Below are 273051 nucleotides of genomic sequence, written 5' to 3'. Positions count from 1 at the left end.
TGTTACGGGTCTCGATACCATCCCCCCTAGACTGCCGGGTTAGTACAGAATAGTACTAGTACAGAATAGTATGTCACTGCAACAGGTCTAAAAGATTACAAGTGAATTGTTTACTTTAGGTATCCAATTCAGCGTCACAGGACACTGTATCATCTGATTTGTTTGAAGTATAATTCTGTATACGTATGGGTTTATTAAGACTTCCTGCCCAAGATGCTGTAAACTCGATTAATGATTAAGAATTTTTATGACTGATTAAAATGAAGGATAGTGAAAACTAAGTACATGTTTATTTTCTTTCTTCCAGGACTGATGGAATGTCACCCACCATGTTTCTCTTCATGTTTATCAATGACTATCTCTCCCTTTGAAAGGCTTCCTGAGGCAGGTGACTTGGGAGAGTCGTCAACAGCTGGAACAGTATCAGGCTCCGCCTCCGAGGGAAACAGGGGGGGGGGGGGGGGGGGGTTGGTAACCAAGTACACACTGAAATGAAGTAAGGCGGAGGGATGAATGCATGAGTGAGTTCTGGGTGTATTCGGCCCAGGCCATATACCGACTCCAGTTATGTGGTGAGGCAGAATATTGTTGGCGGAGGTACTTCCCCCATTTCTTGGTTCAGGCATTCTGTCTGTCCGTTGGTCTGGCGATGGTACCCGGAGGAGAGGCTGAGGGCGACCCCCAGTTGGTCACAGAAGGCTCGCCACACCCGGGAGACAAACTGGGGCCCACGGTCAGAGACCACATCCTCCGGAATCCCATACAGCCAGAACACCTGCTGGAACATACACTCAGCCAATTCCATGGCGTTAGGTAAATGAGGAAGCAGAACCAGACACATTTTTGAAAAATGGTCTACTATGGCAAGGATGGTGGTGTTACCAGAGGATTCAGGAAGGTCTGTGACAAAATCAACAGCTATGTGGGCCCAGGGTCTGTGAGGGACTGGCAAAGGTTGAAGCTTACTGGAAGGGAGATGACGAAGGCTTTTGGTTTGGGCGCAGACTGGACAGGAGAGTAAGTAATCCCTTACGTCGGATGCCAGTGAGGACCACCAGAATTTACGGGCTAGAAGTTCTGTGGTTTGTATAATGCCCGGATGTCCTGACTCCAAGGACGTGTGACACCATTGCATCAGTTAGTGGTCTAACAGCTGCTGGTATGCAACTCCTCCCAGCTGGTGTCTCAGGAGGAGCCAGGTCTGAGGTTAAGGCTTCTTGTATGGCAGAGTGAACTTCCCCCTGTACTGGTCCCCTAATGCAAGAGGAAGGAAGAATGGGTGTAGGATCTGAGTTACTGGTCGGAAGGTCAAACAGGCAGGAGAGAGCATCAGCTTTTACGATTTCCTTTCCAGGGATGTAAGGAACATGAAAATGGAAGTGTATGAAGAGCCCAGTGGGCTTGTCTGGAGTTTAACCTCTTGGCCCCTCTGATATTCCAGATTACGATGATCTATTTGGATGAGAAAGGGTTGTTGGGTGCCCTCCAACCAGTGGCGCCACTCAGAGGTCCAGCTTGATGTCGAGGAGTTCTGTTCCCCACATCGTAATTCCTCTCAGCAGAGGATAACTTCCTGGAAAAGAAGGCACAGGGGTGTGACTTTGGAGGTGTTCCCACCAGCTGAGAGAGTATGGCGCCTACTCTTACTTCGGAGGCATCCACCTCCAGGGTAAAAGGAAGGGTTGGATCAGGTTGGCGAAGGACAGGAGCTGTGGCGAAGAGGCGTTTCAAGTTCTTGAAAGCAGTCAGGGCGGTATCAGTCCATTGAAGGGTCCGGGTCTTTTGGCTGGTAAGGGCAGTGAGGGGAGCGGCAGTAGAACTGAAGTTCCGAATGAACCGGCGATAGTAGTTGGAGAACCCAATGAAACGTTTTTTTTACCGTGGTGCGTTTGGGCCAGTTACTGACGGCGATGACTTTGTGCTCATCCATGCTGATCAGGTGTCCATGCCAGGTGTCTGTGTCAGTGCGAAACCGAGGAAGTTCACTGAGGTGTAATGGAAGGTGCTCTTTTCAGTCTTCACATAAAGGTTATGGTCGAGGAACCGATGAAGAACCTTTTGCACATGCTGTATGTGTTCCTTCAGGGAGTGGGAATAAATCAGGATGTCAATGTAGACCATGAGAAAGCAGTTGATCGTATCCTGGAAAACCTCATTCATTCCTCAGGTCATGCCCAGGTATTTGTAGTGCCAGCATGCGGTGTTAAAGGCCGTCTTCCATTCGTCTACCTCACGTATACGGACAAGGTTATATGCACTTCGCAGGTAAAGTTTTGTATAAATGTTGCAGCGGCCCACTTGTTCAAGGGTCGCTGGGATCAGAGGAAGAGGGAAACGGTTCTTGACTGTGATGTCATTCAGGGAACGGTAATCAAGACTGTCCTTTTTTCCAACGAAGAAGCCAACTGGGTCTTCCAGCATGACAATGACCCGAAACACACAGCCAGGGCAACTAAGGAGTGGCTCCGTAAGAAGCATCTCAAGGTTCTGGAGTGGGGGGGGGGCTCAACCATGTCCGTAATTGATTTAGGCTTATCCAAACATTTTTATTTGGGGTAACAGGTAGATTGTGGAAGTCTGCACACTGCAAAATGTATAGTAATTTAGACTAATGCATTGAAATACCAATCTGTCATTACCACAGATTAGGTGAAGTTAATGCTAGAAAAATAAATTCAGTGCCTCTCTGGCTGATAAGAGTTCAGCAGCTATGTTTTCTGCTCCTCCAGAGGATGGTGACACTAATGAGCTGCCTACTCTGGATGAACTCCCATTTCCACCTGTAGATACGGATAATGGTCATCTAAACCCTGTTTACATTATGTGGAACACTGAGCTGATGAGCAAGCACCAACCTGTTCTAATAACCAATTTCTCTGTTCATGCAAGTGGCTGACTGAACAAATCCTCGTGATCAGTAGCTGCAATTTGGTAGTACGCCCAGACCTTGTCCTGAGAACGAAAAATCTCAGTTTCAAGATCTCAGCTTATAAGTAGCCTTTTGAGGTACATGTTATGAACCAGTATTGGTCGGTCACATTAATGAAATAAAACAGTAATGATTCATTAATTATGCAAAATCATGCAAATATAACTTGTCTGTGTATAGTCGTATATAAGACAACTGCTGGGACTGCCCCAAGCAGAGCTCCCCGATTGACTTGTGTACTGTAGTGTGTAATGGCTCTTATATGGCTCTTTGACAAAGGACAGTGTTGTTCTCTTTCATGATTTATTCTGTGAATACATACAACACTGTGTAAACTTCAGCACAACTGCTAACCCACCATGCAATCTCCATCAAAGTTTAACAACTCTTTGGCTGGCGGATCTGTAATCATTTCAGAAAAGTTAAATGTATATTTACACTATACATTTTGTACATTATTACATTTATAACATGACTACAGAGGAGCTCTCAACTTATAATGACTCTGTCTGATGGCCTAACTGTAAGGGATTTCTTCCATTGACGGAGAGGCGGACCAAAGCGCAGCGTGATTATTTTGACTCATGTTTTAATAAATCACTTCACATGAACAAACTAACAAAAACAAGAAACGTGAAAACCCAAAACAGCCCTATCTGGTGCAAAACACAGAGACCGGAACAATCACCCACAAACACACAGTGAAACCCAGACTACCTAAGTATGATTCTCAATCAGAGACAACTATCAGAGACAACTCAATCAGAGACAACTAATGACACCTGCCTCTGATTGAGAACCATACTAGGCCGAAACATAGAAATACCAGAATCATAGAAAAACAAACAGACTGCCCACCCAACTCACGCCCTGACCATACTAAATAAATACAAAACCAAGGAAATAAAGGTCAGAACGTGACAGTACCCCCCCCCCCCCAAAGGTGCGGACTCCGGCCGCAAAACCTTGACCTATAGGGGAGGGTCTGGGTGGGCGTCTGTCCGCGGTGGCGGCTCTGGCGCGGGACGCGGACCCCACTTCACTATTGTCTTAGTCCGCCTCATTGTCCGCCTCCATGGCTCTCTAACCCTGGCAACCCCTCTCCATGACCCCACTGGACAGAGGGGCAGCTGCTCGGGACAGAGGGGCGGCTGCTCGGGACAGAGGGGCGGCTGCTCGGGACAGAGGGGCGGCTGCTCGGGACAGAGGGGCGGCTGCTCGGGACAGAGGGGCGGCTGCTCGGGACAGAGGGGCGGCTGCTCGGGACAGAGGGGCGGCGGCTCGGGACAGAGGGGCGGCGGCTCGGGACAGAGGGGCGGCGGCTCGGGACAGAGGGGCGGCGGCTCGGGACTGAGGGGCGGCGGCTCGGGACTGAGGGGCGGCGGCTCGGGACAGAGGGGCGGCGGCTCGGGACAGAGGGGCGGCGGCCCCTGGCTGACTGGCGGCCCCTGGCTGACTGGCAGATCTGGAAGAGTCTGGTTGACTGGCAGATCTGGAAGAGTCTGGTTGACTGGCAGATCTGGAAGGGTCTGGTTGACTGGCAGATCTGGAAGAGTCTGGCGGCACTGGCGGCCCCTGGCTGACTGGCGGCACTGGCGGCGCTGGGCAGACGGGCGGCACTGGCGGCGCTGGGCAGACGGGCGGCACTGGCGGCGCTGGGCAGACGGACGGCACTGGCGGCGCTGGGCAGACGGGAGGCTCAGATGGCGCTGGGCAGACGGGAGGCTCAGATGGCGCTGGGCAGACGGGAAGCTCCGGCAACGCTGGACTGAGTAGCTCTCGTAGCGCCGAACAGGCGGGAGACTCTGGCAGCGCTGGAGAGGAGGGAGACTCCGGCAGCGCTGGACAAGCGAGGCGCACTGTAGGCCTGATGCGTGGTGCTGGCACTGGTGGTACTGGGCCGAGGTCACGCACAGGAAGCCTGGTGCGGGGAGCTGCTACCGGAGGGCTGGGGTGTGGAGGCGGTACTGGAAAGACCGGACCATGCAGGCGCACTGGAGCTCTTGAGCACCGAGCCTGCCCAACCTTACCCGGTTGAATGGTCCCGGTCGCCCTGCCAGTGCGGCAAGGTGGAATAGCCCGCACTGGGCTATGCAGGCGAACCGGAGACACCGTGTGCAAGGCTGGTGCCATGTAAGCCGGCCCAAGGAGACGTACTGGGGACCAGATGTGTAGAGCCGGCTTCATGGCACTTGGCTCGACGCACACTCTAGCCCGGCCGATATGCGGAGCTGGAATGTACCGCACCGGGCTATGCAGACACCGTGCGCACCATAGCATAACACGGTGCCTGCCAGGTCTCTCTAGCCCCCCGGTAAGCACAGGGAGTTTGCGCAGGTCTCCTACCTGGCGTAGCAATACTCCCTGTTAGCCACCCCCCAAATAAATTTTGGGGGCTGACTCCCGGGCTTCCTTGCCAACCGTGTTCCCTCATATCGCCGGCTCCTCTCTCTGGCTGCCTCTGCTCTCCTCGCTGCCTCCACCTGTTCCCATGGAAGGCGATCCTTTCCCGCCAGGATCTCCTCCCATGTGTAGCAACCCTTGCCGTCCAACACATCGTCCCAAGTCCATTCCTCTTTGCGCCGCTGTTGCTTCTCCTGCTTTTGCCGTTGCCCGTTACCACGCCGCTTGGTCCTATTGTGGTGGGTGATTCTGTAATGGTTTTCTTCATCTGAACGAGAGGCGGACCAAAGCGCAGCGTGATTATTTTGACTCATGTTTTAATAAATCACTTCACATGAACAAACTAACAAAAACAAGAAACGTGAAAACCCAAACCAGCCCTATCTGGTGCAAAACACAGAGACAGGAACAATCACCCACAAACACACAGTGAAACCCAGGATACCTAAGTATGATTCTCAATCAGAGACAACTAATGACACCTGCCTCTGATTGAGAACCATACTAGGCCGAAACATAGAAATACCCAAATCATAGAAAAACAAACATAGACTGCCCACCCAACTCACGCCCTGACCATACTAAATAAATACAAAACCAAGGAAATAAAGGTCAGAACGTGACACTAACAAATCACCACAGCACATGGGCTACACGTGTAAAGTAACATTTCATAATTCCAAGTAATTTGGGAGCACATACCTGTGAATACATACACAACACTGTGTAAACTTCAGCACAACTGCAAACCCACCATGCAATCTGAGTGACATGAAACATAAAATAAAAATACATTTACAGTTCGAGGTGACTAGCCTCATTAGCAAAGAAAGTACAAGGCGAATGTTAGCTAGCCTTTAGCATAACGCAACGTGCAAGTTTGATAAATGTCCATAAAATGTTAAATACATGACAGCTCTAACACTCTCATGTGTCAACATCGATATCGATTATAAAACAATATGGTTTTCAGCCTAACATGCATTAGATATAATTTTTAAAGTGTGAATACTGAGTGCAGCATGGATCATGATACATACCTCCATCAAAGTTGAACAACTCTTAGGCTGGATTCTGCGTGATCATGCCTACATACATTTGTTTTCCCAGAGCTAAGAGACCACTGATCTGGTGGTTCTCCAGCCACACCTTGATTGACCTGGCTGTGTGGCATGGAACATTGTCCTGCTGGAAAAAACTATCCTCAAAATTGGTGAACATTGTCAGTGCAGAAGGAAGCAAGTTTTCTTCCAGGATAACCTTGTACGTGGCTTGATTCATGCGTCTTTCACAAAGACAAATCTGCCCGATTCCAGCCTTGCTGACCACCCCCAGATCGTCACCGATCCTCCACCAAATTTCACAGTGGGTGCGAGACACTGTGGCTTGTAGGCCTCTCCATGTCACGCACCCACTGTGAAATTTGGTGGAGGATCGGTGATGATCTGTGGATGCTTCAGCCAGCCCAATCTCCAGACCTGAACCCGATTGAAAACCTCTGGAATGTGATCAAGAGGAAGATGGATGGTCACAAGCCATTAAACAAAGCAGATCTGCTTGAATTTTTGTGCCAGGAGTGGCATAAAGTCAGCCAACATCAATGTGAAAGACTGGTGGAGAGCATGAAAGCTGTGATTGAACATTTCTGAACTCTTCCTAAGTTAAAAGATTAGTATTCGGTTTATAAATGTATATTAACTTATTTTGTTTGCATTATTTGAGATTGTTTTCTGACAACACTGCATATTTTTTGTTATTTTGACCCGTTTTAATTTTCTGCAAATAAATGCTCTTAAATTACAATATTTTTATTTCTGAGAAATGTTGTCAGAAGTTTATAGTATTAAACAAAATGTTTAATTTTACCCAAACACATACCTATAAATAGTAAAACCAGAGAAACTGATAATTTTGCAGTGTTCTCCTATTTCTTTCCAGTGCTGTATATACAGTGCCTTGCGAAAGTATTCGGCCCCCTTGAACTTTGCGACCTTTTGCCACATTTGAGGCTTCAAACATAAAGATATAAAACTGTATTTTTTTGTGAAGAATAAAACAACAAGTGGGACACAATCATGAAGTGGAACGACATTTATTGGATATTTCAAACTTTTTTAACAAATCAAAAACTGAAAAATTGGGCGTGCAAAATTATTCAGCCCCCTTAAGTTAATACTTTGTAGCGCCACCTTTTGCTGCGATTACAGCTGTAAGTCGCTTGGGGTATGTCTCTATCGGTTTTGCACATCGAGAGACTGGAATTTTTTCCCATTCCTCCTTGCAAAACAGCTCGAGCTCAGTGAGGTTGGATGGAGAGCATTTGTGAACAGCAGTTTTCAGTTCTTTCCACAGATTCTCGATTGGATTCAGGTCTGGACTTTGACTTGGCCATTCTAACACCTGGATATGTTTATTTTTGAACCATTCCATTGTAGATTTTGCTTTATGTTTTGGATCATTGTCTTGTTGGAAGACAAATCTCCGTCCCAGTCTCAGGTCTTTTGCAGACTCCATCAGGTTTTCTTCCAGAATGGTCCTGTATTTGGCTCCATCCATCTTCCCATCAATTTTAACCATCTTCCCTGTCCCTGCTGAAGAAAAGCAGGCCCACACCATGATGCTGCCACCACCATGTTTGACAGTGGGGATGGTGTGTTCAGGGTGATGAGCTGTGTTGCTTTTACGCCAAACATAACGTTTTGCATTGTTGCCAAAAAGTTCAATTTTGGTTTCATCTGACCAGAGCACCTTCTTCCACATGTTTGGTGTGTCTCCCAGGTGGCTTGTGGCAAACTTTAAATTACACTTTTTATGGATATCTTTAAGAAATGGCTTTCTTCTTGCCACTCTTCCATAAAGGCCAGATTTGTGCAATATACAACTGATTGTTGTCCTATGGACAGAGTCTCCCAACTCAGCTGTAGATCTCTGCAGTTCATCCAGAGTGATCATGGGCCTCTTGGCTGCATCTCTGATCAGTCTTCTCCTTGTATGAGCTGAAAGTTTAGAGGGACGGCCAGGTCTTGGTAGATTTGCAGTGGTCTGATACTCCTTCCATTTCAATATTATCGCTTGCACAGTGCTCCTTGGGATGTTTAAAGCTTGGGAAATCTTTTTGTATCCAAATCCGGCTTTAAACTTCTTCACAACAGTATCTCGGACCTGCCTGGTGTGTTCCTTGTTCTTCATGATGCTCTCTGCGCTATTAACGGACCTCTGAGACTATCACAGTGCAGGTGCATTTATACGGAGACTTGATTACACACAGGTGGATTGTATTTATCCTCATTAGTCATTTAGGTCAACATTGGATCATTCAGAGATCCTCACTGAACTTCTGGAGAGAGTTTGCTGCACTGAAAGTAAAGGGGCTGAATAATTTTGCACGCCCAATTTTTCAGTTTTTGATTTGTTAAAAAAGTTTGAAATATCCAATAAATGTCGTTCCACTTCATGATTGTGTCCCACTTGTTGTTGATTCTTCACAAAAAGATACAGTTTTATATCTTTATGTTTGAAGCCTGAAATGTGGCAAAAGGTCGCAAAGTTCAAGGGGGCCGAATACTTTCGCAAGGCACTGTAGATACTCACGGGAATGCAGTTACTCAAATAATACAGCAGGTGGCTTCACAACTATACATACGTAACCCGACTGCTTAATTGTCTATTTCAACCTTGTCACAGGTGCATTGAGTTGGTTGGAACCTCTCTAGCACGCTGACAAAAACAATTATTCATATTAAGATTGACTTTGAGTGTCTCTGTGTAAGAATTTCCACAACACCACATTGACAATTCTGACAACACCCTGTATGACCCGATCAAACAGGAAGTTCATAATCCAGTTATTCAGACGTCCCCCAATTTCTCCCTTTTCTTTTTGTTAATCGTTCTTCTCGCCATTGCTCTCTTTCTTTGATACTCCGTTTCTGTCAATCCATTCTTAAGTGCCCGTGGAGCTATATCCCTTTCCTGCACCACCTTTGAGCACTCATCTGTCCACCATGGCACCACCCACCATCTTCTTCCCCCTGAACCCACTGGAACAATCACATCTGCAGCTGTTATAATTACAGACGTTACTGCCTCAGCGCACTCATTCACAGACTCCTCCATTGATAACTTTTGTCCCGCCCATCTTCCAGTTAGCTTTCTCAAAGCGCCACCTCATGTTATTGTCTCTATTCTGCATGCACATATCCGTATTGAACTTACATCGAACCGGAAAATGATCACTTAGCTATCTTGGCTATCTGACTGAATGATGGAGATGAGTGTTGGTTCCTGCCAAACTTTGGGGTCTACCATCCACAAAAGCCAAGCCAAGCCAGATCAGGGTGGTTTTTGACTGCAGTACACAGCAGTATAGTCTTTCCCTCAACAATGTGCTGCTCACAGGCCCAGACCTAAACAACAGCCTCCTGGGAGTTCTAAACCGCTTCAGGAAAGAACCTGTAGCAATAACAGCACACATCCAGCAGATGTTAAATTTCTTCATTGTGAGAGAAGATAACAGAAACTACCTGAGATTCCTCTGGTACTGAGAAAACAATGTCACAAAAAGACATCATCGAGTCCAGAAGAGCTGTCTCAAGCCAAGAAAGTCATCATCAGGTCAGATCAAAAAGAAATCTACTCTGAGGAGTTCACTGCATTTGAAGAGAAAAGAGACCTTCTTAAGAGCAGTTGACTCACAAAGCTGAATCCCATCCTGGACGAAGGTCTCATCAGAATAGGAGGCCGTCTGAAACATGCACAGCTGGACAGTAGTGAGAAAAAGTCCCTTCATCCTATCAAGACACAATCACATATCTACACTGCTAGTACGGCACTACCATGAACAGGTGAAACATCAGGGCCGCCACTTCACAGGAGCAGCAGTCCAAGCAGCAGGCCTGTGGATCGTTGGGGGTAAGAGGCTCATCAGCTCTGCACTACACAAGTGTGTCCCATAGTGGAAGCTCTGTAGGAAAATGAACAACAGAGAATGGCAGACCTTCCTCCCGAAAGCCTCAAGACAACCCCTCCCTTCATATACTTGAGGTTGGATGTCTTTGGCTTTTGGACAGTCACTATTCGCCGTACCAGAAGAGGTCAAGTTCAACGCAAAGCTGGGTGATGTTGTTCACCTGCATGAGCACTAGGGCAGTGCACATCAAAGTCATCGAGTCCATGGACACCTCCAGATACATCAATGTTCTCAGGAGTTTCTTTGCCATCTGTAGACCAGAAAAAAAGCAAAGATTAGATTGTGGAACAAACTTCATAGGGGACTGTAAGAAGTTGGAACTCGGAAAGGAGAAACATCAGAGGCCTGGTGTCCAGAACTACCTCAGTGAACAAGGCTGTACATGGGAAGTCAACTCTCCTCACTCTTCACACATTGTAGGTGCCTGGGACCACATGATTGGGGTGGCACACAGAATCCTCAACTCCATGCTGCTACAAAACAAGTTGTTTCACTTCTCACACAAAGTCCTGTGCATCCCTATGGCTGAGGTCACAGCTGTAATCAACGCTTGACCTCTCGTTCCTGTCTTCACCAATCCAGACTCCCCATTCATCCTGACTCCTGCTATGCTACTTACCCTAAAGGTTGGTTCACCCACTCCTCCTGGAGATTTATACTGACAGATATCTTCAAGAGCCAGTGAAGACAAGTGCAGAGTCTCACCAGCAAGTTCTGGTCTAGCTGGAGCTGTGAGTACCAACCTACCTTGCTGAGCTGACAAAAGAGGACTGAAGATCATCACATCCTACAAGAGGGAGATCTTGTGTGCTTCTAAGAAGCCAACCTTGCTGATGCACAAACTCGTATCACTCTTTATTGGCCTAGGCCTACTACTCACCCTTGGCCACCCACATCATCCTCTACTCTCTTCACTGTCTCAGCATACGACACATTCTGTTCTACTCTGACCCTGGCAACCTCAACCGGTCTCTCTCGCACCGGACACTTCTGATCCCCAGCGAAATTGACGCACACTGTTTTTTCCATACTACACATTCCTTTGTCCCATGCCCTCCTGCACACTTCTCACATCTCAGAACCTCCCTCCAACACACTGCTGCAACATGACCATAAGCTTGGCATCTGAAACACCTTAGTGGGTTCGGCACAAAAGCTCTCACTGGATAACTGACATATTCTAATATGACTTTATCAGGTAAAGACTCTAAATTCAAAAGGACAGACAGAGTGTCTTCTCAGTTTCACCATGGTTGCCACTGGGTCTGTGTTGCACCAAACGGGCGGCGTCACACACACAGGGAATTAAACATTTTAGTTGCCCCACCTCAACTCCCAATGGGCCTGAATAATCCTTTGCATGACCATCTGCCACCCACCTCAAATAATTCAAGTTCAATTTCTGAGCCTTCAGAGACAGCAGAATACACATCCTCAACACACATCTGCCCACTGCACTCGGCTCTTCTCTTTCTTCCTCACTGTCCACAACCATGTCTATCTGTTCACCATGCTCATGCCGCGTCTTCATCCGCTGTACAGCTTCTCCAATACCCATCTTCTGTTCCTTAGCCCAATTTACTAGTCTAGCTATCTCTGGACTTTCCAAGCTTCCACTCTTCCAAGCTCCAAAAACGTGCCACAGTCATCAGCCAGGTCTCCTCCTCATCATCCATCGCAGTTTCTCGATGCCATGGTCACATTAAACTTCTTCTTCTACACTGCAGTAAAATTTATGACATGCGAGTCATGAAATGTAGCCTATACTAAAATATATAGAAAATAACTCAAATGAATACAAACAAATACAAAGCAGGGGAATAATCTGCATAGTAATTTGGACTAAATTAGGAGATTCATGTCAATTCAGTAAAACTATTTCTCTGGCTTTGACTGTACATTTTGTGTGCCAGTGTTAACATTTCCATTAAAACAAACATGCAAATTATTGTGCTGTTGTGTGATCTTAATCTAGTGTCATCACAAACCACAAAACACCAGATGTATTTTTTTTTTCACTGAGCAGTGTGAATTTTACTATGAAGATACTATAGTCACATAATTTCTTAACCATGCATTTCTGTGGTTCTCCAGTGGAAGATCCATTATGGGATTTTGGCATTGAAGCCCTTTATCTACTTCCACAGAGTCAGATGAACTCTTGGATAGCCTACCATTTTTATGTCACTGTGTCCTGTATGAAGGAAGTTAGACGCAGTTTCGCGAGCCAATGCTGTTAGCGTTAGCGCAATGACTGAAAGTCTACAAGAAAAATGGGAACTAGATAAAGGGCTTCATTGCCACAAACCCGAAGTATCCATTTAATGCCCCTGTAGGCACAAAGAGTGATGAAAATTACTTTGACTGCCACACTGTGGACTGTGTCCTACATGGGCATAGATGAATGTCTCTGAAAGCTTCCTCAAATTTGCTTCCAACTACATTACCGGTAGCCTATATGAAAATATGTCTATTGAGAGCCCTTTGCTGACTATATCCAACTAGAAAAATGATTTTGCCTCTTGGTGTTTGATTTCATGTTTCCCGAGTGGCGCAGCAGTGTAAGGCACAGCATCTCAATGTAAGAGGTGTTACTACAGTCTCTGGTTTGAATCTAGGCTGAATATCATCTGGCTGTGATTGGGAGTTCCATAGGGTAGTGCACCATTGGTCTGGGTTAGGCTGTCATTGTAAATAAGAATTTGTTCTTAACTGACTTGCCTGGTTAATTAAATAAAGGTTAAATAAAAAATACATGATCATTATCATATTGTGACTCTTTTTAAATCAGTATAATTATCACTTTTCCCACTCTCATATAGTAACACCATCAGGGATATTGTGTTCAGGAGCCTTTTCAAGGTGATCTGTTAAAGGATTTGCTGTGTCGAACAAAACAATAACTTCTCTCTACCAGTTAGCATGATTGCTCCACCAATACCCTTGTTTAATTAGTAATCAGTCATTGAAATAGTTTGGAGCTGGAATAATTGGAACATTAAAATTGATAGTTACACTACAAAATACTTTTACAGTACATGTACACTACCGTTCAAAAGTTTGGGGTCACTTAGAAATGTCCTTGTTTTTGAAAGAAAAGCACATTTTTTTGTCCATTAAAATAACATCAAATAGAACAGAAATACAGTGTAGTAATTGTTCATGTTGTAAATGACTATTGTAGCTGGAAACAACACATTTTTTACATCTACATAGGCGTACAGAGGCCTATTTTCAGCAACTATCACTCCTGTGGTCCAATGGCATGTTGTGTAATCCAAGTTTATCATTTTAAAAGGCTAGTTGATCATTAGAAAACCCTTTTGCAATTATGTTAGCACAGCTGAAAACTGTTCTTCTGATTAAAGAAGCAATAAAATTGGCCTTCTTTAGACTAGTTGAGTATCTGGAGTATCAGCATTTGTGGGTTCGATTAAAGGTTCAAAATGGCCAGAAACAAAGAACTTTCTTCTGAAACCCGTCAGTCTATTCTTGTTCTTAGAAATTAAGGCTATTCCATGTGAGAAATTGCCAAGAAGCTGAAGATCTCGTACAATGCTGTGTACTAACTACTCCCTTCACAGAACAGCGCAAACTGGCCCTAAACAGAATAGAAAGAGGAGTGGAAGGCCCTGGTGCACAACTGAGCAAGAGGACAAGTACATTAGAGTGTCTAGCTTGGGAAACAGATGCCTCGCAAGTCCTCAACTGGCAGCTTCATTAAATGGTACCTGCAAAACACCAGTCTCAACGTCAACAGTGGAGAGGTGACTCTGGGATGCTGGCACGGTCTACAATATGCAAAGCTGAGGTTGAGTGTTTTTGTAAGCAGCCTGTTTTAATATTTCCATCCATGTTTTTACCAGGAGTTGCATCATGCAAAGTTTCTAATGAATGACCAACTGTGGCTACCATGGTGTTCTACCCTCAGTCCTGCCATAACATATCAAAGGTTTCTTTGTGAATCCAACACTTCCCTGATCCATCCTACAGGTTATACTTGAATGTGAGAGCAAAATGGGTTGTTCCAAACAAAACAGATTGCCATACACACCTTGCTTTTCACCTGTGAACAAGGAAATCATCTCTGCCTCACATCACATAGCAGGCTACCTGGGCTGGGTTAAAAGGAGATGTGCCTGGGAAAGAAAAATATATATTTTTAAAATGCAAGAAAGAATATCCACTTGGCTTATCAAGGTTGCCTTTATGTTATGTAAGTACCACTGATTTAATTATGTTGCATAGTAGCTGGAACCAAAACGTTTTTGTTGTCCATCCTTTCCTTATTACTTGAACTTATTACTGAATAAATCGACAGCATGATGACACGGATTACAAAATAATAAAATAGAGACCTTATGTGTAAAAAATAATAGATCTCTGTTAAATTTTGTTACATGTTTTATTATGTATGGTTTCATGAAGCTTTTAATTAGATAACTGCTAACTTTAACCCAGTTGTTTCCTAGGTGATAAACTTTAAGTAGACTATAGTTTATGACTCAGCTTTCCACTGTCATAAACCACATAACTGACTTAGAGGCACTTCAGTCGTTCCTGTCTGAGGTCAAAGCAGTTTAAAATGAACTAATGCTAAGTATTTGAATGACATTTAAAAAGTAAAGAGCAGTGTGACGTTTTAGTCATGGTTAATATACTACATTGAGTGTACAAAACATTAAAAACACCTACTCTTTCCATGACATAGACTGACCGGCTGAATCGAGGTGAAAGCAATGATCCCTTATTGATGTCACTTGTTAAATCCACTTCAATCAGTGTAGATGAAGGGGAGGAGACAGGTTAAAGAAGGATTTTTAAGCCTTAAGACATGGATTGTGTATGTGTGCCATTCAGATGGTGAATGGGCAAGACAAAAGATTGAAGTGCCTTTGAACAGGGTTTACTAGTAGGTGCCAGGCGCACCGGTTTGTGTCAAGAACTGCAACGCTGCTGGGTTTTTCATGCTCAACAGATTCCCATGTGTATTGAGAATGGTATACCACCCAAAGGACATTCAGCCAACTTGACACAACTGTGGGAAGCATTGGAGTCAACATGGGCCAGCATTTTGACAACTTGTAGAGTCCATACCCCAACAAATTGAGGCTGTTCTGAGGGCAAAGGGGGAGGGGGGTGTACTATTGTTTCTATTATTTATCCAGCTTATCAGCGTACACCCAACATGTTCCCCCTGTTGATGATGCTTATTATGCATTATGGCTGAACTAAGAGATTACATGTCACAATAACACTTAATTCATACTAATCAACCTAATAATAATGACACACCCCTCACTATTGTCATTGGTTGCAATAATTGCACTGTTTGTCTACACAACCTGTTTCAAGCATTCATGAATTACCCTGAAGAAGGCACAGTGATGCCGAAACGTTGTTTTTTTACCCAATTTATATATAGAGTGTGCAACTCTCTTCAAATAGATACATTGCTGTTGTTTTAATTCACAGTTGTCACATACATTACATCCGTGTCAAGTGATGCCACTACACCCTCAACACCCAATTCAAGTGATGGCACCACTGCCTCAACTACATCAATTGTCACTCCAAGTGATACTACATCAGCAGTCACATCAAGTGATGCCATCACTCCCTCAACTACATCAACAGTCACTTCAAGTGATTCCACCACTCCCTCAACAGTCACTTCAAGTGATGCCACCACCACCTCAACTATATCAACAGTCACTTCAAGTGAATCCACCACTCCTTCAACTACACCAACACCCACTTCAAGTGATGCCACCACTCCCTCAACTTCATCAACAGTCACTTCAAGTGATTCCACCACCACCTCAACTATATTAATGGACACTTCAAGTGATGCCACCAATCCCTCAACTACATCGACAGTCAATTCTAGTTATGCCACCACTCCCTCAACTACAACAACACCCACTGCAAGTGATTCCACCACTCCCTTAACTATATTAACAGTCACTTCAAGTGATTCCACCACTCCCTCAACAGTAGCTTCAAGTGATGCCACCACCACCACAACCTCAACTATATCAATAGTCACTTCAAGTGATGCCACCATTCCCTCAATGACATCAACAGTCACTACAAGTGATGCCACCACTCCCTCAACTGCATCAACAGTCACTTCAAGTGATGCTACCACTCCCTCAACTGCATCAACAGTCACTTCAAGTGATTCCACCACCACCTCAACTATATTAATAGTCACTTCAAGTGATGCCACCAATCCCTCAACAACATCAACAGTCACTTCAAGTGATAGCATCAGTCCCTTAACTCCCTCAACAGTCACCTCAAGTGATGCCACCACCACCTCAAGTATATCAATAGTCACTTCAAGTGATGGCACCAATCCCTCAACTACATCAACAGTCACTTCTAGTTATGCCACCACTCCCTCAACAGTCACCTCAAGTGATGCCACCACCACCTCAACTATATCAATAGTCACTTCAAGTGACGCTACCAATCCCTCAACTACATCAACAGTCACTTCTAGTTATGCCACCACTCCCTCAACTATATCAATAGTCACTAGAACTGATGCCAGCACTCCCTCAACTGCATCAACATCCACTTCAAGTGATGCCACCACTCCCTCAACTACATCAACATCCACTTCAAGTGATGCCACCACTCCTTCAACTACATCAACAGTCACTTCAAGTGATGCCACCACTCCCTCAACTACATCAAAACCCACTTCAAGTGATGCCACCACCACCTCAACTACATCAACAGTCACTTCCAGTTATCCCACCACTCCCTCAACAGTCACCTCAAGTGATGCCACCACCACTTCAACTATATCTATAGTCACTTCAAGTGATGCCACCACTCCCTCAACTACATCAACATCCACTTCAAGTGATGCCACCACTCCCTCAACTACGTCTACAGTCACTTCAAGTGATGCCACCACTCCCTCAACTACATCAACAGTCACTTCTAGTTATGCCACCACTCCCTCAACAGTCACCTCAAGTGATGCCACCTCAACTATATCAATAGTCACTTCAAGTGATGGCACCAATCCCTCAACTACATCAACAGTCACTTCTAGTTATGCCACCACTCCCTCAAATACATCAACAGTCACTACAAGGGATGCCATCATCCCCTTAACTACATCAACAGTCACTTCTACTTATGCCACCACTCCCTCAACTACACCAACACCCACTTCAAGTGATGCCACCACTCCCTCAACTATATTAACAGTCACTTCAAGTGATTCCACCACTCCCTCAACAGTCACTTCAAGTGATGCCACCACAACTACCTCAACTATATCAATAGTCACTTCAAGTGATGCCACCATTCCCTCAATGACATCAACAGTCACTACAAGTGATAGCATCATTCCCTTAACTACATCAACAGTCACTTCAAGTGATGCCAACACTGCCTCAACTGCATCAACAGTCACTTCAAGTGATTCCACCACCACCTCAACTATATTAATAGTCACTTCAAGTGATTCCACCACTCCCTCAACAGTCACTTCAAGTGATGCCACCACAACTACCTCAACTATATCAATAGTCACTTCAAGTGATGCCACCATTCCCTCAATGACATCAACAGTCACTTCAAGTGATGCCACCACTCCCTCAACTGCATCAACAGTCCCTTCAAGTGATTCCACCACCACCTCAACTATATTAATAGTCACTTCAAGTGATGCCACCAATCCCTCAACAACATCAACAGTCACTACAAGTGATGACATTATTCCCTTAACTACATCGACAGTCAATTCTAGTTATGCCACCACTCCCTCAACTACAACAACACCCACTGCAAGTGATTCCACCACTCCCTCAACTATATTAACAGTCACTTCAAGTGATTCCACCACTCCCTCAACAGTCACTTCAAGTGATGCCACCACCACCACGACCTCAACTATATCAATAGTCACTTCAAGTGATGCCACCATTCCCTCAATGACATCAACAGTCACTACAAGTGATAGCATCATTCCCTTAACTACATCAACAGTCACTTCAAGTGATGCCACCACCACCTCAACTATATTAATAGTCACTTCAAGTGATGCCACCACTCCCTTAACTCCCTCAACAGTCACCTCAAGTGATGCCACCACCACCTCAACTACATCAAAACCCACTTCTAGTGATGCCACCACCACCTCAACTACATCAAAACCCACTTCTAGTGATGCCACCACCACCTCAACTACATCAACATCCACTTCAAGTGATGCCACCACTCCCTCAACTACGTCTACAGTCACTTCAAGTGATGCCACCAATCCCTCAACTACATCAACAGTCACTTCTAGTTATGCCACCACTCCCTCAACTACATCAACAGTCACCTCAAGTGATGCCACCACCACCTCAACTATATCAATAGTCACTTCAAGTGATGCCACCACTCCCTCAACTACATCAAAACCCACTTCTAGTGATGCCACCACCACCTCAACTACATCAACATCCACTTCAAGTGATGCCACCACTCCCTCAACTACGTCTACAGTCACTTCAAGTGATGCCACCAATCCCTCAACTACATCAACAGTCACTTCTAGTTATGCCACCACTCCCTCAACAGTCACCTCAAGTGATGCCACCACCACCTCAACTATATCAATAGTCACTTTAAGTGATGGCACCAATCCCTCAACTACATCAACAGTCACTTCTAGTTATGCCACCACTCCCTCAACAGTCACCTCAAGTGATGCCACCACCACCTCAACTATATCTATAGTCACTTCAAGTGATGCCACCACTCCCTCAACTACATCAACATCCACTTCAAGTGATGCCACCACTCCCTCAACTACATCTACAGTCACTTCAAGTGATTCCACCACTCCCTCAACTACATCAACAGTCACTTCTAGTTATGCCACCACTCCCTCAACAGTCACCTCAAGTGATGCCACCACCACCTCAACTATATCAATAGTCACTTCAAGTGACGCCACCAATCCCTCAACTACATCAACAGTCACTACAAGTGATAGCATCATTCCCTTAACTACATCAACAGTCACTTCAAGTGATGCCACCACTCCCTCAACTGCATCAACAGTCACTTCAAGTGATTCAACTACCACCTCAACTATATTAATAGTCACTTCAAGTGATGCCACCAATCCCTCAACAACATCAACAGTCACTAAAAATGATGCCACCACTCCTTCAACTACATCAACAGTCACTTCAAGTGATGCCACCACTCCCTCAACTACATCAACAGTTAATTCAAGTGATGCCTCCACTCCCTCAGCTACATCAACAGTCACTACAAGGGATGCCATCATTCCCTTAACTACATCAACAGTCACTTCTAGTTATGCCACCACTCCCTCAACTACACCAACACCCACTTCAAGTGATGCCACCACTCCCTCAACAGTCACTTCAAGTGATGCCACCACAACTACCTCAACTACATCAACAGTCACTTCTAGTTATGCCACCACTCCTTCAACTGCGTCTACAGTCACTTCAAGTGATGCCACCACTCCCTCAACTGCATCAATACCCACTTCAAGTGATGCCACCACTCCCTCAACTACATCAACAGTAATTTCAAGTGATGTCAACCCTCCCAAAATTCCCTCAACAGTCAGTTCAAGTGATTCCACCACTCCCTCAACAGTCAGTTCAAGTGATGCCACCACCACCTCAACTATATCAATAGTCAGTTCAAGTGATTCCACCACTCCCTCAACAGTCAGTTCAAGTGATGCCACCACTCTCTCAAATACATCAACAGTAATTTCAAGTGATATTACATCAACATTCATTACAAGTAATGCCACAACCCCCTCAACTACATCAACACCCACCTCAAAAGATGCCATCACTCCATCAACAGTCACTCAAAGTAATGTCATCACTCATTCAACTACATTGACAGTTACTTCAAGTGATACCACCACTACTACATTGACTTCAAGTAATATTACATTAACACACATTTCAAATGATGACACCACTCCCTCAACTACATCAACATCCACTTCAAGTGATGCCACCACTCCTTCAACTACATCTACAGTCACTTCAAGTGATGCCACCACTCCCTCAACTAAATCAACATCCACTTCAAATGATGACACCACTCCCTCAACTACATCAACATCCACTTCAAGTGATGCCACCACTCCTTCAACTACATCTACAGTCACTTCAAGTGATGCCACCACTCCCTCAACTAAATCAACATCCACTTCAAATGATGACACCACTCCCTCAACTACATCAACATCCACTTCAAGTGATGCCACCACTCCCTCAACTAAATCAACATCCACTTCAAATGATGACACCACTCCCTCAACTACATCAACATCCACTTCAAGTGATGCCACCACTACTTCAACTACGTCTACAGTCACTTCAAGTGATACCACCACTACTTCAACTACGTCTACAGTCACTTCAAGTGATGCCACCACTACTTCAGCTACGTCTACAGTCACTTCAAGTGAAGACACCACTCCCTCAACTACATCAACATCCACTTCAAGTGGTGCCACCACTCCCTCAACTACATCTACAGTCACTTCAAGTGAAGACACCACTCCCTCAACTACATCAACATCCACTTCAAGTGATGCCACCACCACCTCAACTACATCTACAGTCCCTTCAAGTGATGCCACCACTCCCTCAACTACATCCACAGTCACTTCAAGTGATGCCACAACTCCCACTGCTACATCGACAGTCACAAGTGATGTCACTACTCTAAGACCAATAATGCCATCAACAAGTGGTACTACTACAGTAATAACAAGAACCTCAATGTTTGTAGCAGTATCCACTCCCTCAACTCCCTCACAGGGACTAACTTTCAGAGACACTACTTTGGTGACAACAATCAAACCCACTATTGCAGAATGCGGTAAGATTATATGCACTCATTCTCAAAAACCATCATAAGATAATAACATAATAACATAAAACATATAATTCTTAATAACAAAAGTAGTAGACATAGTATAGAATTATTTATTTTTTAACTTACAAATTGATACCAATTTTTTATTTTTTATTGAAATGTGTGAAAATATTGCTGTACATACACAGAATTATTTGACCTTTATTTATTGTCATTTGTTTTCAGTGTCAGAAACTCTGGTGAATGTCATCAGACTGGAGAATATCACCAGTAAGTTAATCAGTGTGAGTTGGACAGGTATTAACCTGGACCAGCAGATACAGTACAAAGTGAAGCTGGAGTCTGGTTCCAACTCAAGCCAGAGTGAGACCTCAGCCACCAAAGCTGTTTTCTCAGACCTTACTCCTGGAACCATGTACACTCTGATTATTGAGTACTTATCCTGCAGTATCAAGAAATACATTTCAGCAAACATAATCACTGGTATGTCAAAATGTTTTCAAGTAATCTGCTTAAATTCACTAAGAACCTACTTTTGTTAAAAAAAATACATAGATCAAATTAGTACAATGGGACATTTCTTTTGGTGAATGTTAATTTATCTTTTTTCTCCAAAAGCTGGAAAGGTCTATGAATCTTTCACTCGAATTCCAGGCAGAGATTTTGTGTCTGATTATACAAATCAATCCAGCAAACTTTACAAAGACTTTGTGACAAATTTCAACATGCAGGTAAGTATTCACTAAGCATTTTTTATAATTGCTTTTTCATTTGAGTCATATAATGTAACCCTGTATGATTTAAATGCACATATTTCTTTAAAGGTTGAAAACAATCTCCCGAAAGAATACCAGGACCTTATCAGAGATAAAGAAATGGTGATTGTTGTGACTGGTGTTCGCAGAGGAAGTGTGATCGTTGACTTTGATCTGGTCACTGCTCTGGAGGTCAACCTGTTAACCTCTGACGTGCAGAACAGCGTCATCAATGCGCTGAAATCATCTGCACTCGGAGTGGATCTGAATATCACCTCTGTAAAAGGTTCAATTCCAATAACTACGTACAATGATATTTTCTATGCTAGTTAATAAAACAAGTGATTTTGGAATAAATATTTAAGAAGTAACAGAAATATTGATGCTTTGGATCAATTGAATGATAGATTTGTATATCTAGGTATAAAACAAGTCTACATTCACACCAGGTGGTTATCATATCGCCATGTGTATTTAGTGGCTTTTAGTAACTTAATTTATTACTTGATTACAGAGGCAGATATCTGTCAAAGAGGCAGTTACACATGCTCAAAAAATGCCAGCTGTGTCAGAGAGGGACCTTCACATACATGTGAATGTAAGGCAGGATTCTACGACGAAAACCCAACCGTACCGGGTACTGACTGCAAGAGTAAGAAAACTTTGTTGCTTGAAATGTGCGCTACACTTTACATTAAATAAGTACTTTGTACAAGAGTAATTACCAGTGGAATAGCATTTGTTATTACCCTGTAATACCCTAGTAAGTACCTCCAGTTAAGCAGTATTTACTCACTATTTTGTAGGAAATATCACTCTAGGTGCAGATCCATGCAAAGGTTTGTGTTCATCACTTGCTCTGTGTGTGGTTGGTCCTGGAGGCAGCCAGCAGTGTAGCTGCTATCCTGGTTTGATAGATCAGAATCCTGTTAATCCTGGGAAGCTGTGCATAGGTACACTAACGTCCTCTGCTTCAAAATGTATGTAGACATCTACTTTACTATTTTTTTAAATCCAGGTTGTCCCCAGAATACGGCGTGTTCTGTCAGAGCCATCCTTTGACATGACAGTGGTGGGCTTTCAGAGGGGTAGTGTGGTAGTTAGGATGATGTGTGGTTTTAATGAGAATATTTACACTGATGAAAGAGCTCTCCAGACTGCTCTACAGGACACTATCTGTAAACACCTGGACATAACCGCCATAACTACCTTGAAAAGTATGTTTAAAACATATAATTTTTTTTGTGTGAATTGGCATTACATAGCGATGGTGTTTGTTTTGTTCAATTAATGTATGTGACTTAGTTGTGGTTTCACTAATTTCTTCTGTTTTATTTTATGTGGGATGCTGCTTATCTAATATTGTCCTTTCAGTAGTTACTTACAGACATTGACCAAACATTTGTTTTTCCCTGTAGGAGTTTCCCAGATATCAACGGCCCCGGGAGAAGGCTGGAAAGTGGCGACCATAGTCCTGGGAGTTCTGCTGGGCTTGATTTTGTTAGTCGGGGTTGTCGTTCTGATCAGCACCGCAGTGAGGAAAGCAACTAGCAAGCTGACCTCATACAACCTCCAGCACACAGAGCACAACAGACAGGTGGTGTCCAATGACTATTTACAAGGATGTTATTCTTACCAGATCAAAAATATCAAGATATTGAAAATTAATAACATTTGAATGATATATTTTGATAGACAAAAGTATCAGCTATCACATCATGTAAAGGAACAACATCCTAATTCTTTAATTGTTTTATAAAATGCAACTGGATTGATGTCAACTCCGTCAGACAAATATTTATTATCCAACAAGTGTTAAATAAAGGCCTTGATTGTTTAATTCTAACATTAGATTATTCAAATATGATATGATAATGCTCCACGGCTAATTTCGTTAGCATTTTGACATGTTTTTCTAGATTCAGAACATAAAACAACATTTAGAAGCAAACAAAACTAGTTTTGAGAGAAATATTATTTAAAGTCAGAGAGGGCTATTGGATATTTTTTCAGTTAGTATTCATTATTGCTTGTTTTTAAAAATGTTAAACACTTTTTTGGAGAGTTTGAAATTGGGATCCTTTGTAAGGGCATGTCACGTTCTGACCTTAGGTTATTTTTATGTCTTTGTGTTAGGTTGGTCAGGGCGTGAGTTGGGGTGGGTAGTCTATGTTCTTTTTTCTATGTTATATTTCTATGTCTTGGCCTGGTATGGTTCTCAATCAAGGACAGCTGTCTATCGTTGTCTCTGATTGAGAACTATACTTAGGTACCCTTTTCCCCCACCTGTTTTGTGGGAAGTTAACTTTGTCTTTGTTCAGGGCACATAGCCCAAAGCTTCACGGTTTGGTTTTGTTCTTCGTTTTGTCAGTGTAATTTTTGAATAAAGAGAAAATGTACGCTTACCATGCTGCACCTTGGTCCAGTCCTTCAGCCGGCCTTGACAGGGCATTTCCGGGCATAGAGCCGACATGGAAATGAATAATATTAAAAATATTTGGACAATTCCAAAATCAAATCTTTGCTCTAATAAAATTCCCCTAAATGTATTTTAAACTCAAATAATGCAAAATATATATATAAAAAATCAAGTATAAAAATCTAGTTTCCATGCCGGACAAGGATTGTCCCGACTTTCTAGAATCCCTGAATTAAGATTTGTCACTCATGAAAACAGGAATAATAAGGTTTGGATCTGGAGAAAACATTTACTATTGCAATGGGAATTAAATATATTGTTTTAAAGTGCTATTGTGTAAGTATGCAACTTCACTGAGTGCATAATGGCCTGGATCTTATTGCAGTGGATAAGAGTACTGAAGCAATCCACCAGAAGCCACAGTTGTCTGATAACTGAATATAGTACCATGATATCACCTGTGTCAGAGTGTGAGTGCAATGCCATGAACCCATAAAAAGAACAAAAAATGTTTTGTTATTTAACTATGCAAGCCAGTTAAGAGCAAATTATTATTTACAATAATGGCCTACTAAGGCCAAACCCGGGTGATGCTGGGCCAATTGTGCGTCAGATGTGAAGCAGCCTCTTGCACTGAGATGCAGTGCCTTACACCGCTGTGCCACTCGGAGCCCTAAAACTCATAAAGGGCTCATTTTAATTGTTTTGCAGTCTTATTATTGTTCAGTTAGTAATCAGCATGATTGAGTGCTTGGAAAAATCCTTTAAATAAACATTTATTTTGTATTTTTATATTATTCATTTTGAATGTGCCTTTAAACGTACCTGTATTCGTCTTGGAGGAAGGTGATTCTATTTTGCAGACAAGCACCTCATTCACTCCTCCAATCTCCTTCACTTAGTACAGACTACATGATATATCAATGTATCAAAGATGTCGTTCTTGCTGTGGGTGATTCTTTGATTCACCTCTACGCAGACGACACCATCCTGTATACATCTGGCCCTTCTTTGGACACTGTGTTAACAAAACTACAAACGCCATACAACACTCCTTCTGTGGCCTCCAACTGCTCTCCTTCCAGACTCATATTAAACGAAATGCATGGCCCTTCTTTGGACACTGTGTTAACAAAACTACAAACGCCATACAACACTCCTTCTGTGGCCTCCAACTGCTCTCCTTCCAGACTCATATTAAACGAAATGCATGCTCTTCAACCGATTCTTTGATTCACCTCTACGCAGACGACACCATCCTGTATACATCTGGCCCTTCTTTGGACACTGTGTTAACAAAACTACAAACGCCATACAACACTCCTTCTGTGGCCTCCAACTGCTCTCCTTCCAGACTCATATTAAACGAAATGCATGGCCCTTCTTTGGACACTGTGTTAACAAAACTACAAACGCCATACAACACTCCTTCTGTGGCCTCCAACTGCTCTCCTTCCAGACTCATATTAAACAAAATGCATGCTCTTCAACCGATCGCTGCCCACACCTGTCCGCCCGACAAGCATCACTACTCTGGACGCTTCTGACTTAAAATATGTGGACAACTATAAATACCTAGGTGTCTGGCTAGACTGTAAACTCTCCTTCCAGACTCATATTAAGCATCTCCAATCCAAAGTTAAATCTAGAATTGGCGTCCTATTTCGCACTCATTTTACCATACCCTGGTAAAACTGACTAAAACTTGACTTCGGCGATGTCATTTACAAAATAGCCTCCAACACTCTACTCAGCAAATTGGATGCAGTCTATTGCAGTGTTTTCTGTTTTGTCACCAAAGCCCCATATTTATTTAACTTGGTAAGTCAGTTAAGAACAAATTCTTATTTTCAATGACTGCCTTGTTCAGGGGCAGAACGACAGATTTGTACCTTGTCAGCTCAGGGATTTGATCTTGCAACCTTCCAGTCACTGGTCCAACGCTCTAACCACTAGGCTAACTGCCACCCCAATACGACCTCTATGCTCTCGCTGGCTGGTCCTCGCTACATATTCGTTGCCAAACCCACTGGCTCCAGGTCATCTATAAGTCTTTGCTAGGTAAAGCTCCGCCTTATCTCAGCTCACTGGTTACCATAACAACACCCACCCGTAGTACACACTCCAGCAGGTATATTTCACTGGTCCTTCCCAAAGCCAATGGCCGCCTTTCCTTCCAGTTCTCTGCTATCATTGACTGGAACGAATGTTAAAAATCACTGAAATTGGAGACTTCTAACACCCTCACAAACTTTACGCATCAGCTGTCAGAGCAGCTTACCGATCGCTGCAGCTGTACACAGCCCATCTGTAAATAGCCCATCCAACCAACTACCTACCTCATCCCCATATTTATTTTTGTTTTTCTGCTCTTTTGCACACCAGTATTTCTACTTGCACATCCTCATCTGCACATCTATCACTCCAGTGTAAATTGCTAAATTGTAATTACTTCACCACTATTGGCCTATTTATTGCCTTACCTCCTTACTTCATTTGCACACACTGTATACAGATGCTTCTATTGTGTTATTGACTGTACGTTTATTTATCCCACGTGTAACTCTGTGTTGTTGGTTTTGTCGCACTGCTTTGTTTTATCTTGGCCAGGTCGCAGTTATAAATGAGAACTTGTTCTCAACTGGCCAACCTGGTTAAATAAAGATGAAATAAATAAACAAAAAGGATTATACTGGTGGGGTCTTGACTGGTCACATGGCAACAGGGGAAGTCCTGGTAGGCTAGACTTCTCTGGTGTAGACAGACTGACGTTCCCTGGGTATTAACTCCCAGACAGGAGAAGTTGTCTGTCACTCCAGATCAGAGTCCTTTCCTGATTCGCTCATTATTCATTAATAGGTCTCATGTCTCCACTGAGTCCAGTCTCTCAGTTAAATAGCTGCAGAATGTGGGAGTGTCTACATGTGTTGTCTGAATCACCTTGTTCTTTACAGAAGGTAAAGGAAGAAGAAATGTCTGATCATATCCGTTTGAAGACGGAGCACTAATGTTTTACTTTTTACCCAATTGGAGATACAAAGTCAGCTAGCGTGGACCTGGTGAATGTAGAAAATAATTAAACATCACCTTTATTCTTGTAAAAGGTCTACAGTATGGCAAGCTATGTGCGTGAAGATACTTCTGGCCAAACAGGGGATTCTGCAGTAGGCAGTTCCACTGCCATCTTTGCTCCTCCATTAAATATTCAATACAACTCGCTCTCCAAATAGTGGCCCATAACAACTTAATTATTCAGGAGGTTTTACATTAGGATGACTGAATCACAGACAAACAACAGACACTGCATGTGTTCAGTCCATCATTGGATTGGCTAGGAAAGCAATCAATTACTGTTTCCATTTTATAGCTGCAGTTGTCTGAGGGCACCTTTTGTTTGTGGGAAGCAAAATCATTTGTTGACTTCTTGTTGATGGGGCCATTTATATCTCAGAACTAATTCCTGATGATGGTTTTCTGTTCCTCATTTAGCAATAGTGGGAAGTGTTCCTTGTTTCTTATAGTGGGAAGTGTTTCCTTGTACTTTATGCTTATATGATTAAATAATTGTAATTTGACAGAACGTGAATTCCACTGCCATAACAAACACTTTATTGTGTCACCCAAAGCAACCAAACCATCTTCACTGGACCTTACACCATTTCTCTGAATCTTTAATGTCCACTAAAATAAAAAGAGGCAGTTTTGGTGCCCTCAATTTCCAATAGGTTTTTCAATCTCTCTTTGTCTATGTAGCGTAATAAAAATCACTACCTCTTCTGAAGGAGTCTGAGAGAGTGTCTATGGGCCAGTTCAAGACTTCAAGTGCATTAACTAATACTCTATCATGATAATAAGTCACAACATTCAGATTCTGCTTCAACATTTTTAATTAGTTCATTCAGAGCAAGCTGAGAATACAAGCACACAATCACAACACGTCTGCAGTAAATGACATCATATTGTCTTCATTTCACACGGTTTGAGTACATTCGCATCAAACTGACAGCATATAGATGAGAGAGTAATAGCACCGAGGTGTGGTGTGCTCAGCACGTTAGTTACTGTACTGGGGGGGCAGGCGCTAGGAGCCGGCGGGTTGCGGAGGTCTAACACACTGAACCCTGACAGGCACTAGAGAGCAGGGTGGTCTGGGGGTACAATAGACAGTAGCAGACACACAGCAGCATATGAGAGGACTGCCAAATACTGTAACACACTGGCGGACTGCAGGTGCACAGACATAAGAAAGACAGGGTGAGATGATTTCAGAGTAGCACTCACTGTGAATAGATGTGATATCAATGGTTCCAGACAGACAGCTGCATGTTCCAAAAAGTGGTTTTGATCTTCTTATCCTGGCCCCCTCCTTATCTTTCTACACCTAACTACTGAGCCCATTGAAGAAAGTGGAGGTGATTGAGTAAATACAGTAGGTTTTCCTATCTCCTATATCATACATATGCTCATTTTTTACATTATACATGGTTTTGCACACCAATAGCATCACAGCTTTGTAATGGCTACAATAACGACGAATCATTAAATAGGGATATATTATCAGAAATACATCAGTTTTCATACTGTATCAAATAACTGGAAAGTGGACAGAGTGGTTCTCACATTGAAGAAGGCAATAGAACCATGTGTGTGAAGGCAGAACTACAAAGCTGGTGGGTTGACATAACAGTTTCAATAGGCACTAGAGTACTAAGTGCTATCTTTTGTACTGTAAGTCAGTGACAGTTTTCTTGTTTGTTTGTGTAGACACTTATGGTATGAGATCAGACTATGACTACACATGCAGTTATTCTGGAAATGGTTTGCCTCCATTTGATTTCTCATGAATGATTTCAATTACAAGCTAGATTGTGATCACAAATAGGGCCTTGCATGCAAGCTGTAGCAATTACATTACAGTTCAATTGGTTTCTTAGCAACCAAATTTATGAAACCAGATATCCTCCCGAATATGATGAAATATTAAATGATATTAAATCTTGGTCGAAAGAGCGCAGTCACTGTAACCAGGAAACGCTACAGTAGTTAAGATTTTATATCTGCAGAGACCACATAGTTAATGCCGTCTAAGAGATGGAAAAGAAGAACCATAGAGAATCCATCATCACTATGATGATAGGTAGTCAGAAAAAAAAGCTAAACCTCTCACTGCCTTCAACAGCCGTTTAAGAGCCACACACTGTGTATCAATGTCTCTCTGTTTTAGAATGGTTAATCATTCTTTCTACAAAGGTTTGACAAATGCAACAAAATAATGTGCAAAAAAAGGTGCTGAAGTTTTAACAGAGAGAGGAAGTGCACACACGCGCACACACAAACACACACACACACACACGCGCACACACGCGCACACACACGCACACACGCACACACATACACACACACACACGTGCACACACGCACACACACACGCACACACACACACACACACACACACACACACACACACACACACACACACACACGCACACACACACACACACACACACACACACACACACACACACACACACACACACACACACACACACACACACACACACACACACACACACACACACACACACACACACACACACACACACACACACACAAAGCATTATAGTTAAAGGAGGGCATGGTGAAGTTGTCATACTGTCAACTTAACAGCTCCGCATCTAGTGAGTATACACAGAGATGAGGAACATGAAGGAAAAGACAAAGAGAAAGAGAAAGACCAAATGGATGAGAGTTCTCTAATTCTTTAGGCAGCCTTTAATTCCCCAAATTAAGTAGTGCAGAGATGTTTTGTTTTTACTTTTTTGCCTCAGCCAGTCTATTGCTTATCTCTTTGCTCTTCTTTGAGATAACTCCTCCTGGCTTGGACTCGTCTGGTTTGGTGCTCGTGGAGGTTTTCTTCTTGGTTGACAGTGCACCAGCGATGGTCTTCTCTTTCACCTTTTTCACCATTTTGCTCGTTGTTGTTGGTGTCTTTTTTGGTTTGGTTTTTGTCTTGTCCACCTATAGGGGCAGAGACGAGGGCAGTTTGTACTTGACTTCCTCCTAAAACTGGAAGTAAACTATGCAGCCAAAATGTCATCAGTCCAGGTTACAGTATCATCTTTGCAAATATACTGTATGATACAGTAATACAAAGAGCTCATGAATCTCTAAGGTAATTCATTTCCTGGAGATGTTACAGTAAATGTTTATTATGAGCATGCAATACATACCTTCCAGTTACTAACATCAAATAAAAGTAAAATAGCAAATGTCATCATCTTGTTGGTAATATTTGCAATGCGTGGTTAGTGCACTTACAATGAAAGAAAAACACTTGTGTCTATTGTAACAAAATCTCTGCTTAGAAAAATGAATTTCACAACACAAAGGCTGTGTCTAAAATACAAATTTACAGTATAAAGTTGGGGTTAGTATAAGAACAACTAACTTAATATGCACAATCTTATTCTATTTCCCTGGGACGAGACTATATTTTTGGTCATTCAACAATTGTTAAAATTTTTTAAAGAAAATTGTGATGTTTGCCTTTTGTATAAAGTGCCTCTTCTGACACCAATCCAACCAAAGAACTGAAAGTTGAAATGTCATGCAAAACAATACATTCATTTAATGAATCCAAGCTCTCTTGGTGGTCTTGAGAGAGGCATTCCAAACTCTGAAGATGTGGCTGACAGCTTTACAGAAGGATTGAATTATCTGTCAGTTTGGTGGCTAATGTGACCCTAGTCCTGTTGGTTAAGGTGCATTCATCAAGGCGTGAGTTAATCTGAGGTTAACCTCCATGCCTTCCAGAAGAAATTGACAACACACCTGACTACAGCAGATCTAGAATAGAGCTGCTCTCAGTCTCAGAACAGTCCTACAAGAGTGAGAGAGGGAGGGGCCATATAAACATAGCATGCAGACACATGAGACTTTCCTACCACGCACAAACATGCACGTGGAGATTTTATTAACCATGATTGATTACATTAGTTTTGTGATGTGCTAATGCTTATCTTCATTTTGTAGTTTAGACAGTTCCTCTGGGATTTTATGCTGTACAACTTTGCAAAGTAATTAGGACCATGGAACACGCAACAGTGATGATCTCAATCATTATTATTGTAGCATCTAAATAAAAATAGTATATTGCTTGAAGGAGAACATATACATGAAAACAACCATGTCCAGAATAACTAATGCAGTTGGAAGTGTAATTTGCATTATCTTAATTTTTAATTAGACATAAATACATAAACATGAATTGGCCCTTCACAGCAACAGGTTGGAAAACTCTAAATTGAGCATGTATTTTGTGCAATTAGATACACATTTTAACATAAAATAGTTAGTGTTCAGTGTCATATGCATGTTGATGTGGGCTCACCTTGGGGGTCTCCTTGCCGCCCGGCTCGTTGTACAGGCTGCGTATCCTCCTGCGCTCCAGCAGCTTGTTGTCAGTGGGCTGCACCTTGGTCTGCTCCCCCTTGTAGGTGGCGCTGTAGCTGGTCTCCAGGCTGGTCTTGTCCTTCTCATCGAGAGGAGGTTTGTACTGAGACTGGGGCTTGGTTAACTTCACTGGCTTCACATCTTTATATGCCTTGAACTCATTCCTGAAAATCAATGAATCAGCAAACTCAGCATTAGTTCCACTGTTGTTTTGTCTAGATGCCACTGTATTAATTGATCATAAAACAAATCACTAAGTCTTATTATGAATCCCAAACAAACATTGCTGTTGCCCAAAATCGGTGGGAGGAAATTGACCAGCCAAAGTGTGGTCTACAGCCAAAGTGTACACCGGGAGTGTAGCATGACTCATTAGTCTCTTTACTCCCCATTACAGTAACTACAACACAGATCTGCTTACTTTTACACACAGACGACAGCTGCAAAACTCTCTCCATATTTTACACAAAAACTCATTGAAATTGCAGTCACAAATGAGGGAAACAAAGGGAGAGCCCCCCCAGAGAGGCCTTAGGGATAGGTTGAGAACAGTAGACATGATTATATCCAGAGCTCCTTTACTGCCTTGGCCCTGACATGATGTGCTTCTGTATTGATCTGGTAATAGAGGAGGATGAAACAGGGGACAATCAATGAAGCAGCAGCTACCTATGACAATATTAGTCCGATCATCATGATCACAGGACACTGAAATGAGAGAACATATGTTATATCAAATATCAAACAAAAAAAACATGTAAGATTAATCTAGAAAGAAACTGACATGTACAATTCATGATGGAGAGGCAGCGTGGGCTTTCTTGAGTAGATTATAAAGCCCAGTAGGGATTATGTGCACTTTATTGTCAATAGACTGAAGGCTACATGCATCTTGGCTTTGCTACTGCTAGTACAGTAACTACCAAAAATGCATGCATCAATTGTTAATCAATTGTATTTAAATGTTGTGCACAATATGTTCTTATCTTACCAACATGTGCACAATATTTAAATACAATTGATTAACAATTGATGCATGTATTTAGGTAGTTACTGTAATGCTATATTAAGATGTTGTGTAATGAATTGTACATTGAGTATTGGCTAAGCAACACAAAATGTTGTGTTATGCCTTGTTACATCATTTTGGGCTCCACAATAAAGTTAATTGTGGCCTACATTCCATGCTTAATTTATGGTTGATATACTGTATTTAAACTGAGAAAAAAATATATTTCAGAGGCAGAAAATGTGTACATAAAGTAATTCAATAATAAACATTAAATGAAAATACATAGTCCCACAGTAATCAGATCGTCACCTATAAGAGCTGCCAGTGCCAGTTGAGACGACCTGTTTTATCTGTCTGTTCAGCGCGTCTGCTGCTGCCCTTCCTTTCCCCTCCACAGTGCCACCTGCTGGTGGCTGTCCCTCCGTTTTGGCACTCACTTTCTTCTCTACACTCTTCTCCTTCAATGGTTTCTTTTTCCTCTCTATGGATTCTTTCTCTTGCACCTTTTCTTCAATTTCACTCTTCTCCACACCGCTCTCGGGCTCTGTGGCTGCATGCTCCAATTTGGTCCCAACGCCTCCTTCTTGGGCACCGGAGGAGGCAGTGGGGCTGGGTTTGGGGATCCAGGGGTGGTCTCCCTTTTTCGGGACAGGCCATGGTTTATAATCCTTCTGATACTGGGTTACGTTGTTGAAAGGAGTCGCCGAGGGGTGATATTCATTCTTGGGTTTGTAGCTGGGCTCCGGGCGTATATCTTTCCATTCCCTGAAATCCTGGCGCATCACAGACGCACTACAGCCATGTTTTCCTGATGCGGCACCAGTCGCGGGCGGTGCCTTGGCCGCCACCGCCGCCGGTTCACTGTGAGAAGGTTGGGTTTCTATGGTGATAGGTCCGGTCCTCTTCTGTCTAGATGGAGGCTGAGGATGGAGGTGTTGCACCTCGGCCACATCCGAATATTTCGTGAAAACCAGAGGCACGGCGATGTCCGCTTTGTCTAATTCACTCCAGAAGCGGTTAATGCAGCAAGCCCGTGTGATGCACGGCCATGCCATAATCAACGATGAAGATAGAATAACCTATGTACTTCAAATCTGAATCAAAGTGTTAGGCTACTGATGAGAGTCCTGAAAGAACGTCCTACTCACGGACTGGAGACGGGGAAATGATGCTCCCTGCACCCACTCAAATGCTGTCCAGTCAGGAAAATGTACTTGTCCACCTATGTCTCATTTTTTTCAGAAATCCTACGATGCTTGCTAGATGGTAAGAAATGTAAGAGTCTTATAATACAAATAGGCAAAGACCTTTGTAGGCTACTAGTTCTGCACAGCTAAAATAATTTAAATTGAAATAGACTGGATTTGCTGTGTGGAGCATATTGCATTCGCGGTCTGGATCGGCTTTCTGGTTGCGCATCAGAGCGACCCCACCCCGCTACGTTTTGTAAAACCTCAGAAGATGCCCTGGGTCTGCATTGTGAACTGTCACCTGGGTCGGTCACGTCTAGGCCTTAAAGAGGGAGGAGACACTGCCTGGTTAACCCTTATTTTCCCGTGGATGATGTACATACACGGCCGACCTCGGTCTAGTGTACAGTATAGTTTAGCTCTGCCCTCACAAACTGTAGATTAGAATGTATGATGGGAGATGTACAGGTAACTGCCAAAGTAATGGAAACACTTGAGTATGAGGGATACAAAGTATATTAAAAGCAGGTGCCTTCACACAGGTGTGGTTTCTGTCCTATTTAAGCAATTAACATCCCATCATGCTAAGGGTCATGTATAAAAATGTTTGGCAGAACATTATTTCGGCCAATATTTTGGCTGCCATGGCTATGCCCCCATAAGATGACAATGCCCCCATCCACAGGGCATGAGTGGTTACTGAATGGTTTGATGAGCATGAACATTATGTCAACTATATGTCATGGCCATCTCAGTCACCAGATCATAACTCAGTTGAACACTTACAGTATGTGAGATTCTGGAGCAGTGCCTGAGGCAGCGTTTTCCACCTCCATCAACAAAACACCAAATTGTGGAATTTCTCTTGGAAGAATAGTGTCGTATCCATCCAATAGTGTTCCAGACACTCTATGCCACCAATGTCCAATTAAGACACTTTATGTTGCTATTTACGTTATTTTGGCAGTTACCTGTATGTCTATAGCCTAAAGCTCTGTGAGTAGGCTTTAGTTCAATACAGTACATGACAAAAAGTATGTGGACATCGGCTCATCGAACATTTCATTCCAAAATCATGGGCATTAATATGGAGTTGGTCCCCCCTTTGCTGCTATAACAGCCTCTTCTGAGAAGGCTTTCCACTAGATGTTGGAATATTGCTGCGGGTTCTTGCTGCCATTCAGCCACAAGAGCATTAGTGAGGTCGAGCACTGATGTTGGGCGATTAGGCCTGGCTCACAGTCGGTGTTCCAATTCATCCCAAAGGTGTTTGATGTGGTTGAGGTCAGGACTCTGTACAGGCCAGTCAATTTCTTCCACACTGAACCATTTCTGTATGGACATCGCTTTGTGCACGGGGGCATTGTCATGCTGAAAAAGGAAAGGGCCTTCCACAAACTGCTGCCACAAAGTTGGAAGCACAGAATCATCTAGAATGTCATTGTATGCTGTAGCGTTATGATTTCCCTTCACTGGAACTACGGGGCCTAGCACAAACCTTGAAAAACAGCCCCATACCATTATTCCTCCTCCACCAAACTTTAAAGTTAGCACTATGCATTGGGGCAGGTAGGGTTCCCAGATTCGTCCGTCAGAATTCCAGATTTCATGAAGCTCCGGCGAACAGTTATTGTGCTGATGTTGCTTCCAGAGGCAGTTTGGAACTCAGTAGTGAGTGTTACAACCGAGGACAGACTATTTTTAAGCACTACGCAGTTCCCTTCTGTGAACTTGTGCGGCCTTCCACTTTGCTGCTCAGTAGTTGTTGCTCCTCGACGTTTCCTCTTCACAATAACAGCACTTACAGTTGACCGGGGCAGCTCTAGCAGGGCAGAAATTTGACGAACTGACTTGTTGGAAAGGTGGGATCCTATAACGGTGCCACGTTGAAAGTCACTGAGCTCTTCAGTAAGGCAATTCTACTGCAAATGTTTGTCTATGGAGATTGCATAGCTGCTCGATTTTAGACACCTGCCAACACTGGGTGTGGCTGAAATAGCCGAATCCACTAATTTAAAGGGGTGTCCACATACCTTTGTATATATAGCGTAGCATCAATACTGAATAATTATAAGTAGACCTATGGTGCTTGAGGCTATTGGGGTGTGATTCAGTGTGAGTAGTCCTATTTTATTGAGTATGTAAAGGTCACAAATATCAGTCGCAGAGACACCGTTGGGAACAAACACAGAAACACAGAGGGATAGAAAAAGCTACAAACAGTTGGAACAACCAGGGCATTATTCAAAACATTTACACGTGGCTGAGAGATGCAAAGTATCATCAATTATAATGGAGGGACCTATTAGATAGGCTTTGTGAACGGGTAAATTGCACAATTGTTTAGGTTTCATATCATGTGGGAATGTTATTGAATAAGCCAATATGAGGCTAAAAGTGGCATTGATGGATAGCCGACCTGTCTTTGCTCATAGTGATCTGTTTAAATCTATACATTAAGTAAGGAAACATTGCCAATATAATTCAGGTGGCAATATTTATTGTATTATACTTGATTCACAGAAGACTCCTTACAAATATGTACAGTATGCAAGATACATTTTCATGTTTATTTTCACCATGATTCATTCATTGGTTTCAATGTGGGATCAAGGTTTCCTTTATTAAACAAAAATGTTAAGATTACAGGATCATTGCAAAACAAAGAAATGCTGTTAATTGTTACAGTAGCTGTTATGAACCAAGGACAGTCTATGAGACACGTTGTCTCAAAGCGCTGGAATGGAATCTCTCACCCTATGACTACCATTGGATTTTCCCAGCTTGTGTATCTGTTCATTTCGAGTTTGATGCCATGATCCATGGACTGAATGCTTAGGGGAAAACACATTTGTTCAATCAAAGAAAAATCCATTTACCTTTCTGTTTTATTTTGCTATCGGACACATTTCCTTTATTAGTTGACAATCATCATTGACACCCAATTCATTCCTTGCTTCTACCTGGTCTCAGAGAATTTTGTATTATTCTGTACGTAAATCCACAACACTTCATCATTTAGTATGATATTACGTTTCATATTAAGGTATGTATTAATATGTGGATGTGCATCACTCCTTTCGTATTATAAATGACAAATTACATGATGAAGTTCAAACTCGCAACCTTTGGGTTGCTAGATGTTCACCCTGACCAACCACCCTACTTTCGTTTCTGGCTTAACTAACCATCTGTTTTATGTAACCATACCAAACTTAACATACCACACTAATTTGAGTGTCCTGGATTTACATGTACTATGTTACGCCTAGTCCATGAGACCAGGATGCTTGCTTATGTAGCTTATAAATGGCATGTAATATGACTAAAGAGAGGCAACATAGCCCAGTTGGGTCATTTTGACATAATGGAATAGATAATACACAAGGTCAATGTTCAGATGTCCCCTGCACTAATAAAGAGAGTACACAATGCTCTCTGTGACAATCCCAGCACCCTTCACACTGTCACCCCTCCCTTGAGGAGTATAAACTTGCTCAACTGAGTGTGAGAGCACTGATGTCATGGGTTGTAATAGAGATCACTAGTTTTATTGCCTGTTAACTGCTAACATTTTTGGCTTTCTATGTTCAATATTGTGGTTTTAAGACAATACTTGTGGCATACACCAGTGTCCTGCGAGGTAAGATCAGTTTTACGGGGTGCAATAAATCCATTCCAGTATCTTCATTATTAATTACATTTGGTTGATTTCTTGAATATTGTTGAATATTGGTTACATATTTCGTGTAGTTTTCAAGGTCATGTGAATAGAATATGATTGCATTTTAAGTAGCAAAGGGTTGACATTTAACTTAATCAATCCTAATGTGATGTGTTTCAGGCACGGGCTCTGTCCTCCTGTCGGCCCTGCAGTCCCTGCTCTCTGTGCGCTGGGCCTGGTATCCCAGGCTGGAGAAGCAGGTCCAGGTCTTCTCTGTCATGCAGTCCATCGTCTCCTTCCTTATCATGGGTTCCCTGATGAGCTCTAAACACTTCACTGTCAAATGGCTGAAGCACTGGATTTTTAGTTTCTATTTATGTTTAGCATATAAATGGCCAGCCTTTTATTGGGTTTCTTGAAAAACTGTTGCGTACTAGAGGGCATAAACATGGCACCATGGTCTTAATGGGTTGCACAACCTCTTACTGGCTATGACACAGCACAAATAGTAATATATGATTCTCTAAACTTGTGTGCTTCTTTGTATTTTAAAGGACAATTTATTTAACTAGGCAAGTCAGTTAAGAACAAATTCGTATTTTCAATAGCGGCCTAGGAACAGTAGGAAGCACATTCAGGGGCAGAACGACAGATTTGTACCTTGTCAGCTCGGGGTTTGAACTTACAACCTTCCGGTTACTAGTCCAACGCTCTAACCACTAGGCTACACTGTTTGTCAATGCAAAATTAATCTGTGTTTCATTCCCTGGCGTCTGTGTTGGACCAGGCCCTATATCCTCTGTGGTGATGCTGTACCTCCTCTGGACTGACCTCTGGTGTGTCACAGCCTCATGTACCATCTGGCTCTTCTATGATTGGAACACACAAATAAGGCAAGCTAATCGCTACATTTACGTCGCTACTTCAGAGAATACAGTTGGAGTAGGGCACTGGTTGTTCTTCTTCACATTTCAAGGGCAAATTAACTGTTGTTCAAGCCAATATTTGCTATTTAGTATAATTTCAATGTTGAGTCTCATATTTAACAATCTTGTGATTTCAGCTTATCAAGACTCACAACTTGTTGCCCAATCGAAACTACATCCTTGGCTACCACCCACATGGAATTGGAGCACTTTGTAACTTTGCAACTGAGTCCAATGGTTTTTTAGCCAAGTTCCCTGAAATAACACCATTTGTGGCTACCCTGGCTGGGAACTTCCACATGCCATTAGCCAGAGAGTACCTGATGTCTGCAGGTGAGGACACTGGTCTCTGGTTAATCTCAACCCATACTAAAACAATGAGTGATTGTTCGTAACATGGACATACATTGTAGATGAATTTCCCTCCAAGGACAGTAAAGGTTTAATTTATAGCTATGATTGAGTAGTTCTGTAAATGTTGCTCCTAAAAATAGTGATTCATTTTTTCATCTTCAGGGGTTTGTCCTGTGAATCGCACCACTCTGGAGTTCATTCTGTCATGTAATGGAACAGGGAATGCAATCATTATTAGTGTTGGAGGGGCAGCTGAATCTCGGTACTGTACTCTAGGAGTTCATTGTATGACCCTAAAGAACCGCAAGGGCTTTGTGAAACTGGCTTTGGTATACACAAACTATCCACACCAGAAAGCTACATTGATTCAAGGAGATACACTTTGAACAGACTGTCAAACTAATCATCTGGAGGTGAGACTGACTATGTTGTGTTGTGTCTTATTGTGTTATTGTTTACCAGGGCTGACCTGGTGCCTGTGTACTCATTTGGAGAGAATGATGTGTATAAGCATCTGATACTGAATGAGGGATCGTGGTGGAGGTGATCCAGTGGAGGCTACAGAAGATCCTGGGCTTTGCCCCCTGTGTGTTTCAGGGCCGGGGCCTCTTCTCCCCTGACACTTGGGGCCTGGTCCCCTTCTCCAAACCCATCAACTCAGTTGGTAAGCTTACCATGTTCCCTAGAAATAGTAGCGGGATGTGTGAAAAGTTATTTATATGTTATTACTATGTAATTACCCTTTGACCATGTAATTTCTTAGTAAATTTCTGTTCCTCTAAAACAAAGTGCAAGCAAACATTTTAATTTGATTTTTTTTTTACCCCATTAAAGGTATGAATGTGGAGAATTCAAGTACATTTTTATCTATTTTAGGGTGAGTAACACTGATAAATTTATTTTGCCTTTCAGTTGGAAAACCCATGGAGATGCCCAAGATCAGTTCACCCAGCCAAGAAGAATTGAATCATTACCACACCATGTACATGAGCTCCCTTACACAGCTCTTTGACAAGCACAAGACCCACTTTGAGCTGAGGGAGGAGGATGTTCTGGTGATTCACTGAGGAGTGGTCATACCCTGGCCGGGCTAGCATAATCACTAGGTGAAGTGTCCTGGGGTAAGATTGTTGTGTTCTGTCTGGAACCATAGCCTGCTGTAGCACATTTGATGCATCATTGCTGTCATCAAATTCAATTCAATATAACCCCCAGGGGGCAGAATATTTCTTCAATTTATGGTTCTGCTGATGAAAATAAAACCGATAATGTGTATTTTAAATCCATAACATTTGTTTTTTGAATCAGAACTGGGTTATTTTCTTGGCACTTTCTAAATATATTTTGCAGCGAGAACATAGTGATGTCAAATAATTTCTGTATTGGTCTTAACAAGTCACTTGCATGGCCACGCGGGGGTGTCTTGACTCTTCACTACAGTGAACGAACCAATGTATCCCAGCTATTCAAACCATTTGTAAAATATTTTATATCAAGCAGGCATGCAATATCATGTATTATTAGTCGGTTGTATGCTTTAATATAACTATTCAGTGGTTCAGTGTGTATATTTAAAGATATTGTTCAGAGAGACACTATTTATCTAAATTCACTTGTCCTCAAATTGTTCCACATAAGAACAAGTGAGGTCAATAGACACTCAAGATGTAGCTTCCACATTATCATAATCTGTGACTATCTGTTCACAGAACAGTGATAAGAATATAGGTTTTAATAAAACATATACACACTATAACATTCCCCCCTTTATTTTAGAAGGGCACAGAACACAAAAAACATTCAACTGTCGTCACACTACATGTTTTATTCCTTCTTTAAAACGACAATAAAGTATGAAGGCCATGACTTCTCATTGGTGCCCTCTGATGTTATTGATCATAGTTTGAATCACTAAGCCCTCACCGAAAGCCCTTATTCTGCCTGTCAGTCAGTGCAGTGGTCCCCAGCCCTTCATCCATCCACATGTGCATCTGTGGAAGGAGTAATGTGTTTGTTACCACAGCTTAACAAGATACAGTATGTCACCATATTGACTTTCAGTTGCTTCTCAAACATTACATATGCCTGTAAAACATTTGATATCTTTGTTTGTTCATTGTAAAGAAATGATGCCTTTGAGCCATTCACCCTGTAATTGTTGTTGTTTAATTTTCTGGATTTTACAGCTAAACAATCGAAACGTGGAAAAAACTAAATACTTTATAGTAGTATCATAAAGTTGGGTTGACACCTAATCTTGAAAGTGAATCAATTAATGAAAGACTACACAACCAGCTGTAGAACATATGATTAGCATGCTATGTATATTGGCATGATTATTTAAAATGTGGCACATACATTTCCAATTTTTACCATTACCTATGCCCTCATGTCTCTTGCCATTTTTCTATTATGACATGGGTTATCATTTGTACTTACAGTTGAATTCGGAAGTTTACATACACTTAGGTTGGAGTCATTAAAACTAGTTTCTCAACCACTCCACAAATGTATTGTTAACAAACTATAGTCGGTTAGGACATCTACTTTGTGCATGACACAAGTCATTTTTCCAACAATTGTTTACAGATGTAATGCTCGTCGTGGGTGGAAGAAGAGGAGGACCAATGCGCAGCGTTGTAAGTGTCCATATTGTTTTATTAAGAATACTGAACACTGAACAAAAACAATTAAACGAACAGTCCTGAACGGTGAAGCAAAACACAGAACAGAAAATAATCACCCACAAAACCCAGGTCGGAAAAGGCTACCTAAGTATGATTCTCAATCAGAGACAACGAATGACACCTGCCTCTGATTGAGAACCATACCAGGCCAAACACAAAACCACAACATAGACTACCCACCCAACTCACGCCCTGACCATACTAAAACAAAGACATAACAAAATAACTAAGGTCAGAACGTGACAACAGACAGATTATTTCACTTATAATTCACTGTATCACAATTCCAGTGGGTCAGAAGTTTACATACACTAAGTTGACTGTGCCTTTAAACAGCTTGGACAATTCCAGAAAATGATGATATGGCTATAGAAGCTTCTGATAGGCTAATTGACATCAATTGGAGGTGTACCTGTGGATGTATTTCAAGGCCTACCTTCAAACTCAGTGCCTCTTTGCTTGACATCATGGGAAAATCAAAAGAAATCAGCCAAGACCCCAGAAAATAAACTGTAGACCTCCACAAGTCTGGTTCATCCTTCGGAGCAATTTCCAGACGCCTGAAGGTATCACGTTCATCTGTACAAACAATAGTGCGCAAGTATAAACACCATGGGACCACGCAGCCGTCATACCGCTCAGGAAGGAGACGCGTTCTGTCTCCTAGAGATGAACGTACTTTGGTGCGAAAAGTGCAAATCAATCCCAGAACAACAGTAAAGGACCTTGTGAAGATGCGGGAGGAAACAGGTACAAAATTATCTACATCCACAATAAAACGAGTCCTATATCGACATAACCTGAAAGGCCGCTCAGAAAGGAAGAAGCCACTGTTCCAGAACCACATTAAAAAAGCCAGACTACGGTTTGCAACTGCACATGGGGACAAAGATTGTACTTTTTGGAGAAATGTCCTCTGGTCTGATGAAACAAAAATAGAACTGTTTGGCCATAATGACCATCGTTATGTTTGAAGGAAAAAGAGGGATGCTTGCAAGCTGAAGAACACCATCCCAACCGTGAAGCACGGGGGTGGTAGCATCATGTTGTGGGGGTGCTTTGCTGTAGGAGGGACTAGTGCACTTCACAAAATAGATGGCATCATGAGGAAGAACAATTATGTGGATATATTGAAGCAATATCTCAAGACATCAGTCAGGAAGTTAAAGCTTGGTCGCAAATGGGTCTTCCAAATGGACAATGACCCCAAGCATACTTCCAAAGTTGTGGAAAAATGGCTTAAGGACAGCAAAGTCAAGGTATTGGAGTGGCCATCACAAAGCTCTGACCTCAATCCTATAGAAAATATGTGGGCAGAACTGAAAACGTGAGTACGAGCAAGGAGACCTACAAACCTGACTCAGTTACACCAGCTCTGTCAGGAGGAATGGGCCAAAATTCACCCAACTTATTGTGGGAAGCTTGTGGAAGGCTACCCAAAACGTTTGACTCAAGTTAAACAATTGAAAGGCAATGCTACCAAATACTAATTGAGTGTATGTAAACTTCTGAACCACTGGGTATGTGATGAAAGAAATAAAAGCTTAAATAAATCACTCTCTACTATTATTCTGACCTTTTACATTCTTAAAATAAAGTGGTGATCCTAACTGACCTAAAACATGGAATTTTTACTCTGATTAAATGTCAGGAATCGTGAAAAACTGAGTTTAAATGTATTTGGCTAAGGTGTTTGTAAACTTCCAACTTCAACTGTACTACATACATTAATGACTTTGACCTCCATATAGATATTTTTAAGTTTTTCCATAATCTGAGATTGTGTGAGTTCTTTAATAAGAGTGAAACGTACATGACTCCACTTGAAATGTCATCCTCAGTGAGATATACACATAGGTCTACTATGTTAATCAATAGACTTACCTGCCCTACTGTGAGCCAAGCAGGAGATGGAACCATCAACCAAGCTGAGGTACCTGACAACTCTGAGAGAACCACATTTAGAGCAAAAAGTTCATTCATACCTCCCCCAAACGCAATGCATCCGTAGAAACCTTCTGCAGGATTGTTGAAAATTATGTAGGTGTCAGACTGAAAGACAAACAGAAACACAAATCCTATGATAACCTGATTAGAGATGAGAGAATGGCTCTTAAGGATCCTTCTATTATCATTAAAAAAAAATAACAAAAGAGGAGGAATTTGCATACAAAACAAATGTGACTACGTAAATGAATGTGGCCCACAACTATCTAAAGGTGATTTCTATCACAAACTGAATCATGACCCTACCCTGGAATTCCAGCATAATATCATATCCGGCAAGCGGTACCGGAGCGCCAAGTCTAGGACCAAAAGGCTCCTCAACAGCTTCTACCCCCAAGCTATTAGACTGCTGAACAATTCATAACCCCCCCACCACCACCTGTACACTGCTGCTACTCGCTGTTTGTTTGTTACCTATGCACAGTCACTTCGCCCCCACCTACATATACAGATTACCTCAACTAGCCTGTACCCCTGCACACTGACTCAGTACCGGTACCCCCTGTATATAGCCTCATTATTGTTATTCTTATGTTGTGTTACTTTTTATTGTTTATTTTTTATTTTAGCCTACTTGGTAAATATTTTCTTCTTCTTGAACTGCACTGTTGGTTAAGGGCTTGTAAGTCAGCATTTCATGGTCAAGTCTACACCTATTGTATTCGGGGGCATGTGGCAAATAAAGTTTGATTTGATATCCACAGTGGAAATCTATTTGGAATCAGGACAAATCACCCAAAAATAATGTGAATTTCTATATGTGAAATTTCCTAAGATACCAACTTTTTATACAGTTTCTAAATTACACAAACAAGTGTCTCCTCCCCCAGGTAGACCCATTGTAGCAACAATTGACTCTGTGATGTCCAGTGGCAATTTTAGAATGTAAATCTTGGTGGGGCAAAACAAAAAAGTGGGATGCATGCCAGCAAATCCACTACACAACACATTAATTGCACTATAACGGTGACAAACGGTGCCCACAAACGGTTAGGGCCTACATAAAGCTGTCCCAACAGCAGTCCCAACAGCAGTCCCAACACCTTACCACTGCTACACCTGGCTTTCAGCAGAGCCTTGTCTGGCAGTGAAACAGTTCATTCAGCCTCATTTACTGCCTTTAAAAAAACATAGCTGATATGGCTGACTTGCTTAAACAAATGTGGATTCTACTAACAATTGAGATATGCCATAGTTTGCACAAGGGGACGACAAGCGGATAAGAGGCAATCCATAATTTCAATTAAGACATTCATGAGCGAGCGACGATGGAGATAATCAATATAACTATTTGTTCAGCAGTTTTGAAATGTACAGCGACAGAATTCAGAACATGGGCTGTTCTTACAGTGTACTCCCTGTACAACAAGTCAGAACTGTAGGATAAATAAAGAAAGCATTTAAACAGACAATGAAAGATATTACAATATTCGACGATTACATTTCTCTAAAACAGGTTATAGGCTACATGTGCACCACCAAGTTAGAAAAGTAGCTGAAATTAAGAGGCGAAAATAGACCAAATTATTAGGGTGAGGCACATTGAACGGCTTTTGGGTCTTTGTGTGTCAAAATAAATATATAAAACACTATTTGACGCATAAGCTTTTAATTTGACACGTCAAATAACACAATTCTATTATAGAATGTTGTGTGTGCTGAAATTGCACCTGCAAGCCAAGCGCCACCCCTACTATCAGTAGCACTGTCAAAGCTGTACCAAACAAGCACACAAACACCACGAATGATGTGTGTACAATACCGCTTTGGTGAAAATAGACCAAATTATTAGGGTGAGGCACATGCTAACAGCTTAGTATACAACATACACTTAGTACTACTTTCTTAGCTACAGTATACATATCTTCCTGACATATTACATAATTTATGTAGCAGCATACAAGACATTATTGGACTCACCTTGTGAAGGTGGTGCGGTGGTCCATTGTGGGCAAATTTTGTCATCAAAGTCTGGTATTCTCTGGATTTATGGTGGGAACTCTGAGAAAAAAACACAGCCACTCCAATGAATAGCAAGCTAACGTTAGTGATTGCTTTGCAATGCTTGCAGTTAGCTACTGATTCCTTCCAAACGACTCGATTGTTGAATTTGCGATTTCCAACTTGTTGTGTAATCTTTATGTCCAATGGTCGAAATGTATCATTTATTTTCATTATTTCTCTTCAAATGACAAGGATTAAAAAGGATTTGCCAGTAGATTATCGACTTGATTCATGATGATGACTGCTAGCTAAGACTTTGAAAGTAAGATGTTGACATGATCAGTCCAATCAAAGCCACTGTACATATAACATGATTTCATGTCATTTTATCTTTGGCCAATGACCTTGAGCCTTCTTGGAAGGGCACTCTATGGCAGGCCCCAAAAGGATGACATTTTGGATGCCTACCCTTACTAAGGATTTATGAGTGAGTGACAGAACACTGAGCCAATCCCGGCAAAATGCTCCTATTTCTGCTGGCTCGCCCCACCCCAGAAAGCACTGAGCTAGGCTGAAACACCTGCATTTTGGAGCTGCCTTATTCAAGAAAATAAAAAAGAGACCATGTGTGTATGCAGCTTTATTAACATTGTTTGCAAACTGATATGTGACATGTATTAATGCCAAAATAACATGCATAACAGGCAAGCCCCCCAAAAAATGTTTGGCAAGTTGCAAGAAAAAGTATGTGAACCCTTTGGAAATAACTGGATTTCTGCATAAATTGGTCAACAAATTTGATTTGATCTTCATCTAGGTCACAACAATAGACACACACAGTCTGCTTAAACTAATAACACACAAACAATTATGCGTTTTATACGTTTTCATGTCTTTATTGAACACACTGTGTAAACATTCACAGTGCAGGGTGGTAAAAGTATGCAAACCCTTGGATTTAATAACTGGTTGACCCTCCTTTGGCAGCAATAACCTCAATCAAACATTTTCTGTAGTTGCGGATCAGACCTGCACAATGGTTAGGAGGAATTTTGGACCATTCCTCTTTACAAAACTGTTTCAGTTCAGCAATATTCCTGGGATGTTTGGTGTGAACTGCTCTCTTGGGTCATGCCACAACATCTCAATCGGGTTGAGGTCAGGACTCTGACTGGACCACTCAGAAGGCGTATTTTCTTCTGTTGAAGCCATGATTTACTTATGTGTTTTGGGTCATTGTCCTATTGCATAACCCAACTTCTGTTGAGCTTCAATCGGCGGAGAGATAGCCTAACATTCTCCTGCAAAATGTTTTGATAAACTTGAGAATTCATTTTTCCGTCGATGATAGCAAGCTGTCCAGGCCCTGTGGCAGCAAAGCAGCCCCAAACCATGATGCTCCCTCCACCATACTTTACAGTTGGGATGAGGTTTTGATGTTGGTGTGCTGTGCCTATTTTTCTCCACATATACTGTTGTGTGTTCCTTCCAAACATTTCAACTGTAGTTTAATCTGTCCACATAATATTTTGCCAGTAGCGCAGTGGAACATCCAGGTGCACTTTTGTAAACTTCAAACAGTTTTTTTTTGCACAGCAGTGGCTCCTTCTGTGGTGTCCTCCCATGAACACCATTCTTGTTTAACTATTCCCTCTGCAAGGCAATCAAACAAGCTAAGCGTCAGTATAGAGTCGCAATTCAACGGCTCAGACACGAGAGGTACTGTATGTGGCAGGGTCTACAGTCAATCATGGACTACAAAAGAAAAACCAGCCCCGTCGCGGACCACAATGTCTTGCTCCCAGACATACTAAACAACTTTTTTGCTTGCTTTGAGGACAATACAGTGTCACCGACACGGGCCGCTACCAAAACCTGCGGGCTCTGCTTCACTGTAGCCAACGTGAGTAAAACATTTAAACGTGTTAACCCTCGCAAGGCTGCAGGCCCAGACGGCATCCCAGGCCGCGTCCTCAGAGCATGCGCAGACCAGCTGGCTGGTGTGTTTACAGACATATTCAATCAAACCTTATCCCAGTCTGCTGTTCCCACATGCTTCAAGAGGGCCACCATTGTTCCCAAGAAAGCTAAGGTAACTGAGCTAAATGACGACCGCCCTGTAGCACTCACTTCCGCCATCATGAAGTGCTTTGAGAGACTAGTCAAGGACCATATCACCTCCACCCTACCTGACACCCTAGACCCACTCCAATTTGCTTACCACCCCAATAGGTCCACAGACGATGCAATCACCATCACACTGCACACTGCCCTAACCCATCTGGACAAGAGGAATACCTATGTAAGAATGCTGTTCATCGATTACAGCTCAGCATTTAACACCATAGTACCCTCCAAACTCGTCATTAAGCTCGAGCCCCTGGGTTTCGACCCCGCCCTGTGCAGCTGGGTCCTGGACTTCCTGACGGGCCGCCCCCAGGTGGTGAGGGTAGTTAACAACATCTCCACCCCACTGATCCTCAACACTGGGTCCCCACAAGGGTGCGTTCTGAGCCCTCTCCTGTACTCCCTGTTCACCCATGACTGCGTGGCCATGCACGCCTCCAACTCAATCATCAAGTTTGCGACACTACAGTGGTAGACTTGATTACCAACAACGACGAGACGGCCTACAGGGAGGAAGCGATGGCCCTCGGAGTGTGGTGTCAGGAAAATAACCGCACACTCAATATCAACAAAACAAAGGAGATGATCGTGGACTTCAGGAAACAGCAGAGGGAGCACCCCCCCAATCCACATTGACGGGACAATAGTGGTGAGGGTGGAAAGTTTTAAGTTCCTCGGCGTACACATCACGGACAAACTGAAATGGTCCACCCACACAGACAGCGTAGTGAAGAAGGCGCAGCAGCACCTCTTCAACCTCAGGAGGCTGAAGAAATTTGGCTTGTCACCAAAAACACTCGCAAACTTTTACAGATGCACAATGGAGAGCATCCTGTCGGGCTGTATCACCACCTAGTACGGCAACTGCTCCGCCCATAACCGTAAGGCTCTCCAGGGGGTAGTGAGGTCTGCACAACGCATCACCGGGTGCAAACTACCTGCCCTCCAGGACACCTACACCACCCGATGAAACAGGAAGGCCAAAAAGATCAACAAGGACAACAACCACCCGAGCCACTGCCTGTTCACCCCGCTATCATCCAGAAGGCGAGGTCAGTACAGGTGCATCAAAGTGGGGACCGAGAGACTGAAAATATACTGTAGGCTATACCATCTACTGCATCTTGCCATCTTGATGTAATGTTTCACTAGCCACTTTAAACAATGCCACTTTATATAATGTTTTCATACCCTACATTACTCATCTCATATGTATATACTGTACTCTATACCATCTACTACATCTTGCCTATGCCGTTCGGGCATCACTCATTCATATATTTTTATGTACATATTCGTATTCATTCCTTAACACTTGTGTGTATAAGGTAGTTGTTGTGAAATTGTTAGGTTATATTACTTGTTAGATATTGCTGCATGGTCGGAACTAGAAGCACAAGCATTTCGCTACACTCGCATTAATAACTGCTAACCATGTGTATGTGACAAATACATTTGATTTGATTTAGTGTTTTACGTATCGTAGACTTGTCAACAGATATGTTAGCATGTTCCAGAGATTTCTGTAGCTGACACTAGGATTCTTCTTAACCTCATTGAGCATTAAGCACTGTGCTCTTGCAGTCATCTTTGCAGGACGGCCACTCCTTGGGAGAGTAGCAACAGTACTGAACTTTCTCCATTTATAGACAATTTGTCTTAGCGTGGACTGATGAACATCATGGCTTTTAGAGTTACTTTTGTAACACTTTCCAGCTTTTTGCAAGTCAACAATTCTTAATCTTGGGTCTTCTGAGATCTCTTTTGTTCGAGGCATGGCAATGCTTCTTGTGAATAGCAAACTCAAACTCAAATGTTGTGAGTGTTTTTAAAGGGCAAGGCAGCTCTAACCAACATCTCCAATCTTGTCTCATTGATTGGACTCCACGTTAGCTGACTCCTGACTCCAACTATGTTTTAGGGAAGTCATTAGATTTGGGTTTAACATACTTTTTCCAACCTACACTATGAATGTTAAAATGATATATTCAATATAGACAAGAAAAATACAATAATTTGTGTGTTATTAAACATAGCACACTATGTTTGTCTATTGTTGTGACTAAGATGAAGAGAAGGTCAAATTTGATTACCAATTTATGCAGAAATCCAGGTAATTCCAAAGGGTTCACATACTTTTTCTTGCCACTGTATATTATTATTATTAATTTAGCTAAAAATGGGGTCTCTGCCCCACCTGCCCTGAATGACAGGTGGCCACCACATTAAACCAATGGTTGAGAATCTCCCATCTTATGTCAAAGACACCGGTCACATGATCTCATTGATAGAGGGCTTAAGAAGGATATCGGAGGGCACCCTGCTAGCAACTTTTGATGTGAGGAGCTTGAACACTAACAGTTTACACACTGGAGGCTTGCAGGCGCTACAACACTTCCTTCAGCAGAGAGACCCTACCCTTGCTCCATCCAATGATTGCATCTTGCAACTCACTGAAATGGTATTATTCAAAAATGACTTTGTCTTTGTGTCAGACTTTTACTTTCAAATTCGAGGTGTAGCCATGGGCTCCCCTTTTGCCCCTAACTATGGGAACCTGTATGTGGGACAATTTACAAAACAGAGACACACCACCTACTTTCTAAAATCCTCATATGGAAGAGATACATATATTATGTATTTTTGCTCTGGGAAAGAAGTCAGCAGGAACTAAATTAATTCCAAACTCTGTTAAACGAAAGCTCTGGATATCTCAAATTCACCATGCAGACTGATGAGAGAAGAATTAATTACCTGGACTTATGGATCATCAAAGAGAATGATGCATTACATACAGACTTATACACAAAGCCCACAACACCCTGCTACGGGCGGATAGTATGCATCCACTTCCCCTCAAGAATGGTATACCATATATGCGGGGTTAAATTAATTTGTGGCCATCTGTCAGATTTTGACAGCAATGCTAAGAAAATGACAGAAATTCTAAATGAGAGGCTACAAGGACAAAACTCTTAATTCTGCAATGATGAAAATATCTTAAAAACCAAGAGAGTAATTGCTAAAAACTAAACCAAAGAAAAACAACGCAAGTGTTTTGCACTAAGTACACCAAGTGTCCAGAGAAAATGAAAGCAACCCTTGAAAAGCACTTCTTTTTTTTACTGTACCGTATAAGGATAATGAAATTATAAGACTGACATGCTCATAACCTGTCACTGGATGCAAACATATTTAATAAATTGGGCATGTAAAGTTATAGTCAAATACTGCATGGAAAATTATATTTACCATCTATTATTCAGCACTTCAAAAATAACAGTTTTGAAATGTGTATCTAGAATTTTTTGCTACTGGACTAAATGTTAGTAAAAATGACTAAATGGTGAGCCTATCATTCATTATCTGATGTATTGGTGACTAAACAAAACACAAAAAAAGTTATACTTTTAAATCATCTGGCCATAGAACATTCTTCCAAGCGTCTTGATGGTCGATTATGCCTGACGAAAACCAAACGGTGCATTCCAGAGTAAGATGGTTTGGGGATGCTTTGCTGCCTCAGGACCTGGACGACTTACCTTAATAGAAGGAACCATTAAAGCTAGACTTAGATAACAAAGTTTCATGACAAAATTTGCTCACAAAAAGGACCGCTGCGCCACCTTCCTGTTCAAGCATTCACAACACAACAAAAACAACGAGTCCAAAAATGCATTTTATGCTGCTGCATAAATTATGTAATATGTCAGGGAGATATGTATACTGTAGCTAAGAAAGTAATACTAAGTTTATGTTGTGTACTAAGCTGTTAGTCACCCATGTACTTCACCCTACAAAATTGGTCCCTTTCCCCCTCATAACTTAGCCTACTGTTCTGACTTGGTGGTGCACATGTAGCCTATAACCTGTTTTTAGAGAAATGTCATCATCAAAATTGTAAGGGTTTTCATAGTCTGCTTATATGCCCCCTTTATTTATCCTACGGTTTTAAGCTTGGAAAAGAGACTCTTAAACACAGACTTGGACCACACACCCTCTCCACCAAATAGCAGGCAGGGGAAGCAAAATAGGGATTGCTTTGCAAAGCTTGCAGTTAGCAACGGATTCCTTCCAAACCACTCTTTGTTGAATTTGCGATTTCCAACTTGTTGTGTGATGTATGTCCAATGGCCGATGAGCATTGATACATTTTATCTATAATTTCTCTTCATATGACAAGGTATGAAAAGGATTTGTCAGTAGATTGTCGATGTAATTCATGATGATGACTGCTTGTCAAGCTTGCTAGCTCAGATTTTGAAAGTCTGATGTTGACATGATCAGTTCAATCAAGGCTATGGTAGATTTAACGTGATTTTACATAATTGTATCTTTGGCCAATGACCTTGAACCTTCTTGGATGGGCACTTCTAATGTAAATCTATGGCAGCACCCAAGGGGGCTTGAACTTTCAAGCTATCCCTGTAGATTTTGCAGTGACGCAGTCCCCATGAGTGACAGAACACTGAGCCAATCACGGCGCAACTAGAGAAGATTACCAACCCCTATGCTCTGTATTTTCCGCTGGCTGACCCTCCATCACAGAAAGCACTGAGCTAGACTGAAACACCTGCATTTTGGAGTTGCATTATTTAAGAAAAGCAAGAAAGACCATGTGTGTATGCAGCTTTATAATGAAAATATATATTTTTTTTTTACATTGTTTGTTTGCAAACTAATATGTGACACGTATTAATGACAAAATAACATGCAAAAGAGCAACACCAACAAAAAAATGAGTGAGGCCTTGTTCTGGGCTCTGTGGGATGTCATACATACCAAACAGAAACAGCTATCAAATAGAGCCACATGCACACTCTCCCCCAATTAAGTGATGACATACTAAAGCACCATATTAAGGTTGTTGTTCCCAAGACATATTACAAAGTCTAGTTATTATCAGAATGATTTCCAACAGGTAATTTTGCACCACAATAATGTTTAACTATTTACCATCTGGCCAGCTTGTAGTCCTAAAAACTGGAAATGAGTTACCTCTGGTTTGTTCAGCCATTCCTATGGGGAAAATGTATGGAAACATTTTTGGTTTTTCAAATAATGTGGAAAATAAGGTCTGAGTTTAACACAGGCTTATGAGATCTTATGTTTTATTATATGAGATAATATCAATCAGTTAACATGACCATTATGAATTTACCACAGACCTTATTTTCAGTGTAAAAAACCCCTCCATTAATTAACTCATAGGCTTTGTCATTGTTGCATCTGTGGCTTTGTCCAACGAACATTAGCGGAATTAGTGCCTACAAAAGACGCCATTACTAGGTTTATGGCTCTCTTTCGGGATGACGATATCTACTTTGCAACTTTTGAGATTGGACTGCCCTCTTGTGGATTTTTCCAAATAATTTCAAGACAAAACTCAGATAGTAATAACGTAGCCTACAGTAAAATTGCAACATTATACAATTATAGTATCTTGATATCATCTTCCCTCCTCTGTGCGAGGTCATGGGCAGATCACAGTAACTGGTAGACTTGTGCTTGTGGCACAAAGGAGGGACATTGTATAACCTTTTTTGTAAAGGTGTCATAAAACAGACTGGCAAATACTGGTGACAAATACATATTTCCCCTCCAAAATTATAGTGGTAGCCTATAGTTAATTGCCTATAGTCCTAATTCAACATAAATGTATATGACGAATTCCCATAAAATAAAGAGCTGTATCATTCAAGACACCAAGTGGCATTTAATTAGAACAAAACAAAATATTAAAAAAAAGTTTAATGGCAATATTCTTAAGGTACAGAGCAATATTAATGATCAAAATGTTACACAATTATTCCTAAAAAACCTTGTCTAGAGGTCATATTTTACTCAGATTTTACAGTTACCATTTTCATGAAACTATCAGACTAAAGCTATAATACAACAGCGAGACATCATTTGAATGTCATTTTAATTGGATTTTTGTACCCTTTATACAGAAAAAACTCCACAAGTTCAAACGTAATATGCTATATCACCACAGTGCTGATCTCAGACTCGGGCTCGGGTTCAGGCTCATCCTCGGGGTACAGTCTGCAGTATTTTTCAACCATGACATCCAGGTCATGCTTAACATGAGAGTTTATGTGGAGCACAGCTAGACTCTTGCACCTGTGTTTGATAGGTGTGTCACTGAGATAAGTCTGTAGGCGTTTCCTGGATGTCTCAGAGCTGCCGCTGTCCTCCAGCATCAGAACAGGCAGGGTGGTCAGGACCTTCAGGAAGCAGTTGACGTTGGGGAAGAACTTGACGTCCGACAGCTGAAGTGTCTCGTGGATGGTGGAGGGCAGGCGGACCTCCTTGCTCCGGTGCTTCCATTTGATCTTCCAGCAATGCAGCTCAGCGGGCAGCGTGTCTGGGTTGGGGAGGTCCTTGCGGTACACATCTGCATGGTTCTCCTCTGAGGTGTTGAACTTCATCTGGCCCATGATGGCAGGGACCAGGGACAGGCACTTGAGGGCTTTGAGGTTGCTCTGGGAGAAGATGTCGTCCACTTCATCGATGATGCCGCGGATCACCGGGACCGTCACATACTCCTTGAAGTAAGTCTCTGGCGGGATCTCGCCTGTGTCGGGCGATCGGTGCTTCCGGAGGAACAGACGAGGCACCTTCACCGGGATCTCCAAGGTACCTGCCAGATTCACAGCCTCCTCAAACCAAAACTCATGGTAGACCTCGATGTTGTCGAAGACTTCATTCAGAGAGTGCAGGACAGCTGTTAGACTGTTGGCAGCGAAGAACACTTCAAGGGCCTCCCCTTGCAGGTTTTTGCCGAAGGCTCGTGTGAAAGAAAGAGCATTTTTCAGGATGACCAAGGTGACAATAAACTCAAAGTCAGCCAGGGTCTCTGCGATTGAGTAGGCGTCCCCAGTCATAGCGTCAGGAAACTTGACGTTCTCATTGTCCCGAATGCAGTCCATGCACAGCAGGAGGGACTCGAGCAGGTCCACAGTCAGTTCAAACACGTTGTGCTGCACTGTCCAGTTAGAGCTGCAGGCCTCCTTCAGCTCGGTTGCCTTCTCATAATTTCCCTGGTGGTAAACAGAGATGGCCTTCTCCAGCTCAGCCTGCAAGGATGGAGACTGCTTAAAGAAGTTGCCAATCTTTCTCAGGGTTGCCATGACAACCTGAACACTGGGGAAGGGAAGGCTGTTGGCCAGGTGTATATTCAGTGCGCAGGTGGAACAAGGCGTGTGCATTGCCATGGGGTACTTTCCCATCAGTCCGACTGCCACAGCTTTCATCTTAGTGGCAAAGGTGCCGGTGGCTACATGGGCCTGGCCACGGCAGTCCTCCATCCTCAGCCCCCACCCGTCTGTCACTTGGGTCTCTAGCCTCTCCACCAGTGAGGCCTCATCCCCCTCGAACGGCAGAAAGTCCAAGAACTCCTCCCTGAGAGTGTTGGACTGATCTACAAACCGCAGAAAGAGAGGCAGGTGTCTCTCCCCAGCGAACTCCACCAGGTCCCCTGTGACCAGTGAGAAGAAGCGACTCTCTCTCACCTCCATGAGGACCTCCTCTCTGACAGTGCCCTCACAGACGTCTAGGAGCTGGCTCTGCTGGGCCGTGGAGAGGTACTCCACATTCACTGCTGTGGCCTCAAACCGTCTCCTCAGAGCCTCATCTCCAGCATTAATGCGGTACTCCAGTAAGGCCTGGAAATTACTGGGATCTCTCTCCAGTCCTTCTGGGACATTGGTCTCCAATGGGATGTTCTGCTTTCCTAGCATGAAAACAATCTCAAACAGAGACCTCAGGTAATCTCGGAACTCCTTCTCCTCTGGGGACAGCTTGATTTCCTCCTCAGCGGCATCTTGACCCTCAGTTGCCTCAATGTCTTTCTTTGAGTGGAGCTGTTCAATGGAGGATGCCACTGTAAGGAAACAAAAAAAAGAAATTAGATATAAGCTTATGTTTAAAAGGTGTATGGATACAACAATACTTTTAAACAAAAACAATGCAACTTACATCTTCTCTCTTTAATTCTCCTTATGTCTTCTTCAGTCTGTTAAAACAATTATTTGAAACATAAGACAATGTAACTATGTGAACTATTACATTGAAAACAGACCTACAGAAATATAGCCAGTAGTAGTTAACAGAAATGTTCCTTTTTGAAGCAACACAAGGATATAAAGTTCTAGTAAAAAAAATAAGCGATATTATACCAATTCTTTGATCCGCTTGCGATGTCTGCTATGAGGATTTTTGAGGTGGCTTGTTAAATCAAATATGGTTGGAATAGCAGTATCCTTCAGTACTGTTCTGTAAGGGCTCTGAAAAACAATAATGAAGACAAAACAAGTTATTCAAATACATGAATATCAAAACACACAGCTCAAGACCTCTCAAATGTATGATTATGATCATCTCTAAAAAGACAGATTGTTCAGTGAGGTAGACATGTTTCAAACAAAGACCTTTGTGGTTTGACATGCACTTACTGTTTTACAAACCATAGCTGGATCAAAGTGTTTGGCACACAGTCTGTAGTGTTTATTGAGTTGGTCTGATGTTTTCGCCTCCAGATCCGCCCGACGACAGTTCTCAACCCAGAGTCTACATCTGAACAAACCAGAATAGGAGGGGTTAGGTGGATTTTTTTTATTGGCCTAGTTACCTGTAAACTATTTGTTTTAAAGAATCATGGTCCAGACTGATTAATCATGGTCCAGACTGATTCATTTATTATTTAGGTGTGTTAGTGCTGGGGTGATACCTAATGTATATATGTCCCAAAGTTTCAATAGAGGTACGATGGATTTACACCACAAATGCCATGGTGGCTAACTTATCTGTGCAACTCAGCTACAGGCGAATGTCAGCACTGTAAAGCCACACACACACCACTTGGCTCGCTGCAAGTGAGCTGGCTAGCTAGCTAGTTTCCACATACGAAAGTTAGCTATGATGACTAGCGTGCTACTGAACACAACATAGCTACATTTAGCAAGCTATCGTATAACTGGTTACTCCCCGAGAAAGGTAAGGGTTCATATTGTGACGGTCAGACTTTGTCATACCTTTCTGGATCTCTTGGAAACCTGAAAAAAGCCAAATCGGATTGAGTGCTCTTCCTGGTACAATTTGGAGCCGCGCAAAAATTGGGCATTGTGCATAAACGTCTATTCAATTTCAAATGAATTTAGTATTCAGACATATGCTTTGCGTTTGAATAATGTATATTACACAAGCTAGCTAGCTACCTGTTACTTTGAAATTAACCTAAAAGGCGCGCAACAGTGCTAAGGGTGGCCTGGAGGATTTGAGAAAGAGGAAACCGAACTGCTTCCGTTCAACAAATAAAGTACGTCACAATGATGTCTTGTCACGTGCTCATTTGTGTTATCTCTATGCACAGATCCAGGATCAGCTCTAACTAACTACCATTACACATTTACATTGTAAGGGTTAAAAGAAAAACGTACCTCGGATCAGTGTAAAATCCCGTGAATAGAGGCTTCTAGATGACTGTGCGTCTTCTACGTTACACTAACGATTTCGTTACACTCGTGTAAGAGCTACCCCAAATTTGCTAAAATATAGCTAGTTTGTCATGGCAATTGGACATATAGGAAATATAGTCAACTTTAAACGGCTACGGTTCGGATTCATGAAAAAAATAAACACTAATGTACTTATAAACGAGCGTGAATAAAGACAAAACACATGCTTCATCTTGCTCGTTGGTCTAGGGTGCGAGAGTTCAAATCCCGGACGAGCCCTCTTTTTATGTCTAAAATTAAATATGTCAACGTTGTGGATGGAAACATGGTGAATTTGCTATACATGAGTTAAACCCAGCAAAATAGAACTCACTGCGTCATAGAGTTATTGTTCAATCTCTGTTATATTCTATGTAGTTGCACCAAATATGCCACTTTTCACTACGTTGTTGCTATGTTACAGCATTCAATTACTTGCTCTTTAAATTGCTCTTTAAATTTAAAATGACGGGCTCGTCCGGGATTTGAACCCGGGACCTCTCGCACCCGAAGCGAGAATCATACCCCTAGACCAACGAGCCACAACGTATAATACACTGATCTATATGATTATAAAATCAGAAAATCCACGTGATAATTTGACGATCGACAAAGAGTTCATAAGGTCACTTCAATCATAATACATCTCATCTACACCCATTACATGTAGCTTGCTGTTGTGGAGAGAATCACTCAGGCTTTCTTACAACACTAGTAAGATAACGTTGCCGGTTTGTTGTGCTGATCAGTATATTTTGAGTGTGAATCATAATTATAGGCTACACAAAGGAGTTATGGTGTTAAACAGTTATTATTATTGAGCAGAAAAGTGTCCACTATCATGATAATTTATTTGGTATTTGTGCAGGTATAAATAGCATTGAGACAATAGACAGTGTATTCCTGGAAGAAATACATATTGGTGTGTGAAGATAAGTTGAGGAACAGAGGCTCACAACAGTTCAATTAACTTCTTTTTATATATCATACATAAGACTGTCTTAATATAATACAAAGGGCATTGTCATATACACAGCAAAGTCTTGACTAGATCTTACAATCTGTGGATACATGGACTTATCCTTTTCCCCATGCTGTTCAGTTTTATAGTGCATGTTGCATGTACAAAAATGTTGATGAAAAAAAAAAAAAAAATGAAGGAAAATATATTCAAATGAAATCTGAGGACTTGCGCTTCTGTAGGGTGAGGGATATGTCAACAAGTACTCAAATGTGTGAAACCCAAACATAACAGCCTTATTGAAAATGGAACCACTTTTTTTCCACCATGTGCTTCTCATACAACCAAAATGTAAGGTTTGTGGATGTACATGCACTTACAATATACCCTGTGAAAATTAAGGTTTGAAGATATAGCTTTCCCTGTTTGATTCAAACCCTACCTCATAGTGTTGTCCTGATGTAGTCAAGTACCTCTGACCAGAGACCATGATACACCACTGACTAAGAAAACTGAGATCTTGCCACTGAATGGTCACCAAATTGACAAACAATCATCATACCAGCAGGAGCAAGGTAGTGAGTTCTATACTTCCTTTATTAAAAAATATAAATATATACATAAATTCTATTTCAACTATTAAAAAGGGGCTGCATGTCATGACAACTGCTCTAGATCAAAGGTCATTCAGCATGATCTGAAACAGGCTCACACTTAAGAGTCACTCAAGTTTATTATTATTATTTGTAAATATTTTTTTAACCTTTATTTTGGAATGTTTAGTACCAGTATGAGTGCCAGCAAAACCACTGTCAATTTCTGAATCTCAAAAATCATGAGGGGTATGAAAAATGATTGTGATTATAATTTTAACATTTAGATAAAATCAAAATATCATTACAGGTAGCTTTGCATTTGTGGTTATACCAAACATGATTTGTCCTTGTGATGGTCTCTCCCCTGAATTATGATGACAATAGAATGGTGTCCTGCGGTCTGTGTATGTTTAACTAAGAAGGCTGTTATGAGCAGGACTTTGGTCTTGTTATTTTTTCCAGAGATGACCAAAAAAATAAAAATAAAATAAAAAAGCACTTCAAAATCCCTGATATAAAATAAACTGAATGAAACATGTATTCGATTTACTGTCGAGTTCTACGGACATGCATGTCTGCCTAAGTTGAGCATCATCCTCAGGACATTAGCAAGAGGGCTGCTGGCACGCTTTCCATTTGAATAGGACCAGGCTCACAAGGTGCTCTGCCAAATCATTTTGAAACAATTGTCTGTACACTGCCAGGGTAATGAAACTAAAATAGTCTTGAGTTATGGCAGTAGCTAGCATGTCAACCAAATTATGTATGAAAGGCAGCAAAACCCTTAAAAATAGTATACGTGGGGGAAAATGCAGAAATAGAATGCAGTTGTCTCCATTGAACCATGAGCTTTTAATTCTGCTACTCTGGAGCCTGCAGAGTAACTACCAATGTCACTAAACATACTAAGGTTAAAAGAGAGACTCCACAAATTAAAATCAACCAAATAATATGGAAATAGGTTTGGTAAAACATTGCAACCTTAACTGTTAAAATATATGGTAGCTAAGTTCAACAACGGGTTCCAGTTTTGCTAGAGCAATATATTGCTGCTGTTTTGTATTGACGTTAAAATAAGATCTTGATAAACGGAGTCAAAAGTGGTGAACTGCTACATTATTGGTTACAGACACCTAATATGCTTTAAAAACAACTGCTTTGGTGTAAAAAATATCCAAAGGGAAAATAAATTATTGTAAAATTCACAGCATAATTTGAGGAGGAAAAAAGGCAGTCACTTAACTCGTTTTTCTTTTCAGTTTCCGTTTAAGATGGAGAATTTGTGCAGGCGTTCAGATGAGGAACTACATGCAGATTTGGGGGGGGGGGGGGGTAAGCAAAGGGACTCTGGAAAAGATAGTTCTTTCCACTGTGAAATCCTTAATCTGCGAACAAGATTTTAGGAAGTAATGTTTAGGAGATTGGTGTGTACAAGAAGACCCTGTAATGTGGGGCCCCATTAATAAGAAATCTTTGTAGAGAAAGGCCTCAGAAATTATTCTTAATTACCTTTTTCTATTATGTTTATTCTCCTTAAAGAATTAAGGGCTGTCTAGAGAGAAAAAAAATAGAGGAAAGCCATGTTAATTCAAATGATAATGTCCAGCTCCGTCCCATTCCAAGTCCATGAGTCGTAAGGCCAAAGGGTTATCTGAGAACCAGCCACTGACTGAACCAGTCTTCCCCGCGCTTCGCTGGATCCTTTTCTTCTCCAGAGCCAATCTCTCGTCTGTGCCAGGCCGGACCCAGCTCACCGGGCCCTTGAACTTAATGGGGGCAGCGCTCCCCTCAGAACCTCCCCACTCAACATCTTCCACCTGCAGGGTAATTCCTCCACTGTCTGGGCCAGCGCACGCTATAGGAACTCCACTGCTATGTGCTCCCCTCTCACAGAGTTACACAATACCGACAGACAACACGAAATATCACTGCAAACACTTTCCTCCTGGTCAAGCTACATGTTTTAAAAGCAGCTCTTTTGTGACAATTCACTTTAAAAAAAAGGGTAAAACAATCAACAACTGTGGAACAAAAATGTCAGAAATTCCACAGTTTTAAATAAGAGGTGTTAGCAATTCATTACTGACAGCTACCTGTAAAACTGCTTCCAACTGTATCCCCAATGCTCACCAGAAGATTTTTCCACGTAATACCAGACGGTGGTTATTTGTTACATGAATTTTGTGAAATGGCAGATGGATGTCTCAATTTTACTATGGTTATTTTGCAACATTACTATGTGTAATGATTGCAAAGGAAAAACGGAAACCACATTCTTTTAACAAAGGATCTTCTCTGTAGTAGCGGTTCAGTGATATCTCCCTTCTGACGTGAGCAGCTTTAGTTTGACACACCTGTAGTAAAAAAACACCACCTTAAAAATGACGCACAGGGGGAACACACAGCCAAATGTCAGTGCAGTCACGAGCTGGCCATGGAACTCTGCTGCACACACACTCCAGTCATGGGAGACTCCTCCCGGTCCATGCCCTGCCTCATGCCCAGGTGGCCCTCTGGTAGGTAGTGAGCCGGCCCAGTGTTTGTGCCCATGGGGTACGCAGGGTGGGCGGCCATGCCCGTCTCCTGCCGGGGGTTCGAGAAGGCGCCCAACCCCATGCTCAGCCCGCCGTGATGCCCAAAGGGCAGGTGGCGGAGCTGGTAGGCCTGGTTGCCATGGTTCCCAGTGGAAGAGGAAGATGTGGAGGAAGAGGAGGCAGAGGAAGACAGGGAGGTCATGGACAGATGGCCATGCACCACCTCCATGGAGTCCTGTGTGGAGGCGCTGTGTGTGGGAGAGGTGTAATGCCGTGGCCGGGGCCTTGTGGCCATCACCTGCGCATGGTGATGATGGGGGTGGGAGTGGGGGTGCAGGGCCTTGGGGTGCTGAGGAGGGACATGGAAGGTGGTCTCCTGGACTGGGTGGGTCTCTCCGGCCACTGGCTCTGGTCCAACGCCGCCCCCCCTCACCAATGGGGGAGGGTAAGTCTTTCTTGCCTGTCAGTGGATCACAGAAACAGAAATCAAATCAATTCATCTCTCATACTGGCTCTGACTTTGCTGATAGCTACTTTGAGGAAACATGTACTTAATATGACTGATGTGGTTGTCCCACCCAGCTCCTAAGATGAATGCACTAACTCAGTCACTCTGGATAAGAGCATCTGCTAAATGACTAAAATGTCAATTTCAATACTCTTGGCAAATGCTACTTGGAAAATGTCATACCATTACATTCCCAGTGCATTTAAATAATATTGACTACATTAGGACTTACAACAGGTTGTCTATTGATTAATTAGCTTCTTCAAATGAATGACAAAGACATGTCACCTGTGGACAGAGGGTGTCACCATCGATGGCTGGCAGCACTGCCCCAAAGTGCCCTCCACTGTGTAGGTGGTGATGGGTGGGGTCAGACCTTGCTCTGCCACTGGTACTTGTCCCAGATGATCCTCCTGCAAGAGAGAGACGAGGGCACAACCTCAGCCCATCACACCACATCTAAAAAATGACAACCTAGCAAAGGTTTAAAATAGTATATATTTTTTAAGCACCATCAACTGTTGGGTTTCCCACCGGTGCACTGAAAAGGCACCACTTTGAGATATGAGCCCGCAACCGCAATATTCCGAGGAGAGAAAGAGGGTCAATTGAGCCAGGGAGTGTTACCGGAGCTGGAGGAGGTGCTGGAGGTGGTTCCAGAGGACTGGGACTGCTCCAGCGCTGGGCTGGTAGACACACTGCTGCTCGTGTTGGTCCCCTCGTCTGCCGTCTTCTTGAAGAAGCTGTGCTGTAGGGCGTAGTAGGGCTGTATGCGGCTCTTGGGGTCGTAATCCAACATCCGCAGGATCAGGTCCTTGAACTTCAAGTAGTCAGCGACGGCGTGGCCAGACTCCCCCGCCCGCCGGCCACCTGGACCCCCGGCCTCCACACCCAGGATGGAGTGGAGCTTTCGAGAGGCTGGAGGCTTATACTGCTCAGAGGAAAGACAAGGGGAAGAGACAGAGGGGGTGTCAGGTACTTGAACTCAAATACACAACACTACCAAAAGCCACTGTTAGGACACCACATTGAGAGAGGAACCGCAGAACACTCACCCTTTTGCCATCTTTGGTCTTCTTAACGCTCCATGTGCCATCTGATAGCTTCTCAAAGAACTTCCTGGCTTTTGGGGCTAGGTCCATAATATGATTGGGGGGGATACCTAGAACCTCAACTATTTTATTCATCTGGTCCACCTGAGAATTATAGAACAGAACAAAATACTGCCATGGATTAATGTTAATTGCGTGTATCAAATTAATTTACTCAGAGTTGGATACATTTAAAAAGATCTCCAGCTAGTCAGTCAAGCCTACTGTACCTCGTTGGCGCCACTGAAGAGGGGCTCTCCGGTGTGCATTTCTACCAGGATGCAGCCCAGGGACCACATGTCGATGGCCAGGTCATAGGGCATGCCCAGCAGCACCTCTGGGGAGCGGTAAAAACGACTCTGGATGTACTGGTATATCTAAGGAAGGACAAAAAGAATAAATCACAACGCATTCTTAAAGATAACATTACAGATATCAGCATTAAATGCTTGAGAACAGAATATACATCAGAGGTATACAGAACATATGCAAGAAATTAGACTTGTGAAAGACAAGGTTAAACTCTTTTGGACCAAGACAATAAGTAGTAGATTAGCATACCCTCTGTCCCAGTTGGCAGGAGCTGCCAAAGTCCACTATCTTGATGGCGCTCCTTTTGGGGTTGCACAGCAGGATGTTCTCAGGCTTCAGGTCACAGTGGATGATGCTTAGCTCAGGCGTGGCCAGGAACAGTAACGCAGTGCAAAGCTGCTGAGCAAACTTCCTGGTCAGGTTGAGAGAGACGCCACGGAAGTTGGTGTTCCGCAGCAGGTCATATAGGTTGTACGAGAGCATCTCAAACACCAGGCAGAGGTGGTTCCGGAACATGAAGTGACGTTTCAGGTGAACTACATGATAGGAAAAAGAGACATTCTGCCAGTCAAGTTTGGCTGATACACCAATCTCTCCTGTATGTGTAAAACATAACAGTACTCCATAATGGCTTGGACAATACACAAGCACTAGAGTGCATTACCTATGTAGTATTTCATCTCAGTGTCATGTTTGTTCATGAGCTCTAGGAGACGCACTTCAATCTGGGCTTGATTGAGAAAAGCTTTTTTGTTCTTGATGATCTTGATGGCAACCCACTCCTGCTCTGCACGGTCATACGCTTTTACAACCTACAGCAATCACAAGGAGAGAAAAAACACCAACACATGCAGTACCAGTCAAAAGTTTTAGAACACCTACTCATTCAAGGATTTTTCTTTATTTTTGCTATTTTCTACAATGTAGAATAATAGTGAAGACATCAAAACTATGAAATAACACATGGAATCATATTTGAGATTCTTCAATGTAGCCACCCTTTGCCTTGATGACAGCCTTGCACACTCTTGGCATTCTCTCAACCAGCTTCATGAGGTAGTCACCTCGAATGCATTTCTATTAACAGGTGTGCCTTGTTAAAAGTTAATTTGTTGAATTTCTTAATGTGTTTGAGCCAATCAGTTGTGTTGTGACAAGGCAGGGTGGTATACAGAAGATTGTCTTTCACCAAATAGGGCTTAGTCCATATTATGGCAAGAACAGCTCAAATTAGCAAAGAGAAACAGTCCATCATTACTTGGAAGACATGAAGGTCAGTCAATCCAGAAAATGTCAAGAAATTTGACAGTTTCTTCAAGTGCAGTCGCACACCGGGGCGGCAAGGTAGCCTAGTGGTTAGAGCATTGGACTAGTAAGCGCAAGGTTGCAAGTTCAAACCCCCGAGCTGACAAGGTACAAATCTGTCGTTCTGCCCCTGAACAGGCAGTTAACCCACTGTTCCTAGGCCGTCATTGAAAATAAGAATTTGTTCTTAACTGACTTGCCTAGTTAAATAATAGGTCAAATAAAAAAATAAAAATAAACCATCAAGTGCTATGATGAAACTGGCGCTCATGAGGACCACCGCAGGAAAGGAAGACCCTCTGCTGCAGAGGATAAGTTCATTAGTTACCAGCCTCAGATTGCAGGTCAAATAAATGCTTCACAGAGTTCAAGTAACAGACATCTCAACATCAACTGTTCAGAGGAGACTGCGTGAAGCAGGCCTTCATGGTCGAATTGCTGCAAAGAAACCACCACTAAAGAAGAGACTTGCTTGGGCCAAGAAACACGAGCAATAGATATTAGACCGGTGGAAATCTGTCCTTTGGTCTGATGAGTCCAAATGAGCGATTTTTGGTTCCAACCGCCGTGTCTTTGTGAGACGCAGAGTAGGTGAAGGGATGATCTCTGCATGTGTGGTTCCCACCATGAAGTATGGAGGAGGTGTGATGGTGCTTTGCTGGTAACACTGTCAGCGATTTTTTTATAATTCAAGGCACACTTAACCAGCATGGCTACTACAGCATTCTGCTGTGATATCCCATCTGCTTTGCATTTAGTGGGACTATCATTTGTTTTTCAACAGGACAATGACCCAACACACCTCCAGGCTGTGTAAGGGCTATTTGACCAATAAGGAGAGTGATGGAGTGCTGCATCAGAAGACCTGGCCTCCACAATCACCCGACGTCAGCCCAATTGAGATGGTTTAGAATGAGTTGGACCACAGAGTGAAGGAAAAGCAGCCAACAAGTGCTCAGCATAGGTGGAAACTCCTTCAAGATTGTAGGAAAAGCATTCCTCGTGAAGATGGTTGAGAGAATGCCAAGAGTGTGCAAAGCTGTCATCGAGGCAAAGGGTGGCTACTTTGAAGAATCTGTGAAATCTATTTTAATTGGTTTAACCCTTTTTTGGTTACCACATGATTCCATGTGTTATTTCTTAGTTTTGATGTCTTCACTATTATTCTACAATGTGGAAAATAGTAATAAAGAAAAACCCTTGAATGAGTAGGTCTGCCCAAACTTTTGACTGGTACTGTATTTTCTTATGTTTTTATCACACTAGCTACACAAGTGATCACGAGAATAATGTTGAATCCTTTGCAAAAGTATACCTGTCCAAATGACCCTTTGCCGATCAAGGAGTCAATCTCATAGCGGTCCATCCACTTTTCCCCATTCTTGACAATGTAATCGTAGTTGTCATCGTCATAGCCATCATTGAAGACCTTCCTCTCTTTCTTGTGACTGGAGTCTTCACCCTGACCCGTTTGGTGCCGCCGCTTCTTTTTTGCATAATACACCTAGAGTCCAGGAAAGAACCGCAATACAGACATCAGAATATGTACTTCCTGATCTAACCGACTACATGAAAAATATTCAAAACTATAATGTTTTATGTTGTGGCAATTGCAGTACATTAAACAGCAGAAACCAGTCTCACCTCATTGATCTGTTTATAGGTTTTGATAAGGTCTATGGAGAGCTTCCGCAGGGGAGCCAAAGTAGGGTCACGAAAGCACTGGGGCATGTGCCTCTGTAACAAATCACAAGAAAAACATTAATATCTCAGACCAAAAAAAAAGGTGTATGAACTTTTCTTACAATTTGCAATCAAACTGATAGGCTACTTAAAGTTCTGATTTCTACTGGGCAAGTGTGTGTTTAAAAGTGAATGACAAATTGAGAGGTTTGTGGGTTGCTTGTATACCGGATTGGCAGTGAGCTGTTGCGCCTGGTCGCTGTACGGTAGGACCGCAGCAGTTTGGTCAGTGCTTGGCTGGTGGCGGTCACTGTACTGCTGGTGCGTATGGGGCATTGGAGCAGCCATCTGAAGACCAGCAGCGTGGAAAGAAAAAGAGGGCGCAAGCCGGACGGACGAAGGTTTGCATGCTGAAGTCTCTCCTCCTGAAATAATACATACATTTTAAAAACGTATACAAACTTTCCCTGAAGTAGTGAGAAATCAAGTTGATTTTTCAGACTGATTACTCTATCAATGGCAGGTTTCCTGCAGTGACAAACTGATCTAAAATACCACATCAAGGGGTCTAGAAATGTAGGCACACAGCTTTAACCTTTACTATGTAGTATGAATCTCAATGATTATCAACTGAAATTCCGAAATGGGATGTTGGTCAATTCTAACTAACATGTTACGGTCAGTGTAATTTCTCTCATATAATTGACATGAGTAGGAAGACATAGGCCTAACTCTTACTGTTAAATAGCGATGTTATTCAAATTATATACAGCATGTTTGTTGTATTATAGCATCCATGAGAATGTGCCGTCAGAACAGCGGGAGGCTATAGAATATGTACTTTTAGATCAGGAATAAAGATGCAATATTTATACAGCCTGGGTAGTTAATCAACCTTCTCTTTATGTGAAAATAAATTAGAAAAGTATTACGTAGCTTGTTCATCTATCAGCATCTCACCAGACAACACAATTCACTAGCGTTACACAGTAACCACTATTCAGAATCCCAGCAACAGCACCTAATTAGCATAGCCTATCACCACAGAGATACAGCGTGATTTGGCAAGCCCATCAATGCACAGGCCAATCACAACGCAGTATGCAAATAGCCTACTTTTGTTGCCAGGGCAGAGCGGCTCCCATTTTCCAATGAGAAAGCAAGAAATAAACAAGAAATAAAATTGAACTTTGGCACACTTAGAGGCCGCTTTCAGTACACTAGAGCCTGACAGCAAAATAGCAGCACAGCCTAAAACCTGCACTCCATCTGAGAGCACTAGAAACAGAGCTGACCCAGCTGTGGAGGAACAAATATATCCAGACTGATAGATATTATTAGGAGAACCTTGGAAATAAAGATGTACAGTAGCTACATTCCAGGAGAATCCAGTTTAGAATTATACAATTGTAATATGACAATCTGACACATCATACAATAATAACACATGTATGAGGTATAACTGATCATGGGGGTGACCTCAGAATCGGACAAAAATCAAATAAGGTAGCCTAGTCTAACCCCGTTTCTCACTCTGAGTAGTACAGTACTATTCCTTATAAATTGTGATTTATATTACATATGTAATATTGTACATTTAATATTATATAGGCCTTTATATAATTATATCTGGGGATGGTCAGTTCACGCTTGTCCTTTGTATAACTGTTCAATAATAATGCTTGCCAGTTGTTGAAGCATCCTTCCAAGCTCACTAAATACAAAAGATTCATCTGTAAGGATGACTGGCATTTCTTTCTTCCCCACTTTCTTGGCTGACATCTTGAGGTGCACCATGGTTTATTTTAAACTTCACTCCATTTAATGTAATCCCAATTCCAAATTGTCAGAAGACTGCCTCCTCCCCACCAAAGAGAAAATATTGCAGATATTGCAGCTAACCTGGATGCATCGTCTCCTGTAAAATTTCATATCATCCTGGGAGGAGAGTCCAGCAGCAAACCACAACCCACTATGAAGAACAAAAAGAGATAAGTATCATTGACTGTGCATTTCTGGTGGGATCTACTTTCCAATAGCACAAAAACTTTGGTGGAAAAAAAAGAGAGAGGAAAAATACCAAAACATTGCAAAGGATGACTCAATGTTTTAAAAATATATATATATATATTGTAAAATTCACATTCTGTAACTCTAGAAAATAGAAAGCTCTAATCAATCCAACAAATCAAATTTTCCCAGTCAGTCTGGTTAATTTCAGTGAACCAATGACTCAAAGATTGTGTTTGGCATGTTGACAATTAACCATATAAAGCTGTTTACTTTTTGCAAGAACCGTTCAGAAACATGGTTCACACCGAGACAGGCGGCATCCTAACAAGCAGGTCAAATCAGGTTGACCATTGTTTTGGACCTAGTAAAACTAGAGATCTCCTCTCAGAATGTCTATACTCATTGTCAAAGCCATTAACCTGATTTGCCTGTGATGAAGATGGCCCGAATGCCTCAAAAGCAACTAACTAATAAAAGAAAATCAAATATTACACTATGTATAGACAGTGAGCAGAAATATTTTCAGTGTGGGAAGGGTTGCTAAATATGATATGCAGTATAAGCCTAAATTGCAATGCAAGTGTTTTGAATACAAACTGTATACCATTTAAATGATTCAGAACAGTGCATATAAAGTAGAAATAACGCATTCAACTGTTCCACTAAGGAAAAACAAGGTAATTACTTGTAAAGCATAAACGATCATAACATTCCCCGTTTTCAGGACCGTCTTCTGAACAGTTCCTTTTCTGGCTATTGAGTCGAGACATGAACACAGGCCTAGTTACACTGATATACCGTTATAATACGAATTGTGTGTATGCATCTTCATATCTAACTATGTCTATCCTAAGACATTTATTATTCCCTCAGTTTTGTTACATACTTGCACTTTCAAATCGGGCTGTCATCAGTTCAAAATAAGGAATTATCAACTGTTAGCCAACTACTCACAGGTGATGGAGTATTTCTCGCCATGGTTGGAATTTGGAAAGGAAATCATCTGTTTAGTTTAGCCTTCTCAACAGCAGAATTGTCAACGGCAAAGTCTGGCTTCGTCCACAATTACAAACACTACCTAGCTTGGTTGCTCATTAGCTAACGTTACCCTTCTAGCTTTGGTACGTTAAGGCAAGCCACCCGTTTCCTCTCGCCAGAGTGATTGCAGTGACGATGTGTTCTGCGAGCGAGCTGTATGGGCCTACTAGCAAGCTACGCGTTAGATGATCAGCTAGCTATGTGGCGAGCTTGCCAACTTATTAGCAAGCCAATAACGCAAGATATGGGGCCTGAATTGTTAACTGGCTACCTTGTTACTGTTACCTTGCCCACACCTTTCTAACAGATTTGGCACGTTAACGACCATAGCTAGCTAACGAGAAATGCTTGCCCATAAACACTTAACGTTAGCTAGCTATTAACTTCCGTTAGCACTCTGACGTAACGTTAGCTACAACTAAAGGTACAATGTTGTTAGCTCACTAGCTAGGTTTAAAACATGTTAGGTGTAGCTAGATCCAGAACGCTAACGTTAGCTAGCAAATATGTACTGGCTAATGTTAGCGATATTCTGATGACATCCGCCGGCCAATGCAATGGTTGCTGATCGTTAGCTAGATAATTAGCTAACTAATAAACTACCACCTCATGTAACGTTAGCTACCTTTCTTACACAACACACATAGTCAGCTTCATATACGGGCTCACCTCTGATGGCACGATCTTCATTTAAAGTCAAATAACCTGTATGATAGGGCAACTTATCCAGCTTGAGCTTCTCCGCCCTCAATCGTCGGCTAAGTTAACGGTGGCAGTCAGTCAACTCAATTCCCGTAACGCGAAGGTGAAAAGTATCCCCCACTGGCCAGCCAAGTAAAACTTCTTGACGATCAAATGCGTTCCCAACCAACAAAATTAGTTATCCACCCAACTTCGACTAGCATCAGCTGATGACTAGCGCCTACTAGCTCGTATGCTAGTTGACAAAACGAACGTGGCTACTGCTGTTGACTAGCTAAGGTTAGCTAACAAGATTCTGTAGCTAGGAATTCAATAGCTAAATAAAAGGTTGCTACATTCATATTGTTCCGTTTTCTTGCAAGCTCACCACGGGAAACACGGACGTAGGCGATCATAACGAATAATAATCTAATTCCCCCAAAATATGAAACAAATATCATGCCCTAAAATATACGCTTATTTTGGACAATAATTTTTATGTCAATTTTCACAAAATGGCGCGCGTCCCAAACCTGCGCAGTGAACCGGCCCGGTAGACCAAGTGCGGCTCCCCCTAAATATATTTAAACTATGCTACATAATTTGCTTCTGAATTGTCTAAATTCGATCTATTCGACGCATTGTTTTCAACACAAATGTCAATGGTATATCCAGTGATTGCATTATTCCGGCGGGAAGGGAGAACATTTGAAAATAATCCGCAAAAAAACCTTCTGACAAAATGGCGATGGCCTGAGTTGTTACTATGACAACTGTCAATCAAACTATCCAATCCGGGATGAACCAATGACGAGAATAATTCAACCATTGATTCAACGTTGCATGCTGTCATAACTTGTCAATCAACCAGTAATTCGGTTGAAGAAATTGTCTCAATTTAACTATAACATTCTAAAGTAGAATAAAATCATCCAGATAGCATTTCTAAATTAAAAATGCATGAATAGGAATTTGCCAAACTTTTTTGCATGCATTTTTGAGGCAGTCATAAAACTGTATGTATGACTGCAAAAATAAATTAGTAGAAAATGAAATGCAAGACATGCAGACCTAAATAAGAATTTGTTCTTAACCGACTTGCCTAGTTAAATAAAGGTTAAATAAAAAATAAAAAACAGTCAGATTGACATCATGATTCCTGAATATGAACAAGCTGTGTGATATTGTTGCATAGAACACATCTATAAAATACATTCCTTATCAGGACAGAATTAAATTCAGTTTTTCTTTTAGTGTCTGTTGTGCTTTACAGCAGAGACTAGAGGTATAAAGGGCACCAACATGTAGCCTATACTCTATGGCTGTCAGTTTAACCGTTACACTTTAACGGTTCTCTAAGGTTCCATGAACTCAGTTTAGCAAAACCTGATGCTTGACAATTTACTAGTAACATTTAACATGTGATAAGATATTCACAAATCAGAACCAACGACAGAAAGTAACCCAATTTAAATATCCAAGTGGGATCTTATTTGTAACATTTTTGATCTCTCTGAATGAGGATGAAGCAAATCCACAAACTATGTTCTTTGGCCAATGGATGGCAGCAAACATCCTTTCTATGTGAGGTTCTGGATTTCTGATTATCATGGTCTTGTATGATTCTATATTGATTTATCAGTCATGCTATTAGTGTTGAGGAATGCTCAATAGTGGTCCAATTGTAAAATATGGATTTATGGATGATAGGGATGAATAGAGATTGATTCTCTGTGATTTTGGTGTGTACACCTATTCTCAATGATGACCGAAGGGTGATCATTTTTAGGATGTATTGTGAGAAGAATGACAGAGCAAACAAAACATTCTTTAACAACTTTCTTCAAAATGTAGGCTACACTTTATTTTAAACAAAAGTACAAAAACAAAAGCCAGTATTTACAATACTTGCATGGCAACATTTACCCTCTTTGGTCTTATTTCCAATTTGATGGTTTCAGATTAACTACAATGTAGGAAACAAACAGCTGACAGTATGAGATATCATGTGGTAAATCTCATAGAAATCCACAGAAGGCTTACATTATAATTATCATTGTCAAATACCTGCAAGAAAGTACTATCAATTGTTCAGTACCTTTAAAACTAAGTGGTGGAATTTGTGAGAATAATTGAATATAACTAACAGAGATGCTAATTGTGTAATCTTGAACAATATAAATAGCAAAAAATAACCTAAACAAATCACAATTACATCCAGATCTGATATATTTACAGGTTCATTAAATGCTCCTCATAACCCTGACCAACTGCTGGACAACTTGTCTCTTTTCACATAAAAAATGACATGAATGCACAGAAATAAACACTATGAACACAACTGAGATAAGACATATTCTGTAATGTAGTGGTTACATTCAAATCAAACATTACCCACTGATACACAAACAAATAGTAAGAGTGTAATGGATGCCTAACAGCATGACTCAATCTCCTGATACTTTTTATGGTAAAAACATTTTAAAAAATAAACAGGAACCATGAAACATGTCATGAAATAATTTGTACAACAGATCCTCTACTTCCAAGGCAATGCATCTTGGTATAATGCTTAACTCATATTACCTTACAACCCTTTCATTAACATTTCTACAATTTATTTTCCCAATGGAGACTACAAAAAATGGCAGTGTATGTGCCATTAAAAACAGACAAAATGCACTGACTGTGGTTGTGTGGATGGGTGTTTGGTTGTGTTGATGACATGGAACTGAGACGTAACTGCGGTGAAGACCTTCAGCTCTTCGGGATGCATTGAGAGTCAGGGAGGTATAGGCCAATGTACACATCCTTACAGAAAAGGCAACTGGTCCAGTAGTGATTCTACCAGCAATAATGTTAATTAAATCCAAGCCAAACACTCCAATTGTAATTTTTCTCAATTTGACCAAATCCCTCTTAACCAACACTTGAAACAAAAACTATTATAGTAGGAAAGTTAATGCATTTTATCTAGAGTGTAGACAATTTAGGCTTATGTACAACACATATCCGTTCATTTAGCCAGTTTTTTTCATTCAATATTGAGAGGAAACAAAGTTTTGTGTATAAGTCCGAATCCAAATGATCTTCATCCAATTCAATGCCCCCTTTCAAATTTTAACAGAAGTGTGCAAAATCTTCTAGTTGCTGCTTCCACACTGCAGAAAAATAAAAAGTGATGATGTTACCAGCATATTTTAATCTAAAACAAAAGAAGCAAATATTCTAATATACAGTAGTAGATGTGTTTTTCAAAACAAGTTCTTTACCTTTTTTCTCTCATTCTTTAAACATTTATTTTCTTTACACCTCAACTTTCTGGCTGTTCTCCTCCAGCTTTTCTTCTATTTTCTCCTCCAGTTTCTTGCTCTCCTCAGTGGATCCATCCTCCTTCTCACCGGTCTTCCAGCTGCCTTGCCTTTTAACACAAATCAGTTTGTTTAACACTAATCACAGCCCTCCAATAATAATACATATTTCACCATAACATGCGATATACAAATGGCATTTTGAAATGATGCACTTACTTGGATTTCTTCATGTACAGCCAGTATGCTAGACCCACAACTACGGTGGCCAGGAGCAGACCAACAATAACTCCTACCACCAACTTTGTCGTGTCACCCTCATCGGATGAGTCTGTAAAGGCACAAAGAGAGAGGAGAAATCAGAAACTAGGAGAGAGAACATTCTGCAAATGAAGAGACTGCAAAAAATACATTTCCGTACATGTATGCATAAACAGGGTTGAGTAGGCTACTTTCTGAATGTAATCTTTTATTTCAATTTCTTTTGAATATTTAGTCATTTGTATTTCACCGGTCTTCAACTATTTTATCCAATGTATTTGGTAACAATATACTTTCTGGGCATGTAATTGTTTTCCAAAAATAAATAAAATACTTTCTATACCATTTTTTTAAATAGCGGTCCACAATGTTGTGTCCCCCTTTCACCCTACACTGGTATCAGAAGTCTGCTGGAACAATGGTGTGACAAGAGTGTCTGATAAATGACCAAAACGTAAATGTACAATGAACACTTGCAAAATATTTATATTTGGTCATTTAGCAGACACTCTTATCACAATACCTATGTAAGAATACTGTTCATTGACTACAGCTCAGCATTCAACACTATAGTACCCTCCAAGCTCATCATAAAGCTGGAGGCCCTGGGTCTCAACCCCACCCTGTGCAATTGGGTCCTGGACTTTCTGACCGGCCACCCCAGGTGGTGAAGGTAGGAAACAACATCTCCACTTCGCTGACCCTCAACACTGGGGTCCCACAAGGGTGTGTGCTCAGCCCCCTCCTGTACTCCCTGTTCACCCAACGACTGTGTAGGCCATGCACGCCTCCAACTCAATCATCAAGTTTGCAGACGACACAACAGTAGTGGGCTTGATTACCAACAACGACAAGAAGTCTACAGGTAGGAGGTGAGGGCACTCGGGAGTGTGGTGTCAGGAAAACAACCTCTCATTCAACGTCAACAAAACAAAGGAGATGATCATGGTCTTCAGGAAACAGCAGAGGGAGCACCCTATCTACATGGAAGGGACAGCAGCGGAGAAGGTGTAAAGTTAAGTTCCTTGGCATACATATCACAGACAAACTGAAATGGTCCACCCACACAGACAGTAGGAGGCTGAAGTAATTTGGCTTGTCACCCAAAACTCTGACGAACTTTTACAGATGCACAATCGAGAGCATCCTGTCGGGCTTGTATCACAGCCTGGTACGGCAACTGCACCACCTTCAACCACAAGGCTCTCCAGAGGGTGGTGCGGTCTGCACAACGCATCACCGGGGGCAAACTACCTGCCTTCCGTGACACCTACAGCACCCAATGTCAAAGGAAGGCCAAAAAGATCAAGGACAACAACCACCCGAGTCACTGCCTGTTCACACCACTACCATCCAGAAGGCGAGGTCTGTACAGGTGCATCAAAGCTGGGACCGAATTACTGAAAAACAGCTTCTATCTCAAGGTCATCAGTCTGCTAAACAGCAATCACTAACTCAAGAGTGGCTGCTGCCTCCACTGAGACCCAATCACTGGCCAATTTAATAAATAGATCACTAGTCACTTTAAACAATGTCTTACATTACTCTTATCATATGTACTGTATATACTGTATTTTATACCATCTATTGCACCTTGCCTATGCCACTTGGCCATCGCTCATCCATATATTTATATGTACAGTCGTGGCCAAAAGTTTTGAGAATGACACAAATATTAATGTCCACAACGTTTGCTGATTCAGTGTCTTTAGATATTTTTGTCAGATGTTACAAGCATTTCATAAGGCTTTTATTGACAATTACAGGAAGTTGATCCAAAGAGTCAATATTTTCAGTGTTGACCCCCTTTTTCAAGACCTCTGCAATCCGCACTGGCATGCTGTCAATTAACTTCTGGGCCACATCCTGACTGATGGCAGCCCATTCTTGCATAATCAATGCTTGGAGTTTGTGGATTTTGTTTGTCCACCCACCTCTTGAGGATTGACCACAAGTTCTCAATGGGATTAAGGTCTGGGGAGTTTCCTGGCCATGGACCCACAATATCAGTGTTTTGTTCCCCGAGCCACATAGTTATCACTTTTGCCTTATGCCAAGGTGCCCCATCATGCTGGAAAAGGCATTGTTTGTCACCAAACTGTTCCTGGATGGTTGGGAGAAGTTGCTCTTGGAGGATGTGTTGGTACCATTCTTTATTCATGGCTGTGTTCTTATGCAAAATTGTGAGTGAGCCCACTCCCTTGGCTGAGAAGCAACCTCACACATGAATGGTCTCAGGATGCTTTACTGTTGGCATGACACAGGACTGATGGTAGCGCTCACCTTGTCTTGTTCAGACAAGCTTTTTTCTGGATGCCCCAAACTATCGGATAGGGGATTCATCAGAGAAAATGACTTTACCCCAGTCCTCAGCAGTCCAATCCCTGTACCTTTTGCAGAATATCAGTCTGTCTCTGATGTTTTTCCTGGAGAGAAGTGGCTTCTTTGCTGCCCTTCTTGACACCAGGCCATCCTCCAAAAGTCTTTGCCTCACTGTGCGTGCAGATGCACTCACACCTGCCTGCTGTCATTCCTGAGCAAGCTCTGTACTGGTGGTGCCCCGATCACGCAGCTGAATCAACTTTAGGAGACGGTCCTGGCGCTTGCTGGACTTTCTTGGGGGCCCTGAAGCCTTCTTCACAACAATTGAACCGCTCCCTTTGAAGTTCTTGATGACCTGATAAATGGTTGATTTAGGTGCAATCTTACCGGCAGGAAAATCCTTGCCTGTGAAGCCCTTTTTGTGCAAAGCAATGATGATGGCATGTGTTTCCTTGCAGGTAACAAAGGTTGACAGAGGAAGAACAATGATTCCAAGCACCATCCTCCTTTTGAAGCTTCCAGTCTGTTATTCGAACTCAATCAGCATGACAGAGTGATCTCCATCCTTGTCCTCGTCAACACTCACACTTGTGTTAACGAGAGAATCACTGGCATGATGTCAGCTGGTCCTTTTGTGGCAGAGCTGAAATGCAGTGGAAATGTTTTTGGGGGATTCAGTTCATTTGCATGGCAAAGAGGGACTTTGCAATTAATTGCAATTAATCTGATCACTCTTCATACCATTCTGGAGTATATGCAAATTGCGATCATACAAACTGAGGCAGCAGACTAAGTGAAAATTAATATTTGTGTCATTCTCAAAAGTTTTGGCCACAACTGTAGAAGCACAAGCATTTCGCTACACTCGCATTAACATCTGCTAACCATGTGTATGTGACCAATACAATTTGATTTGATTGTGCCAGCAGACTTCTGATATCCACAGCGATTTACAGTCAATGCATTCAACTAAGGTTGATAAACAACAACAACATCTCACAGTAATGGCAAGTAAAATGCTCAGGTGGAACAAACTTAACTTGAGTCCCATGGTCACACTCGTGCATTTTGGACTTCTAACCGCTTTTAAACATTGTGTGTTTGAGCTCCAGACTACTGCTGCATTAGATTCTTCTATTTCTTTTGCATCCGCTGATACTATCCATTAGTGTGTGTAATTAACAGGGGCTGTGCTAGAGTGGTGTTTGTGAGACAAGGGCGGATCCCAAAAGTGGTTCATCTCACAAAAACATCTGTAAAGTCAGAACGGTTTGAGCTACAAACTATTATGACCCATCTATACAGACCACAGGAGAATGGTGGCGGGGAGGACAGGCTTGCGGTAATGGCTGGAGCGGAATGGGTGGAATGGTATCAAATACATCAAGCACATGGTTTACATGTGCTTGATGCCGTTCCATTAGCTCCGATCCAGTCCTTATTATGAGCTGTCCTCCCACTCAGCAGCCTCCACTGGCTGACGCTCACAAGCCATTGTTTTGTGTTCTACCTGTAGCCATGGTTGTCATGAAAAGAAAATGGTAAAACACTTCAATGTGAGTATAAATATGAGGGCAGTGCAAGCAGATTAATGAAAGCAGTGAATTTCAGCTTTTTCACTGTGGGAGTCCTAGGACCAATGGAGTTAAACATGCCTTTTTTAAAGTCTGAATGAAATGTCATTAAGAAAATAGAAAGGTGTCATAATGTATGTTTTCAAAAATATGCTTTCTAAATGTAATCATCTACATTTTTGACAAACACTGTTATCCAGAGTGATTTACAATAGTCAGTACATAGATTTTTATATTTGTTCATACTGGGCCCCCATGGGAATTGAACCAACAACCCTTGTAAACACAAGTGCCATGCTCTACCAACTGAGCCACACAGGACCATATAGGTTTTCCAAAGTATCTGTAATCTGATTACAATTATAGTTTGTTTTTTTCTGTAATCAGATTACATGTAACTGTTAAAAGTTACTGCCCGGGCCTCCTGGGTGGCGCAGTGGTCTCGGGCACTGCATCGCAGTGCTAGGTGGGCCACCAGAGACTCTGGGTTCGCGCTCCGGCTCTGTCGCAGCCGGCCGTGACCGGGAGGTCCGTGGGGCGACGCACAATTGGCCTAGCGTCGTCCGGGTTAGGGAGGATTTGGCCGGTAGGGATATCCTTGTCTCATCATGCACCAGCGTCTCCTGTGGCGGGCCGGGCGCAGTGCGCACTAACCAAGGTAGCCAGGTGCACAGTGTTTCCTCCGACACATTGGTGCGGCTGGCTTCCGGGTTGGAAGCGCGCTGTGTTAAGAAGCAGTTTGGGTTGTGTTTTGGAGAAAGCATGGCTTTTGACCTTGTAGCGATGAGACAAGATAGTAATTACTAACAATTGGATACCACAAAATCGGGGAGAAAAGAGGGTAAAACATATATTTTTTTAAGTTAAAAAAAAAGTTACTGCCCAAACCAGTGTATAAATGTCAATAAATGGCCTCCAGAGTGGTGCAGTGGTCTAAGGCACAGTGCTAGCTGTGCCACTAGAGATCCTGATTCGAGTCCAGGCTCTGTCGCAGCCAGCCACCGGGAGACCCATGGGGCGGCGCACAATCTTTCCAGCGTCGTCCAGGTTAGGGGAGGGTTTGGCAGGCAGGGATGTTCTTGTCCCATCACGCACTAGTGACTCCTGTGGCGGACCAGGTGCAGTGCATGCTGACACGGTCGCCAGGTGTATGGTGTTTTTCTCCAACACATTGGTGCGGCTGACTTCCGGGTTAAGTGGGCATTATGACAAGAAGCAGTACGGTTTGGTTTCGGAGTACGCACGGCTCTCGAACTTCACCTCCCCTGAGTCTGTATGGGAGTTGCAGCGATGGGACAAGACTGTAACTACCAATTGGATACCATGAAATTGGGGTGAAAAAGGGGTAAAAAAAAAAACAACTAAATGTGAATTAATACATATGGATGAATGAATAAGGTATACACAAACATGCCACAAAATTAGATGGTTGTTATACAATTTGTAACCTTCTGTTTTATGATTTAAATAAATGTATCACTGACTACATACGAACAGTATGCAAACCCAGTTTACCCCTAAGCCATGTGTGAAAATGTGATCTGTTCCTTGTGAACGGGTAATAAATACAATTTTGGCAAATGAAAGGATAGATAACATTGAGAGATTTTGTCAGGATGCTGGTGGCTCCACTCCTTCTGATCCTCAGAATTTGTATGTTCATCTTAACAAATATTTCCAACATCCCCAGCACCACATCTTGTTGTTGAACAGATTTTCAGCAGTGGGAAATTTCTGGATGCTGTTAATCTGATATTGCGCTCTGAAGGGTATAATACACAATAGCAGATTCCACTTTCTCTGGGAATCCTATATATTTTATACAGAATCCCTCCTCTCCTCCCTCTTGCTACAGGAAATTATAAAGAAGACCATCACAACTTACCTTGTTTATCCATTCTCACCTCCTCAAATACTGAAATCAGATATAAAGGGATATTAACGTCCAACCCAGAAATCAATTAAGTATACTGTATAATGTCATTGGTCAGACAGTGCTTTATTGGCTATGTTAGACTCTAGCTTGAGTGTAACGCTGTGAGTTGTGTAGATTTTCCGGTCGCATGCAAACTGAGAACGTGACGCAGAGAGGGGAAAGGATAGAGTCCAGCATCCCGACAAACAGACCAAAAGTGACGGAGTCTAATTAAAAAGGGACAAATTCCTTTCAAAACACACAAAGATGAGTGAGATATGGCTGTCTATACTGCTTTATCTATTCAGATACTGCAGAAACCAAAGGAGATTATTATTGCCAAGGAGCATGCATAGTATGCCCAGTATGCATACTAGCATGTTTTAGGTTGGCTAGAGACAAGAACTAGGCCCCCATGGCCAAGGTTCCCTCCATAAAACAGTTCCATATTATTTGACTAATCATCATGCATACAGACAGTGGGTGAGTTTGTTAGCGTCGGAAGAGGGTGATAGACCAGACCCACGCAAGAATTAGTGAGTTACCCTTTAGAGAGGAAGGAAGGGGATAGGGCAGAGAATTGTAGGCCATACCACCACACTGTACTTACAGGTCGACACGTTAATAGTCCTGGTGTCCTGGCCAAGCTCATTGGACACAGTGCAGACAACGGTCAGATTGACTGTAGGCACAATGGTCAGCTTGTGTGTGATCTTTCCATTGACATAGGGACTCTCATCAGCCTGAAAATCAAATAGACGTAGTTAGTTAGTGTACAATGGCTTATCTTGTATCTTGTGTATCTGATAGAGATTTAACGATGGCAGAACATAGCTGCTTCTTCTTTAGTAATAGCACAAAGATGCATATCATATAAATCTATTGCGAGGGATATATGGAATCTTATATTATTCCATGGCATAATGAACATTGCTAGAATCAAATAAAATATGTGCATTTTATGTACTATCACTAGGATGTGGTGTTGTATTTTTGTGAGGCTCAACCTACTCCTGATAAGGAGGCATAGAGGGCATAGGGGGAGGTGACTAGAGAAACCCCCAGACACACAGACAAACAGTGTGCGTCTGCTATGAAAAGAGCCTGCACTAAGCTTACATTTGATCTCTTATCCTATTTACTGTTTTAAAGAACTCTTTATCACACAATAAGAGACGAAAGACTAAACTTTGAATGCACTGGAGTGTTTGTCCCCAGATGCGCAGCAATGTGGGCTGTGACTAAATTACTGTGTGTGAGTGACTCAGCCTTAGAATAGTCATTGAAAGAGGTCAGTGCCGCCTTGGATTGGATTAGTCATGCAGACCCAATGTGTGTGTGCGTGGTCATGGACCCACACAAAAAATACACGCACGCACACACACACACACACACACACACACACACACACACACACACACACACACACACACACACACACACACACACACACACACACACACACACACACACACACACACACAAACACAAACACACACACACACACACACACACACACACACTGACAGCTGCACATCATCTCACGCTGGCTCATTGTGTAGCTGTGCTATCAGTGCACACACAGGTACGCCAAGAACAAAAAGCCTTTGTCTTCATGACAGGCTAATGCATAATAAACGTGGTGTGCATCTGAGAGAAGGAAACCTATATACAAAAACACTGAGCCCATCCATTTGGAAAGTGTCAGTCAGAAAAGTTTCAAGAAGACAAGTTACTTAGGAAGTCACAAATAGTAACATAGTGAAAAATATTATGGGGGAAGTTTCTGTTTGTCTGAAATAGAGTGTGGAGAGTAAAAACCCACAAGCACTGATTCACTACAAAGACATCCAAAGGTTCATTGACTGTAAACCTCCCAGATTTAGAGTTCCCTGGCTTCCTGACAGATTACAATAAAAAGAAGCTTAAATGGACTCTTTTTATAAGGTCAGGAGCTGCTTTCATATTGGCAGTAACACACCCGGAAAGATGGCGAGGATTTGTGTGTTCCGTTCCGTTCATGTGGTGACACGCCACACAAAAATGGGTGCATGGCACAAAGTGTTGCTTTGAGAGAATTCCAGATAGACTAATGATTTTGTGAGTCTTTGCTGCAATTCCAAGATAGATAAGGGTGTTGTGCGTTTTACAGTAACTGATGGATAAATACAGTATGTGTGGTCTGTATAATGAATGTCTCAATGGGTGTGAATGTCTAATGGCGCCTCCTGTGTGTCAGTGGACTGTCCTGGCACCTTAGTGAAGATGTCTGTGTTTGTTCATACCGAGGTACCGTTGACGCTCCAGGCCACAGTGGGTTTGGGGGAGCCCTCAGCCTCGCAGGTAAGTACCTTATGCTGGCCGTCCTCGCCGCGCCGCTTGGCCACCCGCCGAATGACTGGAACACCTGCAAGAAGATGCACAGCCTCCTCAGCTACACCAGAACAAACAAGAAAATGATCACATCATGCCATGCCACAACACCAGATAAAGTATGGACAACACAAACAAATATGGAGAAAGCCTCTTCCTCAAGTGAGACTGCCATCCACTGGGAAATCGGGATCTTTGAATAAAAATCTCTGTCATTAGGAACAAGTACAAAAATCGATTTTTGAGAAACAGTGTTGAATGTGCCCAGTAACAACAGAAAAGCCATATCTGAGTAACTGTCACAAAATATTTACCTTCAACGACCAGCTCAAAAGAGGCTTTCTTGATGAGAGCACCCATGGTGACCACAACCTCATACTTTCCAGAATCAGAGTAGGTCAGCTTGTCAAATGTGGGACGACTGTCCAACTTGCCATTGTCCTGAAATGAATGAACAAAACGAACAATTACCAGACAGAGCAACAAGGGTTAAGTGCCTTGCTCAAGGGAGCATCAACATATTTTTCACGCAGTCGGCTCAGGGATTTGAAACATTAATCTGTAGGTTATCAGCCCGTAGGTTATCAGCCCAACACTCTTAACCACTAGGCTACCTTCACCTACATTTAAAAAAAACAGGTGAAGTCATCTTATCGCTTTGAGAAGGTTTTATCACCCATTTCCAACCAAAAACATAAATCTTGGCCTTATAATAACTTTGATACTGTTTAGTCTTACCTTAGTCCAAGACACCTTAAGTTCTCCAGATGCATGGGTCTGCAGGGTCAGAGCCAAGGCTTCGCCAAAGCTCTTCATAACCTTCCCTGAGGGGCTCAAACTCATATCCAAGTCTGAAAGGGAGAAAGGGAGGAGGACACACTGTAAACAGGCAGTTTAACAGTCTGGTGGAGAAGGGGCAACAGCACTCCTGTTGAAAACCATATCAGCTCCCTACAGAAGCCCCAGCACCTCCTCATTGATCCAGCTTATTTAACGCATTAAAGGACCTGAGCTCTCCAAGTATTTTCACCTCACAGCGTGAGAGGAGATGCTCGGCTTCTATTCTCTATAACAAACCGTATGTCCTTTCCTGCTGAGGGATGAGGTTGCAAACGGAAATATACTCTGACAATGTTCCCCTTTGAGAAAACTAACCCTAATGAGGTTATACAGCCGGACATAAAATTAATTATGAATTAGATGATGAGTATTGCAATCTATAGCAGGAGGAAGTGGGCTATCATTATGGCTGGTATTTCCCATGAATTCATTGCTGGCCTAGCATCGTTAAAGAAATTGCTGGCAGTATCTCAGTTGAAGATAATACCTAACTTAATTGAAGAACGCATAATCAATAACTTAAACCATTGATCAAGATATCTGTAGATAAAGAGTGACTTACAATTGATGGTAATGTTCTTGGAATCTTCCATCTTGGCATTGTCAATGATAGAACACTTGTATTCTCCTGTGCTTTCACGTGTGACATCAGTCACAGTGTAGGAGTCAGAGTTCTCCACCTTCACCACCTTTCCCTTTAGGAACATAGGAATACATTTTGAAACTCTCAGATGGGCTTGAGTCTAGGTTAATGTAGCGCTTTAAAGACAGGGTGAATGGTGTAGGATGTGTAGAGTTTGACCAGGTGTAGGGTTCGACTGGGTTAAAGAGGACAATAGGAGTAGAAGGCAAGTAATTAATGGGATCAGAGTAGGAACTAAGGGCATACAGTATGCCAGGTGGGGTTTCTGGTTGTGTGGGAGGGTAATGGAGTCATATCACTGAGAGCTTGCCAGAATGTGGAAGTTGAAGCTGGTGGGAGGTGGGTTCCCGTCAGCCTTGCACTTCAGAGTCACGTTGGCTCCTTCCATTAGGGGCCCTTTCGAAATGACATGCAGACTGATCCTCTCTGTGGGGTCTGTTGGGAGAGGACAGAGAGACAGAACAAGAGAGAGAAAACAGGAGCAAGAGAACAGCAGAGAGTGAACAGCAGAGAGGGAAAGAGCGAGAGCGAGAGAGAGAGAGAGAGAGAGAGAGAGAGAGAGAGAGAGAGAGAGAGAGAGAAAAAAGGGGTCAGAGAGGAGGAGGACACAGTCAGGCTGAGACCCGGCACACAGTTTTATTTTTTTATTTCACCTTTATTTAACCAGGTAGGCTAGTTGAGAGAACAACTGCGACCTGGCCAAGGTAAAGCAAAGCAGTGCGACACAAACAACAACACAGAGTTACACATGGAATAAACAAACATACAGTCAATAATACAATAGAAACAGTCTATATACAGTGTGTGCAAATGAGGTAGGATAAGGGAGGTAAGGCAATAAATAGGCCATAGTGGTGAAATAATTACAATATAGCAATTAAACACTGGAGTGATAGATGTGCAGAAGATGAGTGTGCAAGTAGGGATACTGTGGTGCAAAGGAGCAAAATAAATAAAATAAATAACAGTATGGGGATGAGGTAGTTGGATGGGCTATTTACAGATGAGCTATGTACAGGTGCAGAAATCTGTGAGCTGCTCTGACAGCGGGTGCTTAAAGCTAGTGAGGGAGATATGAGTCTCCAGCTTCAGTGATTTTTGCAATTTGTTCCAGTCATTGGCAGCAGAGAATTGGAAGGAAAGGCGGCCAAATGAGGTGTTGGCTTTGGGGGTGACCAGTGAAATATACCTGCTGGAGCGCGTGCTACGGGTGGGTGCTGTTATGGTGACCAGTGAGCTGAGATAAGGCAGAGCTTTACCTAGCAAAGACTTATAGATGACCTGGAGCCAGTGGGTTTGGCGATGAATATGAAGCGATGGCCAGCCAAGCCAACGAGAGCATACAGGTCACAGTGGTGGGTAGTATATGGGGCTTTGGTGACAAAACGGATGGCACTGTGATATACTGCATCCAATTTGCTGAGCAGAGTGTTGGAGGCTATTTTGTAAATTACATCGCCGAAGTCAAGGATCGGTAGGATAGTCAGTTTTACGAGGGTATGTTTGGCAACATGATTGAAGGATGCTTTGTTGCGAAATAGGAAGCTAATTATAGATTTAATTTAATTTTGGATTGGAGATGCTTAATGTGAGTCTGGAAGGAGAGTTTACAGTCTAACCAGACACCTAGGTATTTGTAGTTGTCCACATATTCTAAGTCAGAACCGTCCAGAGTAGTGATGCTGGAAGGGCGGGCAGGTGTGGGCAGCGATCGGGTGAAGAGCATACATTTAGTTTTACTTGCATTTAAGAGCAGTTGGAGGCCATGGAAGGAGAGTTGTATTGCATTGAAGCTTGCCTGGAGGTTGGTTAAAACAGTGTCCAAAGAAGGGCCAGAAGTATACAGAATGGTGTTGTCTGCGTAGAGGTGAATCAGAGAATCACCAGCAGCAAGTGCGACATCATTGATGTAGACAGAGAAGAGTCGGCCCGAGGATTGAACCCTGTGGCACCCCCATAGAGACTGCCAGAGGTCCGTACAACAGGCCCTCCGATTTGACACACTGAACTCTGTCTGAGAAGTAGTTGGTGAAGCAGAAGAGGCAGTCATTTGAGAAACCAAGGCTGTTGAGTCTGCCGATAAGAATGTGGTGATTGACAGTGACCCTGGACAGACAGGGCTTCTGAGACCATCAGAGGGAGCAGACTAGCCAAGCTAGTGAAGTCCTCAGAGCTGTACACTCCATTTCTGAGTGTGTTCTGTGGCGATGGCTGCTTTTGAATGCAGCGGTGGAGCTGTTCGAATGGCAGTCACACCCCAAGGCTCTAGACAAAAAGCTCCTTTCAAACGTCAATGGTACTGCTCCAGACGAGCCAAATTGCCCACATTTCTTTAAAAACAGGATTCAAACAGCATCTGAGCCCTGTCCTATTTAAAGAGCCATCTATAGCAAATAACATTGACTATGCTATTCCTTGAATGCTATGCTCCAAAACACTCCCACAACAGACTCATGCTCACCTCCTTTTTAAATTAGTGCCATTATGGTGTCATTGTTGTTGTCTGTCTGGGCTGCAAGAAAAAAGCCATAGAGGCACAAACTTTCCAACTATAACTTGAAAATAAAATAGCCATCAATCTGTTTGTCGATACACTAACTGCTGACTGCTGAGGCTGATAGCAGATCAATAGCCTTCCTAGGAAAACCAGCGGTTAGGGAAGTTGTGTCGGATAGTTGAGGCAGTTACGGTAGTTGGGGTAGCTTGGGTAGTTTAGGTAGTAAGGGTAGTTGAGGCAGTTTGAGGTTGGTTTGGTCAGTTTAGGTCTTTGGGGCAGTTGGGCTAGTTTGGGTAGTTGGAGTAGTTTGGTGGCTTTCTGGTTACTTACAGGTGACAGTGAAGGAGACTGGAGAGGACAAGGTATTCAAAGCCCCGCAGGTGAACAGAGCTGCTGTGTCTCCCTTCTCAGCTGTGTACTGCAGAATGGAGGAGGTGGTGGTGAGGCCAGTGACTTCGTCCACCTTTACTTTGGAACTGATTATAATGCCTATAAATCACAACAATACTGATTAGAAATGGTATGGTCACAGAGTAGCCTACAGACACAGAGATAAATAATAATATGATCACCAAGTCACTGACATTTTAGATCCTGTAGAAACAGACACATTTATGAGTATTGAAGAAAATATGTAGCTCTAGAGGTGATATTTCAATGCTCGGTTCTTGTGGAATCTCACACAGAACAAGTGAAATGTGTGAATGTGCAATCTTCATTATTTACCACTTGTAAATAATCCATCAGAATTTCAATAACGTACCTTTCCCATCAGCCACCAGAGGTTTCTTGTTCTTGAACCATGTGATGCTGGCAGCTGGGTTGGCATCAGAGGTGCTGCATTGCCCTAGCTGTGCAGATGATAAAACAAAGTGAAGAAAAAACTGCAAAATCCTCTTTTAGAACAATCCACAAGGGCACACAAAAGGTTGGAAAATCCTTATGTTATGAAAGTAGCCCAGTAAAATTCCAATATTTTTGTTGCTAAATTGATCAAATATCTGTGCAAACTAGCTCTTATCTGTGTTGGATTTACTGCATTTGTGAACTCCCCTCATGTAGCATGAAATGCCCAAAGCATTTTAAACCCCCTCTTAGATCCCATGGTTGTTTTAATTGGAGGAGGGATATTCTGCTGTTTACTAATTCATCAAGATCACTTTAAATCTCTCATCATTCCAGCAGCACCATCCTTCCTTAGTTTGCCTCAAGACACTTCATCTGCAATGAAGGATTTCCCTTGATTTCCTGCTTAACATAATGTAGGCATAAGCAAAGCACATGATGAACCTACCTGGGTTGGTTTGCCAATCTCCAGCTCCGTGGCTAGGGCTGTGATCTCCACTCCGGTTGGAGCCTCTGTAGAACACAGTTCATAACATTAACTAGCTGTAGGCATCTCAGAGAGCACTCACTATCACCAGGGCTAACCATAATGATATCACAGCACAGCACAGCACAGCACAGCATTGAATTGTACCTCAAAGACCCATTCCATAGCATGCATTAGTATGGCTGCACTATTGCCCTTATGTACCCACTGTGGATAAGGAGTTTGACTGGGTATTCTGAGATGTCAGCCCCAGCCACCACCATGCAAGTAAAAGTCTTCTCGTCCTTCAGTGTTGCTGCAGCAATCAGCAGGCTGGAGTTTTCGGCCATGCTGACACGGTCCTTGTACTTGTCAGTGGCTATGACAGAGGCGTCCTGGTCTTTAAGCTGGGTCAGCAGGTCTCCATCGTCCTGTAAATATAAAACAGTTTGGGTTTTAAAAACTTAGCTAATGGAGCTGCACTATTTTAAGACTGTCTTGGTATAAAAACCATTGAACAAAACATGCACCCACTAATGGTGCAGGAGCTAAATAGACTTAGTTTGTGACTTATTAATAGCTATTTTAGAATATCAACCATTATTTTTACACTGTTGCTTGAAGCTTGAAGGTTGAAGGTGTAAAGAGGATATGTATACATATAGTATACAAAATATGAAATATCCTTGTGGTCTTCACAGTGGAAATACACTTAAAGGTGTATACGTGTCCAGACAGGGTGGGGTTCAGATATGTGTTTGTCTCAGTTTCTATCAGTCTCTCCAACATTAGCCCAGTGGACTTTAGGCAGGAACACCTGCTCTTTCCATGACATAGACTGACTAGGTGAATTCAGGTGAAAGCTATGATCCCTTATTGATGTCACTTGTTAAATCCACTTCAACAAGTGTCGTTAAAAGGGGGGAAATAGGTTAAAGAAGGATTTTTAAGCCTTGATACAAGTGAGACATTGATTGTGTGTGTGTGCTACCTTATATAATGTTACTTACCCTACATTATTCATCTCATAGGCATACGTATATACTGTACTCTATATCATCGACTGTATCCTTATGTAATACATGTATCACTAGCCACTTTAACTATGCCACTTTGTTTACATACTCATCTCATATGTATATACTGTACTCGATACAATCTACTGTATCTGCCTATGCTGCTCTGTACCATCACTCATTCATATATCCTTATGTACATATTCTTTATCCCCTCACACTGTGTACAAGACAGTAGTTTTGGAATTGTTAGTTAGATTACTTGTTGGTTATTACTGCATTGTCGGAACTAGAAGCACAAGCATTTCGCTACACTCGCATTAACATCTGCTAACCATGTGTATGTGACAAATAAAATTTGATTTGATTTGATTTGATTTGTCATTCAGAGGGTGATTTTGATTTGATTAGGATCTTTTAGTCTTCATTTGGACTAATCTTCCAAGAGTCCTTAAACATGAAAATACAGTTTATAATACAAACACATTTTCACATATAACACACTGTTACCAACAACAGACATAACACACTGTTACCAACAACAGACATAAAACACTGTTACCAACAACAGACATAAAACACTGTTACCAACAACATAAACAACATAAACATACAGACATAAAACACTGACATATTGACCAGATAAATACTCTAACACTCTGAAAAGATAGATTTGTTCCTTCATCTACCATAGTCCAGCACAACCTTCCAATTTATTATATTTAAATGATTCTAAAGTATTGTTTGAATTTATATATTGAAAGGTTTGCTCAGATAAATGATTTAATTTCTTTATTGCTCTGAATCTAAATGTTATTTAGCCTATTTCTGTTTTCTGTCTGGATAACACAGACGGTGGACAATCTATTCTTAGTATTGACTGAATGTCTGTCTCTTACTAACTGAATGGAGTTTGGCCGTTTTAAATGGTGTACATTGTGAAATAAAATAGCATGTTTTTTATTGATTGATGACCACCCAAGAGCATTGTGCATGACTACAACAGAAGAACCATATCTCCACCAATTCTTGCTGCTTTGTTCTGTCCAATCTGCAGCCTCCTAATCTCACCTGCTGATTAGGAGATGATCGTGGACTTGAGAAAACAGCAGAGGGTGCACACCCCTATCTACATCGACGGGACCGCAGTGGAAAAGGTGGAACGCTTCAAGTCCCTTGGCGAACACATCACTGACAAACTGAAATGGACCACCCACACAGACAGTGTGGTGAAGAAGGCGAAACAGAGCCTCTTCAACCTCAGGAGGCTAAAGAAATTTGGCTTGTCAACTAAAACCCTCACAAACTTTTGCAGATGCACAATTTAAAGCATCCTGTCGGGCTGTATCACCACCTGGTATGGCAAGTGCACCGCCCGCAACCACAAGGCTCTCCAGAGGGTGGTGCGGTCTGCCCAATACATTACCAGGGGAAAAGTACCTGCCCTCAAATCAAATCCAATTTTATTTGTCACATACACATGGTTAGCAGATGTTAATGCGAGTGTAGCGAAATGCTTGTGCTTCTAGTTCCGACAACGCAGTAATAACGAACGAGTAATCTAACCTAACAATTTCACAACAACTACCTTATACACACAAGTGTAAAGGAATGAATAATATGTACATAAAGACATATGAATGAGTGATGGTACAGAACGGCATAGGCAAGATGCAGTAGATGCTATCAAGTACAGTATATACATATGAGATGAGTAATGTAGGGTATGTAAACATATAAAAGTGGCATTGTTTAAAGTGGCTAGTGATACATGTATTACATAAAGATGGCAAGATGCAGTAGATGGTATAGAGTACAGTATATACATATGAGATGAGTAATGTAGGGTATGTAAACATTGTATTAAGTGGCATTGTTTAAAGTGGCAAGTTACATACATTTTTCCAATATTAAAGTGGTTGGAGTTGAGTCAGTATGTTGGCAGCAGCCACTCAATGTTAGTGATGGCTGTTTAACAGTCTGATGGCCTTGAGATAGAATTTGTTTTTCAGTCTCTCTGTCCCTGCTTTGATGCACCTGTACTGACCTCGCCTTCTGGATGATAGCGGGGTGAACAGGCAGTGGCTCGGGTGGTTGTTGTCCTTGATGATCTTTATGGCCTTCCTGTGACATTGCGTGGTGTAGGTGTCCTGGAGGGCAGGTAGTTTGCCCCCGGTGATGCGTTGTGCAGTCCTCACTACACTCTGGAGAGCCTTATGGTTGTGGGCGGAGCAGTTGCTGTACCAGGCGGTGATACAGCCCGACAGGATGCTCTCCATTGTGCATCTGTAAAAGTTTTTGAGTGTTTTTGGTGACAAGCCGAATTTCTTCAGCCTCCTGAGGTTGAAGAGGCGCTGCTGCGCCTTCTTCACCACGCTGTCTGTGTGGGTGGACCAATTCAGTTTGTCCGTGATGTGTACGCCGAATAACTTAAAACTTACTACTCTCTCCACTACTGTCCCATCGATGTGGATAGGGGGGTGCTCCCTCTGCTGTTTCCTGAAGTCAACGATCATCTCCTTTGTTTCGTTGACGTTGAGTGTGAGGTTATTTTCCTGACCCCACACTCCGAGGGCCCTCACCTCCTCCCTGTAAGCCGTCTCATCGTTGTTGGGAATCAAGCCTACCACTGTAGTGTCGTCCGCAAACTTGATGATTGAGTTGGAGGTGTGCATGGCCACGCAGTCGTGGTGAACATGGAGTACAGGAGAGGGCTCAGAACGCACCCTTGTGGGGCCCCAGGGTTGAGGATCAGCGGGGTGGAGATGTTGTTACCTACCCTCACCACCTGGGGGCGGCACGTCAGGAAGTCCAGGACCCAGTTGCACAGGGCGGGGTCGAGACCCAGGGTCTTGACATTGATGACGAGTTTGGAGGGTACCATGGTGTTAAATGCTGAGCTGTAGTCGATGAACAGCATTCTCACATAGGTATTCCTCTTGTCAGATGGGTTAGGGCAGTGTGCAGTGTGGTTGCGATTGCGTCATCTGTGGACCTATTGGGGTGGTAAGAAAATTGGATTGGGTCTAGGGTGTCAGGTAGGGTGGAGGTGATATGGTCCTTGACTAGTCTCTCAAAGCACTTCATGATGATGGAAGTGAGTGCTACGGGGCGGTAGTCATTTAGCTCAGTTACCTTAGCTTTCTTGGGAACAGGAACAATGGTGGCCCTCTTGAAGCATGTGGGAACAACAGACTGGGATAAGGATTGATTGAATATGTCCGTAAACACACCAGCCAGCTGGTCTGCGCATGCTGGGCCTGCAGCCTTGCGAGGGTTAACACGTTTAAATGTTTTACTCAAGTTGGCTACAGTGAAGGAGAGCCCGCAGGTTTTGGTAGCGGGCCGTTTCAGTGGCACTGTATTGTCCTCAAAGTGAGCAAAGAAGTTGTTTAGTCTGTCTGGGAGCAAGACATCCAGGTCCGCGACGGTGCTGGTTTTCTTTTTGTAATCCGTGATTGACTGTAGACCTTGCCACATACCTCTTGTGTCTGAGCCGTTGAATTGCGACTCTACTTTGTCTCTATACTGACGCTTAGCTTGTTTGATTGCCTTGCGGAGGGAATAGTTACACTATTTGTATTTGGTCATGTTTCCGGTCACCTTGCCCTGGTTAAAAGCAGTGATTCGCATGAATGCTGCCACCACGGTTTCTGATTTGGGAATGTTTTAATAGTTGCTGTGGGTACGACATCGCCGATGCACTTGCTAATAAACTCGCTCACAGAATCAGTGTATTCATCAATGTTGTTGTTTGACACAATGCGGAACATATCCCAATCCACGTGATCGAAGCAATCTTGAAGCGTGGAATCAGATTGCTCGGACCAGCGTTGAACAGACCTGAGCGCGGGAGCTTCCTGTTTTAGTCTCTGTCTATAGGCTGGGAGCAACAAAATGGAGTCGTGGTCAGCTTTTCCGAAAGGAGGGCGGGGAGGGCCTTACATGCGTCACGGAAGTTAGAATAACAATGATCCAGGGTTTTATCAGCCCTGGTAGCACAATCGATATGCTGATAGAGTTTAGGGAGTCTTGTTTTCAGATTAGTCTTGTTAAAATCCCCAGCTACAATGAATGCAGCCTCAGGATATGTGATTTCCTACAGCACCCGATGTTACAGGAAGGCCAAAAAGATCATCAAGGACATCAACCACCCAAGCCACTGCTTGTTCACCCCGCTATCATCCAGAAGGCGAGGTCAGTACAGGTGCATCAAAGATGGGACCAAGAGACTGAAAAACAGCTTCTATCTCAAGGCTATCAGACTGTTAAACAGCCATCACCAGCACATTAGAGGCTGCTGCCTATAGGCATAGACTAGAAATCACTGGCCACTTTAAGGAATGGAACACTAATCACTTTAATAGTGTTTATAAATCTGGCAAGCGTTCATAGCGACATCGCTTTTTGATCCTTCGATGTCGGCTCTTCCTATCATTGTGAAGCAGAAATCACCGAGCGCTGGGATTGATCACCCACTAATAGAGCTGGGTTTAGACCGTTGTGAGACAGGTTAGTTTTACCCTACTGATGTGTTGTTGCAATTGTTACTGATGATGTGTTGTTGCAATCATGCATCAATTGCTACATCTCATATGTATATAATGTTTTCTATACTATTCTACGGTATCTCATTCACTTAATAATGTTTTTCATGTCTTGCATTACTCATCTCATATGTATATATTGTATTCTATACTATTCTACTGTTTCTTAGTCCGTTCCGCTCTGACATCACTCGTCCATATGAATATAGTCTTAATTCATTCCTACTTAGATTTGTGTGTATTGTTGTTTTCTTATTTTATTTTAACCAGGGCGGGAGAGTGTCTGTGGATATTGTGTGTGTGCCTCAGTGTGGGTGCATGAGCGTTTGAGTGAAGGAGTGTCTGGATATTGTGTGTGTGCCTCAGTGTGTGTGCATGAGCGTTTGAGTGAAGGAGTGTCTGTGTTTGAAATATGAGCTTTGCATATGTTGTGTAATTTGTTAGATATTACTGCACTGTTGGAGATAGAAGCACAAGCATTTCGTTACATCCGCAATAACATCTGCTAATCACGTGTATGTGACCAATAACATTTTATTTGATTTGATGATGCATTTCCCCAGACCACAGAACAGTAGTTCACTCCCAATTAATGCTTGGGTTGTTAGCTTCAGAATCTTTCCCGGTAAATATTTAGCTATCCTTCTGATCATGCATGGAGTTTTTTATTTATTTGTTTATTTTTTACATATATTAGTTATATGAGACGACCATAATAAGCAGTTGTTTAGCTGCACACCAAGTAGTTTCTGCCACTTCCTCAATTTGTACTCCCCCAAGCTTAATTGCATTCCCATGCTGTGTTGACCTTTTCCTGGTGGAACAGACCAACATAACTTTGGTTTTCTTGGCATTCAAAACAAGTTTGTTTCCCGGAAAACCCACACCCTGATATTTCCAAGATCTACTTGTAGCTTGCTGTAGCGATTGTTTGCTGTTCCCGATTGTCTTGCTGTATAAATTGTAGTATCATCTGCAAATATAGTAGCTTGAGTTTCAGATAAAGCATAAGGAAGGTCGTTGGTATATATTAAGTGAATAAGTGGCCCAAGGCAGCTGCCCTGCTGTATTCCACAGTTTAAAGCATGAGGGGAGGAAAACAACCCACTGATATACTGTAGGTGGACTGTTTCCTGTCAGTTAGATATGACTGTACCCAATTGCCCCCTTAAACCCATAATGCAATATTTTTGTCCCAGTTATTTAGTGATCCGCTAAATCAAATGCTGCACTGAAATCTAAAAATAGTACACCCACAAACCTGCCATTACCCATAGCATTCATGTCAACCAATGCAGTGGTAGTGGAATGTTTTTTGCGATAAGCATGCTGATCGGCTGTGATCAGATAATTATTTTCCAGATACTCCCATATTTGTCTACACACAATAGTAGACTGATTGGTTGACTATTGGCAGGAGTAATGGGTTCCTTGCCGTCCTTCGGATTGGGCACAGTTTAGCATTCTTCCAAACATTTGGAAATTTCCCCTTTTCTAGTGACCAATTAAATATGTATTTCAATCTGGGGAGCAGTATAGTAAAGTAAAAAATTGTCCATAAGATCATCATCTGTAGATTAACCATAGGTAATGACTTTAAAAGGTTTAACACCTCCTCTACTGGCACCAATGGTAGACTAAAATAAGTTTATTTTGCTATTAATATGATCATCAATCCATTGGCTTGTTTGCAAGAATGGGTGTTTACATTATCTCTCAGTAAATTAGTTTTCTTTGTAAAAAAAATCTGCAAAATGATTGGCAATATCAGCTGGTTTTGTTATTGTTCTCCCGCCAACCTCCACACTAGATGGGCATGATGAGATAGATGTACCAAGTAAGCCCTTAACTGTATTCCATACCTTTTTTAATAATTTTTACAATCAATAAAAGCATGTTAGTAAAATATATATTTTCTCTTACGATTTAATTTAACTGCATAATTACGTGGTGTTCTAGAGAGTTTTTACCTAGCCACCATGCTTCTACACCTGCATTGCTTGCTGTTTGGGGTTTTAGCCTGGGTTTCTGTACAGCACTTTGAGATATCAGCTGATGTAAGAAGGGCTATATAAATCAATTTGATTTGATTTGTTCTATAATTATGTTCACCAATTTCAAGTTTTTGGGCAAGACAAACGATTTAAGTGCCTATGAACGGGATATGGTATTGGTTTGAGTGTGTCAAGAACTGCAACGCTGCTGGGTTTTTCACGCTCAACAGTTTTCTGTGTGTATCAAGAATAGTCCACCACCCAAAAGGACATCCAGCCAACTTGACAGAACTGTGGGAAGCATTGGAGTCAACATGGGCCAGCATCCCTGTGGAACACTTTCGACACCTTTTAGAGTCCATTCCCCAACAAATTGAGGCTGTTCTAAGGGCAATAGGGGGAGCAACAAAATATTAGGAAGGTGTTCTTAATGTTTTGGAAAACTCAGTGTATATGAACAACTTACGTATTTCCATTTGGTCATGAACAGGTCCTTTGGTTTGGGGGCTCCATTGTTGCATGGCACCTCAATGGTCTCTCCATACAGGCCGATAACTGTATCCATACCGCTCACTGAGAGAGAGTGAAAAACACATGGTTATTTACTCAGTCAGTGGGAAAATTTGATTAAATATTTAACACAGCCCGAGATCTATTGACATTCAAATGGATTCAGGTCTTACTGATTTTTGTGGGGAATTCCAGCTCATCTTCATAAATATATCTAATCTAACAGGTTGTTAATTGACAGGTGTCTGTCTACCTTATAGCACATTAACGAAATGCACAAGGGTAGCCAACGTTTGAAATTGCTTATTTACAGCCACTTTACTTCACAACCTTTCCCGCCCCCAATATGTTGCTGTGGAGACAAAGTCCAGCATGAGAGAGAGAAAAAACAGGGGACTGAGGGGAGGGATAGTCACACAGGCATAGAGAGAAAAAAAAGAGGTCCTCCATGGTTCAACTGATTACAAGGTGTTGCTCAGCTAGCCATAAACAGCACTCACATTTCAGCCTTTCCAGAGTTCAGGTCAGGGTTAGGGGGTGTGTAGGAAAGGAAATGACATAGGAGAGCCATGGAACCAATAAAACCCCTTGAACGGAGGCTAAAGGACGGCAATTAACATACTGTACCTGCTAGATTTACTGGTAAAAAGCCTTAACCCCATACGAAAACAATTAACTAAGTACTCAACTGTCCAGATCAATTTTACATGCAAAGCTAAATTGATCACCTCCATTGCAGCATCAGGGGATCTAATCTTCTCAACAAAAGCAGCAGCAGCAGGGTATGCTATCTGTATAGACGCTCGCTACACTGTTTACACATGCCACTTCAATATAGTGTTGTTTTTTCCCCAATGAAAAACACAGAAATAAAAATTGTTTTTGGCAGAGCTGAAGTTCCTGTCAGCAAGCAGTAAGTAACCATTAGACGTGTTTTCATTTGCTTCCCATGCACCACTGAATTTGAATCACTTTTGAATGTGAGTAAATGCTTTTACCATGGTTACCATGGAGTCCACACAGATCTGTCCAGAGTGACCAGTGGCATCCTGCATCCTGTACTGTATGTGCACACCAGATCTAATAGCCCAACGTGTGACTTTCTATACTCAATACCCATTCTGTTACACGTCAAACTGAACACAGTAATAGAACCTGGTAGACCTGCAAATACTGGACAGTGACAAAGGGAGTTACAAGGCTTTACAAAAAGAACACAACCTTATTCAATATAAATGTTTAACCAAAAGTCTAAAATCCAAGTTCTAAATATTACACCCCCACAAAACCATACAGTATAATCTCAAACAAAGCAGTTGTGAAGTTATCCTATTTCCATTGGATAAATTCAAATATGTATTTTTGAACAGTCAAATAAAGCTGTGTTCACCCTCTTGGAGAACTTTAAATTAGTTTGTATAAAAAAAAATACTATCTGTCCAGACTGCAATGGACCACAATGGGAACGAATCACAGTGTGCTAAATTATAGGATTACAGAGGATAAAGCTCCTGCTGCTGTTGAGATAAGGTAATCCTCAGCAACAAGAGTAGGTGACCATCAACATGTGTCACGCCCTGACCTTAAGGATCCTTTTTATTCTCTATGTTTGGTTAGGTCAGGGTGTGACTCGGGTGGGAAAGTCTATGTTTTTTATTTCTTTGTTTTTGGCCGGGTGTGGTTTCAGAGGCAGCTGTCTATCGTTGTTTGGGGATGATTGATTGGGGATCACATATAAGATGTCATTTTCCTTTCGGGTTTGTGGGATCTTGTTTTCTGTTTAGTGTCTGTGCCTGACAGAACTGTTAGTTTTCGCTTTGTTATTTTGTTTAAGTGTTTTTTTTTATAAAAGGAATCATGAACACTTACCATGCTGCGCTTTGGTCCACTCTTCCTACCACCTACGAGAGCCGTAACAGAAGATCCCACCACCAAAGGACCAAGCAGCGTGGCCAGGAGGAGCAGGGATCCTGAGCCCGGGAGAAAAGGGAGTGGAGGACATCCTGGACCTGGGAGGAGGTAATGGCAGGGGACAAGACCCTGCCATGGAAGCAGGCAGAGGCAGCGAGTGAGGAACGGCGATGATAAGAGGAGTTAAGACAACGACGGAAGCCCGAGAGACAGCTCCAAAAAAAAAAATGGGGGTGGGGCACATGGGGTGATTGGCGGAGTCAGGGTTTAGACCTGAGCCAACTCCCTGTGCTTACCGTGGGGAGCGTGTGACTGGTCAGGCACCGTGTTATGCGGTGATGCGCATGGTGTCTCCAGTGCGCATTCACAGCCCGGTGTGCTCTGTTCCAGCTCCCCGCAGTTGCCGTGCTAGAGTGGGCATTCAGCCAGGACGGATTGTGCTGGCTCAGCGCTCCTGGTCTCCGGTGCGTCTCTTCGGCCCAGGATGTCCTGCGCCAGCTCTACGCACGGTATCCCCAGGTCGCCAGCACAACCCAGTGCGGCCTGTTCCAGCTCCTCGCACTTGCCGTGCTACGGGGGTATTCAGCCAGCTCTACGCTCCAGACCTCCAGTGTGCCTCCACGGTCCAGTATATCCTGCGCCGGCTCTACGCACTATGCCTCCAGTGCACCTTCATAGCCCAGTGTGTCCTGTGCAACTCTCCACACTCACCGAGCTAGAGTGGGTATCCAGCCAGGACTCGTTGTGGCAGCTCCACGTACCAGGCTTCCAGTACGTCTCCTCAGTCCAGTGAGACCTGTTCCGGCTCCACGTACTGTCACGCCCTGACCTTAGAGATCCTTTTCATTCTCTATGTTTGGTTAGGTCAGGGTGTGACTCGGGTGGGAAAGTCTATGTTTTCTATTTCTTTGTTTTTGGCCGTGTGTGGTTCCCAATCAGAGGCAGCCATCTATCGTTGTCTCTGATTGGGGATCACATATAAGTTGTCATTTTCCTTTGGGTTTTGTGGGTGTCACGTTCGTCGTACGAATGAGACCAAGGTGCAGTGTACATTCTAATTTATTTAAAGAATGAACACTGAACAAACTAACAAAACAACAAAACGAACTGTGAAGCTAATATGAATAGTGCAGACAGGCAACTAAACACAGTACAAGAACCCACAAACACCAAAAACTACCTAAATATGATCCCCAAGCAGAGACAACGATAAACAGCTGCCTCTGATTGGGAACCCTATCAGGCCACCATAAACATGCAAATACCTAGACCTACAAAACCCTAGACATACAAGACCCCTAGACAATACAAAAACTAGCGTATTCACCCTAGTCACACACTGACCTAACCAAAATATAAAGAAAACAGAGATATCTCAGGTCAGGGCGTGACAGTGGGATCTTGTTTTCTGTTTAGTGCCTGACAGAACTGTTCGTTTTCGCTTTGTTATTTTGTTTAAGTGTTTTTTTGAATAAAAGGAATCATAAACACTTACCACGCTGCGCTTTGGTCCACTCTTCCTACCATCAACGCGAGCCGTAACAACATGACACAATGTTAACCATGAACTGAATAATCAGCCAGTTAAATTAATAGCCTTAAAATCCCACTATGTTTTTATTACAAATGACATGTACACTCCATTTAATGTTTAGTTTCAAAAACAGAACATTAGTAGTAGAACGGTGTGTAGAACTACTTAAGAAGTAAGGCATAAGAACCCAGGGATTATCGCCTCGGGCCTAAGAACAGCCCTTAGTCGGAAGTTATTACACGATAATCCCCTGGCTCAAGAGCCTTATTGCTTTCATAAAACGGTTTCCAACATATTTATACAAATATTAAATAAATGTTTTCATTAACATTTTTAACGAGTAAAATCTTTTTCGCATTTTGAAGTTGCTACCTAAGTGGGCTGGTCATTAAATATTTTCTCTGTTTTAAACCAGTCCTTAATTCTAATATTTCTATTCATTTGACATTGCTATGCTAAACAAATCATTGGCATATACAGTTCCTTCAGGAAAGATTCATTCCCCTTTACTTACTTCACATTTTGTTGTGTTACAGCCTGAATTCAAAATTGATCAAATATTTATTTTTCTACAAACACTCCATAATGACAATGCAAATTTACTGAAAATGAAATATAGAAATATCAAATTTCCATAAGTACTCACACCCCTGAATCAATACTTTGTAGAAGTACCTTTGATGGAGATTACAACGGTGAGTGTTTCTAGGTAAGTCTTTAAGAGCTTTGCACACCTGGATTGTACAATATTTGTCCATTACTCTTTTCAAAATTCTTCAAGCTCTGTCAAATTGATTGTTGACCATTGCTAGACAACCATTTTCAAGTCTTGCCATACATTTTTAAGAAGATTTAAGTCAAAACTGTAACTCGGCCACTCAGGAACATTCACTGTCTTCTTGGTAAGCAACTCCAGTCTAGATTTTGCCTGCTGAAAGGTAAATTAATCTTCCAATGTCTGGTGGAAAGCAGACTGAACCAAGTTTTTCTCTAGGATTTTGCCTGTGTTTTGCTGTATTCCGTATCTTTTTTATCCTGAGAAACTCTCCAGTACTTAACAATTACAGACATACCCATAACATGATGCTTGAAAATATGGAAAGTTGTACTCAGTAATGTGTTGTATTGGATTTTCCCCATACATAACACTTTGTATTCAGGACAAAAAAAATGAATTGGTTTGACACATTTTTTGCAGTATTACTTTAGTGCCTTGTTACAAAAATGATGCATGTTTCTGTACCGGCTTCCTTCTTTTCACTCTGTCAATCGGGTAACGATAATGTTGATCTATCCTCAGTTTTCTCCTATCACAGCAATTAAACTCTGTAACTCTTTTTAAAGTCACAATTGGCCTCATGGTGAAATCCCTGAGTGGTTTCCTTCCTCCCAAGCAACTGAATTAGGAAGGACACCTGAATCTTTGTAGTGGCTGGGTATATTGATACACCATCAAACGTGTAATTAAAAACTTCATGCTCAAAGGGATATTCAATGTCTGCTTTTTTTTATTTTGACCCATTTACCCATAGGTGCCCTTCTTTCCGAGGCATTGGAGAACCACCCTGGTCTTTGTGGTTAAAAATGAGCGCTCGACTGAGGGACCTTATGGATAACTGTATGTGTGCGGTACAGAGATGAGGTTGTAATTAAAAAATTATGTTAAACACTTTTTCTGCACACAAAGTGAATCCATACAACTTATTATTTGCAGAGTGAAGGAAAAGAAGCCAACAAGTCTACATTGTAGAATAATAGTGAAGACATCAAAACTATTAAATAACACATATGGAATCATGTAGTAACCAAAAAAGTGTTAAAATCCAAATGTATTTTATATTTTATATTCTTCAAAGTAGCCACCCTTTGCCTTGATGACAGACTAACTAGATAGCTGCTGCAAGTTATGTTTTGAATTGGCTATCTCACCAGTTTTGATTTTTACCCCTTTTTCATGAAATCCAATTGGTAGTAACAGTCTTGTCCCATCGCTGCAACTCTCATACAGACTCAGAAGAGACATGCGTCCTCCAAAAGATGACCCTGCCAAGCCTCATTGCTTCTTAACACACTGCTCGCTTTAACTTCATATGGCTGCAGGGGCAGTATTGAGTAGCTTGGATGAAAAGGTGCCCATTGTAAAGGCCAGCTCCTCAGTCTCAGTTGCTAATATATGCATATTATTATTAGTATTGGATAGAAAACACTCTAAAGTTTCCAAAACTGTCAAAATATTGTCTGTGAGTATAACAGAACTGATATTTCAGGCGAAACCCTGAGGAAAATCAAAACAGGAAGTGGCTTCTATTTTGAAAACTCAATGTTCCATAGCCTCCCATTGCTCCATTTAAAGGGATATCAACCAGATTCCTTTTCCTATCGCTTCCTCAAGGTGTCAACAGTCTTCAGACATAGTTTCAGGCTTTTATTTTGAAAAATGAGCCAGAAAGATAACATCGCGTCAGGTGGTCACATGAGTTTTGCTCGCGCAACAGAGTTTGGACAGCTATTGTTTTTCCCTCTCCTACTGTGAAAGACATTTGCGGTTGATATATTATCGATTATATATTTTAAAAACAACCTGAGGATTGATTATAAAAAACGTTTGACATGTTTCTGTGGACATTATGAAGAATTTCCGTCTGCGTTGTCGTGACCAATCTTTCCTGTGGATTTCTGAACATAACGCAACAAACAAAGGTTGGTATTTTGGGTATAAAAATAATCTTTATGGAACAAAAGGAACATTTGCTGTGTAACTGGGAGTCTCGTGAGTGAAAACATCCGAAGATCATCAAAGGTAAACGGTTAATTTGATTGCTTTTCTGATTTTCGTGACCAAGCTTCCTGATGCTAAGTGTACATAATGCTATGCCAGGCTATCGATAAACTTACACAAACGCTTGAATTTCTTTCGCTGTAAAGCATAATTTCAAAATCTGAGATGACAGGGTGATTAACAAAAGGCTAAGCTGTGTTTCAAAATATTGCACTTGTGATTTCATGAATATGAATATTTTCTAGTAATATTATTTGACTGTTGCGCTCTGCTATTCAGCATTTTTTTTTACATAGATTAGTTATTTGAGATGACCATTATAAGCAGTTGTCTAGCTGCACTCCCAATAGTTTGGTTTCTGCCACTTCTTCAATTTGTACTCCTCCCATACTTAATTGTATCCCATGCTGTTTTGGCCTTTTCCTAGTTGAACAGACCAACATAACATTGGTTTTCTTGGTGTTTAAAACAAGTTTGTTTTGGAAAACCCACTTCCTGATATTCTCTAAATCTCCTTGTAAAGCCTGCTATACCTGTTGAACCAATTGTCTTGCTGCATAAATTGTAGTATCATCTGCAAATATAGTAGCTTGAGTTTCAACTAAGGCATAGGGAAGGTCGTTGGTATATATTAAATAAAGAAGTGGCCCAAGGCAGCTGCCCTGCGGTATTCCACAGTTTGCGGTATTTGCCATTATCCATAGCATTGAGCCACTGGTCAGTCATATCAACCAATGCAGTGGCAGTAGAATGGTTTTTGCGATAAGCATGCTGATTAGCTGTAATCAGATCATTCTTTTCCATGTACTCCCACATGTGTCTACTCACAATACCCTCCAATATCTTACTGAGTGTAGGGAGTAGACTAATTGGTCGACTATTGGCAGGAGTAATGGGTTCTTTGCTCTCTTTCAGAGGTTCTTTGCTCTCTTTCGGAATAGGACACAGTTTTGCATGCTTCCATACATTTGCAAACATCCCCTTTTCCAGTGACCAGTTAAATATGTATCTCAGTGGAACTGCAATCTGGGGAGCAGCACAGCGAAACAAAAAATTGTCCATAAGACCATAACCTGTAGATTTACCAGGTAATCAGGTTATCAGGTAATGACTTCAATAGGTTTAACACCTCCTCCACTGACACTGTTTGCAGACTAAAAGAGCATAATATGATCATCAATCCACTGAACAATAGCTTGTTTGGAAGAATGTATGTCTACATTGTTGCTCGGTAATTTAATTTTCTGTGCAAAAAAATCTGCAAAATGATTGGCAATATCAACTGGTTTTGTTATTATTCTCCCGTCAACCTCCACACTAGATGGGCATGATGAGATAGATGTACCAAGTAAGCCCTTAACTGTGTTCCAGACCTTTTTAGAATCATTTTTACAATCAATAAAAGCATTGTATGTAAAATAACTTTTTTTTATTTTGATTCAATTTAACTGCATAATTACGTAATGTTCTATAATTCTGTTCATCAATGTATGTATGTATGTATGTATGTATGTATGTATGTATGTATGTATGTATGTATGTATGTATGTATGTATGTATCTATGTATCTATGTATCTATGTATGTATGTTACTGCTCTACGACTGAGTTAGTTAGCATGTTCTAAATGTAATGGTGGCATTAGCTCCCTGCTAATTCACAGTTATTTCCATGCTAACAGACAAATCACAAATCTACAGCCATCAACATATTGTTGTTCTGCACATCTAATGTGCTTCCTTGTGTCTATCGGCAGAATAAACACCAATCAACTGGGGCTGCTGGCTGGGCAGTTTTTTCTTTAAAAACACAATGGAAGAGAGTTACGAAGTACGGTCACACTGGTGCCGAGACCAGTCTTCTTGTCTTCGCTGGGCAGCTGTTACATGAGCATAGTGTCACAACCATACTGTAACACATTATCAGGTAACACTTTACTTGACACCCAGCGTCATAACATGGTATGACACGGTCATAACCATGTCATAATATGGTCAAAACACTGTCATGACCCTTATATTTACACCTGAGTTGCATTCAACAAGGGAAATAGTTTGGCTAACATTAGTTAACATATTTAATTTGTTTTGTGTTATCCGCAACCGTTCACAAACATTAGCTAACAGTCTGAGAAGATAGTGTGCGGTGAACATAAGTGTCAGTTTCAGGTCTAAACTGCCACTAAAAATAATCAAGTGGCCATGTAGCATTTTTACTATATTTAGTAGGAATAGCTAAGTCATTTTCAGTTTGAATATTGTCGCTAAAAAGCCACAGTAACACTTACAAAAAGTAGCTGTTCATTTCAAATCGTTCAACTGAAATTGTTACTCTGGCAACATGTTCGCTGCAAAGAGAAGCCTTGTTGAACTCGCCTGTGTTGTGACATATTTAAGCAATAAGGCCCAAGGGGTGTGGTATATGGCCAATATATCACAGCTAAGGGCTGCTATTACGCACGATGCAACGCGGAGTGCCTGGATACAGCCCTTAGCCGTGGTATATTGGCCATATACCACGAACCCTGAGGTGCCTTATTGCTATTATAAACTGGTTACCAACGTAATTAGAGCAGTAAAAATAAATGTTTTGTCATACCCATGGTATACGATCTGATATACCACGGCTGTCAGTCAATCAACATTCAGGGCTCGAACCACCCAGTTTATAAATTGTATTATTTATGGCTAGGTATGACACCTACATAAAACAGTGTTTTTTCCCTGCCAAGAAGTTTCCTTTCATTTGAAAGTTTGTTTTATAAGTCTTTTGTTGTAATGAATTCTTTACAGTCATATTTTGTTCAGCTTATTTGAAATAACTTGTAGAAAATACAATTTATAACACTGTCATAAAGCATTATGACCATCCTCTGTTACTTTACTTGGACTAAGAAAAGGCACTTTATGACACTGTTATAAAGCATTATGACCATCCTCTGTTACTTTACTTGGACTAAGAAAAGGCACTTTATGACACTGTCATAAAGCTTTATGACCATCCTCTGTTACTTTACTTGGACTAAGAAAAGACACTTTATGACACTGTCATAAAGCATTATGACCATCCTCTGTTACTTTACTTGGACTAAGAAAAGGCACTTTATGACACTGTCAAGAAGTATTATGACCATCATTAGCCAGATTGGCCTATCACATACGTGCTAGAGGTCGAAAGATTAGGATTTTTCAACGCCGATACCAATACCGATTAATGGGGGACCAAAATAAGCCGATACCGATTATTCAGCCGATTTTTATATATATATTTGTAATAAATGACAATTACCACAATACTGAATGAACAATGAACACTTATTTTAACTTAATATAATACATCAATAAAATCAATGTAGTTTCAAATAAATAATGAAACATGTTCAATTTGGTTTCAATAATGCAAAAACACAGTGTTGGAGAATAAAGTAAAAGTGCAATATGTGCCATGTAAAAAAGCTAACGTTTAAGTTGCTTGCTCAGAACATGAGAACATATGAAAGCTGGTGGATCCTTTTAACATGAGTCTTCAATATTCCCAGCTTCTTAGGGATTGGCGTCCCGTCAACGGGACAGTTGTAAATCATGCAGCGCCTTGTGTCACCATCGCAGATTTTAGAAAAACAACAAATGTCGGTACATATAAGTGTCTTACATCGGCTGAAAGCTTAAATTCTTGTTAATATAACTGCACTGTCCAATTTACAGTAGCTATTATTGTGAAAAAATGCCATGCTATTGTTTGAGGAGAGCTCCAAACAAGAAAACACCTTTTTCACCGCGATAGGTTTGATAAATTCACCTCTGAAGGTGAAATGTGTACTTACATTCTGAAATCTTGCTCTGAATAATCATCCAAAGGGTCCCAGAGAACATGAAGTGTCGTTTAGTTAGATAAAAATCCCTTTTCATATCCTAAAAAGGTCCATAGCATACACGACTGATTTTGTATTTCCACTCGTTCAATTTGCAAAGAAAGGAATCTGTGAAAATCTAACCCTAAAAGTTGCTTCAACCGGTGAAATCACGTTCATATGTATTCCTCAGAGATCATAGAACATAACTAGACTTCACTATATCATTAGGGGTGTAGTATTTCCTATAGGACACCATATTCGGTCAGAGAGCAACGCCTTCATGGCACGCCGATGAGGTGGGCGGTCTTCACTTAAACGACTCTAACTTTGTCAAATAAGCACTAATCGGGGTCAACAAAGCTAGCTAGATAGCCAATGAGCTGGGCCTTACGGGAGTATCTGGAAACCCTGTATATGTCAAAAAATGTAGCTACTAACCTTGTATGACAGCATGCCTTTTCCTTTTGGACAAAAACTATAAGAATATTCAGAGTTATGAAGTTATGAAAACTGGTTGTTTTGCAAATGTTGAACCTATAATATGGCAACTAATACTTGAAAAGCTAAATCAAAGTCAAAGTACACAGATTTGACGATATTCTTGCAGAAAAATGTAATATGAATGCAAATGTATCATTCACGATTTGCCCAAATGTACCTGGGTGACTTCACACTAAATGTCATGTAGTTCGCTCATTCTTCAAGTTATCCGTCTGAAACTTTGCACATACACTACTGCCATCTTGTGGACACCCTCGGAATTACAACCAGTGTGAACTGTCGAATGGGTGGCAACCCTAAGTCTAAATATTACTGTTACATTGCACAACCTTCAATGGTATGCCATAATTATGTAAAATTCTGGCAAATTAATGACGGTCTTTGTTAGGAATAAATGGCCTTTCAACAGTTTGCAACGAGCCAGAGGCCCAAACTGCTGCATATACACTGACTCTGCTTGCACTGAACGCAAGAGAAGTGACACAATTTCCCTAGTTTCTTTTAACTACATATGCAGGTTTAAAATATTTAAAATATACTTGTATATATATAATATACTTATACTACATTATTGCAACGATTGTTCTTTTTTCGCGAATGCGCTTTTGTTAAATCATCAAGTTGAAGTAAGCTGTGATTCAATGATAAATTAACAGGCACCACATTGATTATATGTAACGCAGAACAAGCTAGTTAACCTAGTAATATCATCAACCATGTGTAGTTTACAAGTGATTATGTGAAGATTGATTGTTTTTTATAAGATACGTTTAATGCTAGCTCGCAACTTACCTTGGCTCCTTGCAGCCACAAGGTCTTTTTGATGCTGCACTCGCGTAACAGGTGGTCAGCCTGCCATGCTGTCTCCTCATGGAGTGCAATGTAATCGGCCATAATCGGCATCCAAAAAGGCTGATTACCGATTGTTATGAAAACTTGAAATCGGCCCTAATTAATCGGCCATGCCAATTACAATGATAATTTAACATGGTCAATCTCAGAAAATGTTAAAATAACATAAACATACTGTTGACAAGTAGGCTATGGTGTAATGGAATGTTTTGCCTTGTGTGGTAGGTTTTGTGGTATCTGACACTCTTATGAAGGTGTAATAACCAGTCATAAAATAACACAATATGTCACAACAGGTCTAGATATATGTGTCATGACAGTGTTATGACCATATTATGACAAGTTATGTCACGTTAAGTCAGCTGTTATGACATATTATGACATGGTTATGTCCTCTGAAGATTTAAATGCCCATTGCAGTCAAACATTTGATTTCCTGTGTTTTATATATATTTCCACACTATGAGGTTGGAATAATACTATGAAATTGTAAGAACTGTTTAAAAAGACCGGCTGAAATTTCAGCATGTTTTGGTGAGATAGAGTTTTGGCCTGCCTGGTGACATCACCATGAGGTAAATTAGTTAATAGACCTATAACAAAGAGCGTTCCAAACCTCTCTGCCAATAACAGCTCATTTTCAGTTTTTCCCTCCCACTCAGACCACTCCCAGACAGTCCTAGCTACATTATTGCAAGAGAAATGGCTATTTTTGTTTCTTTTGATCATTTTAATTGAAAACATTCACAGTATGTTACTTAATTGTTAACCAGAAATGATTTGATATTAAAATGAAAAGGGCTGCATTGGACTTTTAATAAGTTCAGATCACCAGTTCTGATGTGAAATCCTCAAAGTCAAATCCTCAGGTTCAAATGAGTTAATATGGCATACAGTGGAAATGAGTTGATACTGCATAGAGTGGAAATGAGTTGATACTGCATACGGTGGAAATGAGTTGATACTGCATACGGTGGAAATTAGTTGATACTGCATAGAGTGGAAATGAGTTGATACTGCATAGAGTGGAAATGGGAAATCAAATAAAAGAGAGAGAGAGCGAGAGAGAGAGAGAGACAGACAGACAGACAGACAGCGGCACCACAGGACGGGAGATACTTTCATGTTCCTGATTAAGGTGGCTCTGTCCCTGAGGAGAGACAGCTGAAGACAGCTCCGATACGCGCTCACTGGGGAAATCAGCTCCCCCCCACCACACCCCACCTGCATTCCTCTCCTTTGCCTCTCTCTGTTGTTCCTCTTCCTCTCTATCTCTCTCTCTTTCTGTGCCACACACCTCTTCGGAGAGAGACACAAAAAATAAGCCCACACTTATTAAGTGGTGAAACTGACGGGCTGTGCAATGAATGGTGATCCCGTGGCGCATGTCCACAAAGGCACCATGGCAAATAGCTGGGAATGCAGGGGTTAGAGAGCAGCTAGGAGAACCACTCTAACTAGATCAATACTGGTTGCAGAAAGGCCAGACTCCTACAGTGAACACTACTTGTATAGGCAGCAGAAATAAAAGGAAACTTAACTCTGCATGACAGTTTTCTTTTCCTTCCATGTATTCGTGAATTATTAAGCAAGCACCACGGAATTTTGAATCCCATATCCCTGGAGTCTCTTGAGAGAGCACAGAGAACAGTAATTTAACAAACTCTTTCATCTAGAATCTGAAGAAACAAAACAATACAGAGCAGTTTAGCCTAGCCTACCATTTCCTCACAGCTGTTCAGTACTATGAGCTAACTAATGTAACTAGACTGGAATGTGAGGCTGAGGATGAAAGCTGAGTTACTGTATGTTTGTCTTGTCCATACTGTATCAATGGGGTTCAGTCACCGATTCATCAAGCTCATTGTAAGTCAGTTACAATGGCAGGGTTTCATATGCTAATTTGCACAATGATTCCAAGTCAATGTTATTCAACTGCTTCCTGTTCTTAGGAAACATTTTTGACATGCATAGAGCAACCAGTTGAACAGGTTTGTGACACACAGCTGCACATCTCACTCTTTCTTTCTATCTCCCTCTCTCTGTCTCACTCTCTGAGGAAGGGGTGTAATCATCTCGTTGATGGATGACTGACAGCACACTTGCACAACAACCTTATCGCACAGGGCCCTTTTTGTTCAACGCACCATGCCGCTATATCATGGGAGCACCCGGCCATCTGTGTTGTGCTCTTTAGTGTCCATTCTTCTTGCCTGATGCTGTCCCCTGACAAGCTACATGTTGTTCTGTCTGATGCTGTCCCCTGACAAGCTACATGTTGTTCTGCCTGATGCTGTCCCCTGACAAACTACATGTTGTTCTGTCTGATGCTGTCCCCTGACAAGCTACATGTTGTTCTGTCTGATGCTGTCCCCTGACAAGCTACATGTTGTTCTGCCTGATGCTGTCCCCTGACAAGCTACATGTTGTTCTGCCTGATTCTGTCCCCTGACAAACTACATGTTGCTCTGCCTGATGCTGTCCCCTGACAAACTACATGTTGTTCTGTCTGATGCTGTCCCCTGACAAGTTACATGTTGTTCAGCAGACTTTATCCAGCCCAACTAGGTTAATGATTAGACACGACAGGGTAAAGGCAACTGAATCATAGCGGCCGTCGACGGCCTTTCTTTAAATTACTACAGCCTTGTTTTTCTAACAATAATATCTGTCACTATCTAAAATCTACTTGCTAGCAACCTGTTGTCGTATTCGCGTGGCTGTTATCACCAACCAGAAACTGGATACAGGGTATTCTGTCATTGGACGTTTGAAAGTTTTTAAAACTTCATTACTCAAAATGACGGCGCAGAAGCGGACACGAATGTTCACTGTAAAATAAGCTGCATCTATGTTGGTGATGTGTGTCTCAGTTGGTAGAGCATGGTGCTTGCAACACCAGGGTTGTGTGTTTGATTCGCATGGGGGACCAGTAAAGAGAGAAAAAATGTATGAAATGTCTACACCCCCTACAGTAAATTGATCTGGACATGTCCTTGCACTTTGAAAAGTGATGAGGTGAGGGAAGTAAGTAAACAGCAGATATATGTTTGGTGTTGTCGATGTTTGATGCTGTGAAACTTGGGCAATAACACTCCGATTAGCAAATCCTGTCATTTTAACTTGGTTGGTACAGGTGAGCACATTAGTGGCAGAGCTCGAATGATTGCTCTCTGTCTCATGGAAGTAGTTGCAGTGTTTAGCTGTATATAGTCAGCGAACTAGTTGGTTGTTTTGTCTTGTTTCTACTGATGTAATTCATTTGGAAACAGCCCAAGTTAGTCTGTCAGGCAAGAAAAGTTGTGTGTTGCGGTAAATTAGGGCTGCGCTCACAAAGTGTCAAACTCTGTTATCACTTTCACTAGCTAGCCATAAAGACATCCAGCTAACTAGCCACCGGAATGAAGACTAGAGTAATTTGTTTTTATCTGTTGGGCTTGGGTTATGGTTTGTCATGTTTGCTAGGTGCAGATATTCATAGGCTATACATTGCTTTGTTTACCTATGATTTGACAGCTTAGCTGTCGTGTTAGGGTAGTAGATGCCTGTGCAGAGCTCATATTATGAGTTGGATATTTGTTTATAGCTAACAAGTTGCTTGTTTAGTCCAGTATCTACCGATGCAATTAATTTGGAAACTGTCCCAATTTAGTAACTAATCAGCTAACACTGACAAACTCTGTAGTTAGTCTGTCAGACAAAAAAGGAAGTTGATTGGAGGGAAGAGAGTGAGAGAGAGAGAGAGCGCGTGTGTGGGGGTGGGGGGGAGGAGGTGAGTAACTGTATCACACAATTTATTATGGAAAGACCTTTTTAGGAAGATAGTATGTGTATGGTTGTGAAAAAGAAAGAGGAAGGAAGAGAGAAATAGTGTGAGAGGGAGAGAGAGATTTTGTTCCTGACCACAAATATCCTATTTGTTGCTCCTCTCCTCTCCCTCTGTTACTCTGTTCCTCTGTTCCTCTAGGTCAGTGAAAGTGGGGGAAGTGATGTGTAAAGTCAGGGCTCAGCAGCAAAAGGCACAGAGGAAGAGGAGTTAGAGATGATTGGAGGGATAGTGATGTGGCGCAAGGAGGAAGGAGTAGAGCGAGAGGAGAGTGAAGGGAGAGAGGAAGAGGAGAATAAAGAGGAGGGAGAGGAGACTGGAGGGCGACAAACATGGAGAGGAGGAGGGAGAGTATGAAGCAGAGGTAGAGTACAGAGCAGAGGGAGAGGAGAAAGCAGAGGGAGAGGAGGAAGAAGAGGGAGAGGGAGAGTACACCTGAGAGGGGAGCCTACATTTCCATGGAGTGTGTCTCACCCTTGTACCACACCGCCTGGGCCATAAGTGATAGTGGCAGGGGTTTTGGAGTTGTTTTTAAAAGTGGTAGGAACTTATATCTGTTCCAGAGCTTTTAATGGATTACAACAAGAAAATGGGAGGGGGTTGACCATCTTGACCAACTGAGGAGCTATTACAATGTTGGACACACAGGCAGAAAATGATGGAAGTATGTGTTTTGGGGGATGCTCAACATTGCCATCATAAATGCATACATTGTGTCGGGGACCCTGCAAAGCCCCTTCCCAGAAACTGCAGGCTTTGGTCACTGAAGGCATTCAAAATGCAGCTTGTACATCCACTTTGTGATATGGCTACAGTGGCAGGAAGAGGGGAGCCAAGCTTGTGGCACTAGGGTGTGTAGACTGAGTTGTAACTCATTTGAAAGCAGGTGAAGTTTGAAGGGCAATAGAGAGGGTGTGTGGTCTGCATCCGAAGTGGACGCAGGGCAAAGAGTTGGAGATGTGTAGTAGAAACATCCTTTGTGTGCTCTACGTGTTCTGTGCCACTTTGCAGGATGGGGCAGTGCTTCCAGAAGTTCCATGACATGTTTAAGGCTAAACACTAAAGTGACAGTGTGAAATATTTTGTCATACAAATATTTTATTGTTTCTGAACTGTTGTGTTTTGTGTCTTCTCTCTTTATCTTCACCTATCTAATACTTGTTGCATTCACTGAATTGTTATCACAGTAGGCTGCTATTTCTACATTTTGTGTCAGGCCTGGTCTGTACTAAATCTTATAGAGAGAGGTTACTTACATTCTGAAATAGTTGTTCACATTTTTACAGAATTAAGAATCATTGTCAATCATATCGTCTACTTTGTGTGGGTTTTCAAATACTTTCTGAAAATTGGTCACATTTTGGATAATTGTATTTATTTATATGTAAATAATATTTATAAGTATAACATATTATACTTGGTACATGTTGAGTGAGTCATTTAATCAAATGTACCACAATGAAATTCTCTAGGGTTTTTCGTTGTGTTGAGTGTTAATCCTTTTTTGATAGTGAGTGTCTTCACACAATGGAAGACAAAATGTATGTTATTGCTATTGCCATGAATGTGGTGTCAGGTTGTGCTCTTTAAAAGTAAGTTAACTCGTAATTGTCATTTGTTCTTTGTTTTTGAGCTATGTCTGTTTATTTGAAATGTGTGAGAAAATTAGCTTTATCTTGTAAATTCTCAGTAATCTACAGCAGTATTCTAGAATTCTAATGGGGACTAAATTAAGCTGGGGTTTTATCAATTCAGGTCATCAATTCTATGGCTGAGGGGATTATGACTGAAACATTTCGTACTGAGATTCTGAGACGCAGAAAAATGAGGAGGAACCCAAGGTTTCTTTCTCACTATCAAAGCTAGGCTATATATTTTGCAATCAATTATTTATTTAAAAGGGTACATTTGAATGTTCATGCAGCTTTAACACTGAGACCAAAACAAGTGTTTCCCCGAGCTCTGTTGAACTGTGCAATGATGAATCAGTCCTCTATAGGAGATGTGACTTACTGTAGATTCCCCAGATATTAGAGTCAATCATATATGGTGACAAAACCTCCAGATGGAACATTGGCTTTATTTTCTACACAGAGCTAGTGTAGCAACACTTAGGCCTACAGCCCCATTTTCAAAACAACTGACAGAACTGCCAAATTTGCAGCCTCTATGACGAGTAGTAAAGAATATGTTGTTGATGATGCAAGAAGGGCATTGTAAGAAACACATTCCTTGTGAGTTCCTGTGTACCAGAAGAAGGAAATACCAGAAAGGAAAGATGCAGCTATAGTGAATACTCTATTTACTGGCCACACCAAAAAAATGGTTGTGTTACAGTGACAGTCACTCCAGAAAAGTACAAAATATATTTAACATGCAGCTCTTAGAGGAGAAGGGGCATATAAACTGAGTTCTCTACCTCAGCTGAAAAGGGACTTGTCCTGAGCTGCTGTGCCTGTTTGAGATGACTGGTGAGATCTTGGTGTAAATAAGTAAACACTGAGGATAATAGCGAATTATATTGCCACTCCTATTTTCCATATCTTCAATTTAAGCCTGCTAGAAAGTGCGTGACCTCAGGCCTGGAGGGAAGCAAAAGTTATTCCTCTACCAAATAATAGTAAAGCCCCCTTACCTGGCTCAAATAGCCAACCAATCAGCTTGTTACCAACCCTTAGTAAACTTTTGGGAAAAAACGTGTTTGAGATAAAATGCTATTTTACAGACTTTCAGCACGCTTATTGGGGAGGACATTCAACAAGCACAGCACTGACTGATGATTGGCCGAGATAAATTGATGATAAAAAGATTGTGGGGGCTGTTTTGTTAGATCATAGTCTGTTGCTGAAAAAAACGTATGTGTTATGGCTTTACTCCCCTTGCTATATTGTGGACAAAGAGTTATCTGTCTAACAGAACACAGAGGGTGTTCTTTAATGGAAGCCTCTCCAACAAAATCCAGGTATAACCAGAAATTCCCCAGGGCAGCTGTCTAGGCCCCTTACTTTTTAAAATCTTTACTAACGACATGCCACTGGCTTTGAGTAAAGCTAGTGTGTCTATGTATGAGGATGACTCAGCACTATATACGTCAGCTACCACAGCGACTGAAATGACAGCAACACTTAACAAAGAGCATAAGTTATTCCTAAATATTTCAAAAGCATTGTATTTGGGACAAATCATTCACTAAACCCTAAACCTTAACAAAATTTGTAATGAATAAAGTGGAAATAAGAGAGAGCTGAGGAGACTAAACTGCTTGGAGTAACCCTGGATTGTAAACTGTCATGGTGTCACACTGATCTGTTTCACCTGTCTTTGTGCTTGTCTCCACCCCCTCCAGGTGTTGCCCATCTTCCTCATATCCCCAGTGTATTTACACATGTGTTCTCTGTTTGTCTGTTGCCAGATCGTCTTGTCTTGTCAGGTCTTACCAGCGTGTTTCCCGTTTCCCTACTTTCTCAAGTTCTGTTTCCTAGTTTCCCTGGTTCTGACCATTTCTGCCTTCCCTAACCACGAGCCTGCCTGCCGTTCTGTACCTGCCTGACTCTAACCCGTTTACGAACCTCTGCCTGACCTGACCCCGAGCCTGCCTGCTGTTCTGTACCTTATTGACTCTGGCCTGGATTATGGACCTCTGCCTGCCTTTGACCTGTCTTTTGCCTCCCCCGGCTTGGGCCAATAAACATCTGTGACTCTAGCTGTCTGCATCTGAGTCTTATCCTGAGTTCTGATACATGGTCAAAACATGTTGACACAACAGTAGCTAGGATGGGGAGAAGGTTGTCTATAATAAAGTGCTGCTCTGCATTCTTAACAGCACTATCAACAAGGCAGGTCCTACAGGTGCTAGTTTTGTCGCACCTGGACTACTGTTCAGTCGTGTGGTCAGGTGCAACAAAGAGGGACTTAGGAAAATTGCAAATGGCTCAGAACAGGGCAGCACGGCTGGCCTTTGGTTTTACACAGAGAGCTAACATGAATAATATGCATGTTAATCTCTCCTGGCTGAAAGTGGAGATATTGACTTCATCACTACCTGTATTTGTGAGAGGTATTGACATGTTGATTGCACCAAGCTGTCTGTTTGAACTACTGGCACACAGCTTGGACACCCATGCATACCCCACAAGGCATGCCACCAGAGGTCTCTTCACAGTCCCCAAGTCCAGAACAGACTATGGGAGGCGCACAGTACTACATAGAGCCATGACTACATGGAACTCTATTCCACATCAAGTAACTCATGCTAGCAGTAAAATTTGATTAAAAAAACCCAGATAAAATACACCTTATTGAACAGCGGGGACTGTGAAGCAACACAGACACACGCATACAAACACACAATAACATACGCACTATACACACATGTACACATGGATTTTGTGTTGTAGATATGTGGTTGTAGAGTAGAGGCCTGAGGGCACACACTTAATATGTTGTGAAATCCTTTATGAATGTATCGTAATGTTTTAAAAATGTATAACTGCCTTAATTTTTCTGGACCCCAGGAAGAGTAGCTGCTGCCTGGGGATCCATAATAAATACAAATACAAGCACCTTACGTCTTAAGGGCTCATACCATACCTAGCCTGCAGTCCCACCTGTCCCGCATCCATTGTCATCTAATGACTGAAATTCTATCTCCTGTCATCTCTGTCCAAGACAGATCCTGAGGAGACCTCAGTCAGTACATGTGCAGACTTGCCACTAGACAGGATCAGGTCCCCCATTTTCCCTCTCTTTGTGGTAGCAGGTAATACTCAGGAAACAAAGGAGAAGAAAGACATAAAAACATGAAGGACTAGAAACTAGACGTCTTTCAACTGCTCAATGCCAATAAATAAAGTTGGTACATGATACACAGTTACCTATGTTTTGTTTGATCGGTGCATAATGATACTATTCTAATACTATCCAGGATGTGGCCCTGAAAAGACACCCAACAGGTTAAAGGGCAATTCCGCCACTTTTCAACCGCATTCATTATATCCAGCACCAAACCAGTGTCTACATACACTACATAGCCAAAAGTATGTGGACACCTGCTCATCGAACATCTCATTCCAAAATCACAGACATTAATATGGAGTTGGTACCCTCTTCACTGCTATAACAGCCTCCACTCTTCTGGGAAAGCTTTCCACTAGATGTTGGAACATTGCTGCAGGGACTTGCTTACATTCAGCCACAAAGGTCACTGAGGTCGGGCACTGATGTTGGGCGATTAGGCCTGGCTCACAGTCGGCGTTCCAATTAATCCCAAAGGTGTTTGATGAGGTTGAGGTCAGAGCTCTGTGCAGGCCAGTCAAGTTCTTCCACACCGATGTCGAAAAACCATTTCGGTATGGACCCCGGTTTGTGCACGGAGGCATTGTCATGCTAAAACAGGGAACTGTTGCCACAAAGTTTGAAGCACAGAATCATCTAGAAAGTCATTGTATGCTGTAGCGTTAAGATTTCCCTTCACTGGAACTAAGGGCCCTTGCCTGCCCCATGAAAAACAGTCCCATATCATTATTCCTCCACCACCAAACTGTAGAGTTGGCACTATACATTCGTGCAGGTAGCACTCATCCGTCAGACTGGTAGATGGAGAAGCATGATTCACCACCTCAGAGAACGCATTTCCACCTCCCCAGAGTCCAATAGCGGCGAGCTTTACACCACTCTAGCTGACATTCGGCATTGCGCATGGTGATCTTAGGCTACGCGCTTCAGAACTTGGCGGTCCCGTTCTGTGTGCTTGTGTTGCCTACCACTTTGTGGTTGAGCCGTTGTTGCCCCTAGATGTTACCACTTCACAATAACATCACTTACAGTTGACCGGGACAGCTCTAGCAGGGCAGAAATTTGACAGTGCCTGTGACGCAGCCACATTAAAAGTCACTGAGCTCTTCAGTACGGGCCATTCTACTGACAATGTTGTCTTTTGAGATTGCATGGCTGTGTGCTCGATTTTATTCAACTGTCAGCAACAGGTGTGGCCGAAATAGCCAAATCCACTAATTTGAAGTGGTGTCCACAGAATGTATGTGAAAACAGCGCGTTTCTATGAACGGTGGTTAAAACAATAACAAGAAAGGTCCTAAAAAACGTTTGTCTGTGACAAACGGTCATTTTCAAAACCTGCAACGAGTTTCTAGCCAGAGGGAGGGTGTTTTCTTGCTCTCCACATCACTGCGAATCTCACAATGTTTGAAAATGACTGTTTTTAAAATGTTTGAACTTTTTATGATGTCATCGGGTAAAACTTTTTAACTTCATATTATTTTCTATAAAGCGTGGAAATGCGCCGTTTTCACATATGTAGACAGGGACACTGGTATTGTACTGATAATGAAAAAGATGTTGAAAAGTGGTGGAATTGCCCTTTTAACACGTTTATTTTATCACCCTACAACCCAGGCACCAGCAACACCTGCTGAAAAGTCTATTCTAGATTCTCCATCACCAGAGTTTATTTTGAAGAGTAAACACAAAGAGGCAGACAATATGAAGCCTCTCTCTGTCTCTTGTCTCCTCTGAGCCCTAAGCCATCGCTAGGTGATGCAAACAAATTACCCAGCAGTCTTTGCATTGTTTGTGAACAGGTGCCTCATTTTCCTCCACCTGTCCTCCCATGAGAGAAGCCTTCCACATCCCAGTGTCACAGAGAAGAAAACAGGCCTTGATATTCACACAGGTTCCAGCTCAATAGCATTCAAGCTCAGGAGTCACTGAACATAAAAAATGTATGTTACTGATCTTTATTGCCAACAGTAAATGCCTAAAATAGCTCAGTTGATTTTACAGTGATGAAACGAGGAAAGCATTGGCAGATAATTTCAGTAAATGATTAATACTTAAATTTTCAATTTTCAACCTGCAATCTATCCTATGCTCATTTAAAGAAGGCTTTGAATCTTGCTGACAGCGCAATCGAGAGAGAAAATCTTGTATCTCTAACTTCCAATTAACTGAAATGGTTTAATTAAAAATGTTCACATGCTTGAGCAGAGCACTCACTTAGAAAGAGGAATATCTGGGGATGCTGTTTACCTTGGAGCTTAGAGTAATTAGGTATAAATGCTTACCATAAAGCTGAATAAAAAACCTTTTAATTTTTTTTTTATAGTTTAGTTTGATAATTGTTTTTTATATGGGAAAGTTCACTCCCAAATGAAATTTGGCAGCTACCTATATTAGTACAGCTGTATTTATGTAAGAATACAGACAGAGTTCAATTTTGGGACACTACAAAGCTATATCTGTGCTGTGCTATGCCATTATGTCTAAGGACTGATGTGCCATACTGCAGTACAAAAAAAGAGGACATTAGGTTGAATGAGGTTGAATGAGTGTTCGCGTATGTATGTATGTATGTATGTATGTATGTACAGAGGAGGACAGAGGAGCCTCTTAAAGAAGAAGTTACAGGCCTGTGAGAGCCAGAAATCTTGCTTGTTTGTAGGTGACCAAATACTTATTTTCCACCATATTTTGCAAATAAATTCATTAAAAATCCTACATTGTGAATTTCTGGATTTTTCTTCCTCCTTTTGTCTGTCATAGTTGAAGTGTACATATGATGAAAATTACAGGCCTCTCATCTTTTTAAGTGGGAGAACTTGCACAATTGGTGGCTGACTAAATACTTTTTTGCCCCACTGTATGTATGTATGTATGTATGTATGTATGTATGTATGTATGTATGTATGCATGTATGTACGTGGACGAGACAGACAGGAAGAGACAAAGCACATTATAAGAAAAAAGAAAAGCCACCAAATTAGAAAGACCAGCATGGTTGGCCTGAAATTGATTTTGTGGGAATCATTAACCTTTCAAATGTCCTCTTCTATGCACTCAAACCCAAACGCAAGCTCCAGTAAAGCCTCTTAAAAAACCTAATAAATTATCTCTGTGGATGAGCAGGGAGGGTACAGGAACTGCTTTCAGAAACAGCAGCCTTCTGTTGGGTTACGGGATAAGTGCACTCTGAAATCACATCCATTATGTTGTGAATGATGTATTTGAAGGGGGCGGCCGGGGAGGGGACCCCAGGGAAGGGGTGGTTAAGGGACGTCTCTCCAGACAAGGGAGGGCCAGATCATGGGAGGTGTAGGGGATGGGTCCCAAAGACCCTCCCCATTATTGATTAAGGGGACCTTAAGATTCATATGTTTTGCTGCAGGCCTTATAATAAGATACTGTTGCTATGTGTCTAAAAACTCTGCCACTATACGTTGCACAAGCTATCTATATTAGTCTTTGTGGTTAAGCCCTGGCTGTTGTGAGAGTGTGCTTGCAGGCTAGGCCTGAGTCAGACCGAAACTAGATAAAGAGATGTAACCACTGTCTGGTTTTGATATTTTGATCTTGTGAGACAGTGGACAATTCTAATAAATTCAGAGAAACTACTGTACTAGGTTGCCTTATAAGGTAACCTCAGCTTATTGATACACACATACATTGACGTAGGTGATCATACCACTAGGGAGTGATCACATGTATAAAATCAGCTGTGCCCTTAGGTGGGGTGCAGAACTTACTCAGAAACATGTGTGCTATGTTCCTGTTGTCAACTTCTGTCTGCAATTGTCTGAATGCTAATTTCACCAATGAGCCAATGATTGACAAGGAACAGGGAACAAACCCCAACAGAGGCTCACAGTACTGACCCCAAAGATCCACCAACATCTCCCATTAACGGCGTGCCATTAAAGCCACATCAGGACATTAACAAAGCACAGCCACACCGCTTCCCCTGTGGTCCATTAACTCCTAATCTAATTCACTGCATCCAGATTTGTAGCAATGATGTCATTCTGCTGCTTCTGCAGAAACGGAGACTACCTCAGTCTAGTGGTCTATGGGTTACGTACTGTATGTTACGGAAGCACTTAATGTAACTTTGAACTAGTCAGACTACAGAGTGAAAGAACAGTGTGGGAGGGCTAATGGAGCTTCTTGATTACCAAGTCAGAACCACATTTTGGAGTCTGACTTTGAATGAACTTGATGACAAATCAGACATTCTTACCTCAGTGTTATTTCTTTCCAGCTTATTCACTAAACATCTGCTCAACAGCTGTGTCGACATGTGACCTTTGAAGAACATGTTTCTTCTAATTGCTGCAGAAATTGAATTGATTCCGCCATGTCTATGGAAAAGACAAAGCGGGGGAATTGGGAGCATAAACAGTGTGAGGGTCTTTCTATTCTTTACAAAGACATTAGCCTCCTCACAGATAAATCATTACATAGCACACTGGTCCATTCTGACAGGCTTGATATGACAAAAGGGTTATTAAGGTAACTTCAAAATGGTCTTGGCACTTGAAGACAACATTCTTGACATCAAAGTGTTCCTACTCTCAACACACCTCTTCAACAGGTATTGCATCAGACAGCACATGTTCGTTTTTTTTTGCATATGGCCAGCCATAAAATTCTTATCCTATCCTTCCCTGCCTGAGGCAAAGCTAGCACACAAGCAGCAGAGCATGAGCACAATTTCTAGGCCCAGTCCTCTCTCAGACTGGGTTCGTTTGACATTCAATTTACCATTCAGTTCAATTTCATTAGTAGCCCTGGGGGTTTCTAACAATGTCCCTGTAACAAACCACTTCACAAGCAAGCCTGGACACCCAACACCCTTGTGGCTAGCATTTATATCAACAATGACAAGGAAAGGCACTTTGGAGTAGTCAGATTAAAACAGAGAGGAACCAAAGCTATAGGCTGCTCTTAACCCATTGCCCTTCGTGTAAGAATGACTGTAGTTTAACCTGCATTCAAACATCTAGTATGTTTCAGTTACAGGCACGCATCTCCGCCTAAAGCATCCCCTGCAGGGCTCATTACTACCCCCTTCCTCCCTCTCTATCTCTCTCTCTCTCTTTCTCTTTCTCTCTCTCCCTTTTCTATAGCCTCGATCATGCTAGCAGCCCCACTCCTGCCCTGGCTGTTTGGATAGGGGTGTGTGTGGAGGGAGTTAGGTGATACGACCCCAAGGCTGATCACTTATATTTATGTGTAAACAAAACACCATCCAGCTATTGATCTGAAAGTGCTTCATTAGATGGTGTAAGAAGCAGGAGTTGACATTTCCCCGATGCAAAATGAATGATTAATGGGTGTATACACTCAACAGAACCGACAGTTTCATTGTTTGTTTGTACTTTGCACTATCAATAATGTATGTCTTATTATGTTGTAAAAAAGCTAATACAAATATGTCCATTTGTTCAACTGACTGCCGGCAATGGCTTTCATCTTGTGTAATTGCCATAGCGGTGCTTGATGCTTCCTCATGATCCCAGTAAGTAGTGCACTGTGTTGTGGAACATCTAATGACAGAACTGACCTTTCAACCCTTCACTGTGAAACAGACCAGGCCTGTCTTCCATTCCAATAAGGTCCACCGCCTGGTTGGTATTAAGAGGGCATTAGCTGTGAATTCGGAGAGTTTGTGTTCTGCTTGACATTCTAAACACTGGGGGTTTGAGGTCACTCAGAAGGCAACACAGATAACATGAATGAACACATGGAATGCAGATAATACACACAGATGATTAAATACCTGCATGGGCATCCTGTCTGTGTATTTTAAAATGTTATGCCCACCAACCAACGTCACATGTTTTGGAGGACTGCTGTGACAGGTTGAAAATGTCTAAGGCTATGTCAGAGACTCCAGCCACCCAAGTCATAGGCTGTTCTCTCTGCTACTGCACTGCAAGTAGTACCAGAGTGCCAAGTCTGGGACCAAAAAGCTCCTGAACAACTTCTACCCCAAAGCCATAAGACTGCTGAACAGTTCATCCAATGGCTACCTACACACACACACATATTGACGCCCCCCCCACACACACATTCAGACTCTTCACATACACTGCTGCTACATTGTTTATTATATATCCTGTTTATGATATATCCTGATTGCCTGGTCACTCTACCCCTACCTATATGTACATACTGACTTGCCTCCATTACCTCAACTACCTGGTACCCCTGCACATTGACTCAGTACTGGTACTCCTTGTATATAGTCTCTATATAGTTACGATTTCCTTTTTTATGTAGCAAATATTTATCTTCCTTTTTAACTGCACTGTTGGAAAAGGCCTCGTAAGTCAGCACTTCACTGTAAAGTCTACACCTGTTGTATTCAGTGCATGTGACCAATAATATTTGATTTGATTTATGAGGGGGATATCACGCTCCTAGTTACAGTTTCTATCAATTCCAAAAGGAAGATGTCGTTTCTCGTCTTCCTTGCAGAAATAATATTGTTTACTCTGATTTAGTAAATGTATAACAAGGGAGGTCACACTTTATTTGTATCATGCAGATTTATCTACAGATAATAGATAAAACAGTCATAATATCAACAAACTATCTGCTGATAAGCATCTGCTTGCTAATATTACGGTTAGGGTTAGAATAAGGGTTAGGGTAAGGGTTAAGGTTAGGGTTCAATTTAGAGTTAGAATAAGGGTCAAGGTTAGGGTTAGAGCTAGAGCTAGGGTTAGTAGATAGTTAGTACAAATGTTACTGATATTCTGTGGACAGTCGGTAGAGCATCTACAGATATACTATCTAAATAAAGTGGACCGGGAAGTAACATTCAATGTGCAGAACAAAACAGAGAAAGCTTTTGTGTGTGACTTGGCACACTCTTTGGCACCCCCCATTCTAGGGTTCTGGGCTAGGCTGCCAAAGGTTCTGCCTGTTGACCCTGAGGTCAATAATGAGCCATGTATCTAGAATAGAGTGCAGTGATCTCCCCCCTCCACTCCCTCAGAGAGATTAACACAGAGATTAAGGAGAAATGGAGAGAGGGAACGCTGTGCTGGTCCAATAACAGACTGAGCACACAGTCCAGTGACTAACATGGATGCCTCCAGGACAGCATGAGTTGAAAACCCAATGTCCTTCTGAACTCAACTATTACTACAACTATTACTACACTGTTATCACTGTCTCCACGCCTGGCCTCGCTGGCAAAGAGCGACACTTACAATTATACAACTTTTTTTTAAATTAAAAAGTATTTTTCAAACTGGTTGAGCAGGATGCAGCCTGTAAAGCTCGGGAGGCAGTAGGTTTTAATACCTGTCGTTTTCTAACCACCACACTGCAGTGCTTGAGCGCTCTCCCAACATAATCATAATATGCAGATGTATTTTTCAATTTAAGTAGGCTTTCAGTCAATTAAAGTGTGCAATGCAAAGCTGTTCCCCAACAGACAACTGTACAGAAAAGATAATGAATTTACTATCAACCTTCATAAGATGTGATTAAATCCTCAAGAGGCTGTATTCCACTAAGTATGTAATAAGCATTTCTGTGCAGGGATTTTTGCGAGATTACAGTAAGCATAAAATACGTAAGTGTACTACATACAGTAAATATGCAAATGTGGGCACATGAAAAATGATAATATAAGTATGCTTTTGACCCATTATTATAAAACGTGGCATTGTCACAAAAATCCATGGGAGAAATTGCATACATTCAAATGTCATTCAAGCACTTTGTGAAAATGGCATACTTCAGCCACTCTTCCCCTCACAATTACAAGACAAAATTGCTTATTTTAGTTCACTGCCTACTGCTGACAAATGTTCCCTTTTTTTAAAGGCTTGAAAACACAGGGAGTATTATAAAACTAAAATTAATACATTTTATACACAGAGTGGGGTAGAGAACATGACTTGTTTAAAAAGGTTATGTTCTGGTAAGATTATTACGTTCGTCAGAAACAAAGGAGAGAAGTTGAACACTTGTATTTACTTTTCAAATCAATCAATTGTTAGAACTGTCACCTCACATCGAGTATTACCATTCACTTAGGTGTCCCTCGTTTATGAGCATTCATTCTCAGGTGTAACATATTTTCATTAGTTTTACTACAAATGACTCAATGGCCATTACATTTTCTCCTTCCATCATCACACGAGAGCAGCCATATATCAACATAAGTGCTTTAAACCACTTAGCCTGGCGCCATGCGTCTTTCACTAGTATCCCCTGCTGTCTGTCTGTACCGAACATATTCCAACATTGGTGCTTTTGAACAGGAGGTTTGCCGATTCCCCTGATAATGAGCTGATTTGCCTTCACTATCACCAGCAGCAGAAAGACACGATAACTTCACAGGAGCCTGTCGATAAGCAACATTTCAGCTGTATGACTCATATCATTCCAACAGAATGAATCCACGCAGCAAACATCTCCTGATTAAAGAGTCCGTTGGCTTGGAGAGCTCTTGGGCTGGATCCTCACACTTTGAATAGTCAAATGTAAAACCTGCCCTAGAACATTCCGTACGTACAGAACAACAGCCTCTCAACAGTCCACACGGACAAAAGAACAAGCAACAGCAACATTCTGTGTGGGGATCACAATATGAGACAACACTCTATGAAGCATGGACATCAATAACAAATGTATATGAGAACCCGGAAAAGTACTGTCTGGTGCCAAAGGGTGACAAAGCGATCCAATTACTGGCGAGGCCATCTGGAGACATTACTGTCTGGGTAAATGTGCATGTAATGGCAGACAGGGGTAGTGATGCTCTCCACTGTGATGCATTGCCTGTGTCAGATCTGTTTATAGGCAAACACACAATGGCAAGGCCTGGAGCATGGGACAGGTAATCCAGAGATTTCCTCAGAGAGAGAGGGGGAATGCCATACCCATTCATCCATACAACACATAAACTAATATGACTAGCCAATTGTTATGCATTTTCCATTGTGAGAATCTCTTATTGCATAACCCGGAGAATTTAAATGAAATCACTATCATTACATTAGGAAAAGAGAAATCCTCTCCTCGTTGTATCTACTGCAGGTGAGAATGCAAACACATTCATAATGGGTTATGGCACCTCCATTACTCAAAATGAAACACCTGGAAGTTTATTTTACAACTGCTTCGCTCTCATATACTGGGGCTGGCACTTCGAATAATGCAGCATTTATTTGACACGGAACTATGCAGCTGAATTTGTTTGTGATTCCTTTAGAAAACACAATTCCTTCTCTCTGACATGAAAGGTGTTTCTAAAGCAAAAGACTCATCATTGTAGAACAGATTCTAGTGTTTCATTGCAAATTCCTGTGATCCGTCTTAAGCTGTCTCACTGCTTAACACAGCGTTTCCCAAACTCGGTCCTGGGGACCCCAAAGAGTGCACATTTTGTTTTTGCCCGAACACTACAAAGCTAATTCAAATTATCAAAGCTTTTCATATCAAATCAAATTGATGCTTACAGGTGCTTACTTACAAACCCTTAACCAAGAATGCAGTTCAAGAAAAAGAGTTAAGAAAATATTTAATAAATAAACTAAATTAAAAAATGTAATAAAAAGTAACACAATAAAATAACAATAACGAGGCTATATACAGGTGGTACCGGTACCAAGTCAATGTGCAGGGTTAGTCGAGGTAATTTGTACATGTAGGTAAGGGTGGAGTGACAATGCATAGATAAGCTTGATGATTAGTTTGATAATTAGGTGATTATTTGAATCAGCTATGTAGAGCTATGGCAAAAAACAAAACGTACACCCCTTAGGGTCCCAAGGACCGAGTTTGGGAAACCCTGGTTTAACATCTCCGATGGGAGTTAAAGTACTTTTCAGAATTCTCTGCAGGAACATGGGGCTACTTGACCTCTCAAGATGAGTCCCATTAGATAATTAGGTTCTCCATCTAAATGGTGCACAAGAGGCTTTTCACCTACCCACTAATGTCTGACAATGGAAGGGTTAGAATACAGCTACTGCACAGTAGCAACTAGCTAATGAAACACCTCACAGTTTTACATGGCATTCATTATCAACGGCATCCACACTGTGACACATTTACTAGAGCATCATTTTACTTAATTGAAAGTGAAGTGGTTCAACATCTAAGATAATAGAGCTGGTGTGAAGAATTCTGAGTACTTAGATTTAATTTAAAAAATACACTGTACTGTATATACCTTCTATATAAACAGTAAATTGCAGTGGTCATTCACAATGCAGTTTTATGAGTATCACGCCCTTAAGGCCAGAATCAACCAGTGACTGACCAGCAATGTCACGTTCGCTGGAATAATTATCGGACCAAGCTGTAACGCGATATGGTTTCCACATATTATTTATTAGAAACGCACAAAACAACAAAGAAAGAATGAAACAAACAACGAACCGTAACAAATAGGTGTAACATACACTAACTCAAAACAATATCCCATAAAACACAGGTGGAAAAAATGCTACTTAAATATGATCCCCAATTAGAGACAACGATAGCCAGCTGCCTCTAATTGGGAATCATACCAAACACCAACATAGAAAAACTAAACTAGAACCCCACATAGAAAATAACAACTAGAAAACCCCCCAGTCACGCCCTGACCTACTCTACCATAGAAAATAAGGGCTCTCTATGGTCAGGAAGTGACAAGTAAATATGTCTAGATCTCAACCTCACCAGACACCTTTTAACATACTTTTATCATATGGTAAAAAGAATCATTCAGATTTATGTTTAGAATATATAAAAGATGAACTAAAATGTATTGTTACGAATGATCACAAAAGCCTTGGTTCTGGATTTTTCATGTACGCATCAGGTGAAGGAACTCCATACACCCAAGGCTAATACAAGGCTTTGAATTCCAGGCAGCGAGAGCTCCACAGCCAGATAAGTATCAGCATAAATACCACTCTCTTACAAAGTCCTTTACCACCTGGGATTTAGAGCCAGGAATCCAACGCATGAGAGGAAGCATGCATTTGAAACTGCCTGAGCAACATGTTTAGGACCTTGAAGAATACTTCAAAGCAACTAAGGAAGAGTACACCCTGCACTCTTGACATGTGAGTGGGCTGAAGAAAAAGGGTTGAATATGATATTCTGTATTTTTACGAGTTTATATACCCTGGCATGCAAAAATGACAGGCGTTTTAATCTCCAGAAAGCAGAGATATGCAGTGACTGAGTGTCTGTCCCTTGTTGAAAGTGAGGCGCTCTCTGGGTTTGAATGAGAACTCCTGCAAGTTCATCTGAAGCAGCATGTAATCATAGATAGCTCCAGGCTCCGTAGTGTGCCGCCTTCTCAGAAGGATAGATGAGGGACATCAACAGTGCACAAAGAACTAGATTTTATAAAGGCTAGAATGGGGGACTACTGAGGTCAAATGCAGACACAAAACACTTATGTTTGGATCCCTGGGGCAGGATACTTCATGGAGCTACACTAAATATGACATTGTGTTTTCATGGCTGAAAATTGCAAAATAAAGTTTGAATGAATAGAGACCAGTCGCTATTGATGGACTGTTTCTGACCAAAAAGCGATTTAAAAGTGAATGGGAAAGTGAAAATTGCATGACATTTTATTGCCCAATGCTTCTTATTTCTGCTACAATGACATTGTCATCTCAATAGACCGCTCTGGATTGCAGAGAGATTCAAAAATAGGTGTGATACAATAGTACCACCGGCTTCAGCCCTGAATCCATGTAAATAGGTGGCAATATAATCACTTTATGGGTGTGTACATTTTGGCAGTTTCCCCACTGACCTTTAGTGGGTCTGGTTGAGTTCCTAGTGCTTAGGAGCTCTCTTATTGAGAGCGATTTCTGCTTTTTCTCTTTTCAGATTCCATCAGGCAATGTGAGGAAAAGAAGACAAGATACATTTTCTTCTATGAGTTCTGAGAACAAAGAGTTTGGGGACACCTCCCCTTCCTCTTCATGCACACAGCTAATGGTATAGCTAATGAACTATTCTAATTAAATGACACCTAGTAAAAAGCTTTCCAAGGAATATTTCAACTAAGATTGTTGTGTCATTCATTATGGGCCATGTCATTAGCTTTCATATGGACCAGACCTACTTTCCCCCAGTAGGCTTGGATTGCCTTGCGCATATGAGAGGTGGGAGAACAGGGGGAAGATACTCAATGCCCTCCCAGGGGGGGTGGGCTGTTCCATCTTCATGACAAAGAGAGGAGACGGCAGGAGAAGTCAGCATCAATACTGTCGGGGGGAGTCCGCAGGAACCCAGAGAAAGCAGGGGGGATAATGTGAATAACAAAACAGAGAAACAACCTCACTTTTTTGTCCCAAAACAGGGGCCGAGCCGTTTCCAGTGCGCTGTAGGCTTTCCCCAAAACCAAAGATACCCTCATACATTTCAATGGGTGCATTTCAGCATAAGGGACTAGTCATCTCACTCCTGTTATTAATTAAAGGCTTTCTCTAAAATGTATTTACTCCCTCCATATAACAAATAAATATATTTTTTTTGTGTGTGAATAGCAGGAGTGCTATGATGAAGAAAGATAGAATACATATGCAGACTCGAAGGCTGGCATCTCCATTCAATGAAATACCAGGGTGTTCTGTGCCATTCTCCAACATTTTTACATTATAGCTTTCACGCAGGAATGTGTGACTGGAAATGTAATCTATTTGTAAAACATGTCATATATCTTAAGCTGTCTAATAAAAACCAACCCAGGCCTTTACAACCTGTCTAACCAGTGACAATACAAGCAGAGTTGTGAGTTTTCTGGATAAGGGGAGGATTAAGGGGAAATCTCAATCATGACTGTTGAAACCGAACGTATCTCCCGCTCCTTTCTAAAACTGGGATGAGCTAATCATACTAGCTAGTGTAATTGAGACTCTCTTGGCTGTTTTACTGACACCCTCGTGTGTAAAACTGTCACAGGCAGACAAAATGTTTTTTTCACCGGTGAGTCATTGTTTGAGACTGATTACAATGGCCACACAAGCCCTTTCATTTTCCTTAAGCAAAGCTGTACATCTTACAGCTGTGTGTGTCCAGTCACTGTGAATACTCTTTTTCACATTGCGGAAATACACTGTTTTCTGTGTTGGCTTAAATGTTATCATTGCTGCCTGACTATAGCTCTGTAGTGCTGAAACATTTTCTCACTACAGATAATGTCGGAGAATCCTGAGCTCTTAACAGAAAGTGGCGATACTTTTCTCTAAACTAAGTGAATACTGAGAATTGAACATTTCAGGGAAGAAATCAGAGATTGAACCAGAGTGAATGAATCTAGTATGCTAGATGTGTGCATATCACAGCCCATTCTCACTCATGTACACTCCTAGAAAAAAAGGTGCTATCTACAACCTAAAAGGGTTCTTCGGCTGTCCCCATAAGAGATCTCTTTGAAGAAACCTTTTTGGTTCGAGGAAGAATCATTTTAGGTTCAATATAGAACCCTCTCCACAGAACCAAAAAGGGTTCTCCTATGAGGACAGCCGAAGAACCCTTTTGGAACCCCTTTTCCTAAAGTGTAGGGATGCGTTTTCATTCATAGAGCTGTATGCTCTCCCTCTCACCTGTGATATTAGCTGTATCGGGAAAGCTCCACTTCAAATAGCTAGGTAAATATTGGCCAGTTCACCAGCAGTTATCGTAATGATATGTAGACACAAAGACACTGAATTTTGGTCCTACTAACGACTGAGAACACACAGAGAGCAGGGCCATTGCAACCACTACAGGTCCCTCAGTAGGATCCTGGACCCTCCACCTAATCAACTGTCTCTGTACACATTGTCCTCCCAATTAAATAAAAACCACCTGCGGGCCAAATTCGGCCCACGGGCGGCCAGTTGGGGAACCCTGACCTATTGGCTAGCTCACCCTCATCCACAGCATTTGGGTAAAAGGATAGGTTCCATCTTTCACTCACCCCTTTTCTCGAGAGGCCTCAAAGTGGATTAAAACTAAATTAGTCTCTATGACCCTAATCTGGATTAAATTATAAAGAGGCAGAGCCACAATAGTGCAGTAGGTTTACTAGAATTAATATGTCCTCCCACTCCCAGATTGCCCAAAATATGATGCCCCTTATCAAAATATACAAGTTATTTTCTTTTTTCACCAGTTGTTTTCTAGCACTTCAATGATATACTGGAAAGACTGAGAAAAGCAAGAGATACCCTCAAAGAATGAGACCATTTAACGTTGCTCATTGCAATTTCCTATGACATACATAAACTGTCAGTTCAAACACAACACTGACTGTCCCACAGTGGCTTTGAAGGAAATGAAGAGCTGTCAGTGCGAGTTGAACATTTGCAAAGCTGGATAAAAGTGGTATGTTTATTGGGTATGATGTGTGATTAAGGCCATTTTCAGTAATTCATATCTAAATGAGGGGTAGGAAATGAATTCAGAAAAGGAGAGAAAGACACTCATAGGAATAAATATATAGTCCTGTATACCAAACTATTGATGCTGTCATGCAATGCACAAATAACTAATTAAAAACATCCATATTTGCAGTATTATGATGTAGGATGGTGACATTTTCTGTAAAGATACTACAGGAATGATTTACAGATTGAAGACCCGTAAATGCAAGTGTAGAGCACACAAAATGATGTCATCCTGAGTGACACCCACTCTCCTCAGAGCTAAAGTGTGGCATTTTCAGCATGGCAGTGGTACTTTATTTATATTCTAACATGTCACCTCCCTATAACACTGTCATGGAACTTGTCATCAGCATTTACATTTTTATTGTTTAACCTTTATTTAACTGTAGGACATCAAGTTAATAATGATATTACAATTGCATTATCTGATATCACTGTCTTGCCCCACCCACATACACTCTCCTTTGAAAATAGGATCTGGATCATAAACATCTACGATTAAGGATGAAGAGTTTCATGTTATTGTGCTTTCCATCCATGAAACTACATTTTGCATGAAGGGCTACATTGTATAAGGAGTCAATGGGAGATAGAACAACCACAAACATCTAGACAAACCCGCCTCTAAACAAGACGTGACGTGCACAGTCACACAAATTAACATGCGCAAAATCCCAAGTGCAAACTGAGAATGCAAATCGCTCCAGTCTTTCTCTACACCAATCAACTGAACATGTATCTATCATGTCAGGACAAAAACTGGTTACGGAGAGTGAGAAAGTGGATGAATATATTTCAATGAGGTTTCACTCAGACAATGAAACCTTGTGGTCCCCACGCGAACAGGGGCCAGATTAGTCCATTAGCAAATGAAGAGCCCTACTTGCTTGACGAGTAATACCAGGTGTGACTGAGTGTTGTCTATTCCAGGGGGGGTAGGGTGAGGATGGGGGAGGGGTGGCGGGAAAGCAGGGAACAAAAAAACAAATGCACCTATGCAGACTATTTGTTCTAAAAGTCTTTCAGGGCCCTGTTTTTCCAGCACTATCTGGTCTAGGCTGAGGGTCACAGCAATGGAATCCGAATCACCTGTATTCACCAAGTACGTTTACACATACTCAGAATGTGACTTGGTGATATGGTGCTGCTAGTCATAGACAACCTTTAGAGCCAGAATACCGACAGTGGAGTTTAAACAAAGTTGACATATGGTACATTATATACAACTAGATAGACTGAGGATAAACATATAAGAGAATGTGCAGTCAGTAAACAAATATATGATGGATATACAGTTGATATACAGTGGATGTACAGTATCAGTATGAATATATCTAAATGCAGAGAGATGAACAGAGTGCAATGCAGTATAGTGCAGTTATTTTGTGTACAGTTCAGAGATGGCTTGATCCCGTGTGCAGCATAGAGTGCATAGTCCTTTAGTCTCTATGGGCCCAATGGCCGGTTGGTGAGGGCCACAGCCAGGGGAAAGAAACTGTTCAGGTTGCGGGAGGTTTTGGTCATGATTGGCCTGAACAGCTTGCCAGAGGATAATTTTTGGAATAAAAGATCAACAGTGTATCTAATTACTGACTGATGGTGTCTATTCTGAAAACTACCTTCACAAACTGAGCACTTAGTTTAAAACCTCCAATTCAACATTTACAAGGTGGCATGAGTGATAGATGAAATATGTGGTGTTTAGACTAAGGAATTTTGTGATTTGATGAAGATGAATAACTAGATGGTTGCCTAATGCTTCTTAAAATGACACTGCATATGAAGTTGTAATGAGTAACCAGCACATTGAAAAGTCATCATAAATCCTCCATAGAACAAGCAAACAGACACATGGTTTCACCATTTATGGAGGACTGACGGCCAAACTGCCAGCATCATGTTAACTCATCAAATGTTGATGTGGGGGGCTATAAACCTAAATTACAGCCCCACCCTAAAGGCCTTCAAATTCCACTATTTTAAAACCAGCGGCAATTGGCAACAGAACGACAACACACAGTCCAACGAGACTGTTAAAACTGTTAACACGCGACATGCTATTATTATAGGGGAGGCTCTTTTTTCCAACCAGTTCAAGTAAAAACGCCTGAGAGCGGGTGACAGTGACAAGTGAGGCACACTGTAATTTACAATGACAGGCATGTCAAGTGACAGTGTCAGACAGAGGAGGACCTAAGTCAGATCACCCACCTCCCTTCCCAGCCTGGTCGCAGAGCATTTCATATTATTCTGTATGTAATTCCGAGACACGCCATTTAGCGCACAACCACTGGCCACACTTTGTGGGAGTGTTAAGCAGGTTTCGCCAGGTGATAGTCATGCGCTCTCAATTTGGGAGCGCTGTCCTCTCATTTTATTTAAATAATTACAACAGTAAATCGACTTTTCACAATAATTTGTGTGGTAAACGTTCATTCCGAAACATATACATTACGCACTCAAACGCGCACACTTACCAGTGTGGATATGTTATGTTTGGTATGGTTACATAAGACAGATGGTTGCTTAAGACAAAAACAAAGGGCAGTTGGTTGGTCGGGCATATAACGCAAACGTCTAGCAACCCAAAGGTTGTGCGTTCGAATCTCATCACGGACAACGTATTTTTTTTTTGCTAATTAGCAACTTTTCAACTACTTACTACTTTTAAGCTACTTTGCAACAGCGTAGCATGTTAATTAACCCTTCCCCTAACCTTAACCCTTTTAGCTAATTATTCCCCTAAACCTAACCCCTCGGCGCATGTGACAAATAACATTTGATTTGATTTTGATTTAACCTAACTCCTAATCTTAAACCTAACCCCTAGCCTAGCTAGCGCCACCTAGCTGGAATTCGTAACAAATCATGCATTTTGCAAATTCGTAACATATTGAAAGTTTGAACATTCATAACATATTATACTAATTGTATTTCGTAACATATCATATGAAATGGGTGATGGACATCCATAAATTAATACATACCATACGAAACATAACATGTCATACTAAATGGAGTGTCTCTGATTTACGTAAAAAATTATACGAAATGCTCTGAGAACAGGTTTTTCCCTCTCCCAAAGGACTATTCAGAGCTCCACTGCATATTGGTTAAATGTTGCGTCTGAATGCTTAAACACATGGTGCATACTTGTTGGATTGGAAAAAAAGCTTTCTTTAACGACATTTACAGAATGTAAAAAAGCCCAACTTTAATCTGCAAGGCGTTCCTGCCTCGTGGGAAAACACTGGTAAGTGTGCGCGTTTGAGTGCGTAATGTATATGTTTCGGAATGAACGTTTACCACACAAATTATTGTGAAAAGTCGATTTACTGTTGTAATTATTTAAATAAAATGAGAGGACAGCGCTCCCAAATTGAGAGCGCATGACTATCACCTGGCGAAACCTGCTCAACACTCCCACGAAGTGTGGCCAGTGGTTGTGCGCTATACAACTTGTAGTTACGCAGTAGTTATGCTATGAGCAATAATGGTAGAGCGGCAAAATAACGTTCTAACCATGACTATAACTAGCTATAACTCTGTATTCACAAACCTCAGTGTAAATCAAGATTGCTAATCGAATGACATGTATTTTCACGTCAGATGTATCGTCTACAAACTCATCATCCCCATGCAATTCCCATGATGTGTTTATTAAAAATGTTGACAAAATGTATCAGTTTTCTTTTAAACAATGTAAGATATGACGCATGATAGGATATGATGCATGATAGGCTACATACAGTACCTTGGTAGACAAGCGCGACGAGGAGGGCACACAGACAGCCGGAAAAATGCATCCTGGCGAATGCCAGATATCCTTGCCCTGCTGTTCCTAAAGTTCGATAATATGTTTGTTATTATCGATCAGTTAACTTCTTTCCGTAAACTTCAGGGTTAAATATTCACTAACTGTATGCAGTTACTGCTGTATAACATGTGCTCTCTCACTTGCCTTGGCAAACAAATGTGGGAGCGCATCGAGTGAGCGACGACGAGAAGCTCTGTAGGGTTGGATTTTACAGCAACTCCGCCCAGGATCTACCACAATCTTGTGGATCCCACTCCACACTGCATTACACGCGCACGCACGCACACACACACACACACACACACACACACACACACACACACACACACACACACAGACAGACTAGCGGTTAGAGTGTTGGGCCAGTAACGAAAAAGTTGCTAGTTAGAATCTCTGAGCCAACAATTTGAAAAATCTGTTGATGTGCCCTTGAGCAAGGCACTTAACCCAAATTGCTTCAGGTTCGCTGTTGATAATGTCAGACCCTGTCCGTGACCCCACGCTCAGAGGTTCTCAGGGAGACTGGGATATGCAAAAAACAAATTTTGAAATGAATACACACTTGTCCGTGTGTGAAATAAGACAAATATATGCATACACAGTGGCCAGATGTCATTTCAACGTCTAGTTTTGATTTACATTTGGTTGAGTTGTCAACTAATGTGAATTCAATGTGAAATCACCGTGTCATTGGATTTAGGTTAAAAAACAAGAATTTCCCTTATCAATAAGTTTTCCACGTTGATTCAACATCATCACATTGAACGTTGATTCAAGCAGTTTTTGCCCAGTGGGAAGGCTCAAGGTGGCTCTTCATAGTTTAAATTCATAACTGCAGCGCACTGTTATTTTACATTGCCTCTTTGCATTGCAAGAGATAGTTTGAATAAAATACCAGTGGAATTTGCAACCTTTGGATTGCTAGACTATCGTGGATTACACCCAAGTATAGTATGTTTCGTATGGCTCTGAGGCCAGGCTGGATGTGAAAAGGGTGCGGTGTGGGCTAGCACTAAAGTCTCCACTGCAGCCAGTTTCTATTGTGACTCCTCATAGCTAAGGTGCTGTTTTATGTGCCACCCAAGTTTATAATGCTAATGACTGAAATAAAATGCATGATGAGGGTGGCAGGTAGTCTAGAAGTTAAGAGCGTTGGGCCAGTAACCGAAAGGTTGCTGGTTGAAATCCCAGAGCCCGCTATGTGAAAAATCTGCAAATGTCTGCTCTATGTCGCTCTGGATAAGAGTGTCTGCTAAATTTCAAAAATGTAAAATGCATGATGTCTAGATTACATTGCTCCTCCCATACTGAATCCTGATTTCAGTTGCTGATGGCAGAGAGAGACAGTAGGTGTTCAAACTAGCGCCTCACTAACGTCCTGATTAGAGGCTCAGCATTGTGCGTCAGGTGTTAAACTTTAATCCTGTGTGGATTGAAATGAGGACAGTGGTATCTTAAAAGGTTGGAGAATATGTGAGCTGTCAGTACTTATGTTTGGGTAGGTAGTACTATACAGTCAATACTCCCACTAGACTCAGACTCTGCTGCTGCTGGCTTTACTTGTTTTCAAATCAAGTTGTATTTGTCACATGTGCCGAATACAACAGGTGTAGACCTTACTGTGAAACGCTTACTTACAAGCCCTTAACCAACAGTGCAGTTCAAGAAATAGAGTTAAGAAAATATTTGCTAAATATACTAAAGAAAAAAAGAAAAGAAAAATTAATACAAATTACATAACAATAACGAGGCTATATACAGGAGGTACCGAGTCAATGTGCGGGGTTAGTCAAGGTAATTTGTACAAGGCTGAGGTGTGCTGCTGCTGCAGTTAACTGAGATGGCCGTGGGTTTTAGATGGTTTCTGTGACTCAGAGTTTATTTCTGTGTCTGTTGAGCTTCATATCTTACCTTGAAGCCTCTGCCAGTGACTCCACCAAAGCACCAATTTCAGGAGGTGGTGCTCTGATCAGACGAGCAGAGCATCATTTCTAATGCTGCTAGACATTCAGAAGTGGGACTGAGAATCAGAAGTGAGTGAGATTATGGAGTTTGCATTTGACAAAACCAGACACTGTGAACTTAGCTCTCACTGTGCTATGAACTGAGTGGTCAAGCTTGGGTAAAAAGCCGATTTGTGGGGGTGAAAATGTATCTAACCGGGGAAGGATTTCAAGAACAATGGTTTTGTAAGGATGTACTGCGTGCACTGGTTGTGTAAAACTAAATGCCATTTGATTAGGAGTTAACCACAAAGCAATATTCTGTGAGAGTGATATGCCTGGCTGCACAGGAAGAAAAAGATAACTTTTTTTTTTTTTTCCCCACACGGGTGAGAATGATTAGGTCAGAATGGTAACAAAGCCTTAGACTTCGGCATTCAATTACCAAACAAAAACAGGTTGGTATAATTGGCACTTGAGCTAGGTTCTCAGGAGACCCATAAACTAGCTAGGGTAGACAAGGCTAAAGCAAATAACTCCAAGACTCAACATCTGAAAGAAGTGATGGCCAACATATATAGTTGAGATAGTTGAACAAGAACATTAAAAACTTTATCTCTAACTCCTCATACTATACAAGATTGCAAGAAAATGCTGTTTTTTTTATTGTGTTATAGATTACAAATGACATATTATGCAAATCCTAGCAAATTTAGCTAAAAGATGCACACAAAATAGTACAATACTAAAATCAATCAAAAATATTTATAAAGCACTTTTTACACCATCAATTGTCACAAAGTGCTCATACAGATACTCCACCTAAAACCACAAAGAGCAAGCAATGCAGATGTAGAAGTACAGTGGCTAGGAATTAATACAATTGTTTAGGAGGGAAAGAATGATAATGAATACCCAGTCATTTAGTAGTACTATTTAGTATGCACTGGAAAGTATTTGCTATCCACAGAGCTAAATAATAAGGTTTCACAGAGAATAATGAATTACAGCATATCATGTCATATCTGAGCCACTGTACCAATGCTCACTTCTTTTATTTGATGAAAGAGAATGTTCTCGCCTTGACATCTTTTGAGACATCTTGTGACATTGCCCTTGCTATCAGGGTGAATAAAAACAACCTTGCGTTTCTATGGATTCGTAGAATAAAACTAGTTATATCTAGGGGCAGTCAACATACCGACACAGTGAATCTTTCATGGGTTGAAATCATTACATTGCTGGTGAGTTTTTATTACTTATTTTGAGGGTCTTAAGTGACTGTAACATAATGATATATTGATTACCTAAGTGCATTTTATCATCTAATGCTCTGAATAGGCTATATAAAGCATTGAGCAGGACAGCAGTGTGACATTTTAATGAAACATGGTGCATTAATTACACCTTGATACTAATCCTGCTTCTGTCTCTGTGTTCCATTGTGGAGAAGCAGCATGTATGATATGACACAGTGCATGCTGTCCCCTGACTGGGCCTTGGGGACATGATATTACAAGTCCCATGAAGCAGGAGGCCTAGGTCACATCTCCTCCAGGGGCCAGTGGTGGAGTGATTAGTCTCCCAGTGAATAGGCTCTGTGACAAGGCCGTGGAACAGAGCTGACGGAGAACACAGTGACCCTGACATTCTCTCTGTGCTGTGTCCATGGGAGATGAGGATCCACTTAATGGCCGGCCCTGTGTCAGCCAGCCGCAGAGCCTCCAATCGATGATTGCTTCACTAGTTAATCTGATTGAGTGTGCGAGCGCCCAGTGGTCGATGGCAGGTTAGCTCTGCCTCTGCGAAGAGTCAGTGTCGGAATCAATGTTATTGTTCTTTGTAGAGTTCAACTTTTTTTGATCCCCTTCAAGTCCTCCATCATTATATTAAGGTAATCAATAAAAATGGGTTATTGATGCTATCTATTAAAGCAACAAGGCAGGTTGCATCTTTATTGTAGTTAGGCCCATCATATTGTTTCTCTTGGGCTAATTACTCACAGTCTCTATTACTCAGTCTGTGGCGTTCACTGTGTAGTCTGCCATGCATGCTGCTGTGTTGTGCTGTGCTGTGTTGTGCTGTGCTGTTTGTTTGGTACCTGTTATATCCCTAAATGTTACTCGCTGGTAGCTAGAGAGGTGAAGAATTTATTCATAAAGACATCGGCCTGTCTGCTAGGATTCAGGCAGCTGTCAGGCATCACTAATGTTTATGCTCACCCAAACCTGCAATTATTTGTTGGTTTGTCAGCTAATGATGCCTCTGGAATCAACCGTACTTATGTTTTCTCCGCCTGCAGGCTTACAATCAGAAAGCAAACCCAGAAAATAAACAAATGATAACTTTTGAAAATTGTGTGTTTAATGAGGTGAGATTTATAGACATAGCCGCGGGAAAGTAGGGGTTCTGAGGGTGCTGCTGCACCCACTGAAAAATCAGAATAAAACATGTTTTTTTCTTTACAAAAGTAGTGCACTGGGCCATTACTAGTCCTGTATTAGCGGACCATCATAGCCGTCTGTAGCACTGGCAAAAAAATGTATCTGGTCCCCCCCCTAGAGAAAATATTGACTGCAAAACATCTTCCCGGCAATGTTAATAGATACCTAATTACTCTTTTCTCCCAATGTGCAACATGTGCACAATGGTCTGAAGCGTTTCATTAATCCAACTGTTTGTATAACATTACAAGCTAATGCAATGAATGCAGACAATGATACAGGTTAATTATGGATTGTGTTTAAATGTATATGTTATTGGTTTTTTTTTACAGGAAAACTGGAAAATCATTTAATGTTGAACTTCGCCCTCTTTAATGTGAGGCCAGATCAAATCCCACATTAATTTTGGAGTCTAGTCCAATTCATAGTTATTGCACTGGAACACTACAGTATCTTGATTATTGGATTTTGATACGTAATTATAAACATTGTGTCTATCATGGGGATGGTTTGGGCTTGCTCACAGACCTGCAATAACCTATGCATCTGCCAAGCTGCCAAAGAGTATGGATCTCCAACTTTGCAATGTTGTCTTGCCTTGAACAAGTCTGGGACTGTGGACCCTTTTGCTGATTCATTTTTACTCAGTCTCCAAAGACAGCGGACTTTCCAAAAATGTAGTGAAAGATGTTTACAACCAATAATAGTTTATTACTTTAATACTACTTTACTTACTACACTTTAGGTATTAAGGTATTAATTACTTCATCATCAGTTTTATATGCTTATTATTCACTGTAGCCGCAGTGCTTTATAACAATTGAAAGTATTGGAAAACCTTAGCCTGCTAATCCTCTGACCCAGCAGTGTTTGACTTTAGAGGTAAAGATGTTGTAATAGTCCTCTTTCTGTTCACCAGCATTTGCTACAGATCCAAATTCAAACAAAACAGAAATCTTTGTGAGAAAGAAAGCAGGTTGATATTCTATTAGCCATTTAATCTTTAAAGCAAAAGCTGGAGATATATAGCAGAAAAAGCTAGATAAAACCTGATAGATTTGAGTGAAAAGGGCATGTCAAGACTATCAAAGAGATGACACAGAAATTCAACATTAAAGACACTATTTTTCAACCACAAACGAAGCAGCTGGATCTACGGATACCATTTTTGGGCTAGGGGTTGAAAGAGCTGTCATTACATCAAAAAGTATTTTCTCTGGAGTAGTTTTTGAACCACTTTGTTTTGGCCTGTACTTTCCCATATTTCCAGGTTTTAAATAAATTATATTAATCCCTTTCAAATTCCAAAGTACTGGATTCTGAAGAAAGGGAATCGATACATACAATGTTAGGTAAGGTTAGCTAACCTATTATCTTTTGCCTCAAAGCAAGAAATTACAGTTTTTTTTATTGCTTTGGTGCAATTTTCACAAGTATGTGGTAACATTTTCACCACTCATAGTACAAAACTCAAAACAGATAATCAAAAAGGCAGATGTTTCAAAACTCTAAGCACATTTTCAATTGACTAAGCACAACACACAAAATCATACAGTCACTTCTTCACCAAACTTAATCAGTGTTTCATCTAGAAATATACAGTTGAAGTTGGAAGTTTACATACACTTAGTTTGGAGTCATTAAAACTTGTTTTTCAACCACTCCACAAATTTCTTGTAAACAAACTATAGTTTTGGCAAGTCCGTTAGCACATCTTTGTGCATGACACAAGTAATTTTTCCAACAATTGTTTACAGACAGATTATTTTACTTATAATTCACTGTACCACAATTCCAGTGGGTCAGAAGTTTACATACACTAAGTTGACTGTGCCTTTAAACAGCTTGGAAAATTCCAGAAAATGATGTCATGGCTTTAGAAGCTTCTGATAGGCTAATTGACATAATTTGAGTCAATTCGAGGTGTACCTGTGGATGTATTTCAAGGCCTACCTTCAAACTCAGTGCCTGACATCATGGGAAAATCTAAAGAAATCAGCCAAGACCTATAAAAAAATTATAGACCTCCACAAGTCTGGTTCATCTTTGGGAGCAATTTTCAAATGCCTGAAGGTACCTGAAGGTAAATGAAGGTAAATTGAATACGTTGTACTAACGTCGTTGTATAGTAGACAGGATACTCTGTCTGTTCCTTCTTAACCCTCGTTTGCAGCAGCTGTTGCTAACTCAACGGCTAGGAGGTATCACTTCTGTAGTGAAGAGTTCAAAGTTCATACCATTCGCAACCAAAGTTCACTCTGATGTTGGCTTCGTTCTGTAGTTATTATCTGAACCATTCTGACATAGGACCGTCGTCTTCACGTCCTCGGAACAGGTTATATTGTCGTCAAGGCTTTATGGGAAGGGAGAGGGCGTGTTTGAAAAGTTTTATAGCCCATGTCCCTTCACAGGGGCGGGCCACTGATTGAGCAGAACCCTATCTTATGAAAACCCAAATCTCACATTTTAGAAGCTAAAATCACATTTCATCCTATCACGAATAATTTCATATTCAAACATTTAAATTGAACAACAATTCCATGTGAATCCGATAACTCTGATGTGTAGACTTTACACCGTAGAGTTTGTCATCTTATCATTGATGAGAATGTCTCAGATGACAACCGAACTGGCATCATATTCATTAAGTACCACCGCATATGTTCAATTGGTCGGATTACCAGAATATAGTTCATTTTCCCCCACCTTCTGATGTTCCCAGAATCTGTTAACCAAGGGTTTTGCAAATGTAACATCAGTAGGGTAGAGAGAGGAAAAAGGGGGGAAGAGGTATTTATGACTGTCATAAACCTACCCCTAGGCCAACGTCATGACATTGCTAAGGACAACAAAGTCAAGGTATTGGACCTCAATCCTATTAAACATTTGTGGGCAGAACTGAAAGCGTGTGAGCTAGGAGGCCTACAAACCCGACTCAATTACACCAGCTCTGCCATGAGGAATGGGCCACAATTCACCCAACTTATTGTGGGAAGCTTGTGGAAGGCTACCCAAAATGTTTGATCCAATTTAAAGGCAATGCTACCAAATACTAATACCATTCTCTCTACTACTATTCTGACATTTCATATTCTTAAAATAAAGTGGTGATCCTAACTGACCTAAGACAGTGTCAAGATCTTCAAAATGAGCGGACAAAGGCGCAGCGTGCATTGAGTTCCACATCTTTTTAATACAAAGTGAAACTGGAAACAAAAATACAAAACTTACAAAGAACGTGAAGTAGTAGTGCCCAAACACACTAACAAACAATATCCCACAAACACAGGTGGGAAAAATGGCTACCTAATTTGATCCCCAATTAGATGCAACGATTACCAGCTGGATCTGATTGGGAACCATACCAGGCCAACATAGATATAAATACACTAGATCACCCACCCTAGTCACACCTCGACCTTACCAAAATAGAGAATAAAAAGGCTGGGAACCATACAAAACACCAACATAGAAATATTGAACTATAACACCCCCTAGTCATGCCCTGACCTACTACACCATAGAGAACCAAGGGCTCTCTATGGTCAGGTCAGGACTCCGGTCGCAAAACCTGAAACCAAATGGGGAGGGTAGGGGGGGGTGACTAGTGTCGGTGGCGGCTCCGGTGCAGGTTGTAGCCCCCGTCCAGACCACTGATCCGGCCATGGCACCGGGCTGAACGCCGTGCCTGGACTGGGCTTTGGCGCAAAGGAGGACACTGGCCCTAGAGCTGGACGGGACGCCATACCTGGACTGGGCACCTGCACAGAAGAAGGCTCCGGCCATGGAGCAGGACTGGACACCGTGCCTGGACTGGGCACCGGCACAGAAGAAGGCTCCGGCCATGGAGCGGGACTGGACGCCGTGCGGGGAGCTGGCACAGGACGTGCCGGATTAGGGAGACGCACTGGAGGCCTGGTGCGTGGAGCGGGCGCAGGTGGCACCGGACTGGTGACACGCACTTCAGGAAGGGAGCGGGGAGCTGGCACAGGACTCACCAGACTGATGACCCTCTCTCCAGCCCGCCTGCGCTGCAGCCTACTCCTTGCTAACTCTTCTCACCGGGATCCTTCCTCACATTGTTCCATCGACACCCAGAGGGGCTCTGGCACTCTCCTCGGCTCGACCGGCCACCCCTCGTGCCCCACCCCCAAAAAATTATTGGGGTTTCTGTGGCCGCGAACCCTGGCGTCGTCGCTGTCCTTCCATGCTCCTTGGCGACTCCCGCCAAGGAAGGGTCTCGTGTCCTCCCATGATTTCCTGCTTGGTCCTTGCATGGTGGGATATTCTGTCACGATCTTCAAAATGAGCGGACCAAGGCGCAGCGTGCAATGAGTTCCACATCTTTTCAATACATCTTTTCAATGAAACTGGGAACATAACAACAAAACTTACAAAGACCGTGACGTAGTAGTGCCCAAACACACTAACACAAACAATATCCCACAAACACAGGTGGGGAAAAATGGCTACCTAAATATGATCCCCAATTAGAGGCAACGATTACCAGCTGCCTCTAATTGGGAACCATACAAACACCAATATAGAAATTTTGAACTAGTACACCCCCTAGTCATGCCCTGACCTACTACACCATAGAGAACCAAGGGCTCTCTATGATCAGGGCGTGACAGAAAGGGAATTTTTACTAGGATTAAATGTCAGGAATTGTGAAACTGAGTTTAAATGTATTTGGCTAATGAAATGCTCACTTAACTTTTGATATGATTCTCTTATCAATGGTTAAAATAAATGTTACTATTACTTAATCCGACTGTTCTTAATTGTTCATCAATTAACTGTTTGGTAAACCTATAGATTTTAAACTGGCTTGTCTACTACAGATTTTGAGAACTAATAATAATAATAATGATGAAATAATAATAATTAATAATAATGAACTAATAATTAAAATGTATGTTTGTAAAGTATAAACATATAAAGTATGATATATACTGCAATGTACTATTATAATGATGACTATTCTGATTTTACTTCAAAGTAAGATATTGTCAAAATCAGAGATGTACTGTATGTAACAGCCTTATTCTAAAATGGATTAAATGAAAAATTTTCCTCATCAATCTACACACAATACCCCATAATGACAAAGTGAAAACAGGTTTGACATTTTTTTTAATAAAAAATAATAAACAGAAATACCTTGTTTATATCCAGTACCTGTCAAAAGTTTGGACACATCTACTCATTCCAGGGTTTTTCTTTATTTGTACTATTTTCTACATTGTACAATAATAGTGAAGACATCAAAACTATGAAATAACACATATGGAATCATGCAGTAACCAAACATGTCTTAAAAGACTCTAAATATATTTTATATTTGAGATTCTTCAAAGTAGCCACCCTTTACCTTGACAGCTTTGCACACTCTTGGCATTCTCTCAACCAGCTTCATGAGGTAGTCACCTGAAATGTATTTCAATTAACAGGTGTGCCTTCTTAAAAGTTAATTTGTGGAATTTCTTTCCTTTTTAATTAATGCATTTGAGCCAATCAGTTGTGTTGTGACAAGGTATAGTAAGGGTGGTATACAGAAGATAGCCCTATTTGATAAATGACCAAGTCCATATTATATAAAGAGCAGCTCAAATAAGCAAAGACAAATGACAGTCCATCATTAATTCAAGATAAGAAGGTCAGTCATTCCAGAAAACTTCAAGAATTTTGAAAGTTTCTTCAAGTGCAGTCTCAAAAACCTTCAAGCGCTATGATGAAACTGGCTATCATGAGGAACCCCACAGGAATGGAAGACCCAGAGTTGCCTCTGCTGCAGAGAATAAGTTCATTAGAGTTAACTGTGCCCAAATAAATGCTTCACGGAGTTCAAGTAACAGACACATCTCAACATCAACTGTTCAGAGGAAACTGTGTGAATCAGAAATTCATGGTCGAATTTCTGCAAAGAAACCATTACCAACCACTATTGGACACCAATAAGAAGAAGATACTTGCTTTGGCCAAGAAACACAAGCAATGGACATTAGACCGGTGGAAATCTGTCCTTTGGTCTGATGAGTCCAAATTTGAGATTTTGGGTTCCAACCACGCTGTCTTTGTGAGACGCAGAGTAGGTGAACGGAGGATCTTCGCATGTGTGGTTCCCACCGTGAAGCATGGAGGAGGAGGTGTGATGTTGTAGTGTTGCTTTGCTGGTGACACTGTTAGAGATTTATTTAGAATTCAAAGCATACTTAACCAGTATGGCTACTACAGCATTCTGCAGCGATATGCCCTCCCATCTGGTCTGTGCTTAGTGGGACTATCATTTGTTTTTCAACTGGACAATGACCCAACACATCTCCAGGTTGTGTATGGGCTATTTGACCAAGAAGGAGAGTGATGGAGTGCTGCATCAGATGACCTAGCCTCCACAATCACCCAACCTCAGCCCAATTGAGATGGTTTGTGATGAGTTTGACCGCAGAGTGAAGGAAAAGCAGCCAACAAGTGCTCAGCTTGTAGGTCGTCATTGTAAATAAGAATTTGTTCTTAACTGACTTTCCTAGTTAAATAATGGTAAAATAAAATATAAATAAAAAAGCATATATGGGAACTCCTTCAAGACTGTTGGAAAAGCATTCCTGGTGAAACTGGTTGAGAGAATTCCATGAGTGTGCAAAGCTGTCATCAAGGCAGGTACCCTAGTGGTTAGAGTTTTGGGCCAGTAACCAAAAGGTTGCTAGATCGAATCCCCCTGCTGACAAGGTACAAATCTGTCATTCTGCTCCTGAACAGGGCAGTTAACCCACTGTTTCTAGGCCTTTACTGTAAATAAGAATTTGTTCTTAACTGACTTGCCTGGTTAAATATAGAGGCGAAGGGTGGCAACTTTGAAGAATATAAAATATATAAAACACTTTTTTGGTTACTACATGATTCCATATGTGTTATTTCATAGTTGTGATGTCTTCACTATTATTCTACAATGTAGAAAATGGTAAAAATGAAGAAAAACCCTTGAATGAGTAAGTGTGTCCAAAATTTTGACTGGTACTGTACATGTACAAATTACCTCGCACATTGACTCGGTACCGCTACCCCCTGTAAATAGCCTCGTTATTGTTGTTTTATTGTGTTACTTAAAAAAACAGTTTTTACTTTAGTTTATTTAGTAAATATTGTCTTAACTCTATTTTCTTAAAAATGCATTGTTGGTTAAGTTCTTGTAAGTAAGCATTTCACCTGTTGTATTCGTCACGAGACAAATAAAATTTGATTTGATTGATTGTTCAAATAACTAAATCTTTTTTGGCAATTAAATCAATGTTCTCATGGTATTTCACAGTAAACTTAGATTTTGTATCAATGGTTGTGCATTGAAAGATGTCTTCAAGCAAAATTAATTTTAAACGTTTAAATATGAGACATTGCAAGTGTTACCAGTTTGGATTTTTGTACTGAGTTTTTAAAATTCACCACATACTTATGAAAATAGCACCAAAACGATAAAAACAACTGTATTTATACGATTGAGTTGATTAACATTCTTGCCGTAGAAGTGATCCTTCCCTTGATAACTGAGGTGTACTATGGTACCTGGATGGTATGGGCAAGAAAAGGAACGTGAAAGGCAATTTACATTCAACATTTTAGCTTATTAAGCATTTTAGCTCTCATGGCTCTAGCCCTCATGGAACTACTGAAGTTATGTAATGGTTTAGGTAACCGCAATTCCAAAGTTGCAAAGCCAAAACAAAAAAGACAGGCAAAAGTAATTTGTTACTGTCATGACAAGAGTGGTGACAAGAACCTGTGTAGAGCATGTTGTCCAGTGCCAGAGGGATGACTGTACAGAACCCCTGTCCTCCAACCCCCTCTCTTAATTTACAGCCAGGTAACACCTGATCCAGTTCAACTTTCTGTCAATGGCTCAATCATCATACATAACTGATTAATAGATTGGTTCAACAGAGGTAGTTCACTCTAAAGTTGGCCTAGGGGGCAAAGCAGAACAGCCGAGAAGGTAAGTCCCGTGACGTTTGAATCTGGGGGATTTGGGGGGAGGTGTCAATGTAAATAGTCCGGGTGGCTATTTGATGAATTGTTCAGCAGTCTTATGGCTTGGGGGTAGAAGCTGTTAATGAGCCTTTTGGTCCTAGACTTGGAGCTCCAGTACAGTTTTGATTATTATTATAATATTTTTTTTAACCTATATTTAACTAGGCAAGTCAGTTAAGAACAAATTCGTATTTACAATGACAGCCTACCGTCTTGGATGGCAGAAAGCTTTGTCCCACTACCCCGTATGCACTACCCTCTGGAGCGCCTTATGGTCAGATGCCGAGCAGTTGCCATACCAGACGGTGATGCAACCGCTGTAAAACTTTTTGAGGATCTGGGGACCCATGCAAAATCTTTTCAATCTCCTGAGGGGGAAAGGTGTTGTTGTACCCCCCTCATGACTGTCTTGGTGTGTTTACTTTGAAGCTCATTGCTTGAGTTATTTTAGAAAACCTGGGAATTTATTAGAGTGCAGTGCCTCCTAGCTCAAACACATTTTGAGATCCTGAGACACATATGTTGGCAACCCCCCTTATTTGGGAGATCAAGATGGAATTAATCTTGTTAAGTGCTTGCTGCAGATTTTAATTACCTTTGGTAGAAAAGGTTTCAGTGCAGGAACACATGGGGGGGGGGTCTAAGTAATTCAGCACTTGACTGAGCAAGCCCCCGTGTCCCTGCTCTGGTGCCTTCTCACTCCTCACAACCTCAACTGCCTCCCCCAATGGCCTATTTGAAAAAATGTAACTTTGGGCCTAATTGTTATCCTTTGTTGCATTTATTTCATATGGAGATTATCTAATTGTGCCATTCAATTGTGCCATTCTAATCTGTTCTAGTGAAACACAATCTTTATGAAATGGATTACCTGTTTCAAGAGGAGATGATTTGTCACTGAGAAAGTAGCAGCTAACAGTAAAGCCCATCTTGGCAATATTTTTCTCCCTATAGCAATGCCTTTGATAAGCCTTTGGATGGTACGGTGGATTTGAAGCAGGATATGTAAATGTTTGATGACTAGGTCTATTGTAAGAATCCAGACAGTATAAGACATCTGAAAATAATCAATTAATTTCTATGTAGCCTGTAGTCACATAAATTATTGTCTGCAAGTATTCTACATGGGGGGTACACGATTTCTGTTATTTTATGTTCTTATTCAACTGTTGTTTTGTGCAATTTTGTTTCATCTCACACCGGGTACTTTCATTCATAGGGAAATATGTTCTGATATTAAAATAGCTGACAAAGAAGTGGAATCCAATATTTTCTCCCGATTATGGTTGAGGATTGTTTGCTGCATGAAAACAACCTGTGATGTTTTTCTCAAAAGGAACCAAATCAATTTGAGCCCTCTTTAATTCTTTGACTCTGGTCTTGGTAAATGTGTTGGTACTTGTACCAATGGGGATCTGATTCCTACTCTATACAACACCAAAGTATCATGACACAAGGCAAGACCCAGATGCAGACAAAGGAGGCAGATGGTCAGGCAGGCGGGTACAGAGTCCAGAAACAGGCAAGGGTCAAAACCAGGAGGACTAGAAAAAGGAGAATAGCAAAAAACAGGAGAACGGGAAAAACGCTGGTTGACTTGGAAAACATACAAGACGAACTGGCACGGAGAGAGACAGGAAAAACTAGGATAAATACACTTATAAAATAAGCGACACTTGGAGGGGGTGGAGACAATCACAGGGACAGGTGAAGCAGATCAGGGTGTGACACAAAGAGGCCCATGGCCAGCCTCATGGTAAAATGCACAAACTGATGCATTTTGTGCCTGCCACCCAATACTTTACATCAATGTATTCACAAATCAAGTCTTCTCTTGAGTTGGGCTCAGGGATGGAACAATTGTTGAACATCTGAGCTTGTGACTGTTTGTGGGGAACGGTGGGGATTGTGTGTGTGTGTGGTTAATGTAACTCATATCTGTTGCTATTGGGTAATGATGTGTTATAATAAATATCTGAGATTCGAACTATTCGCCTCCTGTGTCCTGTGTCTGCATTTTGGTCTTATCCTGAGCCATGATACTAGATTTACTATGAATAACTTTAACCTATTGTATAAGAGATTCTCCAAAATTAAAATATTCCAGGCATTTATATATAAATTCCAGTCATACTTTATCTGAATCCTGCCTTAGGAAGGCCACCAAAAATTCGGAGATTTCCATACCCAACTACAACATTTTCCATCAAGATAGAACTGCCAAAGGGGGAGGAGTTGCATTCTACTCCAGAGAGAGCCTGCAAAGTTCTGTCATACTTTCCAGGTCTATGTCCAAACAGTTTGAGCTTCTAATTTAAAAATGATTCTCTCCAGAAATAAGTCTCTCACTGTTGCCGCCTGTTATAGGCCGCCTGTTATAGGCCGCCTGTTATAGACCCCCCTCAGCTCCCAGCTGTGCCCTGTGTGAATGTGAATTGATTGCCCCCCATCTATCTTCAGAGTTAATTCTGTTAGGTGACCTAAATTGGGATATGCTTAACACCCCGTCCTACAATCTAAGCAAGATGCCCTCAATCTCACACAAATGATCAAGGAACCCACCAGGTACAACCCTAAATCTGTAATCAAGGGCACCCTCATAGATATTATCCTGACCAATTTGCCCTCCAAATACACCTCTGCTGTTTTCAATCATGAACTCAGCGATCACTGCCTTATTGCCTGCATCCGCTATGGGTCCGCAGTCAAACAACCACCCCTCATCACTGTCAAATGCTCCCTAAAACACTTCTGCGAGCATGCCTTTGTAATCGACCTGGCCCGGGTATCCTGGAAGGATATTGACCTCATCCCGTCAGTCGAGGATGCCTTAAATAAGCATGTCCCTTTCCATAAATGTAAAACTAAGAACAGATATAGCCCTTGGTTCACTCCAGACCTGACTGCCCTTAACCAGCACAAAAACTTCCTGTGGCAACTGGGATAAAATGTTATCAGGATAAAATTGTAGACCTGCACAAGGCTGGGATGGCTACTGGACAATAGGCAAGCAGCTTGGTGAGAAGGCAACAACTGTTGGCGCAATTATTAGAAAATGGAAGAAGTTCAAGATGACGGTCAATCACCCTCGGTCTGGGGCTCCATGCAAGATCTCACTTCGTGGGGCATCAATGATCATGAAGAAGGTGAGGGATCAGCCCAGATCTACACAGCAGGACCTGGTCAATGACCTGAAGAGAGCTGGGACCACAGTCTCAAAGAAAACCAATAGCAACGCACTACGCCGTCATGGATTAAAATCCTGCAGCGCACGCAAGGTCCCCTTGCTCAAGCCAGCGCATGTCCAGGCCCGTCTGAAGTTTGACAATGACCATCTGGATGATCCAGAGGAGGAATGGGAAAAGGTCATGTGGTCTGAGGAGACAAAAATAGAGCATTTTGGTCTAAACTCCACTCGCCGTGTTTGGAGGAGTACAACCCCAAGAACACCATCCCAACCGTGAAGCATAAAGTTGGAAACATCATTCTTTGGGGATGCTTTTCTGCAAAGGGGACAGGACGACTGCACCGTATTGAGGGGAGGATGGATGGGGCCATGTATCGCGAGATCTTGGCCAACAACCTCCTTCCCTCAGTAAGAGCATTGAAGATGGATCGTGGCTGGTTCTTCCAGCATGACAACGACCCAAAACACACAGCCAGGGCAACTAAGGAGTGGTTCCGTAAGAAGCATCTCAAGGTCCTGGAGTGGCCTAGCCAGTCTCCAGACCTGAACCCAATAGAAAATCTTTGGAGGGAGCTGAAAGTCCGTCTTGCCCAGCGACAGCCCCGAAACCTGAAGGATTGGGAGAAGGTCTGTATGGAGGAGTGGGCCAAAATCCCTGCTGCAGTGTGTGCAAACCTGGTCAAGAACTACAGGAAACGTATGATCTCTGTAATTGCAAACAAAGGTTTCTGTACTTAATATTAAGTTCTGCTTTTCTGAAGTATCAAATACTTATGTCATGCAATAAAATGCATATTAATTACTTAAAAATCATACAATGTGATTTTCTGGATTTTTGTCTCTCACAGTTGAAGTGTACCTATGATAAAAAATTACAGACCTCTACAATCTTTGTGAGTAGGAAAACATGCAAAATCGGCAGTGTATCAAATACTTGTTCTCCCTACTGTATGTACATACACATACCTATATAGACATACATACTTTTTTAAAGAATATACCTTTATTATTATTCCCCGCAAACCCTACCACCGATCCCCCAATTGGAGTAAACTAATAAACACTTTGGCTTTTACCTTCAATTTCTACATCTTATACACATTTTACAGACAGTCTATTTTACAATAGTTATTTTTTGTTTGTTTTTACTCCTTCCTCTATTTCTGATGTCCATCCAGTTTGATTTCTATTTGTAACTGTGCTATTTCACAAAAGTTCTGAACCTATATACATTTTACAGACCACGTATGTTTTACATGTTTTATCTTGCTATTAGTCCCACCCTTCAGCTCCATTCAACCTCTCCCATCTATCTCTCAGCATCATTCATTTTGGATTTCTATTTGCCATTTATTTTTCAACTGTGTTGTGATGCTTCACAAACAAATTGAACCTTTCTATTCTCATAGCTTCTATGGATTGTAAATTAAAAATAAACATTTTTGCTAAAATAATTATTATATTGTTGATTGATTGACTATGGCTTTTCAAATCACCCAGTATTGCTATCTGCAGCGTTAGTTCGAGGCAAATGTTGCAATTCTTCAGCCATTCCTGGACCTGTGACCAAAAACGAGCTACATATGGACAATACCAAAATAAAGGATCTAATGACTCTGCTTCACAGCAGAATCTGCAGAGCTAGGAAGATTGTATCCCCCATATATATAACATTCTATTAGATGCAAGAATTTTGTATAGTAATTTAAATTGAAAAATGTGAAGTTTTGAATCTGCCGTTGTTTTGTGTATCAATTCATAAACCATGTGCCATGGAATGGGTACATCGAAAATCTCTTCCCAACTATTTTGCAGTTTATATGGCACAGCTGTCAGTTTTTTGGTCCTTAAATTAAATTGGTATATGTTTTTATTTATCACACTTTTCTTTAACCATTTATGTTCTTTAATACAGGGACGACGTACAAGTTCCTTACTTTTTCCCCTTCTACTTGCCTCTTCCATTTTTGTGGTAATGCTGCAATTAATTGGTTGTAATTTTGGGTAGAGCAGACATCTCTGTATGTCTGTGTTAGCTGCAGGTGTGACATACTGTAACTCCATCAGTCCTATTTATGATAACATTCACAAAAATGTTTTTTCTCTTTTTTTTCCCGAAAAATACAGTTTTTTAAAAATCAATTAGTATATTTGATTTTAACCACAATATTTGTTGTATTATTTGTTCTGTCTTTTCAGCTACTTGCCCAAGCCTCGCCAGCTTTTCCCTCACCCAAATCCAGACAGCAGATGTTCTGAAAGAGCTGCAAAACCTGGACCAGTACAAATCAGCTGGGCTAGACAATCTGGACCCTCTCTTTCTAAAATTATCCGCTGCCAATGTTGCAACTCCTATTACCAGTCTGTTCAACCTCTCTTTCATATCGTCCGAGATCCCTACAGATTGGAAAGCTGCCGCAGTCATCCCCCTCTTCAAAGGGGGGGACACTCTAGACCCAAACAGTTATAGATATATATCCATCCTGCCATGCCTTTCTAAAGTCTTCGAAAGCCAAGTTAATAAACAGATCACTGACCATTTTGAATCCCACCGTACCTTTTCCACTGTGCAATCCGGTTTCTGAGCTGGTCATGGGTACACCTCAGCCACGCTCAAGGTACTAAACGATATCATAACCGCCATCGATAAAAGACAGTACTGTGCAGCTGTCTTCATTGACCTGGCCAAGGCTTTCAACTCTGTCAATCATCGCATTCTTATCGGCAGACTCAACAGCCATGGTTTCTCAAATGACTGCCTCGCCTGGTTCAACAACTACTTCTCAGACAGAGATCAGTGTGTCAAATCGCAGGGCCTATTGTCTGGACCTCTGGCAGTCTCTATGGGGGTACCACACAGTTCAACTTTCGGGCCGACTATTTTATCTGTATATATCAACGATGTCCCTCTTGCTGTGGGTGATACCCTGATCCACCTCTACGCAGACAACACCGTTCTGTGTACATCTGGCCCTTCTTTGGACACTGTGTTAACTAATCTCCAAACGAGCTTCAATGCCATACAACTCTCCTTCCGTGGCCTCCAACTGCTCTTAAATGCTAGTAAAACTAAATGCATGCTTTTTACTCTGGACGGTTCGGACTTAGAATATGTGGACAACTACAAATACCTAGGTGCCTGGCTAGACTGTAAACTCTCCTTCCAGACTCATATTAAACATCTCCATTCCAAAATTAAATCTAGAATTTGCTTCACTCATGCCGCCAAACATATCCTCGTAAAACTGACTATCCTACCGATCCTCGATTTCGGCAATGTCATTTACAACATAGCTTCCAATACTCTACTCAGCAAACTGGATGCAGTCTATCACAGTGCCATCCGTTTTGTCACCAAAGCACCATGTACCACCCAACACTGTGATCTGTATGCTCTTGTCGGCTGGCCCTCGTTACATATTTGTCGCCAGACCCACTGGCTCCAGGTCATCTATAAGTCTATGCTAGGTAAAGCTCCGCCTTATCTCAGCTCACTGGTCACGATAACAACACCCACCCGTAGCACTCCAGCTCTCACTGGTCATCACCAAAGCCAACACCTCTTTTGGCTGCCTTTCCTTCCTGCCAATGACTGGAACGAATTGCATAAATCGCTGAAGCTGGAGACTTATATTTCCCTCACTAACTTTAAACATCAGCTATCAGAGCAGCTAACCGATCGCTGCAGCTGTACATAGCCCATCTGTAAATAGCCCATCCAATCTACCTACCTCATCCCCATATTGTTTTTATTTATTTTTCTGCTCTTTTGCACACCAGTATTCCTACTTGCACATCATCATTTGCTCATCTATCACTCCAGTGTTAATTTGCTAAATTGTAATTACTTCGCTACTATGGCCTATTTATTGCCTTACCTCCTCACGCCATTTGCACACACTGTATATAGACTTTATTTTTTTCTATTGTGTTATACGCTTGTTTGGTCCATGTGTAACTCTGTGTTGTTGTTTATGTTGCACTGCTTTGCTTTATTATGGCCAGGTCGCAGTTGTAAATGAGAACTTGTTCTCAACTAGCCTGCCTGGTTAAATAAAGGTGAATTAAAAATAATAATAATTAAATAATTATTTTCAAAGTCAGCTATAAATACCAGGCCTTTTTCCCCCAGGTTTTCATAGTGTTCTGTTGTTTCCAGTACTTGTCTTATAATATCTCCAATGTATCATCCATGTAAATAACCTGTCTGATCAGGATGAATAATGTGCTCTCTCTCCGGCGCTCTAGGTCGCCCGGTCCGCTCCTGATCCCCGGGATCGTAATATTGGTTGGCGTCCTGCGGCTGGGGCCGTGCATCAGGGACGGGGTACTGTCATGTGTGCTCCCTCCCCAGCCTCTAGGTCAACAGGCTGCTGATTATTGCGCACACCTGTCACCCGCATCAGCGCCTAATGACACTCACCTGGACTCCATCACCTCCTTGATTACCTGCCCTATTTATGTCACTCCCTTTGGTTTCTTCCCCAGGCATTATTGTTTCTGTTTCAGTTTCATGTCTGCACATTGTTCATGTTTCTTGTTTTGTATTATGTTTTGTTCATTCATTAAATGTATTCACTCCCTGAACTTGCTTTCTGACTCCCAGCAGACACGTTACAGGGACCTCCACATTTTTTTTGTGGACTGGATCTTTATATTTACCACTTGTATCCTATTTCAGTAATAATGAAATCAGACCTTCTTGTTGACTATCTGATAATCTATCATTTTTTATAGGAGTGGTTAAAACGTGCTAATAACGGGCCTTTGAATACATCAAAGGAATATCTCAACTGGTATGCCATCCAGCCCTGGAGTTTTCTCTGACTTTAAGAATTTAAGTTTCTCCTTTGTAATTTGGCATTCACATGAGTCTTTCTGTACAGCTGTCAATTTTACATTATTAATATGAAACAAATCCTTACAATTAACTTTGTTTAGTGGAGATGGAGACTGAAACAAAAATATATGCTTAAAGTACTTTGCTTCATCTTTAAAAATATTGTTTGGTGAATCATGGGTGACTCCGTCATTTGTAAGTTTCAGTAAATTCTTTTTGGTAGCATTTCTATGCTGAAGATGAAGAGAACTGTTGCATTTTTCACCATATTCCATCCAGTCCACTTTTAAATAATATATTACACTTGCTATTTCTTGAATAAGTTCCTCCACTTATTTTAGTTTTTCCTGTAATGTATTCTGTGCCTCTATGGTACTGTTTTTATTGCTATCTATCTGTACTGTTAGTCACTCTATTTCCGTTCTTAATATGAATTATTTTGACTTAAATTGCTTTTGTTTTAAAGATGGGTATTGAATTGCATGGCCTCTAAAGTCACATTTAAAAGTGTCCCATACAACAAGGGGACCTGCTGTACCTATATTATGTAGGAAGAAGTCAGTTATAAATGATTCTGTCCTGGTTAAAAACAAGTTGACATCCAATAAATAGGCTTTGTTTACATTTCCAATACCCTCTCCCACATGGACATTCTGTAAGAGTAATGTATATGCCAATTGTTTGATGGTCCGACTGAATTCGGTCCCCTATCAACACTTTTAAAACATTTGGTGCCAGTGAGAATGACATAAGAAAGTAGTCAAGACGACTAGCTTGATTGAGCCTCCGCCATATATATCTCACTAGGTCAGGATATTTAAGAGTCTGTCGTGTCTTTGGCTATGCCGGATTAAGTGATATGACATGCTATTCTATAAAATAATTTATCCGTAATTAATATCACCTGATTGAGCTAATCATGTAAATGTAATTAACTAGAGAGTCGGGCACCACAAAATAATATTTATAGAGCTGTTATCTTCCGAATAAACTCTTAAAGACCTAGTAATATTTTACATCAATAGCAGTCAACATTAATCTTCATATTACTTCAGTCTCATAATCTGAAAGTTGTAAATTCTTGGGTATCTGCAAGAACCCTGGCTAACAATTTGAATCAAATTACAAATTACATCATAAAGAAAAACGTCCCTAGCGGGCAGAACAGATATGACAGCTTGTTACACAAAATAAAAGGGGCTGGGTTTGAGTGAAGGAGCGGGAAGACTGAGGAACAAAGGGAAGAAGCTGCGCTATCGTAATTACAGTATTTTATGCATTCTAAATTACCGCCCATTTGGAAAAGGAAAATACACTAAATATTTACTCTGAGCTGCGCTTCAGTAGGTTGGTGGTAGATGGAAGACCGTGTTACCAAACCGAGTCCTCTGTCCTTTGAAGAATGTTTCTGGTGGTCACTTGGATAAGTTGTAGTAACGTCGTTGTGTGGTAGATGGGATACTCTGTCTGTTCCTTCCTAACCTGCGTTTGCAGCTGCGGTCGCTAACTCAACGGCTAGGAGGTATCACTTCTGTCGTGAATAAGAGTTCAAAGTTCATACCATTCGCAACCAACGCTCATGCTGATGTTGGCTTCGTTCTGTAGTTATTACCTGAACCATTCTGACATAGGACCGTCATCCTACCACATCGGAACAGGAAGTTCTATTGTCATCAAGGCTTTATATATGAAGGGAGAAAAGGGGTGTGTGTCATAGTTTACAACCTCTGTCTCTTCACGTGGGCGGGCCACTGAGTGAGCAGCAATATCTTATGAAAACCCACATCTCACATTTTAGAAGCTAAAATCACATTTCATCCCATCACAAATAATTTAATATTCAAACATTTATCCTCTCTAGGGTATGTGGGACACTAGCGTCCCATCTGGCCAACATCCAGTGAGGTTGCAGAGCACCAAATTCAATTACAGAAATGCTCATTATTAAAATTCAGAAAACAAAACATATTTTAGAAAGGTTTAAAGATTAACTTCTTGTTAAACCAACCACAGTGTCATATTTATAAAATGCTTTCGGCGAAAGCATACCTAGCCCAGAACATACCTAGCCCAGAACATAGCCCAGTTGACAAATTATTACAAACAGTACCCAGCCAAGCAGAAGCGTTACAAAACTCAGAAATAGAGATAAAATTAATCCCTTACCTTTGATGATCTTCATATGGTGGCAATCAGTAGACATTCATTTACTCAATAAATGTTCCTTTTGTTCGATAAAGTCTCTTTATATCCAAAAACCTCAGTTTTCTTCAGTAATCCACAGGCTCAAAGTCAGTCTAAACAATCAGACAAAAAAATTCTAATTGTATCCGTAAAGTTCATAGAAACATGTCAAACGATGTTTATATTCAATCCTCAGGTTGTTTTTTAGCCTAAATGATCTATAATATTTCAACCGGACAATCACATCGTCAATATAAAAGGTAAACAAGAAATGCACATGCACCTGAAAAACTCTGCGTCACATTAGGGTCCACTCGTTCAGACTGGTCTTACTCCCTCATTTATAAGAATACAAGCCTGAAACGATTTCTAAAGACTGTTGACATCTAGTGGAAGGCATAGGAACTGCAAATGGAATCCTAAGTCAATGGATACTGTAATGGCATTGAATAGAAAACTTAAAAAAAAAAAAAAAAACTACTTCCTGAATGGATTTTTCTCAGGTTTTCGCCTGCTAAATCAGTCCTGTTATACTCACAGACACTATTTTAACAGTTTTGGAAACTTTAGAGTGTTTTCTATCCAAATATACCGGTTATATGCATATCATATCTTCTGGGCCCGAGCAGCAGGCCGTTTAATTTGGGCATGCTTTTCATCCAAAATTCCGAATGCTGCCCCCTACCCTAGAGAGGTTAAATTGAACAACAATTCCATGTGAATCCGATAACTCTGATGTGTAGACTTTCCACTGTAGAGTTTATGTCATCTTATCATTGATGAGAATATCTCAGATGACCATTGAACTGACATCATATTCATTAAGTACCACCGCATATGTTCAATTGTTAGGATTACCAGAATATAGTTCATTTCCCCCTACATTCTGACTTTCCCAGAATCTCTATGTTAACCAAGGGTTTTGCAAATGTAACCTCAGTAGGCTACAGAGGAAAAAGGGGGGAAGAGGTATTTATGACTGTCATAAACCTATCCCACAGACCAACGTCACGACATGTCCATATATCCACTAGTTCCATTATATCCATGATATTTGTAATTTTCTTAAGTGCATACAGGTGATAGTTGTAGTGTGATTTCCTTTACAGTCCATTGAGGTATTTAATTAAAACCGTATCATAATCTTCCACCATAATAATAGTCTGTATGCTTGTATTGCTTGTAGGCTTGATCAAGTATTATATATATTTTGAAAGGAGCTTAGATCATCATTATTTGGACCATATAGATTCATGAGTCAAATCTCTTTATGATCCAATAAAATATTTAAAATAATCCATCTACCCAGATCTGTCTGAACAATTTGCACATTCGGATAAAAAATACTGATCGTCTTTTCTTATAATCTGCTAAGCTTTTACATTTATAACTGGCAATAATTATTTCACTGTTTACCATAATGAGACACAAGTTTAAATTACATTTATCGTAAGAACTGTTTGTAAACTTGCCATAAAATATTACCATAATGATTGAGTGTCCATACAGCTATTCCATGGTATTTGCACTGCTACTGTGTAAACCTCCAATTTTCTCCACTATTCCACCCGCTAAAACCTCCCCCCATCCCAAGTTGGATTGTCGTCCCAGTGACTGGCAGACCACACCTGTCCACCTGTATCCTAGGGCCACTGTTCCCCGGGTGCGGAAGATGTGGATGTCGATTATGGCAGCCCCCTGCACTTCTCTGATTCAGAGGGGTTGGGTTAATGCGGAAGACACATTTCAGTTGAAGGCATTCAGTTGAACAACTGACTAGGTATCCCCTGTTCCCTTTCCCTTTGAGAGATTGGGCCCAATCCTTTAAAAAGATCACACTTTGCCACATACAGAACAGAAGCAGATTAACTGCCAAAAGCATTTCCAATGCACTCACCTCGATTGTATTGTATACAGTTAGTAAAAAAATATACAGTACCAGTCAAAAGTTTGGACACACCTACTCATTCAAGGGTTTTTCTTAATTTGTACTGTGTTCTACACTGTATAATAATAGTGAAGACATCAAAAATAAAGAAAAACCCTTGAAAGAGTAGGTGTGTCCAAATGTTTGACTGGTACTGTATATAGAGTTGAAGTCAGAAGTTTACATACACCTTATCCAAATACATTTAAACTCAGTTTTTCACAATTCCTGACATTTAATCCAATTAATAATTCCCTGTCTTAGGTAATTTAGGATCACCACTTTATTTTAAGAATGTGAAATATCAGAATAATAGTAGAGAGAACGATTTATTTCAGCTTTTATTTCTTTCATCACATTCCCAGTGGGTCAGAAGTTTACATACACTCAATTAGTATTTGGTAGCGTTGCCTTTAAATTGTTTAACTTGGGTCAAACATTTCGGGTAGCCTTCCACAAGCTTCCCACAATAAGTTGGGTGAATTTTGGCCCATTCCCCCTGGCAGAGCTGGTGTAACTGAGTCAGGTTTGTAGGCCTCCTTGCTCGCACATGCTTTTTTTTTGCCACTCCAATACCTTGACTTTGTTGTCCTTATGCCTTATAGTTTGTTAATAAGACATTTGTGGAGTCGTTAAAAAACTTGTTTTAATGACTCCAACCCTAGTGTATGTAAACTTCCGACTTCAATTTATTACTGGGTGGCGGGTGGCAGGTAGTCTAGTGGTTAGAGTGGTGGACTTGCAACCAAAAGGTTCCAAGGTCAAATCCATGAGCTGTCAAGGTAAACAGCTGTCATTCTGGCCCTGAACAAGGCAGTTAACCCACTGTTAGGCTGACATTGAAAATACAATTTTGTTCTTATTAACCCACTGTTCCTAGTCCATCATTGAAAATAAGAATTTGTTCTTAACTGACTTGCCTAGTTAAATGAATGTATAAAATAAAATAAAAAGTAGGGAAGGGATGGCAGGGTTAGGGGAAAATAATAAAGGACAATACATAAAAAAAATATATATTGTATATAATTTATATATATTTACCAAAAATATATGGGGGATTGGAAATTATGCAGACCATTACATTGATGGAAGCCACAATGTATCTGAAATATTAAAGCTGATCTACCATCTACATTAAAAAAACATGTTTTAATAAAATATTAAAAATACGACTTTATATCAATATAATGGAAGATCAGGTGTAGTCTTCAAAGGCCTCCATGTTCTCTACACATCAGCATCACACCAATGGCACGACAGACTACAGTAACAAAACAGTCTTGTGTTAGTGGATGCCTACACATGAATGTATGATGAATTATGTACAATGATGTCTGTACTGGGAGACAATTGCCGTTTTATCGGCAATTTATTCAGATTCCAAATAGTGGTTTGACTTTTTACTCCTCAATAAATGAAAATATTACGGATTGACTTAGCATAACCAAACTGATGTGTGTCAATTAAAACATTTCGGGGGAAATTCAGAGGAAGATTCATTTCACCAAGCTTCAGAGGCCAATTTATTCTGTGCATAATAAATGGCTTCATCCAATCGTCTTGTGTATTTTGCCTGTGTTTTTGTTTAGCCACATAACGATATGCGGCCTGCAGCAAGGAACTCATGATTTCACCTTCTGAGAATGCTAAGGTGAAGAAGGGAAATGACAAACCTATCTGTAACACAACTTGAAGGGGGTTTGCACTTGCATTCATAACACATTAACAATTCATGACACCATAATATTCCATTTTTATTACGGAATTCTAATCGTATAATTGTTTTATTATCATAGATCACTGCAAATGACCCCATATTACACCGTTTCCATCTTGCTAATGAACAAACACAAAGAATATCATTCAGGTCTGTGTGCAAACTGGAATGAACAGTTAATGGATCCACCATGCGCCCAAAAAGCATGCCAACTGCTTCCTATTGCAATGTTTAATCTTTACTTGAGGAACAACTGTTTTTGAGGATCATTTCCATGGCCACATTCAACTTGAGGGCAACAAACACAGAAACACCAAGATTTAACATAAAAGCGAGAGGTACTGGAAATATAAACATTTTGAATTGGAGAGAAGGGAATTGAAAAAGTTGGAAATTAAAGCTTGTAAAAGCTCTCATAGAGGCATTTTCAGTGCCCACAGACCAGCAGCATTGCTTGTGTCCATGGAAATATAGGTCAGGATTTCAAGGTGTGTCTGTTACATTGAGGCATGCTTGCTTTCCAAACTGTCTTCTCTTCAGGGAAAATAGACAAGAGGCTTATTGTCTGTCCGCACCGCAGCACAATGCTGCTTCAGAGGTGAAGGTTAATGCCATTATTCAGTGATGCCATCCACTATTCTCACCCAGAGAATCTGCTTGGACTGATAATGAGTGGGTTGGCCCATCTCTGATGACAAAAAAACAAACAATTAGAAGAAGGCTCTTTTCCGTCTCTCCTCAGAAGCATCCTGTTGCCTGGCCCACAGAAAGCCACTCCTCATTCATCTTTCTGCCCACCATGGCAACTGTCACAAGGACAACAAACCATTCATCTGAGCCATACGTGGACAGCATAACATCCCTGTCACATTCCCAAGACCACCTTCCAATGCCTTTGCTGAGGGTGATTTTGAATGCTTGACATTCACAGAAATACCACAGAAGCTAATGCACTCAGTTGCTCTGTCTCGTTTCCCTTGTCCATATAGTAAGACATCACAGTGGAGGTGAAAAATACATAGCAGGCTATGTTTAGCTATATCCTAGCACTCTCATATAACAATAATTCTCTCTCAGTTTTAATGATTACACATGTTAATAGCGTATTTACTAATCGCTACAATGTGCCTTCCTTGCCCAAAGCCACAACAGTAGTGCTAGCTCATGAAATTATCCCCAGTAAATCTCTTTTTACTGGTTAATTTTCCCTGTTGGTACTGCAGCTTCCTGCGATGACAAACCCACTGTGTTCTAGTATTACTCAGACTGTGTCTGGCTCCTACTCCTGACTCCATGAAGCCTTCTGGCACTTTCCCTCCATCTAAACAGAACAGGGCTCTAATCCCGTCAGCACTGGCCATATTTCACGACAAGGTCAGAGGTCAGGCCTTCAGCCTTCCCAGAATCCCACCAGCCGGTACCCGCTTTCTATTCAAAGATGAGAACCCATGTTCAGAGGTCTGTCTTTGACAATGAGGCTTTTGTAAGTCAGTCCATCATGCCTCTACAGCCATGATCTATGCACTACAATCAAACACGTGCATGCACACACATATATGCACAAACCCACTCACACGTACCAAAATACGCATGCACACACCCACATACCCCAACCTTGTAAACAAAATGAAATATAAAGCTGAAGATATACACCTAAAATTCTCCAAAACACTTGACTGCAGAGTATAAAACATTTAAATAGTACACTGAGGTTCATTAGATCTTCTGAACCTAAACTCACGCTGCTTACTTAATCCACCTGAGTTTGAAAGGATCTGCCTGCCTTTTCACTCTCCTTAAATACAACATTGATGAACTAATTAAAGAACAGATTATTTCTCTCTGCACCTTCTCTCTTTGTGCTTCATCAAAGGATTAGCCAAACCCATTTCATGTTTAATGTGGAATTTTCGGGAACACACCTTCATCCCATTATTCATTCATTTTAATTTCGTGACCAATTTTCTACTCCCACCACCACAGCTCAGTGTAGAATGAAAAGGCTGAAACGATCTTGATGTTTCCACTCTCAGAGAGACAGAGACACCAAATTGAAGTCATTGACGGCTGTTGTCTGGGGCTTCAGGGCGAAGACTGACTGACACCTACCGAAGGTAACAGCACAGTCATGCTCTGTTTATGCTGGCCTTTGAATCCTTCATAACCCATGTAACCAAATGAGCCACGCTGAATATTTTCATGACTACCTCTGTTGTTTAGAACCCCAGCCACAAATACACAACCACAACAACAGCCACAGCAAAACGAATGAGACAGGGCCACACCCCTCTCTTAAACTACATCGCCCAGCAGACCTTCTCAGATAAGGCCCTTAGAAAATGAGAGAAATCATGTCTGAAAGGGTATAAATCTTTAATCAAACGGTGGTGATGTGCCTTGCCTCCAGCACTCACACCCGAATCCGAATGATGCAGAGAGCTCAGATGTTTCTCCCCAACAAGCATGATGATGAATCCCCTATTTTCAGGGATGTGTCATGGGAAAGGTGTATCTGTGTTTTGGGATTCCAGCTCCTCAGTTCCCACAGGGATCTCATCTTCCCATTGTTTTCAAATCAGGGTGGAGCACAGTTGGTAGACAAGCTCATTTTTCATTATTTTACTCCTCAGTTAACAATTTGAAACCTCAATCTCCCTGATGGTTTTCATGAACATCTTTAAAGAGAGTAGTTTTAGTCAGTTCTCTGCAGGTTGTTTTTGTGGTTTTACCGTGGGATTTGAAGGATATCATCATCTAAAAATGTCTCTCTCTGAACCTAGACTCTTTTTGAAAATGCTAAAAAGGAAACACCATACCTCACAAGCAGTATTCCCTTTAATTTTTTTCGGCACTGAGCCAATTTCAGGTTTGCTGAGTGCAAACTTGAACGTTGTGAAAATTCTGTGCAACTTCCAGCATGCGTTCACTGTGAACACTGAGGCTGTACCCACTTTAAGTGACAGTTTTAACAGTGGCCACATAGGCTAATGTGGCTATTTGATCATAATGTTGGTCTACCAGAGTGGACTACCATCAAAAACAATGGAGAAAATACATCCCATAACATTTTAACATGGAAATAGCTGTTCTATCATTCAGCCTACAGTAGCATCCAATGTGTGGTGTTCAATGTAGGCCTACATGCCATGAGACTTTTGATTGACATTAACCTGTTCATCTCCTTCAGATAAGAAGGTGACTGAAAATGTTGTTGTGTTGTTATTACAGAGAATCAGACAAATTATGCAACCCTTTGCTTGTTGGCTTCTTAGCTTATTCAAGCCTGTCTCACAATATAACCCTGCCCATTTAAGACGAAAAAAGCTCTTTACCTGACTTGCTTTTTAAAGATGTATAGAAATGTACACATGTTATACTCTTGTAGGAAGCAGTCACTCCACTATTGCTGACTACAAATGATCTATAACTGGGCTAATGACGCTCTAACTAGCAAAGGATATGAACAAAATATGCACACATGGCTACATGCACCTCTCAAAAGAAGCACATCTACTTATGACCACAGCTGTAAACACAGTCCAGTTCAAAGTAAACTGCACAGATCTATATATGGCAATGGTTTATTTGCATATAGGCCTACTGCAGCTCGGATTGGTTATGCCACACTGGTCTGCGTAGAGGAATAGAATCCTACTCCAATACCTTCTGCCTACAACAAAATCTCTTGCATAGTTTGTTTTGTTTCGGTATGTAGCACTGAAAGTGGCTAATATTCGATCACAAATGCCACATTGAATGGAAATGTTGATAGTGTTAACTAACAGGGAAAACTCTAGAAAGTTGAGTGAAGTTCAATCTCGTGCTTCCCTCCATGGGCTGATATTCTTCTGCACTCTGTGCAGCAGTCCCAGGGAAGCTGCTCAGCAGTCTCGCAGCTTAGAGGGAACATTGCTCACAAGAGAAGAGAGAATCTGAGTTTACTCCCAACATGCACCACTACAATATGTCATTTAGCCACTTCATAGATATCTCTGGCTAATCCAAGAGGTCTGCTGAAGCTTCACATAAGGATACGAGATCTCTGGGGCTTAATGGCAGTAGCCTTATCTACTTTTGCTCACTTTACATTAAAGGAAAAAAAGGATTCCTCGGCTGTCTCCATAGGAAGACCCTTTGAAAAACCCTTCTTGGTTCTTGGTAAAACCCTTTTGGTTCCAGGTTGAATGCTTTTGTCTTCCATGTACAGTGCCTTGCGAAAGTATTCGGCCCCCTTGAACTTTGCGACCTTTTGCCACATTCCAGGCTTCAAACATAAAGATATAAAACTGTATTTTTTTTGTGAAGAATCAACAACAAGTGGGACACAATCATGAAGTGGAACGACATTTATTGGATATTTCAAACTTTTTTAACAAATCAAAAACTGAAAAATTGGGTGTGCAAAATTATTCAGCCCCATTACTTTCAGTGCAGCAAACTCTCTCCAGAAGTTCAGTGAGGATCTCTGAATGATCCAATGTTGACCTAAATGACTAATGATGATAAATACAATCCACCTGTGTGTAATCAAGTCTCCGTATAAATGCACCTGCACTGTGATAGTCTCAGAGGTCCGTTAAAAGCGCAGAGAGCATCATGAAGAACAAGGAACACACCAGGCAGGTCCGAGATACTGTTGTGAAGAAGTTTAAAGCCGGATTTGGATACAAAAAGATTTCCCAAGCTTTAAACATCCCAAGGAGCACTGTGCAAGCAATAATATTGAAATGGAAGGAGTATCAGACCACTGCAAATCTACCAAGACCTGGCCGTCCCTCTAAACTTTCAGCTCATACAAGGAGAAGACTGATCAGAGATGCAGCCAAGAGGCCCATGATCACTCTGGATGAACTGCAGAGATCTACAGCTGAGGTGGGAGACTCTGTCCATAGGACAACAATCAGTCGTATATTGCACAAATCTGGCCTTTATGGAAGAGTGGCAAGAAGAAAGCCATTTCTTAAAGATATCCATAAAAAGTGTCGTTTAAAGTTTGCCACAAGCCACCTGGGAGACACACCAAACATGTGGAAGGTGCTCTGGTCAGATGAAACCAAAATTTAACTTTTTGGCAACAATGCAAAACGTTATGTTTGGCGTAAAAGCAACACAGCTCATCACCCTGAACACACCATCCCCACTGTCAAACATGGTGGTGGCAGCATCATGGTTTGGGCCTGCTTTTCTTCAGCAGGGACAGGGAAGATGGTTAAAATTGATGGGAAGATGGATGGAGCCAAATACAGGACCATTCTGGAAGAAAACCTGATGGAGTCTGCAAAAGACCTGAGACTGGGACGGAGATTTGTCTTCCAACAAGACAATGATCCAAAACATAAAGCAAAATCTACAATGGAATGGTTCAAAAATAAACATATCCAGGTGTTAGAATGGCCAAGTCAAAGTCCAGACCTGAATCCAATCGAGAATCTGTGGAAAGAACTGAAAACTGCTGTTCACAAATGCTCTCCATCCAACCTCACTGAGCTCGAGCTGTTTTGCAAGGAGGAATGGGAAATAATTTCAGTCTCTCGATGTGCAAAACTGATAGAGACATACCCCAAGCGACTTACAGCTGTAATCGCAGCAAAAGGTGACGCTACAAAGTATTAACTTAAGGGGGCTGAATAATTTTGCACGCCCAATTTTTCAGTTTTTGATTTGTTAAAAAAGTTTGAAATATCCAATAAATGTCGTTCCACCTCATGATTGTGTCCCACTTGTTGTTGATTCTTCACTAAAAAATACAGTTTTATATCTTTATGTTTGAAGCCTGAAATGTGGCAAAAGGTCGCAAAGTTCAAGGGGGCCGAATACTTTCGCAAGGCACTGTATTTCTTTGGTTATTTCCCTGGAAATAACCAAAAAGGGTTCTCCTAAGGGGACAGCCAAAGAACCCTTTTTTCACCAATGAAAACCATGCTGTACAGATGTCTAATTTATTGTCTTGCAGATGGATGTGTTAAGTAAAATTATGCTTAAGCTCTCATTTATTTATAGAAATACTTTGTTAGATGAACTTATCAAAGGTTGAAAGAAAGAGTGTGGGTGGGTGGGAGAGAGAGTGTGGGTGGGTGGGTATGTGAATAATAAATAAGAAAGAGTTAGTGAGGGGGGCAACTCACCCCCGCGGGCTGAAGAATGATTGCGAAGAAAATAAGTAATAGCACATGCATTAATTTTTTCACCTGAAATGAGGAGTCAGAAATGAGGTACGGCACATTAAGCACCTCCACTCTTTCACATTCTATCAGAAGGAGGAACGGGAGTAGGTCTGGGAAAACATGGAGCTGCAATGTTCCCCCCAACCATCTTCCCTGCACAAACAACAGGGCGTTGAAAACTACACAGGGCATTGAAAACTAACAGAGCATTGAAAACTTACAAACAGACATTCTTTTTTTTTACCCATTTTTTCGTGGTATCCAATTGTTGTAGTAGCTACTCATCTTGTCTCATTGCTACAACTCTCGTACGGGCTCGGGAGAGACGAAGGCTGAATGTCATAGCGCGCATCCAACCCGGAAGCCAGCCGCACCAATGTGTCGGAGGCTACACCGTGCACCTGGCAACCTTGGCTGGCGCGCACTGCGCCCAGCCCGCCACAGGAGTCGCTGGTGCGCGATGAGACAAGGAGATCCCTACCGACCAATCCCTCCCTAACGCGGACGACGCTAGGCCAATTGTGCGTCGCCCCACGGACCTCCCGGTCGCGGCCGGTTACGACAGAGCCTGGGCGCGAACCCAGGGACTCTGATGGCACAGCTGGCGCTGCAGTACAGCACCCTTAACCACTGCGCCACCCGGGAGGCCAAACAGACATTATTTTGATAGTCCATCTGTAGATGCTCTACAGCAGGGCTCTCTAACCCTATTTCTGGATAGCAGTCCTGTAGGTTTTTGTTCCAATCCTAACCTAGCGCACCAGATTCTAATAATTAGCTGATTGATAAAGTGAATCAGGTTAGTTACAACTGGGGTTGGAGTGAAAACCTACAGGAGGAGTATCTCTCCAGGAACAGGGTTGGAGAGCACTGCTCTACAAACTATCTATCAGTAACATGTCAACTAACTATCTAGTAACCCTAACCCTAGCTCTAACCCTAACCTTAATTCTTATCCTAACCTCAAACTTAACCCTTACCCTAACCCTTATTGTAACCCTAACCCTAACCCTAACCTTAGCAAGCAGCTGCTTATCAACAGATAGTTTGTAAAATAGTATGAACATCCGGACTATCCATTAAAGTGTGACCGACGGTATTAACAAATACATTAAAACTAAAACAGCACAAGGAAAACAATGAAACTCAATTAAATGTTTAGCTAATGTCTGAGACTGAGTGAATAGGCCCATATATCATGAATTGCATTGAAACCAGGGACCAGGCAGCTAGCTATTTGTACATTTTATCCAAAATCCTTTCCAGCCAAAGCTGGCAGCCTGACTCAATCGTATTATGGCAATTACTCTAAATAACAGTTCTGACATTTCAGGACAACCTGAGACCAATCTCAAGAGTCGAGACCATCATTTGAGAAAACCAAAGGATACATTTTTGCAGGGGTTTCTGCCTGTACCATTAGAATATATATTTTTTATTTAACTAGGCTAAAAACAAATTCTTATTTACAATGACGGCCTAGGAACTTATTCAGGGACAGAACGACAGATTTTTACTTTGTCAGCTCGGGGATTTGATCTAGCAACCTTTTGATTACTGGCCCAACACTCTAATCATTAGGCTACCTGCCACCCCATATCACCACAGCTTCACCACCATAAGCTTCAGCAGCCATAAGACTGCTGAACAATTAATCAAATCAAATCAAATCAAATGGTATTGGTCACATACACATGGTTAGCAGATGTTAATGCGAGTGTAGCGAAATGCTTGTGCTTATAGGTCCGACAATGCAGTAATATCTAACAAGTAATCTAACAAATTCACAACAAATACCTTGTACACACAAATGTAAGGGATGAATAAGAATATGTACATAAACATGTATGGATGAGCGTGCAGCATAGGCAAGATGCAGTAGATGGTATAGAACAGTATATACATCTGAGATGAGTAATGTAGGATATGTAAACATTATTAAAGTGATGTTATTTAAGGTGACTAGTGATACCTTTACTAAGTCAATTTATTAAAGTGGCCAGAGATTTGAGTCTGTATGTTGACAGCAGCCTCTCTATGTTAGTGATGGCTGTTTAACAGTCTGATGGCCTTGAGATAGAAGCTGTTTTTCAGTCTCTCAGTCCCAGCTTTGATGCACCTGTACTGACCTCGCCTTGGATGATAGCGGGGAGAACAGGCTGTGGTTGTTGACTTTGTTGATCTTTTTGGCCTCCTGTGACATCGGATGGTGTAGGTGTCCTGGAGGGCAGGTAGTTTGCCCCCGATGATGTGTTGTGCAGACCGCACCACCCTCTGGAGAGCCTTGCGGTTGAGGGCGGTGCAGTTGCCTTACCAAGCGGTGATACAGCCCGACAGGATGCTGTCGATTGTGCATCTGTAAAGGTTTTTGAGTGTTTTACGTGACAAGGCAAATTTCTTCAGCCTCCTGAGGTTGAAGAGGCACTGTTGCGCCTTCTTCACCACGCTGTCTGTGTGGGTGGACCATTTCAGTTTGTCCGTGATGTGTACGCAGAGGAACTTAAAACTTTCCACCTTCTCCACTACTATCCCGTCAATGTGGATTGGGGGGTGCTCCCTCTGCTGTTTCCTGAAGTCCACAATCATCTCCTTTGTTTTGTTGACGTTGAGTAAGAGGTTATTTTCCAGATATCACACTCCGAGGGTCATCACCTCCTCCCCGTAGGCCGTCTCGTCGTTGTTGGTAATCAAGCCTACCACTGTAGTGTCGTCTGCAAACTTGATGATTGAGTTGGAGGCGTGCATGGCCACGCAGTCATGGCTGAACAGGGAGTACAGGAGAGGGCTGAGAACGCACCCTTGTGGGGCCCCAGTGTTGAGGATCAGTGGGGTGGAGATGTTGTTTCCTACCTTCACCACCTGGGGGCGGCCCATCAGAAAGTCCAGCACCCAGTTGCACGGGGCGGGGTCGAGACCCAGGGTCTCGAGCTTAATGACAAGTTTGGAGGGTACTATGTTTGACAAGTTTCGAGGGTACTATGGTATTAAATGCTGAGTTGTAGTCAATGAACAGCATTCTTACATAGGTATTCCTCTAGTCCAGATGGGTTAGGGCAGTGTGCAGTATGATGATGATTGTTTCGTCAGTGGACCTATTGGAGCGGTATGAATAGCAATGATACAGAATGCAAGCAGCCCGTGTCGCGCATTCGATATGCTGATAGAATTTAGGAAATCTCGTTCTCAGGTTAGCTTTGTTAAAATACCCGGATACGAGATATGGAGGGATAGGAGGGACGCCATGTGCGACTGACGTGTTTTCCTTTTGCTCCCGTGGTATTTTTAAAGTTTATGTGAATTTTGCAGCAGAACCGTATTTATTTTCAAATATTAATTTGGTGATCCCTTTCCGTAAAAACCAAGACTACTTTGCTTCCGAATGTCAGCATGTCGACCAAACATAAGGCCAAAAGCATGACTTTGAGAAAACCCGGCCTACAAGACCCGCTCTCATCACCGCCCTCTCCTGAGTCTGAGGGCCCGGGGATGCACATTTTACACGGGGGTGCGGCTTGGCCTGGCGGCGCTGAAATTAACATTCTCGAGGCCATCAAACTACTACGCCCTGAGATAGTTGAAATGAAAACAGAGGTGGTTGCTACGATTGAGGCCAGAATACAGGAGGTTTCTGATACTTTAAAAGCAGATTTAACCACCCTGTGGAACGAGACTGTGCCAGCAATCACATCACTCAAAACAACAACTGCGTCACACACTACAACGATTGCAGCACTGGAGACCTCCGCTACTAATGTCTCCGACTTATCTACATCCCTGGAGGCTGAAGTTAAACGCCTAGCTGCGGATTTGAAAAAGGTGAAGGAGAGCTGTGTGAGTTTAGAGGGATTCTCTCGCCGCAATAATCTGAGACTTGTATCGGTCCCAGAGTCAGCGGAAATGCATCGCGCCACGGATTTCGTTTCAGGGCTGCTGAAGGATGTTCTTGCCTTAGATGAAAAGCCCCTGATTGATCGAGCCCACCGGTCGCTGCGCCCAAAGCCCCGGGATGGGGAGAGGCTCCGTGACATAATTCTTCGAGTGCACTTTTTTCATGAGAAGATGGAGATCCTCCGACGAGCCCGCAATACCACTCTGAGCTTTCAAGGACAGAGCTTCTCCATCTACAAGGACTACTCCCCCACTGTTTCCAGGCAGCGCGCAGCTTTCGGACAGGCCAAACGAGTACTTCGGGACCATCCAAGTGTGAAGTATGGACTGCGATTCCCGGCCCGTTTATGGCTATCTCATGAGGGTAAAGACTACACATTTGAATCTCCGGAGGAGGCTATGGCTCACATTCAACGTCACATCAAGAAGTCTTGAACATGCTCACAGTTCAGCAACTGTTGCTTGCGAACTGTGGATAGTAAGTAACCCACCTGTGGTACAATTATGTTTAGATATAACAGGCTAGTCTTGTATAGTTGGCGAACCCATTCAGGCTTATTTGATGTGATCTAATGTTTTGATCATCTAGTGTGCGTGCCTTACAAGCATTCAGTCATTTTAATTTAATTGTATTAGAGTTTTACTTAACTCCTGTGTTTCTAGACTGTCTCGCTCACCTATTCAGTTTGTTTACAAAGTGTCTCAGTGACTCAATTTTTTTTTTGTTATTTGTTTACTGCATCCGTTTGCATTGACCCAGTAAACAGTAAATGTCTCCCGAGGCTACACGTTTTTTGGGGTCTCACTTCAATTTTAAAAGTTTTGAGCGTAATTTATGCCCAGCAAACGTTCAATGTTGCGCACACGTAGTTTTTTGGTATTGGTTGTAAGCTATCTCAGCGTCAACTAGACGGCTATTATAATTACTATTATTTTTGATTGTCTTACTACGATTTCCTTACTTCAAATTAGATTTTTGGCTGAGAGCCTTTGTACATTTTATTTATTTTCTCTCTCAATGCCTGTTATAAGACTGGGAATATAATTATATACATCTACAAGTGGTGCTTTTGTCATTCCGTTTGCACAAGGGATTCGCCTTTTTTTTATTTGAAAAAAAATACATAAAAATCTTTATTTTTGCTGCTTGATCCACTAACAAAACGCGACTTTAAAGAGCGGGACTGTGGGTTTAGGTTTAAGACCGCTATCTCACAGACATACTGTGAGAAGAGAACATGTTCTATTTAGGCTTGTACCTCGTTTGGGGAGGTATTGTCTGGGATGGGGGAGGGGGTGGGGGGAGGTTGAATTGTTCAGTTCTAATGTTGTCATTCTGTCTTTTTAGTTTTTTTCTGTACTTTTTCCAAACATCTACCACCGTACATTATTACTCTGAGACAAGTTATTCTGGGGGTTTTGGGCGCTCATTGCTTTTCCATTCTATGCTCTAATGACAGGGTTGAATACGGGAATGCCCAGAGGGGCCGAAATAATGCGATCAAGTACATTTCATGGAACACCAAAGGAGTTAATAACCCGGTGAAGCGTAAGAGGATGTTGACACACTTAAAGGGTTTGAATGCAAATATTGCATTTCTACAAGAGACTCACTTGAGGACTGGTGAGCATTTTAGGATGTGTAAGGACTGGGTTGGTCAAGTGTTCCACTCTAACTTTCATAGTAAATCAAGAGGTGCTGCTATTCTGGTTGATAAAGCTACTTCCTTTGTAGCTTCTGAGGTTATTGATGATCCTAAGGGATGATACGTCATAGTAACCGGTGAACTGTTTTCTACCCCTCTTGTTTTGGCAAGTGTTTATGCTCCCAATTGGGATGACACAAGTTTAATTTCTTCCTTTCTGTCTGCTATTCCCAATTTAGATTCTCATTTGTTGATTTTAGGGGGGCATTTCAACTGTAAAATGTCCCCAGTTCTTGACAAGTCCTCACAAACAAATACAGGCCCATCTAAATGTGCCCGACTTATTCAATCCTTTCTTCAGAAATATGCTATGTTTGAGGCCTTGCGTTTCCTACATCCTACAGATAGACAGTATTCCTTTTATTCTCATGTTCATCAAACATACTCCCAGATTGATTACTTCTTTTTGGACAAAAAACTTCTGCCTAACCTTCGGCAGTGTACAGTGGGGCAAAACAGTATTTAGTCAGCCACCAATGTAATTTTCATCATAGGTACACTTCAACTATGACAGACAAGATGAGAAAATAAATCCTGAAAATCACATTGTAGGATTTTTTATGAATTTATTTGCAAATTATGGTGGAAAATAAGTATTTTGAGACCTCTCACTTGATGCCGAAAAAGCGTTTGAACGGCGTTGAGTGGGATTACCTAACAGCTGCCCTTTATAGATTTGGCTTTGGCCCCAAATTCATTGCGTGGTTAAAGATTATTTATTTTCCCCCCATGGCTTCGGTACGGACTAATAACTTGTCCTCTGACTATTTTCCCTTGCACCACGGATCCAGACAGGGTTGTCCACTCTCCCCCTTGTTGTTTGCTTTGGCAATCGAGCCTCTCGCCATTGCACTACGCTCTAATGATGCCATTCAAGGTATAATCAGGGCGGGCTGGGAGCAGAAAGTCTCGCTATATGCTGACGACCTCCTTTTGTTTATCTCCAACCCTGATACCTCATTGCCACGTGCCCTATCTGTTCTTAAAAAGTTTGGATCAATCTCAGGGTACAAGCTGAATCTAGGCAAGAGTGAGCTTTTTCCGGTAAACAAGGCTGCTTTAAAGTGCTCTTTTACAAGTTCTCAGTTTAGGATTGTCCGGGATCAATTCACCTACTTGGGAGTTAAAGTGACAAGGAAATATTCAAATTTGTTTCAGGAAAACTTTGTTGCTCTAGCAGACAGTTTGAAACAATCTTTTACTTTTTGGAATTCGCTACCCCTTTCTCTTATCGGAAGGATTAATGTCATTAAAATGAATGTGTTGCCCAAATTTTTATATTTATTTCAATGTTTACCCATTTTTATTCCAAAATCTTTTTTTATGTCACTGGATTAAACATTCATGCATTTTATTTGGGATGGCAAGTACCACTGATTGGTAGAAAACATTTACAGAAGCCTAGGTCATTGGGGGGTTTAGCTCTACCAAATTTTCAGACATACTACTGGGCTGCAAATTTCAGAGCCCTTCTGTACTGGCTGCAGACTGATCCTACTGGCCCTAGACCACTCTGGGTCCAGATGGAGTCTGAATCGTGTAAACCTGCAGCACTTTCCTCTGTGTTGTGCTCGTCTCTCACAGTGTCCCTAGGCAAAAGGTGTGTCAACTCAATTGTAAAGCAGTCTCTTAAAATGTTGAATCAGTTCCGTTTAGCCTTTAGCCTCCGAGGCTTTTCTCTATCAGGCCCAATCAATCAGAACATTTTATTTCCTCCATCTTTGAATGATGGGGCTTTTGGCATTTGGCACTCACTAGGCCTCTCCTTGCTAGCCCAATTATTCTTTGATGATACATTTGCCTCTTTTTCTCAGCTGCAGGAAAAGTTCAATCTCCCCCAATCCCACTTTTTCCGCTATCTCCAGACTAGAAACTTTGTCAGAGCTAACACACCTGGATTTCCCCATAGGCCTGCGAATACAGCTATAGAGAGCATCTTGGAGTTGAACAAGCTTCCTAGGGGTGCAATTTCAGATGTATATGCAATCATTCATGACTTACAGAACCCTTCTTTGGTGCCTTTAAAGACTCAATGGGAAAAGGATTTGGGGGAGGAACTTGGTGAAGACGCCTGGGAATCTATGCTGCACAGGGTGCACTCGTCCTCTTTTAGCACTAGACACAGCCTCATTCAATTCAAGGTGGTTCACCATATACACTGGTCGGGGGCCAAACTTGGAAGAATATTCTCTGATTTTGATCCTACCTGTGTCAGATGTAAAGTGGAATCAGCCACACTGTTGCATATGTTTTGGGGCTGTCATAAACTGTCAAGTTTCTGGGAATTAATATTGAAATGTTTCTCTGATATATATGACACTGTTGTAGATCCGTCTCCCCTTACAGCCCTTTTTGGAGTACTGCCCATGGGTACCCCCCTATCAAGAATCCAGTCAGACAGTGTTTCTTATACAACTCTTTTAGCTAGATGGCTAATACTACAGAACTGGAAGATGGCAGCTCCCCCATCTTATAAATATTGGGTGAGAGATGTGTTGTGCTCTCTGAAACTAGAAAAAATTTAATTAAATTCACGTGGGAACCCCAAACTGTTTAATGAGGCTTGGGCTCCATTCCGGTCTTACTTTAAACAGTCCATCCTCTGATGGCATTCCAATTAAAACTAAAATACGTCTGTATTTGACCCCCCTGTGACTTAAGGGTTGGAGGAGCTTCTCTCTGTGTTTTTGCTGGGGGGGCATTAAGGTCCATGTGCTTATTGATTGTGACCCGCGGATGCCTTGTTCATCTTGCCCGGGCAGAGACTGAAGTGTGAGCTTGTTTTTCCCAGTTATTTTTACATTTTGTTCACGCCTTTTTTTAAAGCATTGTCAACTTTATTTTTGGTCCAGTGGATGGTCTGTGGCCATGACTGTCTGTGAGTGGTTGCATTTCTCCACCCTTATCCCTTGACTGTTTACAGGAACAATGGTGAGGTGTTTGCTCTGTCCCTGTACTATAGATTGCCCTTTAACCTTTGTAGCCTTCTGCCTGGTGTGTTTAACTTGTCTAAAGTATGGTATCTTTAAAGCTATTTTTTTATTTGTATATTTTTTTGTATTTTTTTTCTAGTTGAGTATATTATTTATATTACTTTGTGTTGTCTTGTCTGTGTGTGTGTGCGTGTGTGTGTGTGTGTGTAAAACTTAATAAACAGAGTTTAAAAAATAAATAATAATGCCCGGATACAATAAATGCAGCCTCAGGATGTATGGTTTCCAGTTTACATAGAGTCCAGTGAAGTTCTTTCAGGGCCGACGAGGTATCTGCTTGGAGGGGGATGTATACGGCTGTGACTATAATTGAAGAGAATTCTCTTGAAAGATAATGCGGTCGGCATTTAATTGTAAGGAATTCTAAGTCAGGTGAACAAAAGGACTTAAGTTCCTGTATGTTGTTGTGATTACACCATGAGTCGTTAATCATAAGGCATACACCCCCGCCCTTCTTCTTACCAGAGAGATGTTTGTTTCTGTTGGCGCGATGCATGAAGAAACTGGGTGGCTGTACCGACTCTGACAACATATCCCAAGTGAGCCATGTTTCTGTGAAACAGAGACAGTTACAATCTCTGATGTCTCTCTGGAAGGCAACTCGTGCCCTATTTTCATCCACCTTGTTATCTAGAGATTGGACATTTCCGAGTAATATGCTCGGGAGCGGTGGATGGTGTGCTCGCCTCCTGAGTCTGACCAGTAGGCCACTCCGTCTGCCTCTCCTGCGGCGACCGCGTTGTTTTGGGTCGGCTTCTGGGATAAGATCCCATGTCTAGGGTGGAGCTCCGAACAAAGGATCCGCTTAGAGAAAGACATATTCCTGGTCGTAATGTTGGTAAGTTGTCATCACTTTTATATCCAATAGTTTTTCTCGGCTGTATGTAATAACACTTGAGATTTCCTGGGCTAACAATGTAAGAAATAATACAGAAAATAATACAGAAAAAACAAATAACTGCATAGTTTCCTAAGGACCAGAAGCGAGGTGATCATCTCTGTTGGCGCCAATCAAATGGCCCCCTGGACTATTTACATTGAGACCCCCCCTTTGTTTTTACACTGCTGCTACTCACTGTTTATTATCTATGCATAGTCACTTTATACCTACCTACACGTGCCTTGACTAACCTGTACCTCAGGACTTTGAATCGGTACCGGTACCCCCTGTATATAGCCTCGTTATTGTTATTTATTGTGTTATTTTATTTATTAAATATTTTCTTAACTCTATTTCTTGAACTGCATTGTTGGTTAAGGGCTTGTAAGTAAGCATTTCACGGTACTGTCTACACCTGTTGTAGTCTGTGCATGTGACAAATAACATTTGATTTGATTTGCACTTAACTCATTACAATTTGCTCTGCAGGTCCTCGCCTTGAGAGTTGACACTTGACTGCACTGAGGGGGGATTTCTCCCAATGCTGTTTGCCAGCACTTTATGCGTGATCAGCTCGCCAGTTCCCCTTTCATGCCTAATCACTCAAAAGACCTGAGTGAGATGAGAGGGGGGTCTTCTCCACTATTTGCCATGGAGGGCATGCAATTACATGGACCCCATCAACTTGGTAGCTGTGGCTGGAAGGTTAAAGTGCCAATGTACAAGTATGAGGGTCTGTCTGTCTGTCTGTCTGTCTGTCTGTCTGTCTGTCTGTCTGTCTGTGAGTTTGGGTCACAGTATGCTATGTACCATATGCATAATGAAACAGGTTGGTTTAGCTTAGCAGGCCCACACCCCAGGCAGTCTGCCCCCAGTTTGGGGATGTCTGGCTCCCTCCATGAATTATGAAAGGTGATCCTGCCCCTCAGGTCTCCCAGAGGCTCACACGGGGACTTGTGCACATTCACCCATCTCTGAGTGTCAGAGGGCATTTGTGTTGTGTGAGTGCACCAAGGGTGTCTCTGATAATGCCATGTGGGGGTGGCTGGCCTACCTCCCCCTACGCCCCCCTGTAGACTGCATTAGTGTTGGGTCAGCAGGGCTAAGTGGGCATGCGTTCCTCCAGTAGAGTAGAGTAGGTGTGGTTGCAGGGAGACAGCCAGCTACACACTCCACACTAATGGTCCCACTCTCTACTCTCTGCTGATTGCACCACACAACATTTCCTTTCAACCACTCCCCCTCCCATCCTCCCTACTCCACTCTCTGCCCCCAAGTCTGTTGACTACTAACTCTGTGATTGCAAAATCAGGGGTCTGCCATAATATATGTGCTGGCTTGACAATGTCAGCACTGTATCTGTTCTACATACTTCCCTTTTGCTGACAATATGACCACTTAGGAGGTTGTAAGGGATGCACCAGAATCTTTTAAAAGGAAACATATGTTTTTGTAAAAGCCATGAGCCGTGAGTGTTGATTAAGCAAAAGCTAAGACTTTACTGTGTGCATATCTGATAAATAGATTCTTAAGAAAATGTTGCTTCTATCAAATTAAGGTTGTTGCTCTTCAGTGCTCCCCCACTCCCTCAGCCCCCTCTCTGCCTTAGCCCCTCCCTGCTTTCTGTCTGCCTGGCTGTGCATTATTGATTGAGTTTAAATTAAATGTGCCTTTGTTCCATGAGAGACAGACACAAGGCGTGTTCCCTTCACTTACACTCACAGAGTAGACAGGAGGAGCCTTCTGCCCCCTATCCCGGCATGCAGCGGGGGCTTCATCCATCACATTAAGAGGTGCCGCATCAATCATTAACAAGGGCCCAATGTTGAGAGAATGGTGGCTTGCTTGACAAATATGTTAAGATGAAGCAGGTCAGTGTGATGATGATCTTACCCATTTCAGAAGATGTATATAAGACTATATGGGATATCAAGATGGGAACAGGGGAATGAATTTCATAGAGAGAGAGAGGAAGAGATCAACGCTGTTCAAGTTTATTCTGAAATAAGTAAAAGTCTCAAACCAGAGTCAATAGATGAGCTTCACCATGCTTTAAAGGGGGTTTGGTGGACTCCTGATGAGTTGTGAATCGGACACTCAAATCCTGTTTCTTGGGTGGCCACCACTTCACCTAGAAATTCCACAGGGGTTTTCTTTACTCTACTCTTCTGTAGGTACCTATAGTTGTATAATAGTCTACCTATAGTTTTATAATAGTCTAGTAAAATATGTGTAATACGTTTGTGTAGCTGTCATGAAGACAAGCAGGGCTATTCCTCGAAAGTAGTATTACTCCTCCTTTTGGGGGGATTTGACATACTTTTGTCTTTCTTTGTCTGCTGTACTGTTTGCATAAAGACAGAGCCAGGCCCAACCCTCTTGTTGTCTCATATCCACATACCTGCGGAAAATAGGAAATCACCTTTGCATGACCATAAACTTTCTGCCTTTATCTTCTAACACTTCTCCTGGTTAAAACATGTATTTGTGAGTCTAGGCTCTGTATCTAAAGAGATGCCCACGGTGACCTGCAGAGCAACTGGTCAGGTTTCTCTTTGAAAGAGATGTCAGTCACACACACGTGGCACACACATGTGTGTGACATGTGAGCACATATGCACAAATACACACATACATGCATGATTGTGCACACACCCAATCCTCTTTCAAACATCTAAATCTGATGTACTAGTGTCTCTGGGGCCACATCTAATGTGTCATCTAATGCATCTTCAGCTGGTCATACCTGTTCTAAGGGCCATGCAGTTTACCTGCCTGGTATCCATGCCAACATTAACACTCTTTTCAATTCTGTCAGAATACAGAGCTTTATGACAGACAGAGCGATGTGTCTGTAAAGAAAGAAAGAGAAGGCTTTGTTGATTTAATATGTGAAATTGATAGACTCTCACTCTTCATATGGCTGACCTGAATTACATTTGGCCAGGTCTATCAATCCTTCATACTTGTCCTGTCTGACCAATTCTAACACAGTGCCATGCAAACAGTTGCTCAGCAATAGAATCCCCAAAATAATGTACAGCTGAATCAGTGTAATATTACCCTTAATGTCACACCCTGATCTGTTTCACCTGTCTTGGTGATTGTCTCCACCCACCTCCAGGTGTCTCCTCTTTTCTCCATTAGTCCCAGGTGTATTTATCCCTGTGTTTCCTGTATCTCTGTGCCAGTTCATCTTGATTTGCCAGGTCAACCAGCATTTCTCCTAGCTTCTATTTTTCCCAGTCTCTGTTTTTTCCTAGCCCTCCTGGTTTTGATGCTTGCCTGTTCTGACACTGAATCCGCCTGCCTGACCACTCTAACTGTTCTGACCTCGAGCCTGCCTATCCCCTTGAACTGTTTGGACTCGGACCTGTTCACTGAACCCCTGCCTGTCCTGACCTCGAGCCTGCCTATCCCCTAGTACTGTTTGGACTCTGACCTGGTTTATGAACTCTCGCCTGTCCCCGATCGGCCTTTTGCCTACCTCTTTTGTTGTAATAAATATCGGAGCTCAACCATCTGCCTCCTGTGTCTGCATTTGGGTCTCGCCTTGTGCTCTTATACTTAAAGACGGATCAATAGATTCATTAGTCTCACCCCACTGGGCACACATTGGTTGAATCAACATGGTTTCCACGTCATTTCAATGAAATGACGTGGAACAGATGTGAAATAGTTGTTGAATTGAAGTCTGTGCCCAGTGAGACAGCTCTTGAGATAGTGATTGTTTCTTGTTTCTGTCATTCTGTGGTGAGTGTGGATCAAAAAAGGTGTATACTCTAAAACCACATAAGATTTTCTCCCACATTGGCAAAATTCAATCTCAACTGAATGCATGATTTATTTCTATTCTGTACTGTATATAAAGCAACACGAATCTGTGGAAGGCAAGGCACTGGTTGCAGGCAGCTGTTTTCCCCAACAATACTAACAGGCACTTACCTAAAACAAATCACATCATGAGCATGCATTATTGTGTTACTGTAATGGTCATGTGTTCCATCTGGCCTGTCAAGTTAGGCCCAGATAAATACAGTAGCAACAGAAGCAGAACAACCAAACAGAACACAGAGTTCCAAACCAACCACTCCCCAGACTAGATCCAGAGTATTAACATTTTAGAGAACCATCTGTAGCTAAAGGTTAATATCCACACTATTAGAGAAGCACACGCCTGTCCTTGTTATTTTAATTCACCTATAAAGAAGCCCTTATAAAGAGAGGGGATATTTATGCCCAACACACAATTACACTAATCATTACGGCGATTACTTACACAACTGATTTATCTTCTGCTGTTTCAAAATGGGTCATCCTGTCACAGAGTTTGTTATATGGCCCACTTAAAAGGCTAAGGACAGTGCCTCGACCTTTCCCCCCTATTTCAGGCAGATCACTTTTCATAAGGTCACACACCTTGTATTTTTTAGGACACCATTATCAAACAAAGCCAGACCACTCACTTTACCTGTCAAGAATATGGTGCTAAGATTACTTTGAAGAGACATCATGATATACAGTGCCTTCGGAAAGCATTCAGACCGCTTTACTTTTTCCATATTCTGTTAGGTTACAGCCTTATTCTAAAATGTATTAAATTGTTTTTTCCCCTCCTCAATCTTTTCACAATACCCTGTAATGACAAAGAAAAAAAAGATTTTTAGAAATATTTGCTAAATTATTAATAAAAAAAAACTGAAATATCACATTTTTATAAGTATTCAGATCCTTTACTGAAGCACCTTTGGCAGCAATTACAGCCTCGAGTCTTCTTGGGTATGACGCTACAAGCTTGGCACACCTGTATTTGGGGAGTTTCTCCCATTCATCTCTGCAGATACTCTCAAATTCTGTCAGGTTGGATGGGGAGCATTGCTTCACAGCTATTTTCAGGTCTCTCCAGAGATGTTCGATCAGGTTCAAGTCCTGGCTCTGGCTGGGCCACTCAAGGACATTCAGAGACTTGTTCCAAAGCCACTCCTGCATTGTCTTGGCTGTGTGCTTAGGGTCGTTGTCCTGTTGGAAGGTGAAACTTCGCCCCAGTCTGAGGTCCTGAGCACTCTGGAGCAGGTTTTCATCAAGGATCTCTCTGTACTTTGCTCCTTTCAACTTTGCCTCGATCCTGACTAGTCTCCCAGTCCGTACCACTGAAAAACATCCCCACAACATGATGCTGCCACCCCCACGCACCGTAGGAATGGTGCCAGGTTTCCTCCAGACGTGAAGCTTGGCATTCAGGCCAAAGAAATCAATCTTGGTTTCATCCGAACAGAGCATCTTGCTACTCATGGTCTGAGAGTCTTTAGGTGCCTTTTGGCAAACTCCAAGCGGGCTGTCATGTGCCATTTACTGAGGAGAGGCTTCAGTCTGGCCACTCTACCATAAAGGCCTGATTGGTGGAGTGATGCAGAGATGGTTGTCCTTCTGGAAGTTTCTCCCATCTCCACAGAGGAACTCTGGAGCTCTGTCAGATTGACCATCGGGTTCTTGGTCACCTCCCTGACCAAGTCCCTCCCCCCTTTTTTCGCAATTGTCATTATGAGGTATTGTGTGTAGATTGCTGAGGATTTGTTTTTATTTAATCCATTATAGAATAAGGCACGTAACAAAATGTGGAAAAAGTCAAAGGGGTCTGAAGACTTTCCAAAGGCACTGTAAGTGCTCTAATTTACTGGAGGGCCAGTTAAACAATAAAGGCACTCCCTACCACTGCATTGCAGACAGCACAAGCTTATCTTTGACGATTCCTCTCTATCACTATATCCTTCGTTTGTTAGAGTAGTAGTAAATCATAGACTCACCAACATTAACACTATGCTGAAAAACTGAAAATGGTGGTTAGATACCCTCTAGTGGAAAGATGCTGGAAGAGCAGCATGTACTGTACTGTACTTAGAAGGAAAATCATCCTATGACAGATGAACAAATCTACCAAATGTTTACTGTATGGTAATGAAAAGGCAGTCTGTGTTTACATTCCATCAAATAGGCTCTTTAATTTCTCCATTTATTTTGTCGCCCTACATTTTTCAATTACAAATTGGATTAGGGTCAGTTCCATTTCAACCCAGTCGGAGGAGGTCCGTTTATTATTGCCAATCATTTTGAGTGAGTTTTGAACGTTTCAATAAACAGAATTTTCATTTGTTTTCTGATATTCACATGAAATAGAACTGGCCACAACTCTGCAACAAGAGAAGCATCTCTGGCTTCAAGTAGAGTAGCCTAGCCCGTTCCAATTTATCCCAAAGGTGTTTGATGGGGTTGAGGCCAAGGCTCTGTGCAGGCCAGTCAAGTTCTTCCACACCAATCTCGTCAAACCATCTCTGTATGGACATTGCTTTGTGCACAGGCGCATTGTCATGCTGAAACAGGAAAGGGCCTTCCACAAACTGTTGCCACAAAGTCGGAAGCACAGAATCGCCTAGAATGTCATTGTATGCTGTAGCATTAAGATTTCCCTTTACTTGAACATAAGGGGCCTAGCCTGGAACATGAAAAACATCCCCAGACCATTATTCCTCCACCACCAAACTCTACAGTTGGCACTATGCATTGGGGCAGGTAGCATTCTTCTGGCATCCGCCAAACCCAGATTCATCCGTCTGGCAGATGGTGAAGCGTGATTCACCACTCCAGAGAACGCGTTTCCATAGCTCCAGAGTCCAATGGAGGCGAGCTTTACACCACTCCAGCCGATGCTTGGATTGCGCATGATGATCTTAGGCTTGTGTGCGGCTGATTGGCCATGGAAACCCATTTCTTGAAGCTCCAGACGAACGGTTATTGTGCTGATGTTGCTTCCAGAGGCTGTTTTGAACTCGGTAGTGAGAACGGCACTCCACGGTAATGTTCTGTGAGCTTGTGTGGCCTACCACTTCGTGGCTGAGATGTAATTGCTCCTAGACCTTCCACTTCATAATAACATCGCTTACAGTTGACCGGGGCAGCCCTAGCAGGGTAGAAATTTGACAAACTGACTTGTTGGAAAGATGGCATCCTATGACGGTGCCATGTTGTTTCGCTATGGAGATTGCATGGCTGTAAGCTCAATTTTATTCACCTGTCAAGAACAGATGTGGCTTAAATAGCTGAATCCACTAATTTGAAGGTCTACATACTTTTGGCGGTGTATATACACAACTAAAACCATTCACTTCTTGGAAATATACAAAGGTTTCAGATAACAGTTTCCACAACATAGAGTTTAACTTCTTATGGCTGGGGGCAGTATTGAGTATCTTGGATTAATAAGGTGCCCAGAGTAAACTGCCTGGTACTCAGGCCCAGTTGCTAATATATGCATATCATTAGTAGATTTGGATAGATAACACTCTGAAGTTTCTAAAACTGTTTGAATGATGTCTGTGAGTATAACAGAACTCATATGGCAGGCAGAAACCTGAGAAAAAAATCCAACCAGGAAGTGGGAAATCTGAGGTTTGTAGTTTTTCAAGTCATTGCCTATCGAATATACAGTGTCTATGTGGTTTATATAGCACTTCCTAATGCATCCAATAGATGTCAACAGTCTTTAGAACCTTGTTTGATGCTGCTACTGTGAAGGAGGGGGGAATGAGAACTGATTGAGTCAGGGCTCTGCCAGAGTGCCATGAGCTGATCACGCACGCTCATGTGAGAGTTCTGTTCAATTGCATTTCTACAGACAAAGGAATTCTCCGGTTGAAACATTATCGAAGATTTATGCTAAAAACATCTTAAAGATTGATTCTATACTTCGTTTGACATGTTTCTACGAACTGTAATATGACTTTTTGTCTGAAATTTCGCTTGGACTTGCCCGCGCCTCATGAGTTTGGATTTTGTACTAAACGCCCAAACAAAAAGAGGTATTTGAACATAAATGATGGACTTTATCGAACAAATCAAACATTTATTGTGGAACTGGAATTCCTGGGAGTGCATTCTGATGAAGATCATCAAAAGTAAGTAAATATTTATAATGCTATTTCTGACTTCTGCTGACTCCACAAGATGGCGGATATCTGTATGGCTTGTTTTGTTGTCTGAGCACTGTACTCAGATTATTGCATGGTGTGCTTTTTCGGTAAAGCTTTTTTGAAGTCTGACACAGCGGTTCCATTAAGGAGAAGTTTATCTGAAGTTCCATGCATAACACTTGTATTTTCATCAACATTTATGATGAGTATTTCTGTAAATTGATGTGGCTCTCTGCAAAATCACCTGATGTTTTGGAAGCAAAACATTACTGAACGTAACGCGCCAATGTAAACTGAGATTTTTGAATATAAATATGAACTTTATCGAACAAAACATACATGTATTGTGTAACATGAAGTCCTATGAGTGTCATCTGATGAAGATCATCAAAGGTTAGGGATTCATTTTATCTCCATTTCTGCTTTTTGTGACTCCTCTCTGGCTGGAAAAATGGCTGTGTTTTTGTGACTAGGTGCAGACCTAACATAATCGTTTGGTGTGCTTTCGTCGTAAAGCCTTTTTGAAATTTGACACTGTGGTAGGATTAACAACAAGTTTATCTTTAAAATGGTGTAAAATAGTTGTATGTTTGAGGAATTTTAATAATAAGATTTCTGTTGTTTTGAATTTGGCGCCCTGCACTTTCACTGGCTGTTGTCATATCGATCCCGTTAGCGGGATCTAAGCCATTGTCATGTCCTGACCTTAGTTCCTTTTTTATATCTCTGTTTTAGTGTGGTCAGGGCGTGAGTTGGGGTGGGCATTTGATGTGTTTTGTATTTCTGCTTTTGGCCTGGTATGGTTCCCAATCAGAGGCAGCTGTCAATCGTTGTCTCTGATTTAGAACCATACTTAGGTAGCCTGTGTTCCCACTATGATTTGTGGGTAGTTGTTTTCTGTTTCGTGTATTCACCTGACAGAACTGTTTAGTTTCTTACTTTCACTTTGTTATTTTGGTTTTGTGTGTTCAGTCTAATAAATTAACATGGACACTTACCATGCTGCATATTGGTCGGATCCTTCCTACTCCTCCTCAGACAACAAAGAGATTCGTTACAAGTTTTTAAGCATCAATCCAAAAGTAAAGCAACAGAAACCCACCTGAGTATCCATGATACAAGAATTATAGGTCGTCAGAAAATTATAGGTCGTCATACGTGTAATATTATTTGAAAAAGTCCTATTTTAGACAGGAAAAGTTGGCAGTCCTTAGTCTCACTTCCTTTGGATATAAAGGTCATAACTTAATTAAATAAGAAATTAATCTTAACATTAACTTTTAGTAATCTTTCTGGAATACAGATTTTTTTCAAAGTATACATTATTTTCACTCATCCTTATGGCATCTGAGATCACTTGATTGCAAGGTACAGTCATTTGCAACTAATCTTTAATTCTATATAACATGCAACAAAAATCAAGATTACAATAATATTAAGTTTTGAATTCAACTTTAAAATGCAGCTCTGGATTGTACATACACATTACACTGTCCATGTTGCCTATCCAACTAAAGATGAGGTTTCTTACAGGGTCAGTAGTCAACTATCTGTGTTTACCATAGTCACGGTTCATCCTACTTGTTAAATCAAATCAAATGTATTTATATAGCCCTTCTTAAATCAGCTGATATATCAAAGTGCTGTACAGAAACCCAGCCTAAAACCCCAAACAGCAAGCAGGAAAAACTCCCTAGAAAGGCCAAAACATAGGAAGAAACCTAGAGAGGAACCAGGCTGGCTGTGCCGGGTGGAGATTATAACAGAATATGGACAAGATGTTTAAATGTTCAAAAATGACCAGCATGGTCAAATAATAATAATCAGAGTAGTTGTCGAAGGTGCAACAAGTCAGCACCTCAGGAGTAAATGTCAGTTGGCTTTTCATAGCAAATCATTGAGAGCATCTCTACCGCTCCTGCTGTCTCTAGAGAGTTGAAAACATAAGGTCTGGGACAGGTAGCACGTCCGGTGAACAGGTCAGGGTTCCGTAGCCGCAGACAGAACAGTTGAAACTGGAGCAGCAGCCTGGCCAGGTGGACTGGGGACAACAAGGAGTCAATATGCCAGGTAGTCCTGAGGCATGGTCCTAGGGCTCAGGTCCTCCAAGAGAGAGAAAGAAAGAAAGAAAGAAAGAAAGAAAGAAAGAAAGAAAGAAAGAAAGAAAGAAAGAAAGAAAGAAAGAAAGAAAGAGAGAGAGAAAGAGAGCATTAGAGAGAGCATACTTAAATTCACACAGGACACCGGATAAGACAGGAGTACTCCAGATATAATAGACAGACCCTAGCCCCCCGACACAAACTACTGCAGCATAAATACTGGAGGCTGAGACAGGAGGGATCAGGAGACACTCTGGCCCCATCCGATGATACCCCCAGGACAGGGCCAAACAGGCAGGATATAACCCCACCCACTTTGCTAAAGCACAGCCCCCACACCACTAGAACAATATCTTTTCAACCACCAACTTTCCATTCTGAGACAAGGCCCACAAAGATCTCTGCCACGGCACAACCCAAGGGGGGGCGCCAACCCAGACAGGAAGAATACGTCAGCGACTCAACCCACTCAAGTGACGCACCCCTCCTAGGGACGGCATGGAAGAGCACCAGTAAGCCAGTGACTCAGCCCCTGTAATAGGGTTAGAGGCAGAGAATCCCAGTGGCTAGAGGGGAACCGGCCAGGCAGAGACAGCAAGCACGGTTCGTTGATCCAGAGCCTTTCTGTTCACCTTCCCACTCCTGGGCCAGACTACACTCAATCATATGACCTACTGAAGAGATGAGTCTTCAGTAAAGACTTAAAGGTTGAGACTGAGTCTGCGTCTCTCACATGGGTAGGCAGACCATTCCATAAAAATTGAGCTCTATAGGAGAAAGCCCTGCCTCCAGCTGTTTGCTTAGAAATTCTAGGGAAAATTAGGAGGCCTGCGTCTTGTGACCGTAGCGTATGTGTAGGTATGTACGGCAGGACCAAATCGGAAAGATAGGTAGGAGCAAGCCCATGTAATGCTTTGTAGGTTAGCAGTCTAACCTTGAAATCAGCCCTTGCCTTAACAGGAAGCCAGTGTAGGGAGGCTAGCACTGGAGTAATATGATCAGATTTTTTTGGTTCTTGTCAGGATTCTAGCAGCTGTATTTAGCACTAACTGAAGTTTATTTAGTGCTTTATCCGGGTATAACACAGTTATTTACTAGGAGAGCCATAAGGCTTTAAACCAATGAGAATATTCATGTTACCACCCCCGAAACAGTTTCTCAAGTGATCCAAAGAAATGTAAACAACGCCAAAACGATAGTCACGGTTGAGTGAGTAGAAGGCTGCATTCATTGTAGCTGGGGATTTTAACAAGGCTAATCTGAAAACAAGACTCCCCAAATTTTATCAGCATATCGATTGCGCAACCAGGGGTGGAAAGACCTTGGATCATTGTTACTCTAACTTCCGCGACGCATATAAGGCCCTGCCCCGCCCCCCTTTCGGAAAAGCTGACCACGACTCCATTTTGTTGATCCCTGCCTACAGACAGAAACTAAAACAAGAGGCTCCCACGCTGAGGTCTGTCCAACGCTGGTCCGACCAAGCTGACTCCACACTCCAAGACTGCTTCCATCACGTGGACTGGGACATGTTTCGTATTGCGTCAGACAACAACGAATACGCTGATTCGGTGTGCGAGTTCATTAGAACGTGCGTTGAAGATGTCGTTCCCATAGCAACGATTAAAACATTCCCTAACCAGAAACCGTGGATTGATGGCAGCATTCGTGTGAAACTGAAAGCGCGAACCACTGCTTTTAATCAGGGCAAGGTGTCTGGTAACATGACCGAATACAAACAGTGCAGCTATTCCCTCCGCAAGGCTATCAAACAAGCTAAGCGTCAGTACAGAGACAAAGTAGAATCTCAATTCAACGGCTCAGACACAAGAGACACAAGAGGCATGTGGCAGGGTCTACAGTCAATCACGGACTACAGGAAGAAATCCAGCCCAGTCACGGACCAGGATGTCCTGCTCCCAGGCAGACTAAATAACTTTTTTGCCCGCTTTGAGGACAATACAGTGCCACTGACACGGCCTGCAACGAAAACTTGCGGTCTCTCCTTCACTGCAGCCGAGGTGAGTACGACATTTAAACGTGTTAACCCTCGCAAGGCTGCAGGCCCAGACGGCATCCCCAGCCGCGCCCTCAGAGCATGCGCAGACCAGCTGGCCGGTGTGTTTACGGACATATTCAATCAATCCCTATACCAGTCTGCTGTTCCCACATGCTTCAAGAGGGCCACCATTGTTCCTGTTCCCAAGAAAGCTAAGGTAACTGAGCTAAACGACTACCGCCCCGTAGCACTCACTTCCGTCATCATGAAGTGCTTTGAGAGACTAGTCAAGGACCATATCACCTCCACCCTACCTGACACCCTAGACCCACTCCAATTTGCTTACCGCCCAAATAGGTCCACAGACGATGCAATCTCAACCACACTGCACACTGCCCTAACCCATCTGGACAAGAGGAATACCTATGTGAGAATGCTGTTCATTGACTACAGCTCGGCATTCAACACCATAGTACCCTCCAAGCTCGTCATCAAGCTCGAGACCCTGGGTCTCGACCCCGCCCTGTGCAACTGGGTACTGGACTTCCTGACGGGCCGCCCCCAGGTGGTGAGGGTAGGCAACAACATCTCCTCCCCGCTGATCCTCAACACTGGGGCCCCACAAGGGTGCGTTCTGAGCCCTCTCCTGTACTCCCTGTTCACCCACGACTGCGTGGCCACGCACGCCTCCAACTCAATCATCAAGTTTGCGGACGACACAACAGTGGTAGGCTTGATTACCAACAACGACGAGACGGCCTACAGGGAGGAGGTGAGGGCCCTCGGAGTGTGGTGTCAGGAAAATAACCTCACACTCAACGTCAACAAAACTAAGGAGATGATTGTGGACTTCAGGAAACAGCAGAGGGAACACCCCCCTATCCACATCGATGGAACAGTAGTGGAGAGGGTAGCAAGTTTTAAGTTCCTCGGCATACACATCACAGACAAACTGAATTGGTCCACTCACACAGACAGCATTGTGAAGAAGGCGCAGCAGCGCCTCTTCAACCTCAGGAGGCTGAAGAAATTCGGCTTGTCACCAAAAGCACTCACAAACTTCTACAGATGCACAATCGAGAGCATCCTGGCGGGCTGTATCACCGCCTGGTACGGCAACTGCTCCGCCCTCAACCGTAAGGCTCTCCAGAGGGTAGTGAGGTCTGCACAACGCATCACCGGGGGCAAACTACCTGCCCTCCAGGACACCTACACCACCCGATGTCACAGGAAGGCCATAAAGATCATCAAGGACATCAACCACCCGAGCCACTGCCTGTTCACCCCGCTATCATCCAGAAGGCGAGGTCAGTACAGGTGCATCAAAGCTGGGACCGAGAGACTGAAAAACAGCTTCTATCTCAAGGCTATCAGACTGTTAAACAGCCACCACTAACATTGAGTGGCTGCTGCCAACACACTGACACTGACTCAACTCCAGCCACTTTAATAATGGGAATTGATGGGAAATGATGTAAATATATCACTAGCCACTTTAAACAATGCTACCTTATATAATGTTACTTACCCTACATTATTCATCTCATATGCATAGGTATATACTGTACTCTATATCATCGACTGTATCCTTATGTAATACATGTATCACTAGCCACTTTAACTATGCCACTTTGTTTACATACTCATCTCATATGTATATACTGTACTCGATACAATCTACTGTATCTGCCTATGCTGCTCTGTACCATCACTCATTCATATATCCTTATGTACATATTCTTTATCCCCTCACACTGTGTACAAGACAGTAGTTTTGGAATTGTTAGTTAGATTACTTGTTGGTTATTACTGCATTGTCGGAACTAGAAGCACAAGCATTTCGCTACACTCGCATTAACATCTGCTAACCATGTGTATGTGACAAATAAAATTTGATTTGATTTGATTTGATTTGATTTGAGAAGAGAACACTACTTTCACACCTCCACCAGTATTGAAATGCTACTCTGTCAATCTCATGTCATGTCTCTATCTCCTGATGACCAAAGGGCTTTGGCATGGTAGTCTTAGACACTGGCATTAGCTTAACCGGTTGCAGCCATCAGTGGAGCAGCCACACCAACCACAATGAGAACTGATACAGCAATCCCCAGGCCAACAGAAAGCGCTGTGCACAAAGGGGAGAGGGAGCAACATGACACATTACACCAACAGCCAGTGGAAAAGCTTCTTCCCATCTGAGCAACTCTGACCTTCCTGTTAGAATGATGTCAACAACTTTAAAAGCGAAGGATTTGCTGCCACTAATTTGTCATATGATAGTAGAGTTAACTTGATAAAGAAAAACGTACCCTCTTCTTTGGAAGTAAGAGAGACTGAAAAACCCCCAGAAAAACAGTATTCATTAGATTATTCCAAACAAATTGGCATTACATGTTAGTATTGGAAATGGAATTGGAAAACAATAGGTAGGCCTACTGAACATAATGATGGTGAAATAATCATTACATTAACAAATGTATTTTAGGAAAGATATAACGTCCTATTATGAGCATATTGCTATATAGAATATACTGAAGGTACATAGAGAGTGAACATACAGCTCTCTGCCATGGTCTTGATGGGTCCTGAGGTGAGGGTAGAGGTAACATAGAAAACAAAGATCCGGAACACTGAAATTAGTATCAAATATTACGTTTGGTATGGAATGTATTATTTTGGATGTCCATCATCCATTTCGTATGATATGTTACGAATTATAATTCCTATGATATGTTACAAAAATAGGACTCTTTGGGTTGCTAGACATTTGCGTTGTATGCCTACCTATCCACCTCGACCAACCAGACTCCTTTCGTTTTTTGCCTTTACCTTCCCTCTCATATAACCATACCAAACAGTGTCCCTCATTTACTATGTTATGTTTAGTGTATGAGACCGGGCTGTAAACTTAGACAGGCCAAATGTGACTTCTGGAGGATACCCTTCGTTTTCTAACTTTTTTACTTTAATTTGTAAATCTGACAACAACTACAGCTGTGACATCTGTTGTGGATGGATTGGGCCTAACGTTGTGTGGTCAGATCAATAGTACTGTACCTGGAAGTTGCTGCAAGTGGTGCAATCACAGAGTAGAAACAGGCCTTCTGGCTGTCTCCATTCTCCAGCATGGTGGTCATCTGATCAATGGAGCAGCTTTACAAAAAAGGTGAACCTCACCTCACAATTGCCCATGTGCACACAGGCAGGACAACAGACTGCTAGATACAGAAAGATTATTAATGATTGAATATGGCCCCTTGGTGCCTAGACAAAGTAGCTACTCCTCCATTTTGCATTGAGCTTACTAGATAAAGAGGAACCTGGATAGAGATAGTTAAATTATCTAGTGAGCAGGTGCACTGTGTCTGAATGCAAAGGAGGCAACATTTTTAATCAAGCCCAGTATTACAATATATAGACTTAAATATAGACTTTCTTTTTTTTCTATTGTGTTATTGACTGTACGCTTGTTAATTCGCAGGTCGCAGATGCAAATAAAAACTTGTTCTCAACTAGCTTACCTGGTTAAAGAAAGGTGATATAAAAATACAAATAAAAAACAATGAATACTCATTTGATATGAACCGGGCAACTAACACTTTTTCAATATTTGATTGAAGATGTTTTTTTCTTTATTGACTTACGATACAAAGAGATGAAAGAATGTTGAGATGGAGAGCAGTGGGGAGACGGACACATACCATCAGTCCAGAAGCACATGGTATCTGTAGAGAAAGAGTGAGGTCATCAGAACTGAGTCAGACAATTCAGATCACAACTAGTACCCTTTATACACATTCTAAAACTGTTCGATTATTAATTATTACCTAGGCTAAGAGGGAACACAACAAGAAGGTTCTTACTGGCAAGTCAGGTTGGCAGCTAAAACCTGAATGTAGACATTAGTCCTCAATAAGAGAAGGGATAACCAGGGGTGTGGTATAGTTTGCATCCTGGTGATGTAAGAAAGGAAGATGGCACCATTATAAAAGCACACTTACATAAGATCAGACATATGATCAGGCATGTTTACACATGTTGGTAGAGGTTTAGAGTTATTTTATAAGGTGGCAGCACATTGGCAAATTGCCACTTTGCCATGTCGCAGCCGTGTGTACATGAATGGGGGTGTTACGTAGGTGCTGGTTGTGTTGTCCTAACCTTAACAGGGCATTGCTCAGATGATGAACTCACTGATGAAGCTACCATTGTTGTTCTTCACAGTAACGGAGGAGGCTGACCTGAAGAGGGGAAAAGAGAAAGGTCAGACAGAGTACCTAGATCCAGTGTAGCTGACTGATTACTACAGCAAGACCCAGGCTAACACTCTCCCCACAGAAAGATCAACTGCTTTGAACTGTGTTTGAACTGTGTAATATCATGCTGCAAACAAAACAACTGTTTGGGTGCCCAGTTTCAATTGCAGAGCAGTGTCTGATTTTCAAATGTAAGCGATATATCCAGTAAATCTTTTCACTTACACGTCCACTAGGGTGTTCTTGACGAGGCACTCCAGAGGGTAAGCACAGGAGTAAAAGTACTTGAGCTCAGAATTATAGGTGACCGTTCCAATGTTGGGGTCGTATGATCGGACCACGGCGCTCACATTGAACGTCTGGAGGCTGAAGAAGTCTGAGAATATTCCTGTTCCTGGAACACATGTTGACTATGTGGCTTTGAAGGTTGCTGTGTGCAATAGTGTGTACAAAATAGCATTTTTCTCTGTCAGAAGGACACCTCTTCAGCACACAAGCAAACCAGAAAACGAGATCTCTCATTCCCTTGAAGTTTCTTTTAGACTGAAAGCCATCACCTGTTCTTTAGCGTAAATAGGCGTTCAATTTAGTGTTACTTTCTAGCTCGTGATAAGGTAAGTTTCAAATGTTTTAAAAGTTTCATAGGAGTCAAAACCTCTGACAGAAGCATACATTCTCTGCTCCTTCATTCCCCTCAGTCAAGGTCAGTGGTGCTGCGAGCCTTCCCTCTATCACAACACTCCTCCAGGGCAGAGGAGAGCATACATAAACATTATCCTATTAATAATCACCAAGAAGACACTCCCGCAGGCGTCCCCTTGGCAAAGGGGAAAGCTGAATCTGAGGACAGGAGGAATCACTCTGGTGTTTAGAGTTCCCTTACAGACTGTGTTATCCATGATGTGGTTCAGGATCAACAGACTAGATGGCAGGGCAGATTTGAATAGCGAGGTCAATGGAGGAGGTCCCCCAGACCACAGAGATGTCTGTGTATTCTGATAGATGCAGGAAGACACTGAGTAAGATTAAAAACATTCAAATGTATTCTGAGCTAATGTATACAGATAAACCACTATAGTTTAAGTGTCCCTGCTCTGAAGCAATATAGCTGTTTCATATATGATTCAAATAACAAGACTATAATCCTATCCACCTCAAACCCTTTTTTTGTGTATTTTACCCCCTTTTTGCAATCCAATTATGATCCTATTACGATCTTGTTTCATCGCTGCAACTCCCCAAAGGGCTCGGGAGAGGCGAAGGTCGAGTAATGCATCCTCCGAAACAAAACTCGCCAAACCGCGCTTCTTAACACCCGCCCGCTTAACCAGCTGCACCAATGCGTTGGAGGAAACACCGTTCAACTGATGACCGAAGTCAGCCTGAAGGCGCCTGGCCCTCCACAAGGAGTCGCTAGAGCGCGATGAGCCAATTAAAGCCCCCACGGCCAAACCCTCCCCTAACACGGCCGGTTGTGACACAGCCTGGGATCGAATTTGGGTCTGTAATGACGCCTCAAGCACTGCGATGCAGTGCCTTAGACCGCCGTGCCACTCGGGAGGCCCACCTCAAATCCTTTATCATAAACACTGTCTTGGATGAAGCTGAGATGGTTAGGATTAGCTACAGTAAACAAGAGGTGAAATGTAGAAGTGATGTAGTTACTATACCTGGTTGTCTGGCGTAAGCCCCACATTCAGCAGGGGTGATGGCCTGATCATGGCCCACAATCCACAGGGAAGTCAGTATGAGGAAGCTCCATAAATCCATCTCATCAATCTGTCCTCGCTGAAGATCTGCAGCAAAACACACAGATGTCAATGTCAAGCACAAAATGTGCAAATCCAAAATCCAATTTATAGACTAGCATAAAATGCTAAGGGATGACTCCGTATTCCTAGATGTGTGCAATCTGTAGTACATTTACTGTCGACAAGTTGTATATATAGGGACCAGGACTAGTTATATAGTTCTCATACTTTCTTGGGATTGGTTGGAAACAGGGTCATTGCCATCTTGGTGGGGTTGTCTAAGGTAGTGGGAACCATTCACTTTTGGGGATAAAGCACCAGGTCTTATCCTGGAGGCAAATTCATGAAACCCTACACAGTCCCTTTCAAAGTTATATGGTAAACATAGGGCAGGTAGCTTTATGACTTTGTGTGTGATCCTGCTCCCCTTTGTATGCTTATATGAAACATAATAATCACGCAAGTATATGGTTCATGGTCTTTAGGGACCACACACACACAGTGTGTCTTGTTGTTTCCTTTAAGTTCTAATACGATTTAGGTGACCCACACCTAGTTTTCAACCACTTTTAAGGGAGGGGGCTTCAGCACTGTAGTATATGAGCATTAAAATGTTATATTTTTTTATGTTGGGTGAGTAATTAACATAACATAAAAAATGTCATCTTTAAAGCCCTATACTAATCAAGTGAATCCCTTTGTTGATATGATTAATGTACATTTCAAATACATTACAGTGAGCAAGTACTGATTACAGTTATCAAAAACACTTTGAACAAATTCAATTCCTCCTGTGTTGGGGAAAGTACTAATATTATACAGAGCATGTCTGAATAATGTAAAGCACCCACCCAGACACATATTCATAATGAACCTATGAAAAAAAGACAATGTGACTCCAATTCAAATAAAACCAAATATGATATGCAAATGTCACCAAAAACGTTACCAAGAAACGTGCCCTGTGTGACTTTGAAGAGTGAGTCCACATACTTATTATGCATCATGTCTATATCTAGTGTCTATATCTAGTCTTCTTCTTCAGTCTGGAATCAGTAGTGGGACTGAAAGGAACTGCATGAAGGTCAGTGGAAAACCTGATCTTGTCAGGTCAGCCACCTGGGAAGGGAAAACATTTATCCTGATTAATAAATAATAATAATAAACATACATTTCATTTGTATAGTGCTTTTCATACAGAGTTATCCCAAAGTTCAAATTTGATTAGAGTCATATTAAAGCACATGGGTGGTTACCATGGTCCCTTGTGAAGTGCACAAAACCATAGAGAGGATAATGGACACACATACATGACATTGTCATTGTCATGACGTGTACACTTAAACATATCAGGGTCTTTCTGCCTTTTTTCACAGATCATGTGTTTTCTGGTCACTAGAAAAAACAAAATGCAGCCTGGGTTTGGACCTGGCAGTGACCTGAACTTGGGTTGAATATTGTCCATGAAAAAACAAAACATATCGCTTATCAAAGATAGTAAATCTAGAGGGGGATGACTGCTCTCATTTCTCTCCTCTCAGTCATCAACAGCCATTGTGGACAAAGAATATAATGTATAATAGCTGCTGAAATATGGGATTAGCACAATAAAGGGCCCAGATTGCAGGATTGTAGTGTGGGTTACATTTCGACAATTGGCATGTTATAGTTAGACATGTTATAGCAGGTCACTGGGATCATATTCCTATAATATGGAGGTATATAAATCATGATCATCATATAATTGAATTACAATAGCTTGAATTCAAACAAAAATAGCTATATTTATGCTGTATCTTTGTTTACAAATTGCCTGCATATTTATTCTGAAAACTGAAAACTTTCTACAATATTCAAAAACCTTCTGTGATTTAATTTGACCTTGGGTAAAAGACTAAATCAGGTCCAATTGAACTCTAGCTTGAAGTCTCAAACACGCCACAACATCAGTGTTAAAATGATACTAATGCACTATGAAGGCCATTAAATAATATCATTAGGCAGACTGATAGGTAAAAGGTTTATTTGAAAAATACCCCCCCCCCCCTGTAACTCCTATCAACATGATTATAACTTTAAACACATAATACGAAATTAAGTAATTATGGTAAATGGATTATTGCGTTCTTTGTTTAACTTTCCACATCAAATAGCACATTCCCTAAAAAGGGGAAAAAACACATCATCCTCAAATAAAATAAGCACAGGGTGAAATCCTGACTTGAGCAAGTTATTAGTTTTCTTTAATTAAGCATTGATGGCAAAAACTTTCACAAACGTTCAAGTTATGTGGAAGTCAGGATTTCAGCCATACTTAATACCAATAAGTACTGTACATACGGTATATAAATATTCATCATGATCATACATATAGAATGATGAATGACTTCTTCAATTCTCCTCACATGTTAGTACTATACTTAAGCCTACCTTTTCTCAGGTTAAAATAGGCAGTGTGTTATAGAAATAGCTACAAGTAATGTTTTGGTGCTGGCCTTTGTAGAGGACAGTATCAGTCATTCCCAGGTGTCAGGGTTATTTGAATGACCCTTTATTTCTTTAATGTAACTGACCCCGTGCCAAGCAATGGATGACAAAAAGACACTAAGGTATTGAAAAGATGTGAAATCAGCCTCACATACTGACCTGGGTCAGTTTTATTACAAACTACCTGTAAAAAAATAATACACGGGTCTATCAAAGGATCAGAACAAAACAAGGAAAACAGTACATAACATTATTATTATTGAACACAAAGTAGGAATTAACTATTTACAGTATCAATATGCGTTTGAGTATGTGTATGTACATGTACACGTGAATGTGTGACAGAGTTTGGCATGACATGACAGTGACTGTTACAGCTGACAGATAAGAGTAAGTTAGCGAAATGGAGAGTAAGTACACATTCAAGGAAGGTAGAGTAGCTAAGTAAACCTTTCAGAAAATACAGGTCCTGTTCTAAAATAACTGTCCCTATTATGTATTGATGTATTTACTTGGTAGGTACATAGGCACATAGTGAAACTATTGCTTGTGGCTAAACCTCTTACTCTAGAATAATTGTTTGAGATCACAGTTATGTCTACTGTGAGTTTATTTGCAAGTTATTGACATTCTGCATCGTATTTTCACACCAATTACACCTCACCTGCCTATTTTAGCTGCAGTGCAAATACATACTGTAGGTATTAGTTATAGTTAGATGGATAAAAAAATGAGGGGGAGAATGAGTCAGAGATAATGAGAGAGAGAGAGAGAGAGAGAGAGAGAGAGAGAGATCAAATCAAATCAAATCCAATTTTATTTGTCACATACACATGGTTAGCAGATGTTAATGCGAGTGTAGCGAAATGCTTGTGCGAGAGAGAGAGAGAGAGAGAGAGAGAGAGAGAGAGAGAGCGAGAGAGAGAGAGAGTGAGAGAGAGAGAGAGAGAGAGCACACCCACGAGAGGTTTATTTGAAGCCAGGGTTCCATGCTCCTGAGGGTGTGGCTATAGGGAGACGGGGTCTGCGGAGGAGGCGGAGCGAGAGCAGGAAGAAGCCCAGACTGAACACGCCCAGAATTACCACACCTGACAGCAGAGCACTGGTCACTGGGTTCAACGGGAGGGAGTGGCCACTCGATGCAGCTGGATTACCACACACAAACACACAAAGAGTAAGTATGGGCAGACACAAATACTCACTCAGATAGGCTAAAACCACAGTTAATGGTTAAGAAACACAAAAGGGAAGTGAAACTTGTGCGTTAACCATTACTATCATAATTTCCGCTGTAAATCCAATGGTGTCATGTTTTCTTTTGAAGGTAGTGAATGTATAAAGAATGTAAATATGTAGCACAGAAAAATTATCTTTTGACATCATAAAGTTTATAGATTAAATAAATGTATCACTTGTCAAGGCATTGCACAAGCAGTGACAAAGTGAGAGAGCTTACCGAGTTGTGAGTTATTCATTGGAGTTTCATCTGTAAAAAAACAAAATCAATCATTGATGCTTTCAGAGTTTCAACATTATTGAGGAACACAACCATGCATTTTAATACAAATGTACTGAATAACCATTGAGTATACTGTCAAATCCCACCTCATTTTATTCTCACATAACCCTCCATCAGTAGATTTCAAGACTATACAATATATAATCGAAAGGGATTATCGTGTACAGGCTACATTACATCATACAGTTTTCCGATTTGTTTTGTGGTTCTTCATATTCATACTCTCTCTACAACTATATCATGGATGTCAAAATAATCTAATTGAATTCAGACAAAACTATCCTGCGTACCAATCCTGGTGATGATGGGTCCAGCAGTGATGATGGCATCCCCAGACGACGGCCGAGACTCCAGGCTATCCTCTACGTCCCTCCTACGCCGATGGCCACAGATCTTCCAATATTATATTAATATAAAATCACATACATATACTCCTTTATATGAAACTGTATTCAATAGGGAATAGTGAATAGTGCTTAGGTATTAATGGACTATGTGAAGCTTCATATTGATCAGAAGTCAAGAAATATGGTACATGTTTTCTGATATTTGCAGAGCATTCAAGTTCCCCCTACTGACTGTACTGATGTTGAACACACCATTTGGTAAGATGTCAAATGTTCTTACCGGCATGAGCAGGACACAGTCATCTACCCGACACAGCTTGGTGACACAGTGCAGAAACACAGTGGACATCTTCTGGTGTCTGTGTTTGACAAAACGGAACACTTCGAAGGCAAAACGACCCATCTGACTCTTCCCATTCTCAAAAACAGTTGTCTGTGGGTCTTTATGGCAGCTGTTTGGAAAGAGCATCGCATGTGCACAAGCACGAACACACACAAAAATGTACTGAAACGTCTAGACCTGTTTTAACTGCTCAATGAGAAAAATGTCCTATCATTCACCATGAGAACCCATTGTAAGGGGCTCTATGATAAGTGGTTGAGGGTGAATGGGTAATGGGACACTTTTGTCATTTATCTTGGCATCATTTGAGAAAAAGCGTGATTACCCAAAGAAAAGGTCGTAGCGCAGTTCATCATTGGGATTCCCTGAGGGTGTGGTGTAACAGTAGTCCATCAAGATATTCCATCTAGAGAGAGACAAAACAGTACGGGGCTGATACAGGATAGAGATCTAACCACACAACACAACAGGATAGATCAGACATTCTTAGCACCACCACTGGCGCCTTCACACAGTCATAGAGGACAGCTGAATGGCAATGAACCAAAGAGGATAGAACTGAATTGGTATGGGGCATAGAGGATAGGTCTTAAATGATAGCGTATGTGTATGACATACTGTGTATAGCATAGTGCAGTTGTACTTGACTCCTATATCAATTCTATGCCATCCAGGTTATGTGGGAGAAGGTTACAGCGATTCCATTCTTTTTAAACAGCACTTATAATGTCATAATCATAGGTTTCTGGTCACATCATGCTGGAAATCTCAGATCATACCCCCATCTATATTGTGAATAGTAGAAACTAGAACAAAAAATATAACTTTTTCATATCTGAAGATCTCCTTATCTCTTACCGTTTGTCCAGGTTTGTGGCTTTCACTGCAGAAAACACTCGGGTTTTCAAAGCCAGTCCGGCCATTGGGATAGAGAGTTGTTGGTTGTAGGTTGAGTCCTGCACAAAAAGGAGTTTGGCCGTGAATCAAAAAGTTGCCTATTTTTCTGCTACTGTATGTCTATTCCTACCTAATAAAACTGTCTCATCATTTGTTTAGTATTTTCAGCATGTTCTAGTTATTATTTGACATTGAATTCCCACTATGAGGGCCCTGTTATGAAGTCCTTGTGTGCACCAAAAAACACTGATGTTGTGTACTCACATTGTAAAGGATCATACTCAATGTGCTCACAAAGGTACCATTGCTGTCCTTCACTGATATTGCAGCAGATGACCTAGAAAAGGTTCAAATTAATTAGTACAGTTTTTTTGTATTTTATTAGGATCCCCATTAGTTGTTGTGAAAGCAGCAGTTACTCTTCCTGGGATCAACGCAAAACAAGAAACATGCCATAATGCAGAACATTAATAGACAAGAACAGCTCAAGGAGAGAACTACATCAATTTAAAAAAGGCACAAAAGACAAACTATTCGAGGTCAATATGAAATTGCTGACTGACTTCAAATGTCAAATTTGTCTTTCAAATGTCAAATTCATCTGTCAAAAATACTGAAATATCTCTACTTATTCAATACTTAAATTGTATTCAAAATAAGCCCTTCAGGTGTTTATTGCAGGCACCTACGATGCCAGCTGTGAGTTGTTGACCAGGTATTCCAGGGGGTAGCTGCAGCTGAATTTGTACAGCAGGCCGGGCAGATAGCTGATGATGGATGGCGGGTCTGGAGTGTCGATGTACCCTGAGATATTACCAATCTGCACCAGCGACATGTTCCCGTAGGCATTAGCCCCGTAGGCTGTTGTCACCTGAGGACAGGGACATTGTCTCTAAATACACAATCTAGTACAACGCCTACCTTAGCCTCAAGCAAGACATGCTCCCAAAATATATAACACATTCGATTCTGGTGGTCATATTAATACAAACCTGTGTAAGTATAAAACATAACAGTAGGTGTGTGTGTGTGTGTTCGTCCATCTGTGTGTGTATTCCTTACCACCAGGCTATTGCCGCAGGCCTCCAGTGTGCTGAGGCTGATGCTGAACAGTACTGCCGTGGGGAACGTGTTGTTATTAATGAAGCCCCGGCAGTGGGTATCGCCATGGCGACCATTGAGCGCAAGGTCTGCAACGGTGTAGCCGGAGAACAGCACCGGGCAGAAGTTAATCTTCAGGGTCATGGTCTGAACTCCGCAGTACACGCTGATGTCGCGCTCCGCTAAAGAGAGTGAGAGTGAGAGAGAGAGAGAGATAGAGAGAGAGAGAGTGAGACAGAGAGAGAGTGAGAGAGAGAGTGAGAGAGAGAGAGAGAGAGAGAGAGAGACAAAAAGACAAAGAGAAAAATAGACAATGAGATAAAAGGGTAAAAAGCAATTCTAACAACAATTCTCAGAACTAAGAATAAGTTAAAATGATTTGAGAGAATTTACATAGAGATTAAATGACTGTCATGCTCACCGGGAAACCTACTGTGGTAGTTGGCATCACAGTTGTATCCATTAAACTGTGCCAAGACTGAAGTGGTCCTACCCATCAGCAGGAGGATCAAACATATCCGCTCCATCTTAACACCTAGAGAGCGAGGTTCACACATTTCCATCCTTCAGAATGTTGACAACGTATAATCTTCAAAATATCTAGGGTGTTGCATGAATGTCTGTAACTGTACTCAAATTATTTAAAAGCCTTTTCAAATTCCCTAAAGTCCTCCAACACCTCTCATTTACCATAAACCATCTTGCCCTGGTCCCCTTACTGCCCCTCTTTCCAAAACTCAATATCCCAGCCCCTTTACTCTAATCCCCTAAATACTCTAACAAATCTCCTCTTTCCAAGACCCCCCAACCCCTTTTAATCCGGTTCCCTTCTTTTTCTGATCCCTTTGCCCTGGGCCCGAGCCTATCTTACCCTGGTCTGTGTAGTTGGTAGCTCACCGGTGCTCCATGTGGTATCGGCTGCAGCAAAAAAACGAATGGACAGGCCAGCTCTCACCACAAAATATGTGTGCCAACGTGCGTGCGTGAGCGCATATGTGTGTGCCACACAGAGATAGAGAGAAATGGGGACTCGCTATGGAAACACTTCAATAAAAAGTGCTTCCCAGCAGAACATGGGAAACTCCATCAGAGGTGAATGGCCTGGACAAATCTTTTCACGATGCTCGAAACCTGAGCGGACTTGCAGGGTTCCCACTCATCTCCCCTTGGTCTGATCTCCGTCTGTCATCCCACACAAACGGCCACCTCAGCAGGGGGCCAGGCCTGGGAATTAAGCTGTCATCAGGTGCTGAGGAGAGCGGGCCGTGGCCTGCATTCACATGGACATAAAAGTCAACTCACGTCTGGTCTGCATGGTCTAATGCAGGGCTGTGTGTAGGTAATTGTGATGCACAGGGTATCACTTAGGGTAAAGTTAATTCTGTGATTTAAACTGAAGAGTTTATGGTGTAATTTGGTCCTACTTAGACTTGGATGTTTTGTTTTGAAGGTTGTTTACATGAACTTATATTACTTTTGATTTATAAAACTTTAAGCTGCAAAGCTCTAAATGTACTTTAGTCATTGGTAGCACTGGTGCTCCCAACTTAAAAAAGTTAGGAGCACACCAAACAGTATTTAGGAGCACCAGAAAAGTGATTGATTAGATATGGACTACATAAGACCATCTCCTATCCAGGAGCCTCTTTCCTTTCTTCCAGTGCCATCTTAAACCATACAGGTTAAGTTACCAGGTTATTAGCCAGCAAGGTAACATGACTGGTTTTCAAACAAACACTTAGCGACCCATAAGTAGTTTAAAACGGTATGCAACATGGTATATGAATTTATAATGACAACAATTAAAACATCTATCTCAGGTAATATGAGTTCTACATTTTGAACGGTTTGTTCTAGAGATTAGATGTTTTCTAAATGGTAAACGTGGGGTGGAACCATGACGGTCACAAATACTACTCTTGGTACAGCAAAGCAACATCAGACAAGGCTTGGCGGTGTGTTAATGGTTCTCAGGTGCAAAGGGAAGTGAATTGCAGACTGCCGCTACCTCGCTCCAAGATCCAACCAAGGTGCATAAATTGTGGAGCAAACAGAATCAATAAGAAGATTAAGAAGGCTTTTATACAGTATATTTAAAAGTGTCCTCTGTTAATGGACCAATCACAATGAGAATACAAAACAAAACATTATGTTATTGGTCATATTTTTAAAACTTATTTACCAATCACATCATGTTTTTTGTTTTCCCATTGTGATTGGCCCCTGAACCAATTTGAAATATATAACAGGCTCCTTCAACATTTCATCTGTAAAACTAAAGCAATTAAGCAAAGATTTCATATATACTGATGACCAAAGTTTTCCTTTATAACCTACTGAAGCACTTTTATCAACTCCCACTCTCTTCTGAATATTTCAGAATTTCCTCAACTCTCACAGGTGAGGTGAAGTATGAAATGGCTATTTCTTAATTGGATTTGCTCAACTCCTGCGTCCACTCTCCTACGTCCTGCCTCGCCTCCTTTTGAAAAAGGTCAAAGGTAATCGAAGAGAGGCAGCAAGGAGAAGGAAAGTAGATGAAAATGTATGAAGTGAGACTCTTCTCTCCACTTGTGCATCATCAAGCAAATGACGTTTACAGGGGTGGAATCCCAAAATAAATGTGTAAAGTGGTAAAACGAATGTTGCTAATTGTACAAGACGTTTTATAAGTAAAAGGTTAAGTAGCGTATAGTTTTTAAATGTTTACATGCTTTTGTCCTTTGAGAAAACAACTATTGCTTCAAAGAGGGTGTGGCAGATACACTATATATACAAAAGTATGTGGACACCGATTGAAATTAGTGCATTCGGCTATTTCAGCCAGACCATTGCTGACAGGTGTAAAAAAAAGATTGAGCACACAGCCATGCAATCTCCATAGATAAACATTGGCAGTAGAATAGCCTTCCTGAATAGGATGCCACATTTCCAACAAGTCAGTTTGCAGAATCTGTGCCATGCTAGAGCTGCCTCGGTCAACTGTAAGTGCTGTTATTGTGAAGTGGAAATGCCTAGGAGCAACAACGGCTCAGCCGTGAAGTGGTAGGCCGCACAAGCTCACAGAATGGGACCTGAAGCGTGTAGGGTGTAAAACTTGTCTGTCCTTAGTTGCAACACTCACTACTGAGTTCGAAACTGCCTCTGGAAGCAACATGAGCACATGTCGGGAGCTTCGTCGGGAGCTTCATGAAATGGGTTTCCATGGCTGAGCAGCCGCACACAAGCCTAAGTATAACGACTCAGGATATGACCCAGATATCCAGCAACATACCACCCTGCATCCCACTGCTGGCTTGCTTCTTTACGAACAAACTTACACTCTCCTCAACTACTTGACCACTTATCTGTTTCCGGGTCACAGTGGAAAGAGGCGAGAGGACAGACTTTTGCCCAAATGAAAAAAAGCCAATGTATCGACTTTGCTTGTTATACATGCCTGTTACGGATACCATTATCCTGTGTGTGTGTGTATCCTGTGTGTGTTTCTTTTCTCTCCGTCTCCCCTCACAGGTGAAAATCATCACTCCCCAATCAGTCAACAATCAACCCATCAATCAGAAGACACACCTCCTCCTGTTTTCTACCCTATCACAGTTCCTTCCCCATGGTTTAAAAACCCCATCATTTGTTTGCTCTAGAGCTCAATCTCTTTGTAAATGCCATGTTGGTAGATCTCTGTTCTTCATAGATTTCAGTAGCTCAATCTCTTTGTAAATGCCATGTTGGTAGATCTCTGTTCTTCATAGATTTCAGTAGCTCAATCTCTCTGTAAATGCCATGTATGTAGATCTCTCTGCTTCACTCTCTTTTTGTGGCTTAAACCTCTCCTTTTGTTTGAGCACCTCCAAATCACTTTGTCATCTCCTGCGAGTATTGTTTTTGCTTATGGTGTTTGCTGGTGGGAAAAGGGGAAACCAAGACAGGTCGCCCATGGGCATACACTACCCGTAGGTAAACTTTGTTAAAAACACTAGTTAGAACTGGGCGGACCACCCACTGTATTTTTGGTTAGTTAGCTGTTGTTAAAGTAGGCTAGTCTAGCTTAGGGGTGTTTTTGCATATTTGTTTCTTTCCTTGGGTCTAGCTCAGCCCCTTTTCCTGCTCCCCCCATTACCGTGTGTTTATCAAATAAACCTTGAGTTTGACGGTAGATTTCAGTTGTCCTGGTTATTACGTTCACACTTTTACTTTGTCACAATTATAATTTACATGAGTTATGTTACGGATCTCATACCATCCCCCCCTAGACTGTCGGGCCAAAAGGGATTCGTAACAATGCCACTCAAATAATAAAATAAAATGTAACAAGATTCAGAGCGCACAGGACACTAAAGGATGTTTAAGCAGACCACCATAGTCCCTGTGCCCAAGGACACTAAGGTAACCTGTCTAATCGACTACCAACCCGTAGCACTCACGTCTATAACTATGAAGTGCTTTGAAAGGCTGGTCATGGCTCACATCAACACCATCATCCCAGAAACCCTAGACCCACTCCAATTTGCATACCCACTCCAATCTCCATTGCACTCCACACTGCTCTTTCCCAACTGGACAAAAGGAACACCTATGTGAGAATGCTATTCATTCACCACCATAGTGCCCTCAAAGCTCATCAATAAGCTAAGGTCCCTGGGACTAAACACCTCCCTCAGCAACTGGAGCCTGGACTTCCTGACGGGCCGCCCCCAGGTGGTAAGGGTAGGTAACAACACATCCACCACGCTGATCCTCAACACAGGGGTCACTCAGAGGTACGTGCTCAGTCCCCTCCTGTACTCCCTGTTCACTCATGACTGCACGGCCGAGCACGACTCCAACACCATCATTACATTTGCTGATGACACAACAGTGGTAGGCCTGATCACCGACAACGACGAGACAGCATATAGGGAGGAGGTCAGAGACCTGGCCGTGTAGTGCCAGGACAACAACCTCTCCCTCAACGTTATCAAGACAGGAGATGATTGTGGACTACAGGAAAAAGAGGACCGAGCATGCCCGCATTCTCATCGATGGGGCTGCAGTGGAGCAGGTTGAGAGCTTCAAGTTCCTTGGTGTCCACATCACCAACAAACTAACATGGTTGAAGCACACCAAACAGTCATGAAGAGGGAACGAAAAAACCTATTCCCCCTCAGGAGACTGAAAAGATTTGGCATGGGTCCTCAGATTCTCAAAAGGTTCTACAGCTGCACCATCGAGAGCATCCTGACTGGTTGCATTACTGTCTGGTATGGCAACTGCTCGGCCTCCGACCACAAAGCACTACAGAGGATAGTGCAACGGCCCAGTACATCACTGGGACCAAGATCCTGCCATCCAGGACCTCTGTACCAGGCGGTGTCAGAGGAAGGCCCTAAAAATGGTCAAAGACTCCAGCCACCCTAGTCATAGACTGTTCTCTCTGCTACCGCACAGCAAGTGGTACCAGAGCTAGGTCCAAGAGGCTTCTAGGTCCAAGAGGCTTCTAAACAGCTTCTACCCAAGCCATAAGACTCCTGAACATTTAGTCAAATGGCTACCCAGACTATTTGCAGTGCCCTCCCTCACCCCCTCTCACCCCATCTTTACACCACTGCTACTCTCTGTTGTCACTGCTACTCTCTGTTGTCACTTTAATAACTCTATCTATATCTGTACATACTACCTCAAATAACCGGTGCCCCAGCAAATTGACTCTGTATCGGTACCCCCCTGAATATGGTCTCATTATTATTATTCCACTGCTGACTTTTTTTTTTTTTTTAATACAATTTTTGTGTGTGAATTTGTATCCCTTTTTCTCCCCAATTTTGTGGTATCCAATTGTTGTAGTAGCTACTATCTTGTCTCATTGCTACAACTCCCATACGGGCTCGGGAGAGACGAAGGTTGAATGTCATGCGTCCTCCAATACACAACCCAACCAGCCGTACTGCTTCTTAACACAGCGCGCATCCAACCATCCAAGCCAGCCGCACCAATGTGTCGGAGGCTACACCGTGCACCTGGCAACCTTGGCTAGCGCGCACTGCGCCCGGCCCGCCACAGGAGTCGCTGGTGCGCAATGAGACAAGGAGATCCCTCCCGACCAATCCCTCCCTAACCCGGACGCCGCTAGGCCAATTGTGCGTCGCCCCACGGACCTCCCGGTCACGGCCGGTTACGACAGAGCCTGGGCGCGAACCCAGGGACTCTGATGGCACAGCTGGCGCTGCAGTACAGCGCCCTTAACCACTGCGCCACCCGGGAGGCGACTTGTTACTTTTATCTCTTATTCCTATCTGTATTTGTTGTTGAACTGCATTGTTGGTTAGGGCTAGGCGTCCCGGAGTGATTGTTTGAGGATGGCGCCCCACATCAAAATATTTTTCCACCGGCACAGGTTTCATGAATTCACATATAGCGATTAAATATTCACTTACTTTTTGAATATCTTCCTCTGATTTGTCATCCAAAGGGTCCCAGCTATAACATGTAGTGTCGTTTTGTTAGATAAAATCCTTCTTTATATCCCAAATAGACAGTTTAGTTGGCACCATCGATTAGTGTAAACCACTCATTCAACATGCAGAGAAAGGAATCTGAAAATCTACCCCTAAACTTTGTTTGATTTTAGCAGGTGCGTCCTGTCTTCATGGCGCGTGCAAACATGAATTTCCAAGACTGTGTCCCTGTACTAAAACGGATCTTTCTTATTTGTTTTTGAAGTTACGAGCCTGAAACCTTGAATATAGACTGCTGACATCCTGTGGAAGCCATAGAAATTGCATCCAGGGAGCTAATTTTCAATATGACCTTATACTTGCCATTCTAAGAGGATGGTCTCTCAAAAAAGCAACATTTCCGGTTGGTTTTTCTTTGGATTTTCTCCTAACATATCTATTGTGTTATATTCTCATACATTATTTTAACATTTCTTCAAAGTGTTTTCTTTCCAATGGTACAATTATATGCATATCCTGACTTCAGGGCCTGAGCAACAGGCAGTTTACTTTGGGAAATTGAGAAAAAAAGGGGCCTAGCCCTAAGAAGTTGTTAACTGTTTAGCAGTCTAATGGCTTGGGGGTAGATGCTGTTAAGGAACTTTTTGGACCGAGACTTAGAGCTCTGGTACCACTTCCCGTGCGATAGCAGAAGGAACAGTCTATGACTAGGGTGGATGGAGTCTTTGATCACCGCCTGGTATAGATGTCCTGGATGGCAGGATCTTGGCCCCAGTGATGTACTGGGCCGTTGCACTACTTTCTGTAGCGCCTTGCGGTCGGATGCCGAGCAGTTACCATACCAAACGGTGATGCAAACAGGATCTATTTTTTTGCTTGTAAGCAGGAATCAGGAGGATATAATTATGGTCAGATTTGCCAAATGGAGGTTGAGGGAGAGCTTTGTATCCATCTCTATGTGTGGAGTAAAGGTGGTCTAGAGTTGTTTTCCTCTCGTTGCACGTGACATGCTGGTAGAAATGACGTAAAACAGATTAAAGTTTTCTTGCTTTAAAGTCCCCGGCCGCTAGGAGAGCCGCTTCTACAGTATATAAAGAGCATAGTATGTTAAGGTAGCTTGCAAGATAACATTGGTGTTTGCATTGATTCACGTATGAAGAGCAGTGTGTCATGTTGTAGGCTACTCATGAAATATGTCTGGTGTATTTCCTTCTTAGATCAATATACACTTCATGAGGGAAAATTAAGTCTGAAACAAATATCAAAGTGGAAATTACAAACTCCAGAAGCCTTTTTAATACACTAAAAGTTTTAAATGTCCTGTCATATGTATTTTTGTTTGTTTGTTAACACCCCATAATACTGTATGCACCCCAATAGAGCATTAGTGTATTGATAGCAGCCTCCCTCATGTGTCACACTTGGTGCAAGATTGAAGCTAGGCCACAGCTGGTCACAAAGCCTTCAGCCCACAATGGGAAAGGGGACCCTGCTATTCATTAGCATGATGAGGCTGGGCTGTAATCAAATATGAAGCGCACACAAGAACACAACTGCCATTGAGAACAAATAGGATCAGATGGCCATGTACACAAAAAATGTACAGATGTAGGATCTTAATTTGAGCCAGTTTGCTACAGGAAAATAGTCTTTCAGCAACAGGAATTGTGAATTATTATGTGTATTAAAAATTATGGGCATTGTTTGTAGGGGCTGATACATTTTCCTTTAGGGCAAATCAAGTCTGAAATTTTAAAGTGGAAATTTCTAACTTTAGAAGCATTTCTAAACCTTGAATACACTAGAAGTTTTCATTTCCAGTCGTGCAGGAACATTCTTGGCAACAAAAGAGTGATCAAATTAAGATCCTACATCTATATACAGATTAAATTAAGCTCCTATATCTGTATACAGATGTAAAATTTGATCACTTTTGTTGCTGAGAATTTTTCAGGAAATGAAACTTGTAGTGTATTAAGATCCTACATCTATACACATAGTGAAACCATTACCATCTAACACATGCCCTACTAACACATGCCCTACTAACACATGCCCTACTTAAGTGTTCCACTTAAGTCATTACTTTTAATAAGAAGCATATATTGTTAAGACCACCTTTTAAGGTGTGTGTGTGGGTGAGATGTTCTTCGTTATTTAGAAATCTTATTTTCAATGTTATGGTTATTACAGCTTATACTGTACATTCCATAATACAAGTAACATAATGTATTTGTATGCTGGAATGAAATGTTTGCCTAGTAAGATTCTGACAAGCTTTTACACTGTACCATAGCCTACCCTATGTCCCTGAGGTTCATCCTCTATAATGTTCTGAAATATCCAAGGTCACTTAGGTGAGTTGTGAGTTCTGCCAGATATTACAGTCTCTATCAGATCACCTTCTAAAAACAGCCTGGCCAAACAGACACGCAAATCCTACAATCTGAGTTAATCGCAAAACTGGTGAGTTTCAGTGTAATTTGACTCTCCAGCTTTAACACGGACATGGAAACCTAGTCCTCATCAAAGACTGTTCTGCCATTTGATCTTCAGTGAGCAATGTTTCTAAAAAGCCATAACATTCTCCTACCATGGGACTGGGTTTAAAGTGGATTTAAAACCCCTTTATATGAGCCTGTCCCATGAATTTCTCTTATTCAATGTACACAAATAAATTGATATATCAAAATCCAATCAAACTTTGTCACATGCGCCGAATACAACAAGTGTAGACCTTATCGTGAAATGCTTACTTACTTATGTAGTAGACACAGCAAGAGTTGCTCATTGATAAAAAATACTAAAGAAAACACTCTGGGAGAACCAAATTCCGCTGGGTCTTGAATTTTAGGATATAAATTACACTAAACTACTAGGATAAAAGCCTTATGTAGTGTATGCTTACATGAGTGCAATATGTTATGGTAATGTAAGCAGAGCTTTGGGTCACTCTTGAACTTTGACCATGAATGGAAATTTCGCAAGGGTCTTATGTTGGGCGAGAACCATGCTGCTAATATTCCCATGTGGGAGAGGAAAACCACAGGATGACATACAGTTGAAGTCGGAAGTTTACATACACCTTAGCCAAATACATTTAAACTCAGTTTTTCACAATTCCTGCCATTTAATCCTAGTAAAAATGGCCTGTTTTAGGTCAGTTAGGATCACCACTTTATTGTAGGAATGTGAAATGTCAGAATAATAGGTGAGAGAATTATTTATTTAAGCTTTTATTTCTTTCATCACATTCCCAGTGGGTCATACGTTTACATACACTCAATTAGTATTTGGTAGCATTGCCTTTAAATTGTTTAACTTGGGTCAAACGTTTTGGGTAGCCTTCCACAAGCTTCCCACAATAAGTTGGATGAATTTTGGCCCATTCCTCCTGACAGAGCCGGTATAACTGAGTCAGGTTTGTAGGCCTCCTTGCTCGCACACGCTTTTTCAGCTCTGCCCACACATTTTCTATAGTGTGAGGGCTTTGTGATGGCCACGCCAATACCTTGACTTTGTTGCCCTTAAACCATTTTGCCACAACTTTGGAAGTATGCTCGGGGTCATTATCCATTTGGAAGACCCATTTGCGACCAAGCTTTAACTTCCTAACTGATGTCTTGAGATGTTGCTTCAATATATCCACAGAATTTTCCTACCTCATGATGCCATCTATTTTGTGAAGTGCACCAGCCACTCCTGCAACAAAGCACCCCCACAACATGATGCTGCCATCCACGTGCTTCACGATTGGGATGGTGTTCTTCGGCTTTCAAGCCTCCCCCTTTTTTCTCCAAACATAACGATGGTCATTATAGCCAAACAGTTCCATTTTGGTTTCATCAGACCAAAGAATATTTTGCCAAAAGTACGATCTTTGTCCCCATGTGCAGTTGCAAACCGTAGTCTGGCTTTTTTTAGGGTGGTTTTGGAGCAGTGGCTTCTTCCTTGCTGAGCAGCCTTTCAGGTTATGTCAATATAGGACTCGTTTTACTGTGGATATAGATACTTTTGTATCTGTTTCCTGCAGCATCTTCACAAGGTCCTTTGCTGTCGTTCTGGGATTGATTTGCACTTTTCGCACCAAAGTACGTTCATCTCTAGGAGACAGAACGCGTCTCCTTCCTGAGTGGTATGACGGCTGCGTGGTCCAATGGTGTTTATACTTCCGTACTATTGTTTGTACACATGAAAGAGATACCTTCAGGCGTTTGGAAATTGCTCCCAAGGATGTGTGGAGGTCTATAATTTTTTTATGAGATCTTGGCTGATTTCTTTTGATTTTCTCATGATGTCAAGCAAAGAGGCACTGAGTTTGAAAGTAGGGCTTGAAATACATCCACAGGTACACCTCCAATTGACTCAAATTATGTAAATTAGCCTATCAGAAAGCCATGACATCATTTTCTGGAATTTTCCAAGCTGTTTAAAGGCGCAGTCAACTTAGTGTATGTAAACTTCTAACCCACTGGAATTGTGATACAGTGAGTTATAAGTGAAATAATCTGTCTGTAAACAATTGTTGAAAAAATGACTTGTGTCATGCACAAAGTAGATGTCCTACCCGACTTACCAAAACTATAGTTGGTTAGCAAGAAATTTGTGGAGTGGTTGAAAAATGAGTTTTAATGACTCCAACCTAAGTGTATGTAACTTCCGACTTCAACTGTATTGTTTATGTATGTAACGCAACCCTTTACATAGAGAATAACGAGAGTGTCATAAATACTCAAATAGTCATAAATACTATAAGTAGTCAAATATCAGTCATCCATCTTCATTGAAAATAGAAAAGAAAGGCAAGCAGGATAAGGGAAATTAATAATGGGCTTTATATCCAGCGCAATGAGAATAGAGGAGATAGTGAAGTCATGATGGATGCACCTGCAATAATCTGATGTAATTATAATAAATTAAGAATTTACATAGGCTATTGGACTGTCAAGACAAAATTAAGAAATAAAACATTTGTTGTTCAACACTAGCCCTTTCCTTTTAAGGTTCTGTACATTACAGCCTATGTCCCATTTTTACAAAACAAATGTTTGAACCTTTATTTAACTAGGCAAGTCAGTTAAGAACAAATTCTTATTTACGATGACGGTCTACACCGGCTAAACCCGGATGATGCTGGGCCAATTGTGCACCGCCCTATGGGACTCCCAATCATGGCCAGTTGTGATACAGCCTGCCTCATGTGTCAAGGCACTTGACACCCAAATTTAACTTTTTCCTTCCAGTGTTGTGATGTATAGGCCTACTCAGAGCCAAAGCCATATTATAATAAAATATATGGCTCTGGGGATACTTTGTAATTGAAAAATGATTACAAACATTTCAAATTAATCTAACTTGAGGTTATCCAACAACTTTAGCAGTCATTTAGTTATCGAAGGGGCTCTAAACTATTTCTATACTTAATACCTAGAGTGATTCGATTCTGCTTTTTCACAGTAACTGCACAAACCTTTTTCTTTACAGCCTATGATGAACAGATGAATGGATGTTCATTGTTCAGGGTGGGATGGGGATGAAGGATGTGATCATGTTATCAAATCAAATCAAATCAAATTTTATTTGTCACATACACATGGTTAGCAGATGTTAATGCGAGTGTAGCGAAATGCTTGTGCTTCTAGTTCCGACAATGCAGTAATAACCAACAAGTAATCTAACTAACAATTCCAAAACTACTGTCTTATACACAGTGTAAGGGGATAAAGAATATGTACATAAAGATATATGGATGAGTGATGGTACAGAGCAGCATAGGCAAGATACAGTAGATGGTATCGAGTACAGTATATACATATGAGATGAGTATGTAAACAAAGTGGCATAGTTAAAGTGGCTAGTGATACATGTATTACATAAGGATGCAGTAGATGATATAGAGTACAGTATATACGTATACATATGAGATGAATAATGTAGGGTATGTAAACATTATATTAGGTAGCATTGTTTAAAGTGGCTAGTGATATATTTTACATCATTTCCCATCAATTCCCATTATTAAAGTGGCTGGAGTTGAGTCAGTGTGTTGGCAGCAGCCACTCAATGTTAGTGGTGGCTGTTTAACAGTCTGATGGCCTTGAGATAGAAGCTGTTTTTCAGTCTCTCGGTCCCAGCTTTGATGCACCTGTACTGACCTCGCCTTCTGGATGATAGCGGGGTGAACAGGCAGTGGCTCGGGTGGTTGTTGTCCTTGATGATCTTTATGGCCTTCCTGTAACATCGGGTGGTGTAGGTGTCCTGGAGGGCAGGTAGTTTGCCCCCGGTGATGCGTTGTGCAGACCTCACTACCCTCTGGAGAGCCTTACGGTTGTGGGCGGAGCAGTTGCCGTACCAGGCGGTGATACAGCCCGACAGGATGCTCTCGATTGTGCATCTGTAGAAGTTTGTGAGTGCTTTTGGTGACAAGCCGAATTTCTTCAGCCTCCTGAGGTTGAAGAGGCGCTGCTGCGCCTTCTTCACGATGCTGTCTGTGTGAGTGGACCAATTCAGTTTGTCTGTGATGTGTATGCCGAGGAACTTAAAACTTACTACCCTCTCCACTACTGTTCCATCGATGTGGATAGGGGGGTGTTCCCTCTGCTGTTTCCTGAAGTCCACAATCATCTCCTTAGTTTTGTTGACGTTGAGTGTGAGGTTATTTTCCTGACACCACACTCCGAGGGCCCTCACCTCCTCCCTGTAGGCCGTCTCGTCGCTGTTGGTAATCAAGCCTACCACTGTTGTGTCGTCCGCAAACTTGATGATTGAGTTGGAGGCGTGCGTGGCCACGCAGTCGTGGGTGAACAGGGAGTACAGGAGAGGGCTCAGAACGCACCCTTGTGGGGCCCCAGTGTTGAGGATCAGCGGGGTGGAGATGTTGTTGCCTACCCTCACCACCTGGGGGCGGCCCGTCAGGAAGTCCAGTACCCAGTTGCACAGGGCGGGGTCGAGACCCAGGGTCTCGAGCTTGATGACGAGCTTGGAGGGTACTATGGTGTTGAATGCCGAGCTGTAGTCGATGAACAGCATTCTCACATAGGTATTCCTCTTGTCCAGATGGGTTAGGGCAGTGTGCAGTGTGGTTGAGATTGCATCGTCTGTGGACCTATTTGGGCGGTAAGCAAATTGGAGTGGGTCTAGGGTGTCAGGTAGGGTGGAGGTGATATGGTCCTTGACTAGTCTCTCAAAGCACTTCATGATGACAGAAGTGAGTGCTACGGGGCGGTAGTCGTTTAGCTCAGTTACCAAAGCTTTCTTGGGAACAGGAACACTGGTGGCCCTCTTGAAGCATGTGGGAACAGCAGACTGGTATAGGGATTGATTGAATATGTTAGTTGAGAGTTTTGTGGCACTATACTTCCCCCTGGTGGTATTTGGAAGTGGTAGCACTGAATTGAACCACAGTTAAATAACGTCCAAGATGATTCCATCGGCTGCGTTCACACAGACAGCTCAATTCTGATATTTGTTCACTAATTGGTCTTTTGACCAATCATATCAGCTCTGATAAAGATCTGATGTGATTGTTCAAAAGACCAATTAGTGGGAAAAGATCAGAATCTTGGCTGCCTGTGTGAATGCACTTACAGAGCCTGTGTAGCCTAGGCCTAATCAACACAAACGAGTCAATAGCAGCTTGCAGGGAGTAGGACTTGGACAAATGTGTTGCAAAAAAATAAGTAACTGTGGGCATATGCCTGTTTAGCAGTTTACCTTGATTTGGAAAATATTATTATATTATTGCTGAAAATTGATTAAGGTCTAACTGCTTTGGTCTGGCATATTACATTCCCACCAAAACCACAATCAGTTGTGGACACGTGCACAGAATAGCATTTGATGGATTATGATGTAAAAATCTGATTCCAGGTCGGCATGCTCCGTGTAAACGTCATACATTCTAACATTTCTGAGAACAGAGCAGGCCCGCCATTTCCCTGAATGCGTCTAGTCCTTTAAACCCAGTAGGAGTGGCGATAGGAAGACACAGAGATCCAGTGAGCGAGAGATCGGGATGAGAAATAGGCAGAGAATGAGTCAGCCTACCAAATGTACCACCGCATCTTTATTTATGAAATACATTTGATCAAAGGCGTTTTTCGGATCAACACTGGACTGAAATAATCAAGCTTTGGATACGTTAGAATTGTGTAGTATAATTTTTCTTCTGCCTCGTCGCCCTGTCTTTTTCTTTAAGTTTTTCCCTTTTCCTTATTTTTAAATAGGTGGTGGACTGGAGGTGTCGACCGTGGAGATTTTATAATTCAATTAATTTGGAACTTTATAGACATTGTGATTTTTCAAATCTTTGTTGCATCAATAAACGAAGATGTCGGGGCAGAGCATTACTGACAGGATAACTGCAGCCCAGCACAGTGTAACTGGATCTGCTGTGTCGAAAACAGTATGCAAGGCCACCACACATGAAATAATGGGTCCGAAAAAGAAACATTTGGATTGTAAGTATCGAAATTATCGAGAGTTTCTGATGTGTCATTCATTAAAACCAGTCGGAGGTCTGCATCTCGTGAGTTATGGCGATGCTGATAAGGCCTGAAGCCTGAGTGGATAGGCTAATGTTATTGCTATGTTAACTCCTGTCAAAATGTATCAAGCATACATTTTAGCAAAACGAGAGCATACAATGAGACCGCTCGTAACATTATTTAACGTTAACAGTAATATCAGATGTTTTGATAATTTCAGTTTAGGCCTACTCATCATCACTGTCACATTAGCTAGCTTTCTAGCCGCCTGTTAAGTGGTTTCATTCATTCTGCATAGCTTTAGGCTGCCCTCCCTGACCTAAACAGTTATCATGTATTTATCAGTCATAGTGTATCTTATCTTACAATTTATTGACAAGTTCTCCATGATAGAGTACATTTAACGTTTTGGCTATACAAAAATGACCCGCAAAATATATGTTCCAGGGAGTAAATTCAGTAGACCTATTTTATCTATTTACCATAAGAAGAGGGTTTAACAACCACATTTGGAACAGTTCAGCTGTGGAAACTACCTTGTTCATTTTTCAGAGTAGAATACTTTGTCTCGTAAGGTGTAGCCTACATTATCATCACTACTAGGTGTGTGTCATTGCTGGGGACCGCACATGTACAGTGCCTTTTTGAAAGTATTGACACTTCTTGACTTATTCCACATTTTGTTGTGTGACAGCCTGAATTCAAAATGGATTAAATATATATTTCTCTCCCATCTACACATAATACCCAATAATGATTAAAAAAAATTCAAATGAATTGAATATGAAGATATACAGATATCTAATTTACTTAAGTATTCACACACCTGAGTCAATACATGTTAGAATCACCTTTGGCTGTGATTACAGCTGAGAGAGAGTCTTTCTGGGTAAGTCTCTAAGAGCTTTGCACACCTAGATTGTACATTATTTATTTATTTTTAATTCAAGCTCTGTCAAGTTGGTTGTTCATCATTGCTAGACAGACATTTTAATTTCTTGCTGTAGATTTTCAAGCAGATGTAAGTCAAAATTGTAACTAGGCCAATCAGGAACATTCAATGTCATCTTGGTAAGCAACACCAGTGTATATTTGGCCTTGTGTTTTAGGATATTTTCCTGCTGAAAGGTTGTTTCACCCTCTGTGTCTGTTGGAAACCAGACTGAACCAGGTTTTCCTGTAGGATTTTGCCTGTGCTTTAAATAAACTCCCCAGTCCTTGCCAATGAATAGCATACCCATAACATTGTGCAGCCACCACTATACTTGAATATATAAATTGGTACTCTGATGTTGTTGGATTTGCCGCGAACATAACCTTTGTATTCAGGACATATCAAATAACATCTTATTTGTCACATACGCGTGTTTAGCAGATGTTATTGGGGGTGTAGCGAAATGCTTGTAAAGTAAATTTCTTTGCCACATTGTTTGGTAGTTTTACTTTAGCACAGGGGTGTCACTCATTCCATGGAGGGCCAAGTGTCTGCTGGTTTTTGTTTTTTCCTTTCAATTACAACAGACAACCAGGTGAGGGGAGTTCCTTACTAATCAGTGACTATAATTCATCAATCAAGTTCAAGTTAGAGGAAACCCTGCATTAAACTCTAACTATTTTAAAATCACAATTGGCCTCATGGTGGTTTCCTTACACTCCGGCAACTGAGTTAGGAAGGACGCCAGTATTTTTGTAGTGACTGGGTGTATTGATACACCACGCAAAGTGTAATTTAATAACTTCATGCTCAAATGGATGTTCAATGTATTTTTTTATTACCCATCTACCAATAGGTGCCCTTTGCGAGGCATTGGAAAACCTCTCTGGTCTTTGTGGATGAATCTACTGAGGGACCTTAATTATCTGTATGTGTTGGGTACAGAGAGGAGGTAGTCATGCAAAAATCATGTTAAACACTTATTGCACACAGTGAGTCCATGCAACTTATTATGTGACTTTTTTTTTTTTACTCTTGAACTTTAGGCTTGCCATAAAGGGGTTGAATACTTATTGACTCAAGACATTTCAGCTTTTCATTTTTTATTAATTTGTAAACATTTCTAAGAGCATAATTACATTATGGGATATTGTGTGTAGGCCAGTGACACAATCTCAATTTAATCATTTTTAAATCCATTTAACACAACAATGTATGAAAAGTCAAGGGGTGTATGTCACTTCCAACTATTATATGGTCTGTCTCACTCACCTGGTCTCTAGTTACAAAAGTGTAGCAATTGCTCACAGGAAAGGGAAATAGAATGTGTCAGGATGCCCTTTCATTTCAATGGGGTGTTATGCATAAATGGACTGGTATAGTTTGATCAATAATCAATTCATGATTGTGGGTGTTTAAAAAATATATAGATTTATTTTTTTATAATCAACTGTAGTACACTCAAATAGTTTTAGAATTGTCTTCTCAATATTGGTTGGTAGGCCTATCCCTTTGCAATATTTGCTCAATCAGAAGTCAAGAAGCCAACTATAGTCCTAGCCAAAGCTGTGCTTGCACTTGAGGTCTGAATGGTTTGGCTGTCTGTGTAGCAGAGCTGCCTGGTTACTTGCCAGTGGAGTAATAGTTATTTGGTACAGAGAGCTCTTTATGGCAGTCGGGGCCAGGCACAAGGATTTTCCTCTGGACTCCAGTAGTCTGATTTAATCAGGTTGTAATACACAATTAATTGGTATATACTTTGTCTCAAATTTTGAGCAGCTGAAGGACAAACCACACAGACAACTGGTGAGTGTAATTGTATTCAACATTCTGGCTTGTAAGGAACATTTTCACAGGCATTAGTTTCAGGCTGTATATACCAATTCATTGTAAATTACAGCCTGCTTAATCAGACGAGGCATCCATCAGACTGCTATATATATATTTATGTGTTAATGTTGTAAATGACTATTGTAGCTGAAAATGGCAGATAATATAAATATATATATTTTTTTTTTTATCAGCAACTATCTACTAACTACTATTAGAAAACCCTTTAGCAATTATGTTTGCACATCTGAAAACTGTTGTACTGATTTAAAGAAGCAATAATACAGGCCTTCTTTAGACTCGTTGAGTATCTACAGCATCAGCATTTGTGGGTTCGATTTAGGCTCCAAATGGCCAGACACAAATAACTTTCTTCTGAAACTCGTCAGTCTATTCTTGTTCTGAGAAATGAAGACTATTCCACGTGAGAAAATGACAAACCTGAAGATCTCATACAACACTGTGTACTACTCCCTTCACAGAACAGCGCAAACTGACTCTAACCAGAATAGAAAGAGGAGTGGGAGGCCCTGGTGCACAACTGAGCAGCATATCATATTGCAGAATGCTGTGCTAGCCAAGCTGGTTAAGTGTGCCTTTTTAAATTCTAAAAAACTCAGACAGTGTCACCTGCAAAGCACCATCACACCTCCTCCTCCATGCTTCACGGTGGGAACCATACATGCTGAGATTATCCGTTCACCTACTCTGCGTCTCACAAAGACATGGCGGTTGGAACCAAAAATCTCAAATTTTGACTCATCAGACCAAACGACAGATTTCCACCGGTCTCATGTCCATTGCTTGTGTTTCTTGGCCCAAGCAAGTCTCTTCTTATTGGTGTCCTTTAGTAGTGGTTTCTTTGCAGCTATTCAACCATGAATGCCTGATTCATGCAGTCTCGTATCAACAATTGATGTTGAGATGTGTCTGTTACTTGAACTCTGAAGCATTTATTTGGCCTGTAATATGAGATGCAGGTAACTCTAATACACATATCTTCTGCAGCAGAGAACATTTCCCAGATTGACTGACCTTCATGTCTTAAAGTAATGATGGACTGTAATTTTTCTTTGCTTATTCAAGCTGTTTCTACCATAATATGGGCTTGATCTTTTACCAAATAGGGTTGTCTTCTGTATACCACCTCTACCTTGTCACAACACAACTGATTGGCTCAAACACATTAAGAAATTCCACAAATGAACTTTTAACAAGCCTTACAAGGCCTTACTACCTTCTGAAGCAGGTTGAGAGAATGCCAAGAGTGTGTAAAGGGTGGCTACTTTGAAGAATCTCAAGTATAAATATATTTTGATTTGTTTAACTTTTTTGGGGGGGGTTACTACACTGCTCAAAAAAATAAAGGGAACACTTAAACAACACAATGTAACTCCAAGTCAATCACACTTCTGTGAAATCAAACTGTCCACTTAGGAAGCAACACTTATTGACAATAAATTTCACATGCTGTTGTGCAAATGGAATAGACAACAGGTGGAAATTATAGGCAATTAGCAAGACACCCCCAATAAAGGAGTGGTTCTGCAGGTGATGACCACAGACCACTTCTCAGTTCCTATGCATCCTGGCTGATGTTTTGGTCACTTTTGAATGCTGGCGGTGCTTTCACTCTAGTGGTAGCATGAGACGGAGTCTACAACCCACACAAGTGGCTCAGGTAGTGCAGCTCATCCAGGATGACACATCAATGCGAGGTGTGGCAAGAAGGTTTGCTGTGTCTATCAGCGTAGTGTCCAGAGCATGGAGGCGCTACCAGGAGACAGGCCAGTACATCAGGAGATGTGGAGGAGGCCGTAGGAGGGCTGCCTTTGTGCAAGGAGGAGCACTGCCAGAGCCCTGCAAAATGACCCCCAGCAGGCCACAAATGTGCATGTGTCTGCTCAAACGGTCAGAAACAGACTCCATGAGGGTGGTATGAGGGCCCGACGTCCACAGGTGGGGTTTGTGCTTACAGCCCAACACCGTGCAGGACGTTTGGCATTTGCCAGAGAACACCAAGATTGGCAAATTCGCCACTGGTGCCCTGTGCTCTTCACAGATGAAAGCAGGTTCACACTGAGCACATGTGACAGTATGGAGATGCCGTGGAGAACATTCTGCTGCCTGCAACATCCTTCAGCATGACCGGTTTGGAGGTGGGTCAGTCATGGAGTGGGGTTGCATTTCTTTGGGGGGCCGCACAGCCCTCCATGTGCTCGCCAGAGGTAGCCTGACTGCCATTAGGTACCGAGATGAGATCCTCAGACCCCTTGTGAGACCATATGCTGGTGCGGTTGGCCCTGGGTTCCTCCTAATGCAAGACAATGCTAGACCTCATGTGGCTGGAGTGTGTCAGCAGTTCCTGCAAGAGGAAGGCATTGATGCTATGGACTGGCCCGCCCGTTCCCCAGACCTGAATCCAATTGAGCACATCTGGGACATCATGTCTCGCTCCATCCACCAAGACTATCCAGGAGTTGGCGGATGCTTTAGTCCAGGTCTGGGAGGAGATCCCTCAGGAGACCATCCGCCACCTCATCAGGAGCATGCCCAGGTGTTGTAGGGAGGTCATACAGGGACGTGGAGGCCACACACACTACTGAGACTCATTTTGACTTGTTTTAAGGACATTACATAAAAGTTGGATCAGCCTGTAATGTGGTTTTCCACTTTAATTTTGAGTGCGACTCCAAATCCAGACCTCCATGGGTTGATACATTTGATTTCCATTGATCATTTTTGTGTGATTTTGTTGTCAGCACATTCAACTATGCAAAGAAAAAAATGTATACAAATATTTCATTCATTCTGATCTAGGATGTTATTTTAGTGTTCCCTTTATTTTTTTGAACAGTGTATATGATTCCATATGTTATATCATAGTTTTGATGTCTTCACTATTCTACAATGTAGAACATAGTAAAAATAAAGAAACCCTTGAATGAGTAGATGTGTCCAAACTTTTGACTGATAATATATATATATTAGTACCAGTCAAAAGTATGGACACACCTACTCATTCAAGGGTTTCTTTATTTTGACTATGTTCTACATTGTAGAATAGTGAAGACATCAAAACAATGAAACATAATATGATTCCATATCTTGTGTGTGTGTGTGTGTGTGTGTGTGTATACATACATACATACATACATACGTGTGTGTTACACAGTACCTTCGGAAAGTATTCAGACCCCTTGACTTTTCCACATTTTTCTACATTAGCCTTATTCTAAAATGGATTAAATAAAAAATCTTCAGCAATCTATACACAATTCCCCATAATGACAAAGCGTAAAGTTTTTTTTTTGCATATTTAGCAAATGTATTAAAAACATACCTCATCAGACCTTTTGCTTATGAGCTCAGGTGCATCCTGTTTCCATTGCTCATCCTTGAGATGTTTCTACAACTTGATTGGAGTCTGCCAGTGGTACATTCAATTGATTGGACATGATTTGCAAAGGCACACACCTGTCAATATATGGTCCCACAGTTGACCGTGCATGTCAGAGCAAAAACCAAGCCATGAGGACAAAGGAATTGTCCGTAGAGCTCCGAGACAGGATTGTGTCGACGCACAGATCTGGAGAAGGGTACCAAAATATTTCTGCAGCATTGAAGGTCCCCAAGAACACAGTTGCCTCCATCATTCTTAAATGGAAGAAGTTTGGAACCATCAAGACTCTTCCTAGAGTTGGCTGCCCAGCCAAATTGAGTAATTGGAAGGGCCTTGGTCAGGAAGGTGACCAAGAAACTCATTCATATATCTTTGTGTACATATTCTTTACATATTCTTTATCCCTCTACACTAGAAGCACAAGCATTTCGCTACACTCGCATTAACATCTGCTAACCATGTGTACTGTATGTGACAAATACATTTGATTTTGTTTTGATTTTTTTATTTGAATCCGATGGTCACTGACAGAGCTCTAAGGTTCCTTTATGGAGATGGGAGAACATTCCAGAAGGACAACCTTCTTTGCAGCACTCCATCAATCAGGCCTTTATGGTAGAGTGGCCAGACGGAAGCCATGCCTCTTCAAAAGGCACATGACAGCCCGCTTGAAGTTAGCCAAAAGGCACCGAAAAGACTCTCAGACCATGAGAAACCAAGATTGAAATCTCTGGCCTGAATGCCAAGCTTCACGTCTGGAGGAAACCTGGCACCATCCCTCCGGTGAAGCATGGTGGTGGCAGCATCATGCTGTTGGGATGTTTTTCAGCGGCAGGGACGGGGAAATTAGTCAGTATCAAGGCAAAGATGAACGGAGCAAAGTACAGAGAGATCCTTGATGAAAACCTGCTCAGGACCTCTGACCGTGGCAAAGGTTCAACTTACAACAGGACAACACAGGAGTGGCTTCGGTACAAGTCTCTGAATGCCCGTAAGTGGCCCAGCCAGAGCCCGGACTTGAACCCGATCGAATATCTCTGGAGAGACCTGAAAATAGCTGTGCAGCAACGCTCTCCATCCAACCTGACCAAGCTTGAGGATATGCAGAGAAGAATGGGAGAAACTCCCCAAATACAGGTGTGCCAAGCTTGTAGCGTCATACCCAAGAAGACTCTGCTGTAATTGCTGCCAAAGGTCCTTCAACAAAGTACTGAGTAAAGGGTCTGAATACTTATGTAATATTTCAGTTTTTATTTGTAAGATTATATTTTTTTAGCTTCGTCCCCCCCCCCCCCTCAATGTACACACAATACCCCATAATGACAATGTAATTCATTTTAGAATAAGGCTGTAAGGTAACAGAATGTGGAAAAAGTAATGGGGTCTGAATATTTTCCGAAGGCACTGTATGTTTAAAAAAAAAGATCCTTGATGGCAGCGTCAATTTTTTAAATCTGTGTGACCATCTTCAGAAACGCTATTCGTCACAAAGATGCAAAAGTAACAGTGAATGCAACTAAGGACCTCTCCATTTAATTCACTCTCATTTTAATACATTTAATTATATACTGAACAAAAATATGAACGCAACAAAATTTCAATGATTTTACTGAGTTAGTTAATTTTAGGAAATCAGTCAAATGAAATAAATGTGTTAGGCCCTTATCTATGGATTTCACATTATTGGGCAGGGGTGCAACCATGTGTGGGTCTGGAAGGGAATAGGCCCACCCACCTGGGGGCCAGGCCCACTCATTGGGGAGCAAATCCCAAAGAATCAGAATTAGTTTTTCCTCTCAAGGCTTTATTACAGCCAGAAATACTCCTCAGTTTCATCAGCCGTCTGGGTGGCTGGTCTCAGACGATCCGGCAGGTGAAGAAGCTGGATGTGGAGTTCGTGGGCTGGTTTGGTTAAACGTGATCTTTTTTCCCCAAATCAAATTTTATTTGTCACATACACATGGTTAGCAGATGTTAATGCGAGTGTAGCGAAATGCTTGTGCTTCTAGTTCCGACAATGCAGTAATAACCATCAAGTAATCTAGCTAACAATTCCAAAACTACTACCTTATAGACACAAGTGTAAGGGGATAAAGAATATGTACATAAAGATATATGAATGAGTGATGGTACAGAGCTGCATAGGCAAGATACAGTAGATGGTATTGAGTACAGTATATACATATGAGATGAGTATGTAATCAAAGTGGCATAGTTAAAGTGGCTAGTGATACATGTATTACATAAAGATGCAGTAGATGATATAGAGTACAGTGTATATACGTATACATATGAGATGAATAATGTAGGGTATGTAAACATTATATTAGGTAGCATTGTTTAAAGTGGCTAGTGATATATTTTACATCATTTCCCATCAATTCCCATTATTAAAGTGGCTGGAGTTGAGTCAGTGTGTTGGCAGCAGCCACTCAATGTTAGTGGTGGCTGTTTAACAGTCTGATGGCCTTGAGATAGAAGCTGGAACTTAAAACTTAAGGAACTTAAAGGAACTTAAAACTTACTACCCTCTCCACTACTGTTCCATCGATGTGGATAGGGGGGTGTTCCCTCTGCTGTTTCCTGAAGTCCACAATCATCTCCTTAGTTTTGTTGACGTTGAGTGTGAGGTTATTTTCCTGACACCACACTCCGAGGGCCCTCACCTCCTCCTTGTAGGCCGTCTCGTCGTTGTTGGTATTCAAGCCTACCACTGTTGTGTCGTCCGCAAACTTGATGATTGAGTTGGAGGCGTGCGTGGCCACACAGTCGTGGGTGAACAGGGAGTACAGGAGAGGGCTCAGAACGCACCCTTGCGGTTGTGAGGCCGGTTGGACATACTGCCAAATTCTCTAAAACGACATTGAAGGCGGGTTATGGTAGAGAAATGAACATTACATTATTTGGCAACAGCTCTGTTGGACATTCCTGCAGTCAGCATGCCAATTTGCATGCTTCCTCAATTTAAGACATCTGTGGCATTGTGTTGTAACAGAACTGCACATTTTAAAGTGGCCTTTTTTTTGCCCCCAGCACAAGGTGTACCTGTGTAATGATAATGCGGTTTAATCAGCTTCTTAATATGCCACACCTGTCAGGTAGATGGATTATCTTGGCAATGGATAAATGCAACAGCAGAGCTATTTGGCAACAGCTCTGTTGGACATTCCTGCAGTCAGCATGCCAATTTGCATGCTTCCTCAATTTAAGACATCTGTGGCATTGTGTTGTAACAGAACTGCACATTTTAAAGTGGCCTTTTTTTTGCCCCCAGCACAAGGTGTACCTGTGTAATGATAATGCGGTTTAATCAGCTTCTTAATATGCCACACCTGTCAGGTAGATGGATTATCTTGGCAATGGATAAATGCAACAGCAGAGCTATTTGGCAACAGCTCTGTTGGACATTCCTGCAGTCAGCATGCCAATTTGCATGCTTCCTCAATTTAAGACATCTGTGGCATTGTGTTGTAACAGAACTGCACATTTTAAAGTGGCCTTTTTTTGCCCCCAGCACAAGGTGCACCTGTGTAATGATAATGCGGTTTAATCAGCTTCTTAATATGCCACACCTGTCAGGTAGATGGATTATCTTGGCAATGGATAAATGCTCACTAACATTATTCAGTATATGTGTTTAAATTTCAAGCATGTTATAGTTCTGCAAGCAGGTTATGCATAATAGGTTACCGTTCAAATGTCATTTTCATCGTGATTATGGGAGCATATTGCATGACGCACAGGTACAATGATATGGAGGTTGCTGGTTCAGACCCCTACTGAAGCATGTAGTAGGCTAGCTACATACTTTATTTATTTTCCTAAATTATTTTGGGAGACATTGGCCTTTGGAACGACTGGAAAACTGTGAAACCAAGGTGATCACTGGTCACTTAATCTGAAAGTGTCCACTTTTAATCACTTTTTAATCCTATGGACTATCTATGCTAAAGTTGTGAATTAATTCAGCCAGCCTGTTGTTTCACACCTATTAGTTGAGTTTAGGCCTACAGTACTCTCCTGCGGTACAGGAGTCTTGACCTAACAGTATGAGGGAAAGTTGCCCCTCCCAGTCTTCACTGAATAATCAGCTAGCCATGCTAACTGCTGCCCTGGAAGGTTATACTGTCCTACTTAGACTCCTGAAAACATGAGAATATAGGCCAGAAAGCCAGGCCTGGTTGTTAGACTGACGATCTGTTCATCACTCAGTCTGACTCTGAATGAAAATGGGTAAGCACAGGTTTGACTGGCATCCCCCATTCTCTACATCAGGGCTCCAACCCTGGAGAACTACTGTCCTGTAGGTTTTCACTCCAACCCTAATTTAGTGCACCTGATTCTAATAATTAGCTGGTTGATAGATTTATGTTATCATTTATGTTATTTGTCACGTGTAGACCTTACAGTGAAATTATTACTTACGAGCCCTTAACCAACAATGCAGTTTTTAGAAAATACCCCCCCCCCCCAAAAAAAGTCAGAGATAAAAGTAACAAATAAATAAAGAGCAGCTGTAAATAACAATAGCGGGGTACTGTATATTAGAGGTCGACCGAGTATGATTGTTCAACGCCGATACCGATTTATACATTTAAAAATGTATTTGTAATAATGACAATTACAACAATACTGAATGAACACTTATTTTAACTTAATACATCAATAAAATCAATTTAGCCTCAAATAAAATGAAACATGTTCAATTTGGTTTAAATAATGAAAAAACAAAGTGTTGGAGAAGAAAGTAAAAGTGCAATATGTGCCATGTAAAAAAGCTAACGTTTAAGTTCCTTGCTCAGAACATGAGAACATATGAAAGCTGGTGGTTCCTTTTAACAGGAGTCTTCAATAATCCCAGGTAAGAAGTTTTAGGTTGTAGTTATTATAGGAATTATAGGACAATTTCTCTCTATACGATTTGTATTTCATATACCTTTGACTATTGGATGTTCTTATAGGCACTTTAGAATTGCCAGTATAACAGTATAGCTTCCGTCCCTTTCCTCGCCCCTACCTGGGCTCGAACCAGGAACACATCGACAACAGCTACCCTCGAAGCATCGTTACCCATGCAGAGCAAGGGGAACAACCACTCCAAGTCCCAGAGCGAGTGACATTTGAAACGCTATTAGCGCGCACCACGCTAACTAGCTAGCCATTTCACATGGGTTACACCAGCCTAATCTTGGGAGTTGATAGGCTTGAAGTCATAAACAGCTCAATGCTTGAAGCACAGCGACGAGCTGCTGACAAAACGCACGAAAGTGCTGTTTGAATGAATGCTTATGAGTCTGCTGGTGCCTACCATCGCTCAGTCAGACTGCTCTATCAAATCATAGACTTAATTATAACATAACACACAGAAATAGGTCATTAATATGGTCGAATCCGTAAACTATCATCTCGATAACAAGACGTTGATTCTTTCAGTGAAATACGGAACCGTTCCGTATTTTATCTAACGGGTGGCATCCATAAGTCTAAATATTGCTGTTACATTGCACAACCTTCAATGTAATGTCATAATTACGTAAAATTATGGCAAATTAGGCAGCCCAAACAGTTGCATATACAGTGACTCTGCGTTGAATGAACGCAAGAGAAGTGACACAATTTCACCTGGTTAATATACACTAACCTGGATTTCTTTTAGCAAAATATGCAGGTTTAAAAATATATACTTCTGTGTATTGATTTTAAGAAAGGCATTGTTGTTTATTGTTAAGTACACATTGGAGCAAGACCATTCTTTTTCCGCGAATACGCACTGAATGGATTATATGCAACCCAGGACACGCTAGTAATATCATCAACCATGTGTAGTTAACTAGTGATTATGATTGATTGTTTTTTATCAGATAAGTTTAATGCTAGCTAGCAACTTACCTTCTTACTGCATTCGCTTAACAGGCAGTCTGCTCGTGGAGTGCAATGTAATCAGGTGGTTAGAGCGTTGGACTAGTTAACTGTGAGGTTGCAAGATTGAATCCCCGAGCTGACAAGGTAAAAATCTGTCATTCTGCCCCTGAACAAGGCAGTTAACCCACCGTTCCTAGGCCGTCATTAAAAATAAGAATGTGTTCTTAACTGACTTGCCTAGTTAAATAAAGGATAAATAAAGGTGTAAAAAAATCGGCAAAATCGGTGTCCAAAAATACCGATATCCAATTGTTATGAAAACTTTATTATTATGCCATTTCAATTAATCGGTCGACCTCTAGTATGAACGTACAGTCACTGTGGGGACGACGTCCTCGATGCACTTATTGATAAAGCCATTGTCTTATGTGGTGTACTCCTCAATGCCATTGGAAGAATCCCAGAACATATTCCAGTCTGCTAGCAAAACAGTCCTGTAGTTTAGCATCTGCTTCATCAGACCACTTTTTTATAGACCAAGTCACTGGTGCTTCCTGCTTTAATTTTAGCTTGTAAGCAGGAATCAGGAGGATAGAATTATGGTCAGATTCCCCAAATGGAGGGCAAGGGAGAGCTTTGTACACGTCTCTGTGTGTGGATCAAAGGTGGTCTAGAATTTTTTTCCTCTGGTTGCAAACATGCTGACAGAAATGAGGTAAAACTGATTTAAGTTTCCCTGCATTAAAGTCCCTGACTACTAGGAGCGCTGCCTCTGGATGAGCGTTTTCCTGTTTGCTTATGGCAGTATACAGCTCACTGAGTGCGATTTTAGTGCCAGCATCGGTCTGTGGTGGTATGTAGACAGCTATGAAAAATACAGATGGAAACTCTAGGTAGATAGTGTGGTCTACAGCTTATCATGAGATACTCTACCTCAGGTGAGCAAAACCTTGAGACTTCCTTAGATATCGTGCACCAGCTGTTGTTTACACACATGCATAGGCCCCCGCCCCGTGTCTTACCAGAGGCTGCTGTTCTATCCTGCCGATGGAGTGTATAACCAGCCAGCCATGTTCTTAATGTCGTCGTTCAGCCACGAATCAGTGAAACATAAGATATTACAGTTTTTAATGTCCCGTTGGTAGGATATACGTGCTTTCAGTTAGTCCCATTTATTTTCTAGCGATTGAACGTTAGCTGGCAGGACGGAAGGCAAAGGCAGATTAGCCTCTCGTCGCCTGATCCTCACAAGGCACCCTGATCTTTTTCCACAAAATTTTAGTTTCCTTATCCAGAGCTGATAAGATTGTCGTGTCTGTGTGCCCAAGAAAAGACCCAGGCCTCAAATAGCAAACTTACACAAATGGTTTAGGATCTATTTTCTTCTTAAAAAATGTTATATTGTGAAGAGAAAATAAGCTTAAAAGGAACTTAGCCTAGTAGCTGACTTGTACTGGTTCATGGGCCTTATTAGAGTAGAGCTTTAGGCCAACTGAGGCTATAGACGAGTGGAGAGAACTGGTGGCGGAAGGAGCTACTAGTACTTAAGATATTTGACCAAAAATATATTGTTCGATTTAAAGATGGTGACATATTCATCAGGCCTTCATCTATTGAACTTCAGTAGACCCTCTTGAGGAATTGCCATGGCAAAAAAATTTAAGAGAGAGGCAGCCTGTAGTACCGTAGCATAGTAATTAAGTGTCTTGAGTATAGTTAAGCAATTAGCCAGACCTTGAATTAAAGCTAATTGAATGAGATTGCAGTTAAGGGGAAAGTGCCCGTGTCTGTTTGCACAGATTTAAAAACAATGTTTTTCATAGACTATTAACTGACTTGAACCCAAAATTCAACTCCCCATAGGGGAAATGCCTTGTATCCAAAGTTGTTTTAACCTCTACTGGCCAATACTGTTACTACCTGACATCAATTATCCATGGTCTTCGTAGACATCGAGCGATCGCTAACATGTCTCTGTCTGTCTGTCTGTCTGTCTCGTCTTTAGACCTGATCCATTGCACCAATGAGATGAACGTGAACATTCCCCAGCTGGCTGACTCACTGTTTGAAAGGACCACCAGCACAAGCTGGGTGGTGGTCTTCAAGTCGCTCATCGCCACACACCACCTCATGGTCTACGGTAATGAGGTGAGCCGAGCTTACAATCACCACTCTCTACAGTCTTGTCTATGGCTACATTCACCACTCATTACATTATTGTCTGTAATATATATTATTTATATAATAGCAATGCTATAGTGTTGAAGTTTTCAGTTCAGACATTAAGACAATCAATTGCTAACCATGGAATTTCTAGGTTTATATCATAATCAATATTTTTATATAAATCTGGAAATTACTCTGGTGTGCCGGTCCTATTCTATTTCTGTAGATCAATGGAAATTAAGAACACGTGTTGATATCCCTCTTTTTCTTTGATACAGCGTTTTGTCCAGTACTTGGCTTCAAGGAACACATTATTCAACCTCAGTAATTTTTTGGACAAAAGTGGTTTACAAGGTAAAGTATGAGTACTGCTGTTTTCAAGATCATCCTTAACTGTTAGTGACAAATACTTATAAGCTGAAACAATATAACTTATGAACGACTATAGCATGATTCTCATGTAGGTTTTCATGACAAATGTAAGATTTATATCACTTCTCAGGTCTCTCTCTCCCAGGCTACGATATGTCCACATTTATCCGGAGGTACAGTCGATATCTGAATGAGAAGGCTGTGTCATACAGACAGGTTGCATTTGACTTCACTAAAGTAAAGCGAGGGTAAGAAATTCCCAACATATCAACAAAAGAAAGTGGTATGTTTTGTTTTTGACTGACCCTCTCCTTACGTGAATGTATGTCTATGAAGTTATAAAGGCTCAAATAATTTCTTACAATAAACACTTTCTCCTTGCAGAGTCGCCCACAGGTGTAAAAATAATTACAATATTTATGACAGCTCAAATATTTAGTTTAGAAGAGAACAAGATTCCTGTCACTTTTAATGACAGAATGTCATTTTTTTCAAAATTGTTCAATGCTTTTTATATCCCATGAAGTAATCACAGGGGTATTTCTGTAACTCTGGGAACGATTTGTTAACATGCAGTAGAAATTGACTGGCTGCGGCTATTCTCACTGATTCCCTCCCTCTCTGTCCTTTGTGCTTCTAACACCTATCTAACACTACACACACATCTCAACAGGGTGGATGGGGTGATGAGGACCATGAATACAGAGAAGCTACTGAAGACCATCCCTATCATACAAAACCAGATGGACGCCCTCCTCGACTTCAATGTGAGTCTGAGGTCAACCTCCCCAGAACTGTGCTGCTCAGGTCCTGTAATATGTACTGTAATATGAGAAGGTTCCTGGGGCTAACAGATTGTCAGGCATACTGATTACTGAATGGACAGTGCTGAAACCAGAGATAGATACAGGCTGAAACCAGAGATGGACACATTCCTCCACACTGACCTGCTCTTTAATTGTTTGTCAGCGAAGCCAAAGTCATTATTGTGTGTTAAAAGGGCAACTTATGGCTTATGTGAAACTGAATGATGTGTCTTCTTCAGGTTAATGCCAATGAGCTCACAAACGGAGTGATAAATGCAGGGTTCATGCTCCTCTTCAAAGATTCCATTAGGCTTTTTGCTGCATATAACGAAGGCATCATCAACCTGCTGGGTAAAACCTCAACTCCAACTGTATTTTCTTCACTAGTTTCTAATCAATACCCTTTAAAAATGTTTAGTCTGGAGATGCCTTGTAGATCCTTGTACTGTAGATCTTTTGATATGTACAGTACTACATTTTACTAATGGAGACTAGATTCTCTACAGAGTTTATCCCTAGTGTGTCTACAGACTTTCAGAGTAAATGCCTGCTATTTTTTATTTTACCACAGAGAAGTACTTTGACATGAAGAAAACCCAGTGTAAAGAGGGCCTGGATATCTACAAGAAGTTCCTGACCCGAATGACCCGAATCTCAGAGTTCCTTAAAGTGGCAGAGGTGATTTCTTCTTCACCTGCTTTGAGTTTGATGCTATTCATTCATTCAATACATTAATTGAAGGGAACATCCTCAGATATATTTACATTTTTGTGAGAAAATTGTGGTGGCAGAAATTAAGTAGTGGTAGAAAATATATATTTTTTAATTTAGAGGCACCACTATAAGTTTGCACATATTCTCGTTTGACAGCAGGTGGGGATTGATCGAGGAGACATTCCAGACCTTTCCCAGGTAAGGCCTTACACTCAACTCCCTAAATGAGCCTTGCAATACGATGGATTTACTGGTAAAACTTATTAGACACACTCTGAACAAAAAGCCTACACACCAAACTTACTCTATCCATTTGTCTCTACAGTTGGATTACTACTCTCTCCTCTCGCTCTCACTTTCTCTCCCTTATTTCTCACTGTCACTTCCTATTTTCTTCTTTCATTCTTTATTCTCTTTGTATGTGTCTCTGTATTAACTTCTCTTATTTAATCAGCTCTGTTGCTCCAACGCACTATATTTACTCCACCCTGCACAAATGTCTTCCAGAGATAAGGCACTGCTCAGTGCATGAAGTCCTCCAGTGCATGTTACCTTATTTTTCTTCTCATTTTTCTTCCTCTTGATTAGGCTCTATCTACAGTAAATAAAGGTGTTAAAGAGTCCAAACTGACTGTGTATCTTACAGTACTTCTGATTTCACACTGTACAGCAAATTTAATAGATGGCCCCCCCACCCCTGTTGTGCTATAGTCAGTCTTTGCAGTGACACTGGTTATATTACAGTATTTCCAAGGAAAATCCCTCCTCGACCAAGGATCATACTTTTCCTTGAAAGTACAAGTGCACTAATTGTGTGCTATGTCCCCTAATACATTTTTTTATGAGGCACCTGTAACAGTGTTATACCCTTCAAGTACGTTATAGTTATCTATCTCTGACCGTCACCACCTTTATATTCTGTATTTCCCCTTATCTTTCCACCTTTAGTTCACAGTTTGTGTAAGTATTCTCATCTCACTCTTCTTCTGTGTCTGTGACTTGCTTTGGTGTTGTCTTTGCATGCCTCTACTCTAACTCTGTGTCTGATTGACATTGTGTTTTATAGGAGTGAAGCAAATTGTACACAAAGGTCTCTTTGTCACATGAAATGTACATAGCCCATCCCACATGGCTGCCCAGGTGTGCTTAGGCATTGCAAATTCAACACCACATACTATTTGATGTTGAAAGTGCTGTGGTGTGTGTCATCCACATACATTTCAATATCACTCATCCAATGGGGCTTTTAGCTGAAACGCGTACAACCATTGACTGGTGGTGGGCTACCCACAGTCCTTTGTTTCTGCTTGTCCATCAATGTATTTCTGTAGTGTCTCGGGTTAGTGTTTGTCCCTTAGTGAGGAGCTAAACACTTCCCAGTAAAGTATTCTGTCCTATATTTATATTGTATTTATTTTTAATCCCAGGCCCCGTCCCCGCAGGAGGCCTTTTGGTAGGCCGTCATTATAAATAAGAATTTGTTCTTAACTGACTTGCCTAGTTAAATAAAGGTTAAAACATTTTTTTAAAGTGCTAGAATCCAGTATAGTGGTATATGGGTCAGTATAGTTAGGGACCAGAGTTTTTCTCACCACGTAACATGACCAGCTGAACGTTTTCCAAAAAGTTGTTAGGAAAAACTCTAGTCATATAGCTAGTGTATGTACAGTACATTAGATGAACTAGGTTGCCCACCACTGCCTTAGATGGTTGTGTTCATATAGTACAGTGTAGCTGCATGTTTCCAACCTTGGCCTTTACTAACTGCTGTTCTCCATTACAACAGGCTCCCAGTAGCCTTCTGGAAGCTCTGGAGCAGCACCTGGCCTCACTAGAGGGGAAGAAAGTCAAAGACTCCACCGCTGCCAGCAGGTATGTACAGGATGGGCTACGTCCCAAATGGCACCCTATGCCCTACATAGGGACATTGGTCAAAAGTAGTGCATAGGAAGCGCCATTTGGGACATATCCTATGTCTCACATTGGAGTGTCTTTGGCACTGAGTCCACTATTCCCCCTGCAGGTAGCCTAGAAGCGGCTGCCACTACAATAACTGATTTGCTTTGTGCACAAGCTGTTAAGCCAAGATTGCTTTAATTATTGTTGATGGTAATGGTTATTGATGTTTTCAGCCAGGGTTGCTGTAGTATTCTGCCTAAAGGTGTTTACTGTTGTTTCAGGGCCAGTACTCTATCCAATGCAGTGTCCTCGCTGGCCAGTACAGGGATGTCTTTTACTAAAGTAGATGAGCGGGAGAAGCAGGCTGCTCTGGAGGAGGAACAGGCTCGTCTCAAAGCACTGAAGGTACAGCCATCATGACGCATGGATCACAACATCAATATGATTAGAATGGACATGGTTTCATGTTGCCTGTCCCATCTACATGTGAAGGACAGTGATATGTTGCAGTATGCAGGCAATGATTTGAACAATTCAAAGCCTTGTTTGGTGGATCCAGTATGGCCCACATGCATAACTACAATCATCGCCTACTGTATTTGACTTGGACTCTTTCCACCCAGGAACAGAGGCTGAAGGAGCTCTCGAAGAGGCCTTCCTTTGCCACCACAGACACATCTCCTGTCTCCACCACCGGGGTCACTATCAGCACAGCCCCAGCCATCAACCTTTTCTCCACACCCAGCTGCTCCAATGGGTAAATGTTCACCTACGACCTGTGAAGCTTACTCACTCATGTGGTTGACCAGAGGTCAGCGTGGATTATGTATAAATTGCTACTAACCACTGATACAGGGTCAGATATTTCCCTAGTGGTTAAGGTTAGGATTTAGAGTGCTCTGATTTTAGATCTGTGGTTAGGGGGAACCTCTATCTCAATACTTCTGTGTGTATCTGGTAATGCTGATGTTTAGCTACATGTCCCAGTGTGGATTCAGGTATCCCATCACTGCTGTCTTCTCTCCTCAGTGCTCTGAAGATGGAGAGTGACCTGTTTGACATTCAGCAGACGTTTAACCCTTCAATGCAGGCCAGTTCTACAGGGCTTCCTGTGGCCACCGCATGGGCAGGTAGGAGAAACAGCCACCACCACAGGACCACTCTATTGTCTACTATCTTCTACCATGTTCTGTTCTGCGTGCTCTCCCTCTCTTCCTGTTGTCTGACTCTGATGTCCTCCTGTTCTTCTCTTTTGTATCTCGTCTTTCTTTCTCTCCTCTGCCTGCCTAGATCCTTTCACCTCTGCTGAAGCTGGAGATGACTCCATGCCAAACCTTAACCCTTTCCTGTCAAAAGTCGTTGTCGATGCAGCCGCTCACTTACCTGTCGTGTCCTCCGACGGTGTTAGCTATTCCTCTAGGACATCTGGTCATGAAATGTTTAGTGGTAAAGATGCTATTTGTTCCTCCTGAAATATTCTTCCTGTGTCTCTGTGGGAATTTGAAGGAAGTCTCTCATAACTGTTACTTCCGTCTACATGTACAGTGCATTGGGAAAGTATTCAGACCCCTTGACTTTTTCCACATTTTGTTACATTGCATCCTTATTCTAAAATGGATTAACCCCCCCCCCCCCCCCCCCAAATCTGCACACAATACCCTATAATGAGAAAGCAAAAACAGGTTTTTAGATTGCAAATGTATAATAATTTTTATAAAACTCACATTTTACATAGGTATTCAGACCCTTTACTCAGTACTTTGTTGAAGCACATTTGGCAGCAATTACAGCCTCGAGTCTTCTTGGGTGTGACACTACAAGCTTTGCACACCTGTATTTGGGGAGTTTCTCCCATTCTTCTCTGTAGATCCTCTCAACCTCTGTCTGGTTGGATGGGGAGTGTTTTTTCAGGTCTCTCCAGAGATGTTTGATCGGGTCCGGGCTCTGGCTGGGCCACTCAAGGACATTTAGAGACTTGTGCCGAAGCCACTCCTGTGTTGTCTTGTCTGTGTGCTTAGGGTCATCCTGTTGGAAGGTGAATCTTCGCCCCAGTCTTGGTCCTGAGAGCTCTGGAAAAGGTTTTTATCAAGGATCTCTCTGTACTTTACTCCGTTCATCTTTCCCTCAATCCTGACTAGTCTCCCAGTCCCTGCCACTGATAAACATCCCCACAGCATGATGCTGCCACCACCATGCTTCACCATAGGGATGGTGCCAGGTTTCCTCCAGATGTGAAGCTTGGCATTCAGGCCAAATAGTTCAATCTTGGTCCTTTGGGAGCCTTTTGGCAAACTCCAAGCAGGCTGTCGTGTGCCTTTTTTACTGAGGAGTGGCTTCTCTGGCCACTCTACCATAAACGTCTGATTGGTGGAGTGTTGTAGAGATGGTTGAACTTCTGGGAGGTTCTCCCATCTCCACAGAAGAACTCTTGAGCTCTGTCAGATTGACCATCAAGTTCTTGGTCACCTCCCTGACCAAGGCCCTCCCCTGAATGCTCAGTTGGCCAGGCAGCCAGCTCTGGGAAGAGTCTTGGTGGTTCCAAACTTCTTCCATTTAAGAATGATGGAGGCCACTGTGTTCTTGGGGACCTTCAATGCTGCAGAAGTGTTTTGGAACCCTTCCCCAGATCTGTGCCTCGACACAATCCCATCTCGGAGCTCTATGGACAATTCCTTCGACCTCATGGCTTGGTTTTTGCTCTGACATGCACTGTGACCTTATATAGACAGGTATGTGCCATTCCAAATCATGTCCAATCAATTGAAGTTACCACAGGTGGACTCCAAGTTGCAGAAACATCTCAAGGATGATCAATGGAAACAGGATGCACCTGAGCTTAATTTCGAGTGTCATAGCAAGAGTCTGAATACTTTTGTAAATAAGGTATTTCTGTTTTTTATTTCTAATACATTAGCTGAAATTTCAAAAACCTGTTTTCATGTGGTATTGTGTATAGATTGATGAGGAAAAATTGTATTTAATCCATTTTGGAATAAGGCTATAACGTAACAAAATGTGGAAAAGTCAAGGGGTCTGAATACTTTCTGAATGCTCTGTAAATTATCTCATGGCTGTCTAAAGTTAAATGTTTGTTTTGTACCTCGGAATGCAAAGCCTCTACTTGCCATATTTTTATTGTAGCACAGTCCTATAATGGAAGCTAAGGTTTGAAACACAGCTAACACTGTGACGGTGGAGTTACTGGTTATGTTCTTTTGAAAGGCTCCCATGCCAGTTCAGTCAAATATGAGGCTTTATCACACATTTTAGTGTCTAGTAAACCCATGTCCAAGATTATTCTGACTAAGTGGTTATGTTCAAATTATGGTTTTCCTGCTGCTGATATACAGTGCCTTGCGAAAGTATTCGGCCCCCTTGAACTTTGCGACCTTTTGCCACATTTCAGGCTTCAAACATAAAGATATAAAACTGTATTTTTTTTGTGAAGAATCAACAACACGTGGGACACAATCATGAAGTGGAACAACATTTATTGGATATTTCAAACTTTTTTAACAAATCAAAAACTGAAAAATTGGGCGTGCAAAATTATTCAGCCCCTTCACTTTCAGTGCAGCAAACTCTCTCCAGAAGTTCAGTGAGGATCTCTGAATGATCCAATGTTGACCTAAATGACTAATGATGATAAATACAATCCACCTGTGTGTAATCAAGTCTCCGTATAAATGCACCTGCACTGTGATAGTCTCAGAGGTCCGTTAAAAGTGCAGAGAGCATCATGAAGAACAAGGAACACACCAGGCAGGTCCGAGATACTGTTGTGAAGAAGTTTAAAGCCGGATTTGGATACAAAAAGATTTCCCAAGCTTTAAACATCCCAAGGAGCACTGTGCAAGCGATAATATTGAAATGGAAGGAGTATCAGACCACTGCAAATCTACCAAGACCTGGCCGTCCCTCTAAACTTTCAGCTCATACAAGGAGAAGACTGATCAGAGATGCAGCCAAGAGGCCCATGATCACTCTGGATCAACTGCAGAGATCTACAGCTGAGGTGGGAGACTCTGTCCATAGGACAACAATCAGTCGTATATTGCACAAATCTGGCCTTTATGGAAGAGTGGCAAGAAGAAAGCCATTTCTTAAAGATATCCATAAAAAGTGTTGTTTAAAGTTTGCCACAAGCCACCTGGGAGACACACCAAACATGTGGAAGAAGGTGCTCTGGTCAGATGAAACCAAAATTGAACTTTTTGGCAACAATGCAAAACGTTATGTTTGGCGTAAAAGCAACACAGCTGAACACACCATCCCGACTGTCAAACATGGTGGTGGCAGCATCATGGTTTGGGCCTGCTTTTCTTCAGCAGGGACAGGGAAGATGGTTAAAATTGATGGGAAGATGGATGGAGCCAAATACAGGACCATTCTGGAAGAAAACCTGATGGAGTCTGCAAAAGACCTGAGACTGGGACGGAGATTTGTCTTCCAACAAGACAATGATCCAAAACATAAAGCAAAATCTACAATGGAATGGTTCAAAAATCAACATATCCAGGTGTTAGAATGGCCAAGTCAAAGTCCAGACCTGAATCCAATCGAGAATCTGTGGAAAGAACTGAAAACTGCTGTTCACAAATGCTCTCCATCCAACCTCACTGAGCTCGAGCTGTTTTGCAAGGAGGAATGGGAAAAAATGTCAGTCTCTCGATGTGCAAAACTGATAGAGACATACCCCAAGCGACTTACAGCTGTAATCACAGCAAAAGGTGGTGCTACAAAGTATTAACTTAAGGGGGCTGAATAATTTTGCACGCCCAATTTTTCAGTTTTTGATTTGTTAAAAAAGTTTGAAATATCCAATAAATGTCGTTCCACTTCATGATTGTGTCCCACTTGTTGTTGATTCTTCACAAAAAAATACAGTTTTATATCTTTATGTTTGAAGCCTGAAATGTGGCAAAAGGTCGCAAAGTTCAAGGGGGCTGAATACTTTCGCAAGGCACTGTATATTGTTTCATAATGTATTCAAATAGGCTATTGCTTCTAGATTCTGATATTACAAACCAATAATTTGATTATTTTCTCTTGTAGTATCCTTTTAGCAGTATAAGTTTTAAATCTGTTTCACTTACTAATTTTATTTTTGATTCTCTAGATCGTTATAATCCCTTTACTGACACAAACTCGTCCGTTTCAACCAATTACAAACGCACAGTACGGATAGAACACTCCATCTCAGGTACTACGATAGCTCACCATCCCAGCATATGTTTCCTGAGCCCATAGGCAAACATAGACCCCTCAACCCATGTAATGTGTTTAGTGGCCCCATAATAACCCTATGGTTAGGGTAGTCTGGTGATTTCAATGGGATATATTTTTATATTCTTGTACTCTGCAGTTCCTGTTTTGATTTTGTTAGAATTAGGGACACTAACAAGTAGAACTGTCTCCTTTTTGTCTGTACTGTCACTTTGCCTTGCTTGCCTTTCTTGCCGTGCCTTGAAATGCCTTCCTTTGCTCTCTTCTTCTTCCTGCTCATTCTTTGGCGTTGTCAGACTCCTTCTGTGGTGGTCCAGTGGCCATGGCCCAGCACCTTCCACACCAGGCCCCCTACCTCACTGAGCCCTCTGCAGTAACAGGTCAATTCAGAGGTAGAGTACTAGAGAAGCTGTAGCTCTACTGTAGCAGGTCTATTCAGAGGTAGAGTAGCTCTACTAGCCATTTAGGATACCACCATTTTCTGTCAGGTGACTTTCTGGAACTATTTAGCAGCTGTGACTGACACCAATGGAATAATACTTCTCCATCATTGCAGGTGTTCTGAGCAGTCTCCCCTCTGACCTCTTTACAGGGTACTCCACAGCAACACAGGCCCCTCCCCCAGGAGCACTCCAAGTGGACTTTGAGTCAGTCTTTGGAGCCAAAGCTTCCGGTGCTAACAACATGGAATCTGATGGTGAGGTGTTGACTATTATACTGTTTGATACACATGGTGTTTCACATCCAACCAATGTACACCTCTCTGTCCTCCTTAGACATCCTGAAACCCACCATGGTTGGCTCCAATCAGGCCCTGTGCTCAATCAATCAGCTGTCAGACAAACTGGTGGGAGATGACCTGGATTCCTCTCTGGCCAACCTGGTGGGAAGTAGGTGTCACAACGTTATGCTAGGATATTTCATTCAGGTTAAACTCCCAGAACAGAAAACTATGAATTTAAGCGAGATCAACACCCATCTTTGCCTGAGTGAATCATGGTGTCTATTTATATTTTATTTGATATACTCCTAGGTTAGACTGCACTATGTCACACAGCTATCGCAGAATAATTAACTGTTTCTGGATGTGTATATCTCACATTTATATTACTATCCTCTTACAGATCTCGGGATTGGAAATGGCACAACGAAAAAGTAAGTGAGCTGTTCATGCTGTTCAGTCTCTTCAACGTGCTGTGGTCAGTGCTAGATGAAGAACTGTTCTGTATAGCCAGCAGCAGTTAGGAGCCAGTGCTAATATTAGCTGTCTTAATCTACAGTGACATCCACTGGAGCCAGCCTGGGGAGAAGAGGCTGACTGGCGGTAGCAACTGGCAGCCCAAAGCAGCCCCAAACACCACCTGGAACCCCGTCTCCATGGTAATACACACTACACTGGCCTCTTAAGTACTGGTGCTCTTATCTGCCTGTGATGAGTGTTTAGCTAATGTATCACTCTAGTGTTGGTTGCAGACAAACAATGTTAAGAAGTTCTTGACTTGACATTGGTCTGCTGTATTCTCTGTAGGAGAAGATGTTGCGTCATCATTCGTGTGTTTGTATCTCCACAGACCCCCCCAGTCATGGCCTACCCTGCAACAACACCCACAGGCATGATGGGGGGATATGGCATGGTCAGTATCTGTCAGCTGGATGTCTGGATCCATTACCCCTAAGGGACATAGCCATGCATTAGCTAGCACTGAGGGACGTAGCCATGCATTAGCTAGCACTGAGGGACGTAGCCATGCATTAGCTAGCACTGAGGGACGTAGCCATGCACTAGCTAGCACTGAGGGACGTAGCCATGCATTAGCTAGCACTGAGGGACGTAGCCATGCACTAGCTAGCACTGAGGGACGTAGCCATGCACTAGCTAGCACTGAGGGAAGTAGCCATGCACTAGCTAGCACTGAGGGACGTAGCCATGCATTAGCTAGCACTGAGGGACGTAGCCATGCATTAGCTAGCACTGAGGGACGTAGCCATGCTAGCACTGAGGGACGTAGCCATGCTAGCACTGAGGGACGTAGCCATGCTAGCACTGAGGGACGTAGCCATGCTAGCACTGAGGGACGTAGCCATGCTAGCACTGAGGGACGTAGCCATGCTAGCACTGAGGGACGTAGCCATGCTAGCACTGAGGGACGTAGCCATGCACTAGCTAGCACTGAGGGACGTAGCCATGCTAGCACTGAGGGACGTAGACATGCATTAGCTAGCACTGAGGGACGTAGCCATGCTAGCACTGAGGGACGTAGCCATGCATTAGCTAGCACTGGGGGACGTAGCCATGCACTAGCTAGCACTGGGGGACGTAGCCATGCATAAGCTATCTCTAAGGGACAAAGCTAGTATTGCTCCTCTGCTGGTCTTCTTGTCCCCCCCCCCCCCCCCACACACACATATGACATAGACGGTCATGTCATTAAAATAACTCCTCAAAACACACCTCTTGATGCACTTGATTTTATGTACTGTATTTTATGTAGGCCTACTTTTAAGTATTTGTAAAGGTGTCCGCTAAATAACATGTATTGTTATTTACAGAGGGAATAGGCGTAAAGTATAGCTAGCCCTGAGAGGTAATAGCCATACAGCAGAGATGGCCCTGATGGGTAATAGCCATACAGCAGAGATGGCCCTGATGGGTAATAGCCATACAGCAGAGAGAGCACTGAGAGGTAATAGCCATACAGCAGAGATGGCCCTGATGGGTAATAGCCATACAGCAGAGAGAGCACTGACGGGTAATAGCCATACAGCAGAGAGAGCACTGCCGGGTAATAGCCATACAGCAGAGAGAGCACTGACGGGTAATAGCCATACAGCAGAGAGAGCACTGACGGGTAATAGCCAATAAGAATAACTGTGCTATGCAATCTACTGTAGCATGTCTCTTATGCTTGATGTTTCTCTATGCTATTGTCTTTAGCCGCCCCAACAGCTTGGCTCTATGGGTATGATGAACCAACCCAATATGATGTACAACCAGGCTGTCATGAGGCCGCCCAACCCCTTCAGCTCTGTATCTAGCGCCCAGGTGTGTGTTTGTATAATACTCAGGTGTGTGTGTGTGTACCATGCACTTGAGTTCAGTGTCCAGGTGTATTCAGTGCTGTGCTTAGTTACATTAGCTGTGTGTGTGTGTACTACCCCCTGTGTTAACAACAGTGTTCTAGTTTACTCTTACCTCTCAGGAGGAGAGAGACAAAATCTGTATGTCATCCCTTTCCTCAAGAGTCCGCAATTTTACCCCCCTTGGTGTAACCTGTCTTTCACCCGATCTGATTCCTCACTCACACTCTTGCTCTCTCTGACCTCTCCTCTCCATGTGTTTCTCCCTCTCCCTGTAATAGCCCTCTGCAGCCTCTAGTCCTTCCAGCCAGAGTCCTCTCAGAGCCCCTGGACAGGACCCATTTGCACAGCTCTCTCTCAAGGATTTCTTGTAGAGCGTCTCTTAGGTACAGCATGCTCTGTGCTTGCGGATGTACATGCATGCACAGCGCAGCTTTACACTCATGCTTACTCTTCCTTCATTTCACTGCTTCTTCCATCTGATCAACCACTGCTGTTTTTTTCCTCTGGCTATATCTCTTGCACTTTATATGGGCCTGATTAATTGGTTTGTCTTGCTCGCTTAAACAATCAGCAGATGCATTTCAGCATTTTTTACTTTGTTTTACACTTTCCACAGATACATACGGTAGCCGTTATGTCTTTGCTGATATGCGTTTTCCCCCATGCAATCCCCCATGCAACTTCAAATATAGTATTGTAGTTTTCAGCCAATAGGTTGCCATTGTGACAGTTGCTTTTGCTCTGAGGACATTGTGATGCCTTTTCATTGCATTTATTCAGTTTACTATGTAAGCACCACCATGAGTGAGCTGGTAAAACTCTGGTCTAATCAATCCTTGTATGATGATTTCCACCCACAGATGCAGTTCATGTAATACGAAGTGTCTCTCAGAAGATGAAGCACTTAGCAGCAAAGCTTTGTCCTCGTTGCCAGTCTAACTCTTCACAGAAAGGTTCACCCCCTCCCCCCAAATACAGACATGTCAAGAACACAACGAACAGTGCAATGACTGGAGGAAAACCATGGAAACCATGTTCAAATGACGCTGGGAAGAAGAGAATTCTCCACCCATTATTCTGTCATTTGTCCAAGACCTGAAGTGATGCTGCTGTAAAAAAACATATTTAAAAAAACCTATAGGAATTCCACCACCATTTTATAATCTGTAAAGATAGCTATGGGTGCTGAGAGACTTTGATATCTAATGTATTTGGAAACACTACTGTGGTTGTATGTAACAGCTTGGTGTTCTAATCGAGGGGGAGGGGGGACATGAAGAAAGAGGAATCCTTCCCTCTCTTCTTCTGATCATCAGTCATCCATTTCCTAGTTATTTAACTGTCACTGAGTAGTGATGCTAATGACGTTTACACCTGTTTTAGTTTGTCTTTTGTACTGTGTTTACAGTAGACATTCCTTGTGTGTTTTATTTATTTATTATTTGGTTTTAAGACTGGGGGAAAAAATCTATAGTACATTGAACACCTGTGGGAGTGCTTCAGCATTAAACATGAATGTTGGATTGTTTCATTGGAGAGGTAGAGAAAAGAAAATAGATATTATATAAAATACACATATAAATGCAATGATGGAGAACATTTAGTGCTCTAAGTTTTGTGTTAAGAACAATTCTTACTAGCTCAAATCTCATGATCTCCCCTGTGCAAGCGGAGTAGGGGGTTCCAGTATGAGTCAGTAATCTATATAGTAAATTCTGTGCCTAGAGTTTTTTGCAATGGAACAACTTTTCTGTCAAGTTGAAAAACACTTCATCCACGTTTCTGAAGCATCACACTGGGGTGGGATCCATTTTGCTTTAAGCTTGGCATGCCATCGACTCACTGACCGTTTAAATGGCTGCCTTTACTCTGAATGTGAAAGAATTGCTTTTATGTTGCACGCATCTTTACCCGCTACCCGCAACAGCTCCTCAGCTCTGACTCCCTGGGAGCCAGACGAGAGGAGAGTGTGTCTGGGTGTTGCAGACACTAAACAAGGGTTACAGTTTTGATGTAAATTAGTTGTATAAAGATCCAGTGGAACAGGGTGAGAGAGGGGCACTGTTGATCGGTGCTCTGTGTATATAAAACTGACTGTTCAACGGAGAGGGAAGTGAAAGATGTATGAAATATGAAAGCAATTCAATCAAAATCTGACTCTACCTAAGTTTGATTCAGGATATTTTCTGCATTTGTCCTGCGCAGATTATATTTTTGTTAATGTAATTAGAACGTGTAGCAGACATTGACTGAGTTTTTTTTCTTTCTTTTTCAAATAAAGAGCAGCTTCCACAAAGTGATGTTCTTAAACATTTTTATTACAATGTGTTGGTGAATATTGCAACAGTGATGGCATCTTTGGCACTATGGTTAGTATATATGTGGATTCTCTTAGCTTTTGGATGACTTTTTGCCTTTCTCCTCCTGTATTTTAATATTTTATGTCCTCAGCTTCCTTTGTAGGAGATTTCATGGAGCCTCTCCTCAAAACGTATTGTATACTTGTATACTTTATCTGAACAAGACTGCCACCCTGTGTCCAATTTCTATACTACAAACCTGTGGTTATTATACAGTAATGTAGCTTACTGTATATCTGTATATTGCATTTGGATGAAATCTACTTTACTCCAACAGCATGTATGCAATCACTTGGAGACTATTTACAGTGTTGTTTTATCAACATTCACGTTTGCATTTGTACACGCCAGCCTGTTCAAACAACTGTCTTCCAACAAGCCTCAGGTCTACACTCCTCCTTGACAAACATACTCACCGCTATTATTGCAATAATCATCATGACTTCGTGGGTTGGATCTTGAAGTTAAGAATGTCACAGTTGGCAGGGAATATGCCAGATGGCACGGCTAATAAATTAGCACCTTGTTAGTGTTCCTCGTGTACATTTTACACAATTGTATTTATTCCCATTGTGGCATTGGCACTGTAATAAGATTGTAGTACGATTACATTAACGTTAGCCTAGATACACGTGTGAAAAAAACGATAACACTCGTTTTGTTGGGACAGCTGTCTTTTCAATGATTTTAGCTCAACACTTGAAGTTGCTACATTATAGGCTGCTATCAAAGTTGGCCGTTGACATTGAACAGTGACCAGCAGTCATTATGGGCACTTAACCCGTTTGAGTGAAGCGCATACCTCCCCTGAGTCTGACCCACCTCCCTCCAGTGGATTTCCGAATTTCTCTACAGAGGTAGCTTCCAAAACAAGGTAAAAGTTTTTACTTACTATTTTTTGGTTGGTCTGTATTTGTCTGCAAAAAGTTACAAAATAAGATATCAACCTACTGTTCTTTCAGATTTTAACGTTTTATGAGGAAAACATGAGAGCGTTGTGAAGCCTTATCCACAATGACATTTATTCTTGACATAACACAGGCTTTTTATTCGCTGTCAATCCTCACAGTTCAGAAGGCAACACTTGTGAACGAATATGATTACAAGCTGCCTCAAACGTCCTAAGGCTAGACAGAAAATATCATACAATGAATTTAGACTTCAGAGACCTTTGCTGTTTATTCTTTATTTAGGCTACTTTTTGGTGGTGTTTTTCATGTCGTGGGCATGTGCAGGTGTACATTTAAAAAATATATATATATAAATAATAATGATTAAAAAAAATCTTTATAAGGCTGATCTCATTGTTGTCCTATATACAACAAATGTAAATGTATTTTAAAGAGCTTTAGGGCGTCTCTTTCTGAGAAGACATGAGTCGATGCAATTTAATTATCCAATTACACTAACTTAGTAATGAGACCAGATTAAGTAGGCAAAAACATCACATTGCACAAAACATTTCCTTTTATAAGTTATCACTGTTGTCTGCTACTTGGCTACTACATATATCTATTTTTAAAAAAGCTACTCTGATTTATAGACAGTTCACACCCACAATATGACATTACAAAATGTCTTACATTGAACTATAATGTGAATAGCTAACATCAATGTCCAAATCACTGAGACAGGACAGAGGTAGCATTCATTATGTGGCTTCCATATTCATGTAACTTTTTATCTGACAACTTTTTAGCTGTATGCTTTTTAGCTGTTTGCCCAACATTTATAAGCCATTTTCACTAACAAGTCTTCACAAGGTTGCTGGTGTTGTATTTGCTGTTGGTAATGAAGGACAAAGTATTCATAACTTCTATCAGAGTTGACCTGAAGTCAACAGGAGATCTCTGGTCAACTCGAGTTGTGTAGTATTTAACGTGCAAAAGTTGGCTTTATGGATCAAGGAACATGACTCTGAATATTCAATTGACAGTGAATTCTAGTGTCAACATCAATTTTATTTTACCTTATCATCGAGTTGGCGATAACAATACTCAAATTGTGTCTTTGAATGTAGCCTACTGGGTAGCATAAACTATAAAATGTATTTATAGAGATGTGATTGATTTAAGTAAAGCAGGCAACCCGTCTAAATTCAAACTAAGGGAAGTCAGCAGAATTTCATTGAGAAGGGAAAAAAACATTTGAATGAGGGGTTTCAACATGGCATTTAGACAGGCAGCCCAATTCTGATCTTTTTGGTAATTGGTCTTTTGACTAATCAGATTAGCTCTGAAAAAGATCTGATGTGAAAAGATCTGATGTGATTGGTCAAAAGACCAATTAGTGGAAAAAAGATCAGAATTGGGCTGTGCGTGTGAAGGCAGCCAATATGTCAGATCGTTTACACAGGAATAAATCCTTACCTATTTAGGGATTAATTATACCCAGCATAGGTATGACAAAATTACAGTCATTCTGATTTCAACTGACTGCCAACTCAACATAGTCTTTTGTTTCTCAATGACTGTAAATCATGATTAATCACCTTATTTCACTCACTGTATGTGATTTATTTAACAAGACGTTAATCTCTCCAGTGTTCAGAAAAAACTAAAGCACATTAATTGAACCACTTTAGTCCAATTCTCCACCCACTGCACATCATCAGAGCTGTTTGTAGTTGAGAGAAAATAATACGGAGTACACTTAGTCCATGTGACCGCAGAGGAAAATCACATTAACTTAAATGAATTACTGTTTGATCCAGCATTATTTACTGAATTTCTGTTTGATCCAGCATGATTTACTGAATTGCTGTTTGATCCAGCATTATTTATTGAATTAGTGTTTGATCCAGCATGATTGACTGAATTAGTGTTTGATCCAGCATGATTGACTGAATTAGTGTTTGATCCAGCATGCTTTTCTGAATTAGTGTTTGATCCTGCTTGATTTACTGAATTACTGTTTGATCCAGCATGATTGACTGAATTAGTGTTTGATCCAGCATGATCGACTGTTCATTTACAGTCTTCACAACATTCTCCATGCAGAGCCTGATCTTGACATGAAGTGAAGAGGTTTATCACCTTACCTTGAATATTCATATCAACTCTGCAGATGCTAGATACCTGAGCAATGCCTCTGGAGCTCTGAGCTTAGAGACAGACGCTGCCCATCACATCCCATCACTGACTGCCTCAACAGGCCACAAGGCCCAACTCCAGGCCCTATCCATACCAGCCTTGGGGAGAGAGAGAACCTGAGTCACCATGATAGACTTGAGCCATCTGACGGAGGAGGAACAGTCGATGATCATGACTGTGCTGAAGAGAGACGAAGAGCTGAAGAAAGCAGAGGAGGAGAGGATCAAGTGAGTTTGTGATAGCCATATTCTCACAGCTCTGAACCATGACTGTGATTAGAGTATTTCCTAGTTTTCACACCTAATTTTTACAGCATTAGTGTTGCCCCACTTAGCATCTCCACCCTCTAGCTGAAATTATAGTTATGTAATCAAATACATGCTTTGTGTATTGCAAGTAAATATGCAATATTTGCAATAATGCAATAATGTTATGTTTTCAATATTGTTTTATTTTTTAGTGCCTATTCATTCCCTTTCATTCTATGAAGACAGTGGGTCTATGTCAACCTCCCCAACCTGTGTGTGAGTGGTAAACAGGCTGGTGAGGTGATGTTTGTCTGCCTGTAATATAATAATAATAACTCAGCCGGATACAGACACAGCCTACACCACAGAGAGGCTTCAATGTGAGATAAGCAATTCGATTATCACTCCAATTCAACGTTACAGAACCACGTGGGAGAGAAAAATGCAGGCTCGATGGTCCGAAATAGATACCCTCAGAGGTAGAACACAGAGATACACCTCACTGCATTTAACCATGGAATCCTGAGGCACATCCACTACATAAACAACATTGTGTTGATGTATACTCAGACATACTTAGAATTTTTTTGTCATGTCATTACACATTCAGACGTGCCATCTAAGGACAACTGGGTATCTTAAATTAGCTTCAGTCTTAAGCCTTCTTGTCAAAGCAGTTCCACAGTGAGACAAAAGTTGAGAAACAAAGACCTATTCATTCTGTAATGGAGTTGGCCAGACAAGTCTATTTCTAACAGTAGAAGACTGGAGACTGACTCTGTATGGTTGACTTGTCTGTGTACAGCCATTGCCTTAGCGTAAAAGGATTAGCGCCAATCATGTGTAATACTGTGCTACCCCCTTTCACATGACCAGGGTTGTTTACATTCTCTTTTCCACCTTCTCCCTCCTTAATCCTCCACCTCCTCCCTTTTTGCGGACGACTTTGTCAATCATTTTGAAAAGAAGGTTGACGATATCCGCTCCTTATTCACTCAACCTATAGAGTCCACTGGTCCCACTCACACAGAAGTACCCTCCCTACACCTTGACCTCTTTCTCCCCTCTCTCTCCAGATGAAATCCAGCGACTAGTGAGGTCGGCGCCCAACAACCTGCCCGCTCAACATCCCTTCCTCCCTTTTCCAGACCATCTCTGGAGAACTTTTCACTTCCCTCATCAACTCATCGTTGACCACTGGCTATGTCCTCTCTGACTTTAAAATGTCCCAAGTGGTTCCCCTCCTCAATAAACCAACACTCAACTCCTCTGATGTCAAAAACTACAACTGGTATCTTTTCTTTCCAAAACACTTGAGCGTGCTGTCTCTAACCAACTCTCTCGCTATCTCTCTCATAACGATATTCTTGACTATAACCAGTCAGTCTTCAAGACAGGTAACTCAATCGAGACTGCTCTTCTCTATGTCACAGAGGCTCTCCGCATCGCCGAAGCTGATTCTCTCTGTTCTTATCCCCCTAAATCTATCCGCTGCCTTTGACACCGTGAACCATCAGATCCTTTCCACCCTCTCGGGGCTGAGCGTCTCAGGCTATGCACACTCTTGGATTGCATCTTACCTGGCAGGCCGCTCCTACCTGGTGACTTGGAGAGGATCTGTGTCTGCACCACGTACTCTCCCTACTGGTGTCCACCAGGGCTTGATTCTAGGCCCTCTCCTCTTTTCTCTATGCACCAAGTCACTCAGCTACGTCATATCCTCACATGGTCTCTCCTATCATTGCTATGAGGATGACACTCAACTATTTTTCTCCTTCCTCCCTTCTAACACCCAGGTGGTGACACGCATCTGCGTGCCTGGCAGATATTTCAGCTTGAATGTCGGCCTACCACCTCAAGCTCAACCTCGACAAGACGGAGTTGCTTTTCCTCCCAGGGAAAGCCTGCCCGCTTAAAGACCTCTCCATCATGGTTGACAACTCCACGGGGTCCCCCTCCCAGAATGCAAAGAACCTTGGCATGATCCTGGACAACACCCTGTCATTCACTGCAAATATCAAAGCAGTGATTCGCTCTGCAGGTTCATGCTCTACAACATTCATAGAGTACAACCTTTCCTCACAAAGGAAGTGGTGTAGGTCCTAATCCAGAAACTTGTCATCTCCTGTCTGGCCTACTGCAACTCGCTGTTGACTGGGCTCCCCGCTTGTGCCATCAAATCCCTGCAATTTATCCAGAACGCTGCAGCCCACCTGGTGTTCAACCTTCCGAAGTTCTCCAATGTCACCCTGCTCCTCCCCACACTACACTGGCTTCCAGTCAAAGCTTCCATCCACTACAAGACCATGGTACTTGCCTACGGAGCAGCTAGAAGAACTGCCCCTCCCCACCTTCAGGCTATGCTCAAACCCTACACCCCAACCTGAGTACTATGTTCTGCCACCTCTGGTCTCTTGGCCCTTCCACCCCTACGGGAGGGCGGCTCCCGCTCAGCCCAGTCCAAGCCTTTCTCTGTCCTGGCACTCCAATGGTGGAACCAGCTTCCCCCTGAAGCTGAGGGCAGCAGGGTCCGTGTCCATCTTCCAAAAACATATGAAACCCTACGTCTTCAAAGAGTATCTTAAATAATCCCACAGCACCCACACTTCTCACCTCAACACCACCCAAATAAAAAAATAAAACATTTGAAAATGGCTTTTCGTGAACTAACACTCGCACTTTACCCTCCTCTGACTTTGCTGATAGCTTCTTGACAGAGGAAAAATGTACTTACTGTACTATGACTGTGATATGTGGTTGTCCCACCTCGCTATCTTAAAATGAATGCACTTACTATAAGTCACTCTGGATAGCGTCTGCTAAATGACTAAAATGTCAAATGCAAAAGGAAAGATGATTCCTAACCCTGCTAGTGGCAAAACCTTTGAGATTCCCAATCATGTGCACTCTTTCTCTTATTGTAACATAATTATATTTCACAAGAAAGTTTGCAAACAACAAAGACGCTGTAGCTTTTCAAAGAAGTCAGGTTTATCATCAAGTTCCAGTTTTGCCTTTTCTCTAGTTTGCATATTTAAAAAGTAAACACATGCAATTAAATATTATTTGATTATAAACCTGATATCACTTCCTTAATCGAATAAAGTGTGTTATATAAACTCAGCAAAAAAAGAAACGTCCCTTTTTCAGGATCCTGTCTTTCAAAGATAATTTGTAAATATCCAAATAATTTCACAGATCTTCATTGTAAAGGGTTTAAACACTGTTTCCCATGCTTTTTCAATGAACCATAAACAATTAATGAACATGCACCTGTGGAAAGGTCATTAAGACACTAACAGCTTACAGACGGTAGGCAATTAAGGTCACAGTTATGAAAACTTAGGACACTAAAGAGGCCTTTCTACTGACTCTGAAAAACACCAAAAGAAAGATGCCCAGGGTCCCTGCTCATCTGTGTGAACGTACCTTAGGCATGCTGTAAGAAAGCATGAGGACTGAAAGGGCAATAAATTGCAATGTTCGTACTGTGAGACGCCTAAGACAGCTCCACAAGGAGACAGAATGGACAGCTGATCGTCCTTGCGGTGGCAGACCACATGTAACAACACCTGTACAGGATCGGTACATCCGAACATCACACCTGTGGCACAGGTACAGGATGGCAACAACAACTGCCTGAGTTACACAAGGAACGCACAATCCCTCCATCAGTGCTCTGTCCATAACAGGGTGAGAGAGGCTGGACTGAGGGCTTGTAGGCCTGGTCCAGGTCCTCACCAGACATCACCGGTAACAGCATTGCCTATGGGCACAAATCTACTGTCGCTGGACCAGACAGGACTGGCAAAAAGTGTTCTTTGGGGGGGGGGGGAGTATTTCACCTTTATTTAACCAGGTAGGACAGTTGAGAACAAGTTCTCATTTACAACTGCGACCTGGCCAAGATAAAGCAAAGCAAAGCAAAAACAACAACACACAGTTACACATGGGATAAACAAACATACTGTCAATAACACAATAGACAATCTGTATACAGCGTGTGCAAATGAAGTAAGGAGGTAAGGCAATAAATAGGCCATAGTGGCGAAGTAATTACAATTTAGCAATTAACACTAAATACAGGTGTGCAAAAGAGCAGAAAAAAACTAAAATGGGGATGAGGTAAGTAGTTGGTTGGATGGGCTATTTACCGATGGGCTGTGTACAGCTGCAGTGATCGGTAAGCTGCTCTGACAGCCGATGCTTGAATTTAGTGAGGGAGATATAAGTCTCCAACTTCAGTGATTTTTGCAATTCGTTCCAGTCACTGGCAGCAGAGGAAAGGAAAGGTGGCCAAAGGAGGTGTTGGCTTTGGGGATGACCAGTGAAATATACCTGCTGGAGCGCGTGCTACAGGTGGGTGTTGCTATGGTGACCAGTGAGCTGAGATAAGGCGGAGCTTTACCTAGCAAAGACTTATAGATGACCTAGAGCCAGTGGGTTTGGCGACGAATATGTAGCAAGGACCAGCCAACGAGAGGATACAGGTCGCAATGGTGGGTAGCATATGGTGCTTTGGTGACAAAACGGATGGGACTGTGATAGACTGCATCCAATTTGCTGAGTAGAGTGTTGGAGGCTATTTTGTAAGTGACATCGCCGAAGTCAAGGATCAGCAGGAGAGTCAGTTTTACGAGGGTATGTTTGGCAGCATGAGTGAAGGAGGCTTTGTTGCGAAATAGGAAGCCAATTCTAGATTTAATTTTGGATTGGAGATGCTTAATATGAGTCTGGAAGGAGAGTTTACAGTCTAGCCAGACACCTAGGTATTTATAGTTGTCCACATATTCTAAGTCCGAACCGTCCAGAGTAGTGATGCTAGGCGGACAGGCAGGTGCGGCAGCAATCGGTTGAAGAGCATGCATTTAGTTTTACTAGCGTTTTAAGAGCAGTTGGAGGCCACGGAAGGAGTGCTGTTTGGCATTGAAGCTCGTTGGGAGGTTTCTTCACTGACTAGTCACGTTTTGTTCTCACCAGGGGTGATGGTTGGATTCGCGTTTATCGTCAAAGGAATGAGCGTTACACGAGGCCTGTACTCTGGAGCGGGATCGATTTGCAGGTGGCGGGTCCGTCATGGTCTGGGGAGATGTGTCACAGCATCATTGGACTGAGCTTGTTGTCATTGCAGGCAATCTCAACACTGTGCGTTACAGGGAAGACATTCTCCCGCCTCATGTGGTACCCTTCCTGCAGGCTCATCCTGACATGACCCTCCAGCATGACAATGCCACCAGCCATACTGCTCCTTCTGTGCGTGGTTTCCTGCAAGACAGGAATGTCAGTTTTCTGCCATGGCCAGCAAAGAGCCCGGATCTCAATCCCGTTAAGCATGTCTGGGATCTGTTGGATCGGAGGGTGAGAGCTAGGGCCATTCCCCCCAGAAATGTCAGGGAACTTGCAGGTGCTTTGGTGGAAGAGTGGGGTAACATCTCACTGCAAGAACTGGCAAATCTGGTGCAGTCCATGAGAAGTAGATGCACTGCAGTACTTAATGCAGCTGGTGGCCACACCAGATACTGACTGTTACTTTTGATTTTGACCCCAACTTTGTTCAGGGACACATTATTCCATGTCTGTTAGTCACATGTCTGTGGAACTTGTTCAGTTTATGTTAGTTGTTGAATCTTATGTTCATACAAATATTTACACATGTTAAGTTTGCTGAAAATAAACGCAGTTGACAGTGAGAGGGCGTTTCTTTTATTGCTGAGTTTATGATGTGGCATTAGTGAGGAGTTGTGTTCAAACAGATATGCTGCAGCTTCAGGTGGTTGCCTGTGGTGGTATGGCCCTTTTGTTTGCCCAAGGAATTATGTTTCCCTCATAATATGAGAGTAGTTACACAGAACAACCATGAATAGAAACTAGTAATGGTGTCACTGTCTTGGTCAAACTCGCTTGTTCACTTGTTCACAGGCAATTATTGTATGTACTCTCAGTGCATATCCAGCTCAACAATGTTGTTACAAAGAAAACATATTACTTAATCACCAACAAGGAATTCTAAGGGAAATCATTGTTGAGCCTTCCCTCATTTAACACTGATTGAATGAAATAAGTGTTTTCTCCTCACAAAGAATGTGGAACTATTTGGCACAAGCTCTGTATTGTGTTCCCATGTCTATAGGTTTAGATTGTTAACTCATGTGGTGGTAAATGTACCTTTCCCCGTCAACGTTTAGCCTATAGTGTGTCTCTCAACCAAATCAAATGGTTAGCAGATGTTAATCGAATGTAGCGAAATGCTTATGTTTCTAGTTCTGACCATGCAGTAATATCTAACAAGTAATCTAACAAATTCACAACGGCTACCTTATACACACAAATGTAAAGGGATGAATAAGAGTATGTACATATAAATATATGGATGAGCGATGGCCATGCGGCCTAGGCAAGATGCATTAGATGGTATAGAATACAGTTTATGCAGTTGAAGTCGGAAGTTTACATACACCTTAGCCAAATACATTTAAACTCAGTTTTTCACAATTCTTGACATTTAATCCTAGTAAGAATCCCCTGTCTTAGGTCAGTTAGGATCACCACGTTATTTTAAGAATGTGAAATGTCGGAATAATAGCAGAGAGAATGAGTTTCATCTTTTATTTTTTTCATCACATACCCAGTGGGTCAGAAGTTTCCATACACTCAGTTAGTATTTGGTAGCATTGCCTTTAAATTGTTTAACTTGGGTCAAACATTTTGGGTAGCCTTCCACAAGCTTCCCACAATAAGTTGGGTGCATTTTGGCCCATTCCTCCTGACAGATCGGGTGTAACTGAGTCACGTTTGTAGGCCTCCTTGCTCGCACACACTTTTTCAGTTCTGCCCACACATTTTCTATAGGATTGAGGTGAGGGCTTTGTGATGGCCACTCCAATACCTTGACTTTGTTGTCCTTAAGCCATTTTGCCACAACTTTGGAAGTATGCTTGGGGTCATGGTCCATTTGGAAGACCCATTTACAAACAAGTTTTTACTTCCTGACTGATGTCTTGAGATGTTGCTTCAATATATCCTCATCATTTTCCTACCTCATGATGCCATCTATTTTTGAAGTGCACCAGTCCTTCCTGCAGCAAAGCACCCCTACAACGTGTTGCTGCCACCCCCGTGCTTCACAGTTGGGATGGTGTTCTTCGGTTTGCAAGCCTCCCCTTTTTCCTCCAAACATAACAATGGTCATTATGTTCAAACAGTTCTATTTTTGTTTCATCAGACCAGAGGACATTTCTCCAAAAAGTACAATCTTTGTCCCTATGTGCAGTTGCAAACCGTAGTCTGACTTTTTTAATGGTGGTTTTGGAGCAGTGGCTTCTTCCTTGCTGAGCGGCCTTTCAGGTTATGTCGATATAGGACTCGTTTTACTCTGGCTATAGATACTTTTGTACCTGTTTCCTCCAGCATCTTCACATGGTCCTGTTGTTCTGGGATTGATTTGCACTTTTCAGAACGCGTCTCCTTCCTGAGCGGTATGACGGCAGCTTGTTCCGATGGTGTTTATACTTGCGTACTATTGTTTGTACAGATGAACGTGGTACCTTCAGGCGTTTGGAAATTGCTCCCAATGATGAACCAGACTTGTGGAGGTCTACAATTGTTTTTCTCAGGTCTTGGCTGATTTCTTTTGATTTTCCCATGATGTCAAGCAAAGAGGCACTGAGTTTGAAGGTAGGCCTTGAAATACATCCATATATACACCTCCAATTGACTCAAATGATGTCCATCAGCCTATCAAAAGCTTCTAAAGCTATGACATAATTTTCTGGAATTTTCCAAGCTGTTTAAAGGCACAGTCAACTTAGTGTATGTAAACTTCTGACCCACTGGAATTGTGATACAGTGAATTTATAAGTGAAATAATCTGTCTGTAATCAATTGTTGGAAAAATGACTTGTGTCATGCACAAAGTAGATGTCCTACCCGACTTGCCAAAACTATAGTTTATTAACAAGAAATGTGTGGAGTGGTTGAAAACCTAAGTGTATGTAAACTTCCGACTTCAACTGTACATATGAGATGAGTAATGTAGGATATGTAAACATTTATTAAGGTGGCGTTATTTAAAGTGACTAGTGATACATTTATTAAATCCATTTAATTTAATGGCATTACCTAAAGGTAATTTTTCAGAATCACATCCTTGACTGAACTGTGTTCTAGCTATGACCTCTGCTTATGTAATGTGTTTAATGGGTAACTGTACCGTATCCTGTATACTGTAATGCACCTGTGTGTGTTTTTCCCGTCAGGCAGCTGCAGAAAACCAGCGCCCCAGTGGAGAGCAGGCTCAAGTATCTGACAGGAGAGTGGTTTTACGAGGCCAAGTCTCTGAGACACAGGGATAAGATCCATGGCTCCGAAATCATCCTGGCCTCCATGAAGCAGAGGAAAGCAGGTTCTTTAGGTGGGTCAAAAACACTGTTCAAACACTAATTGAGTGCTGCATTCAGTAAGTCATTCTCAGTACACACATACTGCCGTATAATGAAAAAGCCATACATCAGAGTAGAATGTGTACTGAAGAGTGCTACCAAACCACACTGTTTTGAGTTCAAAGTCAGGCCGCAAAGGTACTGTATTTAGTACTAAACGCTTATTGCGTCATGATTGCAAGGTGTCCCGATATCTTTCCAACTGTCCCATTATCTGGTTATAATGTCCATTCTAGAACGTCCTTCTAAGCAATCAGGAACAACTATTCAACAATGCTGTGGTATAAGTAAAGTTTATGATATCGGGTTGGTATGTACAGATCATCAGCAGACATGGGTTTTTTAGTCTTTTTTTGTCTGTCTGTCTGTCTGTCTGTCTGTCTGTCTGTCTGTCTGTCTGCCTGTCTGTCTCTGTCTCTGTCTCTGTCTCTCTCTTTCAGATGGGCCTCTGTCCAGACCCAGAGCAGTCAGCGGTAAAGTCTCAGACATCACCCCCCCTCCAAAACCTGCCAGGCTCCTGGTGGCACCAACACAGCCCCAAGAGAACAGGTGATCCAATGCACCCCTCTTTCCTCATCCATCCCTAACCCATTCCTCTCTCTACTGTAACCCATTACTTGACCTAGTCTCATAACCATGCCTTAAGGCTAAGTCAGTATAGCAGTTCATCATGATTGATCAATCATAGTGCTTGCCTGCACAGAGTGAGTGAGATACTCGGGTGTTTGAACAGCTCCTGAGTCCTGTGGTGTGTGTGCGTCTTAGGTGTGTCTCGTGACTCAATTGGAGTCAACATAGGTGGTGCTCACTGTTTGCATGGAATCTGTCTGCTCTGTTATACTTACAGGATGTGGTCTCACGAGGCTAGGAGTCAGTCACTATGGGAATGCTATAAAAAGTGATTATTTTGAGAAGTCGGTAATTCAATTTGATAGGCCTTTAATTTTACGTTTGGCTGTTATTGTACAGATAACATAGCAGTATGATTCTCTGCCCAGTCACTTGTATTTGAATCGGTTCAAGTTCGGGAGGGGGGCTGCCAAGAGTTTGCGTAGAGAGGGGGTTTGGAAGATTTTGGAAATTGTTTCCCGAAAATGTTTAATTCTGATATCTTACACCACTTCCTAAAGTCTATACAAAGTGAAGTCTTGTAGTGAAGCTTGGTGTGTTTGGCATGCTATGCATGAGGTCAAATGGGCTGTGTTTACCTCCCTAACTCCCAGTGGGCATCAGCCAGCTCTCTAGGTGAGTCGGCTCTTCCACAGCCCTGCCTTCCTTTGATGTCACAATTAATCACATGTGAGCAGACATCAGTTATGCAGGAGGCGTGTTCACTGAACAGCCAGTCACAGAGGTGCTCAGGAATTTCATGAGGAAATGCAAATAGACCACAGATTCCAGTACAGTGTATCCTGGTGCTCTGAGGGCTACTCATTTATAGTATACAACCCAAATTCCTATTCTATTTTGATAGTGGTCATTCTGTCTTTTTTTGCAGCGAAAGCCCCAGTGCATCAGATGCAGAGAAAGAGAGACTAAATTCAGTGGTACGCTCCCCGGGAAGGGTATGTGAGATTTCATTTGCAGAGAATATATGTGAAGCATGAACAGAATAAACAAACAAAGCATTTTCATCTTGTTCTGATTTACCTCTGATTTTCCAATCACCATATCACAGTATGACAGTATTATGAAATATAGATTCATAAACCAATTGCATTTCCTAATCATGTTCTTCTCTTCTCATTCCAGCCAAGGCACAATCCTTTTAATCGAGCATCCCTTATTCTGGAAGTAGAAAAGACAGAAAAACAGTTATCCAATGGAAATCAAGAGGCTGAGAAAGCATCTGAAACGGGTTAGAGTGCAGTGCATACACCTTTTTACACAATCAAGCATTATGCAAACATACAAGTAAATAGAAGAAAAGGAGGTTGAGTCGAATTGAGTAACCTGATCTTTCAGGATGCTATGAGAACCTATTTTGGCTGATTCACAATAGGGATTTACAAATGTAGGATCTTCATTTGGTCATTCCTTTGTTGCTCAGAATGTTCCTGGACTTCAGATGAGCTCCGTGATTTACATAAATTCTGAAAAAACACACTGTTATATTAACAGTATTGCACTTTTCATGGAGCCACCTTTTGGCTAGCTAATAGCATATTCACAATCAAGCAACATTATGGACTAAACGTTCAAATCCTTTTGCTGCGGGATTATTTTAGCTGTGGCAATATAGGTCAAATTATGATCCTACATCTGTAGTAAGTTGATACTGATGTCAACCAGGCCTGTGACAAGGCAAGAACTTATCACAGTAAATAATCATCATCTCCTCCATCATCTCCTCTCACGCACACAGAGCCCTTATCTCCCCTGAAGATTCACATGACAGCAGACTCCATCAGTCACAACTCAGCAGGGTCTGCCACCTCCGAAGGGTCCTCTCTAGGATTCAGGCCTGTGCCCAAGAAGAGAACCTTCCTCTCCCGGCGCTCTCAGAGCTCTCTTACAGGCAGTGATGTCTCCGTTCCTGGGCACCAAGGTCATGTAGCTGGGTCAAAGGTTACTGCCCCTGCCCCTCAGGGAAGTCTCCAACATGGCTCTAGCTGGGGCTCCAACCAGTCCAGCCAGGGGGCATTGGATGTTCAGTCAGAGAAAAGTACTCCATCTTCCATCTGTGAGTTACAGAACAATGCAACTCCAGTTTCTCCCTCTAGTCAGCAACTGAACACTTTGAGTCACCTCTCCCATAAGCCACTGAAGGATTTAACCCTAGTCTCCACCAATACTGAGCTGGAGAGAGAGAAAGAGGCCCATGAGAGAGAGAAGAGAACAGAGGAGCCCTCAGATAACTCAGTGAGGACCCCCTCTCTTCTTAGGGAAACTGAGAGTTCCAAAGTTCCATTGAGGCCCCTGAGTGAGCCAAAGCCTCTCAGACTGTTGGAGCTTAGACCAGCCACACACTCTGATAATGACAGACACACAGATAAATCCTACAGAGGTGGTCAGAAGAGTAGCGATGGTCTCATCCAGAGAGAGTTCGTCAGTATGAGTCCTCCTCAGAGCAGAGAGAGGTCTGATGGTCCATTTTCAGAACCTCTGTCCATACCACTCTCTCCGAGTTCAGAACTAACAGCCCCTACTCACCACCAGCCTGCTCAGCATGCAGCCTTTCAACTCATTGAGATGCAGGACAAGGAGATGATAAGAACCTGCATTGTGGGCACTGCAATCAGACAGGAGGACGATAGTCTGCCTCCAAGCACTGTAGGTAAGTCCTAAGACAGAAAGTGAGAATTCATGGAGCCCACACAACAATCTAAAACCAGTGTGAAAATGTATTCAAAGTAATTCAAGTGCTTGGCTTAAGGGTACTGTTGATACAGGAACGTGATCAATCAATGGAATTCTCACAAATGATGAAGGATATTACTAGGCCACTGTTGAAATGTCTAACCTTCAGTTTTTCAGCTTATTTTGTCATTCATCATAACACTTTCATTAACTTTCTTTTTTCAGAACAATGGATGCATCATGAACTCAAAAACCCTGGGGATAAGCCTGATAAGCATGTTCGTAAAAAACGATTAGGGCACAAACCTGCCTCTAAATTAGCCCCCCGTAGTCCCCAATCCACAGGGGAAGAGGGCGACTCCATATCTAAAGTCTTAGAGTGGTTCAGCCGCAGCACTGACAGCAATGACTGGCTGGAGACTGAAAGTGATCAACCAGACATGGAGGAAGACGTGATTGGCCCTGCGAAAATAGATACAAATGATCGGCCTACCTTTGAGAGCAGGTCTCAGCAGACGGAGGGGAAAGCTCCAGAGATGAAGAGAAAGCTTCTACATGTTGACCCCAGCCTGGATATACAAAGTATTGGAGAAGGAGTGTCAGTGTGTTTAACACCAGATGTAGAGGATGGATCTCAGTCTGAATCCTCTGTGAATCAACCTCCTGACCAGTCACCTCTGAATACAGAAAGATCATACCAGCCCAAGAGACGCATGTCTGAGGCTGAGAGGCTGAGAGCAGCATATAGGAAGGAGTTCAAGCAAGTGATGTTAGATAGAGAAGACGATGTGATTTATAGGCAAGAGGATGTGAAGAACGTCAGTGGCCCTCCAGCCAAAGCTACTGGACCACAGGTCACAACACAGGAAGTCAAAGAGAAGGAGGAGGTCCAAGATGAGAACCAACCACCCAAAATCTCCCACCTGAAGTCCTTCTGGGAGAAGGGCAACACCGGGCCCAAGATACTCATCAGCAGATCAATCACTGCCAAAGGACAGCAACAAATGGAGAAAGAGAGAGAACTAGCAGATAAGTCTCATAGAACTGTTCCTGGCCCAGAGTCATACAGTGTGGAGGGGTCGTCCAGGAAGAATCTCGGGGATAGAAAAGAGGATGAACGGTTAAGCCTAGATACTCAACAAAACTCTGTTAGTCAAGATGTGAGAAGTGTTCAGCCGAGTGCTAGCCCTTACAAACAGGAGGTATACACACCCAAACAGAGTGTTGTTATTGCTCCCTCTATAGAGATATGTACACTGCCAACCTGGGATGTTAGCTACACTCATGGGGCTCAAAGTGAAGAGGACGATTTGACATTAACAGAAGAAGATCTCAGAAGATCCCCAATGACAGTAGGCAGAAGAAGCTCAGAGGCAGAAATAGTCTTCCTAACTAGACTCCATCCTCAGCCTGACACGGTGTCCCAGTCCAGACACAGTCCAGAACCTCAGAGATTCTCCCCATCCACACTTAGTCCTCAGCCTGAACTGCTCCTTCAGCCCACAGTTAACCCCCAGCCTGTGAAGCTCTCACCTGCCATACCAAAACCCCAACCTGACATGCCGTTCAGCCCCAATCCACTGCCTGAACTACTCTTCCAGCCTGCAACCAGCCCAGACTCTAAGAAGTTCCATCAGTCTAGACACAAGGTTGAAAAAGAAAGTGAACAGTTTTCCCCCAAAACTCAGCAGAGCTATGTCAATGAAGAAACAAAGGAGGGTAACGAAATGAATTTTGTGCAGTCATGTGTGTCCAGTAAAAAACAAGACCACACCATTACAGATAAAGGAAATAGCCCACACACTCTGAAGCAGGTTCCCCCTCGGCAGGATAGCAAGGCAGACAAGATAAAGCAGCTCAAGTGCTTCTGGGAGCAGGAGAAGAACAGGCCTATATTTTATACAGGTAAATCAAAAGAAGCAGGAGACTCCAGCATGACTCAAATTCCATCACCGGCCCCAGGAAAGCTGAATAAAAGGTTTACCAAGTCTGAGTTTGACCTGAGGTCAATCTGCAACGAATCAGACAGCGACCACAAAGGAGATTCCAACCTTTCCTCTGACAGAAAAAGACAGAATTTCACAGTCTTCACAATGAATCAAAGACTGGAGAAGTCGTCCCCAGGTCTTGGAGCAAACCGCTCGCAGTTTAAGAATCTTCGTAACTTCTGGGGTGAGGCCACTTCGAATAGCAGAGGGCCGATCTCTTCTGACGAACCCAAAAGCCTCAAAAAGAAGGAGCCAATGGATGCCCAGAACTCAATGCTTGAGTTAAAACAATGTGTTGACCCTGATTTCTATAGCAAATCTTCCCCCGGCCGGTCACAAAAGGTCAGTGCAAGACCACCTTTGGATGAGAGCCGGCTTAAGAAAACATCTTCACCTTCTTCACCATCTTCTCCATCTCGCCCTCCATATTTAGTCAGGGGGAACAAAGACCAAAAGCACCAGTCGAGGTCTAAATCGCTTGGAGCGGGTTCAGGAGCTATGATTGACACTAAAGTGCAGCAGTCAAAGTCTAGATCAGTTGCGGTGGGATCAGGAGCTATGATTGACACTAAAGCCAACTTCTCACCTCAAATCACCGTAGAGTCAGAGCTGCAAAGAGCCCCTGGTGTATCAAGGAGCTCAGAAGAGGACTTCAGCAAAGAGGAAAAGGCCCTGAAGCCCCAAAGCACCGCAGGAAAGGAATCTTGGTCTCACAAAGCTAGAAAAGACAGTTTTGGAAACTCAAGTGGAAGTGGACGTGCAAGTTCCCTTCGGCGTGCCACCAGTATGTTCACATTAGACATGAATGAGGAACAGGACCAAACTTCTCTGTTGTACCCTAAAAAGACACTAGATATTAGTCCTTTTCAAGCTAAAAGGACACAGGGTAGACGACAGAGTGCTGACAAGCAAGCACTTCTTGGTTCAAGGAGGTCCTCAAAATCATCAGACGAGTCTGAATCTCTGACACCTCGCGCTCGGGCCTTTGTTCCCAGAGACTACCGCCATTACCTGGGGATCACAGAGAAGACCAGCGTCCACACTACCCTTGCCCTGGCAGTGAAGGAGCAGAAGGAGGCAGAAGGCCCGCCTGGGGCTGAACTTGACCTGAGTGGTGGGCTTGTCAGATCCAGCACCCTAGTGGGCTCAGAGGAGCGCTACAGCAGGAGGAATAGCAAGATAACCCAGCGCCCCCTGGCCCTTTGGTCAAGCCAGGGCAGCACTGACACAGGACGTGAGTCATCATTCAGTGCGTCTGAGAGAGCATCGAGCAGCACGTCTGAAACTTGGTCTAACTCCAGGATCAGTTCAAACCGTGAGTTTTGATGATCTACTGTATACTGTAACACCCTGTTGTCTTAGTACAAGTGTTATGTAACCTGTGTCATTTCATGAAAATATACTAAATGTATTTGTTTATCTGGGTTCCATGTGAAGTCATCTACTTGTAGATGTTTTTGTAGATGAGGCAGCATCCAGGATGCAGTGTCCTTGGCTATCTTTGTCAGTGTAAATAGAGTGTGTGCAGGGAATCAGCTGCCTGTGTTTAATTTGTGGGTTGAACGATACTCTTTTGTAACTTTATTGACATCACATGGTTGTCTAATAGAGCCAACAGCCAAGTAGCCAAGTTTTGCTTTGTTTGAGTTAAGCATTACAGTTCAGGATAGATCTAGAACATTCTTGAGTTTACTTTTATGAGTGATGATATTTACAATATAGCCAGTAAAACAAATTATTTTTGACAACCTCAAATATATTTTTCTCTTCCATCTTAAAAACTCTAAAGAAGCTTGTAAACAACAGACTACATACACTGAGTGTACAAAACATTATGAAAACCTGCTCTTTCCATGACATAGACTGACCAGGTGAATCCAGATGAAAGCTATGATCCCTTATTGATGTCACTTATTAAATCCACTTCAATTAGTGTAGATGAAGGGAAGGAGACAGGTTAAAAAATGATTGTTAAACCTCGAGACAATTGAGACATGGATTGTATACTTGTACCATTCAGAGGGTGAATCGACAAGATAAAATATTTTTAAGTTCCTTTGAACGGGGTATGGTAGTAGGTGCCAGGTTGCAATGCTGCTGGGTTTTTCACAATCAACAGTTTCCCATCTGTATCAAGAATGGTCCACCACCCAAAGGACATCCAGCCAACTTGACACAACTGTGGGAAGCATTGGAGTCAACATGGGTTAGCATCACTGTGGAACTCTTTAGACAACTTGTAGAGTCCATGCCTAGACAAATTGAGGCTGCACTGAGGGCAAAAGGGGGAGGGAGGGTGCAATTCAATATTAGGAAGGTTAATGTTTTGTACCCTCAGTGTAAATGATCAGTGTAAAGAGGTAATGTTTTTTTAAACACGTCCATGTGTGGTCTTTATTGAAGGCATATGCATGTACAGTATGAGCAACTCTTTCTCTAATTTCTGATATTTTAGGTGACAATTATGATGAGGATCAGGACCATGTACAGAAGGCATTGAAGAGAGCTCAGGCCCGCCCACGAAATCTGGCCAAAAGTCTTGAGGACATCACAGCATCCATGCCACCAGGTGAGAAATGTTCCTTGTCTTCTCAACCACTATACAAGCATTATAGGGGTGCTGTCAGGATGGGTCAGGTACCAGTATTAATGCAGGTTGGGGTGAAAAAGTAATGTTGTCTTTGTTTTCCACCATTCCCTACAGGGCAAGATAGAAGGCTGGCTCCTCTTGATGACATCAGGCGAAGCAGTGATGGTTAAGATTTGTTTTGTACCTTTCTTAGAAATGTTATTTGCCTTTGGTTCGATATTGGGTTAGACAGTTTATACCAAATATAATGTAGAATACAGGCTTTTTATTAGATGTTGTAGAATGCTAGCATTGTTGGGTAATTCAATAGCTACAGTAAGTGATCTATGATAAGGTTAATCAAATCAAATTGTATTGGTCACATACACATGTTTAGCAGATGTTACTGCGGGTGTAGTGAAATGCTTGTATTTCTAGCTCCAACAGTGCAGTAATATCTTCACAACAATACACACAAACCTAAAAGTAAAATAATGGAATTAAGGATATATAAATATTAGGATGAGCGATGTCGGAGTGGCATAGACTAAAATACAGTAGAATATAATACAGTATATACACATGAGATGAGTAAAGCAAAATATGTAAACATTATTAAAGTGACTAGTGTTCCATTATTAAAGTGGCCAGTGATTTCAAGTATATGTACAGTTGAAGTCGGAAGTTTACATACACCTTAGCCAAATACATTTAAACTTAGTTTTTCACAATTCCTGTGATTTAAGCCTCGTAAAAAGTCTTAGGTCAGTTAAGATCACCACGTTATTTTAAGAATGTGAAATGTCAGAATAATAGCAGAGAGTGATGTATTTCAGCTTTTATTTCTTTCATCACATTCCCAGTGGGTTCAGAAGTTTACATACACTCAATTAGTATTTGGTAGCATTGCCTTTAAATTGTTTAACTTGGGTCAAACGTTTTGGGTAGCCTTCCACAGGCTTCCCACAATAAGTTAGGTGAATTTTGGCCCATTCCTCCTGATAGAGCTGGTGTAACTGAGTCAGGTTTGTAGGCCTCCTTGCTCGCACATGCTTTTTCAGCTCTGCCCACATACTTTCTATAGGATGATGTCAGGGCTTTGTGATGGCCACTCCAATACCTTGACTTTGTTGTCCTTAAGCCATTTTGCCACAACTTTGGAAGTATGCTTGGGGTCATTGTCCATTTGGAAGACCCATTTGCGACCAAGCTTTAACTTCCTGACTGATGTCTTGAGATGTTGCTTCTATATATCCACATAATTTTCCATCCTCATGATGCCACCTATTATGTGAAGTGCACCAGTCCCTCCTGCAGCAAAGCACCCCCACAACATGATGCTGCCATCCCCGTGCTTCAAGGTTGGGATGGTGTTCTTCGGCTTGCAAGCCTCCCCCTTTTTCCTCCAAACATAACGATGGTCATTATGGCCAAATAGTTATATTTTTGTTTCATCAGACCAGAGGACGTTTCTCCAAAAAGTAGGATCTTTGTCCCTGTGTGCAGTTGCAAACCATAGTCTGACTTTTTTATGGTGGTTTTGGAGCAGTGGCTTCTTCCTTGCTGAGCGGCCTTTCAGGACTCGTTTTACTGTGGATATAGATATTTTGTACCCGTTTCCTCCAGAATCTTCACAAGGTCCTTTGCTGCTGTTCTGGGATTGATTTGCACTTTTCGCACCAAAGTACGTTCATCTCTAGGAGACAGAACGCGTCTCCTTCCTGAGCGGTAAGACGGCTGCGTGGTCCCATGGTGTTTATACTTGAGTACTATTGTTTGTACAGATGAACATGGTACCTTCAGGCGTTTGGAAATTGCTCCCAAGGATGAACCAGACTTGTGGAGGTCTACAATTGTTTTTCTGAGGTCTTGGCTGATTTCTTTTGATTTTCCTATGATGTCAAGCAAAGAGGCACTGAGTTTGAAGGTAGGTCTTGAAATACATCCACATATACACCTCCAATTGTCTCAAATGATGTCAATTAGCCTATCAGATGCTTCTAAAGCCATGACATTATTTTCTGGAATTTTCTAAGCTGTTTAAAGGCACAGTCAACTTAGTGTATGTAAACTTCAGACCCACTGGAATTGTGATACAGTGAATTATAAGTGAAATAATCTGTCTGTAAACAATTGTTGTAAAAATGACTTGGTTCATGCACGAAGTAGATGTCCTAACCGACTTACCAAAACTATAGTTTGTTAACAGGAAATGTGTAGAGTGGTTGAAAAACGAGATTTAATGACTCCAACTTAAGTGTATGTAAACTTCTAACTTCAACTGTATATAGGGCAGCAGCCTCTAAGCTGCAGGGTTACGGAACCGGGTGGAAGCCGCCTAGTGATGGCTATTTAACAGTATGATGGCCTTGAGATAGAAGCTGTTTTTCAGTCTCTCGGTCCCAGCACCTGTACTGACCTCGCCTCCTGGATGATAGCGGGGTGAACAGGCAGTGGCTCAGGTGGTTGTTGTTGTCCTTGATGATCTTTTTGGCCTTGCCCCCGGTGATGCGTTGGGCAGACCGCACCACCCTCTGGAGAGTCCTGCGGTTGTGGGCGGTGCAGTTGCCGTTCCAGGCTGTGATACAACCAGACAGGATGCTCTCAATTGTGCATCTGTAAAAGTTTCTGATGGTTTTAGTACCAAGCCAAACAATTAACCTCTCATACCTCTCTTTATGTCCTCCCTCAGCATCTACCCTCCCCTCTGCCTCCTCATCCCTCTACTCTGACACCGAGCATTTGAAGAAGATGAGCAAGTCTGTTCCCTCGTTCCTGCAAAATGAGGTAAAGTCACTGCAGCTTTATTCCATGTGAGCGCTTTAGGTCAAAGAACACTGTATGTCTGTATGTGCACTGGGCATTCTAGCTCTGCTGTCTGTTTTAGAGCGATGGTAGAGACACTGACTCCGCCTCTGAGGACAGTTACCATGGTGGCAGGCAGAACACGGGCAGATCCATGACTAAACTCAGCAGCTCCTCTGGCATGGCATCTGTGTCCTCTGTATGTTCACTTCACGCATGCCCTGCTAAGACGCAACCACTGTTCACATTCAAAGCATGCACATTTTCTGCCTAACCATTTTCTATTGGCAACTATCATGATTATACAATATTAACAGTCTTATTAAATCTCTTAATTGTCCCGTTATCCACAAATTTGATAGTTTTTCACATCCTGACTTTAATGAGAACTGCCTGCATGGCTATGGTTTTATGTGAACTGTTTAAACGTTTTTAACTCTGTGTGCGTGTGTGTGTTAGCTGAGTGGCAGTGTGATGACAATGTACAGTGGCGACTATGGAGGTGTGGAGGTGCAGGGGAGCATCCAGTTCTCCGTCAACTACGTCCAGAAGCTCAGGGAGTTCCACATCTTTGTGGCTCAGTGCCAAGATCTGGCGGCCGTCGACCCCAAGAGGGGCCGCTCTGACCCGTGAGTATAGTACCACTATTACACTAGGCCCCTGATTGGATTCCTTATGGTCCCTAAATGATGGGAATATATAGCCTTGCTTTCTTATTTACTATTCCATATTTGATTGGACACAGCTGAAATACATGGTACTTTGTGTGTATGATTCTTGTGTTTCTTGTCGTAGTTATGTTAAAAGTTACCTGGTGCCTGACAAAGCCAATCTAGGGAAGAGGAAAACGTCCGTGAAGAAGAAGACTGTCAACCCCATTTTCAACGAGCTCCTCAGAGTAAGAGATTTTCTAAAAACTCTATATGATTTACGTTAAATAGAGTAATGTATCTACACATACATAAGGTCTGACATAAAGTGCTTTTAGCAAAACCTCTCTCTCCTGTTCCTTCATCAGTATCGGCTTCGTATGGAGTACCTCCGAACTCAGACCCTCATTCTCTCCGTCTGGCACCATGACACCTTTGGCAGGAACAGTTTTCTGGGCGAAGTTGATGTGGACCTGTCCAAATGGGACTTTAACCACACCCAGATGAACTACTTAGCTCTGAAATCCAGGGTAAGACAACAACACACCTGCTTTGTCGGTGTACTGGTGTCATTCAACACTGTACTAAAACAATAATACAAAACTGAAATTCATATCTCTGCTTTTGTTATTTATTTAAATGGCTGTGCGTGTTAGTATTGTGTGACATGACATGTGTATGCCGCTATACACAGTAGGTTGTGGAGGTGTTAGTATGGTTTGGAGTTTGTCCAGTGGTTCTATATCGTAAATTGGGGTACTCTCTGTGCTGACTTTCTTCCCCTGGTCTCCTCAGCCCACATCCAGTCTGCAGCCCTCAGATGACAGAGGGGAGATGAAACTGGCCATACGCTTCCTGCCTCAGGTCTCCCACAGTAAGAGTCTATACATGTCTTAACTGTCACCAGTCTCTATAAACAATTTATTATATAGAAAATGTATATTTTATCAAGAAAATGTGTTGCTTTCGTTAACTAGTTACCTTACATTAAAATATTACTTTTATGCAATAGAAAGCTATTGTACACGTTCACTGAATCATGCTTGATTCTGATCCCTAGGCCTAGGTAAGGACCCCCCCTCTAACAAAGGTGAGGTTCACATTTGGGTGAAAGACTGCAAGAACCTTCCCCTCATCAGAGGGGCCACCATCGACCCATATGTCAAGTGGTACGTACGACACATGCCATAAATAATATCAACATTTGAAATGTATGAATGGCTAAATATGATCAAGGAGAACTACAGTTTCTGGGGAGAACAGAAGATGTGGAGGCCTATCATAAAGACATATTCCCTTCTTAGCCTCGATTTCCAGCCTTTCAAATTTGCTTTGCTCAGGATAGTTGTAGGTTGTATATGTAATAATATTGTAAGACTACCTCCTCCGTAGCTTCGTGCTCCCAGATACGAGCAGAAAAAGTCGTCAGAAGACACGGGTGCTGAGGAGGACGGTGGAGCCGGTGTTTAACCACACCATGGTGTACGACGGCTTCAGACAGGAAGACCTGAAAGAGGCTTGCGTGGAGCTAACCGTGTGGGATCGTGACAAGTTGGCTAGTAACTTCCTGGGCGGTCTAAGACTGGGGCCTGGCACAGGTACTAATGGACTTTTCTATTACATTTTCTAGATTTCTCCATAGAAACATGTTCATTTTATTCAATTGATTACAATGGCTAAGCCTAGATTCTCTCCATCTCTTCATACAGGCAGAAGTTATGGGGCGGTGGTGAATTGGATGGACTCGAATGCTGACGAGGTAGCTCTATGGGAACGAATGATGACCTCTCCAAACGAATGGGTGGAGGATGTGCTGCCACTGAGAATGCTGACCACAGCAAAGACTGTGCTAAAATGAGAACGACTCTGAGAGAAAGTCTTCAACCTGCCACAGTTCAAATAACATTGTTGCTTTTTATATTATATACTGTGATGTGTAATCTAGATTAATCAAATACATTTTATATTGGAATATATAGGAATGAAGAAGCACTTGTAAAAATCTACTGAACAAGTTGATGATCATATGTCTCTTTAATACATTTATGTTATATTAATGATAATCATACAAGCCAAATATTATGATTATTATCATCAGCCGAAACACACTTATTTTTGGTGTTTAATCCTCAATTACAACAAGTTTACTCACTCCATTATTTATATTTGTTATGACAGAATTTTCCATGACGAATGTACATCCTAACATTATTAACCACAATTAAAGAATGTGCAATGATGAGTATTCAGTGTTTTGATTATTGATAGTTAGTCCAGAAGATGTGAAAAGTTTTAGTAGCTCCATGGTCTGTCTGTCTGTGTGTGGGAGTGGTGTACAGTCTACTCTGTACACATCTCTTCAAACATAACTGCCTGAGTAATGGACCTCACTACATGTGACTTTGTACATGGTGTGCCAGATCACTTTGGCCAGAAAGCACTAAGCACACTGCATCAGCAGCCCCACCAGGTGGACCAACACACAAACAGCAGGACTATTATTTTACCATGCATGGTCAGGAAATTGCTGTGACTGATTTTCATTATTTTCAAACTGTTGGTAACATTCTGGAATGGGATCTTTTTGGTAGACAATATATATATACACACACACATTTGGCCAAATGTCTTGTTTCATTACCTGTATATTTTTCATTGAGGGTAATTGAATTGATGTCCTACTGTATCTGAGGACCTCTCATAGAATTATGGTTCTCTTCCTGTAACACACAACCAACCACAGAGTGAGACTGTAGCCTAATACATAATATATATATATATATATATATATTTATATACTACCGGTCAAAGGTTTTAGAACACCTACTCATTCCATAGTTTTTCTTTATTTTTACAATTTATAGTGAAGACATCAAAACTATGAAATAACATATTTGGAAACATGTAGTAAACAAAAAAGTGTTAAACAAATCAAAATATATATTTATATTTGAGATTCTTCAAATAGCCACCCTTTACCTTGATGACAGCTTTGCACACTCTTGGCATTCTCTCAACCACCTTCATGAGGTAGTCACCTGGAATGCATTCCAATTAAAAGGTGTGCCTCAAAAAGTTAATCTGTTACTTGAACTCTGTGAAGCATTTATTTGGGCTGCAATCTGAGATGCAGTTACCTCTAATGAACTTATCCTCTGCAGCAGAGGTAACTCTGGGTCTTCCTTTCCTGTGGCGGTCCTCATGAGAGCCAGTTTCATCATTGCGCTTGATGATTTTGCAACTGCAAGTTCTTGACTGACCTTCATGTCTTAAAGTAATGATAGACTATCAATTCTCTTTGCTTATTTGAGCTGTTCTTGCCATAATATGGACTTGGTCTTTTACCAAATAGGGCTATCTTCTATAACATACATAATATATATATATATATATATATATATATATATATGTATGTTAATTGTAATCTCTACATCCTCACACTAGTGGGCTTTGTGCGGGTTCCGAGGTGATGACAGAAGTGGTCATTGAGACAGGGCTGGTTGCTCATGGTGCTGGAGAAGCAAAGGGAGGTACAGAGCTGGGCCAGCGTGTCACTGCAGTGCAGCTGGCGGTCCGTCTTCACCGTCTCAAAAGACCTCAACCTCATGTCTGGCTCCCAGCCCTCCCTGAGAGTGTAAAGGGAACAGGTGCATCTGATCCAGGGCAGTGGAGAGTCAATGTCCCATCAATCAGCGTCCCAAATGGCATCCTATTCCCTATATAGTGCATTACTATTGACCAGGGCCTTGGTCAAAATTAGTGCACTATCAATGGCATAGGGTGCCATTTGAGATTTAGACCATGAGTCATAGGGGTAAATATAAGTATGAAACTGTTGGTGGCAGAGACGCAGAGCTATGTGCATGTCCTTATCTAGAAGTTTCCCACAGTGCAATACTGTACAGTACAACACAGTACAATCTTCATACATCAGTGGGTGCCACCCCCTGCTACATTTTTAAATGCTTTACATGTTTGTCACCTATGGGATAATATATTAACTCTCATTTTTTATAATGTTTTTATGACCTTTTTTTGTGCCCAAAAAGTCCATCAGCTCCTTTTTCTCTTGTGGGTTTGAAGAGTAATTTATCTCTTTATCGTCTTAATCCATTTCTTGGCAGACCATAGCCAGGAGGAGTGCAGCCAAAAAAAGCCCTGCCAGTCAACTATGCATTCAGTACACACACCCAAAGAGAACCCAAACAGTTCTGTACACACATATCACGCCAAAAGAGTGTTTTAGTCTACTGATGGATGTGAGAAGTTAGACTACTAGTACTTAAATCTGTTACCAAAACTGTACTTTGTTATGCTGCTGGTTTAGGTTTTCTTTAGACTTTTACTTTGACTGAACTAATATTGTATTTAGGCTACTGAATATACAGAAACCAAAAGATAGGTGCCAGGTGAAATTTCTTAAATAAGACAAATAGTCTAAAATATGAATCTGTCAAGCAAGTGCATACAACATTTGCTCTGGCCTTTAGCTATCAAACATTTACTCTGACTGGCAGTCAGCTACCATACAAATGATTCTGCCCTGCTGCTACTTCAATTATAAAATGCTATATTTCTGTAACATTATGCAAGAAATGTTGCTTCATTATTTCTCACCTAACATGTATAACATTGTAACCATCCTTTACTCATGAACTGAGAACTAACCATCCTTTACTCATGAACTGAGAACTAACCATCCTTTACTCATGAACTGAGAACTAACCATCCTTTACTCATGAACTGAGAACTAACCATCCTTTACTCATGAACTGAGAACTAACCATCCTTTACTCATGAACTGAGAACTAACCATCCTTTACTCATGAACTGAGAACTAACCATCCTTTACTCATGAACTGAGAACTAACCATCCTTTACTCATGAACAGAGAACTAACCATCCTTTACTCATGAACTGAGAACTAACCATCCTTTACTCATGAACTGAGAACTAACCATCCTTTACTCATGAACTGAGAACTAACCATCCTTTACTCATGAACTGAGAACTAACCATCCTTTACTCATGAACAGAGAACTAACCATCCTTTACTCATGAACTGAGAACTAACCATCCTTTACTCATGAACTGAGAACTAACCATCCTTTACTCATGTTACCAATAACTAACCATCCTTTACTCATGAACTGAGAACTAACCATTCTTTACTCATAAACTGAAATCTAACCATCCTTTACTCATGAACTGGTAACTAACCATTTTTTACTTATGTTAACAAGAACTAACTATCCTTTACCCATGAACTGAGCACTAACCATCCTTTACTCATGTTACCAAGAACTAACCATCCTTTACTCATGAACTGGAAACTAACCATCCTTTCCCCATGTTACTAAGAACTAACCACCCTTTACTCATGAACTGATAACTAACCATTATTTACTCATGTTACCAAGAACTAACCATGCTTTACTTATGAACTAAGAAATAACCATCCTTTGACTCATGGATTGAGAACTAACCATCCTTTACTCATGGATTGAGAACTAACCATCCTTTAACTATGCATTTATAACTAACCATACTTTACTTATGAACTGAGAACTAATCATCCTTGACTCATGGATTGAGAACTACCCATCCTTTACTAGCATCCTTTACTAAATTTGACCCATAACCTGCCACTGTATCATGCATTCACAACAGCTGTCTACGTGTTCTGGGAATGTAAAATACCCCACTGACTGTTAGCTAGGAGACTGGTCCCAGTCTTCAGCCATGTCAGGAGAGACGGTGTCCCTAGTCCTAGACCATATTTAATTGGAAGATGGATAACCTTACCCTCCTCAGGAACAGACCAATGAACAGGGCCACGGAGAGACAGATCACAGCCAGCACCGAAGTTGTGACGGCCATATGGCCCATTGGGCTTCTCTGGGACTGGGAGGAGACTGTTGGAAGGACAGGAGGGATATATCAACACTGTAGCCAATGGGCACTATTTTTTTTATTTTAATGAAAGCCATAGGCTTTGATGACTGTGATAATCAAGGGCAACTTGGAAGAATTTCTTACGTTGTGAAGCTGTTGGAAGACCTGTCCCAGAGGGAAACAGAATAAGGTGGTGAAGAATGAAGTGACTTACATCCATTTAATTACTCATACTGTATGAGCAATGAGGTGACTAATCCATTTCACTCTCATCAAGTGTCATTAATTAATGTCTGATATATCATTAATGTCTGATATCATATCACACCACTGGTCCAGTGGTATAGTATGGCTGCACCGTTGTCCTCTCTTTCTCCTGGAGAAATCTGAACAATTCTGAGATCAAAGAGACAGAGTTCAGACAGGAAGTCAGTTTTCTGTTCCTATCGGTTTGAAACATTTGTCAAGTCAGTTGAATAAGCTTAGA

At 41.8% G+C, this 273051-nt stretch overlaps 9 protein-coding genes, 1 non-coding gene and 2 pseudogenes across 29 annotated transcripts; 5 read left to right on the top strand and 7 right to left on the bottom strand.

Moving 5' to 3' along the window:
* The first annotated feature begins 14446 nt into the window (after positions 1 to 14446).
* LOC139382605 (mucin-2-like) lies at positions 14447 to 20871 on the top strand. Its single transcript, XM_071126715.1, has 6 exons — positions 14447 to 14517; positions 15777 to 16307; positions 16347 to 18191; positions 18231 to 18902; positions 19794 to 20494; positions 20827 to 20871. Exons 1-6 carry the CDS (start codon positions 14469 to 14471, stop codon positions 20869 to 20871), a joined length of 3843 nt encoding a protein of 1280 aa, XP_070982816.1. The 5' UTR covers positions 14447 to 14468.
* A 98-nt stretch (positions 20872 to 20969) lies between these two features.
* LOC139382862 (uromodulin-like 1) lies at positions 20970 to 24360 on the top strand. Its single transcript, XM_071127103.1, has 6 exons — positions 20970 to 21203; positions 21426 to 21683; positions 21819 to 21931; positions 22025 to 22241; positions 22470 to 22607; positions 23374 to 24360. Exons 1-6 carry the CDS (start codon positions 21059 to 21061, stop codon positions 23631 to 23633), a joined length of 1131 nt encoding a protein of 376 aa, XP_070983204.1. The 5' UTR covers positions 20970 to 21058; the 3' UTR covers positions 23634 to 24360.
* A 5610-nt stretch (positions 24361 to 29970) lies between these two features.
* Positions 29971 to 34256, bottom strand: LOC139382849 (microtubule-associated protein 6 homolog). Of its 2 annotated transcripts, XM_071127089.1 has the most exons (4): positions 33148 to 34256; positions 31765 to 31990; positions 31206 to 31254; positions 30308 to 30392 (listed from the first exon to the last, which is right to left on the bottom strand). In XM_071127089.1, the coding sequence occupies exons 1-3, from the start codon at positions 33891 to 33893 to the stop codon at positions 31210 to 31212; spliced, it is 1017 nt and encodes a 338-aa protein (XP_070983190.1). In that variant the 5' UTR covers positions 33894 to 34256; the 3' UTR covers positions 30308 to 30392; positions 31206 to 31209. The 2 variants fall into 2 exon arrangements, with proteins under 2 accessions (XP_070983189.1, XP_070983190.1); XM_071127088.1 differs by lacking the exon at positions 31206 to 31254 and having other exon boundaries at positions 29971 to 30392.
* Positions 34257 to 34481: 225 nt separating this feature from the next.
* On the top strand, positions 34482 to 40039 carry LOC139382604 (diacylglycerol O-acyltransferase 2-like; annotated as a pseudogene).
* Positions 40040 to 53473: 13434 nt separating this feature from the next.
* Positions 53474 to 57051, bottom strand: LOC139383061 (52 kDa repressor of the inhibitor of the protein kinase-like). The gene is made up of 5 exons (XM_071127364.1): positions 56776 to 57051; positions 56197 to 56317; positions 55921 to 56028; positions 55721 to 55757; positions 53474 to 55625 (listed from the first exon to the last, which is right to left on the bottom strand). Exons 1-5 carry the CDS (start codon positions 56862 to 56864, stop codon positions 53722 to 53724), a joined length of 2259 nt encoding a protein of 752 aa, XP_070983465.1. The 5' UTR covers positions 56865 to 57051; the 3' UTR covers positions 53474 to 53721.
* Positions 57052 to 57707: 656 nt separating this feature from the next.
* On the bottom strand, positions 57708 to 57779 carry trnap-cgg (transfer RNA proline (anticodon CGG)). The gene has a single exon. It is a non-coding gene; the product is annotated as a tRNA-Pro (tRNA).
* A 419-nt stretch (positions 57780 to 58198) lies between these two features.
* On the bottom strand, positions 58199 to 70741 carry LOC139382342 (dual specificity tyrosine-phosphorylation-regulated kinase 1A-like). 4 transcript variants are annotated; one of them, XM_071126309.1, is made up of 12 exons: positions 69195 to 70680; positions 68130 to 68199; positions 66456 to 66652; positions 66189 to 66281; positions 65860 to 66048; positions 63904 to 64051; positions 63489 to 63775; positions 63158 to 63304; positions 62892 to 63032; positions 62464 to 62767; positions 62125 to 62249; positions 58199 to 61788 (listed from the first exon to the last, which is right to left on the bottom strand). In XM_071126309.1, the coding sequence occupies exons 2-12, from the start codon at positions 68137 to 68139 to the stop codon at positions 61216 to 61218; spliced, it is 2214 nt and encodes a 737-aa protein (XP_070982410.1). In that variant the 5' UTR covers positions 68140 to 68199; positions 69195 to 70680; the 3' UTR covers positions 58199 to 61215. The 4 variants fall into 4 exon arrangements, with proteins under 4 accessions (XP_070982410.1, XP_070982409.1, XP_070982411.1 ...); XM_071126308.1 differs by having other exon boundaries at positions 69948 to 70476; XM_071126310.1 differs by lacking the exon at positions 68130 to 68199 and having other exon boundaries at positions 69948 to 70741.
* A 1056-nt stretch (positions 70742 to 71797) lies between these two features.
* Positions 71798 to 133543, bottom strand: LOC139382763 (CD166 antigen homolog A-like). Of its 2 annotated transcripts, XM_071126900.1 has the most exons (16): positions 133286 to 133543; positions 95031 to 95137; positions 87237 to 87438; positions 86990 to 87054; positions 86459 to 86546; positions 86026 to 86184; positions 83509 to 83633; positions 83118 to 83250; positions 82454 to 82566; positions 82030 to 82156; positions 81628 to 81749; positions 79953 to 80085; positions 79313 to 79342; positions 73490 to 73601; positions 73232 to 73380; positions 71798 to 73120 (listed from the first exon to the last, which is right to left on the bottom strand). In XM_071126900.1, exons 1-15 carry the CDS (start codon positions 133335 to 133337, stop codon positions 73266 to 73268), a joined length of 1683 nt encoding a protein of 560 aa, XP_070983001.1. In that variant the 5' UTR covers positions 133338 to 133543; the 3' UTR covers positions 71798 to 73120; positions 73232 to 73265. The 2 variants fall into 2 exon arrangements, with proteins under 2 accessions (XP_070983001.1, XP_070983002.1); XM_071126901.1 differs by lacking the exon at positions 79313 to 79342 and having other exon boundaries at positions 133286 to 133509.
* Positions 133544 to 141248: 7705 nt separating this feature from the next.
* LOC139382603 (zona pellucida-like domain-containing protein 1) lies at positions 141249 to 193334 on the bottom strand (annotated as a pseudogene).
* Positions 193335 to 196771: 3437 nt separating this feature from the next.
* LOC139382932 (zona pellucida-like domain-containing protein 1) lies at positions 196772 to 200536 on the bottom strand. The gene is made up of 10 exons (XM_071127207.1): positions 200431 to 200536; positions 199971 to 200191; positions 199598 to 199779; positions 199173 to 199245; positions 198870 to 198967; positions 198337 to 198417; positions 197949 to 198120; positions 197612 to 197714; positions 197259 to 197288; positions 196772 to 196947 (listed from the first exon to the last, which is right to left on the bottom strand). Exons 1-10 carry the CDS (start codon positions 200534 to 200536, stop codon positions 196772 to 196774), a joined length of 1242 nt encoding a protein of 413 aa, XP_070983308.1.
* Positions 200537 to 214403: 13867 nt separating this feature from the next.
* LOC139382402 (phosphatidylinositol-binding clathrin assembly protein-like) lies at positions 214404 to 243515 on the top strand. 14 transcript variants are annotated; one of them, XM_071126419.1, is made up of 23 exons: positions 214404 to 214899; positions 228961 to 229103; positions 229400 to 229475; positions 229639 to 229741; positions 230167 to 230260; positions 230539 to 230650; positions 230871 to 230977; positions 231170 to 231211; positions 232800 to 232885; positions 233194 to 233317; positions 233542 to 233669; positions 233942 to 234042; positions 234203 to 234358; positions 238032 to 238115; positions 238435 to 238530; positions 238731 to 238835; positions 238915 to 239028; positions 239263 to 239293; positions 239419 to 239518; positions 239710 to 239772; positions 241074 to 241181; positions 241498 to 241602; positions 242080 to 243515. In XM_071126419.1, the coding sequence occupies exons 1-22, from the start codon at positions 214770 to 214772 to the stop codon at positions 241588 to 241590; spliced, it is 2196 nt and encodes a 731-aa protein (XP_070982520.1). In that variant the 5' UTR covers positions 214404 to 214769; the 3' UTR covers positions 241591 to 241602; positions 242080 to 243515. The 14 variants fall into 14 exon arrangements, with proteins under 14 accessions (XP_070982520.1, XP_070982519.1, XP_070982517.1 ...); XM_071126418.1 differs by having other exon boundaries at positions 233536 to 233669; XM_071126416.1 differs by having other exon boundaries at positions 229624 to 229741; positions 231173 to 231211; positions 233536 to 233669.
* A 791-nt stretch (positions 243516 to 244306) lies between these two features.
* On the top strand, positions 244307 to 268914 carry LOC139382819 (uncharacterized). 2 transcript variants are annotated; one of them, XM_071127043.1, is made up of 19 exons: positions 244307 to 244453; positions 246646 to 246898; positions 255175 to 255329; positions 255798 to 255906; positions 256856 to 256922; positions 257110 to 257215; positions 257723 to 258634; positions 258883 to 261960; positions 263101 to 263214; positions 263350 to 263400; positions 265907 to 266001; positions 266102 to 266218; positions 266479 to 266648; positions 266815 to 266917; positions 267038 to 267199; positions 267465 to 267543; positions 267730 to 267838; positions 268062 to 268267; positions 268379 to 268670. In XM_071127043.1, exons 2-19 carry the CDS (start codon positions 246798 to 246800, stop codon positions 268525 to 268527), a joined length of 5883 nt encoding a protein of 1960 aa, XP_070983144.1. In that variant the 5' UTR covers positions 244307 to 244453; positions 246646 to 246797; the 3' UTR covers positions 268528 to 268670. The 2 variants fall into 2 exon arrangements, with proteins under 2 accessions (XP_070983144.1, XP_070983145.1); XM_071127044.1 differs by lacking the exon at positions 266102 to 266218 and having other exon boundaries at positions 268379 to 268914.
* Positions 268915 to 273051: the final 4137 nt, after the last annotated feature.

Source organism: Oncorhynchus clarkii, chromosome 24 (assembly GCF_045791955.1).
Source record: "Oncorhynchus clarkii lewisi isolate Uvic-CL-2024 chromosome 24, UVic_Ocla_1.0, whole genome shotgun sequence".
Classification (NCBI taxonomy): domain Eukaryota; kingdom Metazoa; phylum Chordata; class Actinopteri; order Salmoniformes; family Salmonidae; genus Oncorhynchus; species Oncorhynchus clarkii.
Note: the sequence above shows the minus strand (reverse complement) of the source record. Positions and strands in the feature narration are given on the sequence as shown.

Excerpts from the sequence above, each read along its gene's own strand:
- LOC139382605 (XM_071126715.1), top strand. The coding sequence starts at position 14,469 with ATGCAAGAAAGAATATCCACTTGGCTTATCAAGGTTGCCTTTATGTTA. Across the intron at positions 14,518-15,776 it reads CAAGGTTGCCTTTATGTTAT|TTGTCACATACATTACATCC; the intron begins GTAAGTACCACT and ends TTTAATTCACAG. Across the intron at positions 16,308-16,346 it reads TCCCTCAACAGTAGCTTCAA|TCACTTCAAGTGATGCCACC; the intron begins GTGATGCCACCA and ends CTATATCAATAG.
- LOC139382862 (XM_071127103.1), top strand. The coding sequence starts at position 21,059 with ATGCCATCAACAAGTGGTACTACTACAGTAATAACAAGAACCTCAATG. Across the intron at positions 21,204-21,425 it reads ACCCACTATTGCAGAATGCG|TGTCAGAAACTCTGGTGAAT; the intron begins GTAAGATTATAT and ends ATTTGTTTTCAG. Across the intron at positions 22,242-22,469 it reads GAATATCACCTCTGTAAAAG|AGGCAGATATCTGTCAAAGA; the intron begins GTTCAATTCCAA and ends ACTTGATTACAG.
- LOC139382849 (XM_071127088.1), bottom strand. The coding sequence starts at position 33,893 with ATGGCATGGCCGTGCATCACACGGGCTTGCTGCATTAACCGCTTCTGG. Across the intron at positions 31,991-33,147 it reads GGCACTGGCAGCTCTTATAG|GAATGAGTTCAAGGCATATA; the intron begins GTGACGATCTGA and ends ATTGATTTTCAG. Across the intron at positions 30,393-31,764 it reads GCGGCAAGGAGACCCCCAAG|GTGGACAAGACAAAAACCAA; the intron begins GTGAGCCCACAT and ends CTGCCCCTATAG.
- LOC139383061 (XM_071127364.1), bottom strand. The coding sequence starts at position 56,864 with ATGCCCAATTTTTGCGCGGCTCCAAATTGTACCAGGAAGAGCACTCAA. Across the intron at positions 56,318-56,775 it reads TTTCCAAGAGATCCAGAAAG|ATGTAGACTCTGGGTTGAGA; the intron begins GTATGACAAAGT and ends TGGTTTGTTCAG. Across the intron at positions 56,029-56,196 it reads CAGCTATGGTTTGTAAAACA|AGCCCTTACAGAACAGTACT; the intron begins GTAAGTGCATGT and ends ATTGTTTTTCAG.
- LOC139382342 (XM_071126309.1), bottom strand. Across the intron at positions 64,052-65,859 it reads GCAAAGGGTCATTTGGACAG|GTTGTAAAAGCGTATGACCG; the intron begins GTATACTTTTGC and ends TGATTGCTGTAG. Across the intron at positions 62,250-62,463 it reads CAGCACCTCCTCCAGCTCCG|GAGGATCATCTGGGACAAGT; the intron begins GTAACACTCCCT and ends TCTCTCTTGCAG.
- LOC139382763 (XM_071126900.1), bottom strand. The coding sequence starts at position 133,337 with ATGCATTTTTCCGGCTGTCTGTGTGCCCTCCTCGTCGCGCTTGTCTAC. Across the intron at positions 86,547-86,989 it reads AGATTGGCAAACCAACCCAG|CTAGGGCAATGCAGCACCTC; the intron begins GTAGGTTCATCA and ends TCATCTGCACAG. Across the intron at positions 79,343-79,952 it reads GACTATTAACGTGTCGACCT|TATTTGAGGAGGTGAGAATG; the intron begins GTAAGTACAGTG and ends ATCTGATTTCAG.
- LOC139382932 (XM_071127207.1), bottom strand. The coding sequence starts at position 200,536 with ATGGAGCGGATATGTTTGATCCTCCTGCTGATGGGTAGGACCACTTCA. Across the intron at positions 198,121-198,336 it reads CGCTACGACCTTTTCTTTGG|CTGCCATAAAGACCCACAGA; the intron begins GTAATCACGCTT and ends CTTTCCAAACAG. Across the intron at positions 197,715-197,948 it reads ACTGTGTCCTGCTCATGCCG|ATCTGTGGCCATCGGCGTAG; the intron begins GTAAGAACATTT and ends TAATATTGGAAG.
- LOC139382402 (XM_071126415.1), top strand. The coding sequence starts at position 214,770 with ATGTCGGGGCAGAGCATTACTGACAGGATAACTGCAGCCCAGCACAGT. Across the intron at positions 230,261-230,538 it reads ACGCCCTCCTCGACTTCAAT|GTTAATGCCAATGAGCTCAC; the intron begins GTGAGTCTGAGG and ends TGTCTTCTTCAG. Across the intron at positions 233,670-233,941 it reads ACACCCAGCTGCTCCAATGG|TGCTCTGAAGATGGAGAGTG; the intron begins GTAAATGTTCAC and ends TTCTCTCCTCAG.
- LOC139382819 (XM_071127043.1), top strand. The coding sequence starts at position 246,798 with ATGATAGACTTGAGCCATCTGACGGAGGAGGAACAGTCGATGATCATG. Across the intron at positions 255,907-256,855 it reads ACACAGCCCCAAGAGAACAG|CGAAAGCCCCAGTGCATCAG; the intron begins GTGATCCAATGC and ends CTTTTTTTGCAG. Across the intron at positions 266,219-266,478 it reads GCATGGCATCTGTGTCCTCT|CTGAGTGGCAGTGTGATGAC; the intron begins GTATGTTCACTT and ends TGTGTGTGTTAG.